Genomic DNA, 288,358 nt, shown 5'->3' on the forward strand with positions numbered 1-288,358 from the left:
CATCAAAAGGTCATTCTAAAGAATCTCCTTAAAAAAAAAAAAAAAAAAAACTAGGAATAAAACCACTATATGACCCAGCAATCCCACTACTGGGCATTACCCCAAGGAAATCAAAATTGAAAAAGACACATGTACCCCAATATTCACTGCAGCACTATGTACAATAGCTAAGACTTAGAAGCAGTCTAGATGTCCATTAACAGATGAATGGATAAAGAAGCTGTGGTACATATATACAATGAAATATCACTCAGCCATAAAAAAGAATGTGTTTGAGTCCTTTCTAATGAGGTGGATAACCTAGAGCCTATAGTACAGTGTGAAGTAAGTCAGAAAGAGAAAAACAAATGTTTTATACTAACACATATATATGGCATCTAGAAAGATACTGATGAAACTATTTGCAGAATAGCAATAGAGAGACAGATATGGAGAACAGACTTATGGGCATGAGTGGGGTGGGGATGAAGGAGAGGGTGGGACATACAGAGAAAGTAACATGGAAACATATACACTATCACACGTGAAATAGATAGCCAGTAAGCATTGGCTGTGTGACTCAGGAAACTCAAACTGGGTCTCTGTAACAACCTAGAGGGGTGGGATGGGGTGGGACGTGGAAAGCAGGTTCAAGAAAGAGGAGACGTATGTGTCTCTATAGCTGATCCATGTTGATGTTTGGCAGAAATCAACACAATATTGTAAAGCAACTATCTTTCAATTAAAAGTAAATTTAAAAACAAAACAAAAGGTCATTCTAGAGATCCCTGGAAAACGGTGCAAATGAAGCTTTATTCTCTTGTCTATGAGATTCTAGCATCTTAAAATCGGTCACATGTGTCTCCAAGTAATCACCGTAACCACACAAATAAAATGTAAAAGAGAGCACTTTTACGGAATTTTAAGCACACAAATGTTCGTGCACATGACAAAGTCTGCGAATACCCTGAACTCTCCCTTCAGACACGGCAGCTTCAGAGGCTCGAGACGACAAATTTCCCTGGGGAATTCCCATTCCCTGCCCCCTTAGCATTTCACACTCCACACTGACACAGCAAGGTGGGAATACGTAGAGGCAGTGTTTTATTTTACCCTGTTGTGTCATGCTGTGGATGAAATAAAACCCGTTGCTTCCCGAGTGTCAGGGTTTCCTCTCCCAGATACTCGGGATTAGGGGCACATCACACAGGCCTACAGGGGGTCTTTCTCGGGCAGCACACGGCTGAGGGGCCTCCTGGCCTGTCTCTGATTTCCTCATCATTGGAAATAGGCAAACCATGTTTGAAGCAACAGATTCAGACATTATAAAGAATGTTTCCAACATGGATGAAACTAGAGATCATCTTACTAAGTGAAGTAAGTCAGGCAGAAAAAGATAAATATCATATGCTATCACTTAGCGTGCAATCTAAAATATGACACAAATATCTACAAAACAGAAGCAGACTCAGACATAGAGAACAGACTTGCGGTTGCCAAGGGGAGGTGGCGGGAGAGGATAGGAGTGGGAGCTTGAGGCTAGCAGATGCAAACTGGTGTATATAGAATGGACTGGGCTCCCCGGGTGTCTCAGACAGTAACGAATCCGCCTGCAGCACACGAGACCTGGGTTCCATCTCTGGGTGGGGAAACAGCAATCTGTTCCAGTATTCTTGCCTGGAAAATTCCATAGACATAGGAGCCTGGTGGGCTACCATCCACGGGATCCAAAGAGTCAGACGCAACTGAGCAACTAACAAGGTCCTACTTTATAGCACAAGGAACTATATTCAATATCCTGTGATAAACCATAATGGAAAAGAATATGAAAAAGAATGTATGTATGTGTGTGTGTGTATATATACACACACATATATATGTATATATATAACTGAGTTACTTTGGTGTATAGCAGTAATTGACACAACATTGTAATTCAATTTGATTTCAACAACAAATAATTAAAGAATGCTTTCAACATAACCTCAGTTGGTTTTTGTTCCTGTCCCCAGTATCTGTGTCACAGTCACATGAGGCTGCAATCCCTAACCTTTGGCCAAGTCGTCTCTGCCAGGCAGGACACACCAATCTGAAGTTTCCCCTTGTCCAGGAGATTAGGAAGAGGAGGAATGAGGGAAGGAGAGGATCCTGGAACTGGGCTGTGACCTCTGACCGGGCCACCATGTCCCCATCAGAGCACTGACCCAGCACTTCCACCCCATGTACCAGGAACATCGAGGTTTTTTCTCAGCTGGAATGTCCCCATTTCACCCTCATGCCACTCTTGGCTGATCTCAGTATTGAGATCTGGGATCCAGCCCTGCTTCTCCTCTGTAATAACTGCATCCCAGGGTGGGTTACAGAGTCATGGACTCAGGAACTCAGAGTGTGAAGCCACTTTTCACATCTTTCACTAAAACCTTTAGTTCAAAGCTTTGGTTTCTGATGACCTGCACAGCGGGCATCAAACTGCATTCATAAAAAATGTAATTGTTCTGATCACTTCTTATGCCCTTTCGAGGTGCCACGTTGCAGTTACTGAGCTAAGATCATTACTTGGTGTTATTTACTTGTGACCTCACAATATCACTATAATTATGATTCTGGTCCCCATTTTATAGACAGGAAAACAGAAGTATAAAGAGATTAAATATGATGTATATGGGACTTCCCTGGTGGTCTAGTGGTTGAGAATACATCTGCCAATGCAGGGGTCACAGGTTTGATATCTGGTCTGGGAAGATCCCACGTGCCATGGAGCAACTAAACCTGTGCACCACAAGCAGTGAAGCCCGCATGCCTAGAGCCTGCGCTCTGCAAAGAGCGATGCCTCCGTGATGAGAAGCCTGAGCACCCCAACTTGAGAAAGCCTGTGCGCAGTAATGAAGACCCAGTGCAGCCAAAAAACAAAAGTAAAATAAGAAAAACGATGCCTGAGGTCACACAGATTGCAAATGGTAGATTCAAATCCAGGTCCTTCTGAGAATAAATGTGATGCTCTGAATTAATGTTATACCCAATTACCTGAAATTTAATACCGGTAGCGAGAGAGAACTTATTACCCAAAATAATATCACAGTCCGTCTCTGATCACCCCAAGTAGAACATTTTTTACATTTAACCCCAAATCTGACCACCTATACTTTCCACTCCTCAGCGTTAATTCTTTTCCTTAATCATATACAGAACAACTCTTAACTGTCCACTGCCTTCGAGTATCTGAGGACAGGAAGGTCCTGTTCTCTAAGTCACCTCTTCATTCTCTGCTCCCTCCGACTCTTTGCAACTCCATGGGCTGTAGCTGGCTCCTCTGTCCATAGGATTTCCCAGGCAAGAATACTGGAATGGGTAGCAGTTTCCTTCTCCAGGGAGGTCTTCCAGACCCAAGAATTGAACCCAGGTCTCCTGAATTGCAAGCAGATTCTTTATAGTCTGAGCCACCAGGGAAATCCCTGCTCCCTTTACTAGGCCTCAATCCCTGTAAATCTAATTTTTCCAAATCTCATATATTACCTTCCCCAACTCTTCCACCAGGTTCAACTGAAAATGACAAGAAATCAAGTGATTTTTAAAGCAAAAGTGTTATTTTTGTCTTTGTAAAACTTTCAATAATGTATATAAACTGAGTAAAGGAATGTTTGTTTCATGTGATTTGGGGGTAATTTTTGATGTGACTTATAGAAAAAAATATATCTAGCCATTACACACCTTCAAAACTTAGCAAAGTATCATGTCACAAATACATTTAGGATTAAAATATGCACATTACTATGTATAATATAGAACCAACAAGGACCTACAGTACAGCGCAGGGAACTGTATTCAATATCTTATAATAATCTATAATGCAAAAGAAGCTAAAAAAGAATATATTTTCTATGTACATATATTTGGAATATATATACTGCACACCTGAAACTAATACAACATCACATCAAGTCTTTTTCAATAAGAAATTTAAAACAATAAATAAACACATTGGGAAAGCATTTTGGGCCTCATTTAGAGACTGAGAGTCTGGGGGTCAGACAGATTCCAAGTGCACCGTGAAGTGGTTATGTGACCTGGAAGTTCCTTAACTCCTCTGAACCTCGGTGTTTCCGCCTCCTATGAAGTGGGTAATGGTAGTACATCAGTCCTTACCTCGGGGGGCAGCAGTGGGTAGCGTGAGATGTGCCCAGTGGTGTCTGACTCTTTGTGACCCCGTTGACTGTAGCCCACCAGGCTGCTCTGTCCATGGGGATTCCCAGGCAAGGATACTGGAGTGGGTTGCCATTTCCTCCTCCAGGGGATCTTCTCCACTCAGGGACTGAACCTGTGTCTCTTGCGTCTCCTGCATTGGCAGGCGGATTCTTTACCTCTGCTCCCTCTGAGAGAGCCATGAGGACTAGATGTGTTAAATGTTGTCAAGGGCTTAGAGAAGCTCCTGTTAACTTCTCATTAAGCGCACAAAGTGGATGATCTTTCGTAGGGTTATAAGGATTACGTTCATTCAGTGCTAAGCGTAAGGAGTGATCTATTAGTAAGAATAACCTAGTGATTCATGCCTATCACAAAAGTGAAGCCTTCGAGGCTCAGAGAAGTTAGGTAATCTGTCCACACTCACCCAGCTGAAAGCATCTTAGAATTGAACATGGGCTGCTTGTTCTCTTAATCACTACGCTATACCATGTTAATCAGGATGAAAATGGAATATTTTCTCCTTAATGTGGACCTCAATAGACTCCTTCTCTTTGGGCTGGACTGGACCCCATCCTGTCCTCTCCCTACCGTTTCCCTGTTCCTAAGGGCAGGCTCTGTCCCTCCTCACGCATCAGTGTGCAGAGCAGACACCTGTGGATAGAACATGCCCAGCCCTGCAGGCACACACAGATGTGCAGAGCTGGATCTCAGCTGAGGCTGGCACTGCCTCTAGGTTGCTGCTATAAATATTTAACTGTCGTAATCTTCCTACATATTGACTTTTTCACATACTGGCTAATAATTTTATTTTTTTATGTTTACTTTATTTTGCTTTACAATACTGTATTGGTTTTGCCATACATTGACATGAATCAGCCACGGGTGTACATGAGTTCCCAATCCTGAACTCCCCTCCCACCTCCCACCCCATATCATCTCTCTGGATCATCCCCGTGCACCAGCCCCAAGCATCCTGTATCCTCTATCAAACATAGACTGGCGATTCGTTTCTTACGTGATAGTATACATGTTTCAATGCCATTCTCCCAAATCATCCCACCCTCTCCCTCTCCCACAGAGTCTAAAAGTCCGTTCTATACATCTGTGTCTCTTTTGCTGTCTCGCATAGAGGGTTATTGTTACCATCTTTCTAAATTCCATATATGTATTTCTCCAAAGAAGACATACAGATGGCTAACAAACACATGAAAAGATGCTCAACATCACTCATTATCAGAGAAATGCAAATCAAAACCACAATGAGGTACCATTTCACACCAGTCAGAATGGCAGCAATCTAAAAGTCTGCAAGCAATAAATGGTGGAGAGGGTGTGGAGAAAAGGGGACCCCTCTTACACTGTTGGTGGGAATGCAAACTAGTATAGCCCCTATGGAGAACAGTGTGGAGATTCCTTAAAAAACTGGAAATAGAACTGCCTTATGACCCAGCAATCCCACTGCTGGGCATACACACCGAGGAAACCAGAATTGAAAGAGACACGTGTACCCCAATGTTCATCACAGCACTGTTTATAATAGCCAGGACATGGAAACAACCTAGATGTCCATCAGCAGATGAATGGATGAGAAAGCTGTGGTACATATACACAATGGAGTATTACTCAGCCATTAAAAAGAATACATTTGAATCAGTTCTAATGAGGTGGATGAAACTGGAGCCGATTATTCAGAGTGAAGTAAGCCAGAAAGAAAAACACCAATACAGTATACTAGCACATATATATGGTTAATGATTTTAAAGTAGCTATCCAGAAGTAGAATCGTTAGAGGAAAGGATGTGGACGTTTCTTGGCTCAGGACATGCTGCCAAACTGTTTTCTAAAAGAATCATGTAAATTTATATTGCCATCACTAATTTAATGCTGACAAGATAATTACCACATTTTAAATATGCATAATTTACACCACTCACAATTTATATTTATGATAGTAAATTTAAAATGTGCATGTAAATGTTAAAATAATTATGCTTTTTGTAGAGACATTGTATTAATTTATTAAGTGAAGTACATTTTTTATTAGTGATGGTAAATATATCACTCTATTTTAAAGGTTGTATTTCTTCTTTTATAAATTGTCTCTTCTGTCATTTACACATTTATCTCTATAGTTATTATCTATAACTACTAGATGATATTTTCTTCTGGTAGTTAATGAGAGAATTATTGGAAAGTGCAGAATATTTGTCAAATGTACAGCATGGTTATGCTTATTTAATATCAGTACAAAAGGACACTTTGTTCAGAGGTTCCTGGTTGACCACAGTTTGTTGTTCTAAATTTTATTTTATTTTGTATTAATTTTTGTTGGCATATAGTTGCTTTACAATGTGCTAGTTTCTGCTATACAGCAAAGTGGATTAGCTATATGTTTATATATAGCCCCTCTTTTTGGATTTCCTTCCCATTCAGGTCGCCACAGAGCACCAAGTAGAGTCCCCTGGGCTACACAGTAGGTTCTCACTGGTTACCTATTTTCTCCATAGTATCAATAGTGTATATATGTCGATCCCAAGCTCCCAGTTCATCCCAGCCCCCTTCCCCCTCAATGTTGTTCTAGGCATTTAGCACAGTGGGAACTCGCCTCCATCCCGTAGCTACGTCAGGAAAGCTCTGCTGCCCTTGCTCACACTGCCCTGTTCTTTACCTCTCTACTTCTTTGTGCCAGAAGAGCAGACGGCTGAGCCTTTGGGGACATGGCCCTCTCCCCTACTGTTCTCTCCAACCTGAGGCTAACTTTCCCCTACTTCCCAGAGCCTCCCTAAGGGGTAAAAGAGCCTGGTCCTTGGAATCCAGAACCATTTCCGAATCTGGAACTCCTGTGACCTCTGATGGGTGCCCCACAGGAGGCTTTAACTTTTTTTTCTTTTTAACCATACCACGTGGCACGGAGGAGCTTAATTCCCTGACCAGGGACCGAACCCACACCCCTTGCGTTGGAACTGCAGTCTTAACCACTGGACTGCCAGGGAAGGCCATGGAGGCTGTGACTTCTGCTTCTTCTGGACCCTTAGTATTGGCTTTCTGGCTAGCACACCTCAGATGCTCACTCGTCACTGAATAAACCAAATCTACCTCCTGGAGAAGTCTCTTAAGTGACCACACCTACCCAGCCAGAAGTTGACATTCCTGAGCTCGAGCTGGAGCTCAGAGCAATTGCAGTTCTCCGGTCACAAATCTCCTCTCCCTGTCTGTCCTTAGCTGGTCACAAATCTCCTCTCCCTATCTGTCCTTAGCTGTCACAAATCTCCTCTCCCTATCTGTCCTTAGCTGTCACAAATCTCCTCTCCCTATCTGTCCTTAGCTGGTTGGGACCACAACCTTTCCTCATTTCTAACAGACCCTTTCTCACATTCCCTTCTTTTCTAACAGCTTTCATTTCACCCCGGTCATACCCTGCCTTTTAAAAACATGAGCCTAAAGGAAATAAAATGACTTTCCATTTACCCTGCTTCTCCTTCAGAAATGCACTGTGACTTCCCTTTATAATCATAATTCCAGAATTCCACTCCATGCACTGCATCCAACTCATCATGAAGGTAGTGCTGGAGGAAAGTGTAAAGAGAGTGGGTGCCACTCCTAACTTCTCAGAAAAGAAAAGGTGGTTTCAGCTTAAAACCACAACCACTGCATTATATCTCACAATTTCATGGATCAGGAATTTGGGCAGAACTCAACTGGTATGGTATGGTCCCATCACTTCATGACAGACAGATGGGGAAAAAGTGGAAACAGTGACATTTTATTTTCTTAGGCTAAAAAAATCACTGTGGATAGTGACTGTAACCATGAAATTAAAAGATGCTTGCTCCTTGGAAGGAAAATAAAGTGAAAGTCACTCAGTGGAGTCTGACTCTTTGCGACCCCGTGGACTATATAGTCTGTGGAATTCTCCAGGCCAGAATACTGGAGTGGGTAGCCATTCCTTTCTCCAGGGGATCTTCCCAACCCAGGAATCAAACCCAGGTCTCCCGCGTTGCAGGCGGAATCTTTACCAGCTGAGCCACAAGGGAAGGAAAGCTATGACAAACCTAGACAGTGTATCATAAAGCAGAAACATCACTTTGCCGACAAAGGTCCATATAGTCAAAGCTATGATTTTTAATAATCATGTATGGATTGGAGGTGAGAGCTGGACCATAAAGAAGACTGAGCTCTGAAGAATTCATACTTTCGAATTGTGGTACTGAAGAAGACTCTTGAGAGTCCCTTGGACTGCAATGAGATCAAACTAGTCAATCCTAAAGGAAATAAACCATGAATATTCATTGGGAGGACTGATGCTGAAGTTGAAGTGCCAATACTTTGGCCACCTGATGCGAAGAGCCTCTGATGCTGGGAAAGACTGAAGGCAAAAGGAGAAGGGGGCCGATGGTTAGATAACATTACCAACTCAATGGACATGAATTTGCGCAAACTCTGGGAAATAGTGGACGACAGGGAAGCCAGGTCTGCTGCTGTCCATGGGGGCGCAAAGAGTCAGACACGACTGAGTGACTGAACAACAGCTGGATGACCCTTCTGTCCTACTCCATCGATGGAGATCACGTGGTATTTTCAGCTGGCAGGCGGGTTTATCTGAAGAGTCCAAGGCAGCTACACTCTCATGTCTCCTGCCTTAATGGAGAAGGCTGGAATTGCCTACCTAGGGCCTCTCCAGCACGACAGCCTCAGGGAGACTGGACTTCTTACATAATGACCCAGGGTTCCTAATGTTTCCTTAGGAAAGGACTAATTCTATTAGTAAGGCAGGTACCAGCCTTCCTAGATACAAGCGGAAGAGACACACACCTTTGTCTTTTGATGAGAGGAATCTGCGAATATGCTTTAAAACCACATCAGATGGAACCACTGAGAAAGACAATGCACAGGGTTGGTGAGTTGGGTTGTGGGTTGGGGATTATCCAGTTGATAGCGATTCACCTTTTATGCATTATAACGAACATTCCCAATCTGCTTAGCCATCATCCTCACAACCTAATAACTTCACCACAGCTGCACTCTCTAAGGTGACCAATTATGTTAGAGCCAAATCCAATAGTTTTCTTTGTTTTTATTCTCTTTTGACATTTTTTCTAAACATTACAGTATGACTACTTGACAGACCCAACCCTTCATTAATTATATTTTTAAATGCCATAGTTCTATGACTGAGGACACTGTTTCTTTCCTAATTTGACCTTTGATAAGGTCATTTTTCCTAGACCATAAATTTGGGGATCCCTATAGCTTGACCCTTGACCCCTTTCCTAGTCCCATTATACTCATTCCCATGTAAAGTGTGGACCTTCTTTTATCGCATTGATATTGCTGACTCTCAAATATCTGCACTTTACATGGGAGTGAGTATAATGGGACTAGGAAAAAGGGTCAAAGGTCAAGGGTCATAGATGGCTTGTGAAGGTAAGAGCTGCACCTGGAGCCTGGTGACCTGCGTTTGTCCTTGTCCTTTTCACCACACCACCATACCCAGAATGAAATTAAAAGGAGCACTTTATCGCTCTAGCAATTTACTCTGGGCTTGCTTTCTAGAATGTTTATCATTTCATTTGACACCCTCCTACAAAAAGTGTTCAAATGAAAAACTTTAAAAGTTCAGAATGTTCTCGGATTCTGCTTGGAAGTTTTTGGAATCGCATTTGGCTGCATGTGGCTGGGAGGGTGAGAGGATGAGAAATCAGAAAGAGAGCAAAGGGAAGCCAAGCAGAGAAGGTGTCTGCAAGGCTTCCGGGGAGTCAGAGGAATAAGAGGAGTCCCACTCTTGCCCGGAGGGCTGGGCAGGAACTTCTGCCAGGATCACTGAGCTCGCGCTTGTTTAAGGGACTCCCCCTCCCCGCCCTCCAATCTAGAAGCCTGGAGAGATGCCCAGATTGCCAGGCTCTGGGCGCGCGCTGCTGTGCGCCCTTCCCCGCGCATCGAGGGTAGAGAGTAGACGGCGGCTCCCCAGGTGCCGAGCCAGGATGGGGAGGTGGGAGGGACCTGGCGCCCCAGGACACGCCCTGCCAATCCCCAGAGACCTGGATCGGCTCAGCCCGGATCGCGATCGCCGGCGATATAAGTCATCCGCGGAGGAAGAGGGCACGGCGTGGCCAGCCCGGACTCGAGGGAGGGCAAGCAGGTGCCGCTGTACCGACTCCGCCACCTGCCACCTGGCCCGCTGCAGCCCCCTGCCTGCCGCCCCCACTGACCAGAAGTCGGAGAGGACGGGTCTGCTGCCCGGCCGCGCAGGAGTGAGAAGCCAGGCAGCACTTCCACCTTCGGGACCGAAGCCCTGCTCCCCTTGCGCCGGAGTCCGCGTTAAGTCAGGATGGTGGGACACGCAGCGACAGACGTGCCCCCTACCATGGCAGTCAAGATCTTCTCGGCGGGGGTGGCGGCCTGCGTGGCTGACGTAATCACCTTCCCGCTGGACACCGCCAAAGTCCGGCTACAGGTAGGGAGCGCCGCGGGCAAGGGGAGGTGCCTGGGGCAGAGAGGGGACTACTGTGTGCGCCCCTTTGACTCTGGCTTCGGTTTTACCATCCTTTCTCACGTTAGATAGAGCAGTGGCCACGCTCAAAGAGTTTGCCTTCACTGGATGGATGCTTTAGGGTGGGAACTGGAACACTGCAGGAATTAACTAAAGAAGTGCGAGGGTCGAGGAGGACGGGTTGACTGTGACTGTTGCCAGCCTCTCCTGCACGTGATCAGACAGGCACATCTTCCTAGCCTACTGCCTAGGGGTTCTGGAGACTTCCTGGGGGTGGGACAGTGGGGTGCGGGATGGGGAGGGTGTTCAAAGTATGCCTAGTAGCCAGATTCTTCCCCTTCTCCCTTTCCATAGATAGCTAGATATCTAGCTCTAGATAGATAGATGTGTGCTAACTCACTTCAGTTCTATCCGACTCTTTGCGAGGCTATGGACTGCAGCCCCCGAGGCTCCTCTGTCCATGGGATTCTCCAGGCAAGAATACTGGAGTGGGTTGCCATTTCCTTTTCTAGGGGATCTTCCTGACCCAGGGATTTAGATAGATAGATAAGGGGAGATGTTGCTGAGAAGGCGAAAAGGACTGAAAATAGGAACACAATGGAAAAAAATATCTTGGCTCAAGTTTTCTCCATTGAGGACAGCTTGATGCCAACCTTTGTGTTTTTCCTCACTAGGTAGGACTCCCTTTCTCAATTTTCACTTCCAGATCCAGGGCGAATGCCTGACCTCCAGTGCCTTTAGGTATAAAGGTGTCCTGGGAACAATCATCACTCTGGCAAAAACAGAAGGGCCCATGAAACTCTACAGCGGGCTGCCTGCTGGTCTCCAGAGACAAATAAGCTTTGCTTCTCTTAGGATCGGCCTCTATGATACTGTCCAGGAGTTCTTCACCACAGGGAAAGAAGGTAAGCAGGCAGTGTTTCTGGGAGGGGGAGAGGTCAGAGAGACATGTCCTAGGCTCAGCAGTGGCTCAGGAACCAGTTACACACGGTGTAGCGGTCTTCATAACAAACTGGCAAGGCAACATCAGTATTTGAACACACGGGGCATGGAGGGAAGACATGCTGGTGAGTGGGAAAAAGTGACACCAGAAAGGCAGAAATGCGTCAGATCACAGGAGAGCTTGCAGGCCATGCTAAGTTCAGGTTTTATCCTTAAAATAATGGGAAGTCATTGAAAAATAATAAACAAGGGAATAACATAAATAATTTATATTTTCAGAAGATCACTTTGGCAGCACTGTAAAAGCTATACAGAAAAAGGGGAAGAAAAGGGTACTGTAGAAAGGAAGAAATGATCAGGGTAAGCTAAAGCAACAGCAGTAAAGATTTTGGAAATGTAATTGACTAAACTTGGCGGAGAGCTGGAAGTGAGGCATAAAGAAAAGGTAGGAATGTTAAGATGACTTACAAGTTTCTGGTTAAATATCCCATTCATTGAGGGAGGGAATATAGAAATCATCTGAAGTGGGGAGGTAAGAAATTCAGTTTAGGATGTGTCGAGGATAGGTAATGTCTGGTCTGCACAAGAACTTAGGAGAAACACCTGGGATAAATTTCCCAGTCATGGGAGGTATTATCATTAGGGCCAAACAGAGCAGAGAGATGTAGTGAGGAAAGGAGGGATCGATGTACCTAATCACAGACACTCGTGGGTTTCCTTGGCAGAACCATCTTGAGCAGAGTAGCAGAGGTGGCAGCTAGACTGCAGAGCACTGGGGAGAAGGGGGCCTTCGAGAAGGGAAGACAAAGAGTATGGCCCTGCTCCCAAGCAAGGAGCTTGGGAAATGAAAAGGGGATTGGAACAGGGGATGAGTGCAACAAAGTAAGACTGTAAATAGCGGCCAAAAGTGAAGGGAGTTATTTAAGTATCATCTTGCCACTTAAAAGATGGGTATTATTCAGTGCTCAGCTCCTGGCCAAGCACACTGAGAAAGGAAAGCAACCACACAGTCATGAGAAGACTTGCTGAATTTCCCATACGCAGGACATTATGTTAAGTGCTATTTTGTTATTAACTCACACAATGACTCTGTGAGGTAGATATTATTACCTCCATTTTATACAGCTTAGGAAATAGAATTAGAGACTGAGAAAGTCCTTGATGAAATGTGATTGATCTATACTTTAATTATGGGAATAGGTATGAGGCTTCATGGGGTCACAAAAGAGTAGGACATGTCTTAGCGACTAAATAACAACGAGGCTCCAAGACTATCTGTCATTTTATTAAATGATATCCGTCTTGAGTAACCCATGTTAACTTTTCAAAATTTGCAATTAAAAATCACGTGATCACTTCTTGCTTCTTATTTTTGTCCCTTTAGGAGCCTGTTGAAGCCTGAGACCACTTGACATCCAAAACTCAGGCAGTTTGTCCTTTGGGGCTTTTCCTAAGATCCCTAGGTCCAATAATTAACAGTCTCACTGATGGTCAGAAGACAAAGCTTCACTGGTGACTGGTGCCTCCACCCAATTGGGAAATACTGAAAAACAGAGCAAATATAAAGAAAGAACTAAGCCAAAAAAAAAAAGAACTAAGCCAAATATAGGAAAGAACTAAGCCATTGTTTAAACAAGCATTGGGTTTTTCTTTCTCCTTGAAAGTCTTTATTAAAAAAAAAAATTCAGTCAACTTTGAAGTCTTCTAGCCCTTCTATGACTTATACATTCTTAGCACAGTCCATGGGGTGACAAGGAGTTGACACAACTCAGCGACTCAGCACAGCGCAGTACATGATTAACACGTGCACCAGCATTAGGGAAGTGCTAAAGATATAATGACACAGTAGTATTAACCACTGAAAATTAAAAAGACATATACGTGCATTCTGGGACTTGACTTTTTTCTTTTTTGCTTGACACATCATTTTTTTCTCTCTGGATAACAACAGCTAGTTTAGGAAGCAAGATCTCAGCGGGCCTAACGACTGGAGGCGTGGCCGTGTTCATTGGGCAACCCACAGAGGTGGTCAAGGTCAGACTGCAAGCACAGAGCCATCTCCACGGTCCCAAACCTCGATACACTGGGACTTACAATGCTTACAGGATTATAGCAACAACAGAAGGCTTGACGGGGCTTTGGAAAGGTGACTCACTTCAACATGGATTCTATAGTCGTTAAAACACACATATCTAAGTAGCACCTTATCATATGATGGAGCTATTCAACACTTTCTTTCCCTCCAGGGACTACTCCCAATCTGACAAGAAATGTCATCATCAACTGTACAGAGCTCGTAACGTATGACCTAATGAAGGAGGCCCTTGTGAAAAACAAACTATTAGCAGGTATCTTTCTCTTTAATGCGGCAGGTCTGCACATTTATAATTTCATCTTTTATTATACTGAATCCCTTAATTGTAATAATTTTATCTTTTAAAACCGTAATACTCTTGAATAATAGATATAACCAAAACCCTAAACTTTAGAAGTTCTGTTGCAACAGCTTTTTTCTTTTGCAACAAAATTAAGATGCCCCTGTATTTTTGTATCAGCATCATTCTCATTTAATACTAATATATGACTTGTTAGCGTCTCTCTTGTTCTTTATAAAGCAGAATTCAGGAGATGAGTCATCCTGCCCTGTATCCAGATGAGCTAGTTAAATAAGGAGCTTCTTGGTGGTTTCATCCTGAAAGTAGAACCATTGGATAGGTCCCTAAAAATTTTATTCTAATAGGTTCTGGAAACATTGAAATTCTCCTTGGACAATGACTTTAATTTTTTTTAAAAAAAGTATAGATGCCTATGTGTTGAGTATTATGTCATGCCCTAAGGACAGAGGTAAGTAACTGGTTATTTTCCTAAAGCACTTATAATCCAGTATGCCATGTACCATTTGCCAACTTTTTCTAAAATTATAACATTCCTTACTGTATGTACAAGCTTCCCTTGTAGCTCAATTGGTAAAGAATCTGCCTGCAGTGCAGGAGACCCCCGGTTCTATCCCTGGGTTGGGAAGATCCCCTGGAGAAGGAAACGGCAACCCACTCCAGTATCCTTGCCTGGAAAATCTCATGGACAGAGGAGCCTGGTGGGCTGCAGTCTATGGGGTCACAAAGAGTTGGGCACAACTGAGCGACTAACACTCACTCACTGTGTGTTATTTATTTATAAGACAACTATGTTGACCTGTTATCAACAGGCTTTTGAGAATCTGATAGATAACGAAAAACTAGAAGCCCCTCCCAAGAATCTAGTGTTGACCTGTCTCATCGACCTGTTTCAGACGACGTGCCCTGCCACTTCGTGTCCGCTGTTGTTGCTGGATTCTGCACAACGGTTCTGTCCTCGCCAGTGGATGTGGTGAAAACCCGATTTGTTAACTCTTCACCAGGACAGTACACAAGTGTGCCCAACTGCGCAATGATGATGCTCACTAGGGAAGGGCCGTCAGCTTTTTTCAAAGGGTAGGATGTGTTCTTCTGTATCTACAATGTTGTGTTCAGGGATTCTGTGTGCTAACGGGGGGCGCCATCTCATCTAACAATTGACAGCTGAGCAGCCTTAGAATGTGCAGTGTACTTAGTGTCTACTTTTCTTTGCCATAAATCTCTCCAATACACCAATTTCACTGTGACAGGAAATTAAAAGCTGTGATAGTAGAATCTTCTCAAGCTTGATCAGTGGCTCATTCAAAACCGACAGCCTGTTCCTTGGTCTCAGTCTATTGGCCGAGGGGAGAGGGGTGTGGGGAGTTATTTTTTAATGGGTTACAGAGATTCAGTTTGGGATGGAGATGGGGAGTGGTAATGAAAACAATGAGAACATATTTAATGCTACTGAATTATACTGTTGAATATATATATATATTTATAAGAGTGAGACACATATATACATAGGTATGTGTATAAATGGCTGGCTAAAATTATAAATTGATGTTATGTATATTTTACCATAAAACACACACACACATTCAGGAATCAGAAGATATATGCTAAGAGATCCCCCAAAATATTGGGGGGTGATCTTGATAGGCAAGATCTCTAACATACCAATCCAAGGCAGATTTAACAGATTTTACATCATTTTCTCTGGGAATATTTCATTGCTGTAGACAGGATTTTCAAAATAAATAATCTGGGGTATACACCGTGGCAGAATTCTTCAAAATAGCAAGAGCAACAGAAACAACAAAAGGCAATTCAGTCTCTGACCAACCCTCTTAGGACCAGAATTACCGAGATCTATGGTCTAATTATTCATCACTTTGCTTTCTCAACTTACTTCCTCTTTTAAACTATTGAAGTTTCCTATACTCCATTCAGAAAGCAAAGGAAAACAAGATTTCCTGCCCCCTCAAAAAAGAGAAGATGATGGAGAAGCAGGAGACAAGCTTCGGTTTGGTTTGGTGGGACCGTTGTATAGATGTGATGCTCTGGATTTCGTTGTTCAGAAGCAGGGTAGGGCACCTGGATGGAACCTGAGGCAGAGGAAGGACACGGGGAGAGCAGGCACTCTCAAGCGCCCGCACTGGAGATGCGTGGCACAGTGAGAAGCATGCACTGCCTGGACTTTGATTTGCTGTTGTTCAGTCACTCAGTTGTGTCCAACTCTTTATGACCCCATGGATTGCAGCATGCCAGGCTTCCCTGTCCTTCACCATCTCCCAGAGTTTGCTCCAACTCATGTGCATTGAGTTGAAGGCACGCATCATAATAGCTATCAGAATTTTAAGCAAACTAATAGAATGGTGACATCACTCTTCTAGATTTGTACCTTCCTTCTTGCGACTGGGATCCTGGAACATCATCATGTTTGTGTGCTTCGAACAGCTGAAGCGAGAATTGATGAAGTCGAGGCAGGCCATGGACTGTGCGACCTAGTCCTCCTCGGGAAGAAGATGGAACAGACCAGTGGGGATCTTTGCTAACCAGATAATTTTAAAAAGCGAGCAAGACTATTCACTTTATTTCACCCAGATAAGGAAATTCTGATAGAGAGTTCTGAACTATTTTTTTTCCAAGGGAAAACTACTATTTCCTATGACTTTTATTCTCAGTATTTTAAGGAAGGGAAAGCAAAACATTCAATATATACCCTGGCAAATGTAATATCCAGATAAGCTACTGTGCTTAATTGACTATTTAATGGGGGGAGGGATTTTATGATTGAATATGAAGAACTTTAACATGTTTTAATTATTAATTCAATTATTGATGGAAAAGGAAAACTGAGTGAAATACACTTTATCAATACTTAAAAACTAAGTTTCCTTTTTATTTATTAACCCCATTGTCAGTTAATATATTCAATAAAATATTGCTAATATCTCTTAAAGTTTGCCTTTTTTGTATCTATATCTAATGTAAGAGTTGAGGTTCACCTGGGTTACAAAACTTCCCAAATAACCAGGGAAGGTCTTTAGAATCAATGGGCAAAAACTTACTTTTAATGTTATTAGTACATGCTTTTGATTTTTAGAGTCCACATTTTATAGCATCTATAACAACTTCTAATCTAAGACACTGTGTTCATTGGGGCACTGCTGTTATTACAATCATAGTATCTATCCTAGAATCACAGAATTTTAGAGCTTTTTGGTTAGACAGAGGAACAGATTGAGATGAAAATTAATCTACATTGCATCTTTCCAGCAAAACCAACTTCGTCATTTGCACCTGTAGTAACCTTTTCATCTACCAGCTGAGTGCAGAAGGAATAGGGAAAGAATAAACAGATTAAAAGAATTGTTAAGACACAAACAAGGAGTGGCCACTAAATGGCCAGGTAGTCCCCAGCTGCCGGGCATTGTGAGCTCCACATACATTCACTATTACGTTTCTCCTCCGTTGACTCTGAGGGTTGTCTCCTGTTTATTTCCCTTAGTTGTTAACTGTAAAGCATCTTGTCGCAGACGCCCTCGTATCCTGCATGGATCACTCTGCTCTGTTAGTGATGCTGCCCTGCCTGCCTTTTGTCATGTCAGCATCTGTACTGCTTAGGGCCTTCTTCCGGTCACCAGAGACATCTTTGCCCACCTGGGCATGGCACACTAGAAGGATAGGAAAAATAACACACCCCTATGAGCTGTCCTGGACCAATAACCGATGGGAGCTGGCGTGTGAATATCTCAGGTCCCTCACGGTCGGGTGGAATGCCTCCGAGGGATCAGAATCCAGTTACACTCAGTGGTATTTTGCTTACCTCTAAAACCATTTATGGGAAGACTTCAAGTCCTGCTCTTCATCCTCCATCCCCTTACTGGTGTCTCCTGGGATCACTTCCCGAAAGGATTCCAAATCCTTGTCTTGAGGCCTGACTCTGGGAGAATCCAAACTAAGACAAACCACCATCTCAGAGTAGCATATTTCTTTCAAGAAGAAGGAAAATATAAAACTTTGTTTGCTGGGAACCTGGTCAGGCAATGGGCAGTAGTGACAAGTTTCTACCCTTGACCAAACTTTAGTCAGGCTCCTCCGAGCTGCCTTTTCCTACTTGGTTCTGTCCTTGGGTGTCCTCAAGAGCCATTTTATTTTTTAAATATAAATTTATTAATTTTAATTGGAGGTTATTAACTTTACATCGAGAGCCGTTTTAGCAAGAATCCTGCTAAAATTGGCTTAGCCAGAATCTCTCACCTTCAACATGATCACTATTGATATCAAATTCCTCATCCTTGTCCTGGATACCTGATCACCAGTTCTTTTAGATGTTCTGTGTAAGCAATAACTTTTCTTTCCATCCACTTGTTTTATTCCAGTTGGTGGGATCGCTAGTACAATTTTGAATTTATTTTCAGTAACAATTTGAATGATTCACTCCTCATCCCTTCTTAGAGTACATTTCCCTACTTTACTGATGCTGGGCTTAGCCATGTGATTTGCCATGACCAAGAGATCATGTTAGTAGGCATGATGTGAGCAAGGGCTTGAATGTGTTTGAGCAACTGAATTTATTCTTGTGTTTCTGCCATACCATGAAGAACATGCCTCAGGTAACCCACTGACCTCAGATGAACTAGCCACATGGAGATGACTGGAAGTGAAATCATGACCTCAATTTAAGGCTAGCTGTATCCAGCTGAGACTACCCAAACTGTCTGGCTAGCCTACCCAGTGTGAGGAGTGAAACTGTTCTGTAGGTCACTGAGATTTTGGGGGTTGGTTGTTGTACGTTGTATTGTGGCAATGACTGACCGATACAAGAGATGACGAAAGACATGCTTTCTTAATTCTGATCCCAATATTTTATAATTAAGTATATTTGCTATAGTTCATTTCATAAAGATATATTTTGTAAAATTAAGGTAATCCCTTTCTATTTGTCATTTGCCAAGTTTTTAACACGAATGGATGTTGCATTTTTATTGAATGCTTTTTCTGTTATCTATTAAAGATCATTATATGCCCACTGGTAGGGGTGCTGGGTCATATGGTAGTTCTATTTTTATTTGTTTAAGGAACCTCTGCACTGTTCTCTACGTGGCTGTACCAATTTATATTCCCACCAACAGTCCAAGAGGGAGGGTATATATGTATACATACAGCTGATTCACTTCATTGTACAGCAGAAGCTAACAAACATTGTAAGGCAACTATACCCCAATTTAAAAAATAGATCATAACAGTCTTATGAATTACAGAGCATACACATTAAGTTATTTGGAAGAGTTTGTGAAAACGAACGTTATTTTATTTTTAAATGTACTAACTCACTGGTGAAACCCATATGAGACTGCAGGGTTTTTAGTGGAAAGGTTTTTAATTGCTGAATCCATTTAATAGCTCCAGGACTTTTATACTTCTCTATTTCTTCTTGGATAGCTTTGATAAACTATGTTTTTCTAGAAATTATTTCATCTAATTTTCCTAATTTTGACATTACTCAATATATTCTTTTTAATATCTATAGGATCTCTAGTGATTTTTCATATTTCATTCTTGACAGTATTTATTACTTGCTTTCTTTTTATTGTTAATTTGTCTCACTAAAGTTTATCAATAGTCTTCTCAAACACTTTGTTGATCCTATTATATGCATGTTTTCTTTTCTATGCATCAAAGCTCTTGTCTTTGATATTTCCTTCTCTATTTTCTTCAGGTTTAATTTGGTACTTCTTCTTCATCAAACTACTTGAGATGATTGCTCTGTCTTTAGCACTTTTTCCCTAACATATACATTTAAAGCTATAATTAGTACTAACTTTAATAAGGACTGCGTTTGCTGTATCAAACCAGTTCCATATTTAGTTCAAGATAAGCTACACACACACACACACACACACACACACACACACACACAGGAATGCTTTGCAGCTTTAATAAAAAGTATGGAAGCTATGCATGAACATACAAATAGATCCATGATCAACTGTGAAAACACATTGCAGGACAGTATGATTTATTCCTAGCCTTTCTAAGAACAGGGGGTGGTGGTGATAGTAGTTTCATTTCTGGTGTCATAACCAATTGTTCTTATCCAATAACCTTTTAAATAGGTAATCAGTGGATGAGTTAAAATCATAAAAATAAAAAAACCTTTCTGTATATTCTGATTTTACCCTACAGGAACATGATTAAAGGATTAAATGAAAAAAATATTATTTCATGAACATAAATGACATAAATAAGGGACAAGGAAGCTGGGAAGGGAGCAGAAGTATTAATAGAGAGGCTTATGACAATTTCAACATGTTTTTATTTGCTCACAACATTCCAACAGAAACGACATACCATTTCAACTATTGCTTTCACATAGGAAGTTAATTGCTTTACCCAAAGTAGACAGAAATCTATTTCTTTACATCGCCAACCAGCACTCTTTCCCCTAGGGAAAGCTACTGTTTAAATATTTTTTGAATACTTTAACAGAAACATAGCCTTGCCCTATAATAGTAAGGTAGTATTTGGGTCTTACCTGCACTACATTTTAACATTTTTTCTTATCCAAAGCTGAAGCTAAGGAAAAAAAGGCTCACTCATGACTTTTCTCAGACATTTTATCAACTTCAGGAATCTTCATTTAAAAATATTGGAGAGGTTCATAAATATGAAGTTGAACTTAAGCCTTCCCCAGAAGTTGGGTGGACCATTTATCCTGAGAAAATAGCTGCTGGTCCCCAATCACTCATTCAAAAGGATAATAAACGTTATTGCCCTTCAAGCCAAATGTCTTCTCTTTGTGCTAAGATAACATGTAATCTTTCCTGCTCTGGCAATGAACACTCCTCCTTCACATTCCTCTAATGTTTCTCCTTTTAGCAAATCTTTGACCAAGTTCTATTTCACTGAATGCAAAGGGGAGAAATAGAACATAAATAACTACGGACACTGGAATAAAAATGAAGAGTACATATATTGTCACATAGAAAAATACATACAAATCCAAGTAGCTCATTTTAGAAAAAAAAAATCAGGACAGGCATTTTTAAGAAAAAGATTCTGCTTTCTCAATTATAAATGGTGCCAGTAAGACACTGGTTTTATATCTGACTATATCACCATATTTATAAAGAGGGGTGGGTCTAAGTTCACTGATATCCCCTGATTTCTTTCAATTCTTTAAAGATTGTCTTTCAAAATGTATTTAAACTGCAACTTATAATTATATATTTAGACTACTTTTGTCACTGATTCACTCTTCAGTCTGGCACACACAAAAATTCATTTCAACACTGATTAACTTTTTTGATGCTAAAGCAAATAATTTTCCTTCTACTTCAATTCTATCACTACTTTGGTATTTTATTACTATAGAAACAGATAAGATTCTAAATATGGATTTTTAGACTACCTAAAATCTTACATACATATGTTGAAAGCAAGGAAAAGTAGGATGGCAGACACAATTATCATATTTCTCTTTTCATGTATGTCACTATCACATGAAAATCAGAAGGCTCATGTTACATTCTAATTTACAACTGGTGACATTTAGCTTGGCTTTCAAACTATCAAATCGTAGAATCTATTGGTGGCTTTCAACCAACTTACTACAGAATTGTTTGACATGGTTACAGATCATCTTAAACAAAAACAGAGCAATACATTATCCAAACAAAGGTGGACTTAAATAATATATTATTGAACAGAATTTCAAATGACATTGAAAAAACATTATTATTAAAGAATTATTAAAAAGGTGTTTCTTCCCCCTAGGAGAAACTTAATACTTGAAAAGTTTCCCATTCTATACTTCAATCATTCTTTAAAAGCATACTGACAAAGGTTTATATCAGTTCAAGACCACATCTGTTAAAAGATTAAATATAAAGGTAAGTATTTTCTAAGTGAAAACTAAAAGACTAACAATTGCTTTCCATGTAATGGTAAACACCCTGATAAAATGAACTTCAATGGCTAATACCTGATTTTTATCTCATAGAACTCTGGCTGGATGATAAAGTATAGAAAACATTTAAAGAGATGACGTCAAGGTACTCCTAGGATTGAGAAGTCTCCCACAAGAAACCTGTTTAAAATTCCTATAATACAGAAAATCTAAACCACCATTATAGTAAAATTGAGCCCAACTGTAACATTTTATCTTGTTGAGAAAGGAAGAATTTCAATGCATGTACTTTTTTTTCTTTTGGCATGCACTGTTAATGTGTGTGCTATACAACACTGCATCTGTTATTTTCCAACTGAATATTTCATACCACTCTTCTCTTTGGCAAATTTAAAGAGAGAAGTCTGTCAGTAGACATAAACAAATACTTGAAAGTTTCAGGTCTTGATATATCATATAAAAGCCAGACCTTAAATGCTTGATATGTACCACTTTAAAGATGTGTTAACTATCATCACATTTTAAATTATGTATTTAACAGGCTGCTTTCTGTAGGATTTAAGAAGGATTTGGTAATCAGATGGACCTATCTTTAAACTCTTTTAGTTCTGCTATGAGTACAAATGTCAAACACACAAAGAAGAAACTGTTCCTGTTAGGATCTCATCACTTTACAATCCTTGACAGCAGTCGCTGCTCTCCTGAGATTTTCAGAGAATAAAGCTATACAAAATGCACAGCCGTCATCCTCAGGCTACTTTAGAGTCCCACAGACTGTTACAGAAAACCCACAAGGTCACACATCATTATCTAGAAACGTGGTGGTGTCAAAGCAAAGAGAAGCGAGACTCAACAGTGAGTAAAATCAACCGACATCGCTTAACTGAGATCTTTAAAAGGCTTGGTTTTTCTCTTGCTAAAATTCGAAGACAGCTTTATTGAAATAGCACCTGTTCTTTGAGTATAATCAAGATTTTCTTAGCAGAGCATCTCTTTTCATAAACGTACACTGACAGAGAGGCCTCATAAAAGCCCTCACACCAAGCACTAAAATTTCTTCTCTGTAGCTGATAAAAAAGCAAATTCTGAAAATGAGAAGATGTCTTTAAAGCTTTAGAATTACACTGTGATGTTTCAAAGTGTGTTATTTAAAAACAAAAGAGCTAATCACTAATACTGCATTCTCTCCTTACCTATTACATGAAATAATCAGAGAAACCAAAAAGAAGCCCATAATTCTGTCTTCTCTGACAAAGAGCGTCTCTCTATATGCTCCTGTGGCTCCTATGAGACAATATTGTGACGTGTGATCAAGATGCAAACAAGGAGAACCATGATGAACTAGTCTGTTAATTAACTTACAAATAAAATAAGGCAAAGGAAGAAAAGACCATTTCCAGACTAAAAACCAAAAACTATTAACAGAGCTTTGAAAAGATACCACCAACTTGATAGTTATAACACATAAAAATGAAAACTGACTTTTACACATTTTAATCAATCAATTTAACAAAAATTTTACACTGAATGGGTTAAGTCCCAAGCTCCAAACTGTGGCAGTTCATGTGACTCTACAGAGGGGATCTTTGGAAGATAAGGTACCTTTGGAGGACAGTGTATTAACAAGTGTAAACATACACTGATTGTCCACTAGCTTTCTTAAATAGAACTTCTGAAATATTTTTGTAGGAAATTATATATAACGTGTGTAATTGATCAGATAATTTCTGTTACAACATATAAATTCTGTTGTGTGTGCAAAATGTGGTAGAAATAGAAGATACTACGGATGACTCATATTTTTAAAGTAAGTGATACATTACAATCCAGTAAGAGTCCTTTAATCTTTTCATGAAACTTCTCTCTGTACACGTTGAAATACATAATGCTTTCTGGCTTTTCTTCGAACCAAAACTTGTCAAATTCATACACAAGATAACCTGCAGTTAAAAAAAAAACACATAAATATAGTGCTCAATAACGAAATCACACCCAACCATCTCATTTTAAAAGTGTATAACCATTCTTTAAATTCCATATTAGGATTCAATAAGCAGAAACCATCTTTAAGAGAAACCTGAACTTTATAAGAAATATTTTTGTATGTTCAAAATAAATATCAACTGCAATAAGATATTTAGAGTACATTTATTCTTTGTCTCAAAAAAATCAACAAAGTCTTCAAATTTAGATACTATCAAAAGATACCCTGAGAATAGGGAGCGAAGTTATCTCCAGAGACCCATGAAACAGAAAAATGAAAGTACAAGAAAATGTCAGGCATGGATACAGTACAAAAAAGGCTGTGTTTTCTACTAGCTTTATAAGTGAGTTACTTTTACTTTTTTCAAAGAACTATCAAGCACCTTCTCTTTTTGAAAAGAATACATGAGCACTAAATAGGCTTAATATTTTTGTTTTTTAATATCCTCATTACAATAGCCAAATTAACACTCAAAATGTTAAAAGTATTTAATGAAGATGAGCATGTAAATAGACATATTTACAACAGCAAAATATGTGAATCTAAAACTGCTCCTAAACCCTATTTGGACTCAACCAGATGCATGTATTTAATTACTTAGCAAATGCTACTATGGCCGTGGCCATGCGCTCATTCCCTCTCACAGCAATCCTATGAGCCAGTGTTGTGCTATTCCCATTTTTCTGGAGAGGAAAAAGAGGTGCAGAGAAGTTAAACGACTTGCCCAAGCCACAGTGTGCTAGTGGCCTCTATTATTTTATAAATCAGACTTGGTTTCCACTAGCATCTCATCCCCCCTTCTGAAAGGCTATTCAGATAAATGGGGGAATATAGTCAGTGACTTTACATAAAAGAGTGGCTACACTATCACAAATTGCATAGTATGAAATGACTGTAAATTCCATTTTAAAACATTAGTCATAAAGCAAACAATAACAGACAAGAACCACAACACTTCAACAGTGAAATATCATTTCATAAGGTCAACTGAAGAAAGATTTCAGATTAATCCCTTGATAACAGATTTTTGTCAACCGGGGTATGTGACAGAATCAAAGAATAAGGCTTCTTTGAGCAGAGAGACACCATCTGCTTCCTGTTCCCAAGAGACAAGCTGAGAATGGTGATCTTGTAATTATTTTTAACTAATATTTTACATCTTTCATTCAAAATTTATTCTGTGTATACATTAGCACAATAGTACATCTACTCATCCATATATAAATTGAGTCTGTGTTCTCCCGCACCCTACCCCCAATGTCAAATAGGGATGTGCAATCAGAAACTTTGGAGATTTAATGCTCTTGGTAGCATTAAAAGTCAGACATCCAACTAAATTTTATAGAACACAGCTTGTTTTAGTATTTATGGCTATCGGGTTTTAGCTACTTACCATACCTTTAAATTGCTTTTCCTTACCTATTCAAATGACTATATAGTCTAGAAGCAACTGCTCAAGGGTAAAACACTAGTAGTTTCTGTTTCAGAGTGAGGTGGTTACAACGTAAACTGGTGTCAGAAAGAGACTGACTCAAAAAACTGAGGCTGTAAGCTGACTTGATGAGACACAGGCAATGGCAAGAGATGGTACCAAAATTCTAGGAGCTGACAGGCCCATAGGTAGCATAGGACTCCTAAAGCCTGGCAGAAAGGGACAGAAAAGAGTTGTTTCTATAAAGCAACATACCCACTCTACTGTCCATTGACTCCAGGAGTTTAAAACACCAGACTTGACGGAAATGCCACACAACATTTCCAGACTTACAATTCCCCGCATGCTTCTACTGTCCCTAACCAAAGCTGCAGGGGCACCTGAAGTTTTCCCACAGGGATTAAAACTAGGAGAACCGCAGGAATAGGAATTAGCTGGTATGAAAGATGTTACTGGGGTGATACAAACGTTCCAAGACCGGATTATGCTGGCAGTCACACAACTAAGTAAACTTACTAAAACTCTCTGAACTGTACACTTAAAACAGGTGAATTTTATGGTATATGAATTACACCTCAATAAAGCTATTAATGGTCATAACCTTTTTATTATACAAATTTAAGAGTTAACTTTTGGGAACCTCCAAACCAATGGTTGGTGACTTCCTAGGATGACGGTGACTAGGTGCTTACATGTTACATATACAAACAGTGACAACAGAACTAAGAAGCTAATTACCACTTGCTGCTTCCAGTCTTGTCCATGGAAGATGGTAACAACAAAATAGCAGACGGGACAAGGAGAGCGGAGATAGACACAGATCATAGGGAAATAAACAATGTGAAAGCCAGTCTTTTTATGTAGTTCTTTCTTTTAGATAGAAACTAGGACCTTGGAACTGACTTGTGCAAATGAATTGGGCTCAATCTCCCAACAAAGAAAGGTATGTATGTTCAAAAGATAAGGTTTCAAACTATCTTCCAGTTAGAATACGCTTCTTCTAATAAGAGCAGAAAATTAGATTAAAGATTTACTGAGCATGGCCCCACCCACCAGAACAAGACTCAGTTCCCCCCTCAGTCAGTCTCTCCCATCAAGAAGCTTCCATAAGCCTCTTATCCTTATCCATCAGATGGCAGACAGAATGAAAACCACAATCACAGAAAACTAACCACATTGATCACATGGGCCACAGCCTTGTCTAGCTCAATGAGACTATGACCCATGTCCTGTAGGTTCACCCAAGACAGACAGGTCACGGTGGAGAGTTCTGACAAAATGTGGTTCACTGGAAAACAGAATGGCAAACCACTTCAGTATTCTTGCCTTGAGAACCCCATCAGTTCAGTTCAGTTGCTTAGTCGTGTTCAACTCTTTGCGACCCTGTGAGCCGCAGCACGCCAGACCTCCCTGTCCATCACCAACGCCCAGAGTTTACTCAATCTCATGTCCATCAAGTCGATGATGTCATCCAGCCATCTCATCCTCTGTCATCCCCTTCTCCCGCCTTCAATCTTTCCCAGCATCAGGATCTTTTCAAATGAGTCAGCACTTCACATCAGGTGGCCAAAGTATTGGAGTTTCAGCTTCAACATCAGTCCTTCCAATAACACCAGGACTGATCTCCTTTAGGATGGACTGGCTGAATCTCCCTGTAGTCCAAGGGACTCTCAAGAGTCTTCTCCAACACCATAGTTCAAAAGCATCAATTCTCCGGTGCTCAGCTTTCTTTATAGTTCAACTCTCACCTCCATACATGACTACTGGAAAAATAATAGCCTTGGCTAGAAGGACCTTTGTTGGCAAAGTAATGTCTCTGCTTTTTAATATGCTGTCTAGGGTGGTCATAATTTTCCTTCCAAGCATCTTTTAATTTCATGGCTGCAGTCACCATCTGCAGTGATTCTGGAGCCCAAAAATATAAAGTCAGCCACTGTTTCCACTGTTTCCCCATCTATTTCCCATGAAGTGAGGGGACCAGATGCCAGGATCTTAGTTTTCTGAATGTTGAGTTTTAAGCCAACTTTTTCACTTTCCTCTTTCACTTTCATCAAGAGGCTCTTTAGTTCTTCTTCACTTTCGGCCATAAGGGTGGTGTCATCTGCATATCTGAGGTTATTGATATTTCTCCAGGAAATCTTGATTCCAGCTTGTGCTTAATCCAGCCCGGCATTTCTCATGATGTACTCTGCATAGAAGTTAAATAAGCAGGGTGACAATATACAGCCTTGACGTACTCCTTTCCTAATTTGGAACCAGTCTGTTGTTCCATGTCCAGTTCTAACTGTTACTTCCTGACCTGCATACAGTTTTCTCAAGAAGCAGGTCAGGTGGTCTGGTATTCCCATCTCTTTAAGAATTGTCCACAGTTTGTTTTGATCCACACAGTCAAAGGCTTTGGCATACTCAATAAAGCAGAAGTAGATATTTTTCTGGAACTCTCTTGCTTTTTCGACGATCCAGCAGATGTTGGCAATTTGATCTCTGGCTCTTCTGCCTTTTCTAAAACCAGCTTGAACATCTGGAAGTTCATGGTTCACGTATTGCTGAAGCCTGGCTTGGAGAATTTTGAGAATTACTTTGCTAGTGTGTGAGATGAGTGCAATTGAGCGGTAGTTTCAGCATTCTTTGGCATTGCCTTTCCTTGGGATTGGAATGAAAACTGACCTTGCCCAGTCCTGTGGGCACTGCTGAGTTTTCCAAATTTGCTGGCATATTGAGTGCAGCGCTTTTACAGTATCATCTTTTAGGATTTGAAATAGCTCAACTGGAGTTCCATCACCTCCACTAGCTTTGTTCATAATGATGCTTCCTAAGGCCCACTTGACTTCACATTCCAGGATGTCTGGCTCTAGGTGAGTGATCACACCATCATGATTATCTAGGTTGTGAAGATCTTCTTTGTACAGTTCTGTGTATCCTTGCCACCTCTTCTTAATATCTTCTGCTTCTGTTAGGTCCATACCATTTCTGTCCTTTATTGTGCCCATCTTTGCATGAAATGTTCCCTTTAACTCCATGAGAACCCCATGAACAGTATCAAAAGACAAAAATATAGGACACTGAAAAATGAACTCCCTAGGTTGGTAGGTGCCCAAAATGCTACTGGAGATCAATGGAGAAAAAACTCCAGAAAGAATGAAGAGATGGAGCCAAAGCAAAAACTACACCCAGTTGTGGATGTGACTGGTGAGGGAAGTAAAGTCTGATGCTGTAAAGAGCAATATTGCATAGGAACCTGGAATGTTAGGTCCATGAATCAAGGCAAATTAGAAGTGGGAAACAGATGATGGCAAGAGTGAACATAGACATTCTAGGAATCAGCGAACTAAAATGGACTGGAATGGGTGAATTTAACTCAGATGACCATTATATCTACTACTGTGGGCAGGAATCCCTTAGAAGAAATGGAGTAGCCATGCATAGTCCAAAATGCAGTACTTGGATGCAATCTAAAAAACGACAGAATGATCTCTGTTTGTTTCCAGGGCAAACCATTCAATGTCACATTAGTCAAAGTCTACGCACCAACCATTAACGCTGAAGAAGCTGAAGTTGAATGGTTCTATGAAGACCTATAAGACCTTCTAGAACTAACACCCCAAAAAGATGTTCTTTTGCATTATAGGGGACAGGAATGCAAAAGTAGGACATCAAGAGATACCTGGAGTAACAGGCAAATTTGGCCTTGGGAGTACAGAATGAAGCAGAGCAAAGGCTAACAGAGTTTTGCCAAGAGAACGCACTGGGCATAGCAAACACCCTCTTCCAACAACGTAAGAGGAGACTCTACACATGGACATCACCAGATGGTCAATACTGAAATCAGACTGATTATATTCTTTGCACCCAAAGATGGAGAAGTTCTATACAGTCAGCAAAAATAAGACTGGAAGCTGACTGTGGCTCAGATCATGAACTCTTTATTGCCAGATTCAGACTTAAATTGAAGAAAGTACTGAAAACCACTAGACCATTCAGGTATGACCTAAATCAAATCCCTTATGATTATACAGTGGAAGTGACAAATAGATTCAAGGGATTAGATCTGACAGTGCCTGAAGAACTATGGATGGCGGTTCGTGACATTGTACAGGAGGCAGGGATCAAGACCATCCCCAAGAAAAACAAATGCAAAAAGGCAAAATGGTTGTGTGAGGAGGCCTTACAAATAGCTGTGAAAAGAAGAGAAGCAAAAGGTAAAGGAGAAAAGGAAAGATATCTGAATGCAGAGTTCCAAAGAATAGCAAGGAGAGATAAGAAAGCCTTCCTCAGTGATCAGTGGAAAGAAACAGAAAGACTAGAGATCTTTCCCACTAAAACAGGAAAGACTAGAGATTGCTTAAGAAAATTAGAGATACCAGGGGAACATTTCATGCAAAGATGGGCACAATAAAGGACAGAAATGGTATGGACCTAACAGAAGCAGAAGATATTAAGATGAGGTGGCAAGGATACACAGAACTGTACAAAGAAGATCTTCATGACCAGATAACCCATGTGATCACTTACCTAGAGCCAGACATCCTGGAATGTGAAGTCAAGTGGGCCTTAGGAAGCATCATTATGAACAAAGCTAGTGGAGGTGATAGAACTCCAGTTGAGCTATTTCAAATCCTAAAAGATGACACTGTGAAAGCGCTGCACTCAATATGCCAGCAAATTTGGAAAACTCAGCAGTGCCCACAGGACTGGGCAAGGTCAGTTTTCATTCCAATCCCAAAGAAAGGCAATGCCAAAGAATGCTGAAACTACCACACAATTGCACTCATCTCACATGCTAGCAAAGTAATGCTCAAAATTCTCCAAGCCAAGCTTCAGCAGTATGTGAACTGTGAACTTCCAAATGTTCAGGCTGGATTTAGAAAAGGCAGAGGAGCCAGAGATCAAATTGCCAACATCTGCTGGGTCATCGAAAAAGCAAGAGAGTTTCAGGAAAACATCTATTTCTGCTTCATTGAGTATGCCAAAGCCTTTGACTGTGTGGATCAAAACAAACTGTGGACAATTCTTAAAGAGATGGGAATACCAGACCACCTGACCTGCTTCTTGAGAAATCTGTATGCAGGTTAAGAAGCAATAGTTAGAACTAGACATGGAACAACAGACTGGTTCCAAATCGGGAAAGGAGTACATCAAAACTGTGTATTGTCACTTTGCCTGTTTAACTTATATGCAGAGTACATCATGAGAAATGCTGGACTGGATTAAGCACAAGCTGGAATCAAGATTTCCTGGAGAAATATCAATAACCTCAGATATGCAGATGACATGACATTTATGGCCGAAAGAGAAGAAGAACTAAAGAGCCTCTTGATGAAAGTGTAAGAGGAAAGTGAAAAAGTTGGCTTAAAACTCAACATTCAGAAAACTAAGATCCTGGCATCCGGTCCCCTCACTTCGTGGCAAATAGATGTGGAAATAGCGATAGACTTTATATTTTGGGGCTTCAAAATCACTGCAGATGGCGACCGCAGCCATGAAATGAGAAGATGTTTGCTCCTTGGAAGAAAAGCTATGACCACCCTAGACAGCATATTAAAATGCAGAGACATTACTTTGCCAACGAAGGTCCTTTTAGTCAAAGCTATGGTTTTTTAAGTAGTCATGTATGGATGTGAGAGTTGGACTATAAAGAAAGTTGAGTACCGAAGAATTGATGCTTTTGAACTGAGGTGTTAGAGAAGACTCTTGAGAGTCCCTTGGACTGCAAGGAGTTCCAACCAGTCCATTCTAAAGGAAATCAGTCCTGGGTGTTCATTGGAAGGACTGATACTGAAGCTGAAACACCAGAACTTTCCCACCTGATGCGAAGAGCTGACTCATTAGAAAAGACCCTGATGCTGGAAAAGATTGAAGGCAGGAGGAGAAGGGGATGACAGAGGATAAGATGGTTGGATGGTATCACCAACTCAATGGACATGACTTTGAGTAAGCTCTGGGATTTGGTGATGGACAGGGAAGCCTGGCGTGCTGCAGTCCATGGGGTCACGACTGAGCAACTAAACTGAAGTAAATAAGAACAGAACCTTAACTAAGACATTAAAGTCAATTCTGAGGGGGAAACTTTTGTGTAAAAGATGAGTATATGTGTGTCTTTATGTGTGTGTGTTTGCTTGAAATGTTTCAAGAAATTTGAAAAACATTAGCTTCCCTGCTTCCTGGATGATTCACAGGTCTTATGGATCTGACTGATAAAAATAAAGCAACTGAGAAGGTCCTCTAACGACTTTGCCACCTCACGTATTACTTTGGTGATCTTCCTAGTCAGGAGCCAAAGAAGATGCTGGTATTGAAAGCACCATAAGCAACACTATCCAAAGATGCTCCAGTTACCCCTCTATGGGGAAAAATATTGGACAGAGTTAATTTTGTCCTTCATTCCCACTTGTCACTCTAACACATTCATTTAAATATGGTAAAATGCTGGTGGGGTGGGTAGTTTTTTGGTTGTTTATTTTCCTATTTGTTTTTGTGTTCAACAAGCAGCATTATACAAGCACATATTCATAGAGAAGACAAATAATCTGGAGACAGCTGGCCAAGTCCCAGGAGTTTCAGCCCTTTGCACAAAGTCAATGAGAGATTTAGGAGAAGAAACCAAACAAGACTAGAGCAGGGAAAAACAGTTTTTCAGTAACAAGATGAAAGAAAATGACTAAATTTTCATTTTAAATAACTATACTTTCAACGTGGACATCTAGAAGAGGGCCGTGACTGAAAGACTAGGGAAAAGGCTCTGACAGTAACCTAGTAACAAAGTAACGCTACGGTTACAATGGGACAGAAATAGGTGGACAAATCCAAGAGAAATTTAGGGAGGAGACAAACCTGGACATTAGGGATTAGTAAAGGCAGGGGAGGTTATGGCAATGGAGACCGGGATGACTCTGCTGAGAATGGATGAAGATGTTACGATCTGGACCCTTAGTATCTAAGTAGTTTCCTATAACCTATATCCTATCTAAAGACACAAAAAGATCAAGAAAAAGGAGAGTCTGAAGCCAGGCTAAATCTGAATTCTTGGCTTCTGAGCAGTATCTTCAGAAGATGTGTTTATTCACCTTAAACCTTCCAGATTCAAATATCATTAAAATAAAAGGTAAAGGAACAGTTACAACTGTTACATGACTGTTATATAACTGCTTTAGGAAGAGTTACTAGATGGCCCCAACCTAATACAAAAGAGCCTGGTCTTGAAATAAGGGGTGTGTGTGTGTGAAACATTCCTTTAAACTTTCTTACAAGAGTAACCAAATGATTTATCTGTCCTTGATTCAACAGCATTCATTAACCACTACATAAGAAGAAAACTTCATCTGTAGTTGACTGGAAAATGAATGTCTATAGAAAAACTGCATAAATACAAAATTTGCATACATGTCAAAAAACTGTCTCACTGAATTTTTTACATCAGCAAATAGATAAACTGAAGTACGAAATACTCTTAGAAACCCATATTCCATTATCTTGTTTTTCAAAGATACTAAACAGTAAAATGACAAATATACATTATATATTTGATCAAGGTAGTATATTCTATATTATATATATTATATACATTATATTATATATATTATTATATATATTATATATAGAATATTACAGATTAAGTGTGTGTATACATACACACACTTTATATACATACACATACTTTACTAAGGATTTAAAATTTTTTTTAGAAGTATCTACTTTTAACTCATTTCAATACTCACAATAAAACTGGTGAAAGTGTTCCATTGTTGGTATACCAGGAACAAAGTTGTAGAGGTGAAACTTCAAAGCTTCACTCTTCAGTAAGCTATAAGCCATCTCTGTAAGATTGATTCCAACTATTGCATAAGAATACCTATGTCAGAAACATTACCAGTTATCCCAGCTAGCCAAATAGTTCATAAAGAAAATTTTAAACTATGCAAGGAATTAGTAAAATGTTACTCTGATTAATTTCTAACACAGTATTGATTTTAAAATAATTTCTACATATTAAGAAAGTAAACCAGAATTGATTAAACATTTTTGTTCTTTAGAGCCTACTGATTTTTTGGATCTAATCTAAAACATGAAAATAAAGCTCTGGTCACATGAATATCTAAAACCAAAATCCTTTTTAAAAAATCCAAGAGTACTACATACACCCTCATTGATTTCTAAAATACACTGGGTAATCTGATAGTTTCTCCATTATCAGGGTATTTATTTTTATGATGTAATACTGTTATCAATATAATGCTTTTACAAAGATAGGTATCACTGAAATATAAAAATAAATAATGATAAAGCTAATAATGGCAAAGAATCGGACACAACTTAGCAACTGAACAACAACAAAGCTAATAATGTCAATTTACATTTTACTTCACAAGTTTCAAGGTTATTTCTCATTTTCCTATTCCTATTTCAAACCTATTTCCCATTCTCATTTTCAAATCTTCCTCAGAAAAATTTTAAAAGGTCCTTATTTCCATTTTATAGATAAACTATATCTTGTGATAAAAAGAACTGAAATACATACAAAATTGGTTTATGATCACATATATTAAAATAATGTCATGCAATATTATTTATAACGTTCTTATTAACTAAAATAATCTAGAAAAATACCCTGAAATACTTTCAAATCCAGATCTTCTAATTAACTTAAATTCAAGAGTTTACAGTTTCTTTAATATATCCAGCTTACCCTAATTTTGGATGATTTGAACGGGAAAGAATCTGATGAGCTTCACTGGTATAATTTTCACTGAAATATCTGAAAAAGTTTAAGAAAAGTAACAAAATTAACATGCCATTCAAACTGAAGATACCCAGAAGCAATTTTAAAAGCTACTGTCAAAATGACAGTCCTATTGCCAAAAGTACCCCAATCTCCATCTCAAATCCTTTAGTGACTCTGAGATGCTTCTCAATCAAAACTTAATTCTGAGCCATCAGGCCTATCTAGTATAGGATATGGGTCCTTCGCTAGATTTTGAAGTATTTTGACAAAAAAATGATCCAACAAGAGATTTTTAAAATCTATCTTAAGGAAAATTTAGAGTTCTGTCTGTTCCACATTTCTTATAAAATAGTCGCTGTCCACCTCTTGGGACACTCCCTTTCACCTGAGTTCATTCCTTCTGTTGTGACTTGAGTCTGTACTGCTTAATGCCATTGTCAATGCAACCAGAAGAAAGTCAATAGACTTCCTTTCGCTTAAAAACCGAACAAAAACAAAACCCTCCTTGATGAGTGGTATAACCAAAATACCGGCCATAAAACAGAAGTATTAGCAGGTACAGAAGAGAAATATATAAAGGCTCATACATCCTGTTGGTGTATACCAATGCATCCTCTTTTGAGTTCTTATAGACCAAATCTTATAGAGAAGTCAGAGCTAATTTTATATTTTCAACCATTTCTAGCACATCAATGGCCATCAAACAATGTATCTGGATCTCAGTCATTTTTCAAATTAGTAGCTACTAGCTCTAAATAGAATAAAAATATCTGCAAATTATTTAAAGGTCTATCAGAATCCCTTACCACAGAACTGAATCAAATCCTATTAAATTATTTAAGTTTTAAGCTAAATTATCTTCTGACAAGTGCTGAAAATCTTGATTTCTGAGGAAATGAGCCAAAAGCAAGGTTACTCAGCAACAGTTAAGGAAGGAAACTTTAGAAGAATGTATATCTAACTGAACTCCAATTATCTGTGTAGTTCACAAATACCAAGAAAAAAAGATGGACTTTAAAGGCTAAAAACAAAAGATCTACGTGTTCTGAACAATAATAAATTTTAAAATATTTTAGAGTTTTCCCAAGTGAAAACAAGCTGCATTTATTCTACTTAAATTCAAGTTTCTGTTTATCAAAGTGAAAAATTGGCAATCTCATTTTTTGTAATTATTATTATCATTATTTTTCAGACTTTTGTGCTTTAGTTTTGAAAAGTAGACATAAGGAACTTTCCTACTCATAAATTTAGGTATTACAGAAAATTAAATACTTTTGTTACCGGAAAAAACCTGTAAATATCAAAGCCCTACTATAACTTCTATTTTCCTCCCAAATAGTCTTATCCATATTGATCTAGACATTTTTTCTCAATATTAACATAAATTAGCTCAGTTTGGGGATTAATTCTTTCACAGTAACAATTATATGAACTTTGTTATGGTTAGGGTTCCCACCCTAGGCATTTTATAAGCCTATAAATCACTACTCAAGGACAGGCCCAAACACTAGAATATCTCCATGTGCACAGTCATATCCATATTAATCTTCCAGGTTAATTTCTAAAATGAGTTGGTTATCAATTCTGATTTTAGTTACATATTTTGAGATTTCACATATATGCCCAAGCATTAATATTAAAAAAGAAAAACAAGAGAGAATTCATATAGGCTCTGAAAGGTCAAGGATTTAGATCACTTGTCACAGATGGTGAAGAATAAGTATGAAGAGACTTTATTTTCATCTTGTGTGCTTGTATTTCCTAAAATGGAATCAGAGAGCCAAGAAGGAAGAGGCAAAAAGATAAAAAGAGTAGGAAAAGAGTACATACAATTCCTTAAATGGTATCAGAAAGGTAGGAAGAGAAAGAGGAAAAGTTGGTAAGTAAAGAAATCATACACACACACACACACACACACACACACAGACAAAGCATATGGCCAACATCTTCAAATTTTTGCCAGCATATTAGTAAATACTAATAGCACAGCAGCTACTAAAATTCAGAGATAATATGAAACAACCAAATTAATTCTTACTAAAACTTAACAAGATTGGAGATTACATGGAATTTCATTTAGAGAAGAAAAGAAAGTTTATTTTCACTTACACAAGATTGATTAATCCAAGTATGCCCATGCCTCTGAAGTCTGTTTTGGGATCATCACCCTGGAAACCAATGTCAGCCCACTGCTTGGAGATTCTAGCCTTCAACTTTTTCGTGGGCATTAGAAGATTCCAAAGCTGTATAAACATGCTTCCATATTACAAACAATAGTGATGCTCTTAATTACCAAGACATTTTCCTTCTTGCAGCTGACATACTGGTAAGCTGAATGCTTTCAATTAAACTACTTTTGTAGACAAATCACAGGCTCAACAAAGACTTTAGAGAATGTTTCAGTTATCCTAAAAAATGTAGCACACTTATTCCAATGTAAAAGATTGATATAAAGAACGACAGATTTTGAAAAGGTAACAAATACACAGAAATCTGAAACAATAAGATGGCTTTACTTACTCAAACACATATACACTGGACTTGGCAAACTGCTTCCTTAAGGAACACAGTCCTAGACACTTGGCCCTTGCCTCAAACACTATATTCTTAAGTAGGCTTTATTCTAATGGCGGGTGATTGGTCCCTAGTCAGAAGGAATACAAGTCTGAGATAGGGAGGGGATCATGGAGAAACAATACCAATAACATTAAAACCTATATGATCATTATTTTTACAAATTTTCATAGTTTTAAAAGAAAAAAAGTATGACTTGTCTGTAAGTAAATATATTCCTCAAGACTGAGGATTTAAGAACAGCTATCAACTATTGGATAGCAACAAACTAATCAATGCAAACTAAAGTGTACATTTAAAAAAATCAGTCATTTTCCAAATCCAACACCACAAGTCATCAAACAAAACAGACTTACAAAAGTTGATAAGAAAGTTTGTGAAAACTTGCAAAACAGAAATACTTGCATTTTTTTTTTTCCATTTCACTATCATTTCAGGCATTGTTGATAAAGGACTCCTAATGAAAGGAGTATCCTGTTACCTAGAATGAAATGTGAAGACTTTGTGACCTTACTGTAAGACAGGGTCAGGACTCTGGCCCTGAAGCTAAGACAGTCATCAGACTGGGTTTTCTCTGGTCTCTCCTCTCATCACTAACACAGGCACCTGCTCCCCTTAGCGTCTCTCCATGAGCTCAGCAAGCATTTGATTAAGCCAAGAGTGAGGCCCACAACGACGTGGTGAGAGGCAAGGTAAGACCACTAGTACTCTACATTGACTCTGGGTAAATATCAAATTTCTGGGTTTCACTCCTGGGGATTGTGCTTTCATAGGCCAATGTGGAACTGTGGATTCTAAATGTTAAAACACTGGTTAACTTTAGTGAAGGTGGCCCTTAGACTGCACTTAAAGAGGCATGGATCTCCTCAGCCCCTGACCCTGCTGAGGAGAGGGTGTGAGGCTGGGTGATTCACTGCCAGCCACTGGCTCTTCACCTTTCAGTAAGTTTCATGATGAATCACAAAGATGAAAATTCCCCTGACTAAAATGCGAGGACTTGGGTCTCACGCCTCTAAAGAAAAGATATGGTGTAGAGTGGGTCTGAAGTTATGGGAATAATGATGATGGGAAGGTTATAAAGAGCAGTCTAGCCTCAGTGAGTGCCAGGCACTAACTATACTAACACCTGAAACATAAAAACTCAGCCCACAGCAAAAGTCTTTTGAGCAGTTTTATTATCCTCTTTGCCAAAATCAAGTTTTATTTTTAAAGTTTGGTGAAGTGCGTATTTATACTCGTTCTGAAAACAAGGAAAAAGAGCTATTGTTTTTAAACTTGTCTCTTACTTAGATACTCTCTTACTGGAATGATGTTTCTTTCCACAGCACTTTTAGTTTATAACTAAACACCAGGTGCTCTGTGCTGTCTTCCCTAACTTTAAACATTAAAAAATACAATTAGAATAGATGCAGTGGATGGGCAGGTGACTCATTTTTGTTTCAGAACTGATCATTCTAAGACCTTCCTGAAGCAAATGACTTCATCTTCTCTAGGCCCCAGAACTAAACTTATCCCTCAAACAAAAGTACTAAAGTAGATGATTTGGAAAGCTTGCTCCAGGTCTAATCTCTCATTTTGGCACTGCACCGGCCTTATATACTTCTACCAGAAATAAAAAATAGGAAGGTTCTAAGTAAATTTCTTTACTCCCTTAATTTTTAAATCTATTGTGGCAATATTCAGCATGTTTCATAAATCCCCAAAGATCTGACATAATGATCTGAAAAGGGACCTCCATGTTCACAGTTTGAGAGGAAGCTGAAAAAATGCCTAATTTATATGAGAAATTCTATAAAACGTAGTGGGGGGAAAAAAGTCTGAAGCTTGTGGACTCATACTTCTCAGTTGAAAAAAATCTCCCTTTTTAAGTGTATGATTTATTTCAGAATTTAAAAAACATTAAAATAAAATTTGAATATCTTATTGCTTCTTATCAGAAAATTATAAAAATAGTTAATGAAAAATCTTTCACCAGCATGATTACATTTCCTAAGAGGCAAAGAAATCAGATCCCTGTGTAAGCCTCTAGACGTCGCACACAGGCCTTACTATCTTAAGCCTGATTTATTTCCCAGTGTCACTCCAAAACAGAATGCCAAAAACTTACCTTGATAAGCAGCTTTTCATGTTGCAGGTTATCAGAATCATACGGCTTTTTTCTCAAACTTTCTACATCCAAATAGAGCTGTTTGTAACCGGATATCTGTAGTAAGCATGCCTTCATGCAGATTTTAAAACTGAAAATGACAAAAATTATCATTTTTAAAAAACATACCTTCCTACCACAATAAAGTAACACCTTCCATAGCCTGTGGTTCATATGTCTATTTAGAAAGCAATTTTTAGTTTTCAGCTGCATACAATAAGCATCAAGAGCCTCTGAAAACACAAAACATACAAAGTATCACGTAGGATAAGATAGAACAAGGCCTAGAGAGAGAGCAAGATGCATAGGAAAAGCAAACTCTGCAAACGGAAAAGTGTGCAAATCCTTCATTTGTTCACTTCTTTTCACATTTCCTCTGTACAATCTCACACATTTCCCAATTTTTATTGCTCAATATTAACAGCAGACCTGGTTTCCCAAGGATGAAACAATACACATCGGCATGACAGGTTCTCCCAGTTCTCCAAACATAACAGTTTATCTTCCCTGAAGAAGCATGCTGCTTCTCAACTCAGTCTCTCAGTCTATCCATGGAATCACTAAGCTAGTTCCCCAAGCTAGAATGCTCTGAGTTCTGACACTCCTCTCCATCAAAAACACATCAAAAGGTCCCCAAGACCTTCTCCTTTCTGGCTCTGAAATGTCCTTTAAAGCCCCCATCATATATCTGTTTAACCTGGTATAGTTATGGCTTCATCGTCTCTTGTCCAGATGACTCAGTTTCCTGTTTTGTCTTTATCCCTTCTACCAGCCTCCTATATCCCCAAACTTACCCTCCATCTTCCCAAAATACATATCTGATCATGAAGCTTGTTCGCTTAAAAAAAAAAAAAAACAGAGGACAAATCCAAGTTTTTCAGTGTGGCGCGTGAGCCTTCTTGCAGCGTGTCTCTGACCTCGCACCCACTCGCTTCTCCAGCCTCTGCTCTGTGTCTATCCAACGCTCTGGCCGCAAAGGGCTCCCTCTTATTGCCAGATCCTCAAGGGCTCTGTGCCTTGCAGCCTCCTTCTCTGCATGCAATGTCCTCCCCGACCCACTCAATGAGGTTCAGCTCAAACGTTCCCTCTTCCGTGGAATTACCGGCACAGTTCCTGTACCTTTCCCTGTTTCTTCAATATCCATATAGAAAATACCAAATGAAGAAAAAATTGCTAAATATTTACTACCTCAATAAACTAATGTTGAGAACACAAAACTGGAATAAGTCAAGTCCTTCTCTTATGGAACTCAGAGTTCATCTGGGGAGGAGCAAGAGCAAATCAGTGACTACATGACAGTGGGTTAACTGTCTAACAGAGGACCTTCCTGGGGGAGGGTGGAGGAACTGCATTTCGAAAGACAAAGAAGGACACAGGTGCTGAAGTTACATTTAACTTCGGGAAAGTAATGGTAAGCCATTTTAGAGAAGGCAGATGATAAATTGGCAATAGTACTGGACTGGGACCCAGTGAGTGAGTGATGTCGCTCAGTCGTCTCCGACTTTTTGCGACCCCATGGATTGTAGCCTACCAGTCTCCTCTGTCCATGGGATTTTCCAGGCAAGAGTACTGGAGTGGGTTGCCATTTCCTCCTCCAGGGGATCTTCCCGACCCAGGGATCGAACCCGGGGCTCCCACATTGAAGCAGACACTTTACCGTCTAAGCCACCAGGGAAATCCTGGGACCCAGAGATACTTGGACGATTTTCACAAACCTTTCACCTCTAATGTTTCACAACTTTGTGTGATCTTTAACCCACAGGATGTAAGCACACGATAAATGAGAATACTGTAAAAACACACACCTGGCATCCTTCTCAGGGTTAATATTCTTTTCCTTCATTATATCTTCTACACATCTGTCCACTTCACTCTGAACAACAAGTGTAGCTTTCTGTAAAACCTATTTGTGTGAAAGAAAGCTGTATGAGAAAAATCTTATAGCTGGGGAAAAAAAGGAATATTTTCAAAAGGGCAAATGTGCTGTCTTTTTATTACTGAGTTCTAAAGAGTTCTTTACTGGATATAAGTCCTTAATCAAATATATGTGCTGTTTCTCTGTGGCTTGCAAATTCATTTCTCAAAGGCATTTTTGATAACTAGTTTTTATTGTGATGAAGTCTAATTTTTCGATTTTCTTCTTAAATGGTAATGCTATGTCTTCTCTAAAAGAAACTTCTGCTTACCCCATGGTAGAAGATGTATATTCTCCTACGGTTTCTTTGAGAAGGCTTAACATTTTAAATATAGGTCTAAAGTCCATACTTAATTAATTTTCACAGGAAGAGAGTGATAGCAGCCGCCCCACCTCCCACCCTCCCAATTTGGTTCCAGGTGTCCCTGCACATTACTGGTTTTCCAATACTTTGCTGATCTCACTGAATTGCTTTAGTATTCTTTTTAAAAATTACATATGGCCTATTTCTGTTCTCTCATCTGTTATATTTATCTCTCTGCCTAGAAAGTCTTGGAAGTCAGACAGTATGTCTTTTAACTTTGTTCTTTGAGAAGACTATTTGGGCTATACTAGGTCCCATAAAACTCTGTATCAACTTTAAATGAGCTTGCCACTCCCTTCAAAAATAACTTGCTGGGATTCTGACTGGAATTGCACTGAATCCACAAGTCAGATTGGGGATTGGCATCATAACAATATTGACTCTTCTAATCGATGAATACAGTATATCTTTCCATTTTAAGTTTTCCCAGGAAAAGGAGTTGTAATGTGGAAGTCTTACACAGCTTTCATTAAATTTATCCCTGAGTATATGCTACTGTAAGTGGAATTATTCTCTTTTTTGTTTCTAAGAAGTTTATCTTAACATATAGAAATATACTATGTCCTATGACATTGCTAAATTCATTTACTAATAATGCTAGCAATTTTTAGATTTCTTAGGATTTTCTATACTCATAAACTATGCCATCTGTTAATAAAGACAGTTTATTTCTTTTCACTCATTATGTCTTAGATTTATTTTCTTTGCCTTACTACACTGCTTAGGTCTTCCAGCACAATGCTGGATAAAAGGAGAGTAAACATCCTCATTTTTTCCCAACTGAGCATGCAAAGCATTCAATATTTCAGTGTTGTATATCATGCAAGCCTTTAATATGATGATGAAGTTCCTTTTATTCCTAGTTAGTTGACTGTTTTTGATCATGAATGGGTATTAAGTTCTGTCACAACAGTTTTTTAAATATCTACTGAAATGACCATATTTTTCTGATTTACTTTGTTAATGTAGCAAGTTACATTCACTGACTTTGAAAACATTATTTTTATATATTACTGCTTCCATATTAACATCTCTAGTCTTAAAACAATCATGTGGATATTAATACCTTCCTTTTACAATGAGTAACTTGCACAAAGTCAAAGAAAGTGACAGAATCTGAACGTAGACTTTTTTCATAGAAATAAAAAAGTAGAGCAAGTTAATGGAAATATCACAAAATCAGAAATCAATTTTACTCTACAAAGTATGCATAAATGAAGTAGACAAATGAGATACAAAACACACCATAAATTGTATGTCTAAACTGATGGGACTTTGCCCATTAGCTTATTGACAAGTTTACACTAGATTTAAAACTTTAAGAAAACAAAGCTCCTGTAATTTAATTCAGTAAGTATTTAACCACCCACTTGTTGACCATTTCTTTTTAGTATGCTCTTGAAAACACAATTAGCAATTTTCAAATAATAAAATCTTAAGAATACAATTTTAATGTGTAGTTCTCTAGTGAACTTTAGTAGCCAGTAAAGGAGATAAAAGATAACGAACATTTTATTTTCTTTAAACTTGCAACTACTACCTTAAAGCTTCCAGACATTCCACCTCAGCCCACCTTACCTCTTACATCTCCAGATGCCTGTTTATAATTACATTAGATTTTGTTCTTTACTTCCTGTTTCGTATCCCAAAGACCCTGATGGAATGTTGACCATATAGCAATCACACAAATCTTTGCTCAAGGATTTGACCAAGGCTCTAGAATTCTTAAAAAGTAATGTCTTACATACAGTCTCACTTAATTCGGGCATAATTTTACAACACATGAAATCCCACTAGCAAATTCCATGACTCAAAATGTTAAAATCAATTTTAGTAATAATAGTTACACAGACAGATCTGTGAAAGAGAGTTCCCCATTCCAGAATCTGTCCAGATGTTCATCCACAATTTATGATGCTGTTACTTCATAAAACAGTGTTCCACGTTATTAAGGGAACTATATGGGTGGATAGGTACAAACACATTTTTAGAATCAGCAATTTGGTAACACTCTAGACCCCTACAGTCTCATTAAAGAAGGAGAGAAAGAGATTCTGAACAAAATAGGATTCTGTAAGATTCTGAAAAAAAAAGGTAGGACTCTGCACTGCTCCCCACCACAATATTCATTCATGTATGAATTATACTGACCATTTATAAATAAAAGACTCTATCAGTAAAGCACCTATTTTATAGGTCACTCTGCAACATTAAACAGTGTCCATTTTCTTTCTGGCATGAATCAGGAACTCATATCAGTATCATCAGACACTAGTAGCAAGTCAACATTGTTTGACCCTAAACTCTAGATCTACATTGTACATCACGACCAAATACAAACATATATGAATATCTAAAAAAGTTATAGATGGATAGTGACAGCGAAGTAGCTCAGTCGTGTCGGACTCTGCGACCCCATGGACTATAACACACCAGGCTTGCCTGTCCATCACCAACTCCTGAAGCTTACTCAAACTCATGTCCATCGAGTCGGTGATGGCATCCAACCATCTCATCCTCTGTCATCCTCTTCTCCTCCCACCTTCAATCTTTCCCAGCATCAGGATCTTTTCAAATGAGTCAGTTCTTTACATCAGGTGGCCAAAGTATTGGAGCTTCAGCTTCAGCATCAGTCCTTCCAATGAATATTCAGGACTGATTTCCTTTAGGATGGACTGGTTGGATCTCCTTGCAGTCCAAGGGACTCTCAAGAGTCTTCTCCAACACCACAGTTCAAAAGCATCAATTCTTTGGTGCTCAGCTTTCTTTATAGTCCAACTCTAACATCCATATATGACTACTGGAAAAACCATAGCTTTGACTAGAAAGACCTTTGTTGGCAAAGTAATGTCTCTGCTTTCTAATATGCTATCTAGGTTGGTCATAGCTTTTCTTCCAAGGAGCAAGCATCTTTTAATTTCATGGCTGTAATCACCATCTGCAGTGATTTTGGAGCTCAAAAAAGTAGTCTCTCACTGTTTCCCCATCTATTTGCCATGAAGTGATGGAACCAGATGCCATGACCTTAGTTTTCTGAATGCTGAGTTTTAAGCCAATTTTTTCACTCTCCTCTTTCACTTTCATCAAGAGGCTATTTAATTCTTCTTTGCTTTCAGCCATAAGGATGATATCATCTGCGTATCTGAGGTTACTGGTATTTCTCCAGGCAATCTTGATTCCAGCTTGTGCTTCCTCCAGCCCGGCATTTCACATGATGTACTTTGCACATAAGTTAAATAAGCAGAGTGACAATATACAGCCTTGATGTACTCCTTTCCCGATCTGGGACCAGTCTATTGTTCCATGCCCAGTTCTAACTGTTGCTTCTTGACCTGCATATAGATTTCTCAGGAGGCAGGTCAGGTGGTCTCTTCTTCCCATCTCTTTAAGAATTTTCCAGTTTGTTGTGATCTACTATGTTATTCAAACAAGAGTCTAGGTGACCCACACTCTACCTCTGCCACACCAATAAATCTATATTCAGAGGAAAAAACTGTGAACGACTATAGAGAAATATAGCATGTGTTAGACTGAATAATCAGCCCCTATTTTTCATTCCCATGTAACTGAATTATATACCCACATGTCTAACATGGGTTTATGGTGAGCAGAATGTGTTTCTCCATCCCTTGACTTGGGCTTGGCCACGTAACTTATTCTAGGCATGTTAATGACACAGGACACAAGAAAACTTAAAATATGTTTGTGTGGTTGGAGCTCCAACGATTCACTATGAATCAATCTGGATTCTTTTCAATCTGGATCCCAGAATGAGATAACTGGAACAGACCTGAACTTGGCACCAGCTTGTGGAAGAGCCTGTCCAGTCGGCCCACAGATATATGAGCAAGAAATAACTAACTTTGGTATATGTCACTGAGATTTTTATAAGTCTGTTACACAGAAGACTCTTAAAAGAGTCCCTTGGAATGCAAGGAGATCAAGGCAGTCAATCCTAAGGGAAATCAACCCTGAATATTCATTGGAAGGACTGATGCTGAAGCTCGAATACTTTGGCCACCTGATGTGAAGAGCCAACTCACCGGAAAAGACTCTGATGCTGGGAAAGAGTGAAGACAAGATGAGAAGTGGGTGGCAGAGGATGATGGTTGGATAGCATCATTGACTCGATGGACATGAATTTGAGCAAACTGTGGAGATAGTGGAGGACTGAGGAGCCTGGTGTGCTACAGTCCATGAGGTGACAAAGAGTTGGACATTAGCAACTAAACAACAATACAGCAGTAGCTGACTAATCAATAGCATGAGTAATAAAATGTGACTTATTTTGGACTAAAAGGTTTTCTATTGAAAACCCAAGTAACTATCCAAACCTATCCTAAGGACACAGTCTATGAGAAGGCTTTCCCCCTAAACACTTTGCTTTCCCACAGGTTATCAAGTTTTGAGGTAAAATAAACAAGCAAAACCTCAGAACAGAACAAATTATTCAAATACTTCTTTGTGACAAGTATTGTACGCTTCCCCCCTCCTCACACACACACAAAGAGAAAAAAGTGTTTTTAAAAATAGAATACTACTTCTTAAGTGGGAAAACTTCACACAATACTCTTTACAGCAAAGACTCTTCTAGTAGTACACTAAAAATAATTAACTCTAAAACTGAGACATTCTTTTAAAGAAAAAGTATCTCCAAGTTAATTTTCTAGTATTATTACCTTGATATGATCCTACCTTATTCTTAGAGTATGTCAAGGAATTTTCTGAAAAGAAGCAGAAGAATATTATTACTTAAACACTGTTTGTGAATTACTCTATAAACAAATATTATAAATACCGAGAAAATAACAAATTATTTTAATAGCTCTAGATGATACAATAATTTTTACATGTTTTCCTTATCAAGAGGTACTTTGCTCTCTTCAGAGAAGTCAAAAGGGCAACTCTTAAGATCAAGCAAGAATTTAAGTCAGTCAGAAAGCTCTGAAAAATCTTAGGAAGTAATTAAACTTCAGTCATCTAGATGCCCTGAGGTTCCCTCCCGGACTATCTGCCATTCTTGGTCTTGGCTACCAGCACCCACCCTTCAAATCTAACAGGGGTGGATTTCTTAGTTGAAGTGCACTTGTTCAACACAAAAGAGGTTTTGGTTAAGTCATGATTTTCCCATTTAACATCTCGAACATGAAGTGCAGTCCATCCCTGGTCTGCCTTACTCTGGTCAAAGAGAAATGACCTCAGTCACACTTCTCACTCATCTGTGTTCTAATTTAATATTTTCAATTTAGCATGGAAAGCTGATCAATTTTAGAAGGTTCTAGACCAGCACTGTTCAACAGAAATATAATGCAAGCCCAAATGTGAATCATGTATGTTCACATTTAACATTTACATCTTAGCATTTTCTAGTAGCCATGTAAGAGTAACAGAAACTGATAAAAGTAGCATTAATATATTTTAACTCAATGATCCAAAATATTATCACTTCAACATACAATGAACATAAACAATTATTAGTGAGACACCTTTACATTCTTTGTTCACATAGTCTTTGAAATCCAGCATAATTTTATACCTCTGCACATCTCAATTCAAACCAGTCACATTTCAAGTGTTCAACAGCCACGTGTGGCTGTTGGCTACACAGTATGACAGAGCAGATTTCCAGTCTAATGACCTTTCTTAGGGATTACCAGATTGTTCTTTCATGAACTGCTGAGAGACCAAGACTGAAGAATGCTGAATGTAAAAACGGATCTCCTTTACTCAAGTGAGTATTACCAAGGGGTGACAGTAGCAGAGAGATTTTTTTTCCTAGAAAGAAGGTTGCAAGCATAATCTAAGATACAACTGATGAATTAAACAATTGTTTCTTTTTCCATAAAATCAGTTTTAGAGTTAGAAGGATTCAAAGATCATGAAACAGATTAAGTGATTTGATCATGATACGCAAGAGCATCTGTCACGATCAGTACTGAGAAAAACAGAATCTTATTCGTCCCTAATCATTCTTTTTTGAAAACCATTACCTATCCTGTGCGTCCTTTGTGCACCTACATAGGTGTCAAAAATTCGCTGCAATTCACACTTTCCAGTCATTTGTCGTAAGAGCCATTTCATCCAAAATCGAAAAAAGTGCCCATAGAAGAACTCCCACAAAGCAATAAACATTTTTTTTCCCCTGCAAAAAGAAATATGACAGGTTTAATGACCCTAAATTCGATTTTTTAAACGGGAAAAATCAGTTTATCCAACTCATTGAATCCCAAATTATATTGTTAATCCATCATGTCTGTTTTGTAGTAGTGTTAGGCATCTAAGAAAACAATGACAGGTGTAATATACGCCATTTATACTAATTAAATGATGCTGGTAAAACGGTCTATTTACCTCTTTTAAACAACTAACTGTAAAAATCAAACTATTTACTTAGATTCAAGCTCTCGGTTCACCATTTAATTTCTTAGAGAATAGGGATCAACAGCCCAAGAACGAAAGAACCTCAGCTAAGCAACGATTAAATCAAGTACAGCGTATATCAGAATTGTTTGTATAAGGAACAATTCTTCTTAACCCCGTGGATAACTGTTACATGTATCCTAGTCAGGTGATCCCAGCAAACAAAAACACTACATACAGCTTACAAATTGAAGTACAAAAGTTGAACACGGAGTAGATCACACCCTGGCTAACTGCTGATTTTCCATTCAACAGGTGAAGGGCAGAAATACTAAAAAGAGTGATAAACTACACCTTCGATAAAACTTAATCTTTATGCCCTAAGAAAAAAATCTTCGGTTCTTAAATGAAGCGGGGTCGGGTAAACGCAAGTCAGGAGGAGTTACTTAAAAACTAAAGAAAAAGCTTATCTCCTTCCTGGCTTAAATATTCCCACCGATACATCGTCTCCCGAGGGATTGTCAAATTCGAAATCCTCTCAAGTCAGCGCAGAATCTGTGCAATCAGAGAGGGGCTGAACTGTGACTTTAAAAAGAATCCATCTGGTCCGCGCTCATCAGAACAAAAGAAGCCGAACTGCCAAGCAGAGGGAACGCCAGCCTCGCGGCGCCTAAGCTCCCCAGCCCTTTGGGGGTCGCTGCGCCGTCGAAGCCCCCTCCCGGAGTCTGGCCGAACCCAGCTCGCGCCCTGCCCGCGAAGTGGGAGGGAACGGCTCGCACAAAGCACCGCCGGCCCGGACGCCCACTGGACTTTCCGCAGGGCGCCACAGGGCTCGCGCGCCTCCAGCGAAGCCGCACCCAAGCAGCACCGGGCGAGAGGAAACAAACAGCAGCCACCTCAAGGGAGTGGAAGAACTAGGAGGAGCTGGAGCTGCCTCGGTTTCCCCAACTGCAAACTGCCGGCAACGGAAACGACGCTACTAGCCGTACGCTCCCTGCAAGCACCGCGACCCGGAAGTCGGGGAGCGAAGCGGTGGGAACGCCTTCCCCAGGACACTGCCCGTCCCCGCCCCGCCCCACCGGCTTCTCCGATTGGCCCGAAATCCACCAATCGCGATCTCTGAAAGAATGACGCGCTTAGGGGCCCCGTCGCGCGTGCTCGGATGCTGGAGACGCCCGACAGTTGCCCTGACAACGGCTACCTCGCGGCGTGTCCCGCGTCAAAGATAGGTCTTTGTCAGAGCGGCTCTGAAGACTTCGCTCTCCTTCAACTTCAGGTCAGCTGCACAAGTTCAAACCGTATACTACTCCTAGATTCCAAGCACTGGAGAAGCGATGTGCTTTGTGTAACTTTCATAGCGCCAAGGTTAAAAAAGCACTTTCACCTATATTTAGTCTTAACTCTGTGAAGTAACTAGCACTTTATGGATGAGGAAACGGAATTTATGTTGAATGACTTGCCCATGGCCACTAGCAGGAAGATGAGGAGAGCCCTGTACTCTGAATAAAGAAGTTTAGACCTTGTCCTTTCATTATAAATATCTAATCGTCAATTCATAGGACATTTATCCCTTAACTGGTGTTTATTTTTTCTTGAAAAAGTAATTTATGTACATGATTGTTTTTTTAAAATCCAACCTCAGACAATGTATTCATTAAGCAATCTGTTCATTGGCTGTTATGCACCAGGCAGTATTCCAAAAGGGAGTCATACACCAAATAAATGCAAACATTTAATATGTCAGGTGGTACTAAAGTAAAAGGGTATTAGGGAAAGGAAGGAGTGTTTTTACATACAGTGTAGTCAGGGCAGTCTCCGTGTTACGGTGCCGCTTGAGTAGTGATCTAAGGGAAGTAAGAGAGGGAGAGAATCTGGAGGAAGAGTATTCTAGACATTAGAATAGCAAATGCGAAGGGCTTGAATCAGGAGCGTACTTCATAAGTTGGAGGAATAGCAAAAGGACAGTATGGCTGGAGAAGAAAGACTAAGGGGAGAGTAAAATATAAGTACAAAGGACAACTTATATTGAAAAATGACTTTTACCTACCCATGCACAACTCCTGGTCCCTCAGCCCCTTGCTCGAAAGCAACCAGTATTAGTTTTTTATACCTTCAGGGGTATTCTATGAAAATGTGTGTGTGTGTGTGTGTATATATATATATATATATATATATATATATATATATGTAGAGAGAGAGAGAGAGAGAGAGAGACAGGTATATATGATATTCCCTCCCTCCATCTCATTGTTAACACAGATTGAAGCAGCAGTACACACTGTTCCACACCTCGACCACATTTGTTTAAAAAGTGCTAATTGTAAAACAGTAGACATGTGAATGGTGCATAAGTCATCATCCCTGACCCGTAGAAGCAACCAACTTGGTAATGAAATCTGGACATATACTATAATAATAAAACATAGACTCAGGTCTTGAAAGGAACTTAAAGATCATCTCAATGAATATTTTTTTTTATTGTACATAAAAAATATTCAAAAGGCAAAGTTACACAGCCAATCTGGCAAATTAAGATCTAGAAACAAACTTCTATTTCAGGGGTCTAGTATTACGTAATACCTTCATATACTAGAGAGTGGGATAATTCTGTAGTGCAATTATATAATGCTTTTACGTTTTCAAGGTGCTACACTGAGTGGGGGAGGGGCAGAGAGGAACTCTTCTTGAATTGTCTCCATGCTGCCTGTTAGCCCATGTCTGTCTAGGTTTTTCTCCGGGAGAGGAGAATGCTCACCCGTTTGGTCAGAACTCAGGAAGTTGATTGAAATGATTTATTGGACACTGTCCATTATAACGCCTTGTGCATATGATTTCCTTGTCTGCCACAAATTCATTTGCTTGTAACTAGGAGAAGGCAATGGCACCCCACTCCAGTACTCTTGCCTGGAAAATCCAATGGATGGAGGAGCCTGGTAGGCTGCAGTCCATGGGGTCGATAAGAGTCGAACACGACTGAGCTACTTCACTTTCACTTTCATGCATTGGAGAAGGAAATGGCAACCCACTCCAGTATTCTTGCCTGGAGAATCCCAGGGATGGCAGAACCTGGTGGGCTGCCGCCTGTGGGGTCGCACAGAGTCGGACACGACTGAAGTGACTTAGCAGCAGCAGCAACAGCAGCAGCAGATACATTAAAGCAGTCCTGTGCCTCAAGGAAGACTGGCCTTCTCTCTCTCCTATTCTATTTGGCTTTCTTTTTCCGTGTGGCTGGCTAAATGATAGTTAGTCCTAAGATTAGACTTCTGGCTTCAAAAAGGTAGGACCTACTTAGGTCTCTGAACTAACTTATAAATTTCGACCAGGTCTTCCTGGATATGCCTACATGGAAAACAAAGGCTATTGTGTAATGGAGTTTGGTTGTATTTCTGAGTAGTACAGAGGAATCTGCTTTCTTGGATTCTCAGACTGAACAGCCAAGGCACTGTTGATTTAGAAGCTGCTTAATGGGAAGAGTTGTTTGGTATGACTGTTAATCAACAATTTGTTACGGTGTTCAGTTTGATTCATGTGCATCTGTGTGTGCTTAGTCACTTCAGTCATGTCCCACTCTTTGCAGCCCTATGGACTGCAGCCCTCCAGGCTCCTCTGTCCATGGGATTCTCCAGGCAAGAACACTGGAGTGGGTTGCCATGCCCTCCTCCAGGGGATCTTCCTGACTCAGGGATTGAACACGCATCTCTTATGTCTCCTGCATTGGCAGGTGGGTTCTTTACCACTAGTGCCACCAGGGAAGCCCCCAATCCATAGAGGACACAAATAAAACATCAAGTCTTCTTTTGAAGTGTGTGAACTCTGGAATGCGGCAAGTTTATACTGAGAAGGAAAACTATATACTCCTTCCACTAACAGTGAAATGGATTACTTCCGTGGAAGCATTAAAAATGTTAAGGACAATCGACAGATGAATGGATAAAGAAGTTGTGGTACATATACACAATGGAATGTTACTTAGCCATAAAAAGGAATGAATTTGAGTTAATTGTAACGAGGTGGGTGAACCTAGAGCCTGTTATTCAGGGTGAAGTAAGTCAGAAAAACAAATTTTGTATATTAAAGCCTATATTTGGAATCTAGAGAAACAGTACTGATGAACCTATTTACAGGGAAGGAATGGAGACAGACACAAAAAATGGACTTGGGACACAGCAGGGAAAGGAGAGGTTGGGGCGAATTGAGAAAGCAGCATTGACATATACACACTATCATGTATAAAATAGACTGCTAGAGGGAAGGCGCTGTATAACACAGGGAGCCCAGCCTGGCGCTCTGTGATGACCTAGAGGGGTGGGGTGGAGGCTCAAGAGGGAAGGGATATATATATATATGTACACACATAGATATGACTCATGTGATGTTGTACAGCAGGAACTAACACAACACTGTAAAGCAGTTATCCTCCAATAAAAAATTAAAAAAAAATGTTATGGACAGTGACAAGCCTGATTGGTTTTATGCTGATTTGTGTTGCACTTCCCTGAAACTATATTAGACACTGTGCTTAGGGGACCCCCTGTGTGTGAATTCCCCATATAATTCTTTTAATGGAAGACCAAGGAATACACCGAATTACAAAGTAAATGTGTACAGCTTCTAGTAACGGGCTTTACCAATGAAAAGAAAATGTAAGCTATGCAGAATTAAGGTAATGGGCTGGGGTAAAGATAGTAACCAGAACAAAGCAAATAAACACTGAATCGGGTAGAACTATTTATTTGATAAAAAAAAAAAAAAAACAAAATAAAACAAAAACCAAACAGAGGGTGAGAATGAGGGGGAGTAAAGAAGCAAGAATTTTGACAGGGACCCTACAGAGAGTTTGGGGGCACATTAACAATGATTGGGAGCAGGGAAACCTACTCTAGCTCCGGTGTCCACCTCACCTAAGTTAACCTAAGTCTGTTCCAGTTATCCCAGCCTGGATGAGTTTAGGGCTAAGGATGCTGAAGATAAGAGGGAAATAAAGTGTGTTTAGCACAGAGATGTTATTTCATTTCATTTATTAGGATTGTGGGAGAAAAGGACAGCTAACTTGAGGGTCAGGAAGTTTTCAATTGACCCCTGGTAGGAGGTCCAAGATAGTATGATACAGTTGATGTTGAGTGGCAGAGGATAGTGGAAAATCTTTGGGGATTATCTAACTGTGGTGCAAAGTGTACTGTATTATCATCAGGGGAACGGAAGGACAATATTAAGTTATGAAATCGAAATTTGGGACAAATGAAAATGTTATGGTGTGTGCGTGCATGCTCAGTCACATCAGTTGTGTCTGACTCTTTGCAACCCCATGGACTGTAGCCCACCCGGCTCCTCTGTCCATGGGATTCTCCAGGCAAGAATACCGGAGTGGGTTGCCATGCCCTCCTCCAGGAGATCTTCCTGACCCAGGGATTGAACCCACGTCTCTTATGTCTCCTGCATTGGCAGGCAGGTTCTTTACCACTAGCCCCACCTGGGAAGCCCAAGTGTTACGGTAGGCAGCACCAGAATCACAATGAGGCTGAAGCTGGAGAAATCAAGTAGGAACTATCCAGTGCTTGCCATTGCCCGAATCTCTAATTAAGAGTGGATGTGATGAAGTGCCTTGTCACTACTAGCTTAAAGCCGTATGTCTTTTAAGAGACAGAAATTTGCCCTTTTATGTGTTTTCAATTAAACATACAAAAGGAAAGCCCCGAGGACTGCTCAGACCTCCAACTGTAGTTAATACCAGGCAGTGTCAGTTTCAGGAAAGGCATAGGAAATCTCGTCTCTCATTAGAAAATAATGCAAGCAGCAGTGCTAATCTCCACCAATGGTTTTTATTAATCCTCTGTGGTCCATAAGAAGAGACCCTTGGAAATAACTGTTAGTGATCATGATTTAAACAAGGTAGCTGGGACTTGCCTGATGATCCAGTGGTTAAGACATCATTTCCAGTTCAAGGGTGTGGGTTTGATTCCTGGTCGAGGAGCTAAGATCCCTTAAGCTTTTAGGGTCAAAAAACCAGAACATAAACAACAGAAGCAATATTTTAACAAATTCAATAAAGACTTAAAAAATGGCCCACATTTTAAAAATCTTAAAAAATCAAAATAAGCAAGATAGTTACCATGATTTAAATTAGTGTCTGTTGTACCAAGTATTTTAAAAAACTATATAAGAGGTTCAACAAACTAACTTTGACTGCAATATTTTTTGTGACATCTATGCTGTCTTCTTCTTTTTAACATTTATTTGACTACAGTTGATTTACAATATTGTGTTAGTTTCAGGTATACAGCTTCAGATTGTTTTCCATATAGATTATTACAAGATACTGAATATGGTTTCATGTGCTAGACGGTAAATGCTTGTTGTTTATTATATTTAGTGGTGTGTATCTACTAATCACATACTCCTAATGTATTACTACTCTCCTTTTCCCTTTGGTAGCCATAAATTTGTTTTCTATATCTGTGAGTCTGTTTTTGTTTTACAAGTGAATTGATTTGTACTTTTTTTTAAAAGATTCCACATATAAGTGATATCATATGATATTTGTCTTTGTCTGACTTACTTTACATACCGTGATAATCTCCAGGTCCATCCATGTTGTTGTGGGTGACATTAGTTCGTTATTTTTTGTGGCTATGTACCACATCTTTACACATTCATCTGTCAATGGACATTAGGTTGCTTCCATGTGTTGGCTGCTATAAATAGTGCTACTACGAACATTGGTGTGTATGTAACTTTTTGTTTTCCGTCCTTCCAAATGTATGCCCTGGAGTGGCAGTCTTTTTAGGAACCTCCAGACTGTTTTGCATAGTGGGTGCCCCAACTGACATTCCCATCAAGAGTAGAGGAGGGTTCCCTTCACAGCTATGGTATCTTCTTGATCTCACTCTCAGAGTAAGATCAGTGTCCTTGTACAGGAAAAGGAATGTATAAAGTGTTTATGGTTCTTCCTCAATGACATCTGACCCTGGGGACTCCAAATCACTGCTACAATTTGGTGAGACTGTATTTAGAGATGATCACTATCAAAATGAAGTTAATTTATTATACTGATTACATCATTATCATTCCCCACCCTGGAAGGAGACACTCAGGAAATATGAGAGCAGTTACTGGTACATATGACGCACAGAATCAATCCAGTTTAGATTAAGAGCTTAGCTAAATTAGTGAAATTTCTAAAGGTAATTTAGGGCCTCTAGAGGTGTTATATCGGAGAAGGCACTGGCGACCCACTCCAGTACTCTTGCCTGGAAAATCCCGTGGACAGAGGAGCCTGGTAGACTGCAGTCCACGGGGTCGCTAAGAGTCGGACACAACTGAGAGACTTCACTTTCACTTTTCACTTTCATGCATTGGAGAAGGCAATGGCAACCCACTCCAGGGTTCTTGCCTGGAGAATCCCAGGGACGGCGGAGCCTGGTGGGCTGCCGTCTATGGGGTCGCACAGAGTCGGACACGACTGAAGCGACTTAGCAGCAGCAGCAGCAGCAGAGGTGTTATATAAACAAACAATACATTACTCCCCCTCGAGGACTCATCAATAAAAAGGAGGCACTGCACCTTAAAGGAATATTTGACAAGCTATGAAAAATATAGATACTGGCCCAAGGCTGCTGCTGCAATGCTCAGTTCTAACACATTCATACATAATTTTACATAATTCATACATAAGTTTCTGATACCTCAATATATTCAAATTGGAAACTTTGAATTAGATATAACACTGCCACCTCGTGGTGACCACTGGGATTTGGGGCTTAAAAAGTTCCTGATGATGGCACTAAGAAAGCCAGTTTGCCAGCATGCTGTTTGTGGTCTGGTATAAACAGTCCCCATTGTGCTAGTGGTAAAGAACCTGCTTGCCAATTCAGGAGATGGAAGAGACATGGGTTTGATCCTTGTGTTGAGAAGATGCCCTGGAGAAGGGCATAGCAACCCACTCCAGTATTCTTGCCTGGAGAATCCCATGGACAGAGGAGTCTGCTGGGCTATAGTCCATAGGATCGAGAGTTGGACATTGCTGAAGCAGCTTAGCACACATAAACAGTCCCCATAACTTAAGAGTGGCAAATTATATTAAGGTCTGAACTACCTGTGATATAATACGGGTGATATCAGAAAGAAGCTGCACAACAAAATTCTCAAATAAAATGAAATTCCTATCCTGAGAATTGTCTCTGTGGAGTTATAACACATAGCAGACAGCGTCTCTGATTTTGGACTAATTCGAAGTTCACTTCTGTTGCTAAACTGTCTAAACCTCATGACTCTTTCCACTGAAATAAGACAATTTTCTTGGTTTATCCATAAGAGATCCTGCATAGTACAAACCTGAATATAAAAAGCAGCTACCGTTTGTTCTATACACAGTAAAAACAGTTAGATGCTGTCAAGGTAAGTTCAAGCAATGGACTGAATTAAGAGCATACAAGATGGTGGAGGGAGAACTTAGTTCTTTGCCTCAGGCAATGTTTGGACATGTTAAAAAGAGTTATAGGCAGTAACCAATAGCGAATCTGGGTGATGCCCCTGTTGGTTACTACCTGTAAGTTATACTGTACATCAACTTTATATCAATGAAAATAAAAGTGTTTATTCTGGTCCCAGTTTTTTCTCCACACACTTGCCCTCTATCCCCCAGTGAAATGGAAAGAATTCCAAAACCTGAGAGGAAAAGGGAGCCACACCATGGAAGGGCCTGGAATCCCAAGTGATCACATAGAAAATTGCTGGTCAATTGGACATTACTTGTACAAGAACAAAACGTCTATTGTATTTATCCATAGAGGTTTTGAAGTTCACGTGTTCCTGGAGCTGGTTGTACTTTAATTAATTGGTTGTTAAAAGCAGATGACACCACCCTTATGGCAGAAAGTGAAGAGGAACTAAAAAGCCTCTTGATGACAGTGAAAGAGGAGAGTGAAAAAGTTGGCTTAAAGCTCAACATTCAGAAAACGAAGATCATGGCATCTGGTCCCTTCACTTCATGGCAAATAGATGGGGAAACAGTGGAAACAGTGTCAGACTTTTTTTGGGGGGGGGGGCTCCAAAATCACTGCAGATGGTGATTGCAGCCATGAAATCAAAAGACGCTTACTCCTTGGAAGGAAAGTTATGACCAACCTAGATAGCATATTAAAAAGCAGAGACATTACTTTGCCAACAAAGGTCCGTCTAGTCAAGACTATGGTTTTTCCTGTGGTCATGTATGGATGAGAGAGTTGGATTGTGAAGAAAGCTGAGCGCCGAAGAATTGACGCTTTTGAACTGTGGTGCTGGAGAGGACTCTTGAGAGTCCCTTGGACTGCAAGGAGATCCAACTAATCCATCCTAAAGGAGATCAGTCCTGGGTGTTCTTTGGAAGGAATGATGCTAAAGCTGAAACTCCAGTACTTTGGCCATCTTATGCAAAGAGTTGACTCATTGGAAAAGACTCTGATGCTGGGAGGGATTGGGGGCAGGAGGAGAAGGCAACAACAGAGGATGAGATGGCTGGATGGCATCACGGACTCGATGGATGTGAGTCTGAGTGAACTCCAGGAGTTGGTGATGGACAGAGAGGCCTGGCGTGCTGCAATTCATGGGGTTGCTAAGAGTCGGGCACGACTGAGCAACTGAACTGAACTGAACTTAATATGTTTAAATCATGACTATGAGCGACTGAACTGAACTGATGAAGTAAATAAATAGTGAATATATGAAGATAATGTGCTTGGATTTATGATTTAGACTATATACACATATTTGAATTATAATAGCATACAGTTTATAGTAAAATATACAGAAATAAGCAGTAAGCTTGCCTTTTTACCATTTGGACCTTAGAGTCTTGATGCAAATACAAAGTGTTTCTACAGCCGTCGAGTGTGTCACACAGAGCCTGGGTGTTTTGAATAAATCCATCATCCTTTTGAGCCTAGCATCATGGCCTCCTTGGGTTTTCCAACAGAGATGAACTATGTGGATAAATTAAAGCACCAGCTCTTTTTCCATTGGATCTCCTGATTTGCTCCTTCCGATACCAACAAAAATCTAGTGACATTCAGAAGCAGTTAAGAGCCAAATTTAGAAAGATTCAACAATTAGAAACTCTTGGCTATTAAATCTCTTTCCTTCAGTTTAGCTGTATGGAAAATAATCCTAGGACTTTTTTCTGGGCAAATGGACTTGTTCAGTTAGGCCTGTTTACACTGAGGATTTTCTTTATATATAACAGTGATGGCCTTGTAAGTTATCAATGTAACTACGCCTACCAAAATTTTGTTGGGCTCTCATTGTACCCTTACCCATGAGGTTTATGTGTACAGGCTTGTTTCAGTATATTTATTGTTTATTTGGGGAAATTAGGCTCTGAAGCAGTTTTTCCTCCTGTGAGTCCCATGGTCTCCTTGGAAACAGGCCTCCAGCCTCTGCCCACAGCCAGCTCTTTTTCTCCCAGAGCTTGTCTACATGGAATGGTAAAGAAGCAGGAGGCCCTCTTTTTCCAGGCATCCATACACAAGTATTCTCTATACCATTAACCTTCTTAACCACTGACATGAATGTCTAGAAGTACATTTCTCAGGAAAATCATCAATTATTCAATCTGCTTTAAATAAATTTCTCCCTTAACTGTGGATATAACTCAGGCTTATCTTGGGGATCTCTGCCCCTAGAGAAAAATGAAAGGCAGATACCTGATACACTAAAAGCATTCAGAGAAGTGGTCTGCTGTAGTCACATTTTGATTCATGAAACACAGAAAACTTGAGACCTTGAGAGGTAGAAAGCAGTTGAACAGTCAGGGAGGAGACTGGGCATCCTGGACTGTGGGTAAATATCAAGAGAAAAGCCACAGAAAGAGGCGTGAACATGACATGTTCAGGATAGAATAGTCTGGCAGGTCCTTAAGGCATGTAAGGGAATATCAGGAAATACTCTTGAGAAAACAGAGAGCAGCCTGATGGATTGAACTTTATCACTAAGGAAGAATGCAGCTACTTAAATAAGACAGTTGACACTAGAGAACTGGTAATCCACTGGAGTAAAAAGTGGCCTGCAGAGTGTAGACACTACAGTGTGGCCAGCCTGAGTATCATCATAAGAATATGGCTATTGGGGTAGTGTAGAGCAACAGAAATGCAGGTCTGGAAGATGAGACATTTCAAAGGAGGACTGTAAAGATTTATAAATGATGGGGCATAATGAAAAAGTAAATTGATCAGGAAAACTATGGTGACTTTGACAAAAGTCAAATGACTGTGGGAAGATAGCTAGCTTGGGGAGGAATTTGAACATCATCTTTCGGGACATCCAAAAAGCGCTGAGAAGACAGTTAATGAGACGCTGGAGCTCAGGTAAGAGAACAATGAAACATTGATTTGGAAATTCCTTTGTGCTAGGCAGCTGGGTTCTCCCACTTCAATCTACTCTATATCTTTTCCCACCCTGCTTCATATGCCGGGAGGAAGGGTCGTATTAATATAGCATATAGTACATCAAGCTGAAGTTCCTTTTCTTTCGGTTTCCAGTAGAGCTTAGCCAGTAGGAAGCACTGGCAAGAGACTGAAGGGATGGAGAACAAAGTAGAGGTATTTATTCCTCTGGGCTTCCTCTTTTGGCATCTGGGTAGATCACTGCTTAACTGAAGGCCACAACTTCTAGCCTTTCATTCATGAGTAAATGCACCTTAAATAGCATCCTCACGCTGGCTTGTGTTCTAATCTTTCTCCTGTCATGGGGCCAGAAATTAGCCCAACCAGTGGTGCAGTGCTGATTTGAAGTAGTAGTAGAATGATTGCTACCAGACACTGCCAGGGAATCCCAAATAAGAAGAGAGATCAGAGCAGAGAACTCAAAAAACAAACTACATTTAACCCGCCCAGAGAGTATAGCCCTACTGATGTTCTCCTAGTGTTGCCCAGTTCTGGGTAGAAATCTGAGAAACTGATACCTTGAACTTGGCTGAGCCCAGCAAATCTCTCTTGGGCTGTTGCTCATTGTATTTACAACTTGTTTTGTTTTGTTTTGTTTTGTTTTTCCCCACAAAACTTGAATCCCTGCTCCTTTCTTGGGGGGACGGGGTACCAAAATATTTTAAAATAAAGGTAAGGGGACTAAACTGAATGTCTAGTCTTGGTCACTCCCCACACAAAAATCTAAGCCTCCCGAGTCACTTGGGCACTCGACAGCTACTATTTAAGGCTGTGCTGTGTGTGTGCTTAGCTGCTCAGTCCTCTGTCCGTGGGATTCTCCAGGCAAGAATACTGGAGGGGGTATCTTCCCAACCCAGGATCTAACCCTTGTCTCCCACATTGCAGGAGGATTCTGTACCACCTGAGTCGCCAGGAAAGTCCATTTAAGGCTAGCAAATTCCAAGTAAAGATGCATATTTTCTGTAGGAAATTCTTGTCCATGTACGAAGTTTGTACTTTGTATGAGAAAAAAGGAACCGCTTCCAGCAGTGCAACTTGCAGCAAGTTGCTCAGCATATTAGGAAGATGATGTTATTTTCATTTTATACTTTCAAAAAAAGACTCAGATTTCGTGAGGACTTAATGAGGTCATGTATGCAAACTGTTTAACCCAGAGTCTGGCTAAAGCGACATCTTACAGGACAATAAAGTTATTGAGCGCTCACCTGGAGTGGGAGCTCTCGCATAGTTTATTTCCTTTAAAAATCAGCAGCCCTGGCAAGCGGTTCAGGATAGAAGGCCAAAACGGCTGCTGGGGGAAGGGAGCTGGGTGCGTGTGTGGGTGGGTGGGTGGGGGTTGGGGGAGCTAGGTTCCTTGCGACGCCGCGGAGGGGCGCAGCGGCGCGCGCCCCGAGGCGCAGGCACCGTGCGTGCCCATCCTTAGCCGGCGGCCGGGTGGTGGCTGCGTGCTCTGCTATTCTAGCCAAGCTGCGGGTTGCCGCCGCCGCCGTCGAATCAGCACCATGAGGACCAGGCACGTGAACTTGCTCATCACGCTCATCGCTGTAGTGCTCTTCAGCTTCTCCTGCTTCTGCATCTCCAGGATGACTCAAACTAGTAAGCGGCGCCTGGCTCCTCCCGCCTTTTTTCTCGGTTCTGGGGCTTCAGGGCTCCAAGATGACTGGAGCGGCCGTGTTGGAGAAAAGGGAGAAGATGTGGGAACATGATGGCCGTCTCTCGCTCTCATATTAGGGTCTTTCAGATGTGACCCCACACCACCCCACCACCACGCCCGTAAACGGCCAGCGGTTAAACTGTAAAGAGCGCCCCTGGTTCACCGGGTGGTCGTGACGCCTGCGGGGCGCGCGCTAGTGGTGGGTCGGCGGGGCTCCCTGGTCCTCGCCTCTGCCGGCTGTTTTCCCCTCAGAGGCCCAAGGGCCCCTTCCGTGCCTGCATTCCACACAGTTCGTCGTCGTTCTTTTCCCCATCTTTTTTTTTTTTTAATGTGAATGTCTGACTTCAGGAACTCCTTTTACGCCGCCAGCCTCTCCTCTTTCGTGTTCTATCAAAATATAGTTTTGAGTCACACTTCAGGGCTCCCAAGCGTTTTTTGTTTTGTTTTGCTTAGGGAGGAGGTGACGGACGGGGAGAGAGACACTGAATTTAGAGTGCTGGTTTAGCACCTGACCTTTCTCAAATGGACCTTGTGTGTTTCCACTTTGAAACGCACCAAGGTTTTTAGTGTATGGTTGTCTGTAGGGTTGCCGATTTAGCAAGTAAAAATGGAGGTTGTCCTGTTAAATTTGAATCTCAGATGAACAATGAATGCATTAATTTGAAGTACAAAAACAGCATGGGATATATTTATACAGAAAATATTATCATTTGTCTGAGATTCAAAGTTAATTAGGTCTCCAGTATTTTTTCTTTCAACTGTAGTCCATAGATATATATAGTTGAATTGTGAATTTAAGACTCAGGAATCCTGCAAATATATTAACTCAGCCTTCCAAGATTATTCTTATATATTAACTCCATCTTCCAAGATTATGCTTAGGTTGCTTTTGGTTAAATTTTAATTCTTCTTATTAAACACATTTATGTATGACTCAGGGTGCACATTAAGTAATCTTGGTAGTAACGTGCTGGTTCAAGATTGGATGTGGCTTTAGTCCTATAATTAATGTTGATGTAATCTCACTAAAGTTAAAATTTTGTTTGTTTTCCTAACGGTAAATTTTGTTATATACATGCAATACCAACATTTTACCCCATTTGTTTGAAAGATCAGAAATGTGTATTAATTTGATTTATACTATTAATCTTTAGTCACTTTATACATTTTTTTCTTCTTCATTCCCTGTAAAGAACATTATCCAAATGTGTTTTTATTTATTTTAGAACAGTTAACAATGAACACTTTCATAACAAAAAAATAGTTACTGGTAATTAGAAAGCAAAATAGAAAGCTTGTTTTGTAGTAATTTTGGAAGATAATTTAAATTGGTAACCTCAGAAAGCATTTTAATACAGTTAGTATTCTTATAATGAAATGGTAGACCTTGACATACGTACAATCATTTGGATGTTTTTTCCAGTTTTGTCCAGGAAAATAAAGTTTGATTCCTCAAAATGTCTATTAATAAATATTCCCATAATTTGTATGTTCAAGTTCAGAAAATGAGACATTGTTCTTAAGAATGCACTACTCTTAAGAGCAGATGAAACAGTTTTCTCATTTTCTAAGTATGTGTCTGTATGGAACCTAGCTGTAAAATAATTAGGAAATCAATTCTAGCACTATAATAAGATGTTCTTATATCAACAGAAGAAAACACAGACTTCACTTAGTGTTTGAAATAGTGATTTTTATAAAACACCAAAAATGGTCCCTCTGTCTTTAGACCATGATTTATGGTTATAATTCTTATCAATGAAACTTTGGGAATACTTATTAGAAAAATAGTGACTACCTAGTGCTTTATTCTTCCCCTTTTAAAATTAATTTTTATGTGTAGATAACCTTTTAGTTTCTTTTTGAAAACTCCTAGTATTACTAATTCATTAGTTTGTTCAATAAATATGTAAGTTCCATGAAGAGAGGAATTGTTTCCCTATTTTTGCCTGTTTGCTTCACTGTTGTGCCTCCTCAAAATCTTGAAAAAATGTCTGCATATAATAGATATAGGGGCTTTCATCTCATTGATGTTAACTACTCTCCTGAATTATGTGCTTATTGTTTCTTTGCTTTTTAGAATATAGTTTTCATGAATTTATACATGTCCCTTATAATATGCTGTTTAGTTTGCTTTGTTCCTGAGCTTTCTTAAACTCCCATCTGCTGACAGTCTTTATATGCACATCTAAATTCTCTGTCATGATCAAAACCAGTAGTCTGTTAGATGCCCTGGCCAGCTGTGTTCTCATTCCACCTTGCCAGTGGGAGGCATTTGTGCCAGATTAGAGGGTGCACAAAGGTAGTAGTCACTTTGCTTTTTGTGGTTCCTCTACCAAGCTACTAGCCCTCACTGGAGTGTAGGGGTTCAGGCAGCAGCAGCAGGTCCAGTATTGTCAGGGATGACAGGCATGGGAGGTAGCTAGCAGATGGCCAGGGGCCCCTGAAGAGGCTGCATCACCCAATAAACACTTTCAGGAAAGAGAATCTGGAATTGCTTATTTGCCTTACTTGGGCCTGAACCCATGTCTCCTGCACTGGTAGGTGGATTCTTCACCAGTGAGCCACCAGGGAGGTCCCCAAGACTCCTCTTCCTTAACATCAAGGATTCAGCCAGTGAAAAGCCATGGACTCTTTGTTTACTGTAGCCCTCCCTACTTTCTTTTCCTCTCGATTAAAGAGTGCTTCTTCCTTTGCCGTGGAGGGACTTGGCATATGGCTCACCATGGTTGTGGACTCTGAATTGCAATTCTCCGCTGATACTGAATAAACTCTTTTTTTTTTTTTCAGGAGAAATAACCAGCAATCTATTTGTTTTAGGTCATCAATACTCTTTGTAATGTTAAAATACTTCCCCATAAAACTACGGCATAGAGGAACCACTCATAGGGAGTTTAAAGAGCATGGTACATAGTATAATTTGATTATTGCAAAGCATACATGGAGGGGTGTAATCTGAAATGTATTTACCACTTTAACTACCTCAAATATTCTTTCTTTGGAACCACAATGGGTATATAAATCAGTGAATGATAAGTTTAAAATGGACCAATATTTGAACTTAATGCTGTTTCTCCTTCTTTTCCTTACTGACTGAATCACTTGCTTTTCCCTCACTACTCATACTATTTTATATTTATGTATTTATGTTGTTTTCTTAGTCTAGAATACCCTTCCCTCTCTTCAGTTCGGTTCAGTTCAGTCGCTCAGTCGTGTCTGACTCTTTGCGATCCCTTGAACTGTAGCACACCAGGCCTCCCTGTCCATCACCAACTCCTGGAGTTCACTCAAACTCACGTCTATCGAGTTGGTGATGCCACCCAGCCATCTCATCCTCTGTCGTCCCCTTCTCCTCCTGCCCCCACTCCCTCCCAGCATCAGAGTCTTTTCCAATGAGTCAACTCTTCACATGAGGTGGCCAAAGTTCTGGAGTTTCAGCTTTAGCATCATTCCTTCCAAAGAAATCCCAGGGCTGATCTCCTTCAGAATGGACTGGTTGGATTTCCTTGCAGTCCAAGGGACTCTCAAGAGTCTTCTCCAACACCACAGTTCAAAACATCAATTCTTCGGCGCTCAGCTTTCTTCACAGTCCAACTCTCACATCCATACATGACCACAGGAAAAACCATAGCCTTGACTATACGGACCTTAGTCAGCAAAGTAATGTCTCTGCTTTTGAGTATGCTATCTAGGTTGGTCATAACTTTCCTTCCAAGGAGTAAGCGTCTTTTAATTTCATGGCTGCAGTCACCATCTGCAGTGATTTTGGAGCCCCCCAAAATAAAGTCTGACACTGTTTCTCCATCTATTTGCCATGAAGTGAAGGGACCAGATGCCATGATCTTCGTTTTCTGAATGTTGAGCTTTAAGCCAACTTTTTCACTCTCCTCTTTCACTGTCATCAAGAGGCTTTTTAGTTCCTCTTCACTTTCTTCCCTCTCTTTGCTATATGCAAAATTAAACACATTCTTCAAATTTTCTAATATTCTCTCTTCTCTGAAACTTTTTCCACTTCCCTCCCCCACTCTTCAGTCCTCCTTAAGAATTAGTCATTAAAAAAAAAGAAAGAATCATTCTTGCCTTCCTTTGCCTGTAGCACTAAATGATAATTCCATTTTAACAATTAATTTATAATTAGTTGTTTAAATATATGCTCTTTTCCCCAACCAGAGCACCCTGATTGTCAGTTATTTAAGGCAGGAACCTGGCTTTATCTGTGTTTATTTACCTATCACATAGCAGTGAATGGCACATGGTAAGTATTAAATGGAAGAAAGTATGACTATATCAGCTTGCTTCTCATTACTGGAAATGTTTGGTGAGTGAAATAAGATGGAAAAGTCAGATCGTGGCTATATCTAATCAGACTTCCTATATTAAGATAGGGCTCCCTGGTGGCTCAGCTGATAAAGAATCCGCCTGCAATGCAGGAGACCCCAGTTTGATCTCTGGGTTGGGAAAATCCCCTGGAGAATGTAATGGAAAGGCTACCCACTCCAGTATTCTGGCCTGGAGAATTCCTTGGACTGTATATAGCACCAAAGAATGTTTTTGAATTGTGCTGAAGAATACTCTTGAGAGTCCCTTGGACTGCAACAAGATCAAACCAGTCAATCCTATAGGAAATCAACCCCGAATGTCAATTGGAAGGACTGATGCTGAAGCTGCAGCTCCAACACTTTGGCCACCTAATGTGAAGAGCCTCTGATGCTGGGAAAGATTGAAGGTGAAAAGAGAAGAGAGCGGCAGAAGATGAGAAGATTAGATAGCATCACTGACTCAAGGGACGTGAGTTTGAGCAAAAATTTCAGGAGACAGTGGAGGACAGAGGAGCCTGGCATGCTGCAGTTCATGGGGTGGCAAAGAGTCAGACACGACTTAGCGACTGAACAACAATTTAAATTTAGTAACAGAAACAGTGCAAATTCTTTCTCAACTAAGCAAACTTTTGTTGTTAAGACTGCATTTACTGTAACTATCAAAATCTAGCATCTGAATTAAGGTGTATTATAAAAGTATAAAATATGCACAGGATTTAGAATACTGAGCACAAAAAGAATGCAAACTGTTCCATTAATTGTCAATACTTTTGATTACAAGTTGAGAAATATTTTTGATATATTGGATTACATTTTCTATGCTATTTATAAAACTTTTTTCTTTTTAATTTTTTTCAATGTGGCTACTAGAAAGTTTTAAATTACAAATGTGACTTGCATCTTACTGCTCCTGGGGAGCAGTGCCTTGGGCCTCTGCTATACCTCTGCTGTGAGAAGCAAAGTCAGTGGTGCTAAGGATCTTACCTGGACCCTTCTTATGGGTGAAGTCACTTTTGCCCAGTGTACGCAGGGACTGATGTTTGTTTTCACTATTTCACCTCAGTTAACTCAAAACATCAAGTATTCAAACTTTTGCAAAGTAATTTTGTAATGGTTCTTCCGCTAAATATTTGACTGAATATGCAATAACAAATATTTTAAATAGAACATTGATGAATTGATTTATCAGGTAAGAATATACAAGGAGCAGATCCAAGAGTAGAGATTATATCCTTTAATATTTCTGTATGGTTGTTTCTAAAACTACTCTTTCCTCTGGAGAAAACTCTTTTGTTTACCAAATTAATCCCTCAAGGACTGACTTACATTGTGGAAGTATAGATATGTTGCATCATCCATGACTCCAAACACAGTATCCATTTTGCAAAGAGTATATTACCCTGGGAATCCCAATGACAGGATTATCCTGGTTAAACCCACGTCCATTGTAAACAGGTTAAGCATCCTCAAATAGTATCCACTGTATGAATATTCAAGATTATCTGGATAGTGGCAGTTTTTTTGATCAAAGCATGATTCACTTTTCAGTTCAGTTCAGTCACTCAGTCGTGTCCGACTCTTTGCAACCCCATGAATCACAGCATGTCAGGCCTCCCTGTCCATCACCAACTCCCAGAGTTTACTCAAACTCACGTCCATTGAGTCGGTGATGCCATCCAGCCATCTCATCCTCTGTCATCCCCTTTTCCTCCTGCCCCCAATCCCTCCCAGCATCAGGGTCTTTTCCAGTGAGTCAACTCTTCGCATGAGGTGACCAAAGTACTGGAGTTTCAGCTTCAGCATCAGTCCCCCCTATGAACTTTTAGATTTACTTTTAGAGTCACTCAAATTAGTTCCTATGCTGGCCAGTCCATTTATACATTAATTTGTTCATTCATTCATTCAGCATGTATTTGTGGAAGTGCTATGTGGCAGTCACTGTTTCAGGCATAGAGAATTTAATACTTAAAAAATCCAAAGTTCTTGCAATTCTCAAGCTTTCATTCTATAGAGCTCTAGAGAGAGACATAAAAACAGTGAATAATAACAGTAATAGGAATAATAAACAGTAGTAGGAAGTCAATATAAGTGATTTGAGGGAGAAAAAAAGGACAAGGGGAGAAAGGGATGTGCTATTTCATGAAGGATGTTAGGGTAAGCTTCTCAGAGGAGGCAGAATTTTAGCAGAAAACTGAATGAAATTAGGGAGTTCTGGCCACTCAGTATCTGCAGATGAGCTGAGAAAGTTTGCAGGAGTCAAAGTGTAAGGTGGGGAGAGTGGTCTGCAGGAGGAACAGCATGGAGGCTAGTATGTCTGGAGCTGCTCCCCAGAATCAGGTGGGAGGGACGGGACTGAGGCCAGAGAGGGAGCCAAGGCCTGACATGTAGGGCTCCGACCTGGTGAAGGTTTTGGCCCTTTGAGTGTGATGAGAAATCTCTGAAGGGTTTGGAGCAGGGAAATGGCATTACCCAACCTTTGCCACAGGCTACATATAGGTGTATTCTTGTTTTAAAAGGCAGACAAGTGAAAAAATATTAAATGTTTCAGTCCAGATATATCACCATTACTTTTATACCTTTGTATTTTGCCTTAATTAAAAAAAAATTCCCCTATAATTTATTGTCTTCCAAGGGGTGAATTCTCTTTTATTCCACCTCAACTGACAGCCAATTTCTGTGCTTTCCTTGCTAATTAAAATATAAATTTTTCCCATATTCTTGTGTTTCTAATAGTTTTCTTATGTATTTTGATATTTGACTATATAACATAAAGAATTTGTATCATAGATTATGATGAACACATAAGCCTTTTTCAGTGTAAAATGAGCCACTTTAACTTATTGCATTTTTCCCCTGTATGATTGTTTTTGACATTTTTATACTGAAGTGAAGGGGAAAAAGTAAGCACAAGTCTAGAGCTATGTAAAGCTAAACATGTATGGTGGTTCTCTTTAAGCAGTGAAATTACAATGGGATTTTTCTTTTCTGTGCGTTTTTCTAAAATGCCAACCTATGTATTGCTTCTCTGAGAAGATGTTTCCATATTTCAGCACAGTGGCCAAGACTGGAGACCACTTGGTGCCCTCATGCTCTCTGCTCCGTGTGTTTGCCACACATTTGGATGCCTCAGGAGCATTACAACTACCTCTGGCCCCGCTACTTTTCCTGTTTCCCAATACAGATTGAATCAGTTCAGTTCAGTCGCTCAGTCGTGTCCGACTCTTTGCGACCCCATGAATCGCAGCACGCCAGGCCTCCTTGTCCATCACCAACTCCCGGAGTTCACTCAGACTCACGTCCATCAAGTCAGTGATGCCATCCAGCCATCTCATCATCAGTCGTCCCCTTCTCCTCCTGCCCCCAATCCCTCCCAGCATCAGAGTCTTTTCCAATGAGTCAGTTCTTCGCATGAGGTGGCCAAAGTACCGGAGCTTCAGCTTCAGCATCATTCCTTCCAAAGAAATCCCAGGGTTGATCTCCTTCAGAATGGACTGGTTGGATCTCCTTTCAGTCCAAGGGACCCTCAAGAGTCTTCTCCACCACAGTTCAAACACATCAATTCTTCGGCGCTCAGCCTTCTTCACAGTCCAACTCTCACATCCATACATGACCATGGGAAAAACCATAGCCTCGACTAGACAGACCTTATTCGGCAAAGTAATATCTCTGCTTTTGAATATACTCTCTAGGTTGGTCATAACTTTTCTTCCAAGGAGTAAGCGTCTTTTAATTTCATGGCTGCAGTCACCATCTGCAGTGGTTTTGGAGCCCAGGAAAATAAAGTCTGACACTGTTTCTAGAAGTCTAGGGTCAGGTTGGAATCCTCAGAGGGATTCTATTCTCTCTATCAGTTGAAAGTGAAAGTGAAAGTCACTTAGTTGTGTCCACTCTTTGCGACCCCATGGACTGACTGTACAGTCCATGGAATTCTCCAGGCCAGAATACTGGAGTGAGTAGCTGTTCCCTTCTCCAGGGGATCTTCCCAACGCAGGGATCGAACCCAGGTCTTCCACATTGCAGGCGGATTCTTTATCAGCTGAGCCACAAGGGAAGCCCAAGAATACTGGAGTGGATAGCCTTTCCCTTCTCCAGTGGATCTTCCCAACCCAGAAATTGAACCAGGGTCTCCTGTATTGCAGGCGGATTCTTTACCAACTGAGCTATCAGGGAAGCCCCTCTATCAGTTAAGTCTTTGCAGTAAAAGTTCTCAGGTATTTCTCATATCCATCTCCTACTTCCTAATCCTTTGTGCTCTGCTGCTGCTGCTGCTGCTAAGTAGCTTCAGTCGTGTCCGACTCTGTGCGACCCCAGAGATGGCAGCCCACCAGGCTCCACCGTCCCTGGGATTCTCCAGGCAAGAACACTGGAGTGGATTGCCATTTCCTTCACCAGTGCATGAAAGGGAAAAGTGAAAGTGAAGTCTCTCAGTCATGTCTGACTCTTAGCGACCCCATGGACTGCAGCCCACCAGGCTTCTCCATCCATGGGATTTTCCAGGCAAGAGTACTGGAGTGGGGTGCCATTTCCTTCCCTCTTTGTGCCCTGGTTTATTCTTTATCATCTCTCACTTGAAACTAATATCACTATAGGTTCCTAACTGATAGTTTCTCTGGCCTTAATTTTGCTTTGGTCATCAGAATGATCTTTCTAAAACTATGAGGTAGTGATTACCTGATAGTCTTCAGTGATGCTTCACAATTGAGACAGTTGTTCCCATGATAGTCTGTAGTGGTGTTCTAAGATAAAGTCACCCAAAGAAAAAAGAGTGATTCGATTATCTTTATATTAAAACAAAATGTGCTGTGGAATGGGCTACAAAATTTGCCCACATTTTAAAGAAACGTTACAGAAATTCCATGAATGTTGTGGGCATTTCAAGTTATACCTCCACCTGTGTCCCTTTTCTTCAAATTCACTGCCATTAGAGGTGTTTTATTTATTTTTAAAAATATATGTATTTTTGGCTATGTTGCATGGCATGTGGGATCTTAGTTCTCTGACTGGGGATCAAACCCATGCCCCTTGTATTAGAAACTTGGAGTCTTAACCACTGGACCACCAGGGAAGTCCCCTAGAGGTTTTATAGAAGAAAGATTTGAGAAACACTGGTTCATATGAAAAAGTTCAAGCTCCTTATCATAGCTTATCAAAAAGACCAGTATAATGAAATCCTTTTTTACCTTCACTATGAATGTTCCCTGTGTTGCCCTGAAATAACGAATAGCTTCTGGGTTTGTAGAAACTGTATTTTAATGCCTCGTTGCCTTTTCACACTGCTTTCCAACAGAGTACCTTTCCCTGTTTCCTTGACTGTCTAAAAACTCAAGCTCCTTCAAGAGTCCGTGAGCGATCTCATCCTTCAGAATCCTTCCCCAGCCTGCTCTCTCCTCCCTCGCTACCCGTCTCATTGCTCGCCTCTGTGCACACGATTGTCATTGCATGCCAGGAGTTGAACTTGTTCTCTGCCCATATTTCCTTAAGGGGATGTCTTTCATTTCACCCTCCTAGAGAGGGCATTTGAAAGGGAACCCTTGGAACTTCGCCCAGCAGCTCATTACATTTCTCAGAAGACTGAGGGTTCTTCTGAATGGTGAGATTGTTCAGACCTAGCATCAGTGGGCCAGATTAACAACGTGGCGGAATTGCTTCCTTAAAAAGCCAACTTGGGCCATCTCTGGCTTGTCCTCTTATAATAACTGTGTGAAAGAAGGAATGGGCTTCCTCTTTACTCTTTGCTCCTGAGTAGTAAGCACACGCGGCAAGTCATCCCCTTTGTGGATGTGGCCTGACTGTTATCCACCTCCTCTTTGAATAATGAGGTGAGAGTAGGGGTAACTTGGGTAGGCAAATAGGACATCCCGGTGCATTGTGCAGTATCCCACTATCAGAGCCGCAAATAAAGCTCATAGTCCCTGTTTGGAATTGATGTTATCAAAGTATGTGCTTAGTTAGTTAAAACCTAAGGAGAAAAGAGTCTATAATATCAGAAATAGCACATTGATTTCTGTCACTCATTTAGTTCTATCAATCAGCCTATAAACTTCCTGAAAGCTGGAACTGACCATCTCTATTTTGTATTTCCATGTACAAAGAGTACTTGACATATAAAAGGTGTTCAATTTTTTATTTCTTTAATTTTTTTCTGATTATAGACACAATGAAAATGCTTTTAAGAACAAAAGAATTTTGTGAAAATAGGAAATAAAAAGTGATTCAACAAATCAAAGATTATGTATTAACAAAATATAAACTTGTACACTTTTTTTTTACTATATTAATGTACTTTCTTTGCTAAATGGAAATTATAATTTGCACCTGAAGGAACAAAGGCTAACAGAAATTAAGTAGCTTGCCCAGCGTCACACAAATATTCAGCCATGAGAGCCACCAGAACTCTTAAAAGGTATTCTATAATTTATTTAGGATACTTCCATCCCTGGGCATTATGGTTGTCTTCAGTTTTCTCATGGTGATAAATAATGCTGCTTATGTTGAACATCCTTAGAGCCAAATCTGTGTACGTATTTCTGGTCATTTTCTTCAGAAAAATTCCTATAAGCAAATTTTTTGCCTTCACTTGCTTTTCCCTCTAAGTTCAAATCTAATACATGCACAAAATGGAAAATTTGGAAAATACAGAAAAGCACAAAATAATAAAGCAAAAGCTATTGATAATCTCACCTTCTAGATATTGCCATTTTTAACACTTCATTCTTTTTTATGTATACATGTACATATAAATTATATGTATATAGCACTATACGGGCTTCCCTGGTACCTCAGCTGGTAAAGAATCCGCCTGCATTGCAGGAGACCTGGGTTTGATCCCTGGGTTGGGAAGATCCCTTGCAGGGGGGCATGGCAACCCACTCGAGTATTCTTGCCTGGAAAACCCCATGGACAGAGGAGCCTGGCAGGCTACAGTTCATGGGGTCACAAGAGTCAGACATGACTGAGCAACTAAGCACAGCATAGCACTATATATGTTGTTACTGTTCAGTAGTTAAGTCGTGTTTGGCTCTTTTGTGATTCCAGGAAGCCCGCCGGGCCCCTCTGTCCAGGAGTTCTCCACAAGAACACTGGGGTGGGTTGCCATTTCTTTCTCCATGCACTATATACACACACACATACATATAAGTGTAGTGTTATATATAACTGTATTGAAGTATATACTTTACATTTTGTTATAGAAAATTGTATGATATCGCCTAGGATCGAAACTGTATCTCTTATGTCTCCTGCATTGGCAGGTGGGTTTTTTACCACTGGCGCCTCCTAGGAAGCCCATATATTATAGAAAATTATATGATACTGCTACATGTATAAATATCTACATGTTTTCTTTGTAGGTAATCAATTAACTAATTGTAGAAACCATATTTCGGAGTTTAAGGAAAGTATACTACGCTTAAAAAACAAAACAGAAAGAAATCGCCAAGAGTTGCTTAATGCCTTCAAGGAAATGAAGCGTGACATTACAAAGAAAGAACGTGATGCACAAAACGCAGGTTTGCATTGTTTTTGTTTTGTGTATGGTGGTTTGGTGTGTAATGTGTTGTGTTTGGAAATTTAGATTTTATGCTTTCTGATTTTAGGGCATTTCTTTCCAGTAGATATAACTAGATCAGTACTCATTCTTTTAGTATGAAATATGCAAAAGTACAGTAAGAGAAGTCACTGATAAATTTCCTCTCCTCTCACCTGTACCTCGAAAATGGTCCTCTTCTGTTTTCTGTCTCTGTGGACGGCGCCATTCGTGATCCATCTGACGGAAGCAGCCAGCAACCTGCACATCCTCTCTGAATCCTTCCCCTTCCTCTAGCATACTTCTCCCATGACTGTCAGTAAGCAGTCCTATTGATTCATAATCCTGTGTATCTCACAAATCTATCCACATTTTTCTGTCACCTTCTCTACTACCCTAACCAGGTTACTTTCATGCTTCATCTGAATGACTGCTAACATACTTCTTTTTTCCCTCTTTCTCTCTCCCATCTTGTCCCCACCTGTTTATGCTCACGTTAGCCAAAGTGAAGGCTACACTGTCCTGCAAATCAACTTTCAGTGGCTCTCCATTTCTTCAGGATGAAAAATTCTGCCTCCTGCTTTCCTTTCTGTAATCCAGTACCTCCCCTGAACTCAGCCCCCGGCAGGCGCTGATCAATTCTTCATAGTTTTCCATTTTCCAGAATGCCATACAAATGGAATCACACAGTGTTTAACCTTTATGGACTCTTTCACCTAGCATGCTGCTGCTGCTGCTAAGTTGCTTCAGTCGTGTCCGACTCTGTGGGACCCCATAGACGGCAGCCCACCAGGCTCCCCCGTCCCTGGGATTCTCCAGGCAAGAACACTGGAGTGGGTTGCCATTTCCTTCTCCAGTGCATGAAAGTGAAAAATGAAAGTGAAGGTGCTCAGTCGTGTCCGACTAGTAGTGACCCCATGGACTACAGCCTACCAGGCTCCTCCGTCCATGGGATTTTCCAGGCAAGAGTACTGGAGTGGGGTGCCATTCACTTAGCATAGATTCATCCAAGTTGTTATGTGACTGTTGCCTTTTTGTTGCTTAGTAGCATTCCACTGTATGGATGTGCAGTGGAGAGTTTGTTTCACCAATTAAGGCACATTTGGATTGTTTTTCAGATTTCTTTGTTTGTTTTTTGGTGATTACAACTACCTATTGCCATAAGCATTCATGTACAGATTTTTTTGTATGAAGAGAATTTTCCTTTCTTTAGGATTAATATCTAGGATTGATGGGCATATGATAGGTGGATGTTTAACATTATAAGAAACTGCCAAGATGATTTTCAGAGTGATTGTGCCATTTTGGATCAATGTATGAGAGTCACAGTCACTCCAGTTAATTATAGCCTTTCTGGTGTCATGGCCTCTCATAGTTTTAAGGTGTATTTCTCTGGTGACTAATGATGTTGAACTTTTTTTATGTGCTCCTTGGCCCTCCATGTATCTTCTTTGATGAGATGCCTGTTCAGATATTTTACACATTTCTAATTGAGTGGTTTTATCTTATTGTTGAGTTTTGAATATTAAAAAGCATATTAAAAAGCAGAGACATTACTTTGCTGATAAAGGTCCATATAGTCAAAGCTATGGTTTTTCCAGTAGTTATGTATGAATGTGAGAATTGGACTATGAAGAAAGCATCAGGAAAGTTGATGCTTTTGAACTGTATGGTGTTGGAGAAGACTCTTGAGAGTCCCTTGGACAGCAAGAAGATCAAAATAGTCAATCCTAGATGAAATCAGTCCTGAATATTCATTGGAAGAACTGATGTTGAAGCTGAAGCTCCAAAACTTTGGCCACCTGATGTGAAGAACTGACTCACTGGAAAAGACCCTGATTCTGGGAGAGATTGAAGTTGAGAGGAGAAGGGGATGACAGAGGATGAGATAGTTGGATGGCATCACCCACTTGATGGACATGAGTTTGAGCAAGCTCTGGGAGTTGGTGATGGACAGGGAAGCCTGGCGTGCTGCAGTCCATGGGGTCACAAAGAATAGGACGCAACTGAGTGACGGAATGGGAAAGACTAGAGATCTCTTCAAGAAAACTAGAGATACCAAGGGAACGTTTCATGCAAAGATGGGTTCGATAAAGGACAGAAATGGTCTGGACCTAATAGAAGCAGAAGATATTAAGAAGAGGTGGGAAGAATACACAGAAGAACTGTACAAAAAAGATCTTCACAACCAAGATAATCACGATGGTGTGATCACTCACCTAGAGCCAGACATCCTGGAATGTGAAGTCAAGTGGGCCTTAGAAAGCATCACTACGAACAAAGCTAGTGGAGGTAATGGAATTCTAGTTGAGCTATTTCAAATCTTGAAAGATGATGCTGTGAAAGTGCTGCACTCAATATGCCAGCAAATTTGGAAAACTCAGCAGTGGCCACAGGACTGGAAAAGATCCGTTTCATTCCAATCCCAAAGAAAGGCAATGCAAAAGAATGCTCAAACTACCGCACAATTGCACTCATCTCACATGCTAGTAAAGTAATGCTCAAAATTCTCCAAGCCAGGCTTCAGCACTACATGAACCGTGAACTCCCTGATGTTCAAGCTGGTTTTAGAAAAGATAGAGGAACCAGAGATCAAATTGCCAACATCTGCTGGATCATCGAAAAAGCAGGAGAGTTCCAGAAAAACATCTATTTCTATTGCTTTATTGACTGTGCCAAAGCCTTTGACTGTGTGGATCACAATACACTGTGGAAAATTCTGAAAGAGATGGGAATACCAGACCACCTGACCTGCCTCTTGAGAAACCTATATGCAGGTCAGGAAGCAGCAGTTAGAACTGGACATGGAACAACAGACTGGTTCCAAATAGGAAAAGGAGTACGTCAAGGCTGTGTATTGTCACCCTGCTTATTTAACTTATATGCAGAGTACATCATGAGAAACGCTGGGCTGGAAGAAGCACAAGCTGGAATCAAGATTGCTGGCAGAAATATCAATCACCTCAGATATGCAGATGACACCACCCTTATGGCAGAAAGTGAAGAGGAACTAAAAAGCCTCTTGATGAAAGTGAAAGAGGAGAGTGAAAAAGTTGGCTTAAAGCTCAACATTCAGAAAACGAAGATCATGGCATCCGGTCCCATCACTTCATGGGAAATAGATGGGGAAACAGTGGAAACAATGTCAGACTTTATTTTTGGGGGCTCCAAAATCACTGCAGATGGTGACTGCAGCCATGAAATTAAAAGACGCTTACTCCTTGGAAGGAAAGTTTTGACCAGCCTAAATAGCATATTCAAAAGCAGAGACATTACTTTGCCAACAAAGGTCCGTCTAGTCAAGGCTATGGTTTTTCCAGTGATCATGTATGGATGTGAGAGTTGGACTGTGAAAAGCTGAGCGCCGAAGAATTGATGCTTTTGAACTGTGGTGTTGGAGAAGACTCTTGAGAGTCCCTTGGACTGCAAGGAAATCCAACCAGTCCATTCTGAAGGAGATCAACCCTGGGATTTCTTTGGAAGGAATGATGCTAAAGCTGAAACTCCAGTCCTTTGGCCACCTCATGGAAGAGTTGACTCATGGAAAAGACTCTGATGCTGGGAGGGATTGGGGGCAGGAGGAGAAGGGGACGACAGAGGATGAGATGGCTGGATGGCATCACTGACTCTATAGACGTGAGTCTGAGTGAACTCTGGGAGATGGTGATGGACAGGGAGGCCTGGCATGCTGCGATTCATGGGGTCACAAAAAGTCAGACACGACTGAGCGACTGAACTGAACTGAGTGACTGAGCTAAACTGTTGAGTTTTGAGAGTTGTACATATCCTGGACACATATCTTATGGATGTGTGATTTAGAAAAATTTTCTCCCAGGCTGTGATTTGTCTTATTTTCTTTGTGGTGTCCTTCAGAAAGCAAACATTTTTAATTTTGATGAAGTCGAGTTTTCCTTTTTATGTATTATGCCTTTGATGTTGTATCTAAGAACTCTTTATCTAACTCAGGATCATAAAGATTTTCTTTTTTAAAAAATTTATCATTTTAGATTTTACATTTAGGTCTATGAACCTTTTGAGTTTATTTCTATAAATGGCATGAAGTATAGGTAAAGGCTCGGTTTTTATTCAGTTCAGTTCATTCGCTCAGTTGTTTCCGACTCTGCGACTCCATGAACCATAGCATGCCAGGCCTCCCTGTCCATCACCAACTCCTGGAGTTTATTCAAACTCATGTCCATTGAGTCAGTGATGCCATCCAACCATCTCATCATCTGTCTTCCCCTTCTCCTCCCGCTTTCAATCTTTGCCAGCATTAGGGTCTTTTCAAATGAGTCAGCTCTTCGCATCAGGTGGCCGAAGTATTGGAGTTTCAGCTTCCACGTCAGTCCTTCCAATGAATGTTCAGAACTGATTTCTTTTAGGATAGACTGGTCAGATCTCCTTGCAGTCCAGGGGACTCTTAAGAGTCTTCTCCAACAGCACATTCAAACACCACAGTTTTTATTCTTGGAGTATAATTGCTTTACAAAGTTGTGTTAGTTTCAGTTGTATAACGAAATGCATCAGCTATATGTGTACATGTACCCCCTTCCCCTTGGACCTCTCTCCCTCCCCTCCTCCCACCCACTGAGGTCATCACAGAGCACCAAGCTGAGCTTCCTGTACTATACCGCAGCTTCCCCCTAGGTATCTATTTTACACATGGGTGGAAGACCAAATAGACATCTCTCCAAAAGAGATGTACAGCTGTCCAAGAAGCGCATGAAAAGATGCTCAACATCACTAATTATTAGAGAAATGCAAGGTTCAGTCTTTTTCATGTGGATGCCTAAGTGTTTTAGAACCATATATCAAAAAAGTTTTTCTTTCTGCAATTACCTTTGCATCTTCTTCAAAAATCAGTTGGCCGTATTTGTGTGGGTCTGTGTCTGTACCTCTGTGGTTCCATAGGTCTGTGTATCTGTTTGTTCTGTAGTACTCCACTGCCTTGATTACTGTATTACGTATTATGAATTAAATAGGGCAGTGTACGTCCTTCAACTTTGTTCTTCTTTTTCAGAACGATGGGGGCAAATTTGAAGTGGAGTCATTAAATGTCAAGAGGCTTGAAAATAAAGTTATAAAAAGACAGGCTTTAATGATGTGATGTTAAAGTGGTAGAGCAGGCCAGTTAGAGCCTGTTTCAGTTCTACTTCCTTTATTTGGAACCGTCTGTTCTGTTAGCCTCTGGTTGTCTCACTCATAGTGTTAGATTTACATTGAATACCTTGAAAACAAATGGGTTTCCCTGGTGGCTCAGATGGTAAAGAATCCTCCTGTAATGCAGGAGACCTAGGTTTGATCTCTGGGTTGGGAAGATCCCCTGGAGAAGGGGATGGCAACCCACTCCAGTATTCTTGCCTGGAGAATTCCATGGATAGAGGAGCCTGGTGAGCTGCAGTCCATGGGGTCACAAAGAATCAGACATGGCTGAGTGACTAACACTTTCACTTTAAAATAAACATGAATCAATAATCTTTGAGCTATATTTTATAGCCTTACGATGTTGTTAATTCACAGTTAATAGTATGTATGCTATGAATACTAAATCAATTGTGAATTAACTTATTAACTACTATGTTAAAAAATTGTACTGGAAAGAGAAGAATCCCTATAGTTATGAACTCAAAAACCCTATCTTTTCTCTTTTTCAGTTGAGAAGAAAGTGAATGCTTTGGATACGAATGAAACAGTATCTGATGCATTTGAAGTCTTAAAGTTCTTTTTCCCTCATCTAAGGAAAGTAGATAGAATTTATCCTGATGTAATCATGGGCAGAGAGAAAACAGGCGGTAAGAATACTTAACATTGGAAGATCAAATACAGATATTTTGATGATTGGAAACATCCTTTTAAATCTTAAAATGTAATCAACTCATATGATACTCAGACAGACCCCCAGCCTGTCTGGCATTAATTTGTATTACTGGAAATCAGTGTATTGTCTTGCAAAAAAAAATTGCTCAATAAATATTTGGAGACTTGAATTTAAATCCAAGTTTAATGAAGATGCTTTGGAAATAAGTCAGTATAAGCCAGACATCATTAAGCATCTGTTACATGCTTGGCAACTCTTTTCTCCTTTGGTTTTGATAAATCTATTTGTTCTCTGGTTGTCTTCCTATTTCCTCATCTTTTTGGGGCGCAAAGTCAACAAAAGCCTTGCAGAAGAGATAATGCATGAGTAAGCCTTGAAGAATGAGTTCAATTTCACCAGGTATAGGAGAAGAGAAAAAGTATTTGCTTTGGAAGCAGGGATATTAGGTTAAGTCTCAGAACACCTGCCATTCCCACCAACCTTGTTCATTCCAATGAGCGAGCCATTCCAGGTCAGAGGTCACCAAACCAGCACCTGTAGGCCAGATTTGCCTGTCTTTAAGAAGCTTTATTGGACCATAGTCATGCTCTTTGTTCACTTGTTGTCTATGACTGCTTTTGTGCTGCAGCAGCATAGATAAGTAGCTTCAGCAGAGATGATATGGCCCAAGAGGTAAAAATTGTACTGTCTGGCCCTTCAATAGAAAAAGTGAGCTGAACTCTGCTCTTGGCAGTTCCTTGGGAATAAACAGTGCTGGTCTGTGTCACATGCCTCTAAGAAACCTGTTGTGTTGGGATGGAGAAGCCAGGTGGCATTGTTTTCCATCTACTGAATTCTGTGTCCCATTTACCAAGTTAGATGTTTTCTTTCATTATCTCATTTCATTCTCACAATCCAATGCAGTAAGGCCTGTGATTATCTTTATTTCTTACCTGAGGCCTAGAGAGATGATGGAACTCTCTGAGATCACACTTGTAAAGGTCTTCACTTGCATCGTATTCCTTCCTAGAAGTATTTTAATGGTGGCCTATAAATATGTACATACACATGCGTGAATGTATGAGAGAGTGCACGCCAGACAAAACTACATCATACAGAAGGAGGAGTTGAAGGACACAGCGAAGATAAAATCAGTACCCAGTAACTCTAAGATACTGGATACCAAGGAGAGGCCCAGCCCTGGATAAGCGTCAGAAAAGATAAACTAAAGCCCATGATACAGAGTGAAATGAAGGAGCGAGAGAGGTTGGGAAGAGCAATGGAATTCCTGTGTGGGAGCTCAGGGTGTTGACATAACCTAGTTATCAGTGCTGTATTAAATCCTGTAATTGTCTAATCTACCAACTGTTTCCTTCTTTCCAACCATTACTGAATATATTGGTCCTTCTTTTGAGACTCCTTTCATGGATTTCCTAGGTTCTTGGAAGGAGAGGCTTGCATATAAACCTTCATCCCCAGAAGTAATTTAAAGGGAGATTTTAGTTACCTTAAAGATGACATAAAACATTTGCAAGCGTACTGAAGTCTATTCCCCAGGCCCCCTGGGGAACCTGTCATCAGGCTTGCATCTTCTCTAGTCTGATATATCTCAGATAATTTCTACTCTCTATAGCCCCTCTGTAACTATTTTTCATTCAGCCTTCTTTTCTTGCCTGGTCTGTTGAAATAGACTTGTCATTTTTCTCTTGGCTTTAGTATTGTCAAAGTCAGTTCACTCCTAATACTTTCCTCAGAGGTACATACTTGAGTGCGTAACTCGTCATGCACAACTGTTCCTTAAAATCCTTCAGTAGATGCTCAGTGCATATAGAGTGACAGTAACTCCTTGATATGGTATATGCACCAAGATCAACTGAAGTCACTCAGTCGTGTCTGACTCTTTGCAACCCCATGGACTGTAGCCTACCATGCTCCTCCATCCATGGGATTTTCCAGGCAAGAGTACAGGAGTGGGTTGCCACTTCCTTCTCCAGAGTATCTTCCCAACCCAGGAATCGAACCCGGGTCTCCTGCATTGTAGTCAGACGCTTTACCATCTGAGCCACAAGGGAAGTCCTGGGTATATGCACAGTAGTCTATATCTCTCAAAGTCTTTTAAAGTCTATATCTTTTAGATCTCCACTTTTCTGCCACTTCCTTTTTTTTGCAACAACCCTAGACATTTCCTACAAGTGATCAATTGATAATTGCCTATAAGGAACATATCACCTCCTGTCAACCCACAGCTAACTTGTCATATCTCTTATCCAGTATGACTTCTCAGCTTAACTGACAGCTGCTTTGTGAACTTCTTTGTGAAGTCTTCCATGTTTCCTCCTTTAACAAACTTCTGCCCGGCACCAAACACTTACTAGGCTCTAGTGAGATAGTGGTGAACAGATGAGGAACTTATCTTCTTAGAGACAAATGAGGAAACAATTACAATAGAAATTAATCAGTGCTCTGACAAGGATATACAAGGTAGAGCCAAATCTACTTGGGGATTTAGGGAAGGCTAATCTTTATGACCAACCTAGACAGCATATTAAAAAGCAGAGATATTACTTTGCCAACAAAGGGCCATCTAGTCAAGGCTATGGTTTTTCCAGTGGTCATGTATGGATGTGAGAGTTGGACTATGAAGAAAGCTGAGTGCCGAAGAATTGATGCTTTTGAACTGTGGTGTTGGAGAAGACTCTTGAGAGTCCCTTGGACTTCAAGGAGATCCAACCAATCCATCCTAAAGGAGACCAGTCCTGGGTGTTCATTGGAAGGACTGATGCTGAGGTTGAAACTCCAGTACTTTGGCCACCTCATGTGAAGAGTTGACTCATTGGAAAAGACTCTGATGCTGGGAGGGAGTGGGGGCAGGAGGAGAAGGGGACGACAGAGGATGAGATGGCTGATGGCATCACCGACTCGATGCACATGAGTTTGGGTGAACTCTGGGAGTTGGTGATGGACAGGGAGGCCTGGTGTGCTGCGATTCATGGGGTTGTAGAGAGTTGGACATGACTGAGCGACTGAACTGAATGGAACTGAACTGAATCTGTACTTGGGGAATTAGGGAAGGCTTTCTGGAGGAGGTGACATCTAAAGTGAGACATAAGGGTAAAAAGAATTGCAATGGAATGAGTAAGGAGATGGTTCTCCTGCATGGGTTCAATCCATGGGGTGGGAAGAACCCCTGGAGGAGGGCATGGCAACCCACTCTAATATTCTTGCCTGGAAAATCCCACGGACAGAGGAGCCTGGTGGGCTACAGTCCATAGGGTCGCAAAGAGTTGGACACAACTGAAGCAATTCAGCACACATACATACATGCAAGTAGAGAAAAGGCAGGTGGTGGATAGCAGAAAAGGAGAAGAAAGAATGTGAAAGGTCTAACAGCAAGAGGACTTGGAAAAAAGATGTTTGTGTGTGCAGCTGGGGCTGGTGACTATCGGCAGTAAAATAGGCGGCAGAAGCCAAATAATAGAGGAGTTTGGCCATGTGTTTATCCACCCCAGATTTTTGGACATTGTTATGTGGCAGTCATTATGTTAATGCTGGATTCATCATAATGGTGAAAAAGAGAAGCAGAGTCTACCCTCACTCAGCTTGCATTCTAGGTAGGAAGACAAATGGGTAGCAACAAAAAGGACAAGTTGTGTGAGAGATGAGATCAGAATCCATTAAGAAAGAGTGAGTAGAACTAGCATAGGTGCCTGAAAAACAGTGTTCTGGGCACCAAGGAATGGCACGTGCAGATGCCTGGAGAGGAACGAGGACTGAATGATCAGTCTGGGAAGCTGAAAGACACCAAGGAAGACTCGTTTTGAGAAAGGGTAGTTGAAACAGAAGAGGTAGGTTGGGACTGGGTCACTAAGGGTCTTGCAGACTTTTGTAAATGTATTCCTTATCCTAAGACAGGGGAAGCCATTCAAGAAATTGCTTTCGAGAGTAGATCCCAAAATTTGAAACCTGACTCCTTCTTCACACCATTCATAAAAATCAAATCCAGGCGGATTGTAGATCTATATATAACGGGCAAATAATATATCAGCTAGAAGATGATCTGGAAAACATCTTTATGGACTTGAAGATAAGCAAACATTTCTCAGCAGGAATCAACAAGCACTGGCCATAAAGGAAATGACTGATAAATTGCACAGTGCTAAAGTTAATTTTAAGAGGTAAAACATTGAAAAGGAAACCCATGATGGAAAATGGTATTTATAATACACATAACTGACAAAAGGGTTCATATTCAGAATCTATGAAGAGCATCAGTCAATCAGTAAAGAAAACACAGACAACTTCATAGAGAAATGGACAAATCTTGAACAGGGATTTCACAGAAGAATATCCAAAGGTCGATAAACATATGAAAATATGTTCAAACACAATAATAATCAGGGAAATACTGATTCTTACTGCTGTCACTGAAGTTCAATAATTTTTCTTAAGCAAACACCTCTCAGTGTTTTGTATACCAGGGCTCTGATGGTTTTGATAACTTTGTTTTACAGCTTGATTATTGCTTTTTAGGGAGAGGGTTTTTCTGAGTTCCTCACTGAGCCATTCTTGAAGTACTTATCTCCTTATAAAGGTGTGGAAATTAAGGCAGGACAGGACAGAAAAACATCTACTTTTGCTTTATTGACTATGCCAAAGCCTTTGACTGTGTGGATCACAATAAACTGTGGAAAATTCTTCGAGAAATGGGAATACCAAACCACCTGACCTGCCTCCTGAGAAATTTGTGTGCAGGTCAAGAAGCAACAGTTAGTTGCTTTATCGACTGTGCCAAAGCCTTTGACTGTGTGGATTGCAATAAACTGTGGAAAATTCTTCAAGAGATGGGAATACCAAACCACCTGACCTGCCTCCTGAGAAATTTGTATGCAGGTCAAAAAGCAACAGTTAGAACTGGACATGGAACGACTGATTCCAAATTGGGAAAGGAGTTCGTCAAGGCTGTATATTGTCACCCTGGTTATTTAACTTATATCCAGAGTACATCATGAGAAACGCTGGACTGACTGAAGCACAAGCTAGAATCAAGATCGCCGGGAGAAATATCAATAACCTCAGATATGCAGGTGGCACCATGCTTATGGCAGAAAGTAAAGAAGAGCTAAAAAGCCTCTTGATGAAAATGAAAGAGGAGAGTGAAAAAGTTGGCTTAAAACTCAGCATTCAGAAAACTAAGATCATGGCCTCTGGTCCTACCACTTCATGCCAAATAGACCACAGTGGCTAACTTTACTTTTTTGGACTCCAAAATCACTACAGATGGTAACTGCAGCCATGAAATTAGAAGACACTTTCTCCCTGGAAGAAAAGCTATGACCAACCTAGACAGCATATTAAAAAGCAGAGACATTTCCTTGCCAACAAAGCTTCATCTAGTCAAAGCTATGGTTTCTCCAGTAGTCATGTATGGATGTGAAAATTGGACTATAAAGAAAGCTGAGCATGGAAGAATTGATACTTTTGACCTGTGGTGTTGGAGAAGACTCTTGAGAGTCCCTTGGACTGCAAGGAGATCCAACCAGTCCATTCTAAAGGAGATCAGTCCTGGGTGTTCATTGGAAGGACTGATGTTGAAGCTGAAACTCTAATACTTTGGCCACCTGATGCAAAGAACTGACTCATTGGAAAAGACCCTTATGCCGGGAAAGATTGAAGGCTGGAGGAGAAGGGGACCACAGAGGATGAGATGGTTGGATGCCATTACCAACGCGATGGACATGAGTTTGAATAGGCTCCGGAAGTTGGTGATGGACAGGGAGGCCTGGCATGCTGCAGTCCATGGGGTGGCAAGGAGTCAGACATGACTGAGCAACTGAACTGACTGACATTATATCTTGACCCAGCTCAAATAGCTGAGCACTGGTATAGCGAAGATTGAGTTTGGGTAGACTTCGCTGATAGAATCTTAACATCTATTGGAATAACATGGGTTCCCTGGAGGCTCAGACAGTAAAGCATCTGTCTACAATGCAGGAGACCTGGGTTCGAGTCCTGGGTTGGGAAGATCCCCTGGAGAAGGAAATGGCAATCCATTCCAGTACTATTGCCTGGAAAATCCCATGGACAGAGGAGCCTGGTATGCTACAGTCTATGGGGTTGCAAAGAGTTGGACACGACTGAGCAACTTCACTTCACTTCTGTTCTCCTAGTGCTTCACTCATTAACATGCAGTAAAAGTCACTTAGAGGCATGGATCCATGCCTGATAGATTCTATCAGTCATTTAGAAATTACTTCATACAATTCTTTCACAAGTGAAAATATTTCAAAGTATTTTTCCTATTTTAGGTTCCAGCATCTCCTTAGGAAGAAGAGTAGAAAATCAGCCAGTGTATGATGTTTTGTGCCCAGTGAGATGAAAGCTGTAATACATGGAGAATGGCTAGTTCATTTTTCAGTACATTGAAACTCTTCACATGAGAGCATCATAGAGTCTATTTAATGTGTTTGCTAACAATCCCCTGCAAATTGGAATTTCCTCAAAAAGAAAATATGTGATAAAACTTAACAGCAGTTTGGATTATTTTTGCAATAGAATTCCAAATACTTTTTTGATGACCACACAACTAACCCAAACATAATAATGAGCATACATATGAGTGCTAAATTATGTTTTTCTCTGTGCTTTGAAATGATACCATATTCCTGTGCCTGCAGTTACCTTTGCCCTGGGTATTTCCACTGTCAACAGAGGAAATTATAGTTACCTGAAGCAAACACTGACCTCTATCCTCTCCAGGATGACTCTTGCAGAAGAGAAGGACTCTGTGGTGATCATCTCTATCGCAGATGTATGTATGAAAAATAAATAGGTCCCCTCACTCCTGATCCATAGTCTCTAAACACTGTGGTAATCACAGTGGTAATCACTGCATCATTTTGAATTTTATCTTAAATTTTAAAAAGCATCTCCTAGATGCCTTTTTTGAATAACAATGTATTTAATACTTGTTTGATACCACCATCAGTTTAAGGGAAATGAAACAGTTCTATGTGGAGAAATATGATTATATGGTTAACTGTGTTACCAGGAGCCCTGTATACTATATGGTACAGAAATTATATTTAAAAACAGGACATTTAAATGGATGCTATAGTAATAAAACCTGCCCAGCCCAAGAAAAGGTTGGTATATGAATCAAGAGATAATTTGTATTAAGTCACAGTAACTATTATTAATTGAGGGACTCCTTTCTATGTCTGAAGGATTGTGGACACTTTTTATTTACGTTATTTATAACCTGCGTTACATTCCCTGTAAAGTAGGTATGCAGATGAAAAACGTGGATCTTAAAGAAAGTAAATAGTTTTCCCAGCACTTAATAGAGCAGATTCAAATCTGCATCTCTCTAGTGGCCCAAAGTTTTCTGTCTTGCCTCTAATGCCATGTAAAATTGTAAAGTGTGGTATAAATATTAACACCATAAAAGGTGTTTCAGAGGGGAATTTGGAAGAAGATATCAGATTTTAAATGTGTCTATCCTTTAAATCAGAAATCTCAAGTCTTGGGAGTTATCCTAAAGAGATAATCAAGCAAGAATTTCAAAATAATAAAAATGTGGCAGTAGACAGTGACAGTATGTTTGCAGTACATTATATAGTGTAAAACGTGCCAAGATGATTGAGAACAGACTCGATCTAGATTGCCAAGGTTCAAATGCTAGCTCCTCCACTTCCTGCCTCATGAACTTGAACAAGTTACTTCTCCATGCTCCACTTTCTTTATTTGTGAAACAGTGATGATATTGCCTATAGTATATGGATGTTTTGGCCATTAAATTAGCTAATATATGGGGAGTATTTACAGTGATGTATGTCACATAGCAAGTGTTCAGTAAGTGACAATTTCAAAGATTTTCAGTGCACTGTTGTTTTATAATAGCATATTAGATAGAGCCAAAATAGGTATCAGTGAGCGGGTAAGTACTTTTGTCTACATTGCAATAATTTTTAACCATTGAAAGAATGAATATCCATATTCAGTGATATAGAAGATGTCCATATCATATTGTTGACTGAAAAAAGTTGTAAAGTATCATGTTTAACATTATATTGTCTGTGGAAACAGTGATAGAAGAAAGGAAGCAAGGAAAGAAAGAGGAAAAATAGACGGATGATAAAATACATTAAAAAAAGACAATGAACAAACCTCAGAATGATGATCTTCAAAATATTAATAATGGTTATCTCTGGATATTGGAAGTTAAAGGGATCTCTGCTATCCTTTAAATTTCTTCCTCTGTTGTTTGAATTTTTTATGAAAAACATGTCTTAGAATGAAGAAAAACTCAAAACAAGCAGAAGAAGAATTAATAGGAACATAGAAATAAAAGATTAAATAATTATTCTGTCCAAGTTTAATTTTTTAATATGGGAAGCATTTACATAATCTTCAAAATGTTTTATCACATTACCATGTGTTACATATTATAATCTTTATTTCTTTACTGTTGGCACATCTGCCTAAAATGTTTAGACCAATAATAAAATATCAGGGGACAAATTTTAAAATGGAATATAGAATGCTTAAGAGGTGTAACTTTAGTAGTATGTTTAACATATGTTTCAGTGGTAAGAAATAGCTGGTGATTACATTTTTGGCCATCTTATGAAACTGAAGTACTATAATAGAGTGGTCTGTATCATGGCTGATATTTTTAAACAAGCAGTCTAACTATATACATTCAAAGTTGCCTTTCAGACTACTCAGATTTGACAGTAGTAGAACTATAAATATTCAGATATCCTCACAATTTTATGTTGCGGATGCTTGTGGGCCCTGAGGCTACATCTTATAAATGCCACAGGTTATGTAAAAAAAAAAATTACCTGAAAGTATAAGCCATCAAAAGCTACTTACAAATGAATCTGCCACCTAACATAGCAGAGTAGATACACACAGTTTGCTGATGGAAGAAAATTTGGGAATCAAGCCAACAAATACTGTCTAGAAGAATGTGTTATTTTGAAGTAAGCGTCTTATAGTACAATACTCATAAAATGAAGACACTTTCAAAAAAGGGCAGTTCTTTGAAATAAGCCATCCCATTTTTAGGACAAAGCTGTTTTAGATACATAAGGTTTTTGTGTACTAATTTCTAACTGTAAATAATGTGTAGTGATATTTCGTATTATGACAGGGAGAATAAAATGTTTTCAGTATTCTAGTCAGATCTTTTAGACGCATGCATATTTTAAATTCTTTCATATAAAGTAAAAACACTAGAACTATTAAGACATAGTAACATTCCACACATAAACTAGATTTACATGTATTAGTAGAACTATGAGGCATGCTTCTTCATTTTAGTAAAATATTTCTCTCATTTTTAGAGTAACGAAAATTATGTAAAATCTGTGGTTGACATGATTACAAAAAAGTAAGTACTGTGTGATAAATTTAAAAATAACTTCTTTCATTTTTCTGTCCAATTACATGATTTTATTAGTGTCTTATTCTATTCAATGAGTGTAACTGTGCAGAAAAAATGTGTAGTTCTATCAATGCTGTGATGAAATGTAGCTTATAATTTCCCCCCAATTCTGTACGTCATCTACCTATTAAAGTCCATATTTGTCATGATGTTATTTTTATAGTATCTATTCTTCATAAAGTCCATGGCCTCCGAGAGAAGCCTGCTGGATTATTTTTAAAGCATTCTTGTGTTCTTTACTGTATGAGGTTACTTTCACAGCTTCTGCTTAGAATCTCCTGCTACATGCAGCCCAGGAGATGCAAGCACATGCTGATGAACCAATATGAAATTTTTTATCAAGCAAGTTGCTGTGGAGTGGACCCAGCCTTCCAAATCCTCATGCTTAAGTGGGCCATACAACTGGTGAGAAAAAAAAAAAAAAAGCAAGTCCCAGCAAGGAAGCTAGTGGAATGGGAAGGCAATGTGAGAACACACCGAGTAGGAAGGATTTAACTCTAAGTTCAGATACCAAGAAGGACTTTCTGGAGAACTTAATAATTGGACTGAGTCCAAGTGTAATTAGACATGTTTTGGGCAGACAGAAGGGGAAGAGAATACCAGGCAAATAGAATTGCTTGGGAAGGCAGAAGGGCCAAAGAGGGAGCGTGATACGTTTGGGGGAGGGACTCTAAGTACTGATATCTCCTGAATGTAGTAGATGTTTGGAATTAAGGAGGAAAGATTGACTGGAGATAAGGCAGGTCATAATGAGATCATGAAAAGCCTTATGATCAGTGCTATGCCTATGTGCTATTTGTGCTTCAAGCTAGGGTTGCCTTCAAGCTGAATCTGGCTAACAGACATGTTTGTTTCAGCCAGCAGTGCTTTGCTTTGCTTTGTTTTTTCCCTCACCAAATAGCTCTTAGCGGATGAAGCCAACTTACTCTAGTTAAAAGGATTCCAGTCAGTGACTGTGGAATGAATAGAATTAGCAGCTCACCATTTTGAAACATAAGCAATTCAGGCATATCCTGAAGTGACAGGTGGAGGGGAAGCTTTCAAGGAAGGTGTATCAGTCAGCAGCCCAGTCAGCAGCCAAATGGGAAACTCCTGGTGGTTCAGAGAGAGGAAATAGAGACAAGTTAATACAAAGAAATTGGCCAAGGGACTCCCCTGCTGGTCCAATGCAGGGGGTCCAGGTTCAATCCCTGTTCAGGGAACTGTTAATAGATCCTACATGCTGTGACGGGACTAAGACCCAGTGCAGCCGAATAAATAAATATAAAAAATAAAATTAGCCGAAAAAGTTTACAAGAGCTGAGAAAAGGAAAAGAAGAAGGAAGGAGACGGGAGAAACGTAAAGGAAGATGGGGTTGCACCCCGAGGTCTGAGGTCGTGTGTGTGGGCTGCTGTGCTGTGCTCAATGCTGGGACGCAGCTCTGTCGCTCCGGCCAGGCTGCTATCGCAGCACTGCGCTCCAGGCCGCTGCAGGAGACGTCTCCAGAAACCAGTCATATGGAGAACATCCTTCTCCTCCCTTCCAGTCTCTTTCCTTACTGCCTCCCACAGGACTACCTGGAAGGAGCAGGCAAGGGGTCTTGGAATGGCGGCTTGCAGACCCCCACCCTACAATATCTGGCACAGTGGAAGTGGGGAAATGGGGGCTGAGAACAGATGGATAATTATTAATAGTGGGAAGGGCTCAAGTTCCCCTTTCTGACCCTCTAACTGGTGGCAGTGTCACTGCAAGGTACAGAGTCAGACGATTTTGCCTTCCGTTATGATGCAAAGAAAATGTGCCAAGAAATAACTGTAGGGTGTACTTGGTCACCAACTTCAAAACAAAACAGAACGACCTTGACTCTGTCAATGAAAATTCAATTAACAAGTTAAGGGAAAAGAGAACTTTAGTAGAGCCAGATTAGGATTAAAACCCTGGAGACAGACTCTCAGAAGCTCTGAGGACTGTTTCTTCCCCCTGGTAGAAGTCAAAGGCACAGTCCGTTACGTTTTTGAGACAGAGGATCATACATCAAAATGACAGAGTGATGGTCTTCCTAATGTTCCCCAAAGATACATAGTCCAGGTGAGCGCATACAAAGTGAGTGGTAAGTCACTACAAGCCCTTACAGAGTTAAGAAAGGATACTAATCTTCTAAGACATTTATGCCAGAAGAAAGGGGTAAATATGGGTCTGTATGGATTAGCTGGCACTCCCATCTTTGAGGCGGTCTGGTTAATGTGTATGGAATGCAGAGGCACATGGTACGCTGGGGGAGAGGGTTGGGACAAAGAATTTTATGCTTAAATTTTCTTGTCCTGCCTTAAAATATAAATTTTATCTCATCAAATTTAATCAAGCCTATAGAGCTAAGCTCCAGTTCAGAGTATACACAGTGAGAGGTGAAAGTAATCTGGAGCAAACCCCCAGGATGTGGGACCTTCTTTAGGACAGCCGACCCACTTCCTTCAAAATGACAGTTGCATGGGGGAAAAGAAAGAAAGAAAAACTAAAGTGACTGGTGTAGATAATAAGCTTAAAAAAAGAAATAACAGATAACCAATTACAATGAGAGGATCTTAAGTGGATACTCACTTGAACATCTCATCCCCACCCCTCACCTTTAGACCCTGTACTTAAACTACTAGGGATTTGTGAATATCCACTGAGTATTATGTGATGTTAAGTAATTACTCTTAGTTTTGTGAGATGTGATACTGTCATGTCAGTACATAAATAAATGTCCTTTTACAATTTCACACTGAAGAATTTAAGAGTAAAATATGATCTCTATGATTTGTTTTAAAATTCTTAAGCAAAGAATGTGGACTGCATAGATGAACAAATTAAAAAATTAATGGTTGTTGAAATCAGGTGATTTGGGATTTGCATATTTTGAGTAATTTTCATAATAAAATTTTCAAAAATTAGTCTCTTCTAAATGAGCTTAACTGATGGGGAGAAAAGTTAAAACTAGCTTGAGGGAGACATGTTTGGGGAGTTTTGAGATGGGAGCAACTTGAGTGTTTTTCTGTGTGCTCAGGCGAAGAGGGAAGAAGCTGATAGAGCAAGGGCTGCGGGGGATTGGATACAAGGAGATATAGGCAGGACTAAGTAAAAAAAAAGATAAGAATGGGTGAAAGAGTAAGACAAAACTAGTTTGGACAAGGAAGGTGAAATGAAACAGTCCCCTCCTTAACGGTAGGTCTCCCGTTTCTCTGTGAGAGAGGTAAAGATCGTACGTTGAGAATGAGGAGTTAACTGGCAGCATAGAAACTTGAGAACTGTGTGGAAGGCTTGAAATACCTGATGGGTGTAAAAGGAGACAGAGTTGAGCAAGATTAAATAAAACACCGCAGATGTCTAGTTTTCCCCAAAGGAGATTTCCCAGGGAAAATGTTGCATTATACTCAAATCCTTAAAATGTCCTCATATCCCATGCCATCCTCTCAGTTGCTTTATTCTGAATAATAAACCGCTGTTCAGAGAAGACACGTTATCCTAAAATGACGTTAATCCATGCTAGTTTGATATCCTTATAAGCGATTCTTGACAGAATCAGCTAAAAAGAATACACAGGCTTACAAACATTTCCTGTGGCTATGACTACATAATCGCAAGCAATTGTTTCATGACCTTTAAATGTTGGTCAAAATGTTTAATACTCTCTGACAGTTATAAATGTATAGAAAAATGAAAAATATAGTAAAGCTAATATTCATCTACTACGCTGTAATTTAAAACGTGGAGACATGGAAAATGCTAAACATCACTAATATCAGAAAAATGCAAATCAAAATCACAGTGAAATATCACCTCATGACTGTCAAAATGGCTATCATCAGAAAGTCTGCAAATAATAGATATTGTTGAAGGATGTAGGGAAAAGGGAGTGCTTGTGCACTGTTGGTGGGAATGTAAATTCATGCAGCCACTAACTATGGAAAGCCCCCCGAAAACTAAAAGTAGAACTGCTGTATGATCCAGCAGTTCCGCTGCCGGGTATATATCTGAAGAAAACGGAAACACTAATTCGAAGAGAAACATGCATCCCAGTGTTCATAGCTTTGTTTGTAAAAGCCAAGATATGGAAGCAGCCGAAGTGCCCATCAAGAGACGCATGGATAAAGAAGATGTGAGATATATGTATATAATGGAATACTGGGCTTCACAGGTGGCTCAGGGATAAAGAATCCGCCTGCCAATGCAGGAGATGCAGGTTTGATCCCTGGGTCGGGAAGATCTCTCTGGAGTGGGAAATGGCAACCCACTCCAGTATTCTTGCCTGGAAAATCCCATAGACAGAGGAGGCTGGTTGAGCTACAGTCCATGGGGTCACAAAGAGTTGGACAAGGCTGAGCACACCACCACAACAAATGGAATATTACTCAGCCATAAAAAAGAATGAAATCCTGCCATTTGCAACAACATGGATGGATTAGAGAGTATTACACTTAATGAAATAAGTCAGAGAAAGACAATATCCTGATACCACTTACATGTGGAATCCAAAAAATAAACACACACATAACAAAACAGATGCACAGATACAGTGGGGGAAAGACGGGGAGGAGCGAGATGGAGCCCCACACAGCTGTGTATGAAATAACTAAGCAACAAGGAAATGCTGTACAGCACAGGGAACATAGCCTTTATTTTGTGATAATTTTAAATGGAGTATAATCTAAAAATGTTGAATCACTGTGTTGTACAGCAGAAACTAATATAATATTGTAAACCCACTGTACTTCAATTAAAAAATAACTAAATAAAACATGGAAATAATTGAGAATAAAGCATTTCATTTAGAAAATTTATTAAGAGTAGTTTAAGCATTGTTTGCCTTTTTCCTGTCCTATAACTTAAAATTCAGAGCGAACATTTTTTTATGCCTTGACAAATTGTCATACTCCTGAGTTTGGATCAGGCACCTACATTTTATCATTTACATTTTCAATGTCATGAAACATCTCTAAGTGTTCCTTTAATGTGAACTTTTGTGCCAGCATCATATCCTATGGGATATCCTTTCCGCTACAGTCGTTTTCCTCATTTATGTCAGGCAAGTTCACTTTCACTAAGCAGTTGTGGCTGCACATCCCAGGTCTCTGGAGAGAGAAGGTGTCAACATCCCCAAGGGTCTATGGTCTTTTAGTTGTATCCAGAGAAAGTTCCAGCGTTATCACTGTCTGCACTTTCATCTAGTAGCCAGTCCCCTCTTTTGGTTATTTTGTTCAGTGTCCCGTGGGTTTGTTTATTACTGGGAGACAAGGAGGCAACACAATTGCATGTTTTGCTGGCTCTCAGTGGCCTGAAAAATAGATGCATGGTGACCAGCTACCAGCAGACTTGAAAAGAAGTGACAAGATGACGTGCGTCTGTTATTTATGTAGTGAAGTTTGTACTTTATACTATATTCAGCTAATATTCCATGAAGACTTATATTTGAAAAGTGTTGGGAAAAACGTACATTATTTAATTAAAATGTCATAACTGAAATTCAAAGCGAGTACTGCCTATTTTGCACCGAATTCAAATCATGCATATAAACTCTGTCCTGCTTCCATTTTAATAAATAACACCATACCTAGATTTAAATTTCATTTAAAGTCACATTATTTTTCTCTTACGGAAAACCATTTAAAATGCTCTACCTGGTCTCTCATTATTTACCTTGATAGTACGAGATTTATAGTACAGCTTTTGTGAGCAGTATTTGATGCATTTTAATGATGTCCCTGTTGGTCTATAAATATTAACTTTTAAAAATGAAGAGTCTAAAAGATACTCCTCCAAATAATTGTGGACAAGAGTCACACTGAATCCTTTCTATGACAGTCTGATTTCAGGAGCCGCATTGCTATTTGGTAGGACTCTTATTAAACCAAAATTATGCATTTAAATCTTCTAACGTTCTTGCTCTTTTGCAGTTACCACATTGTGCTAACTAGTCAATTAACTTGCATCTGTTAGAGTACATATCTGATTGAAAACTTGAAAAATTCAAAGTACTTATAATTTTTATAAGAGGAACTTAATTTTACATTGTATATTGTAATTTTTTACATGTGTCGCTGACTTAGAAAAGAAATATTTTGGCTTAAAAAGTATTAGTTTTATGATGTCACTATCAGGTATATCGTGAAGTAATTCAGATCAAAATACTATATGGGTATACATAAGGAACTTCTTTTTAATTGTGTGATTTTGGTAAATCAAATTCAATTATACGCCTCCACTTCTGTTTATAGATTCAAAAGGCAGGTGACATCTGGATCCTTAGAAGTCATTTCAATACCTGCTTATTTTTATCCAAACATATCACATGCTGCCCGATCAACTGACAACTCAGAAAAATTAGAGAGGTATGATATATTGAAAAGTAGTATCCTTAAATAACTGGCTTCATCTGATAAAATGTTAGACTTAGCATATAGTAGTTAGTATTTGATGCACAGCGGTATGCTGAAGCCAGCTTCTGTTGTCTGGCACCTAAATCCTATTAATACCCCCCAGCGTTTCTATTTGCTGATTATCTGAGGCAGGTAATTTAGCCTTTTTTCCTTAACTTCCTCAACTTTCTAGTATGTATAATAAAATCCACACTATATATATGGGAAAGTCATAGTGAAAATAAAATACAGTCGTGTTTATGAAAGAATTCTAAAAAAAAGGTCTACACACATACAAAGGATTGCTATTGTTCGATTATACATGTGGTATGTATTACATAAAGTATAATAATTTGGTTCCTCAAAACTCAATAGAGCAAAAGACATTAAGATTCAGAAAAAGGTCTTATCCGGGAAGCTTATTGGCACTGGGTTCTTTTTTTAAGTAATAAAAGGTATGTCCGAATCTAGATATCTTTTAAGGATTTTGTTTTGCTTTTAATGACCCACATTTTACTCAGTTTTTAGAGTCTTAAAGCTGGGAGACATTCTAGATCCTCGTTTTCCTTCTGCCCTTTATGACTCCATCATCATTTCATTTTTAGATTCTCTTTCTACATTATCCCTCTCATCCCCAGTCCTCTGCCTTGGGCTTAGTTCAGACTATTGGAGATCTATTGGCTTCCCTTAATCCTAGCCTAGCCTGGCCTCCAATTCATTCTCCATATTCTAGCCAGAAGAATCCTTTTTCATATGAGATAGATAAAGTTTCCTGCATGTCATGAAGGACCCTTCATGAGCAGGCCCCGCTGATCTCACTCTCCTCGACTTCCTTTCCGTCAGCTCACAGTGTCCTCAGAGGCGGCATGCTCCCTCACACACCCACGCCTTTGCAGTACTGCTCTTCCACAGTGAATGCTCTACTTCCTTCTGCTCCGCCCTCCCCATCGTATTAGAAGTCAGCATTGTCAGTATCTTTATGTAGTACTTGTCTAATGGCTCTCAGTTTATGATTTTTCTGTCTTTCATGCTAGATTATGCGACCCAGAAGGGCAAGAACACGCTGCGTATTGCTCTCTGGAGCTTCAGGAGCTGACCTCGTATCTGTTGTTGCTTAGTCGCTATGTCATGTCCAACTCTTTGTGACCCCATGGACTGTAGCCCACCAGGGTCCTCTGTCCCTGGGATTTTCCTGGCAAGAATATTGGAGTGTTTTGTCATTTCCTCCTCCACGGGGCTCTTCTCAGCCCAGGGATTAAACCTGTGTCTCCTGCACTAGCAGGCAGATTCTTTACTGCTGAGAGACTAGGGAAGCCCAGCCTAGTATCTGGTTTAATATTAAATTAGTATAATGGTTCTTTATACTTTTATTTAAACAAGACCTAAGATCAGGAAGAATATTAACTTTATTATATAGATGGTAATTTGACTAACCAAAACATAAAATAAGTAGATTATGTTTATCCTGGCTTAGCAATGGCAGACACTATCCACTGAATAAAGTTCGGAAACCTTTTACTATAACTTTAGAACAAGCTATTCAGTTTTGCTTAACATAGATAGTATTTTCTGTGAGTAAAGTGTAAAAAAAGTTTGTTTTTAATTACTAAGATACGCTTATAAATAAAAATTAAATAAAATGAAAAATGTTAACAAATTTTATTATTTATCTCTAGTTGGAGAATCAAACAAGTATTAGATTTTTGTTTTTTGATGCTGTATGCCCAGCCCAAAGCTATGTATTATTTACAGGTAAGACCTTATTTAGATACATAATTGAAAGTGGAAGTATTATATCCTCCTTGTCTCCTTCAGTTACTTCCTTCCTCATTGTAGCCCTCCACCTGACTCTGCACTTAAAAAGTAGAAAATATCCATCATATTAAAACGCCAAAAGGAAGCTTAACATTGATTCTGTGTCAGTCTTCTTGCTGGGTCACTGTTAACAGAGGAAATTATAATTACATGAAGCAAACTGAAAAAAATTAGCAAAAAAATAAATTATATTACTTACATTTTTTCTACTCACAAGTATATTAGATTAAGTACACATATTTTGGGCACTTATGTTAGACATTATATATATATATATATATATATATATACACTTATCATTGCTATTCTGTGTTGCCCCATTTTATGAGTAACACAGCTCTACAGTGCCTTATGTGTTTGTGGAATAAATCAACTATATATAATTTGTACCTCCTAAATTCCTGCATGGTGTTAAATAATAATACCACATTTCCCAACAGTAAGTATATACCACACATGAGAGGGTGCACAGTTGTGACAGGAGTTTGCAGAATATCACTGGAGAATAGAGAGGGAATTTGAAAAAGGCCTGAAGCCAGATCTTCTCTTTTTACTGTAAAAAATGAAAATCCCTTTCGATTCCTAGTTAGAGGCAATGTAACAGAGACATGTACTCATCCCCTTTTGGAAGAGCACAATTCTGTTTCGTGCCCTGGTGTTGTGCCTGAGGACTTGCGCATCTTCCCAAATCATCTAGGAACCGCTCTTTATAGATTCCACATAATACACATTAAACTTAAAAAGGAAATTCTAAGTTCCTTTCCACCCCACCCCCTCATGGAGATCTATTTCTAGGCTTACTGGCACCATACTTCTAACCAGCTAGGTGGAGCCGAGAGGGCCCCCTTCCTTTGTCACCTCTTTGCCAAACACAATATTTGGCACTCAGACATGGCACTTATCAACTAAGCATAAAGCCAGTTAGTCTTAACCAAGAAACTAAATAGTTGTCAGAGTGAGTTGGACACAACTGAAGCGACTTAGCAGCAGCAGCAGAGAGTGAAAATGAACCCAGATGAATAGACTCTTCTGAAGAGGATTTAGATCAAATGTTACTTAATAGTATTTAGGAAAGAAACTGATAATCTCTGGTCTCAGAATTAGAAAATGAAAATTGACTAACAGGAAATAACCTCAACATGAATTGAACAAAAAATCAATCTACCACATCATAAAAATGCTTTTTTTTTCAGTGTATTCTATTGTATTTTCAATTTTCAAGCTAATTTGTTCCAGGGAAGCATCAAAGGTACTAACGCCTGTTTGTTTTTTTTTAAGCTGGAAGATGATATCTTAGCTAACAAGATGTACCTTACAAAAATCACAGATTTTGTACGTAGCATCACTTCAAATAATTGGCTTTATATTGAGTTTTCAGTTCTTGGATTTATAGGTAAGCAGTGGATCTATTTTTGTGGGGTCAATTTAGTACATAATAATTTAAAAGTTTTTAAGAACTTACCAAAGAGATTGTTACTCAATGGAAAGGAATGGCATAATTTCTATAAAGATACTATTAGTCTAGCAGAGAAATTAGATCAAGGATCTGAATTTCAGAAAATGTGTTTTAAACCAATTGTTTTTGTAGATAAACAGTATAAATAAGCAGATTGACATATATTCACATGTTATAAAAACATAAGGCAGCTACTACTTATTAACACTAGCTCTGAGTGTGACAAATATTAGCACAGTGACTAAGATGTACTTCTATTTTACATAGAAAAATACTGAAACTCAAAAAATTAAAGTTATAGAGGAAGGAATTTTAACAGGACTATTGTACTCTGAAGTCCTTTCAATTTCTAGTATGCTGAAGCTAACATGCTTAAAAAATGTAAAAACACATGAATTGTACCCAGCACAGAAAAGTTCCTAAAATTGTGCCCATGATGTATTATTTTTATCCTTCTTTTATAGACTTTCCTTTTGCTTCCTTCCATTTTTTTCCTTCCATCCTTCTATCCCGTTTTCTTTTATTTAACCCTCACTACGGGAGGCCAAGTTACCTAAATCGCTTCGTACTGCATTTCATCTTTGTTTACAAGCAGGAGCCCTTTTTTATTCTTCTGTTTAAAGCCCACCCCCTTACTTCTACCCACTCTCATGATAGGTTTGCCCTCAATATATTTCATCGATAATATACATATAAATACCAGATACCATGCAAAAGATTTGGTGTTCATTGTGTTTGTACTTATTTAAAATTTACATAAATGGTGATTTGATAAACATATTTCCGTTCCTTATGTTTTTGTCCACAAAACTAGATTTTATAGCTATCTATATGTTGCTTTATGTTCATTTTCCTTACTATTGGATAAGTGCTACGTAATAATCTATTTGACTTGTCCATTCCCAGAGTGGTGGACCTTGACTGCTTCTAAGCTGTCTGCTGCCACAAAGAAATGGAGTGATATATATGTGTCCTGGGATGGGATCACTGGGGTAAACATAGCCAGGTCTCACAAGTACTGCCAGATTGCTTAGCAGGTTGACTCTGTAGTATAGACTCTTACATGCAGTGCATCTGAGTTCCTGCTTCCCATATACTTGATAACATTTGATTTTATCTATTAAAATCTTTTGTTTGCCGTGGGGAGGAGAATAAAGCATTTCTCTGATTGCTAGTAAAATCCATCTATTCTTCTATATCTACCGCTTCATATACTGACCACTTTCCTCCCCCCACCTCCAAATTTTCTGTAAAGTGGTGTGGAATCCAATTTTAAAACTCTGAAAGTTTTTTGTTTTTTTTTCCTCAGCTTTGGTTACAATAAAGAGAAAAATTGTAGGTGACAGTGATACCCACTGAAAGCTTGGAGAGATAATTTTGTTGGTTTATTACTTTGAGAATTTTAAGTTCTTTTTGCTTTTCTCAGAAAAGCCAGGTAGTAGAAGGATAGAGAGTATTCACAAGAGCACATTGAGCAAGAAACAGTGTATATATGATAGTGAATTCTTATTTAAGCTTAAATCTATAAAGACTTCATTTTCTTTGTTATCATAATAATAATTCTGTTTTTCAGTATTTTCTAAAAATATGAGCTTACTAAATAGAATTTTCAGAATGCTGGCAATAGATAAAGAAAACAGATATTAAATCAACTATTTCTATCATTAAATCACTTGTTTTGGTTACTATATACATAGGTGCCTAAAATCCGAATACAACATATACTTGATCAAGTGACCCATACAGACTCAAGTCTTAGTGAAAAATGAAATGCCTACATCCTACTATCATATTGATTAGGTGGTTAGATGTGTTTTACACTGTTTAAGGTGAAAATTTACCTGAATCTTATACCTTCAGCTTTATTTTCAAGTTAAAGATGCAATATGTTAGAAGTAAAATGTAATGAATCATACTTTCGTTCAGTTCAGTTCAGTTACTCAGTTGTGTCCGACTCTTTGAATCGGATCCATGAATCGCAGCACACCAGGCCTCCCTGTCCATCACCAACTCCCAGAGTTCACAGATTCACGTTCATCGAGTCGGTGATGCCATCCACCCATCTAATCCTCTGTCGTCCCCTTCTCCTCCTGCCCCCAATCCCTCCCAGCATCAGAGTCTTTTCCAATGAGTCAACTCTTCTCATGAGGTGGCCAAAATATTGGAGTTTCAGCTTTAGCATCATTCCTTCCAAAGAAATCCCAGGACTGATCTCCTACAGAATGGACTGGTTGGATCTCCTTGCAGTCCAAGGGACTCTCAAGAGTCTCCTCCAACACCACAGTTCAAAAGCATCAATTCTTCGGTGCTCTGCTTTCTTCACAGTCCAACTCTCACATCTATACATGACCACTGGAAAAACCATAGCCTTGACTATACGGACCTTAGTCAGCAAAGTAATGTCTCTGCTTTTGAGTATGCTATCTAGGTTGGTCATAACTTTTCTTCCAAGGAGTAAGCGTCTTTTAATTTCATGGCTGCAATCACCATCTGCAGTGATTTTGGAGCCCCAAAAAATAAAGTCTGCCACTGTTTCCACTGTTTCTCCATCTATTTTCCATGAAGTGATGGGACCAGATGCCATGATCTTAGTTTTCTGAATGTTGAGCTTTAAGCCAACTTTTTCATTCTCCTCTTTCACTTTCATCAAGAGGCTTTTTAGTTCCTCTTCCCTTTCTGCCATAAGGGTGGTGTCATCTGCATATCTGAGGTTATTGATATTTCTCCCTGCAGTCTTGATTCCAGCTTATGTTTCTTCCAGTCCAGCGTTTCTCATGGACGTACCGTGCATAGAAGTTAAAAAGCAGGGTGACAATATACAGCCTTGACGTACTCCTTTTCCTATTTGAAACCAGTCTGTTGTTCCATGTCCAGTTCTAACTGCTGCTTCCTGACCTGCATACAGATTTCTCAAGAGGCAGGTCAGGTGGTCTGGTATTCCCATCTCTTTCAGAATTTTCTACAGTTTATTGTGATCCACACAGTCAAAGGCTTTGGCATAGTCAATAAAGCAGAAATAGATGTTTTTCTGGAACTCTCTTGCTTTTTCCATGATCCAGCGGATGTTGGCAATTTGATCTCTGGTTCCTCTGCCTTTTCTAAAACCAGCTGAACATCAGGAAGTTCACGGTTCATGTTTTGCTGAAGCCTGGCTTGGAGAATTTTGAGCATTACTTTACTAGCATACAGTAAATCTTTAAGAATCATAAATACAAAAGAAAATAACATTCTTATTATCTAGTGCATAGATTTTTTAACTGGATATTTGTATATATTTTTAAAAAGAATCAATGTAATCATATACCTGTTCAAATATTGAAATAATACTCTATTTTATTCAAAATTAAGCACTACAAGTAAAAAATGTAGTATCTTGATAAAGTTCCATGTAAATAAGCTTAAAAATCTTCAGTTCAGTTCAGTTCAGTTGCTCAGTCATGTCCGACTCTTTGCGACCCCATGAATCGCAGCACACCAGGCCTCCCTGTCCATCACCAACTCCTGGAGTTCACTCAGACTCACGTCCATCAAGTCAGTGATGCCATCCAGCCATCTCATCCTCGGTCGTCTCCCTCTCCTCCTGCCCCCAATCCCTCCCAGCATCAGAGTCTTTTCCGATGAGTCAGCTCTTCACATGAGGTGGCCAAAGTACTGGAGTTTCAGCTTTAGCATCATTCCTTCCAAAGAAATCCCAGGACTGATCTCTTTCAGACAAATCATAGTTTCTGAAATACTAAGTGAAAGGTTACAGGTCCTAAAGTTTCCATTTTATTTATATATCTTGCAGGTGGTTTAAACAGTTGATCCTCCTTAGTTATCAAAGTTAATTTCCTGAGAGTATTCACAATTCTAAACTTGCTTCTCGGAGAAGGCAATGGCACCCAACTCCAGTACTCTTGCCTGGAAAATCCCATGGATGGAGGAGCCTGGTGGGCTGCAGTCCATGGCGTCGCTGAGAGTCGGACACGACAGGGCAATTTCACTTTCACGTTTCACTTTCCTGCATTAGAGAAGGAAATGGCAACCCACTCCAGTATTCTTGCCTGGAGAATCCCAGGGACGGGGGAGCCTGGCGGGCTGCCATCTATGGGGTCGCACAGAATCGGACATGACTGAAGTGACTTAGCAGCAGCAGCAAACTTGCTTCTTACTTGTCCCACCAAAAGTGGTAATTCTTAATACTGAAGCAGATATATGATTTTGCTCCATCATCCTCCAGCTTCATTAATGCTTTAAGCTTTGCAAGGAATAGATATATTTAATTTTTAATATTTTTGTACTCTTTCCTATGTTAATGGAATGAATAACTATATATAAGGTTATGTTTTGATATGTGGTATAAACACTGAAGAGTTATTGGGCTTTGTTTATTTTTTCTCCCTAGGAAAGCTATTTAAATCTGAAGATTTAACTGACTTTGTACGCTTTTTTTTAATGTTCTACAAAGATAAACCTGTAGATTTGCTCTTGGGGGACATTTTTCTGGTAAAGATGTGTACCCCAGGAGAAGCTCTTGTGAGTATTTCTTTACTCTGTATTTTTATATCTCTGATGTAATTACCTAAATTTTGTTTATAAATTTTAGTGTATAGATTTTTTTAAACTGGATATTTATATATATTTTAAAAAAGAATCGATGTAATCATATACCTGTTACAAGTATTATTTCAAAGTATATCACCTAAGTATAAAAGATAAGACTACAAAATTGTTAGAAGAAAACATGGGAAAAAAATGTTTAGGACCCAGGATTAGGTGAAGAATTCTTAGACATGACAGAACGCTTGATCCATTTTTACATGTTGGTAAATTGGACTTCATTAAATTAAAACCTTTTGTGTTGCAAAATTTACTGTTAAGAGAAGGCACCACAAGATAGGACAAGATATTTGTAAATTCCATGTCCAACAAAGACTTGTATTCAGAATATATACAGAATCCAGTTGAAAAATAGGCATAAGACTTGAACGGACTCTTATCAAGGTATTTTCTCCCTTACTGCAGTAAGCAATGAACTCAGCTTTGCTTCATCAAGTTATTTGAGTGGTTATTTTGGGCAAGCAAGAATTTGATAATACCATCCTACTGAAACTTTTATTAATAGAGTAAAGGTATTACTATATTTCTTATATTTTAAGTCCTCAACTAACTTTATCTGAAGTTTAGTTTCAAATTAACTGTACATTATTTAATGACTACGTTTTAAAAACAATTTTTAATACAGTATTTTCCTACGTGTTAACATCAGTATAAATGAATTTAAATAAGCCTGCTATTTAACATTATTATGCACATAAATTTGAGATGTATTTTAATGAATTTTATATGTATACATTACATAAATAATGATAGCTATCATAATAATTTTTAAACTATTTTATTGATGTATAGTTGATTTACAATGCTGTATTAATTTCTACTGTACAGCAGAATGATTCAGTTATACATATACATATATATCTATATATACACACCCATTCTTTTTCATATTCTTCTTTCATTACGGTTTCTTAAAGGATGTTGAATATAGTTCCCTGTACTATATACAGTGGGACCTTGTTGTTTATCCATTAAATATATAATAGTTTGCATCGGCTAACCCCAAACTCCCATTCCCTCCCTTCCCCACCCCTTCTCCCTCTTGGCAACCACAATCTGTGATCCATGTCAATGGAGTTTGTTATGTTTTGTAGATAAGTTCATTTGTGTCATATTTTAAATTCCAGATATAAGTGATAGCATATGATGTTTTTCTTTCTCTGTCTGACTTTCTTCCTTCGTATGATAATCTCTAGGTCCATCCATGTTGTTGCAAATGGCATTATTTCATTTTTTATGCCTGAGTAATATTCCATTGTATATATATACCACATCTTCTCAAATGCTTGTTTTAAATAGGGGTGATACAATTTGTATGGAAATACAAAAAGCCTCGAATAGCCAAAGCAATCCTGAGAAAGAAGAATGGAACTGGAGGAATCAACCTGCCTGAATCCAGGCTCTACTACAAAGCCACAGTCATCAAGACAGTATGGTACTGGCACAAAGACAGAAATATAGATCAATGGAACAAAATAGAAAGCCCAGAGATAAATCCACACACCTATGGACACCTTATCTTTGACAAAGGAGGCAAGAATATACAATGGAGTAAAGACAATCTCTTTAACAAGTGGTGCTGGGAAAACTGGTCAACCACTTGTAAAAGAATGAAACTAGAACATTTTCTAACACCCTACACAAAAATAAACTCAAAATGGATTAAAGATCTAAACGTAAGACCAGAAACTATAAAACTCCTAGAGGAGAACATAGGCAAAACACTCTCCAACATATATCTCAGCAGGATCCTCTATGACCCACCTCCCAGAATATTGGAAATAAAAGCAAAAATAAACAAATGGGACCTAATTAAACTTAAACGCTTCTGCACAACAAAGGAAACTATAAGCAAGGTGAAAAGACAGCCTTCAGAATGGGAGAAAATGATAGCAAATGAAGCAACTGACAAACAACTAATCTCGAAAATATACAAGCAACTCCTATAGCTCAATTCCAGAAAAATGACCCAATCAAAAAATGGGCCAAAGAACTAAACAGACATTTCTCCAAAGAAGACATACAGATGGCTAACAAACACATGAAAAGATGCTCAACATCACTCATTATCAGAGAAATGCAAATCAAAACCACAATGAGGTACTGTTTCACGCCAGTCAGAATGGCTTTGATCCAAAAGTCTACAAGCAATAAATGCTGGAGAGGGTGTGGAGAAAAGGGAACCCTCTTACACTGTTGGTGGGAATGCAAACTAGTACAGCCACTATGGAGAACAGTGTGGAGATTCCTTAAAAAATTGTAAATAGAACTGCCATATGACCCAGCAACCCCACTGCTGGGCATACACACAGAGGAAACCAGAATTGTAAGAGACACATGTACCCCAATGTTCATCGCAGCACTGTTTATAATAGCCAGGACATGGAAACAACCTAGATGTCCATCAGCAGATGAATGGATAAGGAAGCTGTGGTACATATACACAATGGAGCATTACTCAGCCGTTAAAAAGAATACATTTGAATCAGTTCTGATGAGGTGGATGAAACTGGAGCCGATTATACAGAGTGAAGTAAGCCAGAAAGAAAAACACCAATACAGTATACTAACACATATATATGGAATTTAGAAAGATGGCAATGATGACCCTGTATGCAAGACAGCAAAAGAGACACAGATGTATAGAACAGTCTTTTGGACTCTGTGGGAGAGGGCGAGGGTGGGATGATTTGGGAGAATGGCATTGAAACATGTATAATATCATATATGAAGCGAGTCGCCAGCCTAGGTTCAATGCATGATACTGGATGCTTGGGGCTGGTGCACTGGGATGACCCAGAGGGATAGTACGGGGAGGGAGGAGGGAGGGGGGTTCAGGATGGGGAACACGTGTGTACCTGTGGTGGATACATGTTGATGTATGGCAAAACCAATACAATATTGTATCCAATTAAAATAAATTTATATTTAAAAAAATAAATAGGGGTGATAATGTCGCCGGCCATCTTTCTTATTTTTATTTTTGAGTAGATTATCCAAATCTTTTTCCATGAAGTATAATACTGTTTTTTTTTAATCATATACTTTTTAAGGAGAAATTGAAGAGGGAGTAATTTAGTTTTGAAATTAATAAATGGGGAGTGAATAATGTAGACCAAGAGAAATGGATAGATGGGAAAATATTGGAAAGTTTATATTACTGGAATAAAGAGAGAGGAGAGGAAAATTACAGTTTGCACAACAGAAGCCTGACTTTCTGAGCTTTCCAGGTGACTCAGTGGTAAAGAATCTGCCTATAACGTACATAGGCGGTGCACAGGAGACTTTGGTTCCATGCCTGGGTTGGGGAGATCCCCTGGAGTAGGAAATGGCAATCCACTCCACCTGGAAAATTTTTCTTACCTGGAAAATTTCATGGACAGAGGAGCCTGGAAGGCTATAGTCTGTGGGACCACAAAGAGCTGCACAAGACTGAGCAAGCAAGCCTGATTTTCTAGTGAACTAATAGAGTTCATGAAAGAAAATACATGCTTTTGTATCTTGATTTCTTTGTTCCATTATTCTTACAAAGAAAAAGCTAAGAATTTAAATGTTTTATTTAAATTTTAAAATAGTAATATAGAATCCAGGCAAAAACTAACAAAAGGTTCTGCCGCCAGTAAATGCAATAAAAATGAGTATTTGGGTTTTTACACAAGATCGTTGTTTCTCTTACAGGAAAAATGTATAGAACGAAATAAGCATATTCGTATTCGATATAAACCTTCTCTTTTCCAGCATGTGGGTATACAGTCATCATACCCTGGAAGAGAACAGTATTTCAAAGTAAGTGTTTTGAAATGTAGTTGTGTAATACACAAGGTTTCGTGAACTTATAAAATATTATTTAGAAAAGGAATGATGAGAATATGAGGGGCTATCAAAATTGTCTAAACACAATTCATCTCATGACAGAACTATTGTTATGAAGAACAGTCAGCTTTACAAGATCCAGGTTATTTATCATGGTTAGAAAAATCCAGCCTATGTAAACTTCTATGCCTTACTCTTGTCAGCTGTATAATTTAAATAATGAAACTAAAAAGGTGTTTTGAAAATTATAGTAAAATTCAGTATTTTAGTTTAATATTCAAAATTATAAAAGAATATTTCAAAAATAAAATGCCGCTATTATTGAATTTAAATGTAGCAGCATTCTTTTTCAGATCACTGTTTACCAAATGAACAAAACTTTAGCATTATTTGATTTTCAATCATTCCTGTGTTTTTCATCAATTGACTTGGCATCTTGGTGGGGTAGAAAGAGCAAAGACTTCAGAGTCAAAACAATAAATTTTTAGTTGTGATGACCTGTGTATATGAAACTGAGCAAGGCCTACCACTCTTCTGAGCTTTCTTTGTATAGAAAATGAGGTTGAAATGAACAAGCCTTAAGATTTCTTTCACCTCGGCAGTGCTGTTGGCATTGCTATCCTTAGCTTCTTCACACAGCAAAGCTAATGATTGCTTTAATACTCTCCGTGGAAATGAGACAAATGCGCATGTATACCCTCTCATCATTTCATTCATTGTTTGCCTGCCCTCTTTCCACCTTTTCTATTCTGTTTATTGTACTGCACCCTTTGAAACAGTGCCTTAGAGTGTGAACTCAGTATACATTAGCTGTTAGCCATCAGGCAAGGTGGAACTCAAGATTTAAAGTGTTTGGTAAACAAGTGTCTGGAATAGTGAAAACTTTTATGAATCTTTATCTGTAAAGTAATATCATCAAAATACATAAAACATAGTCACAGGTGGTGCAGACAGAAATTAGTGTATGCCTTTTTACCTGTTGATGCTATTATAAAGGGATTCTTTTTTCCTTTATATGTCTATTTTATAAGATACGATATTTTAACTTATCTTTGTAAATTCGTGACAGATTAAGGAGAATGTACATCTAATCACTCATATTTTGATGTTATAATCTTAACTTTTTTTTATTCTTCATACCGCATAAAACAGAAAGAAGTAACAATTTAATGATGTGTAAAATATGATTATATTAAATTATTTTAAAAATTTCCAACAGGATATCTATTATTAGGAATTTCAAAATTTAACACCTTCTTTAAAAAGGATCAGAATCATTCTTTGGAAAAAATGGCATAACAAGGATTAGACTATTTCTCAACTTTCTTCATAGTGGGTAAAAGATTACATCACATTACAGAAAGTTAAACCATCAATAATAAGGGTAAGTATAAAAATTGATATAAATATAAAGAAAATTTCAGGTGTTATCAATGTGTTATTTTATATCCTTATGTTTGGAATGTTTTTAAATTTTATGCATGTAACTTTCTAACACTCACTAATATTTTGTTTCAGAAGGATCAATTTCCTTTTCCCTTTTTATCACGTACTGTAAAAGGGAATATAATATCATGTACTGTAAAAGAGGAATTTCCTTTTCCCTTTTTATCAGGTACTGTGGATGTACAATGAATTTGGAGACAATAGATCTGAGTTTGAAGCCACATTCTTATCAATAGATGCACCAATATGGATAAATCACTAAAATACTATGCTAACTGAAAAAAGCAAGGCAGGTGCAAAAGACTACATGTTGTAGGATTCTATTTATATAAAATTCTAAAGTAAGCAAACCCTGCTATCTCATTATGATTTTAATTTATGTATCTTTAATAACCAGTGATGTTGAGCATCTTTTCATGTGCTTTATGTGATTTTATATATTTATATACATATATATGTATATTTATATATATGCTGCTGCTGCTGCTGCTAAGTTGCTTCAGTCGTGTCCGACTCTTGCGACCCCATAGACGGCAGCCCACCAGGCTCCCCCGTCCCTGGGATTCTCTAGGCAAGAACACTGGAGTGGGTTGCCATTTCCTTCTCCAATGCATGAAAGTGAAAAGTGAAAGTGAAGTCGCTCAGTCATGTCCGACTCTTCGCGACCCCATGGACTACAGCCCACCAAGCTCCTCTGTCCATGGGATTTTCCAGGCAAGAGTACTGGAGTGGGATGCCATTGCCTTCTCCAATTTATATATATATAAATATATAAAAATAATAAATATATAAATATAAAATATATTTATTTATATATAAAATATATAATATATAAATATTTTATATAAATAATAAATATATAATATTATATATACATGTATATGTATATACAAATATATATACATATACATATATGTACATATATATACATATATACTTAGGATATATCCTAAGTATATTTCATTATATGTATTTTTATGAAAAATCTATTCAAATATTTGCCCATGTAAAAAATTTGGTTGTTTGCCTTTTTAGTCTTGAATTGTAATAATTCTCTTTATAGTCTGACCACAAGTCTCAGCTTTGCCTTGCTCTTTCATTTTCTTAACAGCATCTTTTAGTGAACAAAATTTCAAGTAACATTTTTTTTAATTTTTTATATTATATTATGGTATAGCCAATTCACAATGATGTGATAGTTTCAGGTGAACAGTGAAGGGACTCAGCCACAAGTATACATGTATCCACTCTCCCACTAACTCCTCTTCCATCCAGGCTGCCACATAACATTGAGTTCCCTGTGCTCCATGTATACAGTAGGTCTCAAGGAATAATTTTAATTTTGATAGAATTCTCTCCATTCCAACCTTTACTCTCTCAGTATAGTTGTATAATTCATTAGCTCAGTATTCAGTGATTTTATAACTATAAAGATATGTATGTTATTTACACTAAAATTACATTGTGTAATCTTTCTACTCATCCTTTATACACAATATTTTTTCTTTGGGGTTTTAAGTTTGCTTTATTTCAGTGTACGTATAAACCTCAGATTCTCTGTGAATTACCTAAATCTTTTTTTTAATATGTTTGAACTTAAAAAAAAATCATGACTGAGTGTTGAATATTGCCAAATGCTTTTCTGCATTTATATCGCTTTCACTTGACAGATTTTCTCTCCTGGGGCCTTCTGACCGGCTCTGGCAGTTATCTCAGGATCCTCCTGTTTGTCTCTTGAGTTGATTCCCCTATTTTCTGGATTCTGATCCACATCATTCTTCATTTAGTTATTTGCTTTTGTGAAGCATACCCACCAGTAATTTCTTGAAAAAGATTGTGTGAGATGTAAAGTCTTGGAGAAATAACACATCTTAAAATGACTTCAGTCTGTTAAATGTTAAATTAGCTGGGCAAACAATTCTGAGTTGGAAATGATTCCCCCCATTTTTTAAGGTGTTCAAGGGTATAGTTGTTGAAAAGTGGTTAAAGCCATTTTAATTTCTGTTTCTTTATATAAGGTCAATTTCCCCATCTCCAAACCTTTAAAAATGTTCTTGTATTTAAATCTGGTGGGGCTTTTTAATCTGAAAACTCAGGCTTTGATTCTTGGAAAATATTCACAGATTACTCTGTTTATGAATTTTCCCCTTTCCATGATCTTTTTAAGGAATGCGTTTCCTATTTTCTCTGTATTTGCATTAATTTCTGGGAATGTTTCTAAATTTTATCCTTCATTCTTTGTATTAGAGCTTCTTTTATTTTTTTGCAGGGGAGGGCAGTTCTAATTGGCTGGTTGATTTGGTTGGTTTTTTTGTTTGTTTTGCTAATATACTTTTACTGTCTAAGAACCCCTTTCATTCTCCTAATGTCACTTCCTCTTTTTATAACATTTGGTTGTTATTTTGTGATTGAAATTTTAGTAGTTCCACTTAACCTTCTGAGGGCTTCCCTGGTGACCCAGGTGGTAAAGAATCTGCCTGCAGTTCAGGAGACTGGGATTCAATCCCTGTGTCAGAAAGATCCACCTGGAGAAGGGAATGGCAACCCACATCAGTATTCTTGCCTGGAGAATTCCACAGACAGAGGAGCCTGGCAGGCTTGAGGCTTCCCTGGTGGTTCAGACAGTAAAGAACCTTCCCGCAATGCTGGAGACCCAGGTTTGATCCCTGGGTCAGAAAGATCCCGTGGAGAAGGGAATGGCAACCCACTCTAGTGTTCCTTCCTGGAGAGGTCCATGGGCCGCAAAGAGTTGGACACCACTGAGCGACTATCAACTCTCTGAGAATTTTAATAGTTTTAAAAAGATTTCTTTTAAAATCTTTTTTTTATAAAATCTTTTTTTTTTTTGTATAAAATCTTTTTGTACTTCCTGTATAGTTTCTCTTTCCTCCAGTTTTTTTTAAAAGTGAGTCCCTGTTTTCATGTTAAAGGGTTTCCTCATATGTCCAGTGATGGTAGGTGGGTTGTGTGTTCAAATGCAGAGAACGCTGATTGGAGGATGCAGCGCATGGCTGGATTTGTCTCTTTCACTGTGGGAGGGGTGGCTAGGTCCCTCCTTTGGGAAGTCTGTCTATGTTAGTATCTTTAGGTCTTGCTTAAATTGCTAGAGAATATGAGAGCCATGTAGGCAAAGACAGATGGAGTTTTCAGTGTTCACTTTGTCAGAATTCATTTATTTATCCTATCCTGTTTTTCATTACTACCCCTACCCTGGTTTGAGTCTAGAGACCCTGTTTTCCTTTTTAGAGAATTATCCTTCAAGAGTGGAGAAAAGATAGTCATCTGAAATCAAGCAGCCAGAGATGGTCTCTAGAGCTTTAACCACCTCTCAGACAGACTTGCAAGCCATCCCCATGGTTATGCCCCACTTTCACCTCCATTTCTAGCAGTACGTGGCGGGTTCTGCCCTGCAGGTTGCTTGTCTGTTTCCTGATGGAGGCTTGAGATACAGCTTTCTTAGACATCGTTCATTTTGTTACCTTTGTCTCCTCCCTCACTCTGTTTGTAAGATCATGCATTTTCTAAATGGCCCTCAATGTCATTTTAAGTGTGAGTTCAAGAAAGAGTGGAAGTACCCGTGTCTGATCCACCATTTTACTAGGCAGACTGCTGGTTCATTCTTGCAACTCTTACTCTTCAGTCTCTTCATTTGTTTTTAAGCTTCAGAAAACTAAATTTTAATTTCCAGGACTTCCAGTTCATTCTTTTTAGGTATTGTTGTTGTTCAGTCGCTCAGTTGTGTCCGACTCGGCGACGCTGTGAACTGCAGCACACCAGTTTCCCTTTTTATGTATACAAGTATCCTATCTCTCTGAGAAAATTAATGACACTTAAAATTAGTACCTTAGTATAAATGTAATTCGTTATTTCAACTGCTTCCTTTACTTAACATCTGTCGTTAATCCTGCATCGTCGCCACCCTCTCTCCATTCTCTTCTGTTCTCGGGAAAAACTCAGAAGTACAGCTCACGGAAGGTCTTCGTCCAGAAAGTTTCACATAAGATTCTGAGAGCAGAGATACTCCCATGGACAAGGAAGACAGCTGAGAAGGCGGCGGTCACCTGTGGAGGATCAGGAATTGAGGTCACACTTGGTGCCGGGCAGCTGAGATCACTGGTGGCCTGTGGCCTCCAGGGTTCCTCCCCACATGGCCTACTGCTGCTCTGATCATCCTCCATGTCTTCCTCATGACGCATGCACTTCCAGAGTTCCTCAAAGTGGCTTTCTGCTCCTTGCTTTATATATTATACAACCAAAAGTATGCTTTATTTATCCACAGACCACCACTTTAATGTGGGTACATTTCCATGAACATAACTCTGCACTGGTGACTTTCAGTTAGACTTGCATCATGATGAAAGGTTTTTTTTTTTGTTTGTTTGTTTTTATTTTCATTTTTCAGTGGGACTGAGATCAGGAAAAGCTTGAAACAAAGATGAGATATGGTAAAGCACATGTGGAGTTTTCAACATTGTAATGTTCAAAGATACCCAAACATACTATAGCTCTAAATATGATCGATCCCCAGCTGCTTTGTGGAAATAAAGTATCAATAGCTCAGGTATTGAATTTCCCAGGCACTTTTATCCATTATCGAATCAGTCAAGTGTCTTTCTCCTTTCACAGCTCCTTTCTGAACGTTTCCCTTCTTTCATACGAGAACAAGAAGCAGACCACCACCACTCCTTTCTCCCTCCCAATTTAGGAGTCTGAAGTGCTTTCAGCATCCTTTAAATCAACTTCAGGGAAATGATGGACTGTTCATTTCCTAGGACGTTTAAATACCTAAAATTAGATGTTTCCAAATTGATGAAAGGTTGCAGAATTATCCCTTCCATTTTCCAAATAGGGCATTTCAAAATGGAATAAAATTCAATTATATTTAACATTCATAGATTTGTTTCTATTTATCAAGTAATACCCACACAAAAAGTTAAAAGTTAATAACAAGAACATAATAAAAGGCATCAGTCCCCCGTCCCCACTTCCCCTGCTCTATCTGACTCACCAGAGGCAACATTTAATCATTCCTACTTTGAATTCTCCTGGTTATCTTTCTACAGCTAAATACTATACCTGTGCTGCTAATTTTTATTTCTCCACACTATTATTTTTTCTGAAGAATAGATTAATATTCAGCTCAGATTCTTATTTATTTTTATTACATCTTAGTTTGGGCTGCTATGACAAAAATACCACTGATGGAGTGGCTTAAATAGCAGCAATTTATTTCTGACAGTTTTGGAGGCTGGGAAGTCTAGGATCAGGGTGGCAACGTGGCAGGTTATGGTCAGGGTCCTCTTTCTGGTTTGCAAATAGCTGTCTTCTGGTTATATCATCACATGGCCAAGAGCAGAGAAAGCTCTGGTTTCCTGGCTCAGAGGGTAAAGCATCTGCCTACAATGCAGGCGACCTGGGTTCAATCCCTGGGTCGGGAAGATCCCCTGGAGAAGGAAATGGCAACCCACTCCAGTACTCTTGCCTGAAAAATCCCATGGATGGAGAAGTCTGGTAGGCTACAGTCCATGGGGTCGCAAAGAGTCGGACACGACTCACTATAAAGGCACTAATCTCATTCATGAGTATTCCATCCTCATGAGTTAATTATCTCCCAAAGAGCCCACTTTCAAATACATTGGGGATTTACACTTCAAACATACGAATTTAAGGAAGGGTGACACAGATATTTAGTCCAAGGCATAGTATCACTTTGATTATTTTGCCTCTCTTTTTTCCCCAATTTTCATTTTTTGAAAGTCTTAATAATCAGACATTAAACTTAGTGACCCAATCCTCTATATGTCATAGCTTTTATCTACTATTTCCTGTACTTGTTTTCCTATGGACTTGGTAAGTTCCTTGACTAACTTTTCTATTCAGGTTTTTAAAAATGTTCTTCTGTTTTTTCCTAGCATCTTCTTGTTTTGAGGACACAGTTTTTCTCAAATTTCTGAGTATTAGTTAGATCTTTTCAATAAGCAATTTTGAAGTTCTCTTCTGCATTCTGAATGAGCTGGTTTTTTTCTATAATAAAATCAAACTATCTGCCTATTTATTTTGATCTTTTACTGTCTTGTTGCATGCTTTCTCAAGTATTTGGTGATTCTTGGTTGCCTGGTGGCAATATAGATAAATTTTATTTCCTTTCCCTCACCCTCAGTCTGACCCTGCATTTATCTTCATATTCCTTTATAAAACTGAAAAGGATGAGGCTTCCTGGAAGTTTTTGGTACATTTGGAAGAATCTGTTTGTTTGCGAACTATGTTATAAAGTGTATGAATGCCTTTTCTGTTCATTGACGATCATTCCAGTGGAGTCTAGCTCTCCATACCTTAACCTGAGACTTGGGATATTTCATTTCAATTTTTTTCAACTTTTGATTTTGTTAAGTAAAATAAGATTTACATACGTGCCCCCAGAGAGGTAAAAGTCTCCATCTTTTCTTTAATCAAGACCACCATAGCAGCAGTTTCATTGCTGTGTTTTCCTTTATATTTATTCCTTTTACATCCTTTAAAAACCTTATTGTATTTTTTCCTTAACCAGTTATTTATTGTACTTCTCATATAATTCTTTTTATAAGATAAATTATATATAGTTTATTAAGCAGAAAATAATTTAGATTATCTCTTCATCTAGCTTATAGTTCAAAAATAATGATCTAATAAGATAAAAATTCACCTTTGTGATGAATTTTAGTTTGACAAATTTTAAAATTTTACCTATGTCTTCAATTTAAATGTCCTTTATCATTTCATGTTCTACATCGATAATAAACATAAAGAATTTCAACTAAAATGTCTCAGTACTAATAACTTCTGAAAACTTAGAGTACTTAAAGAGTCTCTGTTATTTGATAAGCCAGAGAACAGTGTGTTTGATAATTTGCTAGTGCTTCGTCCTGCACAAAAGGTTATCTTCCTTTTAATGCAATGCATTGGGCTCAGGGCAGAGTGTTTCAGTGTGTTGCAGGCAGGGTTGCCAGATTAAATACAGGATGCCCAAATAACTTTGAATGTCAGCTAAACAATGGCTTTTTGTGTGTGTGACCCATTTGTCTTGTGTTAATCCTGGTTGGAGGTGATGGAAGAAGGCATAGAAGAATAGTTCCCATCAAAATACACTAACTGGTGAATAATGACACACGGCATGTTTGTATTTTCTTCAAATTTGCTATGTAAAGCTTTATGTGTCTCTTTTATGTAAAGATAGAGCAGACCCGAGGTGGTAGCGAAAGAACAGAATAAAGAAAGAGTATTGTCAAGAAACTGTCATGAAAACAGTTACATCCTTATGAATGAATAGTATATTATTTCTGGATGTTAAAGATTTCTTATTTTTATTACAGGAAATATGAAAAAATGAAGCACAACAAGAAGAAGCTCTGTAATACTTTAATCTTAGATCACCGTGATTTCTAATGGCATCTTTCAGAACTTATAATGTTCAAAACAAATGATTATATACAACAGGAAGGAATAATGAACAAACTAGTAGATTTGAAAATATTTAACTGCCTCTATGTCAAGAAAAATTTGCATATTTGTTTATGATACTTGTACCCTTACTATTACAAATTTTTATAAAAATAAGTAAAGGCAGGGAAGTTTTTAAAAATAAAGAAATATATTTTGTTGAATTAGATAGTTAAGTAGCTATCTAAATAGCTAAACATTTTAGCTAAGTAGCTAACATCTCAGAAACTTGCTGTCATCCGGGATAGGTCCTGCGTGAACCGGCGCAGGCTGTTATCTATTGTGTTAAGACACCTAAAATAGACAGCACAAGGCCGAGCAACTCTGAGGCTGGCGGCGCCACAGTATCTTCCTGTCTTTTTAACAAATGCGTTTAAAACTGAAACTTCCAAGTGCCATTTGAGCTGATTAACAAGCATCTTGATGTATATGTATTCTGACAGTCATTCAGTTTCTAAAGATTTCATATTTTCTCTTCTTATTGCATTCTTAACTCTTGGGTTATTTGGGAGTGTTTTTTTTAATATCTTGGTTTTGCCATCTCTTATTGTTGATTTATAATTTAATTACCTTGTTAGAGAACTTTGTGTGATAAACTTTGAGTTATGAATTCTTATATTTCATATGAATTACAGAAGAATGTATAGTCTTTATATACTCCCTTTAAAATATGCATTACTTATTTGCATTTTTATTGAGGTATAGTTGATTTCCTTTTTTCATTTGTTTTTATAAATATTAGTTTTGTGCTTTATAAGTGTCTTCTTTAAATATTCCTATTCAATGGGTACTGGTTCCTCTTATATCAGGCTTTTTATTTGTTAAATTCTTTTAAATCTTTATTAATTCATCAGTTTCTTATAGGAATCTATTAAAATCTATTTTTCCTCTTGTTATTCTATTGAGTTTTACTTTATTTTGAGAAATAATGAGATATTACTTCTTTCTTATCCTTCATAAAATATGAAAATCTTAATTCAAACTGCTGTATTATCCTTGACTGCCAAAACTTCACACATTTATATCAATATGAACTGTGTTACATACCAAAGTGAATATGAATGATGAACTGTTCATATTCACCATTTCACTTTCTTCTTTAAAGAAAGGAGCTATTTGTCAACTATTATCTCAATAAAGTTGGGAAGAAAAATAAGAATAAAAGACATGTCTTTTTAACATTTGACTTCAGTTTTGAGCTTTTAAAATTAAATCTACCAGATCATATTCCAGGTTAATATGAAAAATTACAACTAATTCCAGGTAGAGCATTTCTGAAAAAGAAGGCATGATTCCTTGTAAAGGTACCCACTAGGACTTCTTAGTTCACTATCCAAGATTGGAACAAAATACCCGAAGGGTTGATACGGTAAACTGGAATAGTATTAAAGGGGACTGTCCAACATTCCACTGGCTGTTGTTGAAAAGCCTGAATGATTCCAGATGATTCCAAGGGAACTCTGCTTTGACACTCAGAAAGAGGCATTTGAACACTGACCGATATGCCCTGGGCATGGCAGATGCTGGAAGTTATGATAAAGAGAAAGAAGTTAAAAGACAGCCTTAAAGATTCAACCCAATGACTGCTGTCCTTAAGGGAATGATTCCAGGACAAGAGTGTTTCAGTGGTCAGCACAAAGCAATTCACGGAAATGTTTCTAGTCTAGCTGGGAGAGATGCCCCCAGCTTCCATTCCCATCCCCACTGCTCTCAAATGGTAGACATTTGGAGGGTCTCGTTCACCACCCACAGCCTCTGGTCTAAGTGTGTGGGAGGGGGAGGTTTGGAGAACCTTAGACACCTATCTGAGCATAGCAGAGCAAACAGTGCTCGCTGGTTGGCTGGGGCATTCATTTTATAACACACTGATTTTGCTTTTTAAAAATCACTTATCTTCAAACATATATATGAAGGCAAATTATGTATTTAAGCAACTGACTTAATATATCCGATAAGTTTGTAGAAGCCACATTCAGACCAGACATTTTTTTTCAACATTACTTTTAAATGAATAGCTCTATAAACATTGGGGGCATGGCAAGTGAAAGTCTGTTGCCAGAATGGGTCTCAAATATTGATAATAGCCACCATCATCTGCCTTAAATACTGTGGAAGTAAATGGTTATATGGTAGTACTACTAATAGTATTTGTAATAGTAAATGTGGTATACTCCTGGTAGAAGGGAAAGAGACACCCTCTTCTAACCTAAGTGTGTAAAGTATCTAGGGATTTGCTGTGTTCTGTATGGATCTTCCACCTGGTGACAGAATTGAAACAATTATGAACAAATAATGGGAGCTAAATCTGTGCAGGCATTTTCCCATGGAGACCATCACCTTATGTTGTTTTTTTTTTTTCTTACTTACCTTAGCATATATTTTTAGATGCTGTGTTGATATTAGTAGCTACTCATAGGTAATGAATGAATCATGAGATGAAAGATTTTTGTTTTACTGATGTTTTCTTTCTGAACTCTTAGATAAAAATGATTTCTTAGGGTAATACAGTTTACCCAAATTGATAACAAGTAGGGACAGAAAATGTCAACCGTGATACCAAGAACGCCCACTTCCTTGGCTTTCATAGGATGGGTCCAATAGTACTTCTCTGATGAAACTTTCCTTTAGGAAAAATGAATGGCAACATACTCTGTCCCAGCATTTTGTCCATTCTATTATGTAACTTATACATTACTGGATATTTAATTTGATAATAAAATTATAATAGAGTAATCATGGATCAAGCATACAAAAATGGAGCTGGGTGGCCGATGAGGACCAGGTCTCAGAGAAGTCTCTGCACCACTGAGAACCTGAACTTTCTTTGAGCTATGCCAGACTCAAGAACATCACCAGCTGTATTCAAAACAACACCTGTCAGCTGAAACCTTATGGTCTCAAGTTCTCCCCTTGTAACTATGCAACCATTTGGGACCCCCACCAATCCTCACTTAATAAGCACCCTTACTTGCCAGCTCCAATTAAAATTCTTGATAACCACTCAAATAACTTTAAGTGTTTGGTTTTTGCCTTTATAAGCCTCCCTCATTTTGTAGTCCAGCAAAACACAATTCAGGTAGTTCTTGAGTCAGTGTCTCCAGGGTGGAGTCCTAACAGACCCCAGATAAATGCCTTTTTATCTTAGTTGGGTCTCTTTCTAGAATGGTGGTCAACAGATTAGATGTCTGTTTTTCTAAATATATTAGCTATTTGAAAGCAGAGCTCATATAGTTGTCATCTTTGCATTGTCAGTATTTTCATAGTTTAGCAGACAGAAGGTAAATGTTCAATAAATGATAAGCCTCTCAGTAAGAGGAACATGGAAACACTTTAGCTTTTCATTCTGAATTCCTATTAAAATAACAAAATAGATAAATAGGTACTCCCTTAAACAACATTATAAACTAAGAATAAATATTAAGCATATATCTGAATCTTGGAGTTTTAAAAAATCTTTACATCAATGGATCAGATTAAGGGCTCATTTAGCTCAGATTCCTTGTTCCTCAAGTTTAAGCTTTCAGCTTCTTCATTGCAAACTTTGAGTGGATCCTTCAGAAATTCTTTTCTAACAAGTCAAATTTGTTACCGGTCACAGAATTATGTTGAATAACAGAAGTTGCAAAGCCTAAGAAAAGAGCATAATACTGTTAAAAGTACCTGGAATAAATTTGTCTTTTTAAACCCATAATTACCATCCAAATAACAAAAATACCATCTTTTACACAGAAGATGACAGTGTCAAAAGTCTAGATATAGTGGCCTTATTATCATGGATGCAATGTGAGAAATGTTCAGTGATCTTGATATCTAGCCAGTAATAACATTTTATGCATGGAGCTCCATCAATTCCCTTAATCTGAGACTCTTAACAGAGATATCACAAGTTAAGTATTTTATTATTACAATAAAATTGAAAGCATGATAATACCAAAATCACAGTCAAAATTTACTATCAAGAATAAGCAGTAAGGGATGTATGATCCAATATCTATGGGGCAAAGAAAGTTGTGATTCACTACTATGTTTATGCTATATTTTAACTTTTAGTGTGAGTTAAAATGACAGGCTCTGGAAAAGATTTGAACCCCATTTCCACTATTTATTAATACTTCAAGCCAAAGGCAAATAACTATCTTCAGTTTTTTTCACCAAGGTTGTTGGGACGTTCAATAACATAATGAATTTATAATGAAACCGTTTAGAGCTCAGTAAACTCCAGTACTTTGGCCACCTCATGCGAAGAGTTGACTCATTGGAAAAGACTCTGATGCTGGGAGGGATTGGGGGCAGGAGGAAAAGGGGACGACAGAGGATGAGATGGCTGGATGGCATCACTGACTCGATGGACGTGAGTCTGAGTGAACTCTGGGAGTTGGTGATGGACAGGGAGGCCTGGAGAGCTGCAATTCATGGGGTCGCAAAGAGTCAGACACGACTGAGCGACTGAACTGAAACACAACGAAAGGTTAACAATTCTTATCAGTAGCATTTCAAAAAGAAACCATGTAGTACTATTTATTATGTTAATATTTAATATATCTATCATACACTTTCAGGGAAGAATAGCTCCCTGCTGACCACAATGACCTCTCATCAGAACGTCTAGAACCCCAGGGAAGGCCTGGGGTACTAACTCGACACTGTTAAAATGTGATTTACTCAAAATTCAGGGCCCAATTATGTGCTTTAGGAGGTAGAAGCTCACTGCTTGCAGAGAGCAGGCGCTCTGCGGGAGGGAAGGGTCTTCGGATGAATAGCGAGGAATTCCTCCCAGGCCATCCGAGGAGCCGGATGCACGCAACCACCGGCTGGCGGGGCCGCGCGGCGTGTGGTTGGGAAGGTCCCTCCGCGGCGGTTGAGGCCCTCGGTGCAGGTGCGCGCAGCACGCGCCTGTGGCCGCCTCCTCCTCCCCGCCCGCGGCCGCACGCGCACGCGCGGTTAGCAGTCGCTGCTGCGCGGCCGGCGGCTGGATTGAGCTAGGGGAGACGCGGGGAGCAAGTGGCAGCGGCTCGGACACCTGAGCTGCCACTCCCGAAAACGGGCCCGCGAGACAGGTGCGTGGGCAGTAGTAGGTTACTCTCCGCGTCCTCTGCGCTCCAGCTGGGGGTGAGGAGGCCGAGTCCTAGCTCTCCCCCGCTGGGCGGGGGTTCCTGCTGCGCCCCTTTCTTGGGCGTCCGCCGGGCGGACCCGGCGGGGCCCCGTGGGGAGGTGGGTGTTGAGTTTGGGGATGGGGACGCGCCAGCGTCCGCGTCCGGGAGAGGTTCTCGGGCGGGCCCTCCGGGCCTCGGGGGTGGGGAGGCCGGCCCGGGCGGGCGGCGCTGGGGAGATGCCCCCTCGGGGTCGGTTGGGACCCCCGGCACTTCTGTGTCCACGGCCACCTGCGGCGCTGGGGCTGGCGCGGGGAAGGCCAGGTGGCCCGTCAGCCCGGCCCGTCCCCGAGGTTCAGAGGCCCCGGGAGCCGAGTCCGTTACTCCAGCGGTTGCCATCTCAGCCCCGTTCCACGCTCGAGCCCCGGGGCGCGCTCCCGAGGGATGGAGAGGGGGCCGGTCTCGCTTCAGCGCCGCTCTCTCCGCCCGCTGCTTCGCACCGACAGGCGAGTCAAACCTAGCTAGGCTCAGTTCACGCCCTCCCCGCCGCTGTAGAGGCGGAGGGACCCGACCTCGCGGCGCCGGTGGCCCGCGACTCCCGGCCGCTCCCTCGACGCGCCGCCTGGAGCCCGGTGCGCGCCGCTGGGGAGGGAGGGAGAGCGTCGGGATGAATCCCACGAAGCCCTAATGACTCGAGACTCATTATCGCCGACGGCTGTTTACGATCAGAGCCTTTAGCTGATTTTATTTATAGCACCTGCCGGAGCAACAGGAATCCGAGGCGTTTGCTTTGGATATATAAGCAAATGGCAACGACGTCCAGAAGGGAGAAAGCAGATGATTCGAGAGTGGCCGTGGGAGGAACTCTCGAATTAGGAAAGTTAGTTTGTATGGAGACTTGTTGATGCTTTAAAGACATCAAAACCTTGATCTAGCCTTGCGAGTTTGTTTGCTTTTAAATTCTTACGTCACTCTAGGTCTTTTACTGAAGGTAACCTTCCTTTGGGCAATTGTTTGACTTCTTTTAAGTTTACAGTTTTGTCTTCACGTGCAATTGGTTTGGTCTTCCAGTCACATTGAGAGCTTATACGTAAATCCATCGAAGATAGCCCTCATCTAGTTGATAAAGTTGGTTATTGTGTATGGATGGTGTATGTTAATGGATCCGCAGAAACTGAACCGTGCTGTGTTTAGTCACTTCAGCCGTGTTGGATGGACTCTGGGACCCGATGGACTATAGCCCGCCAGGCTCCTCTGTCCATGGGATTCTCCAGGCGAGAATACTGGAGTGGGTTGTCAAGTGCTGTAAATTAACCTTATTGCTTGTTCCTAATAAGTTTTAGTGCTCTTAACTGGAAAGCTAGAATTGCTAGCTTTAATAGACATTAAGATCATCCAGCTTAATCCTTTCACTTGATAGATGGGGTAGGGGGGAGGTTTAGAACAATTTTAACCCTTTCCTTTTTAGTAATAGAATATGAAACTTGGTATGGTGGTGCCAAACTCAGTGTACTTTCTATCATATCACTTTGTAGTTGAGCTCCTGAAGTTACATGACAACTAAAACTTTAGTGATTTTTTCCAACAGTACTTTTGAGGCTTAGTCGTGCTGGTGAGTCCTCAGTCAGCCATTAAAACTGAATACCAGAAACATCTCAGTTATAATAGCAGATAGAAAGCACGAATGTGTTAATAGGTGAGTGTCAAGAGTAAGAAATGAGTCTTAAAAGAGCAGAATTTATACTGAGAACTGTAGACAGCTGTTGAACGTTTTTATGAACAGGTAGTACACTTGTTCTTTAGAAAATTCATGCTGGAGAGAAGGTGGCAGATAGATTGATTGGGAAGGCTGGAAGTGAAGAAGCAAAGTGGGACTTTACTGATGCTTTTCAGAAGTCATGGATTCCTAAATTAAGGCTGTGGCATGGATATATATATTCAATAATATATACAACCAAACAGGTTTAACTACCAGTGGTATAGAATATCAGCAAGAATAATCATAAGATAGTGACAGAGTAACATGGCTGATTTGGTTGACCAGAGGTGCAGTTAATGGAAGAAGGGAATTGAGATTAGAGAACTGGTTTGGGTGGAAAGATGAGCCTCAAATTAATGGAGGCTTTGCTACATCCTAGAAGAAACTAAAGGGTGATGGCTTCTGTGCTGTGGATAGCATTTGGGAGTCTTTAGGGGTCGGAGAAGGCAATGGCACCCTGCTTCAGTACTCTTGCCTGGCAAATCCCATGGGTGGAGGAGCCTGGTGGGCTGCAGTCCATGGGGTCGCGAAGAGTCGGACACGACTGAGTGACTTCCCTTTCACTTTTCACTTTCATGCATTGGAGAAGGAAATGGCAACCCACTCCAGTGTTCTTGCCTGGAGAATCCCAGGGACGGGGGAGCCTAGTGAGCTGCCGTCTGTGGGGTCACACAGAGTCAGGCACAACTGACGCGCCTTAGCAGCAGCAGCAGTCTTTAGAGGTAGAGGCCAAGAGTATATGAAATGTAAGGAGAAAGCCTGGGGACAGAACCTGAAGGAACAGCATCATTTACAGGAGATTAGAGAAAGCCCATAAAGGTGGCAGAGAAGATGAAGAGAATCAAGACTCAGGAATAGCATCATGGAAATCAAGGAAGGAGAGAGCTTCGAAGAAACAGTCAGCAAGGTCAAGAGAGAGCAGCAGGCAATACAACTGAAAAAAGCTGTTGCATTTACCAAGTAAGATTTGTTTGATGGGAACTGTTTCAAAGAAGCTAGAATCAAGTACAGGAACACTAGAAGTTTTTCATTGTTACCATCATAAGTTACCACAAACTTAGCAGCTTAATGCCGCACATTTATTTTCTCACAGTTTTATAGGTCAGAAGTCTGACACAGGTCTCACTGCACTGACATGAGGTGTTGACAAGGCATCATTCCTTATTAGAAGCTCTGGGGAGAGTCTTCTTCCTTGCTCATTCAGATTGATGACAGAATTCAGTTTCCTTTGGTTGTAGGACTGAGGTTCTTGTTTCCTTGTTGATTGCAGCTGAAGGTTGTGATTTCCAGCTTCTAGAGCCCACTCACAGTCCTTGGCTCATGACCCACCTTCCACTATCTGCAAGATCTCTATGGTGGGTGGAGTCCCTCTCACTCTTCAGATCTCTTCTGCCCTCTCTCACTGACTTCCTTTTCCGCTTTTAAGGGCCTGTGTGATTATATTGGGCCCACATGCATATCCAGAGTAATCTATTTTAGGGTCAGCTAGGTAACAACCTTAGTTCCATCTGAGAAGCCTCCTTTACTGTGTGAGGTAACACTCACAGGAACCAAAGAATAAGATGTGAACATCTTTGGGGCACAGGTCATTGTTGTGGCTACCACAGGAAATTAAAAATGCCAACAGTTAAGACATTCTTTCTAGATGCTTTCATTAAGGTGATACCCAGAAACATTTACATTATCTATCATGTGATGATTATAGTTCAATAGTAAGCCTTACTGTTTATCCTTGAGCTGCATAACTGTCTTCTTAAATATCCGAAATTTGTGTGAACACTGTAAAATTTTAAAGTGTCAGAGAAATAAAAGGTAATACTATGAAGTTGTTAGTTTTTATACTTTCTTGTAGCCTTAAGCTGCTTTAAAATCTTTGCTGGAAAGATTTTAAAGGCCATTTAACCAACTAACTAGATTTGGGTGTGTAAATTATAGTTTGGATAGACATCAAAATATGGCTTTTAGAATATGAAGCCCACAGATACTGGAATGGATGTCTAAAGGATGGAACATATTTAAAAAATACTTAACCTGTATTTATAGGCCTAGAGCCTCAATTTATAGGCCATTTAATGAGCTAAATAGTTAAACCTTCTAACTTTAGAGCTTTAATGAAATGAATGTAGAGTTTGAAGCTATACCTATTATAACCTTGGGTCTTACCTTTGCTATTTAGTAGCATTCTGTATTCTTGAGTAAGTTGCTTCCTTGAGTCTTGCTTTCCTTACGAAGGATGGGGTACCAGTACCTTCATCAGAGAGTTGCTGTAAGGATTGGAATTAATCTGCCTGAATAGTGCATACTCAAACAGCACTTCCAGTTCTCCTTTCCCACTCTTCTCTTTTCAATTATTCCTTTGCCCATGGCCTGGGGAAATCGGTCCTTTCTAACCTTTGTACCTCAGTTTGAATGTAGCTTTCTCTAGGAGGCTTTCTCTGACACTTCCTCTACCATGCAAATTTAGTTCCCCAATTACCAACGCTTAAAAATTCCTTACTAGTTGGTCACTTGTCACGATTTACTATGTGTTATACCTGGGTTATTTAACACCTGCTTTCCATCCCAAACTATAAGCTCTTTGCAGTCAGGGGCCAAATGTTTTGCTAATTACTGTAAGTTCAGTAAGTTCTAATTGTAAATTCTAACATCATGCCTGGCACATAATTAACAACCAGCAGCAGCAGCAGCAGTATTTGTTAAATGAATTCATGAATGATGATTTTTTTTTTAATTTACTGAATAACCTCTCCTGAATTTCTGGAAATATTAGCTATTACAAAATTTTATAAATCCCAGGTGTGACTTATTCTGAAGCATGCTTCTTTGAGAAAGTTCCTGCATTTCAAATGGAGTCTTGCAGCTTCTTTGGAAGAAGGCTGCCTCTGTAAGATGCCACTATCAACCCATTCCAGTATTCTTGCCTGGAGAATCCCAGGGACAGAGAAACCTGGCGGGCTGCCATCTATGGGGTCGCACAGAGTCGGACACGACTGAAGCGACTTAGCAGCAGCATTACCTATCTCTCCACCTTATTTGTGATGCTTCAAAGTGGGCTATGTGCACCATAGCCAGATAATTCCAAAAATACCCTTTAATTTTGGTGAAAATTTGTCCAGTTTTATTTTTATGACATGGTAACAGATTTTTTTATCTAATTTTTTTTTTACTATCTTTTCTAGTAAGTTATGACCTGAGTTGTTAAAATGCAGGATGTCTGTAGCAAGATTCTGAAATACCTCACAACGAGGTGTTTCTTCATAGGTGTAGAATATAATTGAATAATATGTTTAATTCCCCCATATTAAACTAGAGCATGAAACTGCAAAATTTCTAAATTATTATCTCCTTTATCTATAGGAATACTTTGTGTTACGTTGTAACAGTGTTCTAAAAGACATCAGAGGGCCAGTGTTGGAACCATTGACATAACCATTTCTCTCTCATAAAACCGTAGTTAAAAACATCTACTATATATAAGGTTTCAACCCATGAATTTTTTCTAGGAGTTAAATTCTGAAAAAGGATTTTTCCTCCAAGGCTCTTGTAGACTTTTGTAGACAGTGGAACTGCTTCATTTTATTTTTGGCCTTCCCCTAATTGCCTAGAAATCTTTTTGCCAAATTTATGGTTGCAATGCTGCTACAACAATCAAGTCATTCGAGCTGGTTGCTTAGTAACAGCTATTTATCTTCCCCTGTAACATTTTTTCCTGTCATTTCTGCATTCACTCATTCATTCTGTGAACATAAATATGTCTCTGTTTATCAGGCCCTGGCACTCTTTGGCTAGCACTGTGAATACAGAAATGAGAATGCTGGCTGTCAGTGAGCTTATATTTTTGTATGTTTTTTGTTGTTGCAAATTTCCTCACTTTGGAACTATGTAGAAGTACTATAAATCCTCAGTAAATAAATAAATGTATCATTATAATGTTTATGTAATGATTATTTTGAAAAAGATGCTCTTTAGTCCACTTTAACTTTAGTGTGTAGCTATGTTTTATAAGAGCCCAGTGCAGATTTAGTTTATTCTTTCTATAAGTACTAAAACCAAACAATATTTACATATCCTGGATTTCAGCTCTGATCACTTCACTACTCTCACATCTTCAGTAGTTCCTGAATTTTATAGGATCCGATCCAGAATTCTTGAAACACTGTAGTTATTTCCCTAAATCATTAGAAAGTTGTATTTTCAACTATTATTTCTGCTATTATGGTTCTTTCCCCACTTTTTACTGTATTTCCTGAGATATTTTCATTGTCCTTCTGATTTAGAAAAATATACCCAGTTTCAGTTAACAGTATGTGTTAGTTAAGGTAGTGCTCAAATAGTAAATTAAAAAATCCCAGGGGCCTAACATAATTTCTGGTTGCCGGTGTCCTAAGGAGTAGATGGCTGTGATAGTTAGTTGTATGTATCTACTTGGTTGAACCACAGGATACCCAGATATTTGGTCAATATTATTTTAGCTGTGTTTGTGAGGGTGTTTTGGGATGAGATTAACATTTGAATGGTAGGCTGAGTAAAGCAGATTGCCCTTCCCCTAGGTGAGTGGCCTTATCCAGTCAGTTGAAGGCCAGAATAGGACAATAAAGCTGGTACTCCAGTGAGGAAGAGGGACGTCCTCTTGCCTAGCAGGCTGAACTGGGACTTCAGCTGTTTCCCTGCCCTTGGCCTTGAGCTGAAACACTGGCTCTGCTTGGATCTTGAGCCTGCTGGAGTTCGTAGCACTGGCTGTCCTGGCTCCCAGCTTTTATACCCAGGCCAGCGGTGCTTCGTTAGCTTTCCTGGGCCTCTTCTAACTCCATTCACCTGAGTCCTGCTTAACGCTAGAAAAAACACAGTGTAGTTATGTCTCCTGGGAAAAAAAAAGAAAACATCTGTGGCGATCAGCCGGAAATCTCTCCCAAGTATCTCCTACTTGGCCAGTTAACTTATACTTCCGTTTGTTATTGAACCAGCCCAGAGGCAATGCAGAGAACATACAGGAGGTCAGTGATATATGCAAACAGATGTGCTTCTCCATTGCTTTATTTCTTCACAAATATTTTGTGATTTCAACAAGCTGTATGAAGTGAGGAATACACAGGAAGGTTAGAACCCTGGGCTTTTATATTGTATACATTTGTAAGGAGGAAAGGGGGTAGCATCAGCATTAGAAGTTCTGTGTCATACCATATAAAGAAATTCTTGCTTTACTAATCCTGTATATCTTAGGACAACCGTACAGCTTAGTAAGAAGTTGGAAGACGACTAACACTACAGAGCAATTGGAGTTTAATACATGTACACAAAACACTTCACCTGATAATAGCAGAAAGAAAAATTAATGCCAGTCTTCCTCAAACTCTTCCAGAAAATTGAACAGGAGAAAATACTTCCAAACTCACTCTATAAGGGTAGCCTTACCCTTGATGCCAAAGGCAGACCAAGACACTAAGAAAACTGCAGACCAATATCCCTGATGAGTATTGATAAAAATACATATTTTTCTTAAGTGCACACAGAATATTCTCTAGGATAGACCATATGTTATGCCACAAAACAAATCTTAACAAATTTTTAAGAGTTCGTTTAAACTGGAAAAGATTCAGGGTATCTTTTCCAGCTGCATTGTGATGAAACTCAAAATCAGTAGCAGAGGAAAAGCAGGAAAAAAAATCCACAAATATGTGACAGTTAAACAACACACTTTTAAACAACCAAAGGGTCAAAAAAGAAATCACAAGGAAATTGGAAAAGATCTTGAGTTAAATGAAACAAAAAACAAACAAAAGAAAGCAGACCCAAACTTACGGTACCGAGTGAAAGCGGTGCTAAGAGGGAAGTTTATGGCTGTAAACGCTTACGTTAAAAAAGAAAGATCTTATACATTAACAATCTAACTTTACACCTTAAGGAACTAGAAAAACCCAAAGCTAGAAAAAGGAACATATAATAATGCAGTGGGGGTAAGATTAAAATAAGAAGTAGCATGGTATAATGTAAAGTTTTGGATTCTCACCTTGTCTCATATTTCCAATTACGAAAATTTGATCAGGGTTTAACCTTTCAGTTTTCAGTTTGTAGATTGGGAGTAATAATGCCTTTCATAGTGATGTCCTGGGCTGCAAAGATTAAATTAGCTAGTTCTTTTATGCAAATGAGTGATTATAGTCATAGAACTTTAGAGAAGAAACAAACTTTCCAGATAAAGGGTTTTTAAAATTTTTTCCTGAAGCTTTGGCAACTGTTTCTGAAGGAAAGTTAGGAAGAACTGTGATATAGAAAACAAATAGTAGACACTATTTATATTTAAAATAGGTAACCAATAAGGATCTACTGTATAGCACAGGGAACTCTGCTCAGTACTCTGTAATAACCTAAACGGTTTCAGCAAATTAATTATTAAACTGTGCATTCATTTTGAGGGAGAAGATATGGGGCTAAAATGATATGAGTGTTCATTATTACTGCTGTTATTCATTGTATGCATTTCTGTTTACTCAAATGTTACTGATAGTATCGAGAAGAACACCTTTTACTACATTGTATAAGCCATGGAAAGCTCTTTAATTTTTAGAGCAGTGAAGCTTTTAGGGTTATTAACAATTGATAAGCAATTTGCAACTGTACTCATTTCTGTGCCAGTAAATGAAAATTTTAAAAATCTGTACCTTCCTGTTATTGAATTCAAATTGATCCCTTTACATTTGCTTTCTATCTCAGTTAACCTTTTCTATGACTCTAGAGAGGTTACACTCTTCCAGTTAAATTATGAGTAGTATGTATCATTTTTATATTCTTTTCCATAAAAATGGTGATATTAATACATCTTTTCATATAGAATGTTCATATTAGTTTTTTTAAAGATGCATTTTCAAAGTAGAGTTTAAAGTTGTAGTCAGTGGCCTTTAGAAGAAAGTAAAGCTAACTGGCCCGTACATTCATGTTGAGTTTTGCCCTTATTAAAAAGGGTTATTTGAGCTAACCAGATGGAAGAATGCTTTTTATAGTCTGATGTTTCTTTTTTTAAAACACAGCTTTATTGATATATTATTTGCATACCTACAAGTTGACCTGTTTAATGAGTACAGTTCAGTGAGTTTTAACATATTTAGAGTTACACAGCCATTACCATATTCCAATTTTAGAACACTTTCCTTACCCTCAAAAGAAACCTTGTATCAATTAACCCTTTCTTCCCATTCCTTTCCTTAGGCAGTTACTAATCTATTTTCTGATTCTATGGGTTTGCCTATTTAAATAGGGTCATACAATACATGTTTTTTTGTGACTGACTTCTTTCACTGAGCATGATGTTTGTGAGATTCATCTATCTTGTAACACTTCGGTACTCCATTCTGTTATATTGTTAGATAATCTTCCGGTTTGAATATTCCACATTTTGTTTATCCATTCATCCGTTGATGAACTTTTGGGTTGTTTACACTTTTTTGGCTATCATTAACAACCATCATTATTTGGCTATCATTATCATTAAGCATTTATCTTCCAAGGTTTTGTTGGGACATCTCTTTTTCATTTATTTTGGGTAGAGGAGTAGCATTGCTGAATCATAAGGTAATTCTATTTTTAACATTTTGAAGAATTGCCCTACTGTTTTCCAAGCTCATTTTGTATTCCTGCCAGCAGTGTATGAGGATTTCAGTTTGTCCACATCCTCCCAGCACTTGTTGTTATTGTCTCTCTTTGTCTACACCAGCCATTCTGGTGGGTGTAGAGTGCTGTGTCATAAATTCAGTGATTCTTCGGCAGACCCATGTAGGTCTGTAAATACGTTCTGCAGGAGTTAAGAGTTCTCTCAGAATATACTTTTTAAATAGAAACTCTTTCATGTTGATGGTAGTATAACTATACCCTGGATCATCTGAATGACTGACCATCTCCTAATCAATACTGCCACACTTTCATTATTCATATTTACTTGTTTAAAAGTCCACTGGTGCCAAGAAATAAACCCTGAATTTTTAACATGCTAATAGGAAAGAGGAGGGTGTAATTATGTAAAACATATTTCTGCCAAGAGGCAGTCAAGTAATATTTGTTTTCTACTCATCTCAATTCATCTTATAAGGAACAGAGGTTTGGGAGCTTTTGAATGGAGAAGTGGTTATGTATGTAATTGAATCATCATAGTGTTACAGGGATGATAAACGCAAGAGAACTTCCTTCACAGCAGTCAGCCTGACTGCAGTAAGTCCTGTATTTATTTGAATTTTCAGCTGTAATTTGTTTTCAGTAAAAGGCTGTCACTTTAAATTGTGGTAAAATTATTTTTCTTCTCTTTTTTGGGTGTTTACATATAAATGTATTTTGGCTTTACAGTTATAAAATTTCCAATTGCATGTTTATATACACTTAAGCAACATTGTAATAAAAAAGTAACGAGCGAACATTTAGGAATCACAATCCTTTTTTTAAAAAAACATATGAGTTTGGTGGTCACTTCTTTGTCTTTAGGTTTGTGCCATTGGCTCTTTGCTTTTCAAGGCAATCCTTCAGCTGTAGATGCCGATGGGATTTTGAAGTTTGTAGTATCACTTGTTGAAAGCATAATTTAAGTAAGTTTGGTAATGATTCGTTTTAAAAACCATGCTAGAAAAAGGTATTAAAGGAGGACTTATTTCTTGGTACATATACTTACACGTGTTTTTCACAACTTTGTTTTATTTTTACTGATTACTGTCACTTTCACAGATAATCAATATGCGTTTCCAAGGCTTTCGGCTATGTTTGGGTCTTCTTTTCATCTCAATTAATGCAGAATTTATGGATGATAGTGTTGAGACGGAAGACTTTGATGAAAATTCAGAAGAGACTGATGAACTCTCCTCAGAGGTAAGGTTATTGAGAACCAAGCTATCCATTATTCCTTTACATGATACATAGGGCTGACTAACTTCTTAGGATTCCTTTCAATTAGAATAGCCTTTAGTTTCTAAATAAATAGAAAAAAAAAATTGCCTTTTCCCAGCTATTTGTTGCTGTGTTTTTTAGGGTGCCCATGTGCCACAGAAATTTGTGCATGGCGCCTAGCATAGTATTATTACCAGATAAATATGGGAAAGATTTTTATGATCAAACTAGGAGTTCATTACTACCTAAAGAGGACTAAATACTTTTCACCCTTTTCAGATAAAAGAAAAGGTAATAATTTTCACTTCTTCTAAAAGTAGAGAAAATGGTGTTTCTTCATTTCTCTGAGAAAAAAAATGCTGAATAGGAGGATGAATTGAAAGGAGAGTGATGATGAAATAGGCATTTAGCAAGGCTCCCACTGTTTTGATCTCAGCTTGGAGATGTGTGTTTTGAGGTGGTGACTGACAGGAGTCTGGAAAAGTTTTTAGAGGTTTTTGTGTACTCTTGGCAATCCATAAGAACTTTCACATTGGGGAATATTCATATCTAATACTGGGACAATTAGAATTTTTTCAGAAATATTTTTGTTAAGAAAATACCAATTATGTTCTGCTGGCTGCTCTTTAAAGGGCTGAGAATAATATGTAGTTTTTTTAATGTATTTATTTTAATTGGAGAATAATTACTTTATTGTGATGGTTATTGCCATACATCAGCATGAATCAGCCAAGTTGTTATAAATCTCTTTTTAGAGTTTTTTTTTAATTTGCAAATGCATGTGTTGTTTAGCTGTTCAAGGTGAATATTCTTTCTCCCTTTAAGTTTGAAGCTCCATAAGCTTCAAACTTAAAAAATTAAATTTTTAAGTTTAAAAATTTAAATTTCTTTATAATTTGGTTCTGTGATCCATAGAAAGTAAGTAGTAATCAAAGTGTTTATGGCTGACTTAAGATACAGCTACTATGAGGGTTTTGGTAGGTTAATACTTTAAAGAAATTGCCGGATACCTGTGACTCTTAATTTTGTGCTGTGCTTAGTCACTCAGTCGTGTGTGTGTGTGTGTGTGTGTGTGTGTGTGTGTCCATGGACTGTAGTCAGCCAGGCTCTTCTGTCCATGGGAATTCTCCAGGCAAGAATTCTGGAGTGGGTTGCCATGCCCTCCTCCAGGGGATCTTCCCAACCTAGGGACAGAACCCAGGTCTCCCGCATTGCAGACGGATTCTGTACCATCTGAGCCACCAGGGAAGCCCAAGAATCCTGGAGTGGGTCGCCTATCCCTTCTCTAGGGGAACTTCCCGACCCAGGAATTTGAAGCAAGGTCTCCTGCATTGCAAGGCAGATTCTCTACCAGCTGAGCTACCAGGAAAGCCCATGACTCTTAACTATATTTGATGATAATTTGAAAAGATGGTAAGAAATGGGAGAGAACAATTTTTGATGCTTCTGATTTTATAGCGTGAAAATTCTAGGCATGGTAAAGTATGAATAAAGTATATTGGCCCATTTTTGCCAATGCATAAAAATATAGAGAACGGTAAAGTTGTAATTCAGTAAACTTCATAGGAGATGGGCAATTTGGGTAGCAGAATCTTGACCCTGTAGAAGTATCTGGGATTTTGTTTAAGTACTCATTTTCCTCCCTTAAATAGAAAGTATGCTATTAGGGAAGGGTAAGGACAGTGAAAGTTGGGTCTTCATTGCTATGCAGGCTCTTCTCTAGTTGCAGGGCATGGCTTTCTCATTATAGAGGCTTCTTTTGTTGTGGAGCACGGCTCCAGAGGACGTGGGCTTCAGTAACTGAGGCACATAGTCTCAGCAGTTATAGCTCTAAGGCTCTAGAAGTGAAAGTGAAGTCGCTCAGTCGTGCCCGACTCTTTGTGACCCCATGGACTGCAGCCTACCAGGCTCCTCCGCCCGTGGGATTTTCCAGGCAAGAGTACTGGAGTGGGGTGCCATGCCTTCTCCCTAAGACTCTAGAGCACATGCTTAATAGTTGTGGTTCACATGTGGCGTGTGGGGTCTTCCTAGATGAGGGATCAAACCTGTGTCTTCTGCACCGGCAGGTAGATTCTTTACCACTGAACCACCAGGGAAGCCCAGGAATTAATTTTAAACTAACCTATGTGCTTATTAAAATTTTCATCTTATATGTTTATGATCATGCTATTTCTTTTGCTTCTAATAATTTTTATCCCTAAATACTGTCACCTGTTAGAATCCTTTCAAGGTCTTGTCCACTGCAATATGAGACCTTGGGTAAGTACTTCCTCCCATCCCTCCTGTGTTAGAGGGAGTCAGTGTATTCTGTTTGCATATAGTGTTTTTTTCCACCATGTATCTCTTATGTTCTATATGCTATTACCAGTAGGATATAAAGTTTTGAGGAGACCATGTAACCTACTATCTCTATTACCTATATGTGCATTCCATACTAGGTTCTTAATTAGATTGTTTAAAGTATTTGTGAAGGTGAATAACTTTAGATTTTTAAAATCTATTTTCTAGATTAAATATAAGACACCTCAACCTGTAGGAGAAGTGTATTTTACAGAAACTTTTGATAGTGGAAGGCTGGCTGGGTAAGTATTCATTCAGGAGAATTTTTCCTTGATTTGATTAGCTTTTCTGAAATTATTGGTTGTTAATCTCTGAAAATTGCCCCTACCACAGAACTATAAAAAAAAAAAAAGGTTAAGGTTAATGTTCTAGTTAAGGAAAATTAGCACCTTAACACATTTTCATTATTGATAGAAATGTTTAATTTGAATTGTTACTTATTTATACAAAGAATATATATAAATGAAGTATGAATATAAAGTAAAAACTTAGAACATTTCTTCATTCCTTAGGACAGATATTAATAGTTTAATTTCAGATGACAAATTCAAGCTAATGTTCACCCTAAACTATGGTGGAGAAAATAAAGATTACTATCTGTTGATTATTATATTCCGTGTAGGTAAGAACTGTCTTTATCTGCCTTTTACCAGTGAAGAAACTGAGGCTTAGTGTACCTTACCTATGATCATTGCTGTTGTTTAGTCGCTAAGTTCTGTCTGACTGTTTGTGACCCCATAGATTGTAGTCTACCAGACTCCTCCATCTGTGAAATTTCCTAGGCAGGAATACTGGAGTGGGTTGCCATTCCCTTCTTCAGGGGATTTTCCCAACCCAAGGATCAAACCTGCGTCTCCGGCATTGCAGGCAGATTCTTTACCACTGAGCTACTAAGGAAGCTCACCTATGATCATACAACAAATAAACTGCAGATTCCATATTTAATTTAACTCTAGTTTTGCAAGATAGTTGGGCTTCTCTGATAGCTCAGTTGGTAAAGAATCTGCCTGCAATGCAGGAGACCCCCAGACTGATTCTTGGGATGGGAAGAACCGCTGGAGAAGGGATAGGCTAACCACTCCAGTATTCTTGGGCTTCCCTTGCGGCTCAGCTGGTAGAGAATCTGCCTGCAGTGCGGGAGTCTTGGGTTCAATCCCTGGGTTGGGAAGATCCCCTGGAGAAGGGAAAGGTTACCCACTCCAGTATTTTGGCCTGGAGAATTCCACGGATTCTATGCTCCATAGGGTCACAAAGAGTTGGACACGACTGAGCAACTTTAACTTTCTTTGCAAGGTAGTATATAGACATCCTTATTTAGCCTCTAAGCATTCATGTATCTTAGAGTGAAAAGGGACTATTGGATAATCTTTTGTTGTATTTCTGATACACATTGTATCTATAAATTGTTAGTTTTCTTTTAAATGATATATATTTCTTTCAATTTTATTTATAGGTGGGTATTATCAAAAGCAAAGAAAGATGATACAGATGCGGAGATTTCTATATATGATGGTACAGTATTATTTAAATATTCAACATAACAAGGATGACAGAGAGTGCATGAGCTTTTGAGATTATATTTCTGTTAAATATATAAATGGGGCCTCAGGATCCATCCTGCTTCACAATAAAATGTTCAGTTCTTTTGTCTCCTTTTCAGTATTTCTGGAAGTCCGAGTAATCCATACTTAAGCCACCATCCAGGTTTCTGACTCTAAACGGTTGAATTTTCACTCCCCTGCACTTAGTCTTTTGCAGGATTTCCCAGGCTGCTGCTGTTCTCTGTTTCATCTCAAGCGTAGGCCCGCTTCAGTTAAGTTATAACTTGTGGCATGGACCTCCTGGAGGGTGCAAGACAGGGGACGTTTATGAGAGCTTCAGGAAATGTGGCTGCTCCTGGAGCCGCCATCTCCAGGCCCATAACGCATCTCTGATAGGTTATCTTCAGGCTTACCCTTAGGAAGAAAAGTCCTGTTAGCAAGGGTCATCTTTTCTGCCTTAACAGGACTCTCCTGGAGTATGATGAGAGAATTTCTTCCTCATGTTAGTCTAAGACCAGTCTCCTCAGTCATTAAATCGTAAAGCAAGATCAGCCTCATTCAAGGTGATGGGTAGTGGGCATTTTCTCTTTCACAGACCACCTAAGATCCATAAGGATGTGACCTCACATCAGATCCCAGTAGGAGTTACATGAGAATAATAACAGAACAGATAACAGCATGTGTAAGAGGCGAACTGTCTGCTTCCCTTTCCATAGTGTCTGTTTCAGTGTGAGATACAGATCCTGCCTGCGTGTCTTCCATGCTGTGTTCTCCATCCTGGTACATACGCTTCTAAACTCCAGAAGGAGCTCTGCCATATGCACAGAACAAACAACACTGAGCTTAGTCATCTGAATTCGTTTAGAGAAGAGAATGACTGCCCTCAAAGAAGCAGTGTTTGCAGAGATAGAACTGTACTTAAAATAATAGCCACAGAAATACATGCCATCAAACAGAATGCTTGACTTAAAACATCTATGTTTAGCTTACTTTACAGTTGTTTAGAACAACATTGGGTAGATGTATGCTGTATGTTTTTATTTTAGAAGTATCCACTGATGGAATTTTCCTAAAATTAGGTTATGGTCTATTTTAGAAGTGAGTTTAAGTCTGGACAGAATGACTCTTAGTGCTTAAATGAGTTTTTCCCTCAGCTTAAAATTAGAACTCAAGCAAGCAAGCAAAAAATGAGCTTACTACCAACACCTAAGTTTGGTCCATAGTCTTATTAAACATACGTATCCACAAAATAATTTTTTAGCATATTAGATTTGGTATGGTTGGTTGACTCAATTTCTTGAAAGCACCTTTGTAAAATACAAAATCTCTTATTAAAGATTCAGGTCCCCAAAGTGGCATTTTGTATATAAATATTAGCAATGTCTTTTATATAGTGGTTAGTTGAAACCAATATCGATTTCTTTGCAGGAATATTTAGTATTTATAGTCATTAATAACTGGAGGAGGCGATAGCACTCCACTCCAGTACTCTTGCCTGGAAAATCCCATGGGCGGAGGAGCCTGGTGGGCTGCCGTCTATGGGGTCTCACAGAGTTGGACACGACTGAAGCGACTTAGCAGTAGCAGCAGCAGCAGTCATTAATCACAGATTCTGTCAAGTGCCCCTTGAGTAAAACCAGTTGTTAGATTTTCAGGAGCAATCTGTGAGAAACATTATGTGCTGGAGAACAGGATTTGCATTTGAGGGAGACTTATTTAAATTGTCATATCAAGTTATTAATAAAAATATAGCTGTTTAAATAATCACCAGTTCTTTAAGTGACTAATTTTCAGGCTATCTTATAAAATTGTTTGAATTCTTTTCGAGATTTTACTTAAATCCGAGTTCACATTGCCTGGCCTTGAGTAAAGATTGGTTAATGAAAAGTTACTACTGATTTGAAGTTAGGAAAAACTTCGTGTCCTTGAGGAATAATCACCTTGCCACAGGTTTTCTAAAATTAAAGTAGTACTTTTAGAGAGTATGTTTTCATGGCTGATAAATGTATGCACGTAATTACAAAAGAAAGACAATGTAGTTTTAAGAATTCCTTTACTATCAAAATCCCTAAAGATATAGTTATTACTTTTTAAAAGAAGGCCTTTGTGATTTGGTCAAGCCAAAGGTTAGTAGTGGTAATACAGTTGCTCATCAGTGTGAGAAAAGAAAATGAATTCACCTTTTTAAGAAAAGTTTAGTATATCCAAATTGGGGGACAAAAAGGAAAACAAACCTGAAAAGTTGAAAAAATGAATTTTTGAAAGCCCAAAAAAGTGTGCACAATGATAGATCCCAAAACACCCATCTCTGACTAGTGAGACTGTTCAGGTTCTTGTACTGTTGTTTTGCAGAAAGAAAAAAAATGTATATAAAGTGCATTGGTAAATTCAGAAGTGCCCATTAATATTTCATGTTGGCACAATTCTGGAAAATAGCCAGTGTTCACTAAATTTTCTTGGAATAGGCAATACATCTAATTTTCAAAACTGGAACATTTTATATAAACTAATATAAATTAGTTATTTAGTGTTTTAAAAGGAGGAAAGTCCAGCCCACAACTTTGGGGCTGCAGATGACCCATTCATCTTTGTATTGTATGCATCCCATGATATAATTGCAGGAGCTTCCTGATCTAAAAAAGGGACAATTCCAGCCCAGAGAGGGCCTCACTCAGCTTTGCTCTGCTACAGCCTAGTGCTAATCGAGCTTATAGGACTTTCTTGGCCAAAAGTTCTGAGAACTGATTGGCTTAGCTCAGAAAGGGTAACCGCAGTTTGTGTTCTTTGGGCATACAATTTTTAAAGTAAAATTTAAATCACTACAATAACTTCTGCAAAGTAAGCAAAGAGTTGATGACACCATGAATTTCAAAATACATAGACTGAGGCAAACTCATTTTGTGTTACAGAGGTATTTTGTGTCCTGTGTCATTTAAAAATAACTCATTTTAAAAATACAATGAGACCCTATGAGACAAAAATTCTGTTTCAATGTTTACAGTCTTTCAGAGAAATCCAAACTAAGCCAGCTTTGGAGGTCCTTTAATTAAATGCTCTACTATCTGTTGTTTATTAGCGAGTTGGTCAAGAAGTTCATTCGGATTTTTCCATAAGAGGTTACAGAAATACCCGAATGTTTTTGGCCAACCCAGTAGTTCCCACAATTTTAGGAGAAAAAAGAGCAGACATACATACAAGTGCAGGTACTAGTTCCTGATTTAAAACGTGATTTTATTTTTCCAAAATCAGCCTTCACGGAAAAATCTTATTGGTTACCATTTCTGATAATTTTTGAGTCAGTGTTTTTGGTTTTAGTTTAACTTGCTTGGTTTTGTATTTTAGGAAGATGGGAAATAGAAGAATTGAGAGAAAATCGGGTACCTGGTGATCAAGGACTGGTGTTGAAATCTAGAGCAAAGCATCATGCAATATCTGCTGTGTTAGCAAAACCCTTCGTCTTTGCTGATAAACCTCTGGTAGTTCAGTAAGTGTTATTATGTTTTGAATACTTTTTCTAACATTTATTTTAGTTTTGTATAGTTTGGCTTCTGAATATGGGTATAAAATGGGTATAAAGCTTCAGATTTCCCTTTCCCATTTCATTTATTTAAATACACAATGTGTGTATATGCACAAACACCCTGAGGTTTTGAATGAAATGGAGATTTGTTGCAAAATTATATTAATAAAACAGTTGCTATATAATATGCAGTATTCCGCCAGCATAATCTATATAGTACATATTAAAATCATCATTTTTGTTTGCACTCTTTACTTCAAGTTGACTTGCTGTTGAGATATATTAACTTCAATATATTTTAAATAGAACTATAAATATTGCTGTTGAACCAGTGATAAAATTCAAAGGTAGCAAATTTGTTTTAAAGAGGAAATGCCCTTTTAAAGGTCTATGTTCTTATAGAGTCTTCCTCTCCCCTCCTTCAAAATATGACATTCACTAGTTTTGTGGTATTGCTTGCATGTGTAACTATCGAAAAATCAAGTATTAATTCCTCAAGCTTGTTTCACCTATACTGGTATAAATCCAAAATAGATCTGTACAAATACAGTTATAAAACAAATGAAATTCATATTAGAAACAAAGAAAAGGAAATGCAGAAATGTTATTTTCTATTTTATATCAGAAGATTGGGCTGTCCAAAGTTAATTACAGCATAAGAAGTACTGCTAACTGTAAGCTTACTAACTATAACTTGGTTTTAAACTTTTTGTTAGCATGTTAAATATATGCCTGTGTGGTATAACTAAAATGCCATTTTGTGTTTTTAAAATGTAAAACAATATGGCATTTGGTATAACTGGTTTAATTTTTTGGCTGTGATGCTTTGATTTAGTTGCATTGTTATTTCAAGAAATTTAAAATATCAACTGTCAAAAGAGTATACAACCATTTTAAACAAATGAAGAGTATTACCACAAGTATTTACTGGGATTAATATTTGAGCTTGATATTATGGCATTATTCAGAGTTTTGTATTTATTTCTTCTTGAAAATTTGAAAGTAATCTTATTCTGTTGAATTTAGGTGAATATAATATAATTTTCTATTTTAATCTTTTGTGGCTTAAATGAAAGGGTAAAGGAAAAGAATACAAAATTTAATTTCTCCAGAGTAATATGAATCAAGTTTGATATTTTCAGAAAGTAGAAATCACTGCTAGGCAAGTAAGTGAAAGATAGCTTACAAGATTGGAAGCAAAGATAGTAAGTCTAAAAAATTATTAAAGCAATTGTGAACTGAAGAAAAGGAGAATCAAAAAGAATTGAATAGTGGTCTTTGATATGCTTGAAAACAACTCAAAGAAGGATAGTGAGTGTTTGGTTTTCTTAATTTTGATAAAATTAAATAGTATAGATAAAATAAATTTTGTATTAACTATTATAAATACTATAAAACTATTATATACTATTTATAACTATTATAAATATTATAAATATGCTATAAATATAAATATAGTATAACTCATAAATATGAACTATTTAAGATATAACTTTAAAACTGCTTTTCCCAAATTATGTACTTATTAATATGCATTATGTGGTCATATAAGTTTTAGAAACTAAGAATATCTGAACCTTAAAGATAAGGAAGCATATTTGCCCATTAAAGATTTTGAGAGTTCTACATAAAAAAACCTATTCTTAATTTGAACATTGGGTTTCCCAAAAATATTTGACCACAGAAGTTTTTTCCACCCTAAACAATAATTACTATTTCATAGGACAGTTTAGAAAATGGCACCCTAAAGAGAAGAGGGTTAACATATACTCGGCATTTGTCCTCATTTTTCCTGTGATTTAAGATTAGCAGCAAGCAGTCTGTCCAGCTCTATGACTTTTCACTGATCCTCGAATTATTTGTGAACTGTTTATACTAGGCACAAGTTAATGAAAATCTGGAAGTATGCAGCATGTGAAATAAACATCGTGATCAAGTCTATGCATAAGAAGATAGCAAGACTGTCTTAATATTTATAAAGACAGTTTATACAATTGTTATCTCTAGTTCTTCTCACAGAACCCTCAGATGACCTATAATAAAGCTTTATCATTTTATTATACTTAGAGTCACAAATATTTACCTTTAGTTCACATTATGCAGAATTTCTTTTACTTCATGCTCTTCAAAGACATGTTTCATGAAGGAAAAGCTTATTAGCTACTGCTAAAATAAAAATAATGATAAGGCCTTGAGGAAAACAAACTCCTTGATTTAAAACATGAAAAAGAACAAAACAAAACTTTTCTTCTGATCATAACAGAAGCTAACATTTGTGAGCATTTATTGGCCCATCACTGTGCAGGACGACTTCTAGTCATCACAACAGTCCTTAGAGGTGTAGGTATGGGCAGTGTTCCCTCCTGGCAGGTGAGCAGATGGAGACCAGAGCTCTAGTAATGTGTCTTGAGCCAGGGCCTACCAAAATCAAGAACAAAGTCTCAGGTCTTTCTGACTCCAGAGTGCTTGCCTGTAACCACTATTATAGAAATCTGGAGAAATAAAGCAGAGTACAAAATAAGGAGGGGAGATCTCCATAAAGTCCAGCAACTCAGAGATTATCACTTAAATTTTACTGTATTTTCTCTTTTCTTTTCTATATAAAATGCATATTACTAATTGGGCTCAGACTGTCAAAGTTTTGTATGCTATTTTTACTTTGTCCCTAAAGTCTCTTTAGAAACATTTTAAACTATAATTTTTTATTAAAATTATCACTATATCCTGTTACTGCTCTGGTTTTTCCATCTGCTTTTGCTTTAATTCATTAAACCAGTCATAACATTTTTGGTTTTCACTGTTTTTCACTTTGATGTCCATTTCCTTATTGACTTTTGTCACACATAATTCACCAATTTACTGAAAATCTCTTCTACATATTGTTCAGTAAGACTGTCTTTTGACTAAACAAGACAACAGAACTTTTGATGAGAATTACAGTGTTGTTAAATCCATGAGAAGACTGCCATGTCAGTTCACTTTTTTAGCTGTTACACTATATTTCCCCTGCCTCCTGGCTGCTAAGATCTGAAATATTCCAAGTTTACAAAATCTCTCTGCTGGGGTTATTCAATTAAATGTACAACTTTTTAAACCTGGTTTAGGTGTAGCTGAACTAAAAGACAAATTAGTTACTGAACTGAATAGCTAAGGTCATTAGCAGTTTCCTAGAAACCTGTGCTACAACTGTGATCCCCGCAGTCTTTGTTTTTCACTTTATAAAGAGTATGTATAGTACGTACCTTATTTTAACTTGAGTTTCCTGCTAAAAGTTTTAATCAAAGTATCTTATTCTTAAACAGTTTTGATGAAAAAATTTATTTCAGCAAATTAGTTGGCTTTTCTATAGTTGTTTATGGTCATTCTATTTTCAGTATTTTAAGGATGTTCATGGAAAAGGCCTTTCTGCTTGTTCCTCACAGGTTCTGTGGATGTACTTTGTGTGAGCTTTCTGGTAATGTAAATGTTTGTATTTAAATGAATTGAGAGTAATACATTAGATTTTGAAGAGCACTTAGTAATTTTTATTTATCAGCAGTATGATTCTTTTTCCCTTCATTTAGATATGAAGTAAATTTTCAAGATGGTATTGATTGTGGAGGTGCATACATTAAACTCCTAGCAGACACTGATGGTTTGAATCTGGTATGATATTTTAATGTTTAAGAAAGCCTTATTAAAGTTAATAAGTATTTCTAAGGAGTAATTGACACAACTGAAATTTTTATTTTCATCTGAAGTCAAAAATAACTTTGAAAATTTTTATCCAAGATGAATTTATATAGCTTTTTCCATGTGCCTTCAAGTTTCATACACAGCCATGTTACTTGATGGCATCAGTTTTATAATCTTTAGCAATGTGAAAAAGGTTTCCAAGTCTATAAAATAAAATATAACCTGGTCCTTATAAATCTCACCGAGAGATCAACTTACAGTTATTTTCTTTACAAAGTAATAATCATAAGTTTGTTAGGAGAAGTAAGATAATGGAGCAAAGCTGTAAAACAAAATGGCCAAAGAATCAAATTAAAAAGGCAGGTCAGCTCAGGAGTTGCAGTCTGCAAAAATTTACTAACTTAAAAATGTTAAGTTCATAATGAAGCAGGTTATATTAGAACCATTTGAAGTTTGGAGACATTTCTTACAGCATCCTCCCACAGGAGGCTGTGTCAGAATTTCTGCGTATAACAAATATAAAATGAATGAGACGTTAGTGAGATATTTGTCAGAACTCCTGGATATGAAACATTAAAGGTTTCATTTTCTTAGATAAGGTCAAGGAGGAGCCATTTGTAGTTGATGGTGCAGTTCTTAGGTGTTGTGAGGTAACAATCACCTGAAGGTACCGTGGCAATAATAAAGTCAAATGCCAAGTATTTTTCTAAACACTTTATCTGGTTAACTCAGTTAATCCTTAGAGAAGCCTTATAAGGTACGTACTATTATTATCCCCATCAGAGGTGATGGAATAGAACTATGGGGAGGTTGAAGATTTGCTCAGGGCCACACACAGCTGGTTAAAAGGCAACAGTAGGATCTGAACCTCAGTATCTGATGCCAGATCCCATGCTCTTAACCAGTAGGCCATGCCAAATGAATCCATGGGATTTTCCAGGCAGGTATACTGGAGTGGGTTGCCATTTCCTTCTCCAGGGAATCCTACCAACCCAAGGATTGAGCTCAGGTCTCCCGCATTGCAAGCAGACTCTTTACCGTCTGAGCCACTAGGGATCCTGAAGAGAGATGACTAGTGGTAAAACGAGGAGCAAGTCACTGTGTCTGTTCTTCACTTTGTGCTTAATTAAAGGGCCCCACTTTCTGGTGTCTTACTGAATAGTAGTAGTGCCTAAGTAAGCACTGTAGTCTTCAGTCACAGTACATTTTTCTCTGTGCTTAATTTTCTTAATAAGATATTGATACAGATCTATATAGAGTGATTAAAGCCTATTATGTTGTTAAAGTGGTTCCGGCTTCTGGAAGTAGTGTGTGCATTTTAAGAAAAAAAAAATAATCTGTTTTGAAATAAAACTTGTCATTTTTCCACTTCCTTTATTGTCACTGTGTCAACTCACTCTTTGGTAAATTAGCATTTAATACATTTTTGTGAACTCTACCCAATGGGGTAGAATAGAGAAATTCATTAAGTATTTCAGTTCTGGACTAATCCTAATACTCATCTCCCTTTGAAGGAAAATTTCTATGATAAAACATCCTATACCATTATGTTTGGACCAGATAAATGTGGAGAAGATTATAAACTTCATTTTATCTTCAGACATAAACATCCCAAAACTGGAGTTTTTGAAGAAAAGCATGCCAAACCTCCAGATGTAGACCTTAAAAGGTTCTTTACAGACAGGAAGACTCATCTTTATACCCTTGGTATATCCTTTTAATTCATTCATTAATTTAAAAGTGTTTGCTGACTGCCAGTATTTTCATGGCAAGTGCTTTGGGAGAAGCAAGCAAGGTACTTCTGTTAAGGATTTATCTTTTTAGGAAAATCAGACACACGTACTTACAGCACAGGCAGAAAGGAAAGCGCCATGTGAGACACAGTTAAGAGCTCAAAGGCAATCCTGCTTTCAGTTAAGAAGCTTCGCGAAAACCTGGGCAAGGTGATTCCATCTGACCTAATCTTAAGTTTAGGTATACCATGTGGAACATAGGAGAGGGAAGGGATATTTAGGTACCCTGACATTAGTGATGCTGACAAAACTGGAAAATAAGGGTAAAGAGGGAGAAACCCTTAACATTAGACTTTATTCTGTAGGCAGTTGTCATTGTTGGGTCCTGCCTGGTGGTAGTTAAAGGGAAAGCGTTCAGCAACCATCTGTTAACATACTTAGCTTTATTTTTGCAGCTGGGAGTTTGAGTATACATAGACTGGGAGGAACATTATACAGGATTGTTTCTCCTCTTTCCAGGTACATATGGTTATGTATTATGATTACTAAAAATCCGAGCATGTCAGGACCTAACAGGAGAACTCCATCCAAGACTAACATGTATCAACTTTCTTCCTCAACACTGCAGTTACAGAAACATTCCTTTTTGTCTGCCAAGGCAGAGACCAATTTTATTTTTAATGTTAATATCAAAGACCTTTCTCTGAAATTGGAAAATAGTACTGGACATTTGGGGGAACGTAAGGTAAACTGTCAAAACATGGAAATAATGAGAAATTATAACTAGAACAGAAAAAAAATGAATTTTAATTAGACCTTGTATAAACCCAGTAAAAACCAATATGATAGTATATATTTCAGAGGACACAATTCCACTTTCAGGAATTTATCCAAAGAAAATAATCCAGAAGGAAGAAAATGACCTGTGTGTAAAAATATACTGTAAATTGGAAGCAGCTCAAATGTTGCAGTAGTGGTTTTCTTTCTGTGCAGTACAATACAAAAAGATAACTATGAAAATGTTCAGCTTATAATATCAAAATGGGGAAGGAAAGAAAAGTTGGAGGCACATTCTGGTGGCCACTAGACAAATTATGCAAACAAAACCGAAAGCTTAGAAAAGTCTTAACTTTTATTAATCACCTGATAGGCATCATGCTCTGTGCTAGGCACTTTGTTTAGAAGAGTCATGTGAGGTGAGCAGTTTTTATTTTGCCTTAATTTAAGTAACTTGCCCTAGGAAATAAAAGTAATTGGTACAGCTGGAATTTAAATTCAAGGAAATTCTTAAACATTTGTTTTTCTTACTTTGATACACAAAAACTTTGTTGTGCTAGGATTATCCACTTTTAAAGGACTTTTTTCCTTTAAAAATGTCTGTATTATATTTTCGTAACATTATCCTGTAGTTGTTCTAAGAACCTTACAGACTCCCTTAAAAAGAGTTTATAATCCAGTGCCTTTTGTGGTGAATTCATTTAGAATATTTAAAGCCGTTTTCTAAACGGAAAGTTTTTTGGCTAAAGATTTTTGACAAAGATGTCAAAGTGATGTAATTGTGATGTGCTTTTTTGGAGTTACTGTAACTTTAAAATACTTCAGTTGCAAAATTGAGTCAGAAAATACTCTTTTAGGGGTTTTTCTTGAGAAATGCCTTTTCTGAATTAGAAAGAGTCTAGTACATTTTTGCCAGAGAAGGTGATGGCACCCCACACCAGTACTCTTGCCTGGAAAATCCCATGGATGGAGGAGCCTGGTGGGCTGCAGTCCATGGGGTCGCGAAGAGTCGGACACGACTGAGCGACTTCCCTTTCACTTTTCACTCTCATGCATTGGAGAAGGAAATGGCAACCCACTCCAGTGTTCTTGCCTGGAGAATCCCAGAGACAGAGGAGCATAGTGGGCTGCCGTCTATGGGGTCGCACAGAGTCGGACACGACTGAAGCGACTTAGCAGCAGCAGCAGCAGCAGCAGCAGTACATTTTTGCATTTAAGATCTTATTGTTAGCTGTTCTTCGGTCTTGACTTTTTTCCTTTGTGTAGTAATATAGTTTTATAGTCTTGGCTGTAATAGAAAATGGTGGAGAAAAAAGAGAAGGGAGGAGACGCTAACTCTTCATTTGCATTATTTGAATTTGTATGTAAATTGCAATATTTGATTTTGATATAAACAATTTGGCATTGTTGTGACTGAAAACCTCTGGAGATTACTTCAGTAATGTTTTTTTCAGAAAGTGGTTGTCACATAGCTAGTTAAGTCAAGATTATCCTGACTTATTGGCAGCTGCTACTTCCTTAACTGGGCTTCCCAGGTTGCTCAGTTGGTAAAGAATCTATCCCTGGGTGGGGAAGATCCCTTGGAGAAGGAAGAGGCTTCCTGCTCCGGAGAGAATCAGACACGACTTAGCAGCTCAACCACCACTACCACCACCATGTCCTTAACTTACTTTACTAAAAGCAAATGTTAAGCTATTACTTTTTATCTACCATTCTTTCCAAAGATAAAATTTGTACTCAGTGACTCCCCACCCGGTGTTTATAGAAGGGAGAGAGAGCTTTTCTTTTGTTTTTATAATCACGGGAGTCGTTATGAAACTTTTGATGTGGTAACTTTTAAAGAGCTAGAGTTTACCTCGAACAGCATACCAAAGCATGAGCTTGAGTGTTTTCAATCATCCTTAAAATATTTTACACTACAATGTAGGAATCAATGAATTTGAAGTGCTGATGAGTTTTATAGGTTTCTAGATCATAGGAATGTGTGAATGTTAAATTCCTGATTTTGGCGTCTAGGTTAGGGTTATATAGAAGGATGTCTTTGTTTATAGGAAATGTGCATTAAAACGTTCAGGGATGATATAGATGAGGTCAATAACTTACTCTCAAGTAATTCAAGAAAAAGTGAAGTTCTTTATATATACTTGTAACTTTTAAAGTTTGAGATCGTTTCAAAAAATTATTTTAAAATAGTGAAGATTGGGTTGTATTCTGTAACTATAAAAGACTAACTCTGAATGGTTATGAGTCCTAAATTGAGTTAGCAATTGAGTATTTTTTTTTAAATTTGAGAAGTAATGGAGCATTTTATTAAAATTTTATGATTGGTTTTAGAAAACATTATATTTAGTGATTTTTGCATATTTTGATTCAATACATTGCTAATTCCTCTATTCTGGTTGAGAGAAAATTTTACCCATGAAGTTTAGGGTAGTTTTTTTATTTAGAAGATTATCTTTAACATGTCTATCAATATGATAAGTGTAATATGTTTAAATTGGTCCTTAGTGATGAATCCAGATGACACTTTTGAAGTATTAATTGATCAGATAGTTGTAAACAAAGGAAGCCTCCTAGAGGATGTGGTTCCTCCTATCAATCCTCCCAAAGAAATTGAAGATCCCAGTGATAAAAAACCTGATGATTGGGATGAGAGAGCAAAAATCCCTGATGCTTCTGCTGTCAAACCGGAAGACTGGTAAGCAAAGAATCCAGTAGCAAAGCACTGTGTGGCGCAAAGTAATGAAATGTAACATAGAAGTGAGGTTTACAACCAATGAAACACATTCTTTTAAACATCAGAAATACTTTGACTTTTAGGAGAAATACTTCTCTGAAATGGATTTTGCACTTCCTACCTTTTAATTATCTTAATTTTCATTTTAATTAATTTTGTTCCCTTTTCCCACGTGTGTGTGTGTGTGTGTATATATATATATATATATAATGTATACTTCCAATCTGTATATTTTATTTTGTATTCTTCAGTGCTGTGGGGAAAAAATACCACGAGTCTCAAGCACCAGTGCTTTAACTTCTATTTCCGGTTTGATCTTTCCTATATATGTGTGTGCATATTTTACATAGTTGTGGTCGTTGCAGTTAATGATTAGTTGGCTTTAAATAGCCATATCCTCAGCATCTTATAAAACTATATGGGATGCGCTCATCTTCCCAGGAGACACTAGTTACATTACATTAAATAATCTGCTTGCGAAGGCAAAGTATGCAAGAGACGGAAATTCGACCCCTGAAGATCCCCTGGAGAAGGAAATGGCAGCCCACTCCAGTCTTCTTGCCTGGGAAATCCCATGGACAGAGGGGCCTGGTGGGCTGCAGTCCGTGTAGCTGCAGAAGAGTCAGACGTGGTGAGCACACGTGCAGCAGCAGCAGGATGCAAACGCTGCCTTCCACTCCGGGCTTGTCGTAGTTCTTTTAGTAGAGAGCAGAAGTTTTAAATTTTTATGAAGTCCAGTTTGTCAATATTTATCTTTGAAAATTCATGGTTTTTGCATCTTCCTAAGATACTGTGCCTAAACATGACAAAGACTTTTTGTTTTCTAGACAAATAATTTTGACTAAAACTCTGTTCGAAGTTTGTTATTACATGTAGTGTGAGATATAAATCGAGATTAATTTAAAAAAATATGGATGTCATTGTTCTACTCTGAGCATCCATTTAATGTCCATACTGATATCCCCTCTTTCTTTTCTGTATCAAGTTTCTTCGTGATGCATTTAGCTACAGGTTTATCAATTTTATTGAGCTGTTTGGAGGACGGGCTTTTGTTTTAGTTTTTGTTGGCCTTTTTTCTATTCTTCTTACTTTGGACTTAATTTGCTTCCCTTTTCTGCTTTTTTAAGGTAGAAAATAATTTCTGATAGAAGCAGCTATAAATTTTCTCTCAGCACTGCTTTAACTATGTTCCACAAATGTCTACTATTTCTGAGAATATTCATTCATACTGTTTTATAATTTCCCTAGTGATTTCTTCTTTGATTCACATGTTTTTTAAAGTGTTACTTTGTTGTCAATTATTTATGGATTTTCCAGATATGATTTTCACTTTAACTCCCAATATAATTCTATTGTTGTCAGAAAACATTTACAAATGTCACTTACATCAGGTTGGTTGATAGTGTTGTTCTAAAGCCTTTATATTCCTAATGGTTTTCAGCCTGTTCTCTTATTGGGAAGAGAAAATAAGTCTTCAACTCTGATTGTAAGTAAGTAAAGGCACTCAGTCGTGTCCGACTCTTTGTGACCCCGTGGACTACAGCCCACCAGGCTCCTCAGTCCAAGGGATTCTCCAGGCAAGAATACTGGAGTGGGTTGCCATTTCCTTCTCCAGGGGATCTTCCCCACCCAGGGATCAAACCCGGGTCTCCCGAATTGGAGGCAGACGCTTTAACCTCTGTAGATTTGTCTTTATCTCCTTTGAGTTCTATTTGTTTTGCTTTGTGTAATTTGAAGGTCTAGATCACTAGATCAGTTCACAGTGTTTCATGACTTCTTGAGGAACTGACCTTTTTATTATTATGAAATGTTCTTTATAAAGTCATAATACTCTCTGTCTTGGAATCTACTTGGTCTGATGCTAGATCAGCACTCCCATTTCTTTTAATCATTCAGTTCCACTGAATATTATTTTCCATTATTTACCTGTAACCTGTATGTTGTTGTTATTCAGTTGCTAAGTTGTATCTGACTCTTTGTGACCCCATGGACTGTGGCATGCCAGACTTCTGGGTCCTTCACTATCCCCCAGAGTTTGCTCAAACTTACATCCATTGAGTCAGTAATGCCATCCGGCCATCTCATCCTCTGACACCGCCTTCTCCTCCTGCCTTTCCGTCTTTCCCAACATCAGGTCTTTTCCAGTGAGTCGGCTCTTCACATCAGGTGGCAAAAATATTGGAGCTTCAGCATCAGTCCTTCCAATGATATTCAGGGTTGATTTCCTTTAGAATGGATGGGTTTGATCTTGCTATTCAAGGGACTCTGAACTGTCTTCTCCAACACCACAGTTCAAAAGCATCAGTTCTTTGGCACTCAGCTTTCTTTATGGTTCAGCTCTCACATCCACACATGACTACTAGAAAAACCATAGCTTTGACTATGTAGGCAAAGTCATGTCTCTGCTTTCTAATATGCTGTCTAGGTTGGTTGTGGCTTTTCTTCTAAGGAGCAAGCATCTTTTAATGTCATGGCTACAGTCCCTGTCCATGGTGATTTCAGAACCCAAGAAAAGAAAACCTGCCCCTGTTTCCACTTTTTCTCCACCTATGTGCCATGAAGTGATGGGACTGGATGCCTTGATCTTAGTTTTTTGAATGTTGAGTTTCAAGCCAACTTTTTCACTCTCCTCTTTTACCCTCATCAAGAGGCTCTTTAGTTCTTCTTTGCTTTCTGCCATTAGAGTGGTGTCATCTGCATGTCTTAGGTTGCTGTTATTTCTCCTGTAATCTTGATTCCAGCTTGTGATTATTCTAGTACGGCATTTCACATGATGTATTCTGTGTATCAGTTAAATAAGCAGGGTGACAATATACAGCCTTTGATGTACTCTTTTCCCAACTTTGAACCACTCCATTGTTCCATGTCCAGTTCTACTTCTTGACCTGCAAAGAGGTTTCTCAGGAGGCAGGTAAAGTGGTCTGGTATTCCTATCTCTTTCAGAATTTTCCACAGTTTGTTGTGATCCACACAATCAAAGGCTTTAGCATAGTCACTGAAGTGGAAGTAGAAGGTTTTCTGGAGCGCCCTTGCTTTTTCTATGGTCCAGTGGATGCTGGCAGTTTGAGTTCTGGTTCCTTTGCTTTTTCTAAATCCAGTTTGTACATCTGGAAGTTTTCGATTCATGTATTGTATAGCCTACCTTGAAGGATTTTGAGCGTTACCTGTATATGCCTTTATTTTTCACATGATTTTCTTGTAGTCAGCTGTATTCGGGTCTTGCCTTTTCATTGGAATGTTTTAAGTCATCTACATTTAATGCACTTATTGATACAGTTATATATAAACCTGCTGTCTTGCTGTTTGTTTTCTCTTTGTCCCATATAGTTTGTGGCTTTTTATAAAATTTTTTCCTGACTATCTTTGGATTGAGTTACTTTCTTGAGCCTTCTGTTTTTTCTTTCTGATGGCCTTTTGGCTTTTCCTCTGTAGTCTGTTGTTTTACGGGTTGCTCTAGGTTTTGCAGTGTACATCTTAAATGTATTTCAGTCTCAGTTCAGTTCAGTCACTCAGTCGTGTCTGACTCTTTGCGACCCCATGAACCTCAGCACACCAGGCCTCCCTGTCCATCACCAACTCCCAGAGTCCACACAAACCCATGTCCATTGAGTTGGTGATGCCATCCAACCATCTCATCCTCTGTCATCTCCTTCTTCTCCTGCCCCCAATCTTTTCCAGCATCACGGTCTTTTCCAATGAGTCAGCTCTTCACATCAGGTGGTCAAAGTATTGGAGATCTCCAGTAGCGTATTGGGCACCTACTGACCTGGGGAGTACCTCTTTCAGTATCCTCTCATTTTGCCTTTTCATACTGTTCTTGGGGTTCTCAAGGCAAGAATACTGAAGTGGTTTGCCATTCCCATCTCCAGCGGACCACCTTCTGTCAGACCTCTCCACCTTGACCGCCCGTCTTGGGTGGCCCCACAGGGCATGGCTTAGTGTCATTGAGTTAGACAAGGCTGTGGTCCATGTGATGAGATTGGCTAGGTGTCTGTGATTGTGGTTTCAGTCTGTCTGCCCTCTGATGCCCTCTCTCAGCGCCTACCGTCTTACTTGGGTTTCTCTTACCTTGGACGTGGGGTATCTCGTCATGGCTGCTCCAGCAAAATGCAGCCGCTGCTCCTACCTTGGACATGGGTGCCCTGCCAAGAGGAGCTACCCTGTGTCCAAGGATGGGCAGCGGCCAGGAGGAGCTACCCCAAGTCAGTCTACTCTCAGATAATATTATACTGCTCATGGGTAACACTTGGCCATTGTTTCTCTAAATATTTATATATGGCTCCCCATCTCTTTTGGAGAGATGCCACTTAAAAATGTGCTAGACTGCTTTACATTTGATAAACAAGTCACTGAGGATCTATTCATTTTTTTAAACCAGTTTTTCTCTGTGTACCTCATTGTGGAAAGTGTCTATTCCTGTTCAAGTTCTTGTTTGTAAACATTGAGGTTACTACCTATTGAAAGCATAGAATGTTGCTCCTGGAAAACCAAGTGTTACCTTGTTAAACTCTTGTAAATAAAGAAGGATACTGGTTAGCAATGAAAATGTCTTTGCCTTCAGGGAAATAGTATAAGAGGGAAGTAACTTGTGCAAGATAGGAAGAACAGTACCTTTAAAAAAATTAGTCGCTTACCAGTGTATCACTTCCATGAGTTCATGGTGTCAGAAAAAAGAGGACTATATTCATCTGTGTATACTTTCTAACTGCTTTATATTTGTCTGCCTATAAACAGTAAGGATGGGACATAGGTTTGCCCTTTAAGAGAAAAACTGTATATACCAATCTCATTATGATGGGTGAAATCTGTGAGGGTTTCTTTTATAAAGTACTTAAAGAGCCTTAAATTTTAAACTCAGGTTACTCCAAGCCCTAAGAGACCTTCAGATAATATTGATATCAGGAAAGTACAAGTCTTTACATGTATACAGTTGATTATTTCAGTTTTGTTATTCAGTCTTCACATATATAGAGTAAATTATTTCAGTTTGTTATTCAAGTTTTGTTTGGAAAAGCATAATGTAAATTCTAGATAAAATTCCTGCTTTTCTGAAAAGACGAAAATTATATTAGTAATTCTATTCTATACTTACTGTGACTATGTTTATATACTTTGGAGCTTACTTTCTAAATGTTATTTTTTAAATGAAAATATAAAAATTACCAGAATATGGGGAGTTTAAAAAAATAATATTGGAGTAGGGAAGACCTTTCCAAATAGAGCATAAAATTAAAGAATCATAAAGGAAAATATTAATAAATTTCAGCTACATGAAAATAAATTATTTTTCTATGACAAAAATCCCCACCATAAACTACATAAAAATACACAAGAAACTGGAAAAAATTTTAATTCATATAGTTGCTTACTAATTGCTTACTAATTTCTAATATATTCCAGGATATTAATTGTAGCATTATTTGTTATAGTAAGTTTTGGGAAACACTAAATATCCTAGAGAATAGATAAATTATTATTTATTCACAAAGGAGAAAACTATGAAACTGTTAAGAATAAAGCAGATATATATTTATATAAAATAGAGCTCCTAGAACAGTCTTGACATGTTGTAGTCTTTCTGTATATGTTTGTTGATGAATGGTTTCTTTTTAATTTTAATAATATATTTTATTTAACTCAATAGAGCCAAAATATTATTACTTCAACAAATAATATAAAAAGATGAATGAGTTTTTAAATGGACTAAAAAAAGGTCTAACATACTCTGTAGTTCAGTTCAGTTGCTCAGTCGTGTCTAACCCTTTGTGACCCCATGGACTGCAGCACACCAGGCCTCCCTGTCCATCACCAACCCCTGGAGTTTACCCAAACTCATGTCCATTGAGTCAGTGATGCCATCCAACCATCTCATCCTCTGTCGTCTCCTTCTTCTCCCACCTTCAATCTTTCCCAGCATCAGGGTCTTTTTAACTGAGTCAGCTCTTTGCATCAGGTGGCCAAAGTATTGGAGTTTCAGCTTCAGCGTCAGTCCTTCCAGTGAACACTAAGCACTGATCTCCTTTAGGATGGACTGGTTGGATCTCCTTGCAGTCCAAGGGACTCTCAAGAGACTTTTCCAACACCGCAGTTCAAAACCACAATTCTTCGGTGCTCAGCATTCTTTATAGTCCAACTTTCACATGCATACATGACTACCTTACATGACTCTTCTCTCTCCTTGCTATTCTTTGGAACTCTGCATTCAGATAGGTATATCTTTCCTTTTCTCCTTTGCTTTTTGCTTCTCTTCTATTCACTGCTATTTGTAAGGCCTCCTCAGACAGCCATTTTGCTTTTTTGCATTTCTTTTTCTTGGGGATGGTCTTGATCCTTGCCTCCTGTACAATGTCAGGAACCTTCGCCGATCAGGCACTCTGTCTATCAGATCTGGTCCCTTAAATCTATTTCTCACTTCTACTGTATAATTGTAAGGGATTTGATTTGGGTCATACCTGAATGGTCTAGTGGTTTTCCCTACTTTCTTCAGTTTAAATCTGAATCTGGCAATAAGGAGTTCATGATCAGAGCCACAGTCAGCTCCCGGTCTTTTTTTTTGCTGACTGTAGAGAGCTTCTCCATCTTTGGCTGCAAAGAATATAATCAGTCTGATTTCCGTGTTGACCATCTGGTGATGTCCATGTGTAGAGTCTTCTCTTCTGTTGTTGGAAGAGGGTGTTTGCTATGACCAGTGCATTCTCTTGGCAAAAGTGTTGGCCTTTGCCCAGCTTCATTCTGTCCTCCAAGGCCAAATGTGCCTGTTACTCCAGGTGTTTCTTGACTTCGTACTTTTGCATTCCAGTCCCCTATAATGAAAAGGACATCTTTTATGGGTGTTAGTTCTAAGAGGTCTTGTAGGTCTTCATAGAACCATTCAACTGCAGCTTCTCCAGTTACCTGTCGGGGCATAGACTTGGATTACTGTGGTACTGAATGGTTTGCCTTAGAAACGAACACAGATCATTCTGTCGTTTTTGAGATTGTATCCAAGTACTGCATTTCGGACTCTTTTGTTGACTATGATGGCTACTCCATTTCTTCTAAAGGATTCTTGCCCACAGTAGTAGATATAATGGTCATCTGAGTTAAATTCACTCATTCCAGTCCATTTTAGTTTACTGATTCCTAAAATGTCAACGTTGACTCCTGCCACCACAGTTAAAATGCATCAATTCTTTGGTGCTCAACTTTCTTTATAGTCCAACCCTCACATGCATACATGACTACTGGAAAAACCATAGCCTTGACTAGATGGACCTTTGTTGGCAAAGTAATGTCTCTGCTTTTTAATAGGCTGTCTCTGTTGGTCATAACTTTCCTTCCAAGGAGTAAGTGTCTTTTTATTTCATGGCTGCAGTCACCATCTGCAGTGATTTTGGAGCCCCCCCAAAATAAAGTCTGCCACTGTTTCCACTGTTTCTCCATCTATTTTCCATGAAGTGATAGGACCAGATGCCATGATCTTAGTTTTCTGAATGTTGAGCTTTAAGCCAACTTTTTCACTCTCCTCTTTCACTTTCATCAAGAGGCTTTTTAGTTCCTCTTTACTTTCTGCCATAAGGGTGGTGCCATCTACATATCTGAGGTTATTGATATTTCTCCCAGCAATCTTGATTTCAGCTTGTGCTTCTTCCAGCCCAGCGTTTCTCATGATGTACTCTGCATAGAAGTTAAATAAGCAGGGTGACAATATACAGCCTTGACGTACTCCTTTTCCTATTTGGAACCAGTCTGTTGTTCCATATCCAGTTCTAACTCTTGCTTCCTGACCTGCATACAGATTTCTCAAGAGGCAGGTCAGGTGGTCTGGTATTGCCATCTCTTTAAGAATTTTCCACAGTTTATTGTGATCCACACAGTCAAAGGCTTTGGCATAGTCAGTAAAGAGAAATAAATGTTTTTTCTGAAACTCTTCTTGCTTTTTTGATGATCCAGCAGATGTTGGCAATTTGATCTCTGGTTCCTCTGCCTTTTCTAAAACCAACTTGAACATCTGGAAGTCCACAGTTCACGTATTGCTGAAGCTTGGCTTGGAGAATTTTGAGCATTACTTTACTAGCGTGTGAGATGAGTGCAATTGTGTGGTAGTTTGAGCATTCTTTGGCATTGCCTTTCTTAGGGATTAGAATGAATATTGACCTTTTCCAGTCCTGTGGCCACTGCTGAGTTTTCCAAATTTGCTAGCATGTTGAGTGCAGCACTTTCACAGCGTCATCTTCTAGGATTTGAAATAGCTCAACTGGAATTCTGTCACCTCCACTAGCTTTGTTCGTAATGATGCTTCCTAAGGCCCACTTGATTTAACATTTCAGGATGTCTGGCTCTAGGTGAGTGATCACACCATCATGGTTATCTGGGTCATGAAGATCTTTTTTGTATAGTTCTTCTGTGTATTCTTGCCACCTCTTCTTAATATCTTCTGCTTCCATTAGTTCCCTACCATTTCTGTCCTTTATTGAGCCCATCTTTGCGTGAAATGTTTCCTTGGAATCTCTAATTTTCTTGAAGAGATCTCTAGTCTTTCCCATTCTATTGTTTGCCTCTATTTCTTTTCACGGATCACTGAGGAAGGCTTTCTTGTCTCTCCTTGCTATTCTTTAGAACTCTGCATTCAAATGGGTGTTACCTTTCCTTTTCTCCTTTGCTTTTTGCTTCTCTTCTGTTCACAGAGGTAGGAAGTGCCTATTGGTACCTTCTGAATTCTGTAATGTGCATTTTTAACTGTTTGAATAATTAGTAATTAGCATAAAATACTGTATTTACAGGGATGAAAGTGAACCTGCCCAAATAGAAGATTCAAGTGCTGTTAAACCTGATGGCTGGCTTGATAATGAACCGAAATTTATTCCTGATCCTCATGCTGAGAAACCCCTTGACTGGTAAGCATTCTTCACCTTCAGATGTCAGTTTCCTGCTTCTTACATGCTCTTTTGTTACCATTGATATGACTGACAGGAGTCTTGAGGTCACTCCGCATGCTTTGTTCTAATACCCTAAGGAATGAAGACATGGATGGAGAATGGGAGGCACCTCATATTTCTAACCCAGCATGTCGGATTGGGTGTGGTGAATGGAGCCCTCCCATGATAGATAATCCGAAATACAAAGGAGTATGGAGACCGCCGATGATAGATAACCCTAACTACCAGGTAATAACCACTTATTCCTGTCCCACAGTAAACTTTTTAAAATGCTGTGCCTATTTCTCTTATACATCTAGTTATTAATAATGTTATGTTAACTTGAGGAAATTTGGTTTATAATAATGTGCCTTAGCTATCTGAAGTCAAAGAAAACAGACTGCAACCAATTTATGTTTAAAAAATAAAGTGGGGCTTGCTTCCCTGGAGGCTCAGTGGTAAAGAATCTGCCTGCCAGTGCAGGAGACACGGGTTTGATCCCCGGTTAGGGAACATCTCACGAGCCGGGGAGCAGCTAAGCCGGTATGCCACAGCTATTGAGCCTGTTTGCTAGAGCCCAGGAACCACGGCTGCTAAAGCCTGTGTGCCCAGGAGCCCGTGGTCTGCAACAGGAGAGGCCACCACAGTGTTCTCTCCAATCTGCCCTCTGCAACTAGAGAGTTGTCCCCACTTGCCACATCTAGCGGGAAAGTCAGTGCAGCCACAGAGCCCTGAGACAGCCGATAAATAAATACTTTTTTTTAAAGTAAAGCATCTTTTAATTTCCTGGGGTAATAAAACTAATAACTAAAGATAAATCACTTCATACTATTTTCCTGAGTAATCAGTTGACATCACTTTGGAATATTTTATTTTAGGATTAAATATAAGAACTGAGTTCTGATCAAGAGGACTCACACTGTACATTTTAGTAATTGAAGTCTGTGCTTAAATAATGCGTTCCTTACTCTCAGGTTTTATTAAAATTGAATTTTTTTTCCTAATATGAAACAGATTTTTTTGAGTATGCTTAGCTTTTGGGGTAGAAGTCCTTATGTTGTCCGTTTAACGCTGTAGTTTTATCTAATTATTCACTGACATTTTCTAACATTTATTTTATATACATGCAGTTATAGATTCTTTTTGCTCACCATAGTTTTTCTTCATAGAATGACTGTTTTGGTAACTGTTTTGTCTGAGATCTGTCTTTCCTTCATTAGACTTTAAACGCCATGATGAAGGGACCATGTCCGCCTTGATTATCACAGCAGAGCAGGTGGCATAGTGCCTGGCACAGAATAGTCATAGGTGATGGCAGACTGAGTCAGTGAGTGATCACATTGGCCAGTTTATTTGCTTTGGTTGACTTTAATCATTTAAGACTTAATGGAAGTTCTGTGTTGAATAATTGTTCTGTGATTCAACCATGAGTGACTGTTGATGCCCATCATAAGTGTATGTTAAAAGACATGGTTCCATTTTTGCCATACAGTAATCTCTTTGATTTGAGCAATTTTAATGATATCGTGCCTTGAGTATCTTTACTAAATGTAAAAAAAGAAACTCATCTAATATAGTATCAGTTGTGAAATTTAAATACTCAAGTTTCTGTGGGATTTTTCACTCTGCCTCTTTTTTTTGCTGAGTTTAAAGTCAGTATTATTCATAGGTAACATCGTGTACAGGATAAGAGGAAACAAGATTTTATTTCTAGTGAATTACTAATGAATTAATTATCAGTTAAAGTTTTCTTTTTCCCAGTTAGTATTGCTAATTTCATTCAACAGCAACTGCTTCTTGAGTAACACTTATAATGAAATTATTGTTTGAAAATGTATTTAAATTATTTTTTTTCCAGGGTGTCTGGAGTCCTCGAAAAATTCCTAATCCAGATTATTTTGAAGACAATCACCCATTTCTTCTGACTTCTTTCCGTGCTCTTGGTTTAGAGCTTTGGTCCATGACCTCTGATATCTACTTTGATAATTTTATTATCTGTTCAGAAAAGGAAGTAGCAGACCGCTGGGCTGCAGATGGTTGGGGAGTGAAGATACTGATAGAAAATGCTAATGAGGTACACAGTATTTAGCATATGATAATAATAGGGTATCGTCCTGGTTATAGGTTATACAGATGGCCTTTTGATGAGTCAATAGATACAATAATTACTAAATGATGAAGAAACATATTTAAATCTATGTAGACAGAATATGAGCTTCACCAAATTATAACTTCATTATAAACTATATAGTGAATTATATATGTCTTCTTTTCATTTGTTAGATTATGATAACATAAATGGATTGAATGCCTTTTGATGTTTATAGAAATGAGACGGTTATTACTACTGTTAGAAATGAGACTTAATATCTTGTCACCTTATCAGTTTAAGGCCTAAGTGGGAACAGAAATCTAAATCTTTATTCATTTTAACTACTTTTCACTTAGAGGAGTATAGAAATTTTTAAAATTTAATTATTATGTTCTAGTTATTTTTCCCAAATCTTAACACTGCTTAGGAAAGCTTAAGCTAAATATTTCAACACAGTACATCTTGGAGAATCTATCTGTCTTTAAAACCAATTACCATAAAGAAAAATGTACCTTATATTAGGTTTCTTTGAATATTAGCAAAAACCTCAAAAGAGTAAATAAAGGTAAAAGGATTCTCATTTTGAAACTCTTTTAACTAAAACATTTTAATAAGGAAAACAGTTTCCTTTCTGAAAGTTGTGTGTGAAATTTGTTAAGAAATAAGAAAAAACATAGCTATCCTTAGGTTGACTTTTTTTTTTTAGTAAGTTCTTTAAAAGTACAGAATGAGTTAGAGAGTTTACTTCTAAATGAACCAAATAATACATCCATGAAGCATAGTACTATCTTGAAACTTACCAGAAAAGGAAGCTGTCTTAATTCTTGCTGGAGAATTAGCAATATTCACTTGTATAATATAATGTATCTTCTACCAAGTGTTAAACTGCAATGCATGTGAATAATTAAAGATTGTTTAAGGGACTTCCCTGGTGGCCTGTGGCTAGGACTCAGCGCTCTCAGTGCAGGGGGCCTGGGTTTGATCTCTGGTTGGGGAAGTAGTTCCCACAGGTCACAACTAAGAACTGGCATGCCAGATAAACTTTTTTTTCTTTAAAGATTGTTTAAACTTTACAAAGTATAAAATGGAAAATATTTTTTGCCTTATAAATTTGACTCCTTAGTAGAAAACTACCTAGGTGAAATAACTTTTTTTGTTTTCATAGGCTGTATTTATGAATGAAGGTTTATAAAATCTGAATAGCCTTTTTATGCTTATTTCTTTTTCAGCCTGGTATATTCAAACAATTGATGTCAGCTACTGAACAGCGCCCATGGCTTTGGTTCATTTACCTCTTGACAGCAGCGCTTCCAATAGCATTGATTAGTTCATTTTGTTGGCCAAGAAAAGTAAAGGTAAAGAAAATGAATTTTCTTCAACATTAAAAAAAAAATCTCTTAGTGTTTAGGAGTTCAATAAATGGAGTCAGTGGTTCTTAAAAGTAATAAACTAAATTTCTTATATAAGTTTTTACTGTTAGTTCACCGTGTATGATATCAGTTCAGTTCGGTTCAGTTGCTCAGTCACGTCTGACTCTTTCCAAACCCATGGACTGCAGCATGTCAGGTTTCCCTGTCCATCACCATCTCCCGGAGCTTGCTCAAACTCATGTCCATCAAGTCGGTGATGCCATCCAACCATCTCATCCTCTGTTGTCCCCTTCTCCTTCTGCCTTCAGTCCTTCCCAGCATCAGGGTCTTTTCAAATGAGTCAGTTCTTCGCATCAGGTGACCAAAGTATTGGAATTTCAGCTTCAGCATCAGTCCTTACAATGGATATTCAGGACTGATCTCCTTTAGGATGGATTGGTTTGATCTCCTTGCAGTCCAAGGGACTCTCAAGAGTCTTCTCCAACAAGACAGTTCAAAAGCATCAGTTCTTCAGCGCATGTGTGTTACCCGTCATTGCAAAAAAAGAAAATGTTTTTTTTAATAGTGCTTTGCTTCTAGTAAAAATAGCTTATGTTAAACTACCACAGAAAAAATATGAAGATGTGGCTTTCAAAAAACTGGACATATGTAAACCACAAACAAAGGGAGCACTGGAGCAGGAAGTGAAGGAAGAGAAAGCAGCCCTGGAGAAGCCAGTTGACTTGGAAGAGGAAAAAAAGCAAAGTGATGGTGAAATTGTTGAAAAAGGTAGGACAGTGATGGCGATATATAAAGGGGACCCTGGGCAGAGCTCATTAAGAACAGTAGATTAAGTGGGAACCACTAGCTGTTGCACTTGTCTGTTGTCAGATTTATACCATCTGAATCCCCAGGAGTGCGTGACTGTGGTGAAGAGGAGTACCATCCTTGCCTGGATTGTACCTGAGCAGACATCCAGTGTATGAGCTCTCTCTTCTAGGAAGAAAGAGTTGTCAGAATTGTTCAGTTGCTTCAGAATCTAGCAGCTATCAATCCCATATGTCATAGCTTTTTGCAAGGGTTTTTCTTGCCTCCAAGGATGAGATGGGAGGCACAGATCACAGCTTCTGTGGAAGAGTAGTTGGTTTAAGACAGGTGTCTGCAGCAACAAAATCCACACCAAGGGCTGTTGTTTATCAGATAGTTTATCATATCAAACCAGTAGTTTAATCTCTTCAAAGGACTGCTGAATCATATGTCCCCTCCTGCTCTCAGCTAAACTCCAGATGTTAGAACTGAAGACAGCTGCAGCTTTTTGGTACCTCTCCAGTGAGACTTCCTTATATACATCTAAGTAGCAATAAAACTATTGATGTTTGCCAGATGTCCCAAGCCAGGCTCCAGAATGAGCCCTTTATAACCTGCATTATATTTTGAGCACTATTTTTAACTTAATAGTTGATGAAACAGTTGACTTAAAAACCATGCTCTCTCAAAGCACACATATATATTTATGTATATACATACACACATATATTCTTTGATTTTCATTTCACACACAGACTGAATGCTTTAAAATTCTTTAAACCTGCCCCTTTCCTCAGATATGATGATATATTTATTGTTGTTGTTCAGTTGCTCAGTCATGTCCGACTCTTGGTGACCCCATGGACTGCAGCACGCCAGGCTTCCCTGTCCTTCACGATCTCCCAGAGCTCACTGAAACTCATGTCCATTGAGTCGATGATGCCATCCAACCATCTCATGCTCTGTCATCCCCTTCTCCTCACACCCTCAATCTTTCCCAGCATCAGGGTCTTTTCCAGTGAGTTGTGGTAAAATAACGAGTACTTGTATTTAATTTTCAAAAATGTCTAATGGAAGAAATTGCTTTCAAATATTGAAATTTAAATGTACTCCTCCACTTTTACTTAATACTTTTCAGTAGAAAAATTCTAATTCATTGAGTCTTTTGCCTTGAATAAAATGTTTAATAAAAACTTCTAGAAGAGGAAGGTGAACCTGAGGAAAAGAGTGAAGAAGAAATTGAAATTATAGAAGGACAAGAAGAAGGTAATAAATCCAATAAGTCTGGATCAGAGGATGAGGTAAGCATCTCTTTAACAGAAAATAAACTAGTTTCTATGTACGATTGTTAGTCTATAAAAATATTTTAATAAAAGTAGTGATCTCGTTTGTGAAGAAGTTTTTGCCATATTTTCTCCCAGTTTTCTTAAGAGCATACATATTGGTATAAAATGTATCCATAAGGAAAGCATGAAAAAACTAATTTATATCTTCCTAATGCCTAATGAAATAGTATAAAATAAGCCTTTGGTTTACAAAATAGCTACATCTGTTTAAAAACAAAATTTTATTAAAGTGTTTTGTTGAAAGGTATAATAAGCAGACCAATTGAATATTTAAGAGGTAATTATGTTTATTATGAGGCAGTCTTCTTTATAGACATTGTGAAAACATTCTGTCACATTTATATTTACTGTAAAATTTTAAAGGATTTCGTTCATTGGCTAGTGGAGTACTGTGTCTAGTAGTGGTGTTTTTCTCAAATCTTTAAGCTTGTTTTTTTCATTAACTTGATATGTCTGCCCTTTTTTTCCCCATCCTGATGTGTAGTAAAACTTTCCATAGTGCCCTTTTTTATAGTCAGTTATGAAATCAGAATCATCCAGGGTATAATTCAGAACCAGAGGTTTCTTTTTTCCTTCTCTTTTTTTTAACCTACTATATACCCCCAAAAGGCCGTTTTCTCTACTTCTCTGGCCTTTTGAGAGCTGCATAATCTTAATCTGACAGAGTCACTGTCCCCATCACTCTTGTAGCTTAGAGTTAGGCAGGGTAAATGTCCATGATGCCTGGACTGTTGTATATGATGAAATAAACATTCTGTTTTGTCTGCTTGAAGAAATCACCCAAATAAACATCTGTTTTTATTGTTTTAAGTGTTTTCTAAAGCTTTTTCTGTACATTTGCCTGGTTACTAGTCTTAAGTGTCTTGTGAGTGTTTAAATGGGTTTGTGGGATCATTACAAATATCTTTATTGAAAGGGACCTGGATGAAGAAAGTTTCTTCCAGAACATAGTTTTACATGGTCCTTGTTTCCCTCTGTTACACTTTTTATAATAATACTTGGAATTATATATGGAACACTTACTCTAGTTATATTTTGCTTTATAAAAAAATATTTTGTGTACCTCTAAAAGCATATTAATTCCATGTTCCAATCTTTTAATCTTTTATGCATTTGTCAGTGAGCTAAAATAAATAAATTTTTATATAGTATAACCTTGAGAAATAATTTTAACTATTTTGTATAACACCCCCATTATTTGTTACACAAGTTTACCTTATGTACAAATGATTATTCTGGAAGGATACGAGTTAAAGCATAGGAAAAACCCAAACCATAAGTTTGATGTTTCCCTTTCCTCTCTCCTAATTTTTATCAAGTACTGTGTGCCAGAAGTTCTGGAAAAGTCTCTGTAAAACCAGTGCAGCAGTTCATTATTACAGAGACATTGTGTTGGTATAGTTAGTGGTTACTATCCACAATGAAAACATTATGCCACCTTTAATGAACCATGACATTAGATTAGGTTGGAAATCATGAGATAAAATCGTGAACTGAGCTGTTAGCATTATCCCTTGTCAGATGCATATCTGACAGGCAGAGTTACTCTAAAAATGCAATCATGGCAAAAGATGAACAAACTGAAACACATCAATTTATATATACATTTTTGACTGATCATTAATTAGTATAAAGCATTTGATTAGAAACATGTATTTTAGAAATAGAGGTATTTTAAAATAAATATTTTATATACTACTGTCTACTCATTGCCTACTGTCTGAAAATAACCATTTTCATCACGTTTTTTCCTAGATGAAAGAGGCAGATGAGAGCACAGGATCTGGAGATGGGCCAATGAAGTCAGTACGCAAAAGAAGAGTACGGAAGGAGTAACCTGTATTCAAGTATTTTTCATTCCTGAGAGAGCAAGTTGGCATTCTCAAGTCCGTGTGCCAGAACTGCGCTTGTCAATCTGCACATCCCTTTTCTACTATCTAGCAATGTTATTCTCTCAGACATTTCTTTTAATCTTCTTTTTCAGAAATGAAAAACCTTTGAAGTTACCTGGTCTTTGAATTTAGAATAAAAGAAAAGTGGCACGTCACATATCAGATTTCAAGAGATTTGTATCATTAGAGGTTACACAGTTTCCATAGTTTGGAGAGTTTTAGTTTCTACAGAGCAAAATAATATGCTTCACTGCTATGGGACAAGGCAGTTATTGGAATTTCCCCTTAAATGGCTATACTACAATATACCTGGTAGTTCTCTAGTATAAGTGAGAGAGTTCTGTTGTACAGAGCTGATTGCAATAAAGTTTCTGTATGGCTGTTTGGTTCTACCAACAACTGAAAGTGTTGTATGTGACCCACATGTACCCAGTTTGTGTCAAGTTATAGTTACAGTCCATTGTTCACTTTAAAGAGGTGCTTTGTTGACAGGTCAGTCAACAAAACAGAAATGTGTCTTATCATTCGTAGAATCACCGGTTAATAGTGCAGCATATTTACATTTGAATACAGAGATGAGGTTTTATCAAAATGAAATGGTTTACAGTTGTTTTTCAAGCTGTTATAGTTCTTTTATGCCAGAATAGCTTACCCTATTCACAAGATTGCTTATGCCTACATTGGTCTTAAAAACAAAATTTAAGCATTTTTTCTTTTTTTTTAAACAATACCTACTTTAATAGGTAAATTATTATTGGGGTCTGATCAGTAAGAGATTCTAGTGGCTGATAGATATTGATCATCCTGTTTTTCTGACAAATTCAAAAATATTGTCTTATCTAGCTTTAAAGCTCCCTCTATGGTAGACAGACTATTATTGCTCCTCTTTTAAAATACCGACCCTTGAACAACACAGGTTTGAACTGCATGAGTCCACTTGTATGTGGATTTTTTCCCCAATTGATTCTACAGTACTCCATGGTAGGTAGTTGGTTGAATCCTCCGATGCAGAATCTGCAGATAAAGACGGTCAACTGTGGGACTTGAGCTTCATCTGTGAATTTTGATATCTGCCACAGGTCCTGGAACCAATCTCCCATGGATACCAAGGGATGACTGTAGGTACCAGAAGTTACAGAAGTGCATTATAGTAGAACTGTATTATTCCATTTAATATATCTAAGAATTTTTCATGTTTGGGTGATAAACCCTTTAGAAGGTGAAATAAATCTTTGAGGCCATGAAACTACTTTAATACTATCTTGAGAACTCTATACTAGTTGGGTGATACTTTGGATTCCTTCATGAACATACATATCCCATCACTGGGCTAGCCCCACTAATATATTTAGAGCTCATGTATAAAGAAAATGAGTTTCTAGCTTCTCTTGTGACTGAAGGAAGGAAGCCAAATAGCTAGAGTAGCCACTATTCACTCCTTATTTCAGACAGTGAATTGAAAGTGAAAATAAGTGCTTTATTCATTGCTGTGTTCTGAATTTTCCATATATTGGTGGTGGACAATTTAATACATAGCTAACCATACTTTGTATTTATTTAATACTAATTAAACCTAGCACATCTTGCAAAGACTCCTTTTCTTGCTATGTACTTTAAATGAAGTAGACACATTGAGTGATTCTAGATGAGAATGTTTTTGAAAGTAAACTACTACTTCATGAGATAAATTTTTATGGGAAACTTCTTGCTTGACAAGTGTCTTGTATATGATCTTTTTTCCCCTAAAGATTTATTAAAGCTTTTTAAAATTTCTTGATTGCATATTCATTTAAACTTTAACATTTGGTTAAAGTCCATGAGCTTACAGTGGTAAAATCTGAGCAGCCAGTTTTGCCATTTCTCTGCTCTTTCCTGTGGGTGTCCCCTCTGTGAATGTACCGTTGGCTGATAGGTTTAACCAAAACTTAAAAACATGTGCTACGTTCACTCAGTAGACAAAGCATAGAGTTTTCTTTAATAATGAGATCATTTTTTCCTTCTACCACCCCAGTCTGACTCTGTTGTTTTAAATGATTTAAGTTTTATCCTTTTCTCTAATAAAGGAGAAAAATTCATGTATTTTGCTCTTTATTTTGGGGGGACTTTTTACCTTGATCAGACTAAAGTAGCTTTCTTTTTCTTGAGATTTTTTTTTAAGGTAGCCTTGCTTCCATTGGTCATTCCTCTAGAAAGATATAGACTTCTAGAACTAAGAGCTTTTTTGATGCATCAGTCCACATTTGCAGGAGACAGAGGATGAAATTTCTTACATGTCAATATTAACTACTAGTAATGAAGTTAATGAACCTTAGAAATTTAGAATACTAATTTAGAAAACTAATAGTTTTCAGTGAAAACTATTCAGAATAGTTAAAACATAAATATCTTACTATAAAATTTAAATATACTCTAGGCATCTGTGAAGTTTTTCTTTTGTCAATTGTGGTTTTTAACTTCAGGATTTAGAGATGAAATACCAGATGGCTAATGTTGGATAACTCCTTAAGTCTCATGTAAAGAGTTTATTTAAACATATAGTTGACTCATTGGAAAAGACTCTGATGCTGGGAGGGATTGGGGGCAGGAGGAGAAGGGGACCACAGAGGATGAGATGGCTGGATGGCATCACCGACTCGATAGACATGAGTCTGAGTGAGCTCTGGGAGTTGGTGATGGACAGGGAGGCCTGGCGTGCTGCGATTCATGGGGTCGCAAAGAGTCAGACGCGACTGAACTGAACTGAATAGCATTTCTACATAAATTTTAAGAATATCTTCCCAAATTATAGCTCTCATTTCCATAGTATGGTAGCTGTGAGGAGTTCAGGAAATAAAATTGTCTCTAATCTGACAGGTCAGATGAAGTAGGTTGATGGGAGAAAAAAATGTATTTTTGAATCTGTTTGGAGTTTGTACAGAGATTGAAATGCATGGAAGGAAGAGCAATGGCAGTTTTAGAAAAAGATGGGCAACAGGGTAATTTTTAAATGATCTTTTAACAACACGGTATCATATCACACATTTTATGTTTCTTAAATGAGTATGATTTTACATCCTTTGTCAAATTCTGGAGTAATTTAAAGTTTTAATTAAACATTTGGTAAGCCATCTATAGATAACATAGAAAATTTAAAACAAGGCAAATACATTATACAGTTGATTACAATGTACTACTTTAGCTTCTGTCATTGCTCCTCAATACCCCTTCCATTATATGGTAAATTAGGTCCTAAGGCCAACGTAAAGTCCTAGTTATAGTAAATATCGTCAAATTTCATTAATCTCTGTGGTTTAAGTGAAATAGTCTGTAGCTTGTCTTTTGGCTAGAGTAGCTAAGGCAATTAAGTCAGTCTTCCAGTTCTTAACCCTGTCATGTTAGACACATTCTCTTTTCTTTCATGATTTACAAATGGTCCTACCAACCACTAGAGGGTGTTAACTCAAGATAGATGCTGCTGCTGCTAAGTCGCTTCAGTTGTGTCAGACTCTGTGCGACCCCAGAGACGGCAGCCCACCAGGCTCCCCCGTCCCTGGGATTCTCCAGGAAAGATCACTGGAGTGGGTTGCCATTTTCTCCTCCAGTGCATGAAAGTGAAAGCAAAGTCACTCAGTTGTATCCGACTCTTAGCAACCCCATGGACTGCAGCCCACCAGGCTCCTCTGTCCATGGGATTTTCCAGGCAAGAGTACTGGAGTGGGGTGCCATTGCCTTCTCTGAACTCAAGATAGGGAAGTACAAAATTATTGGGGAAAGTAAAGATTGCACTCTAAAGAACTAAGATCAGTTTTGCTTTGTTTTGGATCATAAAAGTCATCCTAGAATATATATTTCACTTTCCATTTCTCATTTGGAAAAAGATTAGATCAGAGGGAAGAGTAATGAAAGGAATATAAATGTGACATCATAAACTGGTTGGAGGGCTTCCCTGGTGGCTCAAATGGTAAAGAATCTGCCTCCAGTGCAGGAGACCTGGGTTCCATCCCTGGTCGGAAAACCCCTTGGAGAAGAGATGGCAACCCACTCCAATATTCTTGCCTGGAGAATCCCATGGACAGAGGAGCCTGGTGGGCTGCAGTCCATGGAGTCGCAAAGAGTTGGACACAACTGATTAACAAACTGGTTGAAACTGCAAGCTTCGATGATTTTGGTTACTTCACAAATTGTTTCGCTGTTACACGTACAATTCCAAAAATCTGTGAAAATCTAGAGTTTTTTCATGTTTGACATCAAAACTCATTTGGCAGCTAAACCTGACTTCCCTAACAGACTACCTATAATCTTCATTTATCTTAGTATTCATATATTTTGCTACAAAAGTGTTAATATATTTGATTACAAGTACTGCCCCAAGCTGTATTGGTGTATGAGTTACATAATACTTTATCATGTATGAAAAATTCCAAATTCTGAAACATCTGGTCCCAAGAGTTACAGATAAGGGGTTCTGAGCTATATTAACTTGCTGTAAGTAAAGTTCATAGTGAATATAAAGACAAATTTTGGATGGAACCTAGTGTTAGTATTGAGGGAATTTCTGCTGGAGACCCTGAGGAAGAAGGGTTTCTGCAAGTCATCATTCCACTAGCATTTAGAGCTGGGGAGAATTAGAAATGCATTCTGACCCTGGTTAAAACAGTACAGAAGACTTTATTCAGGGCTATTGCAGCAGGGGCCAAGGCTGTGGTGACAGGGGCAAGAGAATGGGCTCAGCTCCAACTACAGTGAAGACAGCTGAGGATGTATAGTCATCAAGCAGAGTGGAAGTGGGTCATTGGTAGATGGAAAATTACTGAGAAGACACCAAGATAGGGGGATGCTTGCCATGCTGACTTAACAGGATTCTTGCTGAAGGCCGTCAGGGTGATTAGATTCTGAGAGTAGGGGAATTCATTCTAAAGTGACGCAGCAGGATTTATACTAACAATGGACTAGTTAGGCTGAAGACAGGACCTAGGATACGAGGCCTGCTGAGAAAGAGGGCTCAGCAGAACCTGGCTAAACTTTGGTTAAGGAGAGTCTTCATCAGAAGCTAAGTACAGTCTCTGTGCACAGTTTACCACCTGTATTTCTAATATACAAACTGACATGCTGAAGATATTGCCATAATTAAGAGTGTGGGTGTGTGTGCATGCTCAGTCATGTCCAACTCTTTGCAACCCCATGGACTAGCCCACTAGGCTCCTCTGGGCACTGGTTTACCATCTGTATGGCAAGCAGGTGGGGCATGTATTTCCAGTAACATTTTGTCACCTTCTGAGTTAACAGCTGTAGGATGGCAGTTGGAAAAGGCAGAATATGAAGTGAATTGGGTGTGCCCTGATGCTTATAGCAAGAAGGTATCACAAGAAGGAACTTAGTTTCCAAGCAGAGATGGAAGGGAACAGAAAAATCATGTATTAGGTACCTCACAAACATTAAAAAAGCTAATTGCTTCTGCACCCTGAATGGCAGAAGTTCAGCATTGTTTTATTTTTGAGGTGTGGGAGGTAGAAGGGTAAGCCCAGTTAAGATTTCTCTGCCAAGTGTTAGGCAGACAAAGGAACCCGGCCCTGCAGTGATACCTGGATGCTGCATTCCCAGCCCTGTTTTCAGTTGGTTTCACAGTAGCCTCCATTAGAGGAGGCAGGGTCCATTCAGAGAGGCAGGGTCCTCTGAAGAAGGAAAGCAGGCCAGCTTTGGAGTTTGGTCTAGAAGAGCGTGATTGTGATTCCCAGCATATGGAACTGAAGCATATAGACAAGTCTTATTTCTGAGGGAACTGTACAGCCCAAGAAATGTGAGCCTGGCCTTCAAACAATGGGCACCAAACTCATACCAGCGAGAAGTGGACTGTTTTCATAACATCAATCTGTGCAGGGAATACCCCCAAACTCTTGAGAGTCCCAGGAAGGGGAATGGGAGGGGGTGGAGCAGGATGGATAACAAGTAACTTTCCAGCTAGGGGGAGCCATGGAGAGCAAGGAATAAGCGAAGTCCCTTGCCAGAGATTACACTCAGGTTGAATCAAGGAACTTTGTCCACTATGAGACAGAATCTTCCAGGGTGTCTCTCCCAGGAGTATTCCACAGTGACTTTGATGTGTTTCTCTTTGTTCCATTTTCCAAACAGAGTTATTTGGGTATCCTATCCCCACTGCACCATTATAAATGGACAGAGCAAATACAGTAAGTCCCTTATGTATGAATGAGTTCCCTTCCAAGAGCAAGTTGCTAAGTCCAACTTGTTCATAACTTCAACAAAGTTAGCCTATGTACCCAATTAACACAATCTGCTATATAGCACAGCTTTTACACTTGCTTCCTGAGCTTGAAATTAAGATGCTGTAGTACTGTATACAGTGAAGCGCACAAAAACACAACTGCTTATAGTGGGTACATGCAGGTGACAATACGCACTAGACACGTGAACGTAGTGACTGGACACGCACAGGCACATTTGCGTCTTTGAAGGTTCTTAGGCAGGGGAGTTATATAATCTGTCATCAGTTTAAAGGAGGTCAGACTATGAGGAGTCACATCTACAACTGACAGACCTTGATAGAGACCCTGGATTTTGCGCTGCATCAGAAATGGACAAGGAGAGGCTAAGTACATTTTATGTATGGGAAGAAGGTTGGGCACAGATACTTCACAGCACAAGAAGAGGGCTGTGGCTAAGGCTGCTCCCACCTTATCCTCTGTCTGCTTCCATAACAAAGTTGTAGCTGGAATACGGCTTCCAGCAGGGGTTACATTTCTCAGCAACTAGGTTTAAGTAAATTCCCACACCCTACACCCTTGGGAATGTGATAAGACATGAGCCCATTTCCAGGCAGTTCCAGCCCATAAAACCCTGCAAGTGTTCACCAGGCACTTTCTGCTGCAAATCTGAATAGAGAAAACGAATGTGACTTGGAAGCCGTGGCTGAAAAGGGCAGAGAAATCCCCAGTTCATAAAGCCTTCTAGTTTATAATGCTCACCTCAGAAGCATTAGCTGGAAGAGAAAACTTCCATGTATTTAATCACCGTGTTTCTTGTTAAAAGAGGTTAGCCTAACCTAACCTAAAAAATGACAACCACCTTTCTCCTGGCAATCTTGGATCCTTCTCTTTGAATTCTTTGCTCTTCTTTTTTAAATTAATGTATAATATCATTTTTAAAATACAGTATTCCCTTAAACATCCAGTAACTGATACTTAAGTAATCCTGTGGCTTGGAACAACCCTGAATATACTACACCGCACCACTATAATATATCCCAGTTACTTAGGCAACTATATCGAAACACACGCAGTTTTTGAAACAGCTTTTTATTAAACAGCAAAGCGTAACTGCAACACAATTCTAAATGTTTGAAAATTTGGTCACAAAGATGCAAAAATGTTTGCAGTATGACTATTATATATTCATACAGCTAAAGTCATCAAATCTTACACCAACACAAACATAAGATTATTCCATGATTAGCCTAAATTTAATAACTATAAACTATATTAGTGGATTTCTTTTCCTATTTAACATTTTAATTAACAACTACTGATTTCCTTACCAAATGGAACCTACTAAATTTTAAAAAACGGTTAAATGACTAAAATTCTGCAAACCAGTAGTTGGGTTTGCAGAAACTTCTGGGAGAAGTAGATAAAATACTGAGAAAGCATCAGTTAGTTTACATGTAAAACTCTCTCATCTTATTCATGACTCTGATACTAATCCACTCTTAATGGACTTTGCAAAGTTCATCTGCTGGTACAACAAATAAACCTGAGACCAAACTCTATTCTCTTCCAGGTGTGGTTTACATAAAGTTAGCCAAACTTAATCCATTTTTAAAAATATTCCTTCCAAAATCCAATCTGTGCCAGAGAGAACATAAATCTGGAGTAGAAACATTTGGAGTTGGTTACAGGTACTTACGAAGTGCTTTTCCCACCCTATTTCTATTTTTCCTCAAAATTTTCTATTTGAAACACACACACAACCAGAACTCATCTTTTCAGATACCAAGTGGGTTATTTTGTGCAAAGGAAGTTTTTAATAACAAATCTTCCCCATACCATAATTCAAAGAAAAACCTTCATTTTTATAGCCTCCATTTTCAATTAATGTAAGAGAAACCTACTATCCTTACTACTAAACATAATAAATAAGCCCTAACTGAGAAAGTAACTTATTTTGGTTAAGTTTCAACAGTTAGAGTTCAGGCTACTCTCCTAGATGATTAGCTACTGAAATTACTTTTCACAAACATGTAACCAATTTTTTCCTTAAGGGAAGGAAAAACAGGAAGATAGCAAATGGAAAAGAGGCACACGATGGTAGACAGGGTACATAAAGCTGTGCATTCGGTACATGATTTTGGTTACTTTTTCACAACATGGTAGTTATCTGCTTGTATCTCTATGCCTATAATATAAGACAATGCTAATCCTATAAATCAAAACAAATTTGATAAAACATTCATTTTCAAGTTTCATAAATATATGCATTTCTAATTATAAAGTCTCTACATTTGCACATTTTCATAGACTAACGTAATACACAAAACTGATGGAAGTCTCCTGTTATGCTCTTAATTTTGCCTAGATCTGACATTATCTTCATAAATACTCAGTGAAGCCACAAACAAAAGTACTGTAACTTTTGGAATCTATCCAAGTTTTAAAGAAAAAAAAAGATCAGCAGCAATTCCATAAGACATAAGAGACATCAATCCCTTATTTTCTTTTGCTTTTTGTGTCAGTTGTTTGAAAAACACTAGAAGCTGACATGAGGTTTTCTATATATTGTCCGAGAACTTGGTTTTCTGATTTTAGCTTCAGATTTTCTTCCTTAACTGCATCTACTCTTGCAGACAGATCTATATCAAAAATTAAAAAGTGCATTATCAATAAAGTGATGACAATGACTCCATATTACATAATGCTTATGAAGATTTACTCTTAAATACCACAGTCCTTGAGTTTTCTGTTTTTAAATTCAGTCTAGAAGTTATTGTAAACAAAGTAAGCTGAGTACAAATCAAGAGCCAAAATTCCTAAAGAGATTTCACATTAGCTTAAATGTTACACTTTGCAAACAACATTTTTGGTAAGTAGTTAATTCTTAAAATGGTTATTTTTTAAAAATATTGTTTTTAAAATGTGAAGTTTGGTTCATATCTTAGCATCACAAAACCGTAATTCTTTACTAGAAGTGTTTAAGAAAATGTAGTAGGTGAACATAACTAAATTTACATACTGGATATAGGTCGTCAGTTTCCAAGCAATTCATCATTTTGTATTTTTGCATTAGCAAGAAATTCAAAAGAGCAGGCCTTGACGATGAAGAGATACTACGTCTGTTCAGTCACTCAGCAGCTAAGTTACTCAGCGCCTTCTAGTAGACAAGCACTTTTCTAGTGGCGATAGTAACAAAAAAGGCCCCTGCCCTTACAGAGCAGACACTGTAGTGTGCATGTGAGCACAGGTGCATTTAGGGGGCTCAGGAGAAAAAGCAAAAAGGATAAGGATCATAGGAAGCAAAGGGAAGTAGTCCTTCTATACAGTGTAGCCAAGGACAGCTGTTCTGATTAAGGAAATTTCACCAGAGACCTAAAGGAAGTGAGGGAACAAGTCACACAGATATGCAAATGACTAAGGGTTGAGTCAAACACAGGGAAACAGCAACTGCTAAGACCCTGAGAAGAAGCAAGGAAGCTGGAGTGTCTGAGGTAGGATGATTGAGTCAAGAGTGTGACAGGACTCTGAGGTAAAAGGGAAATAAGAGACTTCCAGAAAGGGACTTGGTTTTTATTACCTGTGAGAAGGGAAGCCACTGGAGTGACATGATCTGCTCAGCCTGATTTTAAAAAACCACCACCTCGTAAATTCATCCAAAACAAAAAGATATTTTGGTGGTGCAACTGACTTTATTGAAGACATTTAGAAAATGAAAAGACTTGGGTAAGTTCCCTTATAATCTCTGAGGCTAATACACTGTTTTTGCTTTCATTTAAACTTTATTAAAGTGGACTTAATAATACCAAGCAGGGACTTAAAAGGGGTGCTCCTATTATATTAGACCTTAAAGCGGGAAGCACAAGAACACTATCTGACTTCCTTATTGAGACAGAACTGTGTTTTAAAAATCACCAGTCAAAGTTATAGGCAGGAGAAACAAACCATTGAAGTAAACTTTGAAGTTTATACATTTTAAAACTGGGCACAGTAACAAAATTTAGCAACGTAAATGCTTACAATTTCAATACCTGGATGTTAGTCAAGAAAACTACAAAATGCAAACTAACCTTCAAGTGTGTGTTGGAGTTCCAACACTTGATTAATAAGTCGTGTTTTTTCCTCCAGTTCCACCTGATTTTCAGCATCAACTGCTGTAATGAAAAGGTTCAGGTTTACTATTATTAACTACCATTTGTTTAGTATACACATAAAAGATCTGCAAAATGTTTTACATTTATTATCTTCCTTGACTTTATACAAAAGCCCTGTAAAATAAAAGATGGATCCTACATCACAGATGACACCACCAAAGTGAAGGTAAAGTGCTTTACCAACATCTTACAGTTAAAAAATGGAAAGAAAGTGAAAGTGAAGTCGCTCAGTCGTGTCCGACTCTTTGCGACCCTGTGGACTGTAGCCCACCAGGCTCCTCTGTCCATGGGATTCTCCAGGCAAGAATACTGGAGTGGGTTGCCATTTCCTTCTCCAGGGGATCTTCCCAACCCAGGGATCGAACTCGGGTCTCCTGCATTGCAGGCAGACGCTTTATCCTCTGAGCCACCAGGGAAGCCCTAAAGAATGGAAGCTGCCTTAAATTCTTTCTAGAACTAGATAGGATTATAAATAAGTACAAGTGGCCAAGATCCAAGCCTTCCTTCTAAATACTGCTTCTCTGCTCTTTCCAGTTCTTAACAAAGCAATGTGTCTGCCACAAAACATATAAAAAGGAAAACAAAGAACATACCATCCATGTCAGCATTCATCATCTTCGGTAACAAACTTCTGTGCCTTGGATACAAAATTCTTGATGAATGGTCTGCAATAAGAAAAAGAAACATAGATATCACTCAGTCCAAAACAGATATTAAATCTCCTTTACACATTGTACTATTAAAGAATTAACTAAATACAAATGGAATAAAAATAACGTTTGATAAAACTACCCCAAGTCTTCCCACTTAGCCAGCATTAGGGCTGTTCTCCCGCACATCTTTTACACATGGTTTTAATTCTCTGGTTCTTTGTACTTCAGAGAAGGTTTTAGGTGAGACATGTAGATGGGTATAGATGCACACACACATACACACACACACACACAGACAGATGACCCTTCAACAAGGTTTTAAACCATGCAGGTCTACTTACATTCAGATTTTTTTCAATAAACACTATTACAGAACTACTCGACCTGCAGTTGATTCAATCTGCAGATGTGGAATTGGATATATGACGGGTTGACTATAAAGTTGTATGTGGATTTTCAATTGTGCAGAGGGTCAGCACCCCGATCTCCTTGTTGTTGAAGGGTCAACTGAATAAAAATGTGTGTATACACACGTCTGCTGATACATATATCCAAACAGACTGATCACAAAAATTTTTCTCAAAAATCCTGTAAGTTATTCAATCCTTTATAGTATTTGAAGACCATACAAATTACTCCTCTCCATTTAATCAAAGTGTCTTCTTAATTGAAGAGGAAGAGTGTTAGCAGTGAAAACTTTATTTAGCCCTTGCCCAAGAGAAGAAGAGCACTTTCATACCACTTCAAGTACTTGTCTGGGAGGGACGACAGAGATAACAGTCAAAAGCAAAAGTAAGTGACTTTGGGACTACTCAGCAACAACAGCCATCAACTTGGCTATTTCCCCTGTTATATAATACAGGTATCCCCAGGTTTTTTTTTTAAGTTTTACTTAATGCCAGTGCACTTGTATAAAAGACCTACATTAGGACCTGGTTTTGCTAAACAAAAGAAATCTGCGAGGGTTTTCGCTTTCATGAAAAAAAGGCAAAAAGCAAAAAATGCCTTCAGTGTTTGTTTAGCAACAGGGTGTTAGAACAGCGCTCACTGTGAGCAGTGAGTGATACCACCAAGCTCCTGCCCCGAGAACTACACTCAGCATCTCAGCATCAGGCTGCCATAGCTCTGAACTGTGTCTGTGAGTATCTAAACTATGCCTGTGAGCATCTGTCCTTTCTGTTTTGTGCATCTGTTAGCAAGGTGTGTCCTAAGACAACTGCTTCATCACTTTATGCCATTTCAGCTTCTAAGAGGTAGGAACGGTCTCCTTTCAGAGAGTAAGGAGAAACCTGTATATTAAATGCTCCAAATATCTAATATTCAGTCTTTTTAAAAATACACCTGAAATAGGATTTTCATGACAGCTGAGAAGAGACGATACACAAGTCAAAGCAACAGATAAATACAAAATCAATGCACTCGATTTTACAGTCACATCTAGTATAGGGATGGGATATACTTCTTTGCCTCTGTTTTCATCTAATACTAAAACCAAAAAGTCTTCCATAAAAGCAAAGTGTTCCAGACTGATTAATGTAGTAGGTAAGGAAAAGAAGCCCGTTTCTGAAATTCTGGCCACATATAACCCAAACAATCGAAAACTCTACGCATGGCTCATCAACAGCTTGACTTTGTCTGAAAAAATTTAATAAGGCAGTAAAATGGGGTGGAGGGGATTTATTAAAGGAAAAATTATTCTCAGAAAAGCACATCAAGATTGGGGAGGACGGAGAGCACAAAATTAGGGCATGAGGACAGTGCTACAGGATGTATCACGTAACCTGAGAGAACACTACTCACACCACAGTCCATGTAAGGCTGCCCTGAGGGCTGAACAGTGCAAAATCTGCCCAACTGTATGTAGCATCCCTGTGCAAAATGGCATTCCCCTTCAATAAAGTAGACCAGAGCACTACCAGCAGTCTCTACATGATGACAACAAAAAGACAAGTAGCCCATTTTTCTTACTGTGATGTGATCAAATAGATGGGTCTCAAAACACTACTAGGACATATTCTAAGTCTTTCAGGAAACTTAGAGTAATAAACAGATTTATTGTATATATGGGATCAAAAGATTTGTTGAGCTCTTCATAGCAAAGTATTTCAGCCATGGATTTTACTTCCTTCAAAACAGGACCAATCCTCAAACTTTGCAATGCCTACATTAGCACAGTAGTATGTTCTAATATGCTCTCAACACAAGATTGACTTTTTCAACCATAAAATTCTTTTTCTCAGTCTATAGTTACCATCAAATCAATCATCTATATCATGTGTGCTCTTAAAAGAGTTAATTTTCAACTCCTGCTCGTACACATGAATCCAAATCTGACATGAAAAGAGAGACTCCACACCAAAGTATCTCAAGTGTGGGAACACTGAAATAAACATGAGGTGCTAAGGCTGGTCTGTTCATCCAAAATGTACCTTAGCTCTCCACAATGGATACAATTGTCTGGGATTCCTCAATTGTGACCTAAGCTGAGGTCAGATCTCATAAAACTTTTTCAAAAGTCACAGTAAATTTTGGTGCCTATCTTTACCTAACCTTGGTCAGTAGAAGAGATCTAGAATTATTTTGATAATTAAGTCCAGGAAGCAGAAGTATGGAGGGAACAAGGATCTAGAAACGTGGCAAGTATTAGTATAGGCCCATTTTCCATACCCACACAGTCAGCCGTGACCAAAGGCTATCATCTTACCAAATACACCTCTACTTTCTTTACTGGCACGGCCAACAGGACCATAACATCCTGTCCATAAGAAGCAATTTGCGTGAATGCTAAGTCCCTTCAGTCATGTCTGACTCTGTGCAACCCTGTCTGTCCACAGGATTCTCCAGGCAAGAATATGGGAGTGGGTTGCCACGCCCTCCTCCAGGGGATCTGACCCATGGATCAAACACACATCTCTTGTGCCTTCTGCATTGGCACATGGGTTCTTTACCACTAGCGCCACCTGGCAAGCTAAAGAGGCAGTTTAGCACAGGGATTAAGAGCATGGATTTAGACAGTTGCTGTTGTTCAGTCACCCAGTAGTGTTACAGGCTCTTGGCGACCCCATGGACTGCAGCACGCCAGGCCTCCCTGTTCCTCACCATCTCCCCAAGCGTGCCCAAGTTCATGGCCATTGCATTGGTGATGCCATCCAGCCATCTCATCCTCTAACGCCCTCTTCTCCTTCTGTCCTGTAAGTCCCCACTGGATTTAGATTATAGTGATAGTGAAGTTGCTCAGTCGTGTCTGACTCTTTGCAACCCCGTGGACTGTAGCCTACCAGGTTTCTCCGTCCATGGGATTCTCCAGGCAAGAATACTGGGGTGGGTTACCATTTCCTTCTCCAGGGGATCTTCCCGACCCAGGGATCGAACCCGAATGTCCCACATTGGAGGCAGACAATTTAACCTATGAGCGACCAGGGAAGCCCGTATTTGGATTCAAATCCCACCTCTCCTATTTATAAGATCTGGAACCTTAGCTAAACACTCAGTCTCAGGTTCTCCATCTGTAAAATGAGGTTAAAAACAGTATGTACCTCACAGTTTTGTTGTGAGAATTTCATGAGTTGATGTATTTAATGTGGGTGTTGTTGCAGTCACATTATATACGGAGCCACCTGGGGAGCCCAATATATAATGTGACTGCACAATACTCAGTAATGTTAGCTACTGTCCTCTTCATCAGAGGGGACTGGAATGCCAAGGTAGGAAGTCAAGAAACACCTGGAGTACCAGGCAAATTTGGCCTTGGAGGACAGGATGAAACAAGGCAAAGGCCAACCGAGTTTTGCCAACAGCATGCACTGGTCATAGCAAACACCCTCTTCCAACAACACAAGAGAAGACTCTACACATGGGACATCACCAGATGGTCAATACCGAAATCAGATTGACTGTATTCTTTGCAGCGAAAGATGGAGAAGTTCTATACAGTCAGCAAAAACAAGACTGGGAGCTGACTGGCTCAGATCATGAACTCCTTATTGCCAAATTCAGACTTAAACTGAAGAAAGTATGGAAAACCACTAGACCATTCAGTGAAGTGTAGTCGCTCAGTCGTGTCCGACTCTTTGCGACCCCATGGACTGTAGCCCATCAAGCTTCTCTTCTCCATCCATGGGATTTTCCAGGCAAGAGTGCTGGAGTGGATTGCCATTTCCTTCTCTAGGGGATCCTCCCAACCCAGGAATCGAACACAGGCCTCTCACATTGCAGGCAGACGCCTCACCGTCTGAGCCACCAGGGAAGCTTCCAAAGAACACTTAAGGCCATTAAAAAGATAAAGAGAAAAAGGTTAGCAACCCCATGGACTGTAGCCAATCAGGCTCCTCCATCCATGGGATTTTCCAGGCAAGAGTGCTGGAGTGGATTGCCATTTCCTTCTCCAAGACCATTCAGGTATGACCTAAATCAAATCCCTTACGATTATACAGTAGAAGTGACAAATAGATTCCAGGGATTAGATCTGATAGAGTGCCTGAAGAACTATGGACGGAGGTTCATGATATTGTACAGGAGGCAGGGAGCAAGACCATCCCCACGGAAAAGGAATGCAAAATGGTTGTCTGAGGAAGCCTTACAAATGGCTGTGAATAGAAGACAAGTGAAAGGCAAAGGAGAAAAGGAAAGATATACACATTTGAATGCAGAGTTCCAAAGAACAGCAAGGAGAAATAAAAAAGCCTTCCTCGGCCATCAATGCAAAGAAATAGAGGAAAACAATAGAATGGGAAAGTCTACAGATCTCTTTAAGAAAATTAGAGATACTAAGGGAACACTTCATGCAAAGATGGACACAATAAAGGACAGAAATGGTAGGGACCTAACAGAAGCAGAAGAAATTAAGAAGAGGTGGCAAGAATACACAGAAGAACTATACAAAAAAGATCTTCATGACCCAGATAATCATGATGGTGTGATCACTCACCTAGAGCCAGACATCCTGAAATGTTAAATCAAGTGGGCCTTAGGAAGCATCATTACGAACAAAGCTAGTGGAGGTGACAGAATTCCAGTTGAGCTATTTCAAATCCTAAAAGATGCTGCTGTGAAAGTGCTGCACTCAATATGCTAGCAAATTTGGAAAACTCAGCAGTGGCCACAGGACTGGAAAAGGTCAATATTCATTCTAATCCCTAAGAAAGGCAATGCCAAAGAATGATCAAACTACTGCACAATTGCACTCATCTCACACACTAGTAAAGTAATGCTCAAAATTCTCCAAGCCAGGCTTTAACAACATGTGAACTGTGGACTTCCAGATGTTCAAGTTGGTTTTAGAAAAGGCAGAAGAACCAGAGATCAAATTGCCAACATCTGCTGGATCATCAAAAAAGCAAGAAGAGTTTCAGAAAAAACATTTATTTCTCTTTACTGTCTATGCCAAAGCCTTTGACTGTGTGGATCACAATAAACTGTGGAAAATTCTTAAAGAGATGGCAATACCAGACCACCTGACCTGCCTCTTGAGAAATCTGTATGCAGGTCAGGAAGCAACAGCACTGGACATAGAACAACAGACTGGTTCCAAATCGGGAAAGGAGCAAGTCAAGGCTGTATATTGTCACCCTGCTTATTTAACTTCTATGCAGAGTACATCACGAGACACGCTGGGCTGGAAGAAACACAAGCTGGAATCAAGATTGCTGGGAGAAATATCAATAACCTCAGATATGCAGATGACACCACTGTTATGACAGAAAGTAAAGAACTAAAGAGCCTCTGAATGAAAGTGAAAGAGGAGACTGAAAAAGTTGGCTTAAAACTCAACATTCAGAAAACTAAGACCATGGCATACGGTCCCAACATTTCATGGCAAATAGATGGGGAAACAGTGGAAACAGTGACAGACTTTATTTTGGCTCCAAAAATCATTGCAGTTGGTGACTGCAGCCATGAAATTAAAAGACGCTTGCTTCTTGGAAGAAAAGTTATGAAAAACCTAGACAGCTATTAAAAGCAGAGACATTACTTTGCCAACAAAGGTCCGTCTAGTCAAGGTTATGGTTTGTCCAGTGGTCATGTATGGATGTGAGAGTTGGACTATAAAGCTGAGCACCAAAGAATTGATGCTTTTGAACTGTGGTGTTGGAGAAGACTCTTGAGAGTCCCTTGGACTGCAAGGAGATCCAACCAGTCCATCTTAAAGGAAATCAGTCCTGAAAGTTCACTGGAAGGACTGATGCTGACGCTGAAACTCCAACACTTGGCTACTTAATGCGAAAAGCTGACTCATTTGAAAAGACCCTGATGTTGGGAAAGATTGAAGGCAGGAGGAGAAGAGGGCAACAGAGGATGAGATAGTTGGATGGCATCAACGACTTGATGGACATGAGTTTGAGCAAGCTCTGGGAGCTGGTGATGGGACAGGGAGGCCTGGCGTGCTGCAGTCCATGGGGTCACAAAGAGTCTGACGCAACTGAGCGACTGAACTGAAATGTATTGTCTCTGCCTTTAGCTCTAAGACAAGTCACAAGAAGAATTTTAGAAAAAAAATCTAAAATCTAAATCTCATTTTCACAAATAAGCCAGGGCCAAGACGATAATAGCTTACCCAAGATCATAGTAGTTACACAGAGCCAAGACTACATATAGTCAACATCCCAGTCTAGTATTTCCCACATCATCACTGGTATGCTCACATCTGAGACCTGAGCTTTTGAGACTTTTCTCTGATAGCCACAACCACTCACTTTTCTACATCTAACACTGATTTTCATCATCTATGATCCATTTATTAATGAACTGGTAAGACTACTAAAAGTAACTGTGTTTTAATATACTAAATGTTTTACACATATTACTAGTTCATCAAATCAATAGGACATGGCAATTTATAAATGTGGACACAGTCTCAGAAAGGCTACGTATTTTGTCTTAGATTTCACAGCCAAAGTCTGTATCAAGAATTTGAACTCAGATCTAACTATAAAATCCCTGCATTACATAACAGAAGGCACTTTAACATGACCTTAATCTAAATTTGCAAAACATTCTACAACCCTTGATGTCAAATTTTCTTGCTATTTCTGCTATCTAAAAACCTAAACGTAAGTTCCATACCCTTCAAGTGGCATCGACTTTCAACAAAGTTTTTTCAGGTACCTTCAAATTCTGACTTGTTCTGGTTAAATAAATCCAGTTTTAAATTCTGCAAAAGGGATTGAGTGCCCAAACAAGGATTTGCTCATAAACGGATCCCCAGAGTGGCTAGCTATACTGGCTTTAATCAATGAATGAGTACAGGCACAGAATATAAAAGCATAGCTTTGGATTCTCAGGTACAGATTCAGCGTTGGAAACATAGCATCTGTCCTTAATGTTATTACGTCATAGTACCAGAATCGATACATTAAATAACAAAACCCTGTCTTTCAGGGATGTCTCTTGTTTCTCCTCCAATCCTAATTCCCCTAGATGTGTCTATGAGGACTTTGAGAGATGCTCATTGAGAAACTAACCCGAGAGCGTCTTTCAGAGCCTGAAAAGATGCCGCCAATCCTGGTTTTACCGCTCATTTGCCTCCCTCCCCGCCTGGGCGTCCTCTCCCCCCATCTCCGAGTTCTCAGCAGGTCCAGGCGTGCCAGGTCCCATCCCACCCGAACACAGTCCCATTTCAGGGCTGGACAGAGTCCTTAGACTCCGGAGCGGAGGGGACAAGGCGACAGGAAGTCCCCGCGAACGACCGCCGGCGACCCTCCACAAAGGAACCTCTGGGCCCAGTATTGAGAGGATGAGAAAGAGAGGTTGCGCAGGAGTTCTCCGGGGAGCCAGGCCTCAGCCGCCCACCAAATGCCCAGGCGCTCTTCCCGGGTCCCCGATGCGCCGGCCAGCGTCCAGCCCACCCCGCCCTCCAGGCTCTCAGCAGTATCGAGGCCGCAATTCCAGCCGCCCGAGGCCGGGCCCTTCGAGGTCCACGACTACCCTCACCTGCCTTCTGAGGCCCCGGCAGGGGGAGGGTTCCGTAGGACGCCTCAGGCCTGGACACTTGGACCAACTGGCACCGGCAGCCCCGCCCTATCCGCCCACAGAGCGTGCGCAGAGACAGGAGTCCCGCCCCTGCCAGCCCTGTTGCCAGCCAATCACCACTCAATAAAACACGCCTGCGCATTAGCTTCCCGACGCCCCAATCGTCCTATCCCAAAGCCTCAGGATCCACCTTTGGCCATAACAAAAGGACAGTGGTATCCAATCAGAGTTGAGATCGTTGTAGGCGGGTCCGGGAAGAGCAAAAGCCAATGACAGTACATTAGCTAAGCTAAGCGTGTGAAAGCCTGTCCGGTAGAGGCAGCTTCTGAAGTCTCAGCGGGTCCCTGAAAATCTGGGTCAAGAAATCTGTGGAAAATTCTGACAGCTGTCAGGAAGGAGGTCGGTAAAACTGAACTCTGCGCCAGAGAGAGAAATCCTTCAAATTTAAGACAAGGGCGTGTGTGGACATAATAGCAGAGAAAGTACGGTGGTTTTCAATTCTAAAAGCAGACTTTGCCATATTTTTAATTTTCCAAATCGGAAAGCTCTTTAAGTGTAACTCTAACGGATAGTTCATCTTCATATCTTCCCCCTACTTAAAATCCATTAGTGCGCCCGACCACTTTATAATATTTTATTTTTTTACAGTAAGAGAATATTTTGTTTTTTAATAATATTTTAGAATTGAGAAAATACCTTAATACTACTTTGGTATAGAGCACTTTTGCTCACTTTATAATATTTGATCCTCCCAGCAACCCACAGAAAGAAGCTTAAGAGTAAACTAATGTCCTGCTCAAGGTCATAGACGCGGTGTGAAATGCTGTGTGCGAACCTTTGGGATGTAATGTTATTGACTTGATACCAATCACACATACCCAGCACGTGACACAAAGCAGCATCCTGTTTTGTGGTTGTTATTGTTTTTCCAATTCAAATGTGTTTATTGTTTAATTTTTTATTTTTTCTTAAGTTATGGATGAAAGTATGATAACACATTTACAGGACACTGGGAAAATACAGAACAGTTACATATAGTTCCACTGTATATTACAATGATTTTTTTAAGTAGATGAATTAAAATTTTTGGTTGGAGTTTCAGTATCAAACTCTTAAAAGTTAACAATGAATAGACAGAAAAGTAGAAGGATATAGTAGGCCTGAAAAGCACTATGAACCAATTAAACATAATGAAGATTTATACAATTTTCACACAACAGTAGGATACAAATTCTGTTTGAGTTCCCATAGACTAAAAACCATATCCTGCTTGTTTTTAACATTTGTTATTGTTTTGGCTTTGACACTTTCTCCTGAGTTGTAGAGGTGAGCCTTACATCTACTTGGTTTTTTAACTTTTTACTTCTAGCACAGTTTGCTGACCTTCAGCCTTACTTCCTTTAAGGAATATATAAAAAAAAATTTCCATTCAGTGTTTGAGAACTATACCTTCCACTGGAACTAAGATGGACACCATGAGGAAAATTTACTAGACTTCAATGCAGGAACTAAGTAAATGGGAAATAAGAAAGGGGCAACATAAGTCTAATAGTGTCAAAATGAGCATCTAGAGAGGATGTGTGTGGGCAGCATTCAAAGAATAATAAGAATTTTTCCAGGTTATGGGGTAGTTGAATTAGATTCAAGAACACTTATTCTTGAACAGGAATTCCATACCTGGATACATCATGGTGAAACTGCAGAACACCAAAGACTAAGAGAACTATTAAAAGCAGATGTCACCCCCCCAGATGAACAGGTTTGGGGGGGTGTTTTTTCTTTTGGTTTTAAATAGGGTAAAACATACATAAAAGATTTACCACATAAATAACTGTTTTAAAGTGTACAGTTCAGTAGTGCTAAGCATATTCTCGTTGGTGTGCAGTCAATCCCCAGAACTTTATTCACCTTTCAAAACTGAGACTCTGTGCCCATTGAACAACAACTCCCCACGTCACCTCTACTGCTAGCCCCTAGCAACCATCACTCTTTCTGTCTCTATCAACTATTTTAGGCACCTTATTTAAGTGGAATCATACAGTATTTGTCTTTTGTGACTAACCTATTTTGCTTAGCATAACATCCTCAAAGTTTATCCATGTTGTTCTTGTGTTAGAATTTCTTCTTCTTTAGGGTTGAATATTAGTTCATTGCATGTGTATACCACATTTTATCCATTCATCCTTCAGTGGACACTTGAGTTGTACATGACTTTCAGCTATTATGAATGCTGCTATGAATGCAATATATACAAACATCTCTTTGATACTCTGCTTTCAGTTCTTTTGAGTATATAACCACAAGTGGACTTGCTAGATCATATTGAAATTCTATTTTTAAAGCAACTTTTTCAAATGCAGTATTAACACAAAGACAGACATAAAGAAAGTTAGAAAGGCAAGTGCCTGTACCTGGAAGTTGGTATCCAATTAAAGGTGTTTGGTAAGGAAGAAATGTTAATGAAGTTGTGGGAAAAACAATTGTTTCCTCTTCTTCATAGTAAAATTGGCACAATAACTTTGTTAATGTGCTATAGAAAAGACAGATTATGGTGGTTTTAGTTAAACTGGCTATTCATATAAAAATATGAGATTAGATCCTGATTTCACACCACAAATAAAATTGAATTACAAATGAAATAAATATGCAGTGTGAAGTAAATATGCATTCTGAACTTTTAGGAAAAAGTAAGTATCTTTATGACATCACTGTAAGGAGGAATTTGTTCAGCCAGACAAAACAGTACCATTCGTTAGGAAAGATTTAAATTTTGATTGTTTTATACACAGACAGAAGACATTTTAAATAAAAAGCAAGCCACAGACTGAAAGAATAAAGTTCTGAAAATATAAAGAATCTTAACAAAGATGAAAAATGTAACTCATGTACACCCGTGGCTGATTCATGTCAATGTATGGCAAAACCAATACAGTATTATAAAGCAAAATAAACTAGAAATTAAAATTTTTTAAAAAATGTATTCAAATAACATAAACAGGCAACTCACAAAAGAGGAAAACTTAGTGATCAGAAAGATTTTTTTAATGTTTACCTTCACTAGTATTGAGGAGATTGATATTAAAACAAGATAAAGGGATCAGCTCATTAAAAAGATACAAATCCTAACAGCTACAAAATGGCACTGAAGCAAAAACTGATAGAACTGAAATAAGAAACTAGCCCACAGCAGCAGTTGGAAAGTGCATGGCTTCCCTCTCTATAATTTGTGAAGCAAATGTGCAGAAGATCTATGAGGATACAGATCCCGCCTGAAGCTTGCCCTCACATTAGACTCACCTGGAAATCTCCTAATGACGTCAAAGAACAAGAGTTATTAAATGATACACCCCACCTTTATTAAAATTTTAGTCTTTAGGGTGGGATACTGGCATTAATACTTTTGGAATTTACAAAAGTGGTTTCAACAGAGTGGGATCTATTGATATAGAAGACCTGAATGAAAATTCTATCGATATATTTAACCTATTTGACATTTCTAGAACATTCCACCCAATAACTAGAACACATGTCTTCTTTTTAAATGCACATGGAATATTCACAAAAATGGACCATAAAACAACCTCAACAAAGTTTAAATGATTAAAGTCATGACAAAATATTTTCTCTGCCCCTAAAGAAATTAAACTAGAAATCAATAACAAAAAGGTATTTTTTAAAAACCCAAGTAATTGGAAATTAAACTACATGCTTCTAAACAAAATGTGAGTCACAAGAGAAATTAGAAAATATTTTTAATTAAAATGTAAACATGTCAGATTTATGAGCTGCAATGGAAAGAAGTGCTTTGAGATATTTCCTTGCCACTAAATGCTTATATGAGAAAACAAGGGAGGTCTCAAAATAAGAATCCAAGTGTTCACTTGAAGAAATTAGGAAAAGAAGGACAAATTAAACTCAAAAGAAGCAGTTGGAAAGAAATAATATAGAGAAAAACTAATCATGTTGAAAAACTTTAAAACAGTAGAAAAAAATCAATGAAATCAAAAGATGGTTCTTTTAAAGGAACAATAAAATTAAAAGCTCTAGGCAGAATTATCTAGGAAAAGAGAGAAGACACTATAAATTACAGATATCAAGAATAAGAGGGGGCATCATTATAGATTCTATAGACATTAAAAGGCTAATGAGAGACTACTAAGAACAACCTATGCCAATAAGTTTGATAATTTAGATAAAATGGACAAATCCCTGAAAGAAAAAAAAAGCTCACTCAACAAGAACAGAAGATATGAATAGTTCTCTGTCTATATCTTAAAATTTATCTGTATTTTGAAATGTAATTACCAGGTTAATCTTCCCACAAAAGATACTATATATTCAGATGATGTCACTGGTAAATTCTTCTAGTTATTTTCAGAAATTTCATCAATTCTTCATAAACTCTTCCAGAAAATAAAATAAGAAAGAACACTTCCTAACTCATTTTATGAGAACAGCATAACTCTGATATCAAAAGTAGATGAAGACGTTAAAAAATATAAAACTGAACATAGACATGAAGTCCTCAACAAATTACTAGAAAATCAAATCCATCAGTTGTCCCTAGACAGGGAGCCTGGGCAATTGTGATGCTGGCTCCATGAGTTTCATTTCTCTCCGTAATCATGTTCTAAAGCTGATTCTAAAATTCATATGGAAATACAAAGAATCTACAATAGCCAAAACAGTTCTGAAAGAACAAAGAAAGAGAATCTCAACCCCTACTTACATCGTACACAAAACTGTAAATTCAAAATGGATCATAGACAGAAACAGAGATAAATAACTTCTAGAAGACAGAGAAGAAAATCTTTGTCTCCTAGGTGTCAGCAAATTTTTTGAGAAAGGTCACAAAAACAATAATAAAATAGAAAAGATTAATTGAACTTTATAAGAATTAAAACTCCATGTTCTTTGAAAGGTATCATTTAGAAAATGAAAAGACAATAACAATACATTATCTAACAAAGGTCTTGAATTTGGAATTTCTAAGAACCTTTTAAATCAATAATAGAGAAACTCCCAATGAAATAATGAAATACTTGCATGTGTGTGTTAGTTGCTCAGTTGTGTCCGACGCTTTGTAACCCCATGGACTGTAGCCCACCAGGCTCCTTTATCCATGGAATTCTCCAGGCAAGAATACAGGAATGGGTTGCCATTCCCTTCTCAGGGGATCTTCCCAACCCAGGGATCAAACCTGGGTCTCTTGCATTGCAAGAAGATTCTTTACCATCTGAGCCACCTGGGAAGCTGCATTGCAGGCAGATTCTTTACCACTGAGCCACTAGGGTAGCCCAATGGAATAAAAAGGAACAAACTGTTAATATGGATGAACCTGAACTATATTGTGCTGAGTGAGAATAGCCTGGTGGAAAACATATAGACTGCATGATTTTGTTACTATAGAGTCTAGAAGAGACAAAACTTTGCTGTGTAGAACAGATCAGTGGTTGCCTCGGGTTGATAATGGGTAGAGGGTTGACTGAGAAGGGGCTGGTGGGAGCTTTCTGCTGTAATGGAAATGTTCTATAATATCTTGATTGGGATGGTGGTTACACAGTGTATACAATTCCCAAAAGGTATCTTCTGTAATTTAAAATGTATATATTTGATTATATATTACTTTTCCTCACCAAAGCTGATTTCTTTCTTTAATGAGAATACTAGCCAGGTTTCTTTAAGGTTTGCAGTATGCTTGGTATGCTACATATGATATTTTACTCAGTCGTCAATCCAGTGATCTAGGGATTACCAACCCCATTTTACAGACGAGGAAATCAAAGTCAAAGAGTGTCTTGTCCAATATCACACAGCTAGTAATAGACTGAATTAAAACCTATCTTTTTACCTGGAAAAAGAGTATCATAATACGTACTCTATTGAATTATTAAGATTGCTAGAACTAAGTAAAAATAAAGCACTGCCAAGACTTTCCAAATTGAACTGACATTGGAACCACAGCCCAAAGAATGTGGTTTGGAACTTACATCTTCAACCTAACCAACTCAAATTCCTACCAAAACAAAAATATCAGCATTCTCCTTGGTACTTAAACAAGACCCAAGGTCTCATAATGTTATAGACAAAATGTCCAAGATCCAGTCTGCAGTTATTCAGCTGATGAAGAACCATGAAAATCTCACTTTATGTGAAAATAACACAGCAACTCTGAGATGGCACAAATGTTGAAGTTGTCTTGAAAAGATTTTAGGCAGCTATTTGAAAATACTTGAACAATTATGAAAACTCCTGAAACAAAAGTTATAATCTAAAGTATAAGCAACATAATAAAAGCTATAAATAAGACCCAAATGGAAACTGTATAACTGAAAAATAAAATAACTGAAATTTAAAACTGTCTCCAAAGATCCAGTGGCAGGATGGACATGAAGGAGAGAAGAATGAACTGGAGGGTACCTCAGTAGAAATTATCCAGCCTTCAAACAGGGAGAAAAATGGTTGAAAAAAAAATAACAAACTCAGAACACAAGGATGACAAAAAAGACCTGGCATTTGTGTCATCAGAATCATAGAAGGAAAGGAAAAAGAATGTGGTACTGAAAAATAGTTGAAGACATATTGGCTTTACAAGTTTGGCAAAAGAGTTTCCCAGGAGGAGGGGATGACTAGGAAAATAATGTCTAAAAGGCTTTGGGGGTGAGGCACAGTGAAAAAGACTGTTGAGAAACACTGATCTTGTCACTGGGCACCAGTATCATTAACAATACACAGAGAACCTGGCAGATAACATTTACTTTCGTGGTGGAGAAGACTGCATCACCAATGAAATAGTCTCACAAAAAAAATTTTTTTAATGCAACCTGACCTGATCAAGCCCATACCTAGCAATTTAACAGGAAATACAGAGAACAGAGAAATGTGTTAAATCTACTGTCTGGGTAAACATCGAAATCTGATAGTGGAACAAAACAGCAACAAGTCAAGAACAAATAACATGAAAATAAAAGTCCTTTTGTTTAACAAATAAATTGCATTGGAAGAAAAAAGAATGGAGAGAAGACTTGTAGATAAGAAGACACTTAAACTACATTTTAAAAAACAGACCAAAAAAAAAAAAGCCCCTATGGTTTATTTTGGATACACCCTTGGAAGATAAAACTATTTTTAAAATGAAGGAAAATGATTACCAATAAGTAGGATATGGTAATTCTAGAGCATTCACCTTTTTTAAAATTTCAGTATCAAACATGTATCTTGCTAGAGAATTTGAACTTAGAGGAAATCTTCAGACAAATTATCTGAAGAAGATAGCATACAAAAAGGTAACCATAATGTCACAAGCAACATGTCATTCACAAAAGATTGCAAACTGGCTAAAACAATGTTGCTGATAATTAAGATGTGTCCTTGAAAGAACAGGAAAAGAATCTTGAAATGGCAAAAAGTGACCAAAAGGAACAGTACATCCAAGTGAATATAAAAAGGGTATAGAAACCTTGGCAAACTTTATATGAAGTGAACTTTTGTTGTATTGTTTCCTTTGCATTACATTTTTCAGTTAAAAAATTGTTTAAAAATAGCCACAAAATTCTCTTCTGAATAAGGAAAACATTCAATAGGGACCACTGAAATTGCACAGAAATAACTGATCATAAGATGACCATTCATGTGATCTGGAATGTGCATATATTATAAACTACATAAATAAAAGCATAAATTAAAATATTCTTCATAGAGAATGGGGAACTCCAAATTGGAAACTATCATTTATTATTACAAGGCAAAGTATTGTGTAAGGAAGAAATGATAAATAATAAAATAGAGAAACTTCCAAGTTCATTTTGATGTTCTAGTCTGACATACTCTCATCAAGCTCATAAAAACTTTGAACTTGTTTTTAGTAATTAGAGGGTTCTAAACATACTGTGGATATTTTAAAGTGAAATATGCTAAATGGAACATTTTGATAACTTTCAAGTGTAACCAGGTGTGTTTCTCATACTTTACACTCATTAATTTGCAAAATGTGTTTGATCTCATTCCTAAAAAAGAACTCACATTTTCCTTTATACTTATTTTTTTCCGTTGTAAGGTTATTAAATTCATTGGAGAATGAGTGTTGAACTGAATTTGGTGAGTAAAGAAAATATTCTGCTTGTTGAAACTTGATTTCAAGACTAGACTTAATAGTATGCTATAGTGCTATTTGGTAAATTGTTTTCATATACTTTTCTGAAGATTATAATTTCCTAATAATAACTGATAGTTGGCTAATTTGAAGAGAATCATTTCATTCAGTTGTTTAATAGAGAAAAATGTAAGAAATTACGAGTGTGTTTTTAGTGTTTTTCAAATGAAAGTTCAGAATTTTAGGGTCTCCATGGAATCAAGATTTGAACTTATCAACAAAAATGAAAATAGTAAGGAATGAGTCTATGAAGTCTTGATGCTTATTTTTCTCTAGACTCTCTAATCATTGTTTCCCAAAGATTGTTGCTTATAGCTCTGGTTGAAAACAATGAGCTTTTTAAATAGTTTTGTATTTTCTTGGGGCTTCCCAGGTGGTGCAGTGGTTAAGAATCTGCCTGTCAATGCAGGACATGGTTTTGTGAGTTGGGAAGATCCCCTTGAGAAGGAAATGGCAATCCATGTTAGTATTCTTGGTTGAAAAATCCTATGGACAGAGGAGCCTGGTGGGCTACATTCCAAGGGGTTGCAAAGAGTCAGACATGATTGAGCGACTGAACACACACACATACACACACACGTGCGTATTTTTAATAATAGAAAAATATGAATAACACAATCCTCAATTTGCAGATATTGTTTTGAACAAAGCTAGGTTTGAAAGTGATGTTAATTGAATGGTTAGATTCAGTTCAGTTCAGTTCAGTTCAGTCGCTCAGTTGTCTCCGACTCTTTGCGACCCCATGAATCACAGCAGGCCAGGCCTCCCTGTCCATCACCAACTCCCAGAGTTCACTCAAACTCATGTGCATCGAGTCGGTGATACCATCCAGCCATCTCATCCTCTGTCGTCCCCTTCTCCTGCCCCCACTCCCTCCCAGCATCAGAGTCTTTTCCAGTGAGTCAACTCTTCGCATGAGGTGGCCAAAGTATTGGAGTTTCAGCCTCAGCATCAGTCCTTCCAATGAACACCCAGGACTGGTCTCTTTTAGGATGGACTGGTTGGATCTCCTTGCAGTCCAAGGGACACTCAAGAGTCTTCTCCAACACCAAAGTTCAAAAGCATCAATTCTTTGGTGCTCAACTTTCTTCACAGTCCAACTCTCACATCCATACATGACCACTGGAAAAACCATAGCCTTGACTAGATGGACCTTTGTTGGCAAAGTTATATCTCTGCTTTTTAATATGCTGTCTAGGTTGGTCATAACTTTCCTTCCAAGGAGTAAGCATCTTTTAATTTCATGGCTGCAATCACCATCTGCAGTGATTTTGGAGCCCCAAAAAATAAAGTCTGACACTGTTTCCACTGTTTCCCCATCTATTTGCCATGAAGTGAAGGGACCAGATGCCATGATCTTAGTTTTCTGAATGTTGAGCTTTAAGCCAACGTTTTCACTCTCCTCTTTCACTTTCATCAAGAGGCTTTTAGCTCCTCTTCACTTTCTGCCATAAGGGTGGTATCATCTGCATATCTGAGGTTATTGATATTTCTCCTGGCAGTCTTAACATGGCAAAAATTGCAATATTGGTATGCAAATGACTGGTTTGGAAAATCAGGTCTATCAACAGGGCAACAAGCACTGGTTTGAAGAAGAGAAAATCTGGATTCAAGATCTGAGTGGAGCTATATGTGTTCATTCAATTCTTCACATAGTCACTAGTTTAAAAGTTTAATGTTCATTAGCACTAGATGCTGTAGTTGTTGTTTAGTTGCTCAGTCGTGTCTGACTCTTTTGTGACCCCATGGACTGTAGCCTGCCAGGCTCATCCATCCATGGGATTTTCCAGGCAAGAATATTGGAATCAGTTACCATTTTTTTCTTCAGGGGATATTCCCATCCCAAGAATTGAACCCGGGTCTCCTGCATTAGCAGATGGATTCTTCACTGCTGAGCCATCTGGGAAGCCCAGATGCTGTAAAGTATCCACATATTTGAAATTGACCGTAAGGCTGTGGGGGATGAGTCAGTTTACCATACACCTCTGCTTCCTCAGATGAGAGACTGAGATAAAGTTAATTCTGCTTCTCTAATATTGTATAAAATAACATTGAGGAATTTATCAAGTAACACTTTTAGCAGTTGGTTGCCCATATTTAAGAGTCAGCCTTTGATGCTTTGGTTGTGTCTGACAGTCCATTCCTTAGCTCCATGCCTGCCATAAGATCTGAAAGCTTTCCTGGGCTAGTTATCTTTGAGCCACTCCATTTGAGCTTTTATGATTTGGGGTTTCTGTGATTCTCTACACATGAATCTACCATTATCAATCATTTAATAGCTGAGTACCTATTCTACTTAATTTTTATAAAATCAAGACTAATCATCAGGCTCTTGGAGCATAAAAGGGATTCAGTTTAATAAGACAAAATGATTCTTTGAAGGGCAGAGGAGTCAGGGTGGCAAGGAAATTAACATTTTATAAAAGAAAGCATGTGAGTTGGTAGCAAGGCTCTAAAATGCTAGGCTGCTGATAGGTTTTCTTACTTTAGATACACAGACATAATCCTTATAGTTTTCTGTTTCCCTGGAAATCATTTACACTAAATAATCCACTTGGGAGAGTTCCTCTGTCAGACTGTGTAAGGAACTGGGATTCTACACAATTTACAAGCTTACAAGTTAGCCCGCTTTGATTTCGTGAATGCTGGGAGAAGATGCAAGATGTCTATGTCCAAGTCCAAGGACTCTGTTCCTCATGGCTCACAGCACGTGAGCTTCATGCTGATTTGCTTCCTCTTCCCATCCTCCCCCCAGCACCCCCCACCAGACTGGCACGTGCACACACAAAGGGCTGTTATGTGGGAGGAGTGCTTAGCTCACAGAAGTCCTTGCTTTTAAGGCAAGTGGAAGCAAGCTCACTCTCCATTCTTTATGAAGAGTAGAAGGCATGACCTTGTCCCTTAGAGTTGTTCTCTGCAACCACACCTTCTGAAATGGCCTGGGTAATAGCCAGGCAGGGCCGTGTGCTCTTGGCAGACCATCAAGAATTGGCGGTGACACTCAGGCCCCATGGCAGACTGCCTCAAACCTCTAACCTCTTTAGTGCGTGACAAATTCCTAATTTCCTTCCTCCTTCTTTATACAGTTATTTCGAGGGAAACAAATGGGACAGATAGGACCAAATGTCTCATAAGGCGATGGTGGGATGCTATCAGTCAAAAAGGAAGCAAGCTACACTAGCGGGCATTGAAGAAACATGAATAGAAGTCAATGGCATAGTCATAGTAAACACATTTTTAAATACATCATTATATTTTGTGTCTCCCCCCACCCTTTCTTTTTTGCTATGTCATCAAACTTTGCAACAATCAGAAGGCAAAACAAGCCTGTCTGTAGTTTGTTTTGAAAACAAATGGTTAAAATTATTAATTGCCAGGGTAATTAGTAACACTTATCACAGCAAAGGCAGATCAAGGGTTCCTCAACTTGAAGCAGAGATTCGGCCAGCCCCCTTTCTTCTTCTTCTCTAATGAGGGAAGAAAACAAGAGAATGTCTTGCTTACTAAGGGACAGGTGCTTTGCCTGTCCTGCTCGGATATGGCCTTAAAGCTGTAGAAGAAATAACTCCTCAAGTTATCGAAAGAGCTGAATAACTCGACAGAACCCCAAAATTCCTTGCTACTCATCCTTGATGGTAGAATTGTGAGTTCTGGAATCTGAAGTAGGTTTTTTGTATGTACTACATGAAGCAAGGTTATGAGAAAATAGGACGTAATTTTCATTTGGGGAGAAAATTGATACGCCCTTCAAAGGCATCCTGGAGTTCTTTCTTCTCACAGGAGTTTCTTCAGAGGCAAGTGCTATGGATCTTTCTGTTTCAGGGCGTTCATTTCGCTTAGGGCATTGTTTCTCTCACATAAAGAGTTTTATCTCAAAATAAGTTTTCATATGTTTTCTAACAAGCATCACTGGCCACAATCCAACTCAGCATTTTAACATTTCTGGCACATGTCTCTGCAGTTTAGTTTTGGATTTTATGTAAAAGGTACATAATCTACTGTTAATGTCACCTCAGCAAAATGTCATCAACCCTTAAAAGCCACTGGCTTGGCCATGCTCTAAGTGACCACCTGCAGACGTGGGAATTCAAGTGCTTGGTGGCCTGCGGGTACTAAGAGTATCTGAACAGAAAGCCTCCTATACCTGATTCCTTAAATTCCTTGAGGAAGAACCAGCTGATTTTCTTAATTCACGTAACCCAGCTGCCAGCACAGTGCCTCATACATGTCTGTAAATGTTGGTTGAATGACCCTTCTGTTCTGGGTCCTTCCTTTTTCTATCTCATGAAAAGCAGATGTGTCTGTGCTTCGATAGAGGATGACACGGTATTTCCACAGTGTCTTTTCACTTCAGAGCTCACATGACTTTCTACCAAATTACCTCACTGCCTCTTAGCACATCCCAGTGGGAAGGGAAAAAAGCCAGTCATTTTCTTTACGGTCCGAGTCGTGGCCCTTCACACTTACAGAACATTAGGCACATACAAACCATCACCTAGAACGACAACTGGGGTCACCTCATCATAACTGACGTCTCTGGCAGCTGTTGGGGGATCAGAATACCCTGAAAGGCAACATGACCAACGTTTGGAGCCATAGAGAGGGAAATGCGAGAGACTTGGTGCCATTTATTCTCTTTAAGATGGTACACTGGTGACCTCTAGTGGCAAAATTGATTCAAGATAAGTTTCTATTTCACCACGAAAAATGTTAATTTCAATCCTCCAGTTCTCCTTTCATTTAGTAGCATTTTCTACTTGTAGGATCACCTTATATGTGCACAATGATTTATGTGTAGCTGTTCATATCCAAACATTATTTTTTCATTTCATAAACTCAACTTTTGAGCTGGAAAGAGTTCTCAGAAGAATTTGCCTGTTTTATTTCATTATCTGTGGAAAATGAAACCTAGAAAAATAAAATGACTTGCCTGAAGTCTCCCCTCAGGGGTGGATCTAAAAGTCTACTGAGCCTTAGATTCAAAGGACTGCAGCCCAGCTTACATCCTCCCGCAGCAGCCTCAGGGGTTTTCAAGGGCAAACTGCCCATCCAACCCCCTGCACCCTGAATCTCTAAGTCACAAAATAGTGAACAAACAAAATGACTGTTGCCTTACAACGTTAAGTTTTGGGATATGTTGTTGTACAGCAATAATAATCAAAACAAAGAATTTATTTAGGAAGTTTCTGAGTCTATAAAAAATACTGAATGAAAGGTACAAAATAATGAACACTTGTCAAGCATGAATTAATCTTCTATTAAACATCAGCTATAAAAAAAATCAAAGAGCTCTCAGATTAAATGAATACGTATTCTAATTGACAGAAATAAGTTCTCCTTCCTCCATTAGACTGCACATTTTAAAGATATGTACATTTTAAAACCATGAGCCCAAAAGAAGACATATGTGTTCTGTACCCTATAAAAATAAATAAGTCAATCTCAATCAAAAAAGTATACTTTGAACTCCTAATGTGTTGGTCACTTAGAATATAGGAGTCTCTCAAAGAGCTTATAATCTAGTTGTAAGACACATCAAACCAATATTAGTTGGTTTCAAAATATCCACTCTAAATACTTGCTAATTAGTAAAAGAAGGAGGAAGACACTGCTGTAAGCAAGGGATCAAAGTGAACCTCACTAGTAAAGGGATAAATAGAGAGTATGTGCCACCTGGTGCAATGAACAAAACACAGTATCACTTCCAGTATTGCCAAGTGTGTCAATGTGGAGGACCCTTTTACAAAATAACTGCCCTGTAATCTTTCAATGCATCAGGGTTACAAAAGTCGAGTAAAGACTGAGGACTTGTTCCAGGCTGAAGGAGGCTAAAGCGACATGACATCTAAATGCAATGTATGATTCTAACTGGAGGTTTGTACTGTCATAAATATAATCAAGACAACTGGCAAGACTTAAATGCACTTTGAAGATGAGGTGGTAGTAATGTACAAATGTCATTTCCCTGACTTTGTTGGTTGTACTGTGATTATGAAGGAGAGAGGCCTTGAGGGTCCTTGTTTGTGGGAAATGCATACTCATGTATGCATTAGTATCCAGGGAGGATGGGGCATTAGATTGGCAGCTTACTCTCAAATAGTTCGGGAGAAAGGATCCTTCTTCATGGATTTTCAAATTTTGGTCCTTGAGATTATTTCATAATAAAAGTAAAACTTAAATAAAATATGACTGTGCTGAAGGGTGGGCTTCCCTGGTGGTTCAATGGTAAAGAATCCACCTCCAAATGCAGGAGATGTGGGTTTAATTCCTGGATCAGGAAGATTCCCCTGAAGAAGGAAATGGCAACCCACTCCAGTATTCTTGCCTGGGAAATCCCATGGACAGAGGAGCCTGGTAGAAGTCCATGGGGTTGCAAAATAGTCAGACACAACTGAGCAACTAAACAACAAGTGCAGAAGGGTAGCATTTACAATTTAGGTCTTATCTCCCCTGCTCCCCACCCTCTGTGCCTACCATGTCCTATAGCCAAATCTACCACTTGCTACATTTTATTTTACTAAGGCAATTGATTGCATGCATCATTAAAAAGGCAGAAGGCAGTAGTGATATTTTGCTAGGTGCTCTTAATCCTAGAATCTGAGCAAACTCCAGGAGATAGTGAAGGACAAGGGAAGCCTGGCGTGCTGCAGCCCATGGGGCCACAAAGAGTCGGATGCAACTGAGCAACTAAACAGCGACAATCCGAGCACTGGTGCTTTCACATACTTCTCAAAATCAGCACTCCTGTTAGGATTTGTGTTTTACTTCCATATATCAGAAAACCTTTTAATATTATCATTAAGAAAAAAATATTGCATAAATAGAACATTAAAATGTAATGCTCATAATCTCTTCACACTACTAAATACATTTTCCCGAGTTTCTCTTCCATCCCAGTCCATATACATAAATTACTTTCACATAGTTATGATCACAACTTGGGTGCGATTTTATACTCTCTCTTGTCTGAGCATACTCCAGTATTGTTAGCGAGCCTCAGGGGTGCTTTTTGTCCTCTGATGCTATGATTACATTTTGAAACACTGACCTCATAACATAACTAAGGGGCCATATTTCATTGCCCAGCACCTGAGCACCTTACTGTTTCCACCTTGTCAGTATAATGCAGTTATGCTATCTGGTAATCTGTGTCCTGATGCGTTGTCATTTAATGAAGGCTTTGAAGTCACCCGGACCTGGACTGCTCGCCCAATTCTGTTTCATATTAAGTTGGCCAAAACAGTTGGTTCAATTTCCCCATAAGATGGCACAGAAGAACCCGAATGAACCTTTTGGCCAACCCAACACAAATTCCTAAACCTTTCTGAGTCCAAGTTTTCAGACTGAAAAAACAGACGTCATACTATCTATTAATATAATATCCATTAATATAATAATATCTTACGCTATTTGTGAGGATGAAATAAGACAGTGAATGTGAAATTCTCAGCACAGTGCCTGGAATGTGTTAAGGTCTTGATAAATTTTATTATCATTTATCGAAGGATACATGACAAAATGTGGGCCTACTCCAAATACTTAATTTTGTGACTCTCCTGGTTTACTTGTGATGGATGGTGGGTTATTTTTTAGATGACATCACATATCCAAAAGTTCACTAGGATTTCTAAAGAAACCACCTGATTTTCTTAGTTTCTCCAGAATTGAGAACCTATGGGAAAACTAAAGCGACAATTGACTGATGATCTTTCTCCAATGTCTGCTTTCGTTTTTCTGCATAGTACCCCTAAAAAAAAGTTTTTTAAAAGCCCTTAATAATCACTGGAGCATGACAGAAGTATTGCACACAGTTTGCTTTCTACAGATAACTAGTTCACTGTGAATTTGCCTAATTTCTTTTATGTCAAATGATTACATACTATGGAAAAAGGATAATGTCTCAACTTACAAAATGAACCAATAAAAGAGTTACTGCTTTCTTAGCAGAAAAAATTCTACAAAATATATTCTTTGGGAAGTTCCTTGAAATATAGGTAATTGTGTATTTGATGATCACTAAGTATTTCACAGAAAGGCACTGGCTGAGAAATTCAGTCTGCCTGAATTATAACTGCCAACTGTTCAGTTGCTCAAATTATACATCAACTATGTTTTATTTAACATAAACATAGAAATTCTGTTCTTACAGTATTTTAAAGGAGAAGGACTAGGAGTCCACTGTACATTGAGGAACACTGTCCTGGCACAAACCTCAGGTCATTTAAAATACTAAAATTAAAAAAGGTAAGGAACATTGTTGAAAAAAATCTCCTAAATACTTCTATGAACAAATCTTTCTGAATAGTTATCATAACCTTGGAAAAACCCACTAACCTTGCCACCAGCAATGCAAATGAAGGCTCAATAGTCACACAGATCGGCAAGTATGAGTTGTCTTTTGTCTGTTGGGAAAAGGGAGTGAAGATTCTCAGAATGGATAAGAAAGGACGAATGTGTCTTAAAATGCAAGCTTTTTCCAACAGTTTTTAGAGTGTCATGGTACCAGCAAGAAGAAAACCACGCATGTGCACAGCCAAAATCATTAAGCTGACAATGAAATGCGTGTGTGAAAAAACAGGGGAATGATGATTAAATGGGGATGCAAGCCAGTAAGGGCTAAAAAGAGGCTACTGTTGGCTGCGAGCATCCCTGGGAGGCTGGTGGACAGAAGACCCAGGTCGTTGTTACAGAAAGGCACCAAGGGAGGCTCTCTGTTCTCCTGGACCATTCATGTGGGCTGCCACTGAGTCCCTTCTGTTTCCAGTGTCAAGTCCAAGGATGAAAAAGAAGGCTGAAGCCTATCCATGAAAGCACAACATGTCTTTCTGAAACAGCGTTTCCAATAACTCTGATTCTGTGATTGGAGTACATACTGTTTCCTGTAGGGTCACTGAGAGCTTTGGGACCATTCAAAAATTCTATTCCAAGTGTCGATGAACACAGCTAAAGCTGGTCCCTCCAGTCTGCCCTGTTCTTTTAGAGTTAGCCTCCTTCTCTTTGCACTCCAGATTCTCTTTTCTGAGGGTCTCTCAGAGGAACTCCAAGGGCCTCTAAGGAAACCAGGCTCTGACCCTCAGATTCTGAACAGATCAGGCAGGCTGGGGGCCTGTGAGGGGAAGTGGTCCAAAGCTCATGCAGTCTAACTGGGGCCTTTGTGACATGAATGTCCACATAAGGAAAATAGCCACCTAGGCCCCCTTCTCAGCAGGAAAAAGACCTAGGGAAGGGCAGCATCTCTTTAACTCATGAGCTCAGGTAAATAAAGTTCATCCTTGATCTTTTGATTCTCATCTGGATTTTTCTCTAGGAAATAGAAATTAGCACAATTGTGAAGGATTTCATATAAAATTAACATTCTTTCCCCCATTTTTGTTGTTCATCTAATAAAGGGGCTTCCCTGGTGGCTCAGCAGTAAAGAATCCACCTGCCAATGCAGAAGATTTGTGTTCGATCCCTGGGTCAGGAAGATCCCTGGAGAAGGGAATGGCAACCCACTCCAGTATTGTTGCCTGGAGAATTCCGTGGACAGAAGAGCCTGGCAGGCTACAGTCCATGGGGTCGCAAGAGTCAGACACAACTTAGTGACTAAATCACCACAATCTAATCTAAGAAAAAACACATTGCTGATGCAGGGCAGTTGATGGGTGGTTTTGTCTTTTAAAGTAAGAGTCAAAATACTATTGTGTTTTGATAAGAAAATTAGAGAATACTCTAGATTACTGAAAATATTTAGATACTGTCCTAATATTCCATTTCTTAAGCTAGTTTATTAAAACGAGGTTTTGCATTATGCTAGATTATTACAGTTAAGTAGATTTCCTCTGGTGGAAGATTTTTTTCACAGAAAGAGCACTTACAATTTCTAGCAATACATTAGTGATCCCAGAGTCATAGCATTCTCAGAAATTACTGAGAAGCAAAATTAATCTCCTTTTCCTTATTAAATCTCTTCTGCTGAGTCTCTAGGGCATTTTACTGGGCCAGAGAGGTATTTTTAATGTCACTATCTATATTATACTCAGCTTGCAGGAAATGAGACTTCACTCAGCCAATGTCATTATCTCTACTCATAAGGATCCCAAATGCCAATTAAGATTTGCTGAAACTTTCTGCCATCATTGGTACAATGAACACCCTCGTTCAAATCCACGAGAAACATTTCTACTGTACTAGAGACGATCTCTGTTGACATCTCTAAGGATGTCTGAATAATCTTTTAAGTTAATATTCATAGCCAAATTGGTGGATGGTGTAAACTGAGGTGACGTGGGGAGCATATCCTGAGCAGCACAAGTGACCAACCCTCTCCTCATCCTTGTGTGCTTACGTAAGGATGCCTCCACTCTGAGATGCTCACCTGCACCAAATCCTCCCATGAGGTCCAATGTAACCCAGTCGAGCCATTACCAGCAGGACAGGGGACCTTGGAAAACTGCTGGCTGCAAACACTGGCTCCATTCACCATCAGAAAAAGGCCTGCTCCCTTGTCTCAGGCAAGACTCCTGCTGTGGCTCAGTGTGTCTCCCAGCTGCGTAGCCACGAGTCTGTTTCCTTCTTTAGCTTGCATTATAATGGAGGGTGAGATGAAAAGGAATACAGGCCCTTGATACCTTTTACTTGGAGTGCTAACTAATGCAGGGCCTCATGTCTGATCTGCTGTGTGGCTGAGGGGATGGCAGATGGCCTTCAGAAAGCTTTTCAAACCCACCCTCCTTTCAGCAGGGCATGAGGCAGGTATTGTTACATTTTCTGTACGGTGGTAGAAAGCAGCATCAAATAAAAGCACACAACAATTGTGCCACTTCTCCAGGAAGCTTATTACCACTTTACAATGAAGGCTAATTGGCTGATGCCAAAAGCAGACGCAGAAGCAGCTTTGAATATCATCCAGGAGAGTTTTAGCGAGCAGAGTCAGGAAGGAGGCTGAGCCATGAAAGAGGACGGCGTTGAGAAGAACATTGGCAGGGAAAAGGCGAGGGCCAGGATGAAGATGGAAAAGAGGAGCTGTCTTATTTGTATCAGAAAAGAATCGTGCTCTTGTTAAAAGAGTTTGTTCATCCGCACCTCCCCCTTCTACCACAAGCCTCTTTATCAGGAGGACGTCAACAGTCAGTCCCGGCTTATAGAGCAGTGTCCACAGGATGCTGCTGTTACCATGACAACCGATGTGAACAAATCCTGGCGCCTTTCAAGAAACTTGTGGGTGATCTCCTTGAAGTGGGCAAAGGAACTAAAACATACTGAACACTTACTGTAAGCCAGGCTGTTTCAGGAAACTTCTTTTATTATTTCATTTAATCTTCAAAACAATTCTGAGACATATTGTTAGGATCATTTCACAACTGATGAAACTGAGGCTCAGGGATGTTAAATAACTCGCTCAAAGTCCAACGGACTCAAACCCAGGCATTTCTGACTCCCAAGTTCAAGCCCTTTCTGCCACACTACTCTGAGCTGATTCTCCAAACAGCCAGGTCCTGTCTACTACCTGGTATGTGACGGTAGTGGTCAAAAAATGTTTTCTGAAAGCAGAACTAAACTGGCTTGGAAGTGGAGATAGGAAAGAAATGATTTAAGAAAGAAATGATTTAAGAAAGTTGACCCTAGGAGTTGATTCTTGATTAGGGGCCTTCATCTCAGTGTACACAGAAACTCAATCAAAATTATTTGGCAAAAATGTTTTGAGCATCTATTATGTACCAGACATTGGGTTAGGTGCCAGAAATACAGACAGTTTAAAACCCAGGTTCCATCTTTTAGCAGCTCACAGTCTCTTGGCAGAGGGTAGAGGGGCTCGTATACATACAAGCTCATATAATATGTATGAAAAAATGTAAGCTTGGAGTTTTCGGGAAGGAGAAAGGAAACCTAAAACAGTATGGGAAGGTCAAGGAAGGCTTCCTGGAGAAAGTGATGCCTGGGTGGGTTCTTAAAGAATAAAGAGGAATTAGCCAGGCAAGAAAGGGTGAGTGGTATTATTCCAGGCAAAGAGAGCAAAGTCCAGAGGCATGAAATAGACAACGTGTGCATAGGACATTAAGTGTTTCCTACTGAGCTGAAGCCACGCGGCAGGAAATGACACTGAAGAGATAGGCAGAGCCAGGAAGAGGGAGACTTTAAATGCCACGTTAAGTGTTTTGAACCTCATCCAGCAGGGGATGCGAGGCATCGATCGGTCTTTGCAGGGAGAGGGAGTGATATGGTCAGTGTGGAGGAGAGATTTGAAGGGATAAGAACTGAAAGAGGAAGAACAGTTGGGCAGTTGATGCTGTGGTTTATGTGGGAGATAATGGGGCCTAATCAGGGAAGTGGTGATAGGAGTAGAGAAGGCCAGATTGATTTGAGAAACATTTTCAAGGTCAAGTCAACAGGAATACGCAATTTGATTGGGTTGTGAGAAATAAGAATGGGACAATGGCTTGTGAATTTCTTGCTTAAGGAACCAGGTGGATGATGGGACCATTCATTAAAATTATGAATCAGAAGTGGGAACAGGTTAGGGGGTGCCCATGGGGTAAGTTGAGATCATTTGACAACTGGGACATAGCTAGGTATTTAGCAAGCAGTTGGATTATGAATCAGAAGCTCAAAAGAGAGAGAAATCATGAAGATTTGAGAAGTCTGAAAATAGATTCTTCTGCAGTCACTTCTGTCCTGAAGATATGTTTTGTTTGGACTTCCATGATATTGTTTTTAAAATCAGGATTAGGTGGAAAACATGGAAGAATCAGGAAGTTGCACATTCCCCCCCGCCCCACCCTGGCCGCAAAAAAAAGAATCTGTATTTTGGGTGTCTCTTGAAAATTCTGCTTTTTTTGCATTTCTGTTCTTTCGTGACAGTCGGCAGCTAGAAGTAGGAAGAAGCGGGGCTCTCTGAGGAGGGCACATGCTCTGCAGAAGCCTCTCTCCTTACCTGGCTGGGCCCCTGGCTCAGGGCTCAGCATTGTTTGCTATCTCATCATCACTATCGCTGTTGCCTTTCTTACAGTAGAGTTAAGAGAAAAGTAAACTTTTCTTGTTCTCTTATCCTAGTTAAATGTAGAAAATTAAATCTAGTCTAAGAGGACTGTGTTTAAGAAAAAAGGTGTTGAGAAATGAATAATGTTCCCATATATTGGATGTGCAAACAGTGCATATCCTTGTTGAAAGAATTAAACTTGATATATCACTAGTGATATAAACCATGTTACTATTACTGTCTGCTGTATTTAAAAGATGTGTAATGACTTCCCATTTGTTTGTATCTCTTTTAATTTCTTTCATCACTGTTTCATAAATTTCAGGGTGTAAGTCTTTAATATTGTTAAAATGTCCATACCACCCAGTGCAATCTACATACTCAATGTAGTTTTTATCAAAATCTCAAAAGCACTTTTTACAGAAGTAGAAAAAACAATTCTAAAATTAATATGAGACCACAAAAGACCCCAAATAGCCCCAAAAATCTTGAGAGAAAAAAAGAACAAAGCTAGAAGTATCACACTTCCTGATTTCAGTGTAATAAAATATATATTACAAAGGCATAGAAATTAAAATAGTAAAAAAAAAAATTACGGTATTGACATAAAGACATACACACCACCCTGTAGAATACAGAGTCCAGAAATACATCCATACATGTAGGTCAACTAATCGTCAACAGGGTGCCAAGAACATGCAAGGGGGAAAGAACAGTCTCTTTAATAACTAGTGTTAGGAAAACTGTACACACACAGAAAAATGAAGACCTTTATCTTACGCCATACACAAAAAACTCAAAGTGGATTAAAGACTTAAATGTAAGACCCAAAGCTATAAAACTCCTAGAAGAAACTGTAGAGGAAAAGCTCTGTGACACTGGTCTTGGCAATAATTTCACAGATATGACACCAAAAGCATAGGTGACAATGCAAAAATAGACAAGGAAGACTACATCAATGAAAGCGCCCCTTCACAATAAAGGAAACAATCACTGGAATGTAAAAGAAACCCGCAGAATGCGATGAAATATTTGCAAACGGTACAACTGGCCATTTAAAAGGCCAATTTGTACTAAAATAGGTAAGGAACTCCTCAATTACAAAAACATTGATAACCCAGTTAAAAATGGGCAAAAGAGTTAGATAGAGATTTCCTTAGAGAAGACATCAACATGGCCAACAGGTAAGTGAAAAGATGCTCAATATGGCTAATCATCAGTGAAATGCAAATCAAAATCATAATGAGATTTTACCCAGCACCTGTTATTATGGCGATCAAAATAAAAAGCCCCCAAAGACTACAAGTGTAGGTAAGAATATGGAGAAAGTAAAACCCTTTACACTACTGAAGGGAATGTAAAATGATGCAGCCGCTATGGAAAACAGTGTTGAGATTCCTCAGAAACTTAAAAATGGAACTACCATATGATCAATAATCCCACTTCTGGATGTTTACTCAAAATAATTGAAATGGGGATCTTGAAGAGATATTAGCACTCTCATATTCACTGCTGTACTAGTCACAGTAGCTTAGATGTGGAAACAGCCCAAACATCAATCAACAGATGACTGGATAAACAACTGTGATATATGTATACAATGGAATATTATTCAGCCTTAAAAAAGAAAGAAGTCCTGCAATGTGTCACAATTGGATCAACCCGGTGGACATTATACTAGGTAAAATAAGCCAGTCACAGAAGGACAAATGCTGTATGCTTCCACTCATATGAGGTATCTAAAATAGACTCAGAAGCACAAAATAGAATGATGACTGCAGGGGCTGGGGCGAGGGGAAAGAGGCAATTGCTCGTCAACAGGTATAACATTTCAGGAATGTAAGACTATTCTAAAGATTTCATGAATAGCATTGTGTCTATGGTTAAGGACTTCCCTGGTGGCTCAGACGGTAAAGCATCTGTCTACAATGTGGGAGACCTGGGTTCGATCCCTGGGTCGGGAAGATCCTCTGGAGAAGGAAATGGCAACCCACTCCAGTATTATTGCCTGGAAAATCCCATGGACAGAGGAGCCTGGTAGGCTACAGTCCATGGGGTCGCAAAGAGTCAGACACGACTGAGCGACTTCACTTACTTACTTACTCACTTATTGTTAACTTAAAAATGTGTTAGGGAGGACGTCTCTGGCAGTCCAGTGGTTAAGAATCCACCTGCCAATGCAGGGGACACAGGTTCAGTTCCTCATCTGGGAATGATCCTACGTGCTGTAGGGCAACTAAGCCCAAGCGCTGCAACTACTGAAGCCCGGCACCGAGAGCCCGTGCTCTGCGACTGGAGAAGCCTACAGCTGGAGCGCAGCTCCTGCTCACTGCAGCTAGAGAAGGCCCACGCCCAGCAAAAACGGCCCAGCGCAGCCAAAAGCAAAGACAGCTTCTTAAAGGAGTATTTAAAAAACCTGTTAAGGAAGCAGATCTCATGGTAAATCTTATCATATTAAGAGTAAAAAGTTTAAAACCAAAAGGATACATAATGGAAAAACCTAACAAACTGAAATAAGTATAGAAATTTCAATAGTTTGTTTAGGAAACTGCATGAAATAATGATAGGCCATTGCCTCTTTCCTACAGATACACTGCTTGGCCCTAAAGGGGTTTATTTTGCAAGCTCTGTTTTAGGCTCACTGGTACATAGCATGGACAGTAAGAATGGAACAAGAGAGAGAAGAAAAGCAGGCCAATAGCAGCATCTTGGGGAAAGACTTAAATAGTACCACTTAGACCAGAGAGTCCCAAACTACCTTGGATCACCGTGCCCTTCATTTTAAGTAATTTTTTCAGTACTCCAAGGCCAAGAGAGAGACCAAACAGTTCGACAAATTAAGTATTCACGTCCAAACACCTTAATAAGCGTTTGTGTCCTTAAAACTTAGTAATCATTTGGAAAAAAAAAAATACTGCATCTAAGCTGAAAGACATTTCAGTTTCTTTCAAATTTCATTCTTCAGTAACAACTTACCTAATGGGATGTGTGGGCCTTCTGGGCACTTCACAACTTCTCCAGCCTGCTCAGACTGACACCCTTATTACCTGTTCTACATTGATTTTTACACAGAACTTGCTTTTTAGCTCACCAACAGCAGGAAACTCAGCATGGAAAGAGATGTTACTGAAAGAAATGCAGTTCAGTCTAAAGTGAAATTGTGAACAAGCTGCATTTGTTTCATAATAATTTGTCTTCCTGTTTTTATTTATCAAGGACCAAGAACCTCTTATTAACAATAGTGAACCAGTATCCACACATCAAATTGATACACTTATCTCCAAAAGCCAGAGAACATGAGGTTTCAGTTCTTTCCTGCTACAAGCACAGGAGCAACTTCCATTTTCCATGTTGGAATGCTGAAACAGCAGTATTAGAGCTAGTGCCTCAAGTCCACGGCTGGTTCCCACGCTGGACCACCCCTGAAGGCCCCTGATGCCCTGAGATTCTGTGACGCCTCCAACCAGGAATGAGGAGGCTTTGAGTCGGATCCTGGAGCCCTCAAAGCCCTCCCTCCGCTGCCACCTCTCACACTAACAGGGGGTATCCTGCTTACTCCGTCCCGGTTTATCAGTTTATTCTGAGTCTACGCCCCTGGCCTCAGACTCAGTTAGCAAGCAACTTCGATGAAGACCCTCTCCGTTGGCAGCCATGGATTGGATACCTGAGTTCAAATCCCCGCCCTCGTCTCTTTCCGTCCAGCCGGGAAGTGTGAGGGTGGCAGAGGCTGAGACGCAGACGGCAGAGTTGAGGTCGTACCCTAGGTTGGATAAAAGACCTTGGTTTCACAAAGACTCCTCTGCCTTGCTGACCGTTGCTTCCAGGCCCAGCCCACGTTACAGGCGAGAAAGAATCTTGTCCGGGGGTGGGGGGCGCATCCGGAGCAAGCCAGCAGTCTGTAGGAGCTGCACCCGCCCATGGCATATAGGACTCCCCAGGCGCATGCCCAGTGCTCATCGTGACTTCTAGAAGCTAAGGAGCAAGTTTGCCTGGTCTTTGTTCCCTTCGCTGCCTTCTCCAGCCCTGTCATTTTTCTAAAACGCCCTGATGGGAGCATGCGAAGGCCAGCGGTATCCCTCTTCTTCAACAAACCCCGGACCTTGTACTTTTCCTCCCGTCGTAAAGGCTGAAAACGCTCCTCTGATTTTTCAAAGCCCTCAGCATGTTTATGCGGTGCCAGCAGGGGAAGCTGGCTGGCAGTTCGTGCTAATTGTCTGGCCGCACTTTAGAAAGAGGCTTTTTGAATCTGAGCATTTAGGGAGAAAGTGGAGAAGCGTGGCTGTATGAAAGAGCAATTGATGTTAAATATTCATGCTCTGCTGTCGGTTAATCAAAATCAGTAACCCCCATTGCTTAGCTGAGTCTTGCTGGCTTCTATTAATAACTATGATTTTGCTGAGGGAAATTGGATACAAAACAGTGCCACTAACACACATGCACACACGCAATGCGTGGGTGCTTAGAGGTGTGAAGCCTTTCCAGTTAACATTGTGCAAGGCGCAGGAGATGCGGGTTCAGCCCTGAATGTGGAAGACCCCGGAGGAGGAAACAGCAACCCACTCCAGTATTTCTTGCCTGTAAAATTCCATGGACAGAGGAACCTGGCCAGTTACAGTTCATGGGGTCAAAAAGAGTCGGACAGGACTGAGCGACTGAGCACGCCCTCCCAAGTCAGACAGTGCCTGTTTCCTCCCCAGTGTTGAATGAGCTGTGTTTATCCCTTCCATCAGCATATTAGAAACACTGCTCCCTTCTGTTTCCTTCTTTCACGTGAAATTCAGCAAACTTTGTCCTTGCTTAAAAACCAGACATGTTCTGTGACAGATTTTAAAGCAAATTGCAGAGTATCCTAATTCATTTACCAGAAATGATGAAATTTCACAGAAGAGAGAAGAAATGGACTATAATTGAACAAATTCAGGTAACAATATCATAAGTTGCTTTAGTAACAACTTTAAGATCATGTTTCCTGAGCCTCCAGGAAATAAACATCTTATATTTTTATTTGTTGATTGATTTTTTAAAGTACATGTAATTCAACCACAGGAGCTTTTAAAATAATCACTGAATTTTAAAGGAAAAGAAAAATAGCTCTTAAACATTTTTTTTGGTTTTATTTTTGTAGCTATATTTTTCTACAATGACTATGTTTTACCATCATAATAAAACAATAACAATTATTGTTTTACAAAGCTACTGAGCATTTGCTGAATTTTATGTTTCAGAAGTCATCAGTTTCTTCCTTACCTGTGTCATCTGCAAGAGAAATGTTGGTGAAGGCACGGTCCTCCTCTTCCTCTTCCTCTTTGCTGGACGCATCCATCTTGTTCACTTTCAGGCCTGTTAGTGACAAGTATGAGCGCAGGGGACAATGGCCGTTCCCTTACGTGATCACCCTGGTTAAATCATTAATACATGAGCGTCCACGCAGGTGCTATCTGATACTTGTAAGAGCCACCCTCTTCCTGTTTGCCGCCTGAGGAGTTCTTACTGAGTGTTGCAGACCTAACCGGAAATAGTGAGAGGTTAGATCTGCAGGTTAAAGAGTTACAACCCTTTACTTGAAGCTGTTGAACTGGCATTCCTGCTGTATTCTGGCTGGGTGCCAAATCCAGTGTCAGTGTCCTTAGACTGAATTGCCTGAGAACATTGCCCCAGAAGCCCTGCAGTGAGGTTGGGGAGGGGGAAATGTATTTTTTGTGATCAATACCTCTTTTAGACACCTACATAAACTTCTTATGGATTTGGGTCAGTCACCTACTGGCATGACTTGGTTACAGAGCCTCAATTTCCTGTCCTTTATCAGGGTGTCTTATGTAAGGATTAAACGTAAATAAAAAGCACTTGATATGTGTCAACTATAATGACCCTAAACGATATGCGGGGGACTAAGATTCTATACATATTAAGCTCATCAGTGCCCTTTCATATTACTGTATATGTACCTCACTCCATGAAAGCTCGTTAAAATGTCAGGATCTCCTGTCTCTATTTCTGGAGGGGCCGAAGGAAAGAGATGTTGGCCATCCCAGCCCTGAAGCCTAGGGCCCTTTGCTAGAGGAGGAAGCCTTTTTTTAATAGCTACTTTTCTTTGTCTCTTAGTCCCCATTCATTTATATAGACATACCCAAAATGATTTTAGAATTTTACATCATCACTCTTTGAAGGGTGGAAATCGGACAAACTGATGAAGAATTTCAAGCAGATATTAAAACTGAATTACTGCAGGCCACATTTTTCCCTAAGTGCTTTGATACATGGGATTTTTAAAATTCATCTGAGTTCATTGCTGCTTTATCAAGCAAAATAGATGTAAGCTGTTGGAAATCCTGAATATTAAAAGTTAAATTCACTAGAATAGAATTCCCCCTAATTTTCCAATTCTATCCTACATATATTTGTGACTGCCTATTTGATACACCTGGAGGACTTTGGAGGGCTCAAAGAAATAATTATTGCTGTTAATAAGCTTAATAAAAAGCTCAAAAGCAAGAGTCCTTGAGGTTTAGAGAAGGTAAAGATCTTGAAAGGCTTAGAGAAGATGACATTGGAGATGCATGACTGGTGACACGTGTCATCCAAAAGGCAAAAATGGCCAGATGGTGAGTGCTTTCTTGGTGAAGGGGCATGGGCAAAGGCTCAGAAATGCAGAAGCACAAGGCACATTTGGAAACCAGAGTGGAAGATACAAGCAGCTACGAGGTAGATCTAACCAGTCAATCCTAAAGGAAATCAACCCTGAATATTCATTACAAGGACTGTCGCTAGGCTCCAATACTTTGGCCACCCGATGTGAAGAGCTGACTCACTGGAAAAGCCCCTGATGCTGAGAAAGATTGAAGGAGAAGGGGGAGACAGAGGATGAGATAGTTAGAAAGCATCACTGACTCAATGAACATGAATTTGAGCAAATTCTGGGAGATAGTGGAGGACAGAGGAGCCTGGTGTGCTACAGCCCATGGGGTTGCAAAGAGCCAGACACGACTTAAGTGACTGAACAACCACAAGGGGTAGGAGATAAGGCAGCATATCGGTTAAGTTCAGAGCTAAGAGAGCTTGAATGCCAGACTGTATTAGTCCAAGTCCTCTAAGAATCTGACACTAAGGTGAGATTTAAAGGGAAGGAAACAGGAAAGGCTGCAAGAGCCATCAGACCATGATGCAGAACTGACCCAGAGTGAAGACAAAGCAGAATAGGAAGTCTAGCTTGTCCTTCAGAGTAAGGAAATTTCAACAAGGTTGTCAAAGAGTACTTGAGCCAAAGTTGACCATAAGAGGAGTCCTTTGCCTCCCAGGAATGGACTCCCTTAGCATTTCTACAGGCACCTAGTTACTGGCTAGGAGCAGCTGATGGGAAGTGAGACCTTATGCAAATACGGTGTTGGATTTCAGAGACTGCAGCTGGAGCCCTTCCTCAGTTACACCAAAGTTGAAGGTCTACAAGGCATATGCTAATGGCCACAATATAAGCTGCTTTTTCAAGCAACTGTATACAGAATCATGGAAGCATAGAAATACCTCTTTTGCCTGATCCATCCTCTGTCAGTCCTAGAAATAGTAGCACACACTGAAGTGGTTACTATGTGCTAGACAACAATCCCATGAAGTAGGCACTAGTATTATTCGTGCCTATTTTAAAGGTGAGTGAGCTGAGGCATGGACAGATTAAGTAAAATAATAAGCAACTAAGTAAGGATAGGATTGTAATCCAGGCCCTCTGGATCTGGGGTCTGTGCTCTTAATCACTATTATCCTTATTCCTGGCAAAGAATTTAGAAACCAAAGGGTGTGTTTGGTTTAACTTGTGTATTTGGGTTTTATTTTTATAACTTGTAGCCAATTGTACTTTTTGTTAGGATTAGTTTAGGCACTTGTTTTTGTTGTGATTATTGTTTTTGTTTGCTTGTTTTTGCCTTCTTTCTGGTTATTTCAGTGACATTTCTCATGAAGTGTCTATCTTAGTGGACAGAGGAGTGACCGAGATAAAAACTCAAGTCAGTCAGCTTTGCTACCATTCCCATAGTCTTTGGGCAAAGTTATGATGGGAAAGATATTCACCTTTAACTAGAGTGGAGAATTATCTGTGGCAAATATTTACTCCTGTGTTTTCTTCTACTAATTTTATTGTTTTAGTTCTTAAGTTTAGGTTGTTGATTCATTTTGACTTAATTTTTGTACATAGAGTGAGGTAGGGATGCAGCTTCATTCTTTTGCACTTGGATATCCAGTTGTCCCAACAGTATTTGTTGAAGAGAATATTCTTTTCTTTATTGAATGGTCTTGGAATCCTTGTCAAAAATCAATTGGCCATAATGTTTGGGTTTAATTTCTGGGATCTCAGATTTATTCCATTGGTACTTATGCCAGTACCACACTGTTTTGATTACTGTAGCTTTGTGATAAGTCTTGAAATCAGGAAGTATGAGTACTATGCCTTGTTCTTCTTTAAATAATGTTTGGACTATTTGGGTCCCTTGCAGTTCCATATGAATTTGAAGATTGTATGAATTTGGCAATGAATTCTTAGATTTGACACAAAAAGTATGAACAACAAAAAATAAATAAGTTGGATCTCATAAAAAGTTAAAATATCTGTCTAATTAAAAACATTATCAAAACTGAAAAAGCAGCCTATAGGATGGAAGAAAATATTTGCAAATTGCATAGCTGATAAAGATTTAATGTCCAGAGTATATAAAGAACTGTTAACAACTCAACCAAAGAGACAAACAACCCAGTTTTTAAAATGGGCAAAGAGCATGAACAGACATTTCTCCAAAAAGACATGCAGATGGTCAATAAGCACATGAGAAGATATTCAATATCACTGGTCATTAGAAGATGCAAATCAAAACCACAGTGAGATATCACTTCATACCCCCTAGTATAGCATTAATAAAAACAACAACAAAAATGGAAAGTAAGTATTGGCAAGGATATGAAGAGATAAGTATCTTTGTACATTGCTGGTGGGACTGTACAATGATGCAGTCACCATGATAAACATTTTGGCAGTTCCTCCAAAAGCTGAATGTAGAGTTACCATATGACCCAGCAATTCCACTCCTAGGTATTTATCTATGAGAAATTAAAGCATTTATCCACACAGAAACGTATATTATAAATATTCATAGCAGCATCCCAAATGCCCATCAATGGATGAATGGAAAAATAGATTGTGATATATGAATACAATGGGATTTTGTTCAATAATAAACAGAAACACATGATACAACATAGATGGACCTTGAAAATATTATGTTAAGTAAAAGAAGCTAAGCAGAAAAAGTCACATATTATATGATCCCTTTGATATCATATAACCACAATAGGCAAGTTTACAGAGGCGTAAAACAGGGCATAAAGGAAGGAGGGAATGTGGAGTGATTACCCAATGTGTGTGGGATGTTCTGGGTGATGAAAAAGTTTGAAACTAGAGAGAGATGGTGGCTGGTCACATTGGGAATGCACTGAATGTCCCTGATTTGTATTCTTTATTATGCTTCATCGCTTGTCATGTCAATTTCCCTTCATTTTTTAAAAAGATTAAGAAAATCCAATCAGGAAAAAAAAAATCTTTGGTTTGCCTGTCTCTCCATAATTGGACTTCCCTAAAGTTCAGATGGTAAAGAATCTGCCTGCAATGTGGGAGATCTGGGTTTGATCCCTGGATTGGGAAGATCCCCTGGAGTAGGGCATGGCAACCCACTTCAGGATTCTTGCCTAGACAGAGGAGTCTGGGGGCTACATTCTATGGTGTCGCAAAGAGTCAGACATGACTGAGCAGCTAACACTTTTTCTCCATAATAAGAATGAATGAATTGAATTATTTCCTTAAATCATAGATACTCTACAATTTCAAATTCAACATAAGGCTAGTCTACCACATATCACAAAATTAATAAAGCTAGGATGTACCTTGTATCCTCTCTACCATGTCTCATACAATTAATAAGGCTAGGAAGGAGGTTAAGGTAAGGATGCAGAACTTTGTTAAAATACAATCTTCCCTAAAACAGGATTCAAAGCATAAACATTAAGGTCAAAATAGTTATATAACAAATCATTTTCACTCATTTTAAACTGGGGTGTGTGGGATATAATTGTGTGTGTATGTGTAGGTATGTGCATGTCTGCATGTTAATGGGTGTTGGGGTAACAGAGCTGAAGAAAATCTAAACTTAAAAGAATTAGTAAACTAACCAGGATTTCACACTCTTTGTTATGATCTCAAGATTCAACATCAATAATGAAGCACATTGGAAGCTAGTGTTTATTGTAGGCTTTCTCAGAGCTTTTTCTAAGCAGTGACTCAGGACACATCTCTAAGGGCTCTGAGTACCAATTATGACATCTGGAGTATATGTAATCAGGAGGTTCCCGGAGAGAAACCGGCATCTCTGAAGGAGGTGCTAAGCATTCCTCTGCTGTATAAAAGGTTTTCTTTCTTTAGGAGTAATTTCATGAGACTATTTGGATATTTTTGACAAATTAGTGCAAATTGGATTAATTCAACCCATCAGCTACAAAGGGGGCTAATGTGATGGCAGAACTTTATTTTCAGGGTATGTAGCTAATAATAATAGCTATTATTTGTTGAGTGATTACTCTATGCTTGTCACTATTCTAAGTGTTTACCTGTAACCAGCCTCATTATTGTTTACAACAACCCTATCAGAAAATGGACACACTTGGATGAGATAGTTTGCCCAAGACTCACAACCAGGAAGTGGCAGAGCAAATTCATATCAAGGCAGTAAAGGTCTAAAACCCACATTCCAACCACCCTGGTGCATGACTTCTGTAGTCACAGGTATTAAAGTACACAATCTGATTAATATTGGATTTGTATTTCTATGCATTGATTTTAAAGATAAAGATCAAATACTAAAATATGTAAGAAAGGAAATAGCAAACTTTAGATTTATACTCTTCTCTAGGCAAGAAGACAAAGTGGTTTGAGGAAGCTTTCCAAACAGCTGAGGAAAGAAGAGGAGCAAAAGACAAGGGAGAAAGGGAAAGATATGCCCAACTGAATGCAGTTTCAGAGAAGAGCAAGGAGAGAAGAAAATCTTCTTAAGTGAACAATGCAAAGAAATAGAGGAAAACAATAGAATGGGAAAGACTAGAGATCTCTTCCAGAATATTGGGGATCTCAAGAGAAAATTTTATGCAAGGATGGGCACAATAAAGGACAGAAATGGTAAGGAGCTACCAGAAGCAAAAGAGATTAAGAAGAGGTGGTAAGAATACACCAAACTAAACAAGAAAAGTCTTAATGACCTGAATAACCATGATGATGTGGTTACTCACCTAGAACCAGAAATCCTGCAATGTAAAGTCAAGTGGGCCTTAGGAAGCATTATTACAAACAAAGCTAGTAGAGGTGATGACATTCCAGCTGAGCTACTTAGATCCTAAAAAAAAAAAAAATGATGCTGTTACAGTGCTGCACTCAATATGTCAGCAAATTTGGAAAACACAGCAGTGGCCATAGGACTGGAAAAGGTCAGTTTTCATCCCAATCACAAAGAAAGGCAATGCCAAAGAATATTCAAATTACCATACAATTGTGCTCATTTCACATGCTAACAAGGATATACTCAAAATCCTTCAAGCTAGGCTTCAATAGTACATGAACTGAGGACTTCCAGATGTACAAGCTGGGTTTCAAAGAGGCAGACTAACCAGAGATCAAATTGCCAACATTCGTTGGATCATGGAGAAACCAAGGGAGTCCAGAAAAAACATCTACCTCAGATTCATTGTCTACACTAAAGCCTTTGACTGTGTGGACCACAACAAACTGCGGAAAATTCTTTAAGAGATGGGAATACCAGATCACCTTACCTGCCTCCTGAGAAACCTGTATGGGGGTCAGGAAGCAGCAGTTGGAACTGGACAAGGAACAACTGACTGGTTCCAAATTGAGAAAGAAGTACATCAAGGCTGTATACTGTCACCCTGCTTATTTAACTTATATGCAGAGTTCAGTTCAGTTCAGTTGCTCAGTTGTGTCCAACTCTTTGCAACCCCATGAATTACAGCACGCCAGGCCTCCCTGTCCATCACCAACTCCCGTATTTCACCCAAACTCATGTCCATCAAGGTATATCATACTGGATGAATTACAAGCTGGAATCAAGATTGTCGGGAGAAATATCAGTAACTTCAGATATGCAGATGATCCTACCCTTATGGCAGAAAGTGAAGAGGAACTAAAAAGCCTCTTGATGAAAGTGAAAGAGACAAGTGAAAAAGCTGGCTTGAAACTCAACATTCAAAAAAGTAAGATCATGGAAGCAGTCCTAAGATAGCAGAGGAATAGGACGGGGAGAACACTTTCTCCCCCACAAATTCATCGAAAGAACATTTGAACGCTGAGCAAATTCCACAAAACAACTTCTGAATGCTGGCAGAGAACATAAGGCACCCAGAAAGGCAGCCCATTGTCTTCAAAAGGAGGTAGGACAGATATAAAAGATAAAAAGAGAGACAAAAGAGGTAGGGATGGAGATCCATCCCGGGAAGGGAGTCTTAAAAAAGAGACGTTTTCAAACACCAGAAAACACTCTCTCTGGCGGGTCTGTGGAGAGCCTTGGAATCTCAGAGGGCAAAATAACTGGGAGGATAAATAAATAAATAATGAAAACCTACAGATTATGGGCCTAACAGCAACTCCCAGTGGAGCAGCATCCCCCACTAGCAAGCAGGGGCTGGACAGGGAGGTGCGGGCTGCATTGCTTAGGATAAGGACCAGGCCTAAATGCCCCGAGGGCAGTCTGAGGGAACTAGCTTGAGATAGCAACCCAGACTGTGGGATACCTATCCCTGGAAAAGCCCTAACCTAAGACACCACCAGGCCCGCCCACAGAACAAAGGACTGAGCAGAACTAGCTGGCTGAGGACTGGCCCATCCACCACCGGAGACAGGCAAGCAAGGGCAGCCAGAGCTGAAGGGGGCAGTCGCGGCACCAGAGCTGAAAGGGGCAATCGCGGCCCCAGAGAGGCATCCTATAGCAAACTGCAAGCACACTTCGTTGCTAAACAAGACTTCTTGGGATTCTGAATAGTCGACATCTGCCGGGAGGGTCACAGCCAGAGATCAGCTCCCCAGAAGAAACAAATGGCACACCTGAGATGGCTCACCCATTTTACACCCAGAAAACCGAGCAGCTGGGACGGGGGAGGTGATAAGTCACAGCTTTCAACTGGGGGCGACTGTGCTCACCAAGCACCTGGTCACCTGAGCTGCTTGGATATGGGACGGGCCCAAAACGCAGGCCCAACCAAGTCTGCGCCTTTGAGAAGTACTCAAGAACCTGAACCTGAGCGGTTTAGACCTGGGGAGTGCATGCAACCTAGGGCCAGCATTAGACAGTTCCCAGCAGAGCAACCTAGAGCCTGAGCAGTCTAGACTGGGAAAGCACACACGCCATGAACGGGGGCAAACCCAGTGTGGCTGAATCACTGTGAGCACATGCCAGTGATATTTGTTTGCAGTGTTCCTCCCTCCCCACAACACGACTGAACAAGTGAGCCTAAAAAAAGTGAATACCACCGCTCCCCTTGTGTCAGGGCGAAAATTAAACACTGAAGAGACCAGCAAACAGAAGAAGCTAAAATAAACAGAGGTAACTGCTTTGGAAGTGACAGGTGCAATAGATTAAAACCCTGTAGTTAGCACTGACTACATAGGAAGGGGCCTATAGACCTTGAGAAGTACAAGCTGGACCAAGGAACTATCTGAAAATGAACTGACCCCACACTGTCCACAACAGCTCCAGAGAAAGTCCTAGATATATTTTTACTATTATCTGTTTTTAAATTAAAATCTTTTTTCATGTTAAGTCCCTTATTACTCTAATTTTCATTTTTATAACCTACTATTACCTTGCCAAAAAAAGACCCTATTTTTAAAGGAAACTTTAATATATATATATTTTATAATTTTTGTGACTTAAATATATATATTGTATTTTTGAGATTCTAACCTCTACTCTAGATTTTTAATCTTTGCTTTTTGGTATTTGTTATCAACTTTGTAGCTTTAAGAACCCAATCTTCAGTACCCATTTTTACCTGGGAGCAAGATCACTGGCCTGATTGCTCTCTCCCGCTTTTAACTCTCTTTTTTCTCCACCAAGTCACCTCTATCTCCCCTCTCCCCCTTTTCTTCTCTACCCAACTCTGTGAATCTCTTTGTGTGTTCCAGGTTGTGGAGAATACTTAGGGAACTGATTACTGGATGGATCTGTCTCTCTCCTTTTGATTCCCCCTTTTATCCTCCTGGCCACTTCTGTCTCCTTCCTCCCTCTTCTCTTCTTTGTGTAACTCTGTGAACATCTCTGAGGGATCCAGACTATGGAGAGCACATAGGGAAGTGATTACTGGCTAGCTTGCTCTCTCTCTTTTTGATTCCCCCTCTTCTTCTCCTGGTCACCTCTAGCTCCCTCCTCCCTCTTCTCTTCTCCATGTAACTCTGTGTACCTCTCCAGGTGTCTCTCACTGTGGAGAAACTTTTCATCATTAACCTAGATGTTTTATCATTGGTGCTATATAGATGGAGAAGTCTTGAAGCTACGGTAGGAATAAGACTGAAAACCAGAGGCAGGAGGCTTAAGTGCAAATCCTGAAAACACCCGAGAACTCCTGAATCCAGGGGACATTAATCGATAGGAGCTCATCAAACTCCTCCATACCTACACTGAAACCAAGCACCACCCAAGAGCCAACAAGTTCCAGAGCAAGACATACCATGCAAATTCTCCAGCAATACAGGAACATAGCCCTGAGCTTCAATATACAGGCTGCCCAAAGTCACACCAAACCCACTGACGTCTCAAAACTCATTACTGGACACTTCATTGCACTCCAGAGAGAAGAAATCCAGCGCCACCCACCAGAACACTGACACAAGCTTCCCTAACCAGGAAACCTTGACAAGCCACCTATCCAACCCCACCCACAGTGAGGGAACTCCACAATAAAGAGGAACCACAAACTGTCACAGTATGGAAAGGCCACCCCAAACACAGCAATATAAACAAGATGAAAAGGCAGAGAAATACCCAGCAGGTAAAGGAACAGGATAAATGCCCACCAAACTAAACAAAAGAGGAAGATATAGGGAATCTGCCTGATAAATAATTCTGAATAACGATAGTGAAAATTATCTAAAACCTTGAAAACAAATTGGAGTTACAGATAAATAGCCTGGAGACAAGGATCGAGAAGATACAAGAAAGGTTTAACAAGGACCTAGAAGAAATAAAAAAGAGTCAATATATAATGAATAATGCAATAAATGAGATAAAAAACACTCTGGAGGGAACCAATAGTAGAATAACAGAGGCAGAAGATAGGATAAGTGAGGTAGAAGATAGAATGGTAGAAATAAATGAAACAGAGAGGAAAAAAGAAAAAAGAATGAAACGAAATAAGGACAACCTCAGAGACCTCTGGGACATTTAAACACTATACACAAAAATAAGAGTCGGACACGACTGAGCAACTTCACTTTGACTTTTCACTTTCATGCATTGGAGAAGGAAATGGCAACCCACTCCAGTGTTCTTGCCTGGAGAATCCCAGGGATGGGGGAGCCTGGTGGGCTGCCATCTCTGGGGTCTCACAGAGTCAGACATGACTAAAGTGACTTAACAGCAGCAACAGCAACAGCAACACCTAAAGCAACTAGAAAAGGAAGAAGTGAAGAACCCCAGCGTTAGTAGAAGGAAAGAAATCTTAAAAATTAGGACAGAAATAAATGCAAAAAACACAAAAGAGACCATAGCAAAAATCAACAAAGCCAAAAGCTGGCTCTTTGAGAAGATAAGTAAAATTGACAAACCATTAGCCAGACTCATCAAGAAACAAAGGGAGAAAAATCAAATCAATAAAATTAGAAATGAAAATGGAGAGATCACAACAGACAACACAGAAATACAAAGGATCATAAGAGACTATTATCAGCAACTATATTATCAGCAACTTGGGAAGAAATGGATAAATTCGTAGAAAAGTACAACTTTCCAAAACTGATCCAGGAAGAAATAGAAAAATTTAACAGACCCATTACAAGCACAGAAGTTGAAACTGTAATCAGAAATCTTCCAACAAACAAAAGCCCAGGACAAAACAAAAGCTGAATTCCGCTGAAAATTTAGAGAAGAGCCAACACCTATCCTACTCAAACTATTCCAGAAAATTGTAGAGGAAGGTAAACTTCCAAACTCATATGAGGCCATTGCCATCCTAATTCCAAAACCTGACAAAGATACCACAAATAAAGAAAACTACAGGCCAGTATCACTGATGAACATAGATGCAAAAATCCTTAACAAAATTCTAGCAATCAGAATCCAACAACACATTAAAAAGGTCATACATCATGACCAAGTGGGCTTTATCCCAGGGATGCAAGGATTCTTCAATATCCGCAAATCAATCAATGTAATACACCACATTAACAAATTGAAAAATAAAAACCATATGATTATCTCAATAGATGAAAAGAAAGCCTTTGGCAAAATTCAACATCCATTTATGAAAAAAAAAAAAAGCCCTTCAGAAAGCAGGAATAGAAGGAACATACCTCAACATAATCAAAGCTATATATGATAAACCCAGAGCAAACATTGTCCTCAATGGTGAAAAACTGAAAGCATTTCCCCTAAAGTCAGGAACAAGACAAGGGTGCCCACTCTCACCACTACTATTCAACATAGTTTGGGAAGTTTTGGCCACAGCAATCAGAGCGGAAAAAGAAATAAAACGAATCCAGATTGGAAAAGAAGAATTAAAACTCTCACTGCAGATGACATGATCCTCTACATAGAAAACCGTAAAGACTCCACCAGAAAATTACTAGAGCTAATCAATGAATATAGTAAAGTTGCAGGATATAAAATCAACACATAGAAATCCCTTGCATTCCTATACTCTTAACAATGAGAAAACAGAAAGAGAAATTAAGGAAACAATTCCATTCCCCATTGCAATGAAAAGAATAAAATACTTAGGAATATGTCTACCTAAAGAAACAAAAGACCTATATATAGAAAACTATAAAACACTGGTGAAAGAAATCAAAGAGGACACAAATAGATGAAGAAATATACCATGTTCATGGATCAGAAGAATCAATATAGTGAAAATGAGTATACTACCCAAAGCAATCTTTAGAGTCAATGCAATCCCTATCAAGCTACCAACGGTATTTTTCAGAGAACTAGAACAGATAATTTCACAATTTGTATGGAAATGCTAAAAACCTCGAATAGCCAAAGCAATCTTGAGAAAGAAGAATGGAACTGGAGGAATCAAGCTGCCTGACTTCAGGCTCTACTACAATGCCACAGTCATCAAGACAGTATGGTACTGGCACAAAGACAGAAATAGAGGTCAATGGAATGAAATAGAAAGCCCAGAGATAAATCCACGTACCTATGGACACCTTATCTTTGACAAAGGAGGCAAGAATATACAATGGAGAAAAGACAATCTCTTTAACAAGTGGTGTTGGGAAAACTGGTCAACCACTTGTAAAAGAATGAAACTAGAACACTTTCTAACACTATACACAAAAATAAACTCAAAATGGATTAAAGATCCAAACGTAAGACCAGAAACTATAAAACTCCTAGAGAAAAACATAGGCAAAACATTCTCTGACATAAATCACAGCAGGATCCTCTATGACCCACCTCCCAGAATACTGGAAATAAAAGCAAAAATAAACACATGGGACCTAAGTAAAATTAAAAGCTTCTGCACAACAAAGGAAACTATAAGCAAGGTGAAAAGACAGCCTTCAGAATGGGAGAAAATAATAGCAAACGAAGCAACGGACAAAGAATCTCAAAAATATACAAGCAACTCCTGCAGCTCAATTCCAGAAAAATAAACGACCCAATCAAAAAGTGGGCCAAAGAACTAAACAGACATTTCTCCAAAGAAGACATAAAGATGTCTAACAACACTCATTATCAGGAAAATGCAAATCAAAACCACAGTGAGGTACCATTTCATGCCAGGCAGAATAGCTGCTATCCAAATATCTACAAGCAATAAATGCTGGAGAGGGTGTGGAGAAAAGGGGACCCTCTTACACTGTTGGTGGGAATGCAAACTAGTACAGCCACTATGGAGAACAGTGTGGAGATTCCTTAAAAAACTGGAAATAGAATTGCCATATGACCCAGCATACCCACTGCTGTGCATACACACCGAGGAAACCAGAATTGAAAGAGACACGTGTACCCCAGTGTTCATCAGCACTGAACAGCTGCTGTTCATCAGCACTGAACTGCTGAACAGTTCAACAGCACTGTTTATAATATCCAGGACATGGAAGCAACCTAGATGTCCATCAGCAGACGAATGGATAAGAAAGATGTGGTGCATATACACAATGGAGTATTACTCAGCCATTAAAAAGAATACATTTAAATCAGTTCTAATGAGGTGGATGAAACTGGAGCCTATATTATACAGAGTGAAGTAAGCCAGAAAGAAAAACACCAATACAGTATACTAATGCATATATATATAATTTAGAAAGAAAGTAATGATAACCTTGTATGTGCAACAGCAAAAGAGACGCAGATGTATAGAACAGTCTTTTGGACTCTGTGGGAGAGGGAGAGGGTGGGATGATTTGGGAGAATGGCACTGAAACATGTATACTATCATGTAAGAAATGAATTGCCAGTCCAGGTTCAATGCATGAGACAGGATCCTTGGGGCTGGTGCACTGGGATGACCCAGAGGGATGGGATGGGGAGGGACGTGGGAGGGGGGTTCAGGATGGGGAACACATGTACACCCATGGCGGATTCATGTTGATGTATGGCAAAACCAATACAATATTGTAAAGTAAAATAAATAAATAAAACTGAGATAAAAAAATAAAAACAAAAAAGTAAGATCATGGGATCTGGTTCCATCACTTCATGGCAAATAGAAGGGGGGAAAAGTGAAAGTAGTGACAGATTTTATTTTCTTACGCTCCAAAATTACTGTGGACGGTGACTGCAGCCATGAAATTAAAACATGCTTGCTTCTTGGAAGGAAAGCTATGACAAACCTAGACAGCATATTTAAAAGCAGAGACATCACTTTGCTGACAAAGTTTCGTGTAGTCAAAGTTATGGTTTTTCCTGTAGTGATGTACGGATGTGAGAGCTGGACCGTAAAAAATGCTGAGCACTGAGAAACTGATGCTTTCAGATTGTGGTGCTGGAGAAGACTCTTGAGAGTCCCTTGGATTTCTGGGAGTTCAAACCTATCAATCCTAGAGGAAATAACCCTGAATATTGTTTGGAAGGACTGTTGCTGAAGCTGAAGCTCTAATACTTTGGCCACCTGATGTGAAGAGCTGACTCATTGGAAAAGACTGATGCTGGGAAAGATTGAAGACAGGAAGAGAAGGGGGTGGCAGAGGATGAGATGGTCAGATCGCATCACTGACTCAATGGATATTAATTTGAGCAAACTTTGGGAGATAGTGGAGGACAGAGGAGCCTGCAGTCCATAAGGTTGAAAAGAGTCAGAAATGACTGAGCAACTGAACAACAACAGCAACTAGTCTACTATTGAATTAGGTTAGCTGTTAATATAGTATTTTAAGTAAAATTTGTCCATTAGTTATACCCTGTTTTAAATGAATTCATTGTGTGGTTTTCACAAGTATTTTAAAATTACATGTCATTTGAATCATGTATTGAATTTTGGTAAATATATTTTAATATACTAACATCTCTCATCAAGAAATCTTTAACATACACAATTAGATTTGACAATAGGATGATAGTGAAAGTGTTAATCACTCAATCGTGTCTGACTCTGTGACCATATGGACTGCAGCCTGCCAGGCTCCTCCGTCCACAGAATTCTCCAGGCAAGAATACTGGAGTGGGTTGCCATGCCCTTCTCCAATGAATCTTCCCAACCCAGGGATTGAACCCGAATCTCCTGCATTGCAGGCAGATTCTTTACCATCTCAGCCCCAGTAGGATGAGAAATAGAACACAATTCCTGACTTCTCTGATGGATATTTTCTCATAGAGCATCAGCCTGGTTCTTCAGCATTTGCAATAGTGAACCATTATATTCATAATATATTCATTTTGTTATACAACATGTATTTAATGATATAATTTAATACTAATTGGTAAAAATGAACAAACATATAGTAAATTTAACATTTTGTAATTCAACACAAGGCCAAGAAGGGGTTAAGTAATATCAGTTAGTAGCTCTGTTCGGCCCAATTATCTTGAGGCAATCTACTCACAGAACACAAAGATGGTGGATTTCGGTCTAGTTCAGTTCATGAACTCAATGTTTCAGTTCATCAAACATTATATGGTGTCAATGTACTTCAAGGGTAAACACCTAATTTCTTTCTGTGCCTTTTAAGATACCCAATTCTGGAAATTTTTAAGGTAAACTTTAATACATTTTATTTTATATATTGCAGGTTTCTTTTAGTCAGTGTATAAACTGGCTAGATTCATTCAACATTTCATTCAACAAATGTCTACTGAACATCTGCTATGTGCTAGGCATTTTTCTAGGTACTGGAGCTGTAACAGTGAATGGAATAAAATGCTTTCTATCAGAGAGGTTACTTCCTTGGTGGGGAAGACAGTGATCAAACACACACAACTACACACACACACACGCTCTGTGTGTGTGTAGTCAGCCTCTTCAGTCGTGCCTGACCCTATGGACTGTAGCCCTCTAGGCTCCTCTGTCCATGGGATTCTCCAGCAAGAGTACTGGAGTGGGTTGCCATTTCCTCCTCCAAAACAGCTGCCCATGTAGAGCCTTAAAAGGCACTTTCAAGCTCCTTGGTTTCACTGTGGGAGGTGGGACACATTATGCAGAAGAGAGACATGTTCTCACTTAACTTCACTTAGGATCCCCCAACTGTGGTGAAGAAGTTTGACTCTGGTTGGAGAGTGGGGAGGGGAAGAAGGGCAGAGTCAGGGAAATGAATTAGAAGACTGTTGCAATAATCCAGGCCAAGGGACTTCCCTGGAGTCCAGTGGTTAAGAGTCCACCTTCCAGTGTGGGAGACGTGGGTTTGGTCCCCACTCAGGAAACTAAATCCCGCATGCTGTGGGACAGCTGAACCTGCACCACAACTAGAGAGAAACCAGAGCCACAGTGAAGGTCCCATGTACCAGAGCTCAGACCCAGTGCAGCCAAATAAATACTAAAGAAAAAACCCGGGCCAAGAGGTGATGTTGACTTCCACCTGAGTGGCAGCTGGTGGTGTGAAGTAGCCCATTTCTGGACATATTTAAATCTGGAGCCAACTGATGTTGCTGATGTGGAGAGTGGGAGGAGGAGATGAGCCAAAGATGATGCCAACGTTTCCATATGAGCAACTAAAAAAGGGGGAATACCATTTGCCCAGGTGAAAGGCTGTAGGAGGTATGCGTGGTAGGCAGAGAAAGTTTGCTTTGGGCATGTCAAGTCTGAGCTGCCTTTAAACATCCGAATAGAGATGTTGAGAAGGCAGTTGAATATGAGTCTGGAGTTCAGGGTAGAGACTGAAGGAGATATAAACATGGGAGTTGTTGGGGATAGATGGTGTGTAAACCCACAGGCCAGGTGAGATCCCCAAGGCAAGGGTGTAGACGGAGCAGGAGAGAGGATGGTTCATGGATGTCAACACCTAGAAATCAGGAATACAAGGAGGAGTCAATTCAGGAGACTGAGAAGGAGCAGCCATATAGGAGAAGGAGAATCGAAAGAGCTGTGTCCTAGAAGCCAAATGAAGAAGCTTTCCAGAGGACAGAGTGACCCCCGGGGTTAAGAGCTGTTGTGAGGTCACTTACGGTATGAACTGAGACGTGGTCAACTACACGATGTTGAAACACATGCCTACTTTCAGGTTCCTCCTACAATAAATTTCAACCCATGAGAAAAAGTCAGTTATAAAAATGAGGGGCTAGGGAGTGATCAGGAAGTGGAGATTATAAAGAAAAAGGCAACTTGACGAATAACAGCAAAACCTTTCCAGCAGGGTAGACTGAAAGCAGAGAACAGGATGGGAAAGGTTTCATTTCCAAAGCTTAGTGGGGGATCCAGAATGTTTCTTTAAGGAAGTACTTAAGGTTAGCGTTCTGATCGGAAGGGGGCAGGTGGGCAACTTGTCTTGGAACTGCATTTTACAAGAGATAAAAATTATTGTTCTTACCTAATAATTGGGCAGAAAGAGGATTTATTTTTTTATTTATATATATATATTTTTAATTTTAGAATCTTTAATTCTTACATGCGTTCCCAAACATGAACCCCCCTCCCACCTCCCTTCCCATAACATCTCTCTGGGTCATCCCCATGCACCAGCCCCAAGCATGCTGCATCCTGCGTCAGACATAGACTGGCGATTCAATTCTTACATGATAGTATACATGTTAGAATGTCATTCTCCCAAATCATCCCACCCTCTCCCTCTCCCTCTGAGTCCAAAAGTCTGTTATACACATCTGTGTCTCTTTCCCTGTCTTGCATACCAGAAAGAGGATTTAAAACTATCCTCAAGCATGCCTTTTCAGTTATTCCTGTGCAGAGCTGCCTGGTAGGAGAAAGTGGGACTTGAAATCCATCTCTTATTCCTGCTCACCAAGCTTTGCCCCAGACTTCACCGATGTGCCTTTTTCTAATTTGCATGTTTGCTAGCCGTGGTCATCCATGGATCCAGTGGAAACTATTTTTTCATCTCTAATGGACACCACAAACCATATTTATACATTATATTTACATATTAAGGAGAACAAATGCCACAACTCACTTCTCTGCCTAACCTGTAAAGCATTAGAGGTAATTCAAAGGTAAACTATCCTATTTCTGTGTCCATCTCCTTATTAGGCATTTATTAGTGTTTAAGACATCAAGATGCCTCTTATTTTTACAGCATGTCTACTGTTGAGGAGAAAAAATAAACCCATGAATTAAATCTGACCTTAATAAAATTTCATCTGTCTTCCTAGGAACCTAAAAATTGATACTACTTGTGTATGGAAACTGCAGTTCTTGTCTAGAAAGGTTAAGAGGTTGGCTTGCTAGGTCAGTGTGTTCTTACGATTCGGGCTGTGTTGGCGCCCTCTGGTGGATAGATTATGTGAACGTTAATTTCAGATGCTCTTTGGCAAAGAGCTTTCATGTTTTGGAGCCTTGAGGCTTTTCCTATTCATGGTAAGCTGCAAATTTCATGTAATTTTATATACCGTGTGTACACAGGATGCCTTTGTGAGGTACCAAGGAAAGGACAGTCGGGGTAGCAATGGTGATCTTTTAAACATGTGTCAGACAGAATTGCTACAGATAGGCGAAGGGCCTTTTAAGATTTTGTTTGGAGGTCTAACACATGTAGTAAATTGTGCAAATTTTAAGATTATAGGTATGTATTGATAAAGTATATCCAACACCCAAATCACAACCGTTTCCAGTACCTTAGAATGAGACTTTTTGAAAATTGGTTAGCATTCAGGTCTATTTTGCAGCAGAGAAAACAACCTTTAGTTACAGAATCCTCTCCGGTAGTCTACCAGAAAGCACTGTGAGAAAAATTCCATTAAATGCATTGAGATGAAATTATGTTGGTACAGAGATTGACTCTAGGGTGGCACACAGCCATTACTATCCTCCACTCCAGAGTGAAAATGACTCGTTTCTGTCCCTTACTTGGTTGCAATCCCTTTGCTCTCTCAAACAGTTTTCCAATTCTATTTCCTCTCTTCAGTTCAAAACACCTCGATTGAGTGTTGTGTGCTTGGAACCGTGGGAACAGAGGCAAGAAGTTATGGTCCCTACCCTTCCAGAATTCATAGACCAGTTGAATTTAAAGCAAAAAGGGGAAATGGGTGATTCCAACCCAACACGTTAAGTGAGACAATAAAAACAGCTAACATTTATAGATTATGTCCCAGGATCAAGCTTTTCTCTCAGGATGTTATGTGCATCTCCCCATTTCAGCCACATCACTATTGCCATCAAAACAGTCAATCCTAAAGGAAATCAACCCTGAATATTCATTGAAAGGACTGATGCTGAAGCTGAAGCTCCAATACTATGGCTACCTGATCCGAAGAGCTGGCTCTTCAGAAAAGAGTCTGATGCTGAGAAAGATTGAAGGCAGGAGAAGGGGGCAACGGAGGATGAGATGGTTAGATAGCATCAATGACTCAATGGACATGAATTTGAGCAAACTCTCAGGCGGTGAAGGACAGGGAAGCCTGGCATGCTGCAGTCCATGGGGTCGCAAAGAGTCAGATATGACTTAGTGAATGGGCAACAACAACAAATGACATTACTTTCCTGATGAGTGAATGGAGCCCAGAGAGGCTGATGATTTGTCCTGCCTCCCCAAAATATGGCTGGTGTGTGTGGTTGCCAGGTTCTGGCTCCATCACTCACACATGTGTCCACTTTCCTGCAGCTGTTTCTCAAGCGTGGTGTTGGGAACACGTGCAGGGCAGGAAGGGAGCAGGGAGATCACTGCTACTTTTGTCACTGGAGCTACACGACCAGGAGCTGCATTCAGTACTACTAAAAAAAAGTCCTGGCAGCATCTTTCTCTGATGCAGCCCTGGTCCAGCCCCTAACTTGCTATCCGGCAAACTCAGTTAAAAGCTGGCTGCCCCATTGCAAAAATTCAAAGGCACGCTTTATTCTTGTATGACATATAGCAAAAAATGCTCCAGAATTAACACATGACTATTCATTGTTATGGCACGAATTTCTCCAAATCACAGGTTAATCAACAGAATCAGGTGTCAAACAATTTTTAAAAATTTTCTATTCAAATTGATGAGTTATGAGTGCTGCCTACGTACAAATGATTTACTTTTCGACCTTGAAAGCATTACTGTAACCTTAAGGAGTTCCAAGTCATTCAAAACAGGTCAGTGTGGTGGTGCAAGATGTTGAAATCCCACCTGAGGGTGGCGTTTGCATCTTCCTCTTGTTAGGATCTTCTGAAGCAGGCAGAGACTCAGGAAAAGGGAGCAGAGCCATAATCACCAGCAGAGTCTTTTCTCCTCAAACACAGACAAACCATGCCCGTGTGAATCCTCGTGATGTCTTCACACTTAGGCTCCTCGGAGGACAAGGACCAAGTTTAACCCGAATTCCATGTCACTGATCACAGGTTTTAGGTGCAGATGGAAATAGAATAATCTTAACAGACTCTAGTAGTCGTTGTGATGGTGTTCATGTGGGAAGTGATTTCAGATTCACCCTCTTCAAGCCATCTTACATGATGTCAGGTGGGCTGTAAAAAAGGTTTGTGATCATCGTTTGTAAAGAGAGTAATGGCAGCAACATTGAGTAGTCCTAACAGTCGTCGGGAATGCTTACCTCAGAAGACCCAACAATGCTGTGAGCCGAGATTTGGTTTCACCAATTTAAGGTTATTAGATTGAGCTTTATTAGGGTTACAGTTTTCTTTGTATCTGATTTATAATTTTGTTAGTTCATACTGTATATAGAATTGTAAGCAGAAATGGGTATATTTATATGTGTATACATATTCTTAAAACAAGATGATAAAAGACATCAACATTACGAGTTGACCGCACGTAAGAAGTTTTAAAAGGAGTGAGTGTAGATTACTCGTTGGCGGGACACTGTTCTGTAACCCGCCTGCCTCTAGAGGGAGACAAACACAGGCCTTGCTCCTAGGAGCTTCCATTAACACAGCATTCATTCATTGCTCACAGTGGGCGAAAGTGAAGAGGTTGTGCACCAATGATTTTGAGGTCATGACACTATATTTACTGCTCTTTGTTTTTTCTGTCTTCAACATACTTAATAGTTGCCGCTCAGCCAACAGGATTTTTCTGCATTCCTTCTCCCAATAGGCCTCTCCTTGACATCCTGGTTGATTCTTTCTTTTTTCCATATGCACATAGTAAGTTCACACTTCATAGTGCACAGCCCTATGGAGTCAGACAAATGCAGAGCCATTTTTCCACCACCCCAGTATCATAGAGAGCATCCTCTCACCCTGAGCAATACCAGGCACAGCCCCTTTGTAGAATACCTCTCCCTTTCGCCTCATCCCCTGGCAACCACTGACCTATTTTCTGTCCCTATCAGTTCAGTTCAGTTCAGTCGCTCAGTCGTGTCCGACTCTTTGCGACCCCATGAATTGCAGCATGCCAGGCCTCCCTGTCCATAACAGAGTCTAACAGAGTACTGCTATATGTCCAGCAACTCCCGGAGTTCACTCAGACTCACGTCCATCTCGTCAGTGATGCCATCCAGCCATCTCATCCTCTGTCGTCCCCTTCTCCTCCCGCCCCCAATCCCTCCCAGCATTAGAGTCTTTTCCAGTGAGTCAACTCTTCACATGAGGTGACCAAAGTACTGGAGTTTCAGTTTTAGCATCATTCCTTCCAAAGAAATCCTAGGGCTGTCCCTATAGATGTGCCTTTTCAATAATTTTCATAAAGATGTAACCATCCAACATGTAGCCTTTGAGTCTGACTTTTTTCACTTAAAGGATGCATTTAAAATTCATCATCATTGTGTGTGAATCCAAAGTACATTGGTTTTTAATACTGAGTCACAATCCACTGTGTGGACTATACGTTTGTCCATTACCTGGTTGAAGGATGTCTTGGTTGTTTCAGTTTGGGTGACTTTGAATAACATTATTATAAACATTCTTATATAACTTGTTGTGTGAACATAAAATTTTAAACTCATTTAGAGTTGAGATTTCTAGATTGTATTATGAGCACATATTTAACTTTATAATAAATGACCAAACTGTCTTCCAATACAGTTGTACTATTTTGTATGCTCAGTCATGAGTAGTGAAAATTCCTATTGCCAGAAAATTCCAAATCTTTGCCAGAATTTGGTACTGTCAAGTTTTTTGTTTTTTAATTTTAGCAATTTTAATAAGTAGGTGGCCACCTTGGTGGCTCAGTGGTAAAGAATCCACCCGCCAATGCAGGAGTGTGCGTGTGTGCTTAGTTGCTCAGTCCAGCTCTTTCAGCCCCATAGACTGTAGCCTGTCAGGCTCCTCTGTCCGTGGGATTTTCCAGGCAAGAGTACTGGAGTGGGTTGCCATTTCCTTCTCCAGGGGGTCTTCCCGACCCAGGAATTGAACCTAGGTTTCCTGCATTCCAGGCAGACTCTACTGATTGAGCTATGAGGGAAGCCAATGCAGGAGACCCTGGTTCAGTCCCTGGGTTGGGAAGGTCTCTTGGAGAAGGAAATGGCAACCCACTCCAGTAATCCCATGGACAGAGGAGCCTGGTGGGTTACAGTCCCTGGGAGCTGGAGAAGAGTCGGACACGACTTAGTGACTGAACAACAGCAGTAAGTGTTTAGTACTATCACATCATGGTTTTCATTTGCATTTTTCTGGTAACAAATGTTGTTGAACATCTTTCATGTGCTTATTTGTCATTGATATTTTCTTTGGTGAAATATCTTTTCAGGTCTTTTGTCCATTTTAAAAATTGGATTGTTTCTTTTCTTATTGTTCAGTTTTAACCAATTCTGGATACAAGTTTTTGTGAGATAAGTGATTTGTAAAAATTTTTTTCCCAGACTACCTTGTCTTTTCATTTTCTTAACTGTATCTGATCATTCCTGTCAAATGTATAAACACACATTTAACTGGTATGTTTACATTATTCACATTAAAAGTGGTTTTTGGTATAGTTGGATTAACATCTATCATATTACGAGCTACTTTCTATTCTTTTATCTGTTTATTTCTTTTAACCTCCTTCTCTGCCTTTCCTTCCTTTTCAACATTAAAAAAAATTTTTTTTGGTTGCCTTAAGGTTTATAATATACATTAAAAAAATCTGAATCTACCTTCAGTTCCAGAATCTTCTAACAATATACTCCTAATTTCTTGCTCCCTCTGATGTGTCATTGTTCTCATACATCTCACTTTTATATATGCTATAATAAGCACATAATATATTGTTAGTTTTGTTGCTCTAAAAAGTCAGTTATTTTTAGAGCAATTAAAATAAGACAAAAGTGATTTTATAAGCCTTTTATTTGTTCCATTTCTGACATTCTTTGTTTCTTAGTGCAGGTCCAATGCTCTGACATCTATCTACCTTGGAAAACTCCCTTTAACTTTTCTTGTAAGCTAGGTCTACAGCAGGTAGATAGATCCCTGCATTTTTGTTTGTCTGAGAAAGTCTTTATTCTTTCTGCACATTAGAAGGATGTTTTTTCCGGATGTAGAACTCTGGATCAACATTTTCCCCTTTCAGTATATTGAAGATGCCAGTCTATTTTACAGTTTCTCACAGGCGGTGCTGGTGGCAGAGAACCTGCTGCCGATGCAGGAGACCTAAGAAACCAGGGTTCGATCCCTGGGTCAGGAAGATCCCTTGGAGGAGGAAATGGCAACCCACTCCAGTTTTCTGGCCTGGAGAATCCCATGGACAGAGGAGCCTGGTGGGCTACAGTCCATAAAGTTGCAAAGAGTTGGACACAACTGAAGTGACTTAGCATGCACACACACGCAAGAAGTCTGCTGTAATTCACAAGGGAGATGAAGGAGATGTATCAGAATAGCATTTGGGCAGTGGCTACTCTTCTCCATACCCAGCTAGCACCTTACAGCCAGGGTCCCCAACCTCTGGGATCTGAGGCCTGATGATCTGCGGTGGAGCTGATGTAATAATAATAGAAATAAAGTGCACAATAAGTGTGATGCACTTGAATCATCACAACGCCCGCCCCCCCCCCCCCCCGCCCCGCCCCGACTCTGTCCATGGAAAAATTTCTACAAAACCGGTCCCTAGTGCCAAAAAGGTTGGGTACCAGTGCCTCAGAGGACATTTTCTTAGGGTTCTCCCCATCTTCTTTGGGAGTACATGCTGTTCCTGGAAGAAAAACCTAAAGAGGGTGTGAACCCTCCTACGTCTACAGCTCCCTGGGACTTCACAGCCTCCTGCTGGCCCACACTTGGCCTTTAGCAATTCTTTAAACACTTCTAGTTTAATCTTCTTACCAGGTTTTAGACATTTGGCAGCATCTGTCTCAGGTGAGCAAACACTTGAATCCTGTTTCTCCCTGCAGTCCTTTGTCTTTCTCTTGGTTTTAAGGTGGTTGTTTGCTTGCAATATAGGTTTTCTGATAGGTTCAAGGAGAGTTGTTAGTTTTACCTTTATCCAGCTTTCTTCTTATTGCAAGGATGGCGAAAATGCTTTTTCCAGCTCTTAAATCTCTAAGCTTTAACTGAACCTTTACTTATATTTTTTTATTTAAATTTCACCAGCATTACTGTGATTTTTGAAAGTTTAGGAGGATTTTTGCAACAGCCCCCAAAATATCTCTCAAGGTATTATTAGAAAGCTAGAACTGGGAGTCACCAATGAAGAGAGTGTGCAAAATATGATGAAATAAGATTTGGTGTCACTAAGTTCTGTCGATTTTTCTTTTCTGTTTCTCTCACTCAGACTTGGAGTTGATTCTATGCCTCAAGGGAGGTATATGTTAGGATAGAAAGAAGTAACTTCCAGGAATTTCTGTGTTTTGTTTCTGAAGCCTGAGCCTGTAGAATAACTTAGAAGGTTTGCTGAGAAAGAGCAAATAGGGGTTTGTGAGAAGAGGTAAAGAGGATAGATAGCACAGGGAAAGGAGACTTTTCCAGACTGGAAGAAAGACCAGGCAGGGCTAGAGATCAAGGGAGGCCTTGGAACAGAGCAGGAGGAGGCTGTAGGAACTCACATAGGAGGCACTGAATGAGCTATCCAGGCAGATAGGACCCCCCAAGCCACTAAGAGAGTCTCTTGTCTTAGGCATATATTTAAGAAATACTTAGGAAAGTGTAAAAACATTAACTGAGCATGTACTCAATTAAAACAGTCAGGAGACCAGAAGGGGGAACTCTGATGCTCTGTGACCATAGCAGAGCCCAACAGGAAGAGGAAAGACTCCTCTTCTTTCCTGGCAGGGACTCAGCCAGTGAAAAGCCAAGGGCTCTTTGCTTACTGTAGCCCTCCCCACTTCCTTTTCCTGACATAAAAGGGTCCTCTCTATTTTGGCTGGGGACTTATGATTGCAGACCCCAAATCGCCATTCTCTGTTAATCCCAAATAAACCCATCATTGCTGGAGGAATATCTGTCAGACTATTTGGTTTAGGTGAACAAAAGTGTCAAAGTGCCACCAGTCCTAAAAAGCCCTTGGAACCAAAGACAGCGACGTCTCCATGGGACCCTGTGAGACAGGTGGAAAATACCAGAGTACTCCACCTCCTCAAATACCTTCACACTGCAGAGTGTGCTGGACACCTGATGTGACCTTGGGGGAGGGGAGGGAGGGAAGGTAGGTCATTGGAGTGACTGAGATTATACTTTCTCATGAGCCTAGAAACATCTGGGCTCAAATTTAAACTTAGCTGATTTTTAAATATTTATTTATTTGACTGTGCTAGGTCTTAGTTGTGGCACTTGGAATCTTTAGTTGAGGCACTGGAACTCTTAGTTGGGGCATGTGGGATATGTTTCCCTGACCAGGGATTGAACCCAGGTCCCTGGCATTGGGAACTTGGAGTCTTAGTCACTGGACCATCAGGGAAGTCCCAAACTTGGCTGATTCCTAGAACTATAGATTTAATATTGCTTGCACACCTTAATTTGTGGACTGAGAGTCATACCTGTCCCTTAAAGGATTCCATTCTCAGCAGCCTAGTTATCATTCTGTTAAAAATGTTTTGGATTCTAGTGACCTGAGATTTCTTTTCACTTAGACACATCTGAGGGGTTCAACATGCCCTCAACTGTAAGGATGCCTCCTGGGGTGGGCTGGGTGGGATGGTCGAGATAGCAGGAGAAAGGCACTTTGAAAGAATCCCCCGGTGCTCCTGAAACCCATTCCTTGCCCATCCCTTCCCCGAGAGTGCCTCTTCTGTCTGAGTCTGTGTGCTGTCCTCCACTTAGGACCCTGAAACAAAGATACAGTTTGACTCTTGCAAGCAGGAGGTGTGTTCTTATAAAGGTGTTAAGTAAAGCAAAGATACTTCTGTGAAAACATACAGTGCTGTATACATAAGTTGAAATGATGACCCTCATTTGCATTACAAACAACTGAAGAAAATGTGTGAATCTGTGGCTAGAAGAGAAAGAACTCCCTGGGTTTCCTTCTTGGGAAGTGGTTGTTGACTTGGGAAACCGTCCTCCTTCTGACCCAGTCTCCCACCGAGGTTGTAAGAAGTATCCTGTAAAGTACACAGAAGCCTCTGAATGAAAATGTCCCTGAAGCACCCAAGTGAGGAAATTACCATGCTTCTCCCATTTGGTTCTGTTGGCAAATTTGGCCCCCTGGCTCTTGGCATCAGTGAGGGCTTCTGGATGTGACTACAGCAGAGATGTGTATGTTCCGCTAGTGTTTTTGCCAATGGGAACATTGTATTGTATTTTCCAGAGCTTCTGTCCAATGCCGTTGTGGAAAAACACCTTTAGGGACCTGGCTGTGGGACTTGCTTTCTACCTTTTGGAAATTTACACCATCACAAAAGACCACAGCAGCCTGATCTCTTTCAGCTGCTGCACCAGTTGAGTTATCTCTTTGATCTAATAAACTCGTATTGTAGCCCTCCTCTCCTCCGAGGGTTGGTGGGAGGAAGGCAAGAACCAGGTAAAGTAGAGGCTTTTAAAATCTAGGTTAAAGGTTTCAAAAGCCTGATGAGAGAGGAAGATTCCACTAGACAGTGTTCCTTTGATTCCACCAGACAGTGTGGGCATCATTGAAGACATCTGAGGGAACCTAGTTGCTGTCCAGAGAGGTGAGGTGTGGGCTTTACTGGACCTGCTTAATGGAACACTTCCCGGGAACAGAAAATGCCCATCCAGAGACTGGATTGAATGGGTTTTTGAGAGTTTGCTCCTATGACAGGACATTGGTTAGGAGCTCAGGCTCTGAAGTTAAAAATGAGTTTAAGGGGAAAGATGGGAAGGGGTAGATTAAGAGTTTAAGGTTAACACATAACACACTACTATGTATACAATTCACAATAAATTGTGGAAGATTCTTCAAGAGATGGGAATATCAGACCAGCTGACCTGCCTCTTGAGAAACCTATATGCAGGTCAGGAAGCAACAGTTAGAACTGGACATGGAACAACAGACTGGTTCCAAATAGGAAAAGGAGTACATCAAGGCTGTATATTGTCACCCTGCTTATTTAACTTCTATGCAGAGTACATCATGAAAAACGCTGGGCTGGAAGAAGCACAAGCTGGAATCAAGATTGCCAGGAGAAATATCAATAACCTCAGATATGCAGATGACACCACCATTATGGCAGAAAGTGAAGAGGAACTGAAAAGCCTCTTGATGAAAGTGAAAGAAGAGAGTGAAAAAGTTGGCTTAAAGCTCAACATTCAGAAAACGAAGATCATGGCATCTGGTCCCATCACTTCATGGGAAATAGATGGATATGAGAGTTGGACTGTGAAGAAAACTGAGCACCGAAGAATTGATGCTTTTGAACTGTGGTGTTGGAGAAGACTCTTGAGAGTCCCTTGGACGGCAAGGAGATCCAACCAGTCCATCCTAAAGGAGATCGGTCCTGAGTGTTCATTGGAAAGACTGATGCTGAAGCTAAAACTCCAGTACTTTGGCCATCTCATGCGAAGAGCTGACTCGTTGGAAAAGACCCTGATGCTGGGAGGGATTAGGGGCAGGAGGAGAAGGGAATGACAGAGGATGAGATGGCTGGATAGCATCACCAACTCTATGGACATGAGTTTGGGTGAACTCCGGGAGTTGGTGATGGACAGGAAGGTCTGGTGTGCTGTGATTCATGGGGTCACAGAGTCAGACACGACTGAGCGACTGAACTGAACTGATATATATATATATATATCTGAATCACTCCGGTACACCTGAAACTAATACAGCATTGTAAATCTACTATACTCCAATTTTTTAAAAAAGAGTTTGAATCCCAGTTCTACCACTTGCTAGTTGTGTAGCCTCAGGTTAGTCACTAAAATATAAAAGGGGAGAAGCTAATACTTATCTGACAGGGCTGTTATGAGGGTGAGGTCAAGGCATGCAGTACTGAGCCTAGAGAGCTACACAATGTTAGGTACCATTAGCCACATTCTTCCCTTTTAAAATATTTAAGCTCCAGTCTACTACTTTATATCATTACTCAAAGGTCACGTCCCCCTGGGAAAGGAATGTCTGTTGACATCCAGGGAAGGAATAAACATTTTGCATTTTTATTTCACTGACTGTGAAGAGAGAATACTATACTCTGTTCAGGGGATTTGTTGGGGTCAGATAACCAGGTTCTTTATGTAGGAGTCCCAACATAGTATGGAGTAGGAGTCAGTGGGGTAGCTGACTTGGCATCTAGCCCTCAGGTTCTTGATAGAAAGTATAACCCACCATGTGATTCTTTTGGGTTCAAGGGACTCAGACCCATTTGGTGGTAGGAGGTTATTGTAAGAGTAGATAGGAAAGTAAAAAAAAAAAAAAAAAAAAGAGGCAGGGAAACATCAGCAGCAACCATGTAGCCATGACTCCTGGAGAACTGAAGGGGTGCTCATGGCTATACACAGTCTCAGGCCTTAGTGGCTCCTCTCGCTCTGGTCATCTCTTTGTCCTCAGGGACCAGCTTCTCATTGCTCCTAAGACTAGCATGTCCACCAAACTCCTAGCCAGCTTCTCTCCCAACTTCTGCATCTGTGGTTCTTGCTTCCTTGTCTTCTTGAGATTCATATGCAAGAGAAAGAACTGGCCTGGAATATTTTGTTATCCTCTGGTGTATAAGAATCCTGGTATGGCGCTGAGTTGTCATTCATAGGAAGCACTGAAATCCCAGAAGGACATAAAGAATAGGACCCCATTTTTTCAGGAGATAATGGCTTCCTGCCTATACTCTCTCTTGACTATAAATTAGCAAGAGAGTCTTGAATTAAATGGCCACCTCCGCCAGGATGGGCATTCCTGGTGGCTCAGCTGCTAAAAAAATCCACCTGCATTGCGGCAGACCTGTGTTTGATCCCTGGGTTGGGAAGATCCCACGGAGAAGGGAAAGGATACTTCCCTTACTGGAGTGGGTAACTCCAGTATTCTGGCCTGGAGAATTCCTTGGACTGGATAGCCCATGGGGTCGCAAAGGATCGGACATGACTGAACGGCTTTCACTTTCCCCCAGGATACTAGCAGAGGCTCTTGGATCTGAGACTCTTGTCTCTTAGGTGCAGCTGGAAGACTTGCAATAAAAGAGAGAAATATTTTCCTCTTATTAGTCGCCACACTAGCTCACATGCTCTGTTTAAAATCCACTTTTCCAGTTTGATATTTTTTGTTTGTAGGATAAAATTCAGGTTAGTGACTGTTGGGTTTATTTGTCCAAGTAAAAGTACAGTTTATGACAGTGCATCAGATGACCTGAGGATCACTGCGATGAAAAGATGGGGCATTGCCTCAGTGAGAGGTCATCTGAAGAGCCTCTCACCTGGACATTCCAACTTGAGGACAGGAAAGGAACTTAATCAACCATCATTTATTATGTCATCTTGATTTAGTTAGCTTGTAAAATGTCATCTCAATTTTCTAGAAAACTCAGGTGAAGATGGACATGAACTTCAAATGAATTTCTTTCTTGGTAGTTCTATAGGTTGCAAAATTCCTAGCTGATAAAGTGAATAGCACTTTAAATTTGTGTTAAAAATTGACAAAGAGATGGGACTTCCCTAATGGTCCAGTGGTTAACACTCTGTGCTTCCACAGTGGGGGGCACAGGTTCCATCCCTAGTCAGGAAACTAAGATCCTGCACACCATGCCCTGTGGCCAAATATTTTTTTTTAATAAAAATAAATAAATTTGATGCTTAAAAAATCAGCAAAGAGGCATTCTGCTCTGTTGCAGTAACAACTCCATGTCTACGAGATGAGACAACAGAAATCCCTAGATCAAAAAGATAATTTTACTCTAAACTACAAATTGGGGCTTCCCAGGTGGCATTGGTGGTAAAGAACCTGCCTGCCAATGCCAGAGACGTTGGAGACATGAGTTGAATCCCCTGGGTTGGAAAGACCCCCTGGAGGAGGACATGGTAACCCACTCCAGCATTCTTGCCTGGAGAACCTTGTGGACACAGGAGCCTGGAGGGTTGTGATCCACAAGGTCACAAAGAGTAGGACACGACTAAAGTGACTTTAGCCCACAAACTACAAATTAAATATATAATTATGTAATCACGTATGTAAATTTGGGTCTTCTTTTTACTTTCAGTGCCCCTAGTTCAAACACAAAGAGTATTTTTAGTTCCTGTTTTTCCTTCTTCACCAAGCTTGATCAGTGAATGAGAAAGTCTTATCAATCATCTACTTGTTGGAAAGCGTGGCGCTTTTGAACCACATAGCTCATGTCAAAAATTAGAAATGCCCCACGTAGGGCTCCATGTCAAGACTTTCAGGAGGCAGTTGTCACTGGATTTTAGGTCTGATATGTGTCTTCAGGGGAAAAGCAGTTAAGAAACGTTTCTTGAGATGATGTGGGCGGAGAAAGTAATAAAAATGGGATTTCTATTTTTTAACAAGTATCCCATTTGTATTTGTTAGAAAGCTATATAGCTGTTTCTCACTTTCAGTGTTCCTCCTGAAATATTTGCAAAACAAAATTATTTTAAAAGCAAAGCACATTTTCCCAGTGACATATCCTAAAGATGCACCCTCCTGGGATATTTTTGGTGATAGAAAAATATTTTATTGCTGCGACTAATAATCACTAACATTTATTGAAGGCTTACTATCTGCCAGGTATTGTTCTAAGATCTTTATATAATTCTCTCATCTTGTTCTTCACAATGATCCTAAGAGATATTGTCCCAGTTTCCCAAATAAATAATCTAAAGGAAAAAGGGTTTAAGTGACCAGCCCAAGGTTTTGTTGTTGGGATGGAGAAGGGATGAACTCAAGTACTTGTCCTGGGGTCCCCTTTATCCACGTTACTGTGCTGCTACCAAAGCATCCCAGGCTCACCAGGAGGAGGAGGACAGTTTCATAGTCTACCAGACATCGAGATGAAAATCCACTGGACGTTGGATTGTGGGCTTGATACCCTCACCCTTGATATCGTTCTAGGAACTGAATCTAAGATGGCCCTGTCATTTCTCTTTTCCTTAGACTCACTCCTGGTGGACAGTTGCGAAGTGTTAGTTGTATGATATAGATTCATTCAATTTAAAAGTGGGCTTCCCAGGTGGCTCAGTGGTAGAGAATCTGGTTGCAATGAGACCTGGGTTCAATCTCTGGGTCAGGAAGGTCTCTGGAGGAGGAAATGGCAACCAGCTCCAGTGTTCTTACCTGGAAAATCCCACAGACAGAAGATCCTGGTGGGCTACAGTCCATGGGGTTGTAAAGAGTCGGACACGACTGAACAACTGAGCACGCACGCACACATGCATTGTAAGGTATGAATTATTGTGCTCCCTCCCTCAGAGTATTTATAGAATTGATAGCTTAATTGAAGTGAATTCAGATATTATGGTTTCCCACGTGACACTGAAAAACAATTGCAGAAATGAGACAGATGATTTTAAAAATGTTTTATTAATGATAAAGCTGGATTGAAGACTAAGGCTTCATTGTGGCCATAGTCAGAATCCTAAATGCCTTTCCCCAAGTCTAAAACTTGGTAAATCTCACTCAAAGAAGGGTTGGCTCTGCAGAACATACACACAGGGCAAGATAGCTGCATCTGCTGCCTCTCCTGTGTTCCTCCATCGAATCAAAGTGAGAGCCATGTCTTCAGACCTGGTCATAGCAGTGGATGGCCCTGCACCTCTCATGACTGCCATCCAGGAGGCAGGAGGTGAGCAAAACACACCCATCCTCAGACTGGGAGATTTAAGAAGAAAGAGGAAGAAAGGGCTGAGTTTCTCATGCTCAGTCTTTCCAAAGTCACCAAGCAGATAAGGTATGACTTGGCCCCCAGGGACGAGCAAACAGAGTGAGAAAGGGGTGAAACTACTTCCCGGTGCTTCCAAAGGGGGAAAGCTCCTGTGATAGAGTCCAAGACCAGAGCCCAGAGAGGGACAGGGAGTTCGGTCCAGTCCAGTCGCTCAGTCGTGTCTGACTCTTTGTGACCCCACGGATCGAAAGAACCCCTCAAATGCCAGGGCTTGTGTCGCTTGCTCTGAGCATGCTGGTTGCTGCTTCTGCAGTGGGTTCTTTTTTTAAAATTTATTTTAAAAAATACTGTATTGGTTTTAAAAAATACAGTATTTTAACAATACTGTATTGGTTTTGCCATACATTGACATGAATCCACCACGGGTGTACATGAGTCCCCAGTCCTGAACCCCCCTCCCACCTCCCTCCCCATATCATCTCTCTGGGTCATCCCAGTGCACCAGCCCCAAGCATCCTGTATCCTGTATCGAAACTAGACTGGCAATTCATTTCTTACATGATAGTATACATGTTTCAATGCCATTCTCCCAAATCATCCTACCCTCTCCCTCTCCCACAGAGTCCAAAAGTCTCTTTTGCTGTCTGGCATACAGGGTTATCATTACCATCTTTCTAAATTCCATATCTATGTGTTAGTATACTGTATTGGTGTTTTGTTTTGTTTTGTTTTCTGGCTTACTTCACTCTGTATAATCGGCTCCAGTTTCATCCACCTCATTAGAACTGATTCAAATGCATTCTTTTTAATGGCTGAGTAATACTCCATTGTGTATATGTACCACAGCTTTCTTATCCATTCATCTGCTGATGGACATCTAGGTTGCTTCCATGTCCTGGCTATTATAAACATTGCTGCAATGAACATCGGGGTACACGTGTCTCTTTCAATTCTGGTTTCCTCGGTGTGTATGCCCAGCAGTGGGATTGCAGGGTCATAAAGCAGTTCTATTTCCAGTTTTTTAAGGAATCTCCACACTGTTCTCCATAGTGGCTGTACTAGTTTGCATTCCCACCAACAGTGTAAGAGGGTTCCCTTTTCTCCATAGCCTCTCCAGCATTTATTGCTTGTAGACTTTTGGATCGCAGCCATTCTGCCTGGCATGAAATGGTACCTCATTGTGGTCTTGATTTCTTACTCCATTTAAAACAGGGACACAGATCCGTTGCACATAGAGTGATAGTAACTGAAAGGTCTATTGTTCTTTTCAATTGATACAAGATTTGACCAAAACCTATGGAAAAGGAGACATGAATCCAGCTGGCAGTAGTTAGGTAGCTGGGAACACATCCACCATCCTAAGAACATGGCTGTCAAGAGGAGAAGTTGGCTCTTTGTGACTGAGAGGCAGCAGCAGACTATTTGAAGTAACAAAGCATCAGATTTAGGGAGCCTTGAATTAATACTGTATTACTTCCAGTACTTTAGGAATTCAATAATGGAGCAACCCAACCAAGGACAGTTAGTTGAAGGTCAATTTGACTTGAATTTTCATGTGGCAAGAAGGAAAAAAAGCCATGTAAAAGAATTTACAACCATTCCTCTCCCCACATTTTAAGGACAAATTGTCGTCTCAGTTGCTCAGTTCCTATGTCTCCAGTGTGTTGGTCAAGAAAATGGGTAGAAAGGAGAATTGGGAGGAAGTGAAGCAGTTTGATCTACACATGAAAAGTCTTAGAGCCACCGAAGGAAGCAAAAGTTAAAACCATAAAACATTCAGGATCCAAGGATAGCAAGAGAGAGGGGGAAATGAAAGTGACAGGAGAGGCAGCCTGGGCGGGGGATTTAGGAAGAGGGAAATTTGAGTAACTACGGAGCACAATGGGATTTGGGGGTGAAAGGGATGAGAAGGGGATTTGTGGCAAGTTTGTCATGGGCATTTCTGAGTCTCTTCTATCTCTATCAAGGAAAGCTTGAGTGAAGATCATCACTCCTCAAGATTTAGGAATGGGATTTGTATTTCTCTTGGATAAATTATCATGAGGGGATGGGCTTTAAGAAATGACAAAGAAGCCCAGATCTATTTGCATCTATCTATTTGGATCTTCCTGGTGCTCAGATGGTAAAGAATCTTCCTGTGATGCAGGAGACCCGGGTTCCATCCCTGGACTGGGAAGATCCCCTGGAGAAAGGAATGGCAACCCACTCCAGTATTCTTGCCTGGAGAATCCCGTGGACGGAGGAGCCTGGCAGGCTACACTCCATATGGTCATAAAGAGTCAGACACGGTTTAGTGACTAACAACAGTGAGTCACCCTGTGGGTACTGGCACTGAACTTGTCCACACAGTATGACGTAGTGAGTGTAAAAGTGTGAGTCTGGGAGGTGGCCAGCAGGGTGTGACAATGGCTCAAGCACGGAGCAGTGACGGGGTACATTAGATGGTGGCCCTCAGCGGAAGCCAGAGTTCGGAGATATTAATACAATCGCCTCTCCACGCACTTATCACCAACACGCTTCTGGCCACCGATCAGCGGGCTTCCCTGACTAACACTTGTGAATGGTCTTTAGCACGTTGTCTTGGAGCCTGACAATCTGAAGGATGTTTGCTGGGGAAGTGAGGTCCCAGAGCATAGGGTGGTAGAAAGCCACTGCTGTGGGATTCAGTAACACAGGCCTTCGAGATCCCTGCCGGTGTTGGATTACTTTTGACCTACTTAGCTTCAGCTTCCTCACCTGCAAAACGACAGTCTTGGGAAGATGACATCCAGGATGCCTTTCAGCACTAACATTCACCAATACCTTCCCAGGTTCTCTATCCTTACTGCAGCTATTGCTGCCAACTGGTCCTGCCCCGGGCCTGCCAGCTCCCCTTCCCCGCTATGCAAATGGTGCCCTTCATGACTGGACCTACTTGGGAGTGAGCTCAGATGGGGGCCCTGGCTAGAGCAAGAAAGGAGCAGCCTTCTGAATCATAAACACCAGGCTGGCTAGGGGAGGAGGAGGGTGTCTCTCAGTGACCCAGGAGATCCGGGAACCAGGGCCCCCGTCTGTGCGGGCAGACGTGTGCATGCAGACACACACACACAAGCCATTAGTGCATATCTGTGGAGTTCAGACAGCTTGCATAGCAGGAGGAGGCAGCTTTGTTGTTTTCCAGACACTTCTCAGAGCCACTGAAACAGCAACTGGATAAATATAGGCTGATGATGCATCGCTCCGCGTGCGTGTGCGTGTGCTAACAAGTCCGGGAGCTGCAGACTGCCACGTGGCCCCCAACCTCCAGGAATCGACACTCGAGCTCCCAGAGCCAGAAAACTCTGAACGGAATGTGGCCTCATCAAAGCAGTCTGGCAGGAGGGTGAGATGAGGCCGCAGGCGCGGTCCTGCCCTTGGCACCTCTGAGCGTTCTCCGAGGTTGCCCTCTGCTCGGCCTTGCCTATATATAGCCCTGCTGACTGCAGTGCACACACAAGCTTTCTGAATGAAATACCAGAAATCCTTCCAGGCTCTGTGAAAGCAGCAGCTAAGAGGCATTCGAAAGTCCCAGGAAATGAGTAGGGAAAACAGAGCAGGTGTTTTTTTCTTGTGGTGAAAGGCAAACGCTGATTTGGAAGGTTTCAAGGTAGGGGAAGTGGGCCAAACTCAGTACTGCCAATTTTTAATTACCAGCACAATTAGCAGCCTGGCTTCACAACAAGCATATTTTGTCAAGCTCTGTTTAAGAACCAGCGAATTGCAGCATTAGCATCAAACAGATGAACAGCGCAGTGATCATATCCTTCTCTGGAAAATCAATGCTCTGTCTACAGTCCTGGCCTTGTAGCAGCTCCTCCTACCAGCAAGTACCTGACACCCTCTTCTTGGCCCTGACTAAACTGACATAAGGGCAGAGACCATGTCTCTCTAGGGCCATCTGCCCTGTGGTTGATCAATCCACAATAAGTGGACTATTCAATATATTAAATCAATGTGATGTACATCTACATTAACTTCTCGAGATAAAACACAGCAGGGCTTCTCTGTCCTCTTATTGGCATCTCTAGTGATGACCATCACTTGAAATAATTTTGAACTATTTCATGTAAAGGCATACAACCCCTAGAAGTTACTAAGTAGCATCTCCTTGGGGACAGGATTTCTATGGGAGACCCAGTGTTCAGGAGTGTCCACAGAGGCTTGGAATTCTTGGCAGAACTTGTGTCTGGTTTAATCTGTCATTCAAATCAGGCCTAAGAGACTCATACAGGTCAGGAGTGCTCCTCTGTGATGTGTGAAGTCTCTGAGAAACAAGAGAGGCTCAGAAATGGTATTATAGCAGAGGACCTTTTTGAGGAATGGGAGACTGCAGACACTTCTGGACCACAGACTCTGCCTCTGAGATTGAGTCAGAGAAGGCAGAAACCACAGACTTTGATCAGTTCCCACTCTGCTTTCACTGAGCCTTCAGCCCTTTCATTCCTGGGTCAGACACTCCAGAGTAAACCTTAGGGCAGTCATGGTGGAAGAAATCTCAGGTCTCTTGGGAGAGACCTTCCCAATGGTTCTGATTTCAGCTACTCTGCCTTAGGACAGGCCGTGGACTGAGTCGTGTTAATTGTAGAGTCACTAAGAACATCTTGCCCCTGAATACTGCCTCACCTGATGCCTGATTCCACCATTTGCAAGAGACAGGCATTGCTTTTCTTCAAAAGTCATCTGCAGATACTGAACAAGGGAATCCCAGTCATTTCCCATCCCTTCCCAGCTGATGCCTACAAATTAGGCCAAAGGGAGGTCCTAGCAGGAAGGGGAGATGGTATGGGCTATTTCCAGCCCTCTCTTTCTGTCTTGGGCAGCCTCTCCCATGGTGTCCGTGTTTCCTTGTGGCCCCAGCTCCCACCAGGCCACTCAGCCATGGCCCTGGTATCTTCTGGACAGTCTAGGCTCTTCACTGTTGGTACCTCCAGCCCTAGCTGTTACTAATCTCTGCCTCACCATCTCCTACTGACTGTTCAGCTCTTCCATCTCTCTGTAGCTAGATCCCCTCTTAATTCCCTTTATTGAACTAAGGGACCCAGGTTCTGTTTTCTTATCTCAACCCTGGCTTATTCAGAGGATTATATATAGACATCTTATAAGTAAGTTTAATGATAATTTTTTCTCAGCAAGGCCTACAGTAGTAGAGAAGGCTTGAGAAGCTCAAGAAATAAGGACCCAAAGGGAAAAATGATGAAGATTTCCCCTCCTGGTCTTGTCTACCCTACAACAGGCCCCTCCAACTCCAGTGTTGTATGGGAAGGCCGTAATCCAGCAGCCCCCTTCCAGCATCATGACTTGTCACTCTCTGGCTTTGCACCGTGGGATCTCTGCCCCTGCTGACATCTGTTTGCTGGCTCCCATGATTTGTGAGCTCCCAACTGCAGACTTTTGCACACCCATCCTCCTCCCCTACAACCACATCACTCCTACTCACCTCTCTGTCTATGTGACTCCTCCTCCTTTGCAACCCTGCTTAAAGCCTAGAATTTAAGCACTCTGTTATGGTTGTATGGCCTTCAGAAAGTTATAGATGCAATATTAGCCCCAGTGCTCTTGCACTCTTTTGTTTGTTTTTGCCAGAGATCTTAGAGTTTTAGTCATATGCATTTTCCTATTTGACCAACAGAATTCTAAGGTCTGTACAGCGATGCAAGCATGTTAACTATTTCTTTTTCTCCCTCCTCCCACCCCTCCCTCCAGCCCCGGCAATTATAACATCTAGCGCTGCTCTAGTGTGTTCAACAAATATTGATATGCTGCCTAAACAGATTCCCTCAGCTCGGAAGATAGGCTTATGTCTATTTGTCAGGACAGCATGCTTTCTGTGGTCTGAAAAACCTCAGATCTGTTCTCTGTTTGACAGACCACCCTTGGTAGAATGTGGTCTCTGGGCATGAGGGTTACTCAATCATTATTTTTATTCCTCCCTGGGCCTTGTGTGTTCACACTACTTTTGCAGCGCAGTTGTTTTTTTGTTGGTTTCCCGCCGCCACCCCCCCCCCCCAGCACAAACCTCCTGAAGGGGATTCTTGCTGATGGCATCTGTGACAGAGACAAGCTCATGCCTGCAGATATAAATTATTTATGGTGAATGGTGCTCTAATGGATTGTGTGATCAATAAAGCTTATAATAGTACAGCACTGGACAAATCACAGAAGGGCTCGAATGCATGTCTACATCATTCTGAGAATGATGGGTGAATCAGATAGCAAAAGGGGGAAAATGGTACTCATGACGTCAACCTCAGAACAGCTCTAGATGAGGAGGAAAGTGCACAGTGCTTTTTCATTTAAAGAGACAAATCAGGTTTGAGTCACAGGGATCACTGCACCAAAATGCCCCCAACAGTACCCAGTGACCAAGACCAGCCTTACTGCACTGATCTAGCAAAAAGCCTCCCCATGCTTCTAAGCTCTTCCAAAAGCTCTGCAGAGGGAAAGCTGTGTTTCTCCCTCTGTGTTGGTAGAGGACCTGCCTGCAAGTAATGAAGACATTAGTATCTGTTGCTTGGAGTGTTAATTGCTTCACTGTATTGCTTAGCTCCAGTTTCTAGGCAACATCCACTGTCTCAACAGGCCTCTGTGTGCACATGTGATCCCAAGTCTGAACTTTCTCAAAGCTCTGCTCTTTCTGTCTGCTGGAAAGCTCCACTGGGATGTCCAAGTGGAATTTCTTTCTTTTTTTGACTGTGAGGCACGTGGGATCTTAGTTCCCAAACCAGGGATTGAACTCCTGCCCCCTGCAGTGGAAGCACAGAGTCTTAACCACCGTACTGCCAAGGAAGTCCCCCAAAGGGATTTCAAACTCAGCATGTCCAGAGTCAGTTGCATCAGCTCTCTCCTTCCCCATCTCCTACCTGCTACCTCATCATCCATCACCTCCGGCCAAAATAAATCCCTGTTTTCCCTCTTTACCTACTTTCATCCTATCAGTGGCACTGATATCTTGTGGTTTGCCATGCCAGAACGTCACACTCTTCCCTTTCAAGGCCCAGCTCACGTATCTCTCCCTCCCTGAAGTCCTTGCTTGAGTCTGAGCTCTCGTGGTACTGGGGTTTCTCCCACAGCACTTAGCACGTTCACGCTGATGTTATGGATATTGGTACGTGTGTCACCTTTCAAACTACACAATGAGTTTAGGGCACGGACCATATCTGATCATCTTTGGATGTCCCAAAGAAACTAGCCCAACACAATAGCAGACTTTCAGTTAGCATTTGCTGAAGAAATGAGTGAATGATCTACAAGCATCTGCCCAGTGGAGGTGGCATAGGCAATGCTTGTTTTCTTTATCATCTCTACCCTTGAAATGTGCCCTAGAGGAGGGGCAGAAGGGATTAAGAGGAATTCTAGGTGCAAAGTCCCAGAACACTTTCAATTTGACTGAGTTCCACTTCCCTTTCCCTGGCTGCTTGTAGGTGTTTCAAGAAGACACGAGTCCAAGATGTTGGTCCCCACCCCCAGCTGAATCGAGGAGCTCAGGAGATAATCCTGGAGAAGGGGGTGAGGAACCTGGGTTCTTCTGGGCTGGCTTGAGTGTGGAGAAGCTATCCCAGACATCCTCAAGACTCTGGAAGGCTGTGAAGGAAAGAACCAGATCAGGACCCCAGTCATGGCACTGGACCATGCCGTGGCCTTTCTAGTACTTCATGGGCTCCAATAAGCAAGCAAGGTTGGTGGCAGGACCATAGGACCTGAGGCTTCACTTCTACACTCTCACACAGGCGTTGTCTCATCTTTCTGAGTCGATGGGGTGGTCTGGTAGACAAGGTGTAGGGGACAAAGAAAGACAAAATTATTTTTAGATAGATTCATACAAACGCCCTGCCAGGAGTAGGACACTCGGTAAGTGGTCATTTCTTTCTCTCCCCTCCTTCAACTGGTGCAACCCAAGATGCACTCTTGAATGTAACTCTCAAGAAAGAGGCTCTTGGCATAATCTCTAAAGAAAACTTTCCTTCCAGCTCTAGGACAAGGCAGTACTGGATTTGCAGGCAGTTTCCCAGGCCTGATTTTAGTACCCACGTCACAATGAGTTCCAACACGTGGGGTGAAACCTCTCCTTGTTACCAGGCACCGTGAGACTCAATGGTTGCAGTGAGAACTTTAATTTTGTATTTTCTCACTTGGGTGCAATTAAGTTTTCAAACATAAAACTGAGCTAATGTCATCTTTGAGCATTTCATTTACTTTTTTTTTTTTTTCATCATGAAGGAAACCGCCCTTGAATATATTTGGCTGTGTGATTGCAGAGGCAAATAAGGACACATTTAAATATTCAGCTGGGTAACTGCATCTACTTTCATTACTGGCTTCCAGCACTATAGATGGATAGGAACACCTACCCTGATAATGTCTCTTGATATTCACTTTGGCCTCTTGTGAATGACATAAGCATTACTTAGCTGATTTATTTTCCCATCTAATCTCAGCAAATGACCTGATTACCACTGAGGATCATATCCATTCTAGAGGTACTATTTAGGATGACTTTAGGACTAGAAACACTATCTGGGTTATTTTTAGTGAATTTTATCTAAGGATTTCTCTTATGAATATGAAAAATGGAATGAAATGAAAACCTTTAGATAGGTAACTAACCCTACACAGTCTTAGATTGATTGGTTCAGCTGCCCATGCCAAAAATCAAATCCATGATTCCTGATTATTCCTTCTAAATCCTCTAATAGGCAAGAATCTCAAAGCAGCATATCTCTTTAATACCTTTTGTCAATTAGGTTCTCCTCTCCTGTGTAGGGATTCCCTGGTAGTTCAGCTGGTTAAAAAAAAAAAACACCACTACAATGCAGGAGACCCCAGTTCGATTCCTTGGTTGGGAAGATCCCCTGGAGAAAGGAGAGGCTACCCACTCCAGTATTCTTGGGCTTCTCTGGTGGCTCAGCTGGTAAAGAATCTGGCTGTAGTACAGGAGACCTGGGTTCAATCCCTGGGTTGGGAAGATCCCCTGGAGAAGGGAACAGCTATCCACTCCGGTATCCTGGCCTGGAGAATTCCATGGACTGTACAGCCCATGGGGTCGCAAAGAGTTGGACACGACTGAGTGGCTTTCACTTCTCTTTCTCCTGTGTAATTTACGCTCTGCTCGGTAGGAGGTCTCTAACAGTAATGACTGATGAGAACATGGCAGAGAACATGAAACAGATAAAAGGACAAAGACCGCTTGGCCTTCTGTGGACGCAGTGCCTTGCCGCTAGTTTTGTGACCTGAAAAACAAAAACCCAGCCACGAACCAAGCCACGACTAGAGAAATCAAAAGCGTGTTGCATGTGCTTTTGACAGTTAGGCTTCCTTTCAGAACTGTAAATTTGCAGGAAAAGAGTGATGATGTAGTTCCATGACAGGTTGGTGGCTATGGGAAAATGTGTACTTTGCCAAGGGCAATTGTAACTGTAACTTCACAGCTGAGACCCAGGCTCTCATTTTATTTTCTTAGCTAGGTAGAACTGAGCAAGGATCAATCCTACCAGAAAAAAAACCTCTCATGACCCGGGCCTCACTCCAGTAGGAGATGATGTTGGTGACAGAGTTCTGGGAGACACTTAGCATGAATCTCTGTGGAGCCCACATCCAGTGCACCTGCCATCTCTGGGGAAAGCTGTGATGAAGAGCTTGCCTCTTGGTGGTAAATAAAAGGGGCATGTGGGCCAGTGGCTAAGACTTCGCCTTCCAACGCAGTGGGTGGTGGGTTCAATCCCTGGTCAGGGAGTTAAGATCCTACATGTCTTGTGACAGTAAAAAAAAAAAAAAAAAAGTAGGACAGAAACAATATTGTAACAATTCAATAAGGACTTAAAATGGTCCTCATTAACTAAAAAAGGATTATGAGATTGTATGTAGCAGCAAAGAACTGGTTAAACTATGTGAAGCCCATGAGTATAGAAACATCAGAGAGCAGACACTTTCAAAATTTTGTATATTTCTCACACACCCCCACTGATTCTACAGAAATGAATTGAAGATAATTTTTTTTTAAGTTAAAAGGGCCTAGAAAGGAGCATGCAAAAACCTACTGTTTAAGAACTTACTAGAAATACCAAGGAAAGAACAACAGAGTTCTTTCTGCTATAAACTCCGCATCAGATATATTCATGCTTCTCACCTACAACTTTGAATATGCCCCCATCATGAAGCTGGGAGAAGAGCCCAGATTTGTTCCCCATCATTTTCCATCAGCAATTCCCACTCCAGAGTGAGGACTGCCTTTCTCCTTGTCCCTGGACTATGACCTAAATTTCCCCTCTGCTCTTTTGTAAGCTTAGCTCAGTGTGGCAAACGTCCCTTCCTCAGGCTCTGGTGTTTTGAGGCATGTATAATGTAAGAAGATGGCTGCCTAAACCAGCCAGCTCCTCAAGCTTGATCCATTGATAAAAATGTCACTGCCATTAAGGAGGTGCCAGCCCTCTGTCCCGAGGTGGTGGCTTGTTCCAAAAGAAGGCTGCCTTGCCTGTAGTGTTGGAGGACAGGAAGTGAAGACTACTTCATCTGAAAACACCAAGTTAATCCATTTCCTTAAAGCCACTTAGATGCTAAAGAGCAAAAGCAGAATTCCCACTAGCGCTGTTGACATTTTCCGCCTCAGAACGATTCCCTTTCAATCAACGAAGTGAGTGCTTTACAGGCTCTGAGTTTGGCTTGAATAGCACAAGAAAGACCAAAATACCTCCCAGGAGTACCCTCCTGGTTGCAGACTGGCTTCCATCCACATGCTCAGTAGGTCTGAGGTCCTTCCCCACCCCTCTTGTCTGGTATAGCTACCCAGCTTTCTCTCCAGTGCTCTTCTGAGCTCCTGCCAATATTCAGTGATGAGACCAACATTCACTAGTGCTGCTGATTCTTGTGCTAAGCTTTCTGATCTGGGGTCGGGCGCTGCGGAGCACCTGGAGGGGCTCTGACCACAAGCACCTCTGCTTTCTAAAGAAACCTGTCAGGTGCAAGCGTGTGTAAAGACACAGTCTCTAGCTTTGCCAATCTGCCCTCCCTTGGAGGGCAGACTGAAGGGGGACTGGGAAGAAGGAAGTGAGGTCACCCGGAACATCATGCCTCTCTGACATTCCAGTTCTCTCTTCTCTTTTTACACCGATGTGGAAAAGAGATTTGCTTCCAGTTTTATCCAAGGACTATGTGAACTCGTCTATCCTTTGTTTTTAGACAGTCTGAAGAGGTCTGGACTGTCTGGACTTCATGGATGAAACAGTTCTGCTTCTTTGCTAATGAGGTTTTAGACGCTGGGAGCCTCGTGCCTTCAGATAACTTTGCTCACAAGTATGGCAGAGAAGCTGCGTGTGCTCCCCAGACCCGTTGCCTTTTTCTCCTGGGCCCACAGCTAGATGATATTCCCCAGCTCCCTTTGACTAGATGGAGCCATGTGACAGTTGTGGCCAGTGAAAGATGAGCAGAAGTGACGTCATTCCCTCTGAGGCAGGCCATCAGACATCCAGCGTGACCCTGTGTGCTGTGTCTACCCCATTTGTTGGCTCAGTGTTGACACTCAGGGTGAACTCGGGAACCACGCATTAAAGGCAGAGGCTGGATCCCCAGATGATGGCAAATAGTGGACCGTGAAGTGGGTGAAAATTAACCCTTTTGTGCTCAGGCATGGAGATTTTGGGGTAGTTATTACAGGAGCTAGACTTACCTACTATGACTAATACGACCGTCTCCTTTCACCATAGTCCCCAAACTGTGTGGCCACTGCTCTAAATTTTTAATATTAGTAATAAAGGCTCTGAGTACATAGATCTTTAAAGAGGCAAATGACATTACAATTCTAGAGGGGGTGCTCAAATCCTTTAGTCTTCAAATTCATTTGTATCCAGTACTGCTCAAAGTATGTAAATTCCAGGGTAAAGCTTTGTTATTTCTAGTTTAATCACAGATTTGAGCTATAGTCGTATTTGTTGATACAGAGTCTGACCAATATTCTGTTTGGCTTCTAACTTTAAGAAATTGCCACTGCCTGTTGAAGAGTCCTAATTGCTTAAAAGGGAAAAATGAAAAAAAAGGAAAAGTGAAATGAAAGTCACTCAGTCATGTCCGACCCTTTGCGACCCCGTGGACTATAAATCCACCGGATTCCTCTGTCCATGGGACTCTCCAAGCAAGAATACTGGAATGGGTCACCATGCCCTCCTCCAGGGGAGGCAATTATGAACTGACTTCTTTTTTCCTTATCATGTCATTTAACTCCTGAATTTGTGTTTAGCGTTACCTTTATATGTGTAGGTATAAGACCTATGTATGATTTGCAACAGTTTATACCCCCTGCTAATGCCTAGCGCAGCATTTTATAGTTTCCTGGATATTTTATAACAGAATTCTTCTTTGGCCACCTATTACTTGCATCTTTTGGATCCTTCCTCTACTCACTCATTTTGTATTTTTGACCTCAAGAAAAGAATGACACAGCAGAAATTAGAGAAAAGAGGAGAAACTAATTAGCCATGGGGAGGAAGGGTGTCAGAAGAAGGTTCCTAGGGCTTAGAGGCTGGTGGATCCCTGAGAAACATCCCTGTGCCTTCTTCCGGGGGTTGAGCCTGGTGCAGGAGTGAGGAAGAAAGACAGATGCCCTCCTAACACAGCTTGGCTGGCTCTACCTAGAGAAGGAAGGGGCCTGCATTCAGGTTTCCAGGGGCATGCAAACACATGCTCAGTCATGTCTGATTCTCTGCAACCCCATAGACTGTAGCCCGCCAGGCTCCTCTGTCCATGGGGATTCTCCAGCAACAATACTGGAGTGGGTTGCCATTTTCTCCTCCACTAAGTTCCACCAAAGCCCCCAAAAGTCCAGGAATCAGTGATCCCAAAAGATAATGCTATTCTCATGCCCCTACATAGATTCACATGAGTGGCAAAGAAATTTGGCAAGGTTTTGTACAGCCTCTTGAAGATTTCTGAGGCCCAGACTAGGGTGACAGAAACAGTTAACACCTACATGCCCAGGCGGTCCTGGAAGGAGCTGAGAGAGAGCTGGATGTGAAGAGTCCCAAGTTCAGGAACGAGGATGACTCAGCAGCCCCCTGCTGCTCCAATAACTGCAGACCAGGTGGCGAGGTGGACACCTCGGGGGAGGCTGGCATGGATGGAGAGTGATCCGAGGACCAGATGTCCCCTCCCCATACCTGGCACAATGGAAGCCTCCAAAATTTAGATGCAACCCAGGGAGCATGGGGAGGGGAGAAGCCAAATTAATTGAAATTCAATTTCTGCAACCCCCAGAGGAATGGAGGCTTAGGAGGAAAAAAGGAAAGCAAAGAACTGCATCTCTGACACTCCTGTGGAATGAAACTGATTCCTGTTAGGTGTGATCCAAGAAACAGGAGTTTCTATTAACCTTCATGGAAAGGCTGAGGGATGTTAACTAGATATTGTGACTTCAGAACAGTGAAAACCCCACTTTCCCTGACCTCGGTGAATTTCCACCATTGCCATTTACTCTGCCCTTGGATTTACGATTCTCCTCTTAAAATACCCCTACTATTGGGGGATGTTAACCTTGTTAATTGCTTACTCCTTAATGTGAATTCATTTATCCGATGTGTTTCTGACAGCAGGGTGCAAGCAAGGAATGATCTCTAGAGAAGGAGGGAGCTAGAGGATGAGGGATGGAGAGAAAGGAGGAGCATGGAGAGGGGGCAGGAGAGAATGAATGAATCAAGGGGCAAATATGTGCAAGAAAACATGAAAGTAGTACCTCTGGGTGTGAATTTTGCCTGAGCCACAATGTGGGGGTAGGAGCAACTACGTGGTTGGAGATAATTCTGTGATTTAAAACTGCCCTGCTTCTCTTCAAGGTGGCTGCCCTTCTCAAGGTGGGGGATGGGGATTGTAGGGGGAGGAGGGGGATAGAGTGCTTTTTGTGATTCATCACTAAGTTCTGGGTAGGCTACAGCAGCAACATCCCTATCTAGTTACCAGACCCGATTCCCTCTGCGGGTCTCAGAGAACCTTACAAACTGATGAATTCATTCAGCCCGAAAGGACACCTGCGAGGCAGGTGCCTATTCAATCAATTAAGCACCGATAAACATTATTTCGGTATAGAGATGGTGCTCGGAACAGGCAGAAAATATGATTCATGTGAGTCCCAGGGCTAGTAAAATAACAGCTTTCTGTTGAGGAGTTAAACCAGCCTTTTGTGCGATGAGGCTGCAGCAGGGTCAAAGCATGTAAAGCAGGTGTTGGCTGTGACATGAATCTGAAAAGTTAAGCCAGGGGAGAAACAGGTAAATAACAGCAAATGTAAGATCTAAATCCCACGGTAAGTCCAGTGGCAGGGAGAGAGTCACTGGGCAACCATGGAAAGATACTATTAAAAAAGAAGAAAACAATGCGGGGTGTTTGGTGGACCAGGATAGTGAATTATGAGGGCTTTTCCTCGTTGTGACCTTGTGATATTGAATAGCCTCCCTTCAGACAATCAGTGTTGACATCAGCTAGGCTCTCTGATCAATAGACATCTCATAGGATGTTGAGAAACTGTGTTCTCAGAGGCAAAGGTGGCACTCTTGGTACCTGGTCCACTGCTGCGTCACCTGCTTTACTGGGAGATTAGGATGTGGAAATGGGTCAGCATCCTTGAGTGGCCTCTCTGCAAGAGAGGCTTTTCCACTGCACTTCAGGGATGAGCGGGTCTGCGGGTTATTTTCCACTCACCCAGGCACGTGGTCATTCATTAAATCCGGAAATAAATCATGCACAGGGCCTCAGGGGAGCTGTATTTGTTTTGCATGGTTCTAATTCAGCACATCCAGAGAGAGAAGACAGCCGCTAAACCCTTACCAGTTCCAAGGAAATAAATTGTTGCTTAGTTTTCAGCCTTTCTGCCTTAAGAGATTGCCAATTGCTGGCTTAGGATTTCAAACCGGCATTTCTCAGGAAGAACAAGCTTGTTAAATCCCATTTTGGATTTGATCCTGGTGAATATCGGGGCCAGTGGGGGTTGTGAAGACATACCCACCCCCACCGTGATGAGCCTGCCACAATCAGATACGGATTCATGCCTAGGCAGGTGGAAGTCCTCTGTTGGAGTCTACACAGTGTGCCCAGAACAGTGAGTCTGGAATTTTCATTGTATAAGAATCACCCAGAGAACTTATGAAAATACATGCACATATTCCTGGACCTGGATCCCAAAGATGCTGACTAAACAGGTCCATGACAGGGACCCAGGAACCTGCATCTTTGTAAACTCCTCAGGTGATTTCCCTGTGGGTGGACTTGTGACCCCAGTTTGAGTCAAGCCCAGCCAGCAGGCAGGACAACTTGGAGGACAGGAGAGTGTCTTTTCCATCTTGGGTATCACCTCCCCTCCCTGCTGTTCTTGCTGCCTCTCAGCCCTTGCCCTTGAGTCCCTTCCTGCTTGGCCTGATTCTGTTAACTCCATTGCCAGAGCACGCTTGGCCAGCCCAACTCTGACCACTGACTCCTGGAGAGTGAGCATCTGTGTGACTTCAACCCCAGCGTGGTTGTGAGTGGCAGATGTCATGTTCGCGTGGGGTTGTGGTTAGCGACGGTAGTTAGAGCTTCAGTAATTTTTTAATTTTCATGGTCCAGGCCACCAAGCTTATTGTTTTTTTAACTGTACTCCTCCTTTTCGTAATTTATTATCTATTCATTCTTTTCGGCTACGCTGGGTCTCCATTGCTGTGCGCTAGCTTTTCTCTAGTTGCAACGAGCGGGGGCTGCTCACTAGTTTCGGTGTGCTGCCTTCTCATCGAGGTGGCGTCTCGTTGCAGAGCACGGGCCCTAGGCATGTGGGCTTCAGTAGTCACAGCACATGGGCTCAGCAGTTGGGGCATGAAGGCTCTAGGGTGCACAGGCTTCAGCAGTTGGGGCATGAAGGCTCTAGGGTGCACAGGCTTCAGCAGTTGGGGCATGAAGGCTCTAGGGTGCACAGGCTTCAGCAGTTGGGGCTCCTAGGCTCTAGAACGCAGGCTCAGTAGTTGCGGTGCGTGGGCTTCGTTGCCCTGTGGCATGTAGAACCTTCTTGGATTAGGGATTGAACCTGTGTCCCCTGGCTTGGCAGGCAGATTCCCATCTGCTGTACCACCAAGGAAGTCCCCAAGGTTACCTTTTTCTAGTACTTTCCTCCTTACCTGCCAGTTAAATTACCAGACACAAGTTCCTACAAACTCCCACCCAGGGTAAATGTCAAGGGCAGGGATCCCCATCATTACATTATAAGCACTTTCTTCAAGAAGGAAGGAAATAGACTGCTAAAATCTCCCAATTATCTGCACTAATGAAGAAAGCCATGGCACAGATAATCCAATTATTTTTTTACTTTGAAATTAATTGCATGGTTTCTTGAAAGCAGCTATACCTCCTAACTGTGCCTTGTTTTTACTGGTGTATTTCCCAAGCCATATGCCAGCTGATTGCATGGTGAGGTGGGAGTATGTGGGGTGGCTGGCGGAAGTGTGTACGGAACGTGACTTCAGATTTATTAGGATCACTACACTTTTGCGCAGTCTGTCAGCTCTCAAGTCACAGGGCCCAGACCTATGGACACAGAAAACCTGGGACAGCAAACAGTTGTAAGAACCAGAACACGGGCCAGGAGCTACTTTTAACCGTGTTCAGAGCAGCATAAAGGAAGGCAGATGTGACAGCGGAGTTGACATGGATGACATCACCAGGCTTGACAGTCTCGCCAACATTTCAGGTCATGAGGAGTTGCATGGAATGGTTTGTATTGTCCTTTCTAACCTTGAAATTCCATGAACTTAGTGGTCAGATATGGTTCTAGAAATAAGAATGACTCTTGATAAAGTCTCTACTAGCCCAAGAAACAAACCTTAGCCACTACGATTTCCTGCTGTTAGAATTCAGACTCATTTCTTCCAAGTTTTTGAACAAGAGAGTTCACTCAGTTGGTCAGCAAATTAACACACACCCAGATGAACTCTCCAGGGTCCAAGTTCCTTCCTGGCAATGGACTGGGTAATTAGATATTAAGCAGAGAATTGCATTCACCAAGGGGCAGGAAACTTTTAAACACACCCTGAACCAATAATATCTTAAATTGAGGATCACTTGGTATTCATGTTGGCATCAAGTGCTTCCATGGAAACAAAACTGAGAATTGTTTGATGGGTCAATGCCCCTCCCCAATACCTTTCCTTGATATTGACATTGCCTTATTTTCCTATTCATAAATGCAGTCACTTGGAAGTTGGAAAGAGATGGGCATTCCAAGTGGGATGACCTGGCCTGACACACGTGGACTGTGTGTCTGACACGGCCAGCCTCAGCATTACTTGGTGCTTTGGAGCTTGTGGAGGTTATCACACCTGCCAGTGTGGGTTTTAGGCTCTAGCTACAGGTGTCTCTAATTTTAGCTTCTTTGGCTCTTTAAGGGTCTCCTTTAGCTTCTTCCCAACTTAACCAAAGTGGTAGACAGTTAAGACTAAATAAGAGAAATCTAAGTTAAGAGTTGGTTTCTGGGGCTGCTGTTGTTCATTCACTAGTCATGCACGGCTCTTCGTGACCCCATGGACTGCAGCACGCCAGGCTTCTCTGTCCCCCACTGTCTCCCAGGGTTTGCTCAGATTTGTGTCCATTGAGTTGATGATGCTATCTAACTATATCACCCTCTGCTGCCCTCTTCTCCTCTTCTCCTCACCTGAATTTTTCTACCCCTTCCTTTCTGAGGAGCTCCCAGAGGCTGGCTCCACCAATCCCATGAGCAGGGCTGTTTTCCCATTATGTGGCCATGGGATCCCTCAGATCTCTTTTTTAAGGGATCCTGCTACAGGGAGCAGAGCTGATTGCAGCCTCTAGCTGGTGTATCTTCGGATTCACTGTGGATTTCTGGGCTGCTCCCAGTCAATGAGAGAGAATGGAGGGGTTTCTAGACTAGTCCATTATTCCTAATACGGAATTCTCTAATGAGCAACTTCGGCTCAGGGCCTTCCCCTCCACCAGGCCAAGACTTAACTAGACCTGCACTGCGGTCCGTGGCTCTTCCCACTCAGTCTTTCCTTCCCTCTCTTCTTTTATAAATGTCAGACCTGCATTGCAGTCTAAAGACTCTTTCTTTGTACTCTTGCTCGTCTTTTATTCCTTGAGGTTTTAGCATAATCAGGAGATGTACTGGGCTTGATGGGGAAAGAAGCAGCTTACATCATAAAGGGGCTGTGAGCATTAGCTATCATGAACCAGCAGGGGCCGTGGGAGAACCCCTGGATTAAATTTTGAACATGCTTGGTCAAGATGGTTGAATTTAAGACTGGGGGAAAAAGAGATGGTCAGCCAGTGAGAGTGCTGATCAAAACCTAGACTGGAGAAGGCACAGAGGAGCAGGAGGAGAGAGTGGTCACTCCAGGAAAAAGTCATCACCATTTGCTTTATTTTCTGGACCTGAGAAGATTTTCAAATCTGGATCCCATTGACTAGAGGCAGTCAGATCCCCAGGCAGAATGACACTGCAACGCCGTGGCAAGTACACACCACAGTGATTCCCTGATTCTTTCCCAAAGAGCCCTCATATACTCGGAAAGGAAAATACCCAGACGTTTTAAGGCTGTCAGACACAGATCTGTTGATATTCATTGATACCAGGAGACCTGAAGTGTGGTCACAGCTCCTTTTAAAAATATTTTTTTAATATACTTCTTTCTGTTAATTTTTAAATTTTTATTTATTTTTAATTGAAAGGTAATTGCTTTACAGCATTGTGTTGGTTTCTACCAAACATCAACATGAATCAGCTGTAGATTTACCCATGTTCCCTCCCAGCTGAACATCCCTCCCACTTCCCTCCCCATTCCCTGTCTCTAGGTTGTTACTGAGCCCTGGTTTGAGTTCCCTGAGTTACATAGCAAATCCTCATCACAGCCCTTTTTAGAGCTGGAGCTGGCTAAAGTCCTGGCTAAGCCCTGGCTGACTGTGTGTCCTCCGTGTGGTCTGTAGATCCCCCCAGTAGTCATGTCTCCTATCTCAATATGAATTGACATTTTCCATCCATGGGGCCTCAGCCAGCACCACTCTCCAGGGGTTTACAGAATGTGTGACCCACGGTCTCAGAATCCCTAGCAGAGCACCCACAGGGACCCACCTCACAGTGGGAGTAACCTCATGGGATCACTGGTCGTGTCACATAGCACACCATCCAAAGTCGGCCAGCCTCAGGATTCTGGACCACCTCCTAAAAGCGCAGCTGGAAGAATCTGCAGAGCAGATGCCACTCTTTAGGGTGGTGTGTGCATTAAGTCAGAAGTCCCTCTATGCTGCTGCTACTGCTGCTGCTGCTAAGTTGCTTCAGTCGTGTCCGACTGTGCGACCCCATAGATGGCAGCCCACCAGGCTCCCCCGTCCCTGGGATTCTCCAGGCAAGAACACTGGAGTTGGTTGCCATGTCCTTCTCCAGTGCGTGAAAGTGAAAAGTTAAAGTGAAGTCGCTCAGTTGTGTCCGACTCTTCGCAACCCATGGACTACGGCCTTCCAGGCTCCTCCATCCATGGGTTTTTCCAGGCAAGAGTACTGGACTGGGGTGCCATTGCCTTCTCTGTGTGTCCCCTAAATGGAAAATTTTATGGGTCTGGGAATTAGGGGACAGGAGCAGTGGTGACCCCATCACATCACTCCCATTTCCTGTGCCCACAACTCTGAGCTCTGCAAGTTCAGTGCACTTATCCCTAGTGGGGCACCAGCAAGGCCCATTCTGTGTGTGCTTGTTGTGTGTGGTGCTGGGATGTGTGTGAGGTTATGCATGTTTGTGTGGTAGTGCATGTATGTGTTATGTGTGTGGACACGTGAGAAGTTTCAGCATGTGCGTTGTACGTGCGCTGTGTGTGGTCAGGGGTGTTGTGTGTGGCATGTGTATTTTGTGTGGCATGTGTGTATCATGGGGCTGTGTATATATGCATGTAGAGTGGAGGTGTTTGGATGTGTGAATGTACGTGCGTGCTGTGTGTGGGTAGATTATTACATATGTGTGCACATGTGTGGGGTATGTGTGTGTGGTGTGTGGGTGAACTGGATGATGTATATGTGCTGTATGTGAATATGTGTGTGATGTATGTGGGGTGCAGGAGGATTTCTGTACATGTGTGAGGTACGTTTGTAAGACACATGCATGGCACATGTATAGTGTGTGGGTGTATGTATAGTGTGTGGGTGTATGTATAGTGTGTGGGTGTATGTGTGGTGTGTGGAAGTGTGTTTTCATGTGAGTGGTGTTGAGTACATCTGTGCATTTTGTATGGTGTGTGTTTTGTGTATATAGGTCTGTACTGTGAGTGTGATGTGTATATTTGTGTGAAGTATATTGCTGTTGTTGTTCAGCTGCTCAGTTGTGTCCAACTCTTTGTAACCCCATGGATTGTAGCCCTCCAGGCTCCTCTATCCATGGAATTTTCCAGGTAAGAAAATTGTTTTTCCAGGTAAAAAAGTACTGGAGTGAGTTGCCATTTCCTTCTCCAGTGGATCTTCCTGACCCAGGGATCGAACCCACATTTACTGCTTGGCACGTGGATTCTTTACCACTGAGCCACCTGGGAAGCCCCATGAAGCATATATGCTTGTGTGTATGTGTGATAAGTATTGATGTAGTGTGTACGTCTACATGTATGTAGTATGTATGGAAGGTGGGAAGGAGCACAGGTGTGTATGCTGGGGGTATGATCTGGGGCCATTTGTGTGTATGTGTGGTATCAGTGCAGTATACATGCATGGGGACAGTGTGGGGTTGATGTGTGTATATGTGTGTGACATATGTGGATGTGTGTGTGTGTTGCATAGGCTAGGCACGTGTGTGCTATGTGTAGTGTAGTGTGTGCATGAATCTGGAGCATGTGGAATATAAACGTGTGATGTGTGGTCCACATGGCACATATGAAGTGATACGTGTGTATTATATGTATCTGTGGCTTGCCTGTGGTAGGTATGTGTGCCATGCACGTACATGTGTGTGATATATGGAGAGGGTGCATGCATTAGGTGTGTGGCGCACATATGTGTACATTGGTGTGGTCGATGTGATGTCTGTACACACATGTGATGCATGACGTGTGTTTATATGTGGTCTGCCTGTGGCATGCACATGCATGGGGTGTGTGCAGAGTGCCTGTGTGTGTGTGTGTGCCTGTGTGGTCTTCCAGCTGAGCAGCAAGCCCTTTGGGGGACCAGCTGCTCTCACCCCCAGAGAACTTCCACTTATTGAGCTCTCAAGAGCTTCTTTGGCTGGCCAGAGTCCATTTCCCAGGTAGGATGAGGGCTGCGCGACTCGGGTGGTCGTCCTTGACAACCACCTCCCACATATATTACCCACCCAGCCCAGTCTGCGCTGGAACTAATCAGCCGTGATACTGGCAGTCACGCTCGTGTGCTCCAACCACCCACGTGCACGTGAGGGGCACAGCACACTTCACCCCAAGTGGGCCCCCAACAGTACTGTGTTCTTAACAAGTAGGCTAGGCTCATTAGCGAGAGATGCGGGCTGTAATTCCGTGTCACATGGCCTCTTGGCCGGGGTTTGTCTTTGCAGACACCAGGTCTCACCCACTGCAAGCTGCACGTGGCTTGTTAAAAGGGCAGAGTTAGAGAGGGGAAGGAGTGGGGCTCACCAGCCGGATGCCACGGTTCCCACCCTCCCTCTTTTTCTTTTTCCAGCCTTTAAGATGTCTCTCTCTCTTAGTTTAGCCTTCTCCCATCCACCCACTAAAAACTATGCACCTGTAATAACTACCATTTATCAAGTACCTATTCTGTGCCAGGTACAATCTTATGCCGTCTCTGATCTTCATGACAACCCAGTAAGGTCAGCATTTTCAGCCCACAGTACTAAAAAAGAAATTGAGTCTGTGAGCTTAGGAGCCTGCCTGTGTGGAAGAGCATGATTGGGAGGCCAGGCCTCTGTCACCCTTCCCACCCACAAGGGCCAGCATTGTCTGAGTCCACCAGAAAAGGGAAGAGGATTCTTCCCTACCTCACCTTTGTTACAAGGGAAATGCTGCACTCTCATCTAAATGTCTCCAAAAATTTGGAAAAGCCCTAGTTCCATATTCTTTCTCTTGACATCCCCAGTCCACCAAAAATTAAAATCTAGAGACACCTACAAATGCCCCAGCTTTTCATGACTCCAGCTAAGAGTGCAGTGAAAAGCTCCTTTCTGCCAGCCCTGTTCTCAGTCTGTGCCTTGGAAGGACTGGCCCCTGGCCCATTGCTGATCTGCTGGGCCAGTAAACCAGGCCCCACAGCAAATAAGACTACTCTCTCTGTTTATTCCGTTCAGCCACGTGGGGCCTTCAAAGACCTGTTTGTGACAAGGGTGTGCTCTGCCACAGTTTTCCTCCTATCATCTAAATTGGCTCTTCTTACCTCTGGGTCCTTAAGAAAAACCTGTTCCTGATTGCAAGGATGCATCTGTTGCATGTTGGCAGGAGAAGAAATATAATGTGATGGCTATGAACAGTGCTTTAGAGTTAGACCTCAGAGATTCAAATCCTGTTTACACCGCATATAAACTCTGAGACGTGGTTGGAACTCTGCTCAATGTTATGTGGCAGATGGGAGGGGAATTTGGGGAAGAATGGATACATGTATATGTATGGCTGAGTCCCTTTGCTGTTCACCTGAACTATCTCAACACTGTTAATCAGCTATACTCCAATATAAAATAAAAAATTAAAGAAATAAATAAAAGCAATGGAGCAGATCTAGACAGTGAAAAATAAACTTCAAATCAATGCAATATTATTTCAGCTCCCACAACTAAAACAACTCTTGTTGAGGTCCACTTTATTGCTAAATTGGAGAAGGAAATGGCAACCCACTCCAGTGTTCTTGCTTGGAGAATCCCAGGGATGGGGGAGCCTGGTGGGCTGCCGTCCGTGGGGTCGCACAGAGTCGGACATGACTGAAGCGACTTAGCAGCAGCATTGCTAAATTCCTATGGCCTACTTTCTTTTTTTAATTATGTATTTACTTATTTATTTTTAATTTTAAATTGATTTTTTATTGAAGTATAGTGGATGTGTATCATGCGTGCTAAGTTGCTTCAGTCTTGTCTAACTCTTTCGACACTATGGACTGTAGCCCTCCAGGCTCCTTTGTCCATGGGATTCTCCAGGCAAGAACACTGTAGTGGGTCACCATGCCCTCCTCCAGGGGATCTTCCTGACCCAGGGATGGAACCCATGTCTCTATATCTCCTGCCAAAAGCAGAAATTTTACCCCTAATGCCCATATTTCATTTACAATATTATGTAACTTACATGTATACAGTATAGCAATTCACAAATTTTAAAGGTTGTACTCCATTTATAGTTCTTGTAAAATATTGGCTATATTCCTCATGTTGTACAATATATCCCTGTAGCTTATTTTATACTTAAAAGAAACTCTGAGATGTGTTAATTCGCTTCAGTCCTCTAAGGCTCAGTTTCCTCATCTGTGGTGTAAGGAGAATATAATACTCAAAGCTCTGAGCATGGTATCTGGCCCCCAGGAAAAGTTCAGGACGTTCACCGTTATCATTAGAGTTTTCAGTTGGAATGAATAGGAGACTAGGTGAAATTTGCATGATTGTACTTTTACAGTAAGCCATTAATGATGCATCCATTTAGTTTTCGACTCTGAAAGAACATAGATTTGATTAATTACAACAGGAATTTAAAGTATTTCCATTATTCAGAAATAACCTACAGAGAGTCCAAGCTCATGCCTCCCTCCTTCCTCCTTTCTTTCCCTTTTTTTTTTTTTTTTGAGAGATAAAAAGCAATTTTGCTCTCGGATTCACTGGCTTGTCCTTACCCTGGTAACAAGCTAAAGCTTTAACCTTGATTAAGCAACATCAAATCTGATGCAAATTCTCCCCACCTTCAGCCCAACTCCTGCTTCCCAGGCCCAGCCTTGCCCTGGACTCTCCACCCCTGCTTAGCATCAGAACACTGCCAAGGCTAAGCACCTCAAATTTTTTCTTTGAAACAGTTGTCTGCCTACTTGAAGTTGGAGCATTTTATCTGTTCTGCAGGATGGTCCTGCCCCTCAGAAAATGCTTGAGCACGTTAAGTTGTTTGAAATGCTTCTGAAATGAAGCAGGGTCCAAACCACACCCCTCCCTGTATTTCTCAGCTGAGTTGCACTGGCATTCTCTCATCACCCCGAAATGCCTTCCATTTACCCTTCCTATGAATGCAAGGCAGGAAAAATCTCTTGGCACCAGAAATTCAGAGCAATGGAGGGGGTTTTGGCACTTACTGTGACTCAAGGCAAACCAATTTCTAGATGGTAAAGTATGAGAAAAGAGTGACTAGTTTAACATTGAGGAAAATTGAATGTTGATAAATGAATTGCTTTCACTCAGTCTTTCAGACTCTGTCCCTCACACCCACATCCTTACAGGTACCTATTTCCTGTACATCATCCTTAGGTTACTCTCAATTCAGAAGGATTCATGGACAGCACTGAGTCAGTCATTCTTATTCACAAAGCTCTAGATTCCGCTAAAGTATTAAAATTGAACAATGGACTTCCAATCTGGGACCCAGACCTACCCACTGACAGAATGACCTCCTCGTTATGGGTGAAGACATATTTGACACTAAATTTGTTGCTAATTTTAACAGTGTTCAACCTTGAGCCCATGAGTTGCTGTATCCTGCATGTGTTGGTACCTTACTTGGATGAAAATGTGGCAAATCAATGAGAGTCCTTTCACCCAAGGCCATGGCATTCCCTTTACATGAAGGTCATGTATGCGCTCATTGGACAAAATATAAATAACCTTTCTTTCCATTTTCAGTTTTAGATCCTGACCTGTTTTGTGTCAAGAAGCCACGGGGAGCCCAACTCATGTCATCAGCTTGGCTTGATTTGCTGATGATCTCCTTAAATCACAGAGTGATATTGAATGCAGTTCCAAAAAGGAATGTCAAGTTCCAAGGGACATTTGTTTAAAAAGCCTATAATGTTATAGAAAAGGTGATGCGAACCTTGACTCCATTTGCTTTCCTGTGTCATAGAAACTTTGAGGACAGGAGAAAAATATAACTCCTGCTGGGAACACCTGTCATATCCTTCCTGGGAGAGCAGATACAGAGGAACTTGTATCATTTCGATCAGTTTAATAGCTGATTTTGTAACCAAAAGTGGGATCTGGCTGCTCTTTGCTCAAAAGCCATTGAAGAGGCCAAGTTGGTGGAAAAGAAAGCTTGCTTTATCTTGATGCCGGCTACCAGTGGGAGGAGGGGAAGTGAACGCCTGCCCAGAGGCTGACTCCCCACCACCCCCAACCCTGACAGTTAGTGAGCAAGAGCTTTTGTAGGTTGACAGAAGGGGCTACGTGAAGACCCAGCACAGTCAGTTCTGACAGTCATCTTGAAATTGGTCATCAGTGGTCTGACCAGCATTGTCTTGTGTACAGTAATCTTCAGTCCCAGGGTCGGTTTGTTTCCATTTCTTGAGGCCAGTTCGCAGAACTGTACAGCTCATGTCATGCCTACAGTCTGCTCATCAGGTAGTTAACTTCTTCTACCTGGTGGGGGCTTTAGTATCTACAGGGCAGCTCACAGGATATGACTCAGAATATTATCTATGGCCCTTGAGAAGAAACCAAAGATCCTTGACTATTTTAGTGACTGCATTATTATTGTTGGGTCTCCTTTGACTGTTTTCCTTTGTTTCTGCATTTTCTCACTTCTCTGATTAAACTTATTCTTTGGTTTTTCCACAGACAAAAGGCAGGCAGAGGACACAGAGGGGTAAGGGCCATAGGGTCCTGCTCTGTTTCACTTCTCCTTGCCATAGGATTCATTGATCTGGTCTCTAATTTCTATAAAGCTTAGAATTTTTGACCTTGAGTAAAGTGGGTGGACTCCATTTTTATTTTTCCTGTTAAATATTTATTTTGAAGATGTTAAGAAAAGTGTGCTGGCACAGTTTTCATATCAAGATGCCCATTCTCTAAACTTAAAAATAAAATAGACATACTCACCGGGAAAAGAAATAGACCAGTCTGCTTCCTGAACACAGGGGGATGGGGTGGGGAAGGATGGGTGGGTGGGGGAGTTGGAGGCGGGGGCAGGGAAGTTTCAAGGAGCCTGAACAGAAGTGGGCTTCTTCCACCCTCAGCCTCTTGTCTCCCAAAACACAGGTGCCCCCAAATAAGATTATCAGATAAAATCGGGATGCTCAGTTAAATATGAACTTCAGATAAACAACAAATAATTTTTTACTTGAAATTTTTTCCTAGTATTACATATTGCTTTTCCTTTGCTCAAGCTGGCCACCCTACCCCAAAAGCCTTTAAACAAATGCTCTGCAGCTGTCCTGGGCAGTCAGAGCTAAAGAGACTGATAATCCCCCAGAATCAAAAGCAGGGTGGTACCTAAATGTCACTAAATCAACCTTTCATTTTACAGATGATCAAACAGAGGTCAAAGAGATAAAAACTATTCTCTAAGAACATATAGCTCCTGCTCTTATCTCCCAGGGCAGTGCCGCACCCTCTAAGGAGCCTGCCTCCTACCACTTCTCCGTGAGACTGGATTCTGACTTTAAACTTAGCATGTGGGCACATACATCTGTGTCTCTGTGCCTCTGTCTACTACAGCAATAAGAACATAGCACAAGTAAGTTCCATCACCTCCCAGAGAAGGGAAAAAGGACTGACCGTCTTCTTGGGTAAGGAATGGAAGGGGGCGGGCAATGAGCAGAGGTAGGGGAGACCAATTACAGAGAACAAAGCACAGATTAGCATCTTAATAAATTATCCTGCCACCTTAGACTCACTGGAGCTAGGCTTTCTCAAAGCGGGGGCACGTTCACGTAGTAACTTGTGATTACTGTGGTTGGTTACAGAACCTTCCCCTGGAGACCTTTCCAAATCAGACGGAAAACCATTTGTCTTTGTTAGCCAAGTTGCAGCCCTGCCTAGAGACCCACAGGAGGATGAATCTAAATGACTTCCCCAGAACTCTTCTGACCTTGGAATCTATGAAAATTTAAACAACTAATATTATAATGTTCAAATCTAAGACTAGAATAAATGCAAAAGTAGCTTGGTATTATTACAGAGCTTCAGTGTTGCTCAAGGCTTTACGGAATCAAGGAAAATCCCTCTAAAGGCCGTGGGAACGCCCGGGTCGCTTTCTTAAAGCTTTATGAGGAAAGTGTAGCATTGGTTGATGATGATTAAGGATGCTATTTATATGCATATAGGACACTCAATTTCCTTACCATTTGCAAGGGATACATTCTAGAGACTGCCTGAAACAGGAAAATGCATTGTTCAGCATTAAACTGGGATAACCAAGGTCAGAGACCCAGATGCCCAGACTCCCAATTTCCAAGACTCTCCAGTGACTCAAGGGGCTTCATTTCCAACTCTCCCAGTTTCCATATCTTGTGCTTTGCCTATGTAAGCTGATTAGGGGGGCAGGGAGAGTGTTCAAAGGAAGCTCCCCACATTTCTTGTGCCTTTGTTGTTATTTAGTTGCTAAGTCATGTCTCTTTTTTGATCCCATGGACTATAGCCCCACCAGACTCCTCTGTCCATGGGATTACCCAAGGCAAGAATACTGGAGTGGGGTGTCATTTCCTACTCCAGGGGATCATCCTGATTCAGGAGTCAAACCCTCATCTCCTTCAGAGGCAGATGGATTCTCTACCACTGTGCTACCTAGGAAGCCCCTCTGTGTCTAAAATGGTCCTATACTGGAGATACAGAGAGGCCACCTGCTCCCCAGCCCTGAATGGACTGGATAAAGGACCTGCAAGGTGGAGTCAAGTTCTCTGAGACCCAAGTGACAAAGACTGGGGCTAAAAAGCAGGAAATATAACACTGTCTTTGGACGCTTCCCACATAACCCAATTCACCCAAAATTTAAACCATGAATATTATAGTCGGAATTGTTTCACACATCTGGGGGCTGGGAAAGGCTTTGAAGCCTACATAGGCTCAGCTGTTCATTGAACCAGTGAAGAGAGAGAGACTTATGACCAGAAATATTTTTTCAACCTTTGTTGTTAGGGGAGAATCCTTCCCAGCACCCATGGAAACAGACTCCTTAGCATGAAACCCGTGCCGTCCTCCCACTCGTTACTCCAGGGAAGAAAGAGTGACTTAATATGCTAGGGAATTTTGGAAGAAGAGGGCTTTCCTGGTGGCTCAGACAGTAAAGAATCTGCCAGCAATTCCAGAGACCCAGATTTGATCCCTGGGTCAGGAAGATCCCCTAGAGGAGGGAATGGCAACCCACTCCCGTTTTCTTGCCTGGAGAATCCCATGGACAGAGGAGGCTGGCGGGCTACAGTCCACGGGGTTGTAAAGAGTCAGACATGACTGAGCTACTAACACCTGCTACTTGTTTGGAAGAAGAGATTGTTCCCCTGGCCTCTTCCTCCTCTGTCTTTCCTGGGAATGAGTTGTCCACTAGAAGCCTTTTCTACTTGCCTCTTTCAGGGAAGGTGCTCACCTGATAGGGAGGGGACAAGATGATCTGCTCAGGTACAAGGCTGTAGAATAAGTCTGATTAAATCTACTGTTCAGCATTTGGAATACCACTTGTCTTCCAAAACATATATGTCACATTCTTTTTTTTAAATTGAAATAGAGTTGATTCACATTGCTGTGCTAGGTGCTAGTTTGAGGCACAGTAAATTAATTATACATATATATTTTTTTTCAGATTCTTTTCCATTGTAGGTTATTATAAGATATTGAATATAGTTCCCTGTGCTATTCAGTAGGACCTTTTTGTTTACCTATTTTATATATAGCAGTGTGTATTTGTTAGTCCCAAGCTCCTAATTCATCCTTCCTTCCCCTTCCAGTTCCCCTTTGGTAACGATAATTTTTTTTTAATGTCTATGAGTCTGTTTCTGTTTTGTAAATAAGTCCATTTATATCATTTTTTTAGGTTTCAGATATAAGTGATATCATGTGGTATCATATGTCTTATGATAGCATTTGCCTTTGTCTGACTCACTTAGTGTGATAATCTCTAGCTCCATCCATGCTGCTGCAAATGGCATTGGCCACTGGCCAAGTAATATTCATGTGTGTGTGTGTGTGTGTGTGTGTGTGTGTGTGTATCTCACATCTTCTTTATCCTTTCGTCTTTTGATGGACATTTAGGTTTCTTCCATACCTTGACTATTGTAAATAATTACACCACACTCTTGAATACCAACTTTTATAGTAATATAGGTAAAAAAAATTAGCCTCCATCTGCCTTAGTCTTTCACCTTATTTCTCAATTTGTTCTGAATTCCAGCAGAGGTACTGGGACCCCTCAAATCCCACATTCACACCAGGGGCTCTCAAACATTCTCCAGCTTTAAAAAAATCTCATGTAGACCCTCTCCCCAGAAAAATGAGTTCTCTGAAGCCAATATATGGGCTTAACCATCACTTGAAACACCCCTAGTTAATTTTCATGATGAATTATAAAAGTTGATGTATGGAGCAAGCCAGAAAGATTGATTAAGCTTCTTCTAGGAGTGTATAAAAGCATTGGCATTTGACAAACATCTGCCTACCAACATTCAGCTATTCTGAACCCACATCAAGTTTGACTTATTTCACTAATTAAATAAGCAGTTACTGAGGGACTGTTACATGGCAGGCTCTCATTTAGGCACTAAGGAGGGACACAAAGAAGAACAAGATAATATTCATGGCTTCAAAAAACCCAAAGTCTAATGGAAACTACACAATAGCAAAATTTCACAATACAATGTACCTTGCATTTGGTGTGGCCATATCATTCAGCTGTTGTCAAGGGAGTGAAATTGGAAGTGGTATGTACAGCCTTCAGTTCATGTCCCTACAGGGAAGAAACAAAACCTCCCCTTCCATTTTCTCCCTTTCCAATAGCTAGAATGTGGCTGTAATGGGGAAAGCTGGAACATCCATCCTCTATCTCAAGATGAAAGCTATAGAGTGAGAAGACAGAGCAAGAAGATGTTAAGAAACCTGGAAGAGGGTGGAGAGGAACTCCCTGGTGGTCCAGTGTTTAGGGCTCAGCACTGTCACTGCTGTGGCCTGGGTTCAGCCCCTGGTCAGAGAATTAAGATCCCACAAGCCACGCATGTATGTGTGCATGGTCAGTTGCTAAGTCATGCCTGACTCTCTGAGACCCCATGTACTGTAGCCCACCAGGCTCCTCCAACTGTGGGATTTCCCAGAAGATAATACTGGAAAGGGTCGCCGTTTTCTTCTCCAGGAGCTCTTCCCAACCCAGGAATCAAACCCACATCTCCTGTATCTCTGGCATCACAGGCAGATTCTTTACCAACTGAACCACGTGGGAAGCCTCAAGCCATGCATGGTGCTGCCAGAAATAAAAGAAGCAGCCTGGTGGCTGACACCATTGTGCAAACACACCAGCCCTGGAATGCTTACCTGGGTTTTTCTATGGGAGGAAATAGAATTCCATCTCATTTAAGCACTATAATTTTAGGACTCTTTCTTACAGCAGCTAAACTAGCATCTAAAGTTTGAGTTAATACAATCTGCAGAGATGCTGACTCTGGAGAATGGTGCATTTGATATGATGAGCCCAGGGGCAGCAGGGATTTTTGTTCCAGTGTTAGAGACATGAAACCAAGGCAAATCAATTATATCTTTTAGCAAGCCAGAAGAATAGAATCAGAGCTAGAATTTTCCTCAAATGTTTCTAATACTTGCTTTACTTAGTGTATCTCATACACAAGGATAGCCCTTAAAGCAAATTCTTCCAAGAAAGTCTAAGCAGCTGACCAGCGGCTGCTATGTGCCACTTTGTTGTGCACTGAGGATGGAAAATCAAGCAAAAACAAGGGTCTTACTTCCATGCCCATAAGTTGGTGTTGGGCTTCCCAGGTGTTGCTAGTAGTAAAGAATCCACCTGCCAGTGCAGGAGACACAAGAGACACAGGTTCAATCCCTGGGTTGGGAAGATCGCCTGGAGTAGGAAATGGCAGCCCACTCCAGAATTCTTGCCTGGAAAATCCCACGGACAGAGGAGCCGGGCAGGCTATATAGTTCATGGGGCTGCAGAGTTGGACACGACTGAGCAGTCACTCATAGTGATAGGGGTTACTTTATCACAAAAATGAGCGTGTAATTATGTACTCACACTAGTTTGCTTAAAGGGAAGGAACATGGACTTAAGGGAACATATTTTAAAAATGTGACCTAAATAAGTGTCCCTGGGAAAGCTTTCTTCAGGACATGTGCTTGAGCCGCACTCTGAAGAATAGAAGGATTTTCCAAGTGGAAAATGGGAGAGATGGAATGTTCTGGATAGAAGCAACAGCATGTGCAAAGGCCCTGTGGTGAGAGGAAGCTTGGCAGGTGTGAGGAGTTGAATGAAGGTCTGAGAGACAGGAAGATAGCGGTAACTGATGAGACAGAAAGACAGTGGAGCCAAATCATAAAGAGCCTTGAGTACCATGTTCAGGGCCTTGGTCTTCAACCTCATAGTATTTCACACCCAAGGAAGGATTTAAGCAGAGCATGAGGAGAGAGGGGAGGATGACATGCTCATATATGCAAACTAAACGCTGCCTCTATTGTGATGCATAGATGGGGCAGGGTGCAGAGTGAATGCAGGGAAACATTGCAGTTGCCTAGATAAGAAATGAGCACCATTAGGACCAGAGTGAAGTCAGGGAGTGGAGATGAGCATTAGCTGAATGCTAATTTCCTGGCGTAAAAGGGAATCACAGCCTGGCCAATCAGGTGTAGTTCACATAGAGATCTCAAAAGAGGCAAAATTGAAACCACAAAATTATATAACTGGTGTGAATTGCAAATGTACCAAAGTTCCAGAATCCACGATAGTAAAAATTTGCTTTTGCTAGAAGTTTTCTCACCTTTGACAAAATAAAAATTGGGGGTTTAATTTTTGTATTGGTTTCACTGTCTTCCTCTTCTTGGGGAGGCAACAAATCTAATCATGTGAGTTACATCCAGGATAATAATTTGAGCCTTTCACTAGAAACAAGTACACATCCACGTTTGTTAAGTGACTAATACAGAAATCAATGACCATCACATTCTCTGGGTATGTCTGCACTGTTTTCTGTTGTTTCATCCCATTTGTTTTTATGCTGCATTTCTACTAAAATGGGAAAATAATAATCTCTTTGTTTGTCTAAAAATATCTCTTTGTAAATATTCTTCAAAAGCTCATAGGCTCCTTGAGTGAAATTATTTCCCTCCCTTTTCTGCCAAAAGTGCAAAGATAAGTTATTTCTTGATGAAATTATTGACTGTACCTCCTGTAAGATTCCCTTCAATAGTGAGTAAATATTCCCTCAATAACAATGGATGTGGAATGGAATAAAAATGGAAGAGTGTGGAGAATATGAAAATTCTGAGATTTAATAAAAGATTTCTTTGGGATCCATGGAGGCTGGTCTTAAACAGAAGGAACTTGGCAACTCAGAGTAGGCACCTCCCCTCAGTGGGAGGGGCTTGCAGCCTCTAGGGGTGTGGCCTCCACCGGAAGGTGAAGGAACGTCAGTTACTGCTGGAGTCTGTTGAGCTGGATAATAACAATACATTTTTACAGTTTAATTCTGAAGAGCCTGGATTTTAGGCTTTTTTCCTTGAAATAAGGTTTTCCAAGAAACCTTTTCAAAAGTCACTTTCTGAAATACAGAAACTCAAATGAAGATTGCAAGAGTGGTCCTTAAAAACCCTTAACCAGGAGGGAGAAAAATAATAGCGTTTATGTTGTTGGTATGTACATGAGAGCTCTCTAAAGACCAGCCATCTTGGTTTGCCTGGGACCCAGGGCAACCTCACAGCTTTCCAGGGGGTGCTAATGGTAATGAATCCACCTGCCAATGCGGGAGACCTTAGGAGACAAGGGTTGGACCCCTGGGTCGGGAATATACCCTGGAAGAGGGCATGGCATCCCACTCCAGTATTCTTTCCTAGAGAGTCCCAGGGACAGAGGAACCTGACAGGTTACAGTCCATCGGGTCATAAAGAGTCAAACACGACTGAAGTGACTTAGCATGCACACGGTCCAGTGAGTTCTCCTGGACACAGAACTCTTTGTTTTAAAACTGGGACGGTTAGTAGAAAACTGATATAAGTTGGTCACCCTCCCTAATATATATAGTTTATTCATCTTCTGAAAAAGTTTGAGCATCAGTCAACCAGTATATATTTATTGAGTACTGCTCAGTACTTTGCTAGGCCCTGTGAGAAAATAAGTTATGGGTTTATCTCTTGCCTGAAATTTTGTAGCTCCTTCCCTGCTTCCCAGCAGTTTATAATCTAATTTCCCTAAAACACTCAATGTGGGCTAAGTCGCTTCAGTCGTGTCCAACTCTGTGCAACCCTATGGACTGCAGCCTGCCAGGCTCCTCTGTCCATGGGTTCTCCAGGCAAGTATACTGGGATGGGTTGCCGTGCCCTCCCCCAGGGGATCTTCCTGACCTAGGGATCAAACCAGCCTCTCTTACATCTATCTGCATTGGCAAGCAGGTTCTTTACCACTAGCACCACCTGGGAAGCTAAAAACAACTCAGTGATTGTTTGCCAAACATTATTTGTCAAGCGCTGTGGTTGGCCTTTGGAATACAAAGATGAATGAGAAACTGAGTCTGGCCACGAGGCACTCACTGTTTTTTGAGGAACACAAAACACGGTAAGATACAACACAGTTTGGTAAGGACTGTTGTAGAGCTGAAACAAGGCCCAGGCATGCCCTCCATAGCAGGACCAGCTGCTTATGGCTGCAGCTGTGTGCACATACAACCGTGGCTCTGAGCAGCAAGAGTTATGTTTCGCGCAAGCAGTGGTCTGGACTCAAGCTAATACTGTAATAATTCAAAGGAGAGAAAGAGCCCTCGGGCTCTTAGTGGGGTCATCACGCCTATGTGTACAGATAAAGAGCTTATTGAAACAACAGGATTTAAGGTAGACTTGGGTCAAATTTTAATATGTACTTCTATGTATTGTAATTATACATTGTAGTATGTACAATTCCTCATATTCATGTAAGTGTGAATAAATATAAAAGAGGCTCTTGAATGGACCAATCATGCTGCTGCTGCTGCTGCTAAGTCGCTTCAGTCGTGCCCAACTCTGTGCAGCCCCATAGACGGCAGCCCACCAGGCTCCCCCATCCCTGGGATTCTCCAGGCAAGAACGCTGGAGTGGGTTGCCATTGCCTTCTCCAATGCATGAAAGTGAAAAGCGAAAGTGAAGTTGCTCAGTCATGTCTGACTCCTAGCGACCCCACGGACTGCAGCCCACCAGACTCCTCCGTCCATGGGATTTTCCAGGCAAGAGTACTGGAGTGGGGTGCTATTGCCTTCTCCGACCAATCATGCTAGTGTGTTATAAAAGAAGATTGTGACTTATCCAGTTTTGTGCACCTGAGGTGCTAAAACTAAGCAACAACCAGGAATAAAAGATTAACAGGCAGAGATGACGTAGAGAAAATCCTAGGTAAGTGTAATGGTATCACTAAAGATTTAGACTAGAGGAAAGAAAGATTAATATCCCTCGGTGGTAAACAGATTTAACAAAGGAGGTGAGTTTGTCGGGGATCCCCAATATTTTTGGCACCGGGGACCAGTTTTGTTGAGGATGATTTTTCCGTGGACCAGGGTGGGGAATGGTTTGGGGATGACTCAAGCGCATCACATTTAGGGTTTGTGTTCTTATGAGAATCCAGTGCTGCTGCTGCTGCTGCTGCTGCTGCTGATCTGACAGGAGCTGGAGCTGGTGGTAATGCGAGCAATGAGTGAGCAGTGGCTGTAAACACGGATGATGCTTCACTCACTTGCCCACCACTCACTTCCTGCTGTGCAGCCTGGTTCCTAACAGGCTCTGGACCAGTTCCAGTCTGTGGCCTGGGGGTTGGGGACCCCTGATGTGGAAGACAAGGATTAAGAAAACTAGGTTAGAAGACATGGAAACAATGTAAGTATCCATCAGCAGATGTATGAAAGGGCAGTGGCAGATAGATAGATACATACATATGTATATGTATATATGCAGTGGAATGCTATTCTGCCATAAAAAAGGATGGAGTTTTCTGCTATAAAAAAGGATGAAGTTTTGGCATTTGCAGCAACATGGATGGACTTGGAGGGTGTTATGCTAAGTGAAATAAGTCAGTCAGAAAAAGATAAATAGTGATATTGCTTACATGTGGAATCTAAAAAATACAAGAAACTAGTGAATATAACATTTAAGAAGCAGACTCACAGAGAACAAACTAGTGCTTACCAGCGGCAGGGGGAATATAGGGAAAGGAGAGTGGCAGTTACAAACTATAGGTATAAGTAAGGCTCAAAGATTTATTGTATAACATGGGGAATATAGCCAATATTTTGTAACAACTATAAATGGAAAGTAACCTTTAAAACAGTATAAAAGTCTTTTAAAAAACTAGATTAGGGTCAGATGATGAAAGATCATGAATTTCTGAGAAGTTTGGAATACCTTCTGTAGATGCTGGAAAGCCATGAAGGCTTTTGGAAAGGAAAGTGGTTGGTGAAAGTTACATTTTTAGAAGCTTAATCTGGCAAAAGTAATAACTCAGGTCTTGCATGAATTAAAAAAAACTCTGAGTTAATGAATTAAAACCAAGGAAGTTTTTTATAACAGGCACTATGGAGAACAGTATGGAGGTTCCTTCAGAAACTACATATCAGTTCAGTTCAGTCACTCAGTTGTGTCTGACTCTTTGTGATCCCATGGACTGCAGCATGCCAGGCCTCCCTGTCCATCACCAACTCCTGGAGCTTGCTCAAACTCATGTCCATCGAGTCGGTGATGCTGTTCAACCGTCTCATCCTCTATCATCCCCTCCTCCTCCCACCTTCAATCTTTCCCAGCATCAGGGTCTTTTCAAATGAGTCAGTTCTTCACATCAGGTGGCCAAAGTATTGGAGTTTCAGCTTCAGCATCAGTCCTTCCAATGAATATTCAGGACTGATTTCCTTTAGGATGGACTGATTGGATCTAGTCTAAGGGACTAAATTGGATTGCAGTCCAAGGGACTCTCAAGAATCTCCCCCAACACCACAGTTCAAAAGCATCAATTCTTCAGTGCTCAACTTTCTTTATAGTCCAACTCTCACATCCATACATGACTACTGGAAAAACCATAGCTTTGACTAGACAGACCTTTGTTGGCAAGGTAATGTCTCTGCTTTTTAATACGCTGTCTAGGTTGGTTATAACTTTTCTTCCAAGGAGCAAGCAGCTTTTAATTTCATAGCTGCAGTCACCATCTGCAGTGATTTTGGAGCCCCAAAAAATAAAGTCTGTTTCTCTTTCCACTGTTTTCCCATCTATTTGCCATGAAGTGATGGACCATCCTAAAGGAGATCAGTCCTGAGTATTCATTAGAAGGACTGATGTTGAAGCAGAAACTCCAATACTTTGGCCACCTGATGCAAAGAGCTGACTCATTTGAAAAGACCCTGATGCTGAGAAAGACTGAGGGCAGGAGAAGAAGGGGACAACATAGGATGAGATGGTTGGATGGCATCACTGACTCAATAGACATGAGTTTGGGTAGGCTCCAGGAGTTGGTAATGGACAGGGAGGCCTGGCGTGCTGTGGTTCATGGGGTCGCAGAGTCGGACACGACTGAGCAACTGAACTGAACTGAACTGATGGGACAGGATGCCATGATCTTAGTTTTCTGAATGTTGAGTTTTAAGCCAACTTTTTCACTCTTCTCTTTTACTTTCATTAAAAGGCTCTTTAGTTCTTCTTCGCTTTCTGCCACAGTGTGTTGATATTTCTCCTGGCAATCTTGATTCCAGCTTGTACTTCATCCAGCCCAGCATTTCTCATGATGTACTCTGCATAATAGTTAAATAAGCAGGGTGACAATATACAGCCTTGACATACTCCTTTCCCAGATTGGAACTAGTCTGTTTTTCCATGTCCAGTTCTAACTTGCTTCCTGACCTGCATACTTTCCTTAAAAGACTACACACTGCCATATAATCCGGTAATCCCACTCCTGCGAGTATATTCACAGAAAACCATCATTCGTAAAAGCACATGCACCCCAACATTCACTGTAGTGCTGTTCACAATAACTAAGACATGGAAGCAACCGAATGTCAGTCAACAGATGAATGGATAAAGAAGATGTGGTGCAGATATACAGTGAGAGCTTACTCTCCAAAAAGAATGAAATGATGCCATTTGCAGCAACATAGATGGAGCTAGAGCTGATCATACCAGTTAAGTGAATCAGACAGAGAAAGACAAATATCATATGACGTCACTTACAGGTGGAGTCTGAAACCTGGCACAAATAAACTTGGTACAAGCAAACTAATTTACAAAACAGAGACAGATTCACAGACTTGAAAACAAACTTATAGTTACCAAAGGGGAAATGAAGGGAGGGATAAGTTAGGAGGTTGGGATTAATATGTATACACTAATATGTGTGTATATAAAATAGATAATCAACAGGGACCTACTGAATAGCACAGGGAACTGTTCAAAACTGTCTGTAATAACATATATGGGAGCAGAATCTGAAAGAGAATATATATATATATGTATGTATGAATGAGTCAAGTTGCAATACACCTAAAACAAACACAACATATTGTAAATCAACTATATTCCAATATAAAATAACAATTCAATTAAAAAACAAACAAACAAACCAAGGGAGTTATACTGTGCATGGAAAGGAATGTTTTTAAGAGTTCTCCATTTTTGCTGGAGAATGCAGCTGCTGGCTGGAGGGAGGGAGTGGTACTTGGCATCTTCTTGAGAGGGTTGGGATGTTGATGCACCTACAGAGAGAAGAACTGGTTCTCCTGTACAGATAGAATCATGGCCTCCAGGAATGAGCTCTTCTTCCACTAACAGTAATCTCACAAGTAGAGATGGTCACCTACAGGGAGAAATCGAGAGCAAAGAATCTTCCAGCTCCAATTTCAAAATAAAAACCAAGCAGGAAAATGGCTACACCTATGTCTGTCTGGACTGAATTAAGCCAAAGTAAAGGGAGAGAGCCTCTGTATCATCTTCTAACATAGACTCCTTCAAATTCCTTTCTCACAGTCTATTTCCATTTCTAATTCTACCTGTACAAAATATAATCATGCTGCTTTTAATTACTTATGCATACATGAATACTAGTAAGTTAAACTTGTTCTTCTATTTACAAAGACAGAGTGATACAGAGTAGCTTAGGAATAGCTTCTTTTCCCAGTGATTTTAAATGTGCAGTGAGTTTCTTTCTAAAACACATATTTGCAGATGTCACTTTAAACACTATTTTCTGAGATTATATTTTCCATAGAAAACAGATGTCTGCAATTATCCCTTTTTTGACCTCTGAGACTTATCAAAGTCAAATAGGTAATCATCCAATCAGACGGGCTATCATTATCAGAAGAAAAGTAATTATAATCTGAATATGTTTGAACATGATTATTATAAGCTTTAAACTGTTACACTTTTGATTGGGGCAGAATTGGAAGACATTATCACTTCATAATTCAAATGATGTAACTTCACTTGTTTTTGTCATTTAGAATCTGAAGCGCTAAATTTATTTAACAATATAATTCTTTAAACATGAACAAATTATGCAATAATCTCTTTAAAACCATGAGAATGCTTCTCAAAATCTTGACAGTGAAATTGGGGGAATTTTTTTTTTTTAACTAGAGCAAATCAGAGCTTAGCACTGAGCCCCATCAGAGTGGGAAGTTTGAGGCAGACATATTCATTTGACAGACATTTTGTGATCTGCTTGGTTCTATTAAAACACCAGCTACATTCCTGCCTACCTCTGGAGGCCCACCCAATCAAATCAAATCAATTTGGCCCGAATCAAAAGGAGAACGAGGCCAAATAGACAGAAATGATGAGTGAGAAGTGTAATAAAAGTGGCAAAATGGATAAGAAAAAAGTATCTTTCCCAAGAAGATGTGTAAGTAGAAGAGAGAATTAGATTCGGAATCAGAACTGAGGATTCTTTCAGGGGCATAAGGATTTAACGGGGAAAAAACTGGGGAAAACCTCACGCCTGATAGACATTGAGTAAAACAGCATTTCCCACTGAAGAGATTTTATGAAACCCTTGCAACACAGTCCTTCAGTCCAGATGTCTGATGCGGTGTCTGCCTAACTTGGTGAGACGTCCTGATGTTTCTCTCCATCCTTTCCAAGACCTGCTCCTGCCACACTGCTCTTTCAGGCAGGCATGCCCTTCCTCCCCCTGGAGGGAGGTGGGAAAAGGGAGTGTATTTCCGGGCCAGTGCAGGACCTGAATTCACGTTGAACTGTATGAGCAGGTGGGGCCTTGAGAGAGAATTCCTGTTGCTTGGAAATGTTGGCATTTGTGGTTTCTGAACAAGGCCTGGGCTGAGGATTAGAAATAGCAAGATAGAGGAGCCTTTATCAGGTTGGAAAAGTACTGAATGGTCATTGTTCCCTAAGCACAGTGTTTCTTAGAACTATGGCTCAACTTGGAATTTACCTTGGAATTCTAGTTCAGCAGAGTGAAGACCTGTGGTTTCCTCCCCCACACCAGCAGAACCTTGCTAAAAGCTAGGTTCACACTTAACATCCTTACACCTCCCTTATTCGGAGTTCCCCTTTCTTCTTGCTGTTTTTTCTTTTTTTTTTTTTTCACTTTGGGCCATAGTTCGAGACATGTGGGATCTTAGTTCCTTGACCAGGCATCAAACCAGCACCCCCTGCAATGGAAGTGTGGAGTCTTAACCACTGGACAGCCAGGGAACCCCACTTTTTATCCTTTCTTGATATAACTTCTTCCCTTCCCCTGCCTCTGCCATGCCTATGTGTCTAATTTCTTCATTCAAGAAAGACCTAGTAAGTATAGAATATGGGCTGGACAGTGTGGATATGGCAGTGAACAAAACAGACAAACTTCTCTAGCCTTTTCCAGCTTACTTTCTAGTTACATTCTTGCCAGATTCCAGCTGCTGAAATGTTAACTGTTAAGAAAGGGATTGGCAGAGTTATCTAGGGTTTAAAGTAGTGTTTCCCTATCACCCAGGGAGTCAGCATCTTTGGGGCTGGGACCCAGTGATCATGTGCGTTGCCAGCCCCGCCAGCCCTCAGTGATTTGGACCCGTCTGTGATGACGCCAGGGGAGACTGCCCCCAGAGATAGAGGAAGACTTGCGCTGCCAGCATCTCTGCAGTGCCTCTTGAAATTTCAGCACACAGACAGGTGCCCATGCATCACACCTTTCCAAGGCTGGGCTGGACTGAAGCCTCCTCTACTCTCTCTGGTGCTGTGGAGACTGGGAGCTCACTGCTTTACCAGGTCCCTCAGTGGCAGAGATCCACTTTCATGAACATGGCTAATGATTTCTAATTCCCCATCACCTCGCACGGTGCCTGGCCCAGCAGAAGCACCTAGAAACATCCACATGAACGAATGGCTGTCAATCCCACCTGCCAGAACGTTTGACGCTCTGTTCAGTCTGAACTTTCTTTGTCTGTGTTCTCCCCGTTGGTCACAGATTCCCAGCCTAGCTGATTATCTTGCAAGATGTTGAAGTGGAAATTTCCAGCTCGATTCTGACGCTGCCTTTCATCTTGCCCAGGCATTTAAATGATGGCGCTGTTCCTAGGTGGGAGATATTTCACTGCTGTCCAGCCCATCGCACTGAATGTTTTGTACATGCAGGCACTGCTTCTGATGGATTTAGCTTATTAAAGTGGGTGGCACCCAGCTGCAGCTCCCTTTTCCCTTTCCTTCTAATTGACTTTCAAGTAACCAAGGCAGCCTGTTAACACTTGGGCTTTTCATCAGACCTGGCACGTTACTGCCTTTGAGCCTTGCGATCGCATCATTTCCTGTCTTTTCAGAAAGGTCTCCCTCCTTCATTTTGCCCAGCCGCATTCTCTCCAACTTCCAAGACCCACCAGCAAGCCTGATGACCTTGTCATCAATGAGTGGGGGTATCAACCATCCAAATGACTTTTTTTTCCCCCGCAGAGCCTTGTTTGACCATTACAATTGATTTCTCTTCTTCTCATGGCTTAGTGTAATTATTTTATATAGAAATCCTCCTCCTCCTTTGTCAAGTATCTTTTTGTATAGTTGTAGATACCCCCATACTTAATTAGCTAGATGAACAGCAGTATAGCATGGGGGTCAGAGCATGGCTGGAGGGGTCCTGTAGACCTAGGTTTCAATCTGGGTTCTCCCCTTGGCGAGACATGATCTTTGGACTTCAGCTTTGCCATCTGTAACTAGGTAATTGTGTCTATTTTAATTAAGCATGTTTTTATTTTATTTTGATGCTTTGACATCTGGGGCCTTGACTCTGGAGAAACTGTCCCTCCCAGGGCCAGCCAATTCCTAGAATTGGCAAGGGGCTGACTGGCAGACACACCTTTCCTATACAAACCAGCCAACCCAGATTCCGTACTGCCGACCACCTCCCTTCTGGACTCTCACATTTGTTTGGACCACGAGTACCCTGCCCTAACTGCCCCAGGGCAACTAGACACAGGCCCTAGGCCCCAAAACCCACTAAGATTATTCCAACCATCCAATTCTATGCCTGCTTTCCCTGCTCACCCCTTTCTTCCCACAGAAGCTATAATAAATGTGCTTGCCCGTGATTTCCCCCATTCCCACTGTCTCCTCACTGACCCTGGTGCTTCCCCAAATGCCTCCCCTTGGCATGCCAGCTTCTGTTTCTAGGGAACTGTGAGTAAAATCTTCTTCCTCTATGACAGTCATTTCTATATCTGCATGTCTTTCCATACCTGACTAAAACTAATCCTGGGTCTATTTTAAAACACTACCTCATAGGGCTAAGGTGTGGTTCTCAACAGGAGATGACTTTTAACTCCCAGGAGACACGTGGCACTGTCTGGTGACATCCTTAGTTGTCAGAGCTGGGGAAAGTGGCACTGCTGGCATCCAGCGAGTAGAGACCAGAGATGCTGCCAAGCATCCTGCGGTGCACAGAACAGTCACCAGCAACAAGAGTTATCTCACCCAGAATGTCAGCCAAGATGCCCAGGGTTACAGTGAGGAATCGGGAAGATTAAGTACAGCACTTGCAGTCCTCAGACTATAGCGTGCATTAGAATTACCTGCTTGTCTTATTAAAGTACATGTTACTGGGCCTACCCCCCAAGTTTCTAATTCCATAAGTAGCATGAAAACTTGCATTTCTAACACACTGCAAGGTGAAGCTGACACTGCTGTTTCAGCAGCAACTTTGAGTCATTAGCCTAATTCAAAGCCATCATTTAACAAATGATATCCCATAATTATTATTTTAAAAGATCCTGTAGGTCAGAGACTGAACTGTATGCCTCATATTCCACACAGCACTGGGATTTGCAAGAGGCACTCAATAAAAGGTGCTGATGGCTGTTTGACATTGAAACATTTAGTACGTGGCAAGCTCTACTTACTAAGATACACTTGGGAGTAGATTTAAAGATTTGTCTTAAAGATTTGTCTAGTTAGGAATATCTTCTAGTTAGCTATTGGTGCATGAAAAATTACCACCAAACATAGTGGATTAAAATAACAATCCCTGGTGGCTCAGATGGTAAAGAATCTGCCCACAATGCAGGAGACCCAGGTTTGAACTCTGGGTGGGTGGGGAAGATCCTCCTGAGAAGGGAATGGCTACCCATTCCAGTATTCTTGCCTGGAGAATCCCATGGACGGAGGCTACATTCCATGGGCTCACAAAGAGTCGGACACGACTGACCGATGAACACTTCATTTTCTTGGCTGGTTGATCTGCTTCATGGGGTGTTGATGGAAGCCACCCAAAGATATTTACCTGGCTGTTAGGCCAGTTCCTTCACTTGTCTGGTACCTTGGTTTGAAGGCTAGGTGCCACTGAAACTGTCCACGAGAATGCCTCTAAGTGATCTCTCCATGTAGCTGCTTCGGAGTAAACAGACGCCTGTTTACATGGCAGCTTAAGGTTCTAAGAAAGCGTGTTCCAGTTCACGCGGTCTTTTATGACCCAGCCCCAGAAGTCCCATTTTGCCACTTCCGCTGTACTCTGTTGGTCAAAGCACACACAAGCGCCTCTCCCACCTCAGGGGCAAGAGATGTGGTCCCATGTCTTAATGGAAAACGTGTCAGAAAGCTTGTTGGCTGCGTTTTGTTTTTAATTTTAGTAGTGGATTTTAATTAACCCAATATATCCAAATATGATAACTGTAAAAGTTATAAGATTTGTGTTCTTTTTATCAATATTAGACCTTCACAGTTCAAGGTGTAATTTGCACTTCAAAGACAGCTCAATTCAGGGTCTGTTGGCTGTGTTTTTAAACTGCCACATGTTTGATTGCAGCCTTGTTTCTAGTGAGGGAATGGAACAAATAAGCAAACAACCCTCTGACTTTCTAATTTTACTCTGTTAGCCTCTGTTCTGAACATCTGCTGTGACGGCTTCTCCCCAAACACATCACTGCAAGCCAAGCAGCTTCCTCACTGCCATCTTCATCTTATGACTGGGAGTGGGAATAAGTGTCCATATACCTGTCAGAATCGCCTGGTGCAGTAAAACCCACAGTGCAATGCCCTTCCCTGTTGCAGGTTCATTACCCAGCATGAAAAATCGCATCCCCCAAGGACACAATCCCAGATGGTATTTCTCTCTCCCACTGTGGTGCCCCTGAGACAGGTATACGACTGCTGCCATCCCCAGGGAGGTGATGAGGTCTGGTTCAGCCCATTCAAACGGGATGCTCACGTTTTCTCTGAATGGATGCACAGGAGACCTGAGCGATGCCCGTCTCGTGTCTCCAGGGCCATGCCCCCTCTGAAATCCTGGGCTCTCTCACTGATACCACTCATCAGCAGGAGCTCAGCGATAACCTCAGTGGCAGGCCAAGGATTATTTCGGTTGCATCACTCTCTGTGATTATCCAAAAGGGAAAGCGAAAATTTGTTTGAGCATGCAGCTTGTGCTCTTCCAATGCAACAAAGGATCTCCTGGAAACCTTTTTTTTTTTTAATGACATTATAATGTATGCTTTGTTTTGTTTTCATCACTTTTATCAACATTTCTTAGCAGAGGCTCAAGTGGCTTGGCTGGGGTAAGGGGAAAAATGGTAATGATTCATTTGTATACATGTGTCCTAGTGGGAATGTGCTGTGGTAGAAATATTATCAGAATATTAAATTAGAGACACTCAACATTATTCTCTGATCTATTTGAAACCAGACACAGGGTACAGATATTACATGGGACCAAGAATGCTGTGATAATTCAGTGATTCATCAATCCCCACCAGAGCACTTCTGGTTATTTCCAAACTGACTTGGCATAAGCTGTGTCTTGTCTCTGGGGCCCTTGGTGGCACTGTTTTAGCTAATTCTTTAACTTGTGTCCTCCTTTCTGTGCTGTGGGTGCTAAGTCACTTCAGTCATCTCCGACTCTTCGCAGCCCTATGGACAGCAGCCCGCCAGGCTCCTCTGACCATGGGGATTCTCCAGGCGAGAATACTGGAGTGGGTTGCTATGCCCTTCTCCAGGGAGATTGAACCCAAGTCTCCTGCTTTGCAGGCCAGTTCTTTACCTGCTGAGCCAGTGGGAAAGCACCCCCCCTCCTTATTTCTCTTTAGAGTGCCTTCCTTAAGACAACAGCTGCTGTGGTTCTGGAGAAGATGGGAATAGACAGGCCAGCACACACCCACTTGTTCCAAAGACCTTGTGCTTTCCAAGAAATCTCTTCCAGCAAGGTGTCCCCGTGCTGGTCCTTAGACGTTTTCCCCCTGCCTCAGAACTCACCCACTCCTGAGACCAGTGCAGAGTATCAGTCAGGATCTAACCAGGAAACAGGAAACCACCAGCTAATTCGAAACAGAGGTCTTGGCTACAGGGATGGATTACACAGGGGGTGGAATAGCCCGAGTCCAGCCAGGGGCAGGGGTCACTGAGGCATCCAGAGACTGCAGTGTGGAAAGCTGACACTGCGGCGGGGCAGAGGACAGAGAGGAGGGGGTCCCGGAACTGGATGGGGGCGCCTTGTCACCAGGAGCAGGCTGGAACCACAGTGGACTGACTCACGGGGCAAGCCCTGCAGCCAGGAAGGTTTCAGAGCTGCTGAGAAGGAGGGAAAGAAGTAGCAGCTTCTCCTCCCTATCTTGCCCTCCATCCACCTATCAATGCCTCCTATGCCCCAGTCTTGGAAAGACAACCAACAAGGGGCAGAATCTGATTCGGAACAAGGCAGAGAAAGGGCGGGCTTCCCTGGTGGCTCAGCAGTAAAGATTCTGCCTGCAGTGCTGGAGACACGGGCTCGATCCTTGGGAAGGGAAGATCCCCTGGAGAAGGAAATGGCAACCCACTCCAGTATCCTTGCCTGGAAAATCCCATGGACAGAGGAGCCTGACAGGCTACAGTCCAGAGGTTCACAGAGTTGGACATGACTTAGTGACTATACAACAACAACGAAAGAAAGGGCAAGGCACAGATCCAGGAAAGGAGCCAGGGGGTGCTCTGCTGTGAGTCAGCAGAGCCGTTCTCTACCTTCCAGCCCAAGGTCACTGTCAGCTGCTCAAAGGTCTCAGCCAATGACATTTATTCTGACTGCTGCTGCTGCTGCTAAGTCGCTTCAGTCGTGTCCAACTGTGTGTGACTCCATAGAAGGCAGCCCACCAGGCTCCTCCGTCCCTGGGATTCTCCAGGCAAGAACACTAGAGTGGGTACACCAAAATAATCTAGTCAATAACAGCTTTTCTCGTTAAGGTTCCAACCTAGTCGCCTTTCCAGCTCCAGCTCTGGTCAACCTTCCCCTCCTGCCTCCCAGCAGGGTCTCTTCTTCCTTCCTCTTCTCTGATGCTTTCTAGCCCACTGGCCCTCACTGACTCGCCAGCACTTTACCAATTTGTCTTTACCACTGACCCATTTTTGCAAGACCCAGTTCCAGTGGGTACAGCCTGGGTTTGGTACCAAATAAACCTCTTTGGTGACTCAGATGGTAAAGAATCTGTCTGCAGTGCAGAAGACTCAGGTTTGATCCCTGGGTTGAGAAGAGCCCCTGGAGAAGGGAATGGCTACCCACTCCAGTGTTCTTGCCTGGAGAATCGCATGGACAGAGGAGCCTGGCAGGCTATGGTCCATTGGGTCACAAAGAGTTGGACACGACTGAACGACTAACACTCTAGAAATATATTCACATTTTCTCTTCTCCAGCAGAAGGTGGCATTGATATTTTGTTCTCATAGTGGGTCTAATTCAAGGGAAAGGGAATGGGATCCCCCTCCTTTGCAGAAGAGCTTGTGGGATAGGAACTATTATGGTGACTAACTTTGAAAATATAATGAGCCCCAGCTGAACCTTTATAGATCTCCTTAATATTAATTAATAATTTTTCTCAAAGATTTTCTCCCTCCCTCTGTCTCTCCCTCTCTTCCTTTTCATTTTCTTATCCTTCCTAGAGACAGGAAGACAATCTGTGTGAAATAGTACATCTCTGCATACAGCTTAATCACAGATTAAGATTTAATGGCTCTTTCTGGTTTCTTGACATTGCCAGAACAGACTCTTAACATCTTCACTATTAACTTATTCTAATATACTAATTAACAGAAAGAAACTGAAATCAGGACTTACCCCCAGAAAACTGACTCTACTTGCTAACTTCCCCACTACTGTCCTATGACAAAACCATCTTCTAGGTATATAATGCTTCTCAACCAAGCATTTTTCTGCAGCTGTTCCTTTTTTCTCTTTACCCATGTCAGGGGGGTAAACAGATCCCCTTATGAAAGGACTTAATAGTGATCAGGCTGGAGGTGGGGCCTCAGATTAATTCTGTCATGTCTACCCCACAGGTAGAACCTCTGGACTATGGTTCTGGTTGGGGAGATAGCCCTCAACCTGGCAGCAGGCACCACAATGAAAGGCGGTCCTCCAATCTTTCCTGCCTGCTTGCCTTGGTCTTTTCACAGAGAAGGAGGACAGATAGCCCAGAAAGAGGTTTTCCTGGAGTGATCTAGCTTTTACAGGAAGAGAGAGAGGCTTTGACATGTGGATAAGAACAGATGGTCTTTCCTCTAGAAGTTAAGTATTCTATAGAAACTTGTCAAATCATGCTATCTTAATCATGAAGTCAATATCAAGACCCTTGAGGACAGGTGCAGGCTACACACCAGAATGCTCTGATCACCAGAGCATTTAAATACCACAGAGAGGGCAGAAGCTAGTTTAGACCAAGTGAAATGCCTGCTCTTGGCATCCTGACTCCTTTGTCTCAGGGGCAATGTCTGGGAACCACAACTGTGCTGAGTTTGGCTCTAAAAACCTGTGGTTTTCAGACCTATGAGAGCTAACACTAACATCTGTTATGACAAGTGTTTTGCAATGCCCCTTTAATCTCCTGAATAAAATTAATAAACATGTTCAGACACTTTCAAAAGAAATCAACATCATACCTTAACTGATACAAAAGAAAGACATATTATTGATAATAAAATAGTGGGCATTGCTATATATAAATGTTCAAGCACTATGCACCGTGAGCCCATAAGTCACAGTCAAGTCCTGAGGCTTCACCCCTGTGGAGAGGCCTCAGGAGCATAATAGTCACAGCACCGCAGCCTATACGGGTGGTTGTTTTGCCATCTGCGAGGTGATTTGCTGAAATGTTGAATGACTCTTGACTGCTACAAGGGTTTCCCTTGTAACTCAGCTGGTAAAGAATCCGCCTGCAATGTGGGAGACCTGGGTTTGATTCCCTGGATTGGGAAGATCCCCTGGAGAAGGGAAAGACTACCCACTCCAGTATTCTGGCCTGGAGAATTCCATGGACTGTATAGTCCATGGGGTCACATGGACTATGAAAGTGACCAAAAGTACTTTATAGTCACAGGGACTATAAACGTTGCTCAGGATGAGCAGCTTTCACTCTCACTGACTGTTACAGGATACTTTGTTTTATTGCGCTCTGCAAATATTACATTTTGTTTTACAAATTGAAGGTGTGGCAACCGTGGGTCAAGAAAGTCTATCAGGGCCATTTACCAACATTTGTTCACTTCCTGTCCCCGTGCCGCATTTGGGCCATTCTCACTGTATTTCAAACTCTTTCCTCATTATTGTCTTTGTTATGGTGATTAGTGACAAGTGATCCTTGGTGTTACTGGTGTGGCTGTTTCGGGGGCTCCATGAACTGCGCCCACTTAAAGACAGGGAGCTAAATCAATAAGTGTGTGTCTTCTGACTGTTGACTATTCCATTAACTGGCTATTCCCCTGTCTCCTTCTCTTTGGGCAGCCCTATTCCCTGAGACACAACAGTATTGAAATTAGGCCAGTTAACAACCCTACAATGTCCTCCAAGTGTTCAAGTGAAAGGAAGCATCACACATCTCTCACTTTAAATCAAAAGCTAGAAATGATTAAACATGTTGTGTGTAAAGCTGAGATAGACTGAAAGCTAGGCCTCTTGCTCCAAATAAGAAGCCAGATTTTGAATGCAAAGTTAAGTTCT

The 288,358-nt window shown here is 40.2% G+C and overlaps 5 protein-coding genes across 10 annotated transcripts; 3 read left to right on the top strand and 2 right to left on the bottom strand.

The window, feature by feature from the left end:
• Positions 1-10,092: 10,092 nt before the first annotated feature.
• On the top strand, positions 10,093-16,933 carry UCP1 (uncoupling protein 1). Its single transcript, XM_069556856.1, has 6 exons — positions 10,093-10,615; positions 11,358-11,556; positions 13,545-13,739; positions 13,840-13,941; positions 14,883-15,063; positions 16,365-16,933. The coding sequence occupies exons 1-6, from the start codon at positions 10,490-10,492 to the stop codon at positions 16,477-16,479; spliced, it is 918 nt and encodes a 305-aa protein (XP_069412957.1). The 5' UTR covers positions 10,093-10,489; the 3' UTR covers positions 16,480-16,933.
• A 3,337-nt stretch (positions 16,934-20,270) lies between these two features.
• Positions 20,271-48,452, bottom strand: ELMOD2 (ELMO domain containing 2). Its single transcript, XM_069556857.1, has 9 exons — positions 48,277-48,452; positions 47,011-47,162; positions 45,716-45,744; positions 40,547-40,644; positions 38,703-38,832; positions 36,131-36,264; positions 33,986-34,054; positions 33,018-33,151; positions 20,271-23,826 (listed from the first exon to the last, which is right to left on the bottom strand). Exons 2-9 carry the CDS (start codon positions 47,150-47,152, stop codon positions 23,681-23,683), a joined length of 882 nt encoding a protein of 293 aa, XP_069412958.1. The 5' UTR covers positions 47,153-47,162; positions 48,277-48,452; the 3' UTR covers positions 20,271-23,680.
• An 11,835-nt stretch (positions 48,453-60,287) lies between these two features.
• MGAT4D (MGAT4 family member D) lies at positions 60,288-111,211 on the top strand. Its single transcript, XM_069558329.1, has 12 exons — positions 60,288-60,390; positions 72,117-72,275; positions 77,947-78,084; positions 84,764-84,897; positions 87,440-87,486; positions 93,775-93,888; positions 95,592-95,667; positions 97,009-97,123; positions 101,571-101,701; positions 105,464-105,571; positions 106,932-106,982; positions 110,885-111,211. The coding sequence occupies exons 1-12, from the start codon at positions 60,297-60,299 to the stop codon at positions 111,209-111,211; spliced, it is 1,494 nt and encodes a 497-aa protein (XP_069414430.1). The 5' UTR covers positions 60,288-60,296.
• Positions 111,212-119,371: 8,160 nt separating this feature from the next.
• Positions 119,372-164,709, top strand: CLGN (calmegin). The gene is made up of 15 exons (XM_069556859.1): positions 119,372-119,577; positions 130,073-130,213; positions 132,740-132,813; positions 134,025-134,083; positions 137,455-137,596; positions 141,196-141,277; positions 142,822-143,014; positions 146,326-146,515; positions 155,317-155,430; positions 155,550-155,700; positions 157,310-157,525; positions 158,773-158,898; positions 159,522-159,681; positions 160,900-161,000; positions 162,801-164,709. Exons 2-15 carry the CDS (start codon positions 130,082-130,084, stop codon positions 162,879-162,881), a joined length of 1,821 nt encoding a protein of 606 aa, XP_069412960.1. The 5' UTR covers positions 119,372-119,577; positions 130,073-130,081; the 3' UTR covers positions 162,882-164,709.
• Positions 164,710-170,907: 6,198 nt separating this feature from the next.
• Positions 170,908-208,596, bottom strand: SCOC (short coiled-coil protein). Of its 6 annotated transcripts, none has more exons than XM_069556862.1 (5): positions 208,267-208,536; positions 206,684-206,779; positions 173,882-173,953; positions 173,205-173,288; positions 170,908-171,776 (listed from the first exon to the last, which is right to left on the bottom strand). In XM_069556862.1, the coding sequence occupies exons 1-5, from the start codon at positions 208,340-208,342 to the stop codon at positions 171,634-171,636; spliced, it is 471 nt and encodes a 156-aa protein (XP_069412963.1). In that variant the 5' UTR covers positions 208,343-208,536; the 3' UTR covers positions 170,908-171,633. The 6 variants fall into 6 exon arrangements, with proteins under 6 accessions (XP_069412963.1, XP_069412964.1, XP_069412965.1 ...); XM_069556863.1 differs by having other exon boundaries at positions 173,205-173,285; positions 208,267-208,518; XM_069556864.1 differs by lacking the exon at positions 206,684-206,779 and having other exon boundaries at positions 208,267-208,596.
• Between the last annotated feature and the right edge of the window lie 79,762 nt (positions 208,597-288,358).

The sequence above is a fragment of the Ovis canadensis genome, chromosome 17 (genome assembly GCF_042477335.2).
Source record: "Ovis canadensis isolate MfBH-ARS-UI-01 breed Bighorn chromosome 17, ARS-UI_OviCan_v2, whole genome shotgun sequence".
Lineage (NCBI taxonomy): Eukaryota > Metazoa > Chordata > Mammalia > Artiodactyla > Bovidae > Ovis > Ovis canadensis.

Bases quoted from the DNA above. Each gene is read 5' to 3' on its own strand.
- UCP1 (XM_069556856.1), top strand. From the start codon at position 10,490: ATGGTGGGACACGCAGCGACAGACGTGCCCCCTACCATGGCAGTCAAG. The intron at 10,616-11,357 runs GTAGGGAGCGCC...TTTCACTTCCAG, and splicing joins CCGCCAAAGTCCGGCTACAG to ATCCAGGGCGAATGCCTGAC. The intron at 13,740-13,839 runs GTGACTCACTTC...CTTTCCCTCCAG, and splicing joins CTTGACGGGGCTTTGGAAAG to GGACTACTCCCAATCTGACA.
- SCOC (XM_069556860.1), bottom strand. From the start codon at position 182,051: ATGCGCAGGCGTGTTTTATTGAGTGGTGATTGGCTGGCAACAGGGCTG. The intron at 173,954-181,870 runs GTGAGGGTAGTC...TTCTTATTGCAG, and splicing joins GCCGGGGCCTCAGAAGGCAG to ACCATTCATCAAGAATTTTG. The intron at 173,289-173,881 runs GTATGTTCTTTG...TTTTCATTACAG, and splicing joins GATGAATGCTGACATGGATG to CAGTTGATGCTGAAAATCAG.
- ELMOD2 (XM_069556857.1), bottom strand. From the start codon at position 47,152: ATGTTTATTGCTTTGTGGGAGTTCTTCTATGGGCACTTTTTTCGATTT. The intron at 33,152-33,985 runs GTAAGCTGGATA...TTTCTGACATAG, and splicing joins TCAAATCATCCAAAATTAGG to GTATTCTTATGCAATAGTTG. The intron at 23,827-33,017 runs GTGAGTATTGAA...TTTTAACTGCAG, and splicing joins ACACTTTCACCAGTTTTATT to GTTATCTTGTGTATGAATTT.
- MGAT4D (XM_069558329.1), top strand. From the start codon at position 60,297: ATGAGGACCAGGCACGTGAACTTGCTCATCACGCTCATCGCTGTAGTG. The intron at 60,391-72,116 runs GTAAGCGGCGCC...TTTTCTTTGTAG, and splicing joins CTCCAGGATGACTCAAACTA to GTAATCAATTAACTAATTGT. The intron at 97,124-101,570 runs GTAAGCAGTGGA...TTTTCTCCCTAG, and splicing joins TTCAGTTCTTGGATTTATAG to GAAAGCTATTTAAATCTGAA.
- CLGN (XM_069556859.1), top strand. From the start codon at position 130,082: ATGCGTTTCCAAGGCTTTCGGCTATGTTTGGGTCTTCTTTTCATCTCA. The intron at 141,278-142,821 runs GTATGATATTTT...CTCCCTTTGAAG, and splicing joins ACACTGATGGTTTGAATCTG to GAAAATTTCTATGATAAAAC. The intron at 155,431-155,549 runs GTAAGCATTCTT...TAATACCCTAAG, and splicing joins GCTGAGAAACCCCTTGACTG to GAATGAAGACATGGATGGAG.